Source organism: Haliotis asinina, chromosome 4 (assembly GCF_037392515.1).
Source record: "Haliotis asinina isolate JCU_RB_2024 chromosome 4, JCU_Hal_asi_v2, whole genome shotgun sequence".
Lineage (NCBI taxonomy): Eukaryota > Metazoa > Mollusca > Gastropoda > Lepetellida > Haliotidae > Haliotis > Haliotis asinina.
In genome coordinates, this window is record NC_090283.1 from 51,853,909 (window position 1) to 52,142,266 (window position 288,358).

At 38.5% G+C, this 288,358-nt stretch overlaps 6 protein-coding genes and 1 pseudogene across 9 annotated transcripts in view; 3 read left to right on the forward strand and 4 right to left on the reverse strand.

Annotated features, from left to right (window-relative positions):
* LOC137281657 (FUN14 domain-containing protein 1-like) overlaps positions 1–2,778 on the forward strand; it is a 15,300-nt gene extending 12,522 nt beyond the window's left edge. Inside the window, exon 5 of the mRNA XM_067813040.1 lies at positions 1–2,778. This exon is cut by the window's left edge and continues 801 nt beyond it. The gene's annotated coding sequence lies outside the window, so the exon portion shown is untranslated.
* Positions 2,779–9,024: 6,246 nt separating this feature from the next.
* On the reverse strand, positions 9,025–20,871 carry LOC137281658 (uncharacterized). The gene is made up of 19 exons (XM_067813041.1): positions 20,839–20,871; positions 20,417–20,459; positions 20,159–20,253; positions 19,876–19,945; positions 19,689–19,792; positions 19,511–19,574; positions 18,730–18,776; positions 18,500–18,542; positions 18,314–18,363; positions 18,021–18,087; positions 17,748–17,797; positions 17,505–17,547; positions 17,249–17,334; positions 16,853–16,996; positions 16,169–16,214; positions 15,879–15,979; positions 14,907–14,970; positions 13,598–13,654; positions 9,025–10,242 (listed from the first exon to the last, which is right to left on the reverse strand). Exons 1-19 carry the CDS (start codon positions 20,854–20,856, stop codon positions 9,560–9,562), a joined length of 1,875 nt encoding a protein of 624 aa, XP_067669142.1. The 5' UTR covers positions 20,857–20,871; the 3' UTR covers positions 9,025–9,559.
* A 245-nt stretch (positions 20,872–21,116) lies between these two features.
* Positions 21,117–23,055, reverse strand: LOC137280987 (uncharacterized). The gene is made up of 4 exons (XM_067812157.1): positions 23,036–23,055; positions 22,718–22,838; positions 21,484–22,267; positions 21,117–21,279 (listed from the first exon to the last, which is right to left on the reverse strand). The coding sequence occupies exons 1-4, from the start codon at positions 23,048–23,050 to the stop codon at positions 21,117–21,119; spliced, it is 1,083 nt and encodes a 360-aa protein (XP_067668258.1). The 5' UTR covers positions 23,051–23,055.
* LOC137281659 (uncharacterized) lies at positions 23,040–26,979 on the reverse strand (annotated as a pseudogene).
* An 8,841-nt stretch (positions 26,980–35,820) lies between these two features.
* LOC137281661 (guanine nucleotide exchange factor DBS-like) lies at positions 35,821–185,078 on the reverse strand. Of its 3 annotated transcripts, XM_067813046.1 has the most exons (27): positions 172,270–173,875; positions 149,640–149,723; positions 144,137–144,251; positions 143,600–143,690; positions 142,549–142,662; positions 128,349–128,465; positions 127,768–128,027; positions 124,289–124,403; positions 123,437–123,559; positions 73,851–74,042; positions 72,833–73,024; positions 69,717–69,980; positions 63,204–63,403; positions 61,960–62,026; positions 61,508–61,623; positions 60,896–60,965; positions 60,316–60,411; positions 59,264–59,356; positions 58,421–58,549; positions 56,778–56,984; positions 55,848–55,940; positions 54,715–54,793; positions 54,267–54,342; positions 53,428–53,608; positions 52,518–52,731; positions 47,694–47,710; positions 38,798–38,886 (listed from the first exon to the last, which is right to left on the reverse strand). In XM_067813046.1, exons 1-26 carry the CDS (start codon positions 172,643–172,645, stop codon positions 47,697–47,699), a joined length of 3,678 nt encoding a protein of 1,225 aa, XP_067669147.1. In that variant the 5' UTR covers positions 172,646–173,875; the 3' UTR covers positions 38,798–38,886; positions 47,694–47,696. The 3 variants fall into 3 exon arrangements, with proteins under 3 accessions (XP_067669148.1, XP_067669146.1, XP_067669147.1); XM_067813047.1 differs by lacking the exons at positions 47,694–47,710; positions 172,270–173,875 and adding an exon at positions 184,956–185,078 and having other exon boundaries at positions 35,821–38,886; XM_067813045.1 differs by lacking the exon at positions 47,694–47,710 and having other exon boundaries at positions 35,821–38,886.
* Positions 185,079–193,570: 8,492 nt separating this feature from the next.
* On the forward strand, positions 193,571–221,424 carry LOC137281660 (dynein light chain Tctex-type protein 2B-like). 2 transcript variants are annotated; one of them, XM_067813043.1, is made up of 5 exons: positions 193,571–193,741; positions 211,337–211,470; positions 212,376–212,445; positions 217,165–217,228; positions 218,170–221,424. In XM_067813043.1, exons 1-5 carry the CDS (start codon positions 193,674–193,676, stop codon positions 218,215–218,217), a joined length of 384 nt encoding a protein of 127 aa, XP_067669144.1. In that variant the 5' UTR covers positions 193,571–193,673; the 3' UTR covers positions 218,218–221,424. The 2 variants fall into 2 exon arrangements, with proteins under 2 accessions (XP_067669144.1, XP_067669145.1); XM_067813044.1 differs by lacking the exon at positions 193,571–193,741 and adding an exon at positions 207,101–207,211.
* A 3,763-nt stretch (positions 221,425–225,187) lies between these two features.
* LOC137281665 (myosin essential light chain, striated adductor muscle-like) lies at positions 225,188–272,627 on the forward strand. The gene is made up of 5 exons (XM_067813051.1): positions 225,188–225,639; positions 264,377–264,523; positions 267,173–267,340; positions 269,071–269,157; positions 270,128–272,627. Exons 1-5 carry the CDS (start codon positions 225,603–225,605, stop codon positions 270,178–270,180), a joined length of 492 nt encoding a protein of 163 aa, XP_067669152.1. The 5' UTR covers positions 225,188–225,602; the 3' UTR covers positions 270,181–272,627.
* The last annotated feature ends 15,731 nt before the right edge of the window (positions 272,628–288,358 follow it).

Genomic DNA, 288,358 nt, shown 5'->3' on the forward strand with positions numbered 1-288,358 from the left:
AACCAAACAATATGTAACTGTGAATAGATTGGCCAGTTACACCCTCAAAGAATTATTCTTCTTTTAGAATGTGTCAACTTATGGGGATTTGGACTGAGTCCTTTTCGTATATACATGTACTAGGTATATTGCATGCTAAGATAGTAACAAGATTCATGATGTAATGACAGACATTATGAATGTGACAGAATAGTTCAATGTTGGGTGAATGTTGAATTGTTCTCAGAGAAATGTACACTTCTGATATATTTTGGTTCTGCTCTCCATGTGACTAGTTTCTCTATCATGATGGCTGTGTGAAATGCTCTTGTTCATCAGAAGTAACTTTAATAATGTTCTTTCTGTGGCACAACTCATCACGATTTTCCCTTCTTGTAAATTATTCATTGGCCTGGTGTTTTGAAGTAGGGTTGAGTGAGTATATGAGTATAGGGTGTTTTTTGGGTGTTTTTTTTCAAGACATTTTGCAATGTATTTCTGGTGTACCAGCTCTTCAGTGTAGTATGAAAGGGAAGTGGTCCAGTTCAATAATGTAGACCAGTCTGATGAGACCAAGATGTGTATCATCATGTTAAAGCTTTGAATCCAGGCAGGCCGAAGGGAGGCAACTCTGAACAGGTAATTGGGGACAGATTATGGGGCCACCTGAGTAACCTCCTAAAGGTTTAAAGATGGATCAGTTTGTGTGGTGTGTATCATTGATGACAATGACTTGTTGGAGTCTTGTTTGAAGTTGTTGTTAGTGATGCAGATTTGTCTTTTGTAATGCTGAAGTTTATTGCTATATATATGAACAGTACCTTGAATTATGTTCTGTCACAGAATGTTTACTGCTGTTGACTATAGATTTTAAAGCTCTTAATGTCCATCAGAAATGACATAGATCATGATATAGCCTTTGCTCCAAGGCTGTACTGTGTCCTGAACATATGTATGCATTGTAATTCTATCATTTTAAGAGTCAAGTCTAGATAAGGGACCCCAGTTATTTATATATTTTTTAGAAATTATCATTTCAACTATCAATCAGAGACTTGTGCAAGGTTAATCATGATAAAAAGGAAAGGTTTTAGTATGCTAATATGCTTTGTTTTGAATCAGTTGAATAATCAGAAAAAAATAGAAATGTATTTTGATAACTTTCATGTTTAATTATCCTTCACATTTTGCAAATTGTATAATTTTTTTGATGTTATGAGTTATTAGTGATGAATTTTCTTTCTCAAGTATGGGAAATTAGAACCTTTTAATCTCTGCAAATATTAAATGTTGACCTTTCCATTGACAGTTATGAAATATGAAATATTAATCTTCAAAATAACTAAATTCACACCATAATGCCGAGAAAATTGGTATCGTGATACATATTGAATTGTGAATCGTGATAGATATTGATTCATGAAGCTTACGTATCGTGACATCCATACCAGCTAGTGAAGTTTTAATCAAACCATATTTGATTACCTGGTTAATCCTAAGGATTTCTATGAATGTCATTTCTGGAAACATTATGTATACTGTACAGTCTTGGTTGGACAGTGTATGCTGTCATAGCCTGACCTCCACGGACTAGTCTAGTGGTTGACGCTTTTGCTTATCACATCGAAGACCTGGGTTTGATTCCTCATGTGTGTACAATGTATGAAGCCCATTTCTGGTGTCCCCTGCCATGACATTGCTGAAATATTGGTAAGAATGGTGTGAAACTATACTCACTCACTCATTTTGAAAAGGATCTCACAGGAAAGGGTCCTTTCTCTTCTCAGAATTCCTAGTTATGGGTGCAATTTGAGATGTGTGTTAGAGGAGTCACGTTTTAGAGTGGCTAGTTTAGGATGTATTTTATGTGCACTTCCTGTCAGTCATGATAACACATAAAAATCATGGTAGGTTGTTCATTCTTATTTTCACCCCAAACCATTTCTATGTTCATGAAATTTGTTTTGAAGTAAATTATGATATAGTTTTATTAGCCATTCTCCTTCATCTGAAAACTCCTGTAGAATCTCAGACTTAAATCTGACCTTATATTGATTTCAATAAGGTTGAAATAGTCTAAACAACGTTTGATTCTGAAAACTATTCATAAAGTTTTATTTCCATATGTTACCATGAATATCCAAGGGTAATGTCATTAGGTAGCAAAATGAACAAAACATGGGCGAAGGGGTTAAGTTATAGGTAAAGGATTTATGCTTTCGATAACAAATGATTAGACTTCAGTAAGTAAATGAACCGTAGAGCATTTCCATTGCACTCAGATATTACCTTGGCTTGACAATGTTTTTCTTTCTGTTCGATTGTTGGGAATAGAGATTAGACATGTTCAACAGTCCTTCATAGTGTTTCATATAATTCACCAGGCTCTACACTTGCTAATGTTTTTTAGGTTCTGAAATTGATGTGTATTTATTCAGGGCTAAGGTGTAACAGGGAGTGTTATCAAAACTTGAGTTGACTAAATAAACCATGAAATATCTGACAGAATCATGGTAAAAGAAACAAGAATTTATCCCTTGATTAACTGAAAACAGGTGTCAGTGATGAGGAATATGTTGTTTGTGGAATTCAGTCATGGAAGAACTTCCATTAGCATTAATTACTGAGTATAAGGTTGGCAAGGTCCTTCCCCTTTACTGTTCCTGTATCCTGTAGGTGTGTGCATGTTGACAGTATAACAAATAGAGTGCAATGTCTTTTTCAAAATATTTTACACAGAATTGTTTGTACACTGATTTTGCTTGCAAATGAATAAATATAAGGATATACAATACATCAGACAAATGTGTGTTTTCATAATTATCCAGAGTATACTGTAAACATCTTTATTGGGAGAAAATAGTAATATAGTTTTTGGTAATATGCTTTATGGATCTGTTCATGCAACATTGCTAATGGTAATAAATATAAGGTTAGAGTGTCAAACAGTTTTATCGATATTTGCATACAGTATCGCTAATGGTAATAAATAGAAGGTTAGAGTGTCAAACAGTTTTATCGATATTTGCATACAGTATCGCTAATGGTAATAAATAGAAGGTTAGAGTGTCAAACAGTTTTATCGATATTTGCATACAGTATCGCTAATGGTAATAAATAGAAGGTTAGTGTATGGATACTTGCATACAATATTGATATTTGCATACAATATCGCTAATGGTTAGTGTGTCATACATTTTTTAAAATGTGTCTTTTCATACAACATCGCTGGGATAAAACAGAAGGTTGGGGGAAATATTGTGGGAACGATCTTTGTACACAATATCACTACTGGGAGAAAATAAAAGGTTAGTGTGTCACATAGTTTTTCTTGTGGATCTTTGCATGCAGTGTTGTTAATGAGAATACATAGAAGGTTAGTGTGTCATTCCGATTTTTTAAAGTTGATCTTTGCATACAACATTGCTATTGGGAATATACAGATTGTAAGTGTGTCATTCCGGGCTTTCTTTTAAGTGAATCTTTACATACAACATCGCTGTTGGGAATATAGATTGTTAGTGTGTCATTCCGATTTTTTTAAAGTGAATCTTTACATACAACATCGCTGTTGGGAATATACAGATTGTTAGTGTGTCATTCCGATTTTTTTTAAGTGAATCTTTACATACAACATCGCTGTTGGGAATATAGATTGTTAGTGTGTCATTCCGATTTTTTTTAAGTGAATCTTTACATACAACATCGCTGTTGGGAATATACAGATTGTTAGTGTGTCATTCCGATTTTTTTTAAGTGAATCTTTGCATACAACATCGCTGTTGGGAATATACAGATTGTTAGTGTGTCATTCCGATTTTTTTTAAGTGTATCTTTGCATACAACATCGCTGTTGGGAATATAGATTGTTAGTGTGTCATTCCGATTTTTTTTAAGTGTATCTTTGCATACAACATCGCTGTTGGGAATATAGATTGTTAGTGTGTCATTCCGGGCTTTCTTTTAAGTGTATCTTTGCATACAACATCGTTGTTGGGAATATAGATTGTTAGTGTGTCATTCCGGGCTTTCTTTTAAGTGAATCTTTGCATACAACATCGTTGTTGGGAATATAGATTGTTAGTGTGTCATTCCGATTTTTTTTAAGTGAATCTTTACATACAACATCGTTGTTGGGAATATAGATTGTTAGTGTGTCATTCCAATTTTTTTTAAGTGTATCTTTGCATACAACATCGTTGTTGGGAATATAGATTGTTAGTGTGTCATTCCGGGCTTTCTTTTAAGTGTATCTTTGCATACAACATCGTTGTTGGGAATATAGATTGTTAGTGTGTCATTCCGATTTTTTTTAAGTGTATCTTTGCATACAACATCGTTGTTGGGAATATAGATTGTTAGTGTGTCATTCCAATTTTTTTTAAGTGTATCTTTGCATACAACATCGTTGTTGGGAATATAGATTGTTAGTGTGTCATTCCGATTTTTTTTAAGTGAATCTTTACATACAACATCGCTGTTGGGAATATAGATTGTTAGTGTGTCATTCCGATTTTTTTTAAGTGAATCTTTACATACAACATCGCTGTTGGGAATATAGATTGTTAGTGTGTCATTCCAATTTTTTGTGAGTGTATCTTTGCGTACAACATCGCTGTTGGGAATATAGATTGTTAGTGTGTCATTCCGATTTTTTTAAAGTGTATCTTTGCATACAACATCGTTGTTGGGAATATAGATTGTTAGTGTGTCATTCCGATTTTTTAAAGTGTATCTTTGCATACAACATCGTTGTTGGGAATATAGATTGTTAGTGTGTCATTCCGATTTTTTGTGAGTGTATCTTTGCATACAACATCGTTGTTGGGAATATAGATTGTTAGTGTGTCGTTCCGATTTTTTGTGAGTGTATCTTTGCATACAACATCGTTGTTGGGAATATAGATTGTTAGTGTGTCATTCCGATTTTTTTAAAGTGTATCTTTGCATACATCGTTGTTGGGAATATAGATTGTTAGTGTGTCATTCCGATTTTTTTTAAGTGTATCTTTGCATACAACATCGTTGTTGGGAATATAGATTGTTAGTGTGTCATTCCGATTTTTTGTGAGTGTATCTTTGCATACAACATCGTTGTTGGGAATATAGATTGTTAGTGTGTCATTCCGATTTTTTTTAAGTGAATCTTTGCATACAACATTGCTATTGGGAATATACAGATTGTAAGTGTGTCATTCCGGGCTTTCTTTTAAGTGAATCTTTACATACAACATCGCTAATTGGAAAAAATAGTTAGTGAGTGATTCAATCTGTTTTAATGGATTTTCGCGTGCAGCATCGCTATTCGAATATAATAGAAGGTAAAGATGTCATACAGTGTTTTTATGGATTTTTCATGCACCATCATTTGGATTAAATAGAATGTTGAGGGGAAATATTGTGATAATGATCTTGGTACACAACATTGCTACAGTGAGAAAATACATTTTGCGTGGGACACAGTGATGATTTAAAGCTTTTTGGAGAGCATAGAAGGTACATGTGACAAGCTGAGTTACTTATAATTATCGTCAGCATCAAACTAAAGTTCTCTGCTTAATTGTGCATTAATCATGTCAACAAGGTCATGAAGTTTCTGTTATCGGAATATTGGTTGTAGAATGTCGCACTTGAAACATCTACAAATATTTCATAACAACAGACATAATAATACAAAACTCAAATCATTTATTTTCATTATTAGCTCATATATGTCCATAAATGAAAACAACATGTTTTGCAAAAAAAAAATAATTCAGCATTTGATAAGGTTAATGAGGTAGGACCTATTAATATACACTTGATATATGAGAATCAGTGTATTACCGCGATGGAAAATAGTGGACAAAGTATCGAACATGGATAATTATATTCATCATGGCAGTAACATCCACATAACATTCACACACAGATCATACCCGTACACACACATACTTATATGTATATATACACACTCATACATAAACCTGGGAACAGTGTGGCATGCAGCGATAACTAGCCATCAAACAAACAACACACTGGTACCCAAAACCACATGAATATTGCGGCATGCAGCGTTAACCAATCATCAAGTAAACAAAACACTGATATTCAATGTCGGAGGAACATTGTGGCGTGTAGTGTTAACCGTCCATCAATTAAACAAAACACTGGTACACAAAAAGGATGAATATTGCAGTATGCAGCATTAACCAACCATCAAATAAAAAAAAGGCATTTAATACCTGAGGAATATTGCGGTATGCAGTGTTAACCAACCATCAAATAAACAAAACACTGGTATTCAATACAGGAAGAATATTGCAGCAAGCGACATTAAACAAACAAATAAACAAACCTTGGTATCTACTGTGTAGGCAATACCTAAAGAGGAAACATATCTCTTGCACTTGGTATACCTGGGTGCGACTTCGCTATTTACAACCTGCACCGGTGCAGGTTACCTTCAGTAACAGGTTGCACTCGGTGCAGGTACCAATAAATCTTCCAGCATCTTATATCTGTCATCATGCATTTTAATTGGGAAGTAAATCACTGGAAGCGATACGTTTCCCTCCGCATGGCTTGCTACAAGCGTAAACGTGTGTGTAGTCTTACATCAGCTTTACATGAAAGTGATCAGATTATTATAAAGACTGATAAATGAAAGTTGGGGCCCGAGCTTAATTGATGATGATGATTACAAGAGGGGTACGTGTGTACGTGTGTGTGCGTGTGTGCGTGCGTGTGTGTGTATGATCATTTTTGTACATAGAAACATTATGCGATAAATATCATGTGTAATATTGCCGGAAAACGTGTCATTCACATTGTACCAAATGTTGTGTTGAAGAAAGATATAATAGAGGGGGAAATATTCACAAATATTTCAACACATTAGAGCAAACTAGATGCAATCTTGTAGGGTGTCAGGTATTACCAAACAAGCGGATATCTCAACTTGCTGGTCGTCACTACACAGAAATCATACCCCCCTCATTCACATTCACATGTGTATATCTGCCGGTTTCCAGATGCAGAGGAGCAGTACCTGATCTGAATTTGGAGACGGCAGAACTGTATGAAGGGGGCTTACATGTGTCCATGTAACCTTCTCAGCCATACACAGCATTTAACACTGAATACGGTCGTACTCCCGCTCTACCGCTTGGCTTGCGTTATAACTCCCACTTATCACTCGCATACTTCTGCATACAAATATCTCGCACACTCATGCTCACATACACTTTTAATACTAACATCAGCTTTCAAACTCACACCCTATTCATTTAACCTTGCTTTCACGCGAACCTGGGTTAATCTCTTACAAAGCTCCCTGCTCGAACATTTCAATATCTCACATGTCCACTCGCACATCACACCAGATAAGAACATGCTTGTTTATTCTGAAAGACATTGTTTTACTAAAACGACAGTATTGTCTAACACTAAACACCCATTGTCTGACAACTCGAGGGATCCACCATCCATTCAAAGCAATGTTAGAAGCATATTTACCCACCCCAAGAAAAATCTGAAAGAACGATGGTTGACAGTATTTACAAGTGGATACCTCCCATTGACTCCGATAGATGTCAAAGGCAGGTAATCTCATGACTTTGGTGAGAGTACTTTCTGCAGCACCTTTCAAGTCATGTATCAGGCACGAAAATGGGATTTAGTTGGTCAAACTCCAGTCATGTAAGTCAATGGCAGCCAGTACTAAAAAGTCTTAAAGACCAAATAAGACGTCATGAATATGATTTTTTAAACTTTATAACAGTTTCATTATGATCACTACTGTCCATGTTGAAATAAATAATTCCATGAAAAGTTACTTCCTCAGCCCCCAAAAGAAATACATACTTGTCCGTTATGGAAACGATCAAGTAATAATTACTACAGATCAACAATTTGTGCAGAACATAGGTGATGGTAGAAATGTGTTGCAATTTAGTAAGAGTTTAAACCCAAATAAACGAATCGTATAAACACTCCCCTTACTTTGATAGGGCTGCAAATTTTGTCTTCGGTCAAATGACGAGATGTCGTTCGAATGATCGTCCTTGATGTAATAGTAAATCGTAAAATGTACTCATCCTTTTTATATGGGAGAAACGTATCTTAAAACTTTTCTTTTTATCAAAACAAATTTACATGTATCTTTATATTTGTTAAGATACGTAGGGAATAAAATCCACGTTTGCTGCTTTTTATACAGTAACAATACTGGGGTATCAGGGTTATCCTGTGCAGATAACAAATAACACACCATACCTTGTCTCGTTTGGAATGTGGGACCGTATTTTGTGCTAGTTGCATCCTTGTTTGAATTTCTGTATCTTGACGTCAATTCGTTCTGTAGAAATACTATTTAACCAGAGACTCTTTGATTGTCCCTGTTGCTGAGCGAGTCATAATATGCAAATTTCACTGTCACGAATACAGAAAGAGTTTATCCACCTTCTGCATACGATAACTGACAATCTGTTGTGGTAATGACACTTTGGCCATACTTACATTTTTAGGGCACACCGTTTGTTAAGGAATAGCCCGATAAGGGTGTTCAGAATAGCAGGACATGACTGTTAGAAATAGCCCTACAAGGGTGTTTAGAATAGTCTGACATGACTGTTTGGAATAGCCCAACATGACTGTTTGGAATAGCCCCACATGATTATTTCTAATAGCCCGAATTGACTGTCTGGAATAGCCCGAATTGACTGTCTGGAATAGCCCGAATTGACTGTCTGGAATAGCCCGATATGGCTGTTTGGAATCGTCCGGTATGAATGTTGGGAATAGTCCGATATGACTGTTTGGAATCGTCCAGCATGAATGTTTGGAATAGTCCCACATGATTGCTTTATTAAACAAAGACGAGTAGACAAGATTTTAAAAAAGAAATTAATAATGCAAAATATCCAATAACAAAATGATTGGTAGACAGGACGTACTTCCCTTCATGTCGATAAGCTTTCCACTGAACGGCTTTTTAATTGTTAGTACTGCTTATTGTATTAGATGTTCGACACTTCTCAGTAAAATCATGTTTGAAATATTTTTTACATTTTGTCAAAACACCCGAAGACATTAGATTCATAACACGTTTCCTCGGATGCTTTCAATGTGACATAATGTCACTAACTACTTCGATAATTTCAGCATATGAATAATTGTGTGTAGATTCAAAAACCTTATTGAAGTATAATAAATCACTATACGCTAAAGAAATCTGGTTTTGAAACAATTTTTACATTTGTGTGTTCACTTGTTCTGTGTCCCTTGACTAACATCACACGTCATTAGAATCATTTACTGTCGCACAATTACATCGTCTACAGCAATAATTTCACCATACTGATATTCATGTGGGTATTCAAAATGTTTTCCAGTCTCAGAAGAACCCAGGAAAGAAGTGAAAGCAGACATCCGAAGAAGTTGGTTGTATTTTGTACACAACAGACAAAACACAAACCCAACACTTCTATATCCGCTTCACTCACTTTCCTTGAAACAGTTATCTCCGTTACACAAATAACTTCACATAACCTGGTGGCAGACCTCAAACAATCTCACAGTTTCATGGTCAGTTAATTTCCTATTTCAGTGCTTGGTAGATGAGAGCCTCCTTTGTGTCAGTCATGTTGATGTCCTCCCCGCTGATCAGACTCATGGACGTCGTGAAGCCAGGATACGGCGACCCAGCACTAAACATGGGGACGAGTGGCTCACGGAACGTTTCATCATATTTCACTAGAACAACCTGCCTGTCCAAGTCAATGAACGCCGCTCGCCCCCTCCCCACATCCAGTACAACACCATAGTGGAGGGTGGCCTGTGTGCCGTCAGTGTTGGACATGGTGTTCTGGTGACACTCGCCCCGCTCCCCATCCCTCCACACCTTGGTACAGAGACTCCCCAGGTGTAGGCCACAGCTCCATACACCGACACACCAGGAGCGGCACTGTGCAGAAACATACACGTCACTGTCCACCTGTCCTGCCTCAGTGAGTCCCATCTCCAGGGCTGGCAGGAACATCACACTAGCACCCACCCTCACCCTGGTTTCTGTCTCCCAGTATCTGGGGGTGGTGGGTAGCGGTGTGAGGATGGAGGAGGACGGAGGAAGGGGGATGGGGGAGCTACAGGTCCCCCAGTACTCCTGTAGTCTGTTCCGCCCCACATCCCGTGTTTTGGGTGGCGAGTTGACCAGCTGACCGTCTGTAGTTACGTGACACCAGCCTGTGTTGACCCGAGCCGCGTCCAGGTGAAGTGTAGGACCTGGAAATAAACATTGTATTTGTTGTGTAGCAAGTCTATTTCACTGTTCACTGTCACAAACTGAGACACACAAGGATATTTACTAAAATATCGGCTGATTGTGGATTGTTTCCAAACAGTGCGCTGAATGTCCTTCTGTGTTTTTCATCAGTGTAGAATATTTCTCACGACTGAGCTATGTTAGCGCGCTAATTATTATATAAAAATGTTACTATGAGAATTCAAAATGCATTTCATTAAGAAACAAATGGGTTAGTGGAAAAATGGAAAACGTGATATAAAAGAATTTTTAGGACACTTCTGATTCATCCCCATTGTTATGATATCTGCCAGACGTGGACGATGTTTGTGTGTAAAATGCGATCTCAGTGAGTGAATTTCTCAACAAAAGTGCTTGTTTGTAGAAAAGTGTTTGTGTCACATTATATTAACAAATAAACTTAACAGTATCGTGTGTTGTGGTAGTTTTGACATTTATGTGTTCATCATACACCCATAAACAGATAACTTCTATGTCCGCTTCAGTCACTTTCACAGTTACACCGTCACAGTCAGTGTGTCGCGACAAGTTTTCAAATGCTGGTCAGAGATGGATGTCCAAACGTGGGTAAACTTTCTACGTTATTCAAGGGTTGATTGAAGCAGTTCCATGGTTTTATAATTATACTGACATCAATAACAATGTGGAGATTCAATTAACGCGTTTTACAGCAATGAAAATAAGGTTGAAGAAAATAGCAAACATTTTTTTACTTCATTCTCTTGTTTGATGATTTCACATTTGTCAGGGCTGGAAGCTTGAATAGACTTTGTGAAACTAATTTATAACCCAGTATACCTGAAATTTGTTTTATATGAACTGATTACAACAATGTCCACTTTGCACTGATAGACTACAGTCTCGTTCGGCGAAGTGAGGTCGCGCAGTGCGTGCGTGTGTGCGTGTGTTTGGTTTTCCGTGGGTATTTACAGACCATCACTCGTGATATACATGGTATGCCATTAACAGAAGCTCTTAACAACACTTATGCATGTTTAAATCAAATAGACAAAACAGACTCGACTTTGCAAGCGAGTGAGTTTATTTATTATTATCAGTGTGACGAGTGAACACTATAGTCATAAGCCTTCCTTCCACCAGACCTGACATTGACTTTAAGGCCCGACCCCGACCCGGGCACCCTGTATTCGGTCTACAGAATCTATCTTTTGAACCAGAACTTGTCAATGAACAGTATTAATGTTTATGTATCTAAATGCTGATGATACCGCTTCACCGAACATTATTATTTTAGAAAAGTAAAAGAGTGCGATTTTAGAATTATCAGCACTGACACTAAGTCTTTTATTTGTTCAAATTGACACAGTACCTGGTACCAGAAGATTAGTTCCCCTCACTCCAGGGAAATCACATAAAGTGGAAACATTCATGACGTAAACCACAAGCAGGAATGGCCTCGTGTTTTAAGAATATATTTTTCTAAAAATATGGCACTCCAATGAACAAGTTTTTGTCTAAATTTCTCATTTCTGAAATAAGTTGAAGTGGGTGGACATCAGCACAAACTAACTGCGAACTGAGGACTTATATGTCTTGGCAAAACATTCCGAGAAATTAAAGATGCTAGCGGTCTCCCAAAGTTGTAGATAAGTTGTTCTTTGGGAGAATAAGCAATATCAGTCGTCTATCACATATAAAACTGAACGTGCTTCAATACATATACGCATACACTTGCAAAATTTAAAAACCCTCTAGTATAACAATCTACTGGGTTTACACTACGTTTCCTTGTCTTTTAGGGGCACGTACTTCTTCCTAATGTTTGGTAATGGCGGGGAGGTTCATGGCCGGGAAAGCAAAATCCGCGACGTTTCTCGGTTGAATGAGCACAGCCTTGGCGGTACTTGCGATGTCCCACTTGTCCTGTCAGGTAATCCGATGTAATCCGGATGGAGAGATGTGTTTGAGTTGCTACCCCGTTATTGTCAGTTTCAGTGAGGTCAGTTCAGTTGTCAGTCAATTGCGTCATGTACAAATACGCATGCAAAGTTTTAAAAACTCTTCAGTTGAGATATTATTCAAATCATAAATTGGTAACAGGAAATGTTGCAATTGGTTAAATACAATATTATGCCAGGATCTACGAATTTTTACTGAATGAGTGAGTTTAGCTTTACGCCGCTTTTAACATTGTTCCAGCAATATCACGGCGGATGACACATTACACATTATACCTATAAGGAGACTCGAGCCTGGATCTTCGGCGTGACGAGCGAACGCTTTAGCCACTAGGCTACCCCACCGCCCCGACATTTTACTGATCATCTGCAAAGGCACCTTAGTGTTTTTGAATAACCCGCAGTTTGTAATCTGAGCCAGAATCGGTGTATTTAAATTCTTACGCAGGTCTAGCCCCTGTCACCACGGACAGCCAAATTTGGGGTTTCCATGCCAGTTGCTAAGTAAAATCTACAGAATCAATTCTGTACTGCATTGATACAACTGAATTCTTTAGTGCCCCAAATTGCCGACCAATATGATAAAAAAAAGCTCAAAGGGATTCTCATGCAAAGAAGTAAAACATTATAAACCAAACCACCCGCTCCTCTGAATTTACAAATTATAACTTTAAGTGTTCTATTTGCATATTTAGCTAATTCCCCTAGATAAACTGTAAATGTAAATTTTATTGCAACCAGACACCTAAGCATTTATAAACGTGGTTATGCAATGAAGTAAAAACTCTGGTTCCACATCCCGGATGGGACTCGTTCCAACAAAAGTACTAGAATCTGTTCTTTACTAAGAAAGAAATTCCAAATATAACATAGGTTACATATGACCACTTTCTAAATGGTACTGTGTAATCAGTTATGCACTGCACTTCTATACTCCCTGGAATATTAGTTAGTCTGGAATATCCGAAATATATATTTTAGCCTGTACGACAGCAAGGAGTGAGTGAATAAGTGAGTGAGTGAGTGATATTCCAGTTATACGACGGTGGTCTGTAAATAATCGAGTCTGCACCAGACAATCCAGTGATCAACATCATGAGCGTGTAATATATGCGCAATTAGGAACCGAAAACATGTTTCAACCAGGTCAGCGAGCCTGATCGAGCGAGTTAGTCGTCTGTTGAGCCCTTAAACCCCGACCGGTCTTAAGTGCACATAAATCATAAATATGAATGAGTGGGCGGAACGCAAAGAGGCCTGTCACTGAGACATGTATTCTATCCTTAGTTCAACGGAAACCATATGTGGCGTAGCACATAAGCCCCGCCTACTAATGATTATTCATGTTCAATCGGGACTTAAGACCTGTCGGGGTTTAAGGGCCGCACATACGTACATGAAACCAGAAGAGGTCGACGTGTCAGTCCAACGACGTGTACCCTGCTTCCATAATCTGAAAGGTGAGAGTCTAATGTCTGAAAATATTTCGGTAGTGTCTGGTATGAAACACTTTACATACTTCACCAATGGACGTAAATAGAATTTGTTTTTGGACTAGATAATTATAATGATATTTCATATAAATTATGCATATGACATGGGCACTATTCTCGAGCCAGTCATTCGTTGTATTGTTTCAAAAGTATTTTGTCTGTTTCCCTACAAATACAACGAAACCTAACCACAACCATGCAAGCTATATCGCTGATACCATTCTTATTATATCATTCATATAAAGTAGCGGCCTTCTATCTGTTACACTTTTACATGACCTAACGACTTCACTAACATCACAAACGTTTCCCTTTCAAGTTTAAAGCAAACGCAGTCATAGATGGTAAAGTACAAATGTCAACATACAATGCATAAACAATTCATCTGCATCTGTACCCTTATAATTTTATATGATATGATTATATGTAATGGTGCGGATATTCTATCCGTTAGCTTTTAAAACATGACGTAATGACTTAACTAACATCACAAATTGCCCTTTCAAGCTCAACGCAAACGAAATCATTGATGTTGAGGTATAAATGTTAACATACAATGCGTAAGACAATTTGGTCGTCATCTGCAACGGACCGAAATTTCTACGAACATGTAGACGTTTAACACAAAAAATACTGCAATACAACGTATCTCACTACACGTACCCCTATCATTTTGTATCCATGCATGTGTCATGTATGACGCTCACACACGTGGTAAAACAAACCGCGGGTGAAAGCTAACCGTCTGTTGTACGATTGCATGCTCTAGAGAAATACCAGCTGTGTTACTGTACTGGAATACTCCCCAAGCCGGCGATGAACTCACTCATTCACTCTTTGACGTTGGGACATGGCTGTCCCTTTTCAGCATATATATATATATGTACCAAAAAAGTGAAGCATTCTGTTATCGCTTCATACTACTAAAATTGTATACTCATGGAAACAAATAAGGGAACACATGGAAGTATAAGGTATATATTGCACTGTGGGTGAAAATCTGGCAATAAATAATGGAACACTTGTACTTGCATGTGTTCCCTAATTTGTTTCCATGAGTATATTTCGGGCACCACCTACCAAGACTGTTCGTACAGTCGTATCAAAGATCAGAGTCTTCTTTAACGGTTTTAGTTCTTAATGTATACATTAAACGGTGAAAGAACAAACACAATAAAATTATTCGCAACACATTTTGAAGAGCACACAAACCTTTCTCCAGACAGTCATTGCTTGCATTCAGTTCCATGAGTTGCCGTTCGTCTTCTCTGATGATCTACAAGATAAGGGAGAGCATGATAGCATGAGGCATTGTAAACTTTAGAAATATATGGAGCAAAGGTGAGTACGTGAGTCTCGTTTATGGAATATATGCGCGTGTGTGAGAGAGAATGTATGAGCGTGTGTGAGAGTGAGAATCTGTGTGAGCGTGAGAGAGAGAGAAAGAGAGTGTGTGAGTCCGTGAGAGAGATGGTGTGTGTATGAGTGTATGTGTTTGAGTGTGTGTGTGTGTGAGAGAGAGAGAGGCAGAGGTTGTGTGTATGAGTGTGTGAGTCAATGTGTACAGCCTTTAGAAACAAGTGGAACACCATTTTCTTCTATTCTCCAGTAAGTACACGTACACACACACGCACGCACGCACGCACGCACGCACGCGCACACACAAACACACACGAACACGTTCTCTCCCTTTCATCCTCACACGCACATTCTCACATACATATACACTCACACTTTTGCGTGCCCGCACACGCACACGCACACACACACGCACACACACATAGACACACAGGAAAAAGCTCAGGTGTATATGTTTCATTACAAACGCTCACACCCCAAAGACGCTCAAGGAGCGGCCATGTGGTTCTATCCCATTGTGACTACGTCCCAGAATGACAACATCCCAACTTGACTACGGTAGAAATACTCAGCCTTATTGGGTACCTTATGCCTTAATGTACTCGCCACACAGGTGACTGTTTGGTTTAACGAGTTACATTGAGTAGCCACATGTTTATACCAGAATTTACTGGTTTGCCTAATGCCAGAAAATGCCGTTAAAGATTTAGACGGATGTTCCAAAAGCTGACTATATATATGTTTCATGCCCGTATCGGTACACACACGCTCAGAAATAGAAAAGGGATATCTATTATTCCATAGATGTTTGATCCTGCTTTTTACCTTCATTGTAATGGCACATAGGTGTTTCTCTGCCAGAAGACCTTCCTGGTATTGTCTGAGCTGGTTCATCAGAACGGGAGCTTTTGAATGTCTGTGTTCTGCTAATTGACAAAAGACAAAACAATGCAAAATATGTATATAGGTTCACACTCGAATTGTTCAAAGCACACTGATTGCCTTACATATTTCCTGAAGTACGAACACTTTAGATAGAAATACTACATTAGATAGCGTTCTGGAGTTGTTGCTTGGGTAGCTGAATGTACTAGTGTGACAAGCCAATGATTTACCTCCATCATTTGTGTTGTCAGATTGTGATGCCGTAGAACGGGAGATCTGTATGAAAAGACACTTTTTAAATGTTTAGACAGGCAAATGTTTAAAAGCAACAGCTTATTTGTTGTCAGATATTCTAAATGCTCTATTCGATATTTGCAACCTTTCATTAACACAGCCTTAAACGATCAGAGCAAGCCTTTTGGGACATTTCCAAGGAGCAATCTCCTTGGGTCATTTCCAAACAGGAATCAACAGAGGGATCGTTTAGGTGTTTAGTTGACACTGTCTCCAACTTACATACTTTGGTTATCTAACAATACTGTTTTGACAGGATTACACAGGATCACGGGGAATTGTACATCCATCACTATTCACTACCATTTAGAGTGTATTTCTACCCGTCCATGCAGTAGAAACGTGGTAATGATCTTAATGAGGCGACTGGCATGATGTAAGAGTCAACTGGATTCTGAAGTAATTGACAGGGTCCTGATAGAGCTTGTAACATCTGCAGGGTGTTCCAGCTGGAGGTGGACATATGTGGAGCTGTATTTCGTTTCATGTTCTAATCATAACATACATTACTACAGGAGAATAATATTCTTTGGAACCAGTTAACCCATGACAAGAGAATATATTAATCTTCTGAGACTAGGTTATGTAGTTATGTATAGAGAGAAGGTTGTAATACTTACATTAAGTCTTTGCTCTTTCCTTTCTGAAGTCTCTGTCTGTTTCCCAGCGTCATCTTGATCTACTGCAGATACCGCTGATGCTCCTAGCTCTCCAGTGACACAGTCTGTGATGGTTGATTCATGCCAGTCAGGTGTACTCTGAGACTGTTGTTAAAACGACTTATGTGCTCCTGCCTTTAAATTATCCCGGGTGTAATGTCCATGTGTCCTGTCCATGTCAGGTGGATTATGAAAATCACGAGCTTGTCCTTTCGTCAAATGACTGAATATGCACGCTTTAATATTTTCAGAAAAATAACAATATTGTAATACGATTTCCCGCAGCATTTGGGAATGAACAGTAAAACTCACTGTAAAACATTACCATGGAAACATCCCACTGTGGGCTGTACTCACGACTTCAAACCCTGATATCTCTCTGTCTAACACGGATAAGACGGCCGTGTGTCTCGCCAGGTTCTCCACCACAGCCTGCAATTCCACTGCAAAACAACATTGTGTTATATATTATGTATGATACATCACGTAGTAGTAGTAGTAGTAGCAGCAGCAGCAGCAGTAGTAGTAGTAGTAGATGCAGTTGTTGTAGAAACAGTGATGTTGTATAGGACATGAAAATTTAGTTAAATGCATAACGGCCCAGATACCATACCCGTGTACAATTCGTGGAGTTGTCCTTTTCTATGGTCCCTGTCCTAAAACAAAAATGACAGTAACACACAATATGTCTGTCTATTATTAAAGTATGTTAGGACTATTACAATTAGATACTGCCTAAGAATGTTTTCATGCATGCATTATGCATTCCTTTGTTCGATATTCAGAAATAATAAGCAGTGATAAATATCTGTAAATCTATTATAAACGTTATGATAAATATCATGTGAGAAGGTACCTTCAGTAGGCTGTTCAGATCTTCGTTAAGCTTTTCGATCTCGCTCCAGTCTGCAGACAAAAAGAGACTGTTGGTATATTTAACATATTGAAGGCAACGTTTCTATAAGTCATAGAATTTATATACAGCATCGAAAGTTGCAGGCACGAACAATGGGAAGCAGTTAGTTACAAAAGTGAAATATGATTGCGGCACATTAGATACAATAATGTTTACTCATTGTACTATTTATTCACTGTCTAAAACTAAATACTCTGGACAAACAAAATGTACCTAAAGTATCCCCATCTGCATCCTCAGTTTCCAAATCATGTATCTGGCCACCTTCCTTCCGTACAGGCTGAAATATACAGTAATGTGCTCTGTGACTCGTTCTACAAACAATGACACTGGTTGATATGACAGCTTTCTATATTTCCGATCTTGAAAAAAAAACTACCAGTACCTTTAAAGACAGCATATAACTATCCCAAATATATAGTAATCAAAACATAATATTAAATGCAAAATAAAGATTATTAGACTGCAACCACAGTAGGAAGATAAGGTTCTGACAAGGGACGTACCAGGATGTCCGATTCCTTTCTTGCATTCTCTGGTTCAATGTGGATCATCCCTGGAACAAGCAAAAACAAAGATGTTACTGAAACTTCATTTTTGTATTAAGTGAATTAAGAGCAACGCAATGACATGATAGATCCATCTTGAATCCTGTTCCAAATTAAGAAACAAAAACACAATGTGCAACTTACCCATTTGTTGTTGGATGTCTGGACGATTTTCAACATGTTCAACCTAAAAAAGAAATGAAAAGTTACCTCTCTTGATCATGAAGCGCTGTACATGTATATTCAACAGACATTCCCATGTTATTGTTCACGGCAACGTTTTCAAATCTTAAGATACCTGCACAATCTCGAGATCTGATAATTATATCTCAAGAATAGGCTAGAGGCCTCTACTAATATGCGTCACCACTTACCATAGCCACGCTTTGTTTTGAATCTTCAGGTTTCTTTGTACCCAAAACTGAAAGATCAAAAGTACAAACAGGACCTACAATTAAGACTCAACTGCTTTGAAATATAGCTGAACTCTCATTTCATTTTTATCGCTTCAATGTATGATGAGGAGATTAGTAGAAACCTAGATACATACGGGGTAATGGAAAGATGAAGAGCAGGTGCACGAAGTTGAAAGAGGCAGAATCCGGTAGTATACCACTGAGATAAATAACCTGTCTCAAAGTCCCTGAACCACATTATTTTCCCTACAGTCTGGCCCTCCCTGCAGTGCTGATGCTCTAAATGAAGCAAGTATACATTTCCGTAGGTTCTGAATCTCAGATCTCCCTGTCTGTCTCAAAGTCCCTGAACCACATTATTTTCCCTACAGTCTGGCCCTCCCTGCAGTGCTGATGCTCTAAATGAAGCAAGTATACATTTCCGTAGGTTCTGAATCTCAGATCTCCCTGGGGCTCCTGTTCATTTAAAATGGGTTTGTATATATATTCAGAGACTAAGCCTTAGTCTGTGAGGCATAGAAAGGGGTAGATGGAGAAAAGACAAAGAGAAGACAAACCCTACAAATTCCAGAAAAATGAAATGGGGATGAAGAACTGGATGGAGAGATGAAAGTTGGACAGAGCTGATGTGTAAAAAGAGACAGTGTACGTTGGTAAGGTGATACAGAGACAGCATTAAATCTGGCTTATATATTTGGCTACAATATGTCCGAAGCCTATAATTATAAACACAACAAACCTTCTCTCAAAAGATCATTCTTAACGCCTTGATAGATCTGAAGGATTTTATCTCGGATTATGGCCTGAAAAGAAATACATAGATTACTGACACTGTCTCTTTCATGAACAGGCCTTAATTGGTAGTAAGTATTTTGTTTGCGATTCATACAGAAGCTTTCTACAATTTTTAATCTTACCGATCTGAGCAGGGGGACAAGATTTTTCCGTTGTTTCAGTCCGTCATGTAGGTCTGACAACTGAGCCGCTTGTGTAGCTGACAGTTGCTTGAAATCACCCAAAGCTGGAATGAATTAAAATAAATAAGTAAAAAAAATGACACAAACATCGAAAATGGTCGTTCAATATGTGACCTCAGCTACTCACATGCATAATGACCTTGGCTTGCTTTAAGGGGACTTGGCTTGTATTCCAGAGTATGACGGACTGCATTGGCCTGCAGTATGGTAAAGTGGTATAAATACACAGTTACTAATTGGTAAGCGTTATTACATGGAAATACCTTTGTTAATATGTGAGTGGTATGATCGTGTAAATCGACAGGGTTTTGTTCCCTGTACTTCTTAAGATTACACCAGTAAACAAAACAACGTCATGTGCAATATAACTTCAAAATCCTCAAATGTCAACATACCCAAAAGTAACTTACATAGGACATAGGTACTATCGATCCCAGTTTGAAGGTAAATATTTTCAGCACACTCAACTCCCTGAGTATTTGTCTGATCCGTTCCTTCCATGATTCTGAAATATTGTTCAAAATAGAAGTATAACAATCACCACAATAAACTTACTCATGCATGTACATTTTTTACAAAAGTCTTACCATTACAGTATATTTGTTGAGTTTCTTATTTGCACACGATCTGTCACTCATATCATAGGCAGCCGAATTAAAGACACTTACCATCAGATAATGCATCTATTTGTTTCTCCATCCTGTCAATTTCCTACAAAAATAGAATATATCAAAGCTTTGTTTATAATAGACAACTTGAGATCTGGGCCAATACTATGCTAAAGCTTCACACTGAGGGACCCTCTTAACCTTGTATTTAATCCAAACCCACAGCCACGTGACAAAACGTTCGATATCCTGATAGTGATAAGCTCATTGGAATGAAATTGAAACTGATCAACTGAACATTGGTCTGGTCGGAATGATAACATATGTAGATTAGTGATCGTGAAGGTGATTCTTTGGATGGACTCCAGAATTGGCAATTCAATTAATACAGTACATCTTTATCTTTTGTTGAAATGAGCCCTGACAGTTCTCTCGTTCTCTCCCGCATCTATCATCAATAGCTTAACAGAAGTGTACATTACCATTTCTGCCTCATGCATGTGGGACTTCCATTCCTCGATATCAGTTCGATCTGAAGTGAAGAAAGTCCACATCTTCAACAAACTAAAATGTTTGTTCCATACAAAATGATTGTTTTGCGTCGCCAGTACATAGGAACTACTGTGGATATCTTAACCCAGTGTTGTGTGCTCTCGTTCTCTCCTGCATCTATCAAAAACATCCTCTATCACCTGACATGGTAGTGTTTTAACAAAGAAAGAGTCTTGCATTTGATAACAAAGTAGTGAACACTGTGTATTCAGAGTTCTACCAATATGTAAGTATAGTCACAGGTTGTAAATCGCCACTTCTGGCCACTTGTTTGTGTCATGACTGTGTTGGTTTCATCGACTACATTCACAAAGGAAGACATGTCCACCATACTGAGATCCTCTACTGCTACAGCTGATGGGTACACCGACCTGAAACCAGGTTTGCACAAAACTTAAGCATAGGTTTTAAGCAGCCGTTCAAATATTGAGGTATATTGAGGTAAAAGCTTCTTCCTGCTGACTCGTTCATGAAATGTTTTGGTCATACCATTTGTTAATTTGTGACCAGATACGACTACCAATGTTGACCAAAGCAACAACACTTTACTTTATCCCCTGAATACATCCACAAACCCGAGCCTGTCCCTCTCCTGTCGTGACCTACATACAAGCAGAGTGTCCCCTAGTCTGTTCAGTCTCCTAGCCACCTCCAGCATCAGAGTCGTAGCTCCACTACCGGGCATACACTTGACCTCCACGTCCTTACTGTTGATGTTCTCCACCAGAATAATACATTGTTCTTTGGTGAGAAATCTCAGATAGTTGCCATCAGTGTCTCCAGTTTCTTCTTTTAGCACTGACTTCGTTTCAGCAACACCAGCCCAGAAAGCAGTGAGGACTTTCTCATACCTACTTGGAGTCATTAGCAAAGAATCCTTTGTGACAAAATGAGAAGACTCATTTGCCAGCTTCTTCAATCGATTCTTAAATCTCACAGCGTCTTCAAGGAGAGAAATGTGAATGACTCCATGGATTGAGCTGATATTCTCATCAGAGAACCTGCTAAGTGTCTCTTTCACTCCTCTCGCCACTGACATACTGTATGTCACTGCTTCAGTACAGTCTTCATCACCATCAACCAGTGACAGAACTATCACAGACTGTGTGGGCAGAGCCAGGAATACATCACATACCATGTTGCTTGGTCGGGGTGATGTGTAGAAATCTAATGCAACTGCTAAAGAATGACATAAGAACATGAAGCATGGTCCAGCCTTTGGGTTTGGACAGTCTACTACTTCGTTCTTGAGAGGATCATATACAAAGTCGTATGCTTGTTTTTCTATGTGTTCGATGAGTCGTTCTTTGACTTGTGCTAAAGGGGTCCTTAGATTTGTTGGTACAATACTCTGGCCATCTGAAAATAAACCAAACAAACTATATATCCCGATAGAAGTATGTTCCTTACACAAGAATAGTCCCGTACCAAATTGAAAAAAACTCCGAAAAAGCAACATCCAAATTATTGAAGCATGGTCGTTACACACAGAATGGCCCAGTGCCAATTTTGTGGCACTGGTTAGACACGAGTATAACACAAAAGAATCGTAATGGGACAGGAATTCTACACATGGGCAAATAATATATGGAAACTGATGTAACTGTGTTTCAGAGGGCACCGGGAAGCCTCTTAGGGACAATCCGTCTTAGCTATAACAAAATGTCTGAGTAAAATTATTTCCAAATGGCTTCAATATCAATCCAAATGAGCAAGGGACTACGACATGCTTATGGGTTGCTTTTACTATTGAAGGCAACCCTATAGTCTACTTCAACGATCTACTGAGTTTTAAAATGATTTACTTACCCTTTCCAATAAAGTAGCTTCTGATTTCAAAGAGACTGTTTCCAATCTGTTTCAGGTCAGGACGAAAGATGTCATTTGTCCCAATATAAAGATCCTCCTCATCCTCCGTTCCGATATTTTGCTGCAACATAAAGTAAAGGTTAACATGTTAACTGAAACAGAGGGAAACAGTATTGTTGATGGCCGAGACGTTCAACAGCTTTCATCTCTATAGGCAAATATTAATGGACTTGTGATTGTCTTTCATTTACGGATATGTTGTGGTGTGGTTTTAGCAGCTTTATAGATAAACGTTGTACCAAATATATACACACTTACCAGAAACTTCCACATCTTGCCTGCAATAATAAAAAATCGAGACATGAAGAACATTGTAAAAAACATTTCCATCGACCAACACTACACTACGTTCTCTGTAAGATCAACTAAATATAACATTAGATTATTTAATGAGTCTGGATACATTTCGCAAACACCTGGCAACACTCGTAACTGATTATGATTCATAAATACATACATACCCACGATAAAGTCAGATTCGTACAGCTTTTGTTAAAGATGTCGTCATGATAACGGCAAGGGTTTTGGCATTTTACTTTTATGAAAGGATTAATGTGTTACCAGTGTATGTAGGTGTTCAATGTACAATGTCTACGAATATGCCAAAAAGCGTCATGCATCTCTCATGCGCGTAGCGGGCCTGTGAGGACGGTTTGTTTGTCTATGACGAGGACTAGATGGGAAGCAGATTATTTTCAACGCGATGACACATATTTGTGTCTTCATGTACCTGAAACAGTACGAAACTGCACAAAAACAAAAGTACCCCCATAATGTTTATTTTGCAAAACTATAACATGTGAATGAACAGTTTGTACTTTTCCAGCACTAAATGAACCGCATGAAACTTGCAGCACTAGTCAAAAGTAAGGTATATCTCGATTATCCAGTCAATCGCACGCGAGACGGCTTCATTCCGTTTCAAAAAACGTAAATATATTTGAACGCAATTTCAAACAGGTGTGAGTTCGTGTGCTTCGAAAACAGCATATATTTTTATTCCACGATAAATGAACATTCGGAAAATAGTAAATTTGCGTTTATCAAAACTATGCATAGCTCAAATTTGCTGTTAAATGTTACATTCTGTTTACATTTTCTATACTTTTATGAAAATCTGACTATTTAAGTTTGATTTTTACGTTTTCATTCATGTCATTCCTTAGCTTGAACAGCTGTCAAAGACCGTCATAAGTTTCATGAATAAGACTTTTAGACGCTATTTGTGTGACATGGAGATTTTCCCAGTCTGTGGTAAGGCAGTCATGCGAAGTAGTGACACCCCAGACAGGTGACCAAACCTTTGCGACATTCATATCTTAAATATCATTTAAGATTTTCCCAATCTGTGGTGAGGTAGTCATGCGAAGTAGTGACACCCCAGACAGGTGACCAAACTTTTGCGACATTTATATCTTAAATATCATTTAAATATATACACTATATAATCCAATCTATTCACAGTTACATATTGTTTGTTATCATTTAAGATTTTCCCAATCTGTAGTGAGGTAGTCATGCGAATGAGTGACACCCCAGACAGGTGACCAAACCTTCGCGACATTTATATCTTAAATATCATTTAAGATTTTCCCAATCTGTAGTGAGGTAGTCATGCGAATGAGTGACACCCCAGACAAGTGACCAAACCTTCGCGACATTTATATCTTAAATATCATTTAAGATTTTCCCAGTCTGTGGTGAGGCAGTTATGCGAATGAGTGACACCCCAGACAAGTGACCAAACCTTCGCGACATTTATATCTTAAATATCATTCATCAGTATATGTGAGTGGGAGTAATTTACAACATATCAGTGAATTCCTTTGTTCCCTGTTTTAAGTAAAAACGGAAGGTATTTTTCTGTAAATCACTGTAAAACAGACTCTGCAATGTAATATTACTACAGAAACTAAGGACCTTCAAAATGAAAATGGCACAGTCTGAGGTTCATTTACCAATTTGTGACGCTCTTTACACACAAGTGAAATGTGAGTCAAATCAAAATTGCCATTGAAATATCACAATTTGTAAAGGTTTCATTACGTTCTGTCTAACTTTCTCCACCTGATGTAAATGGTATATCTAATGCCCGAATTTGACCTAAACCAAAAATATTCCACGTATCTAGGTAACAGAGTTTAGCAGGTGAGATGAATTGAGGCGACATTAGCAACTTACCGTCGTATGTTAGATCAATTTACTCCTGAGTTATTCTCCTTTTTGTTAGAGCACGTACCCAGTCCTTGATATCTATCCGAGTGATCAGTCTGAATTGTCTGTCATATCTATATGCAAGCGGTCCTCGTTTGTCATAGAACACAATCCCACTGACTGGTCTGACAGCAACATGAACTACTACAGCATCTTCATCACCATGTTCAGCATTTACAGATTCCTTATTGACTCTCAGATAAACTAATTTCTCCGCTGGTGTGCATTCCTCCGGTCGTGTGCAAGGCATAAAATGAATTTGGAAAATATTTGGGTCTGGGAATAATTCATTTCCATCATAGTCACAGACGAAGACACTATTCCGAATGCTATCCCCCAAAATTCCACTGAAATAGATTCTGTCCTTCAGGATGACTGGTTGTATGCGGTTTACTTTAGTCTTGTAACCATATTTCTTCGTGGAAATAGTTTCCTCATGGACGCCATAAAGAAATGAACCACCACATTCAGTTTTAGTAAAGGCGCTTATATATTCTGCAAGTTTATGATTCTTGATGATGTCCTCTGCTATTGCTCGGCCATCTTTCCTTTGCGAAAAGTGACTTTTCATTTGAATTGATCTGTTTTCGTGCACATTCTGAAGATGATGTGCCCAGGTCACACCAGGAAGTTCATGGAATGTGTTGCTAAAGGGTTTCCTTTCCCTAACAAATGATCTGAGGGTTTCTGCACGAATGTCAGTGATGCAGTCATCAAATGTTGTCTTCGTATTGAATTTAGAAGTCGTTACATTTGAAGAAGCTCCAACATAGAGCACGATAAAGTCTCCAAAGCCGGCACAAGCGCAATGACTGTTCAGTGGCTGTTTCCTGTAAACAGCACAAAACTGTTTTCCATCTTGAATCAACTCGTAAAGCTTTGAGTCAGCAAACTCATCAAATGCGCCAGTGAAGGAATCTCCCGGTGCCAGGCCGACAAGATGAACTAGGACATATCCAGAGTTGGAATTCCGCAGAGCAGATACTTTTCTCAGTAACTCAGTAGCTTTAAGATCTCTCTTCTCCCTTTTTCTCCTTCTCTGCTCTGCGTTTATGTTTTCTTCTCCAAATAAGTATCCCGATAGACAAGATATTACTTTCTGCAGAAGCTGTTTCCAGGAACCTACGAGCTGCCTCCTCACACCGTGGAACATAGTTACTGAAATCATAGAGGTGTCAGAATAAATGCTCGGAATTAAACGGAAAGAAACTGAAGACAACAAAAATAACCCAACAAATTGTGAATATTTGATGGTTAGAATGCAATACTTACTTCAGGCAATCTGTGTGGAATGCTCCTTTCACATGGCGACACTGTGCATGTGCTATGTCCTCAGCTTTCACATAAACTGACACGTGCTCAGAACCTTCTGGTGCTAGCTCTCCTCGCCTAGTATAAAGTATGTCTTCTGTTTTCACACAAACAGTCACTTTTTCAAATCCTACTGAGGTAAGATCACTTTCTTTCCTATAAGTTATTTCTTCGTTCTTTGCATAGGTTGAAACTCGATCAAAGCCTGTTGGAGGATTGTCTCCGTGTTTTGCGTATTTCGCTTCCCCATTCCTGGTGTACACGGTAACTTGTTCAAAACCTTCTGGTGTTAAGGTCTGGTTCCTGGCATACACTATCTGTTGATTTCTGACAGAAACAGTTACGTATTCAAAACCTTTCGGCAATAAGCTCCCTTCTTTAAGATATATGATTTTGTCACTTTTAGCACATACACTGACACATTTAAAATCAACTGGTATACAATACTGCTTTGTCACATAACGCACGCCTACATCCTTGTTGTACACGTCTACGCCTGGTGAATCTGGCTGTATTTCATCTCCACAATAGTCACATAGTTTCATGGCATCTGGAAGCCGGGTGTTTAAGTTTACAAATGAACAAAGATGTTTTGACTGTTAATACAAGCCCCTTCAGAGGCACAAACACACATGGCATGAAACAAAGATGTCTGTCAAACTGCACCGTACATAATGCGCAGTGACGTGGCAAACAGGTCAGTACATCATATGAAGCACAGAGTGGTGCAGTGGGCGAGCTGTCCAAGGCACAAGGCCAATGATCCAACGAGCTTGGAGGTGCCGGGATCCACCCGACTTGTGATTGGATGTAAAAACACCGGTTTTACTGGTGTCAGTTTTGTGTGTAGACTCTTTCAGTGTTGTCACAATCCCTAATGTGCAGTACACAAACCTGTGCACTTAAAAGAACCCGCAAATCTGTTGGTATATGGCCAGATTGTACGTCTCAAGATGTTGCCTCATGGGGACTTGAAACAGAAATCCCTGACCTAATCAGTGAATTGAGCTTGCACTCGTTCACTTTATGGTTCAAAGAAAAATGACACTTAGTATGCAATTCACAGGTAGTGGTCAATGTTTTATATCACCAAAATATATTAACGTTGAATGTGATGCTATAAATACTTTATTTACAAAACTGTAGCATGTAACTGACACAGTAGCATGACATATTGTTGACAACAAAATACAAAACCTATTTGGTCGAACGAGGACCAAGTTGTGCTGAATCGCAAGTTTGACGCTGAGAAGCATGAGTGAGTGAGTTTAGTTTTACGCCGCGTTTTAGCAATATTTCAGCAATATCTCGGCTGGGGACACCAGAAAATAGGCTTCACACATTGTACCCATGTGGGGAATCGAACCCGGGTCTCCGACGTGACGAGCGAACGCTTTAGCCACTAGGTTACCCCACCGCCCCTGAGAAGTATGAACATAGGTTTGAAGCTTAATGCAATGGGGGGTGATGTCCTACATCCCAATATGACATTTTCAACATTAGATTCATGGTGACGAAAAACATTATTGAACAAAGCCTGTTCGTCTCCCCTCGCCACCACTTTTGACGATTTTTGTGACGTTATGAGATGCTATGTCTGTCGTTTTGTACGCTCTGCCAACGTTCAGGGGCACTGTTATAGCTCATTCTCGAGTTTTGTTTCCGTTTCAAGCGATTAGGTTTCCGTTACAGAGCGTTTGTTTCAGTTTTAGAAGATATTGTTGCAGTTTTGGAAGTTTACTTCCCTATTTTGGTGATTTTTGTTCTGTTTTGGTGTATATGAGTTCGGTTTTGATGATTTGTTCTCTGTTTGTATGGTAGGTCTGTTATCGAAGTTTTAAAAGATCACTGTTAAAGCTGTTACTAGCTATCAGGTATATGATGATAATTATGATGATGCCAGGTGAGACATACTAGTAAAGGCCTGTCCCTTAGTTATGAAACAGGCCACGAGCATATGAAAAAGTAAATGAACAGTTAATCTGTTATGCATCAGATAAATAAATTCAGTGTTAACTTTGCTGTCAAGAATCAAGTGTTATTACATGGAACGTCACGTATCAAGGGGTCGCACCCCTCAACAGTCCAGCAGAACAGCGCTACTGACATTTACAAACGAAACACAAAGCAAAAAGTGGGTAAAAAAAATGTTCACACCTACATACCTGAGAATGGATTTGTCGGAATTTCTGTAGCGTTGTATTAGGATTCGGATGACGTCGTACACAGCGTTCCACGTGATCCCATGGGTTGTAAATGACGTATACTGATGGTCATGGTAGCAAAATTAACACTGACTCTTCTCATCTTCTCCCCATCACAAGTGTTGTCTGCGCCATTGGTGATGCTGACGTCGAGATGCCCTCGTGTCAGAACTAACAGTCGGACTGGATGTCATGCACAAATACATGACGGCCTTGACGTGGGATCCTCACAGGCTGAAAAGGTCGCCACGAGCGCCAGCTGATGTTTTTGTGGACGTTGACTGAACGAGAACGTCAGTCTTCGAGGTGTCTCTCTTTATCGTCTTAAGACTGGGTTGAGTAATAATGACAAGCATCTGTTTGTTTGCCCTTTTTAAAGTGAACCCCTTGGTCCATGACACACCAGTTGTACAACAGTTACAATTGTTCTGAAGATTACGTTTTTTGTTCCTTGAAATGCAAAATTGTCTTGAAAACGCAACATAGTAAGTGTTCATAGACAAGAAACACAACATCAACACACATCATCATGAGAAAAGCATTATGCACGTGCTGCTTGCTGGGCTGGGGTGAGCGGACCATGTGGGTTGGCGGGATTGGTTGGGCTAGCTTGTGTGGCTCAGGGTTAGTTAGTTTTTGCCGTTGGTGATTAGATTTTTCATACATTCTGTGGAGTTTAGCAGATAAATTTCAAATCCGCATAGCCTGAAATATTCGTTCAGGCCATTAGTTTAGCAGAAGTCATTTAACATATAGGAAATTCTCATATTTAGTTTGAAAAGTAAGAGTCATTCACATTTAGTTTGTTGAGTTCAAGTTTATATCATTTTTTATCGTCTTAGGTTATAAATGTTATCATCCTGAGTTGTTTTGAGAAAATTTTAGTTGTTCGTTTGAACAACAATACATATTGCCTGCATTGATAGATGGTTTTCAGTTGCCTAGAAGTATCAACATACATGGCCAACTTTCATATAAGATCACTTGACATTAACAAATAAACTGTTGACGTAAATCGACACAAGCTTGGCATACTAACAAGAAGTAATTCTCATCTTCGACATAATTCATTTTACAAACATCACAAAATCTGTCATTTCTTGGGAGATTTCAATATCTACTCATCTCAACTACACCTAAACTTAGCTAAAGAGACGCGAAATATCCTAGGTATATGTTATGGATGTAACATCGAATATGTTTTTGAAACGAACCTTGTGACAAAGATGCAGGCAGACATTTTCGAACACCAAATGATGCCTTTCTAGACAGCAACCATGACCTGATAAACTCCTCATTACAAGTTATATTCCCAGAAAATAAGCATACGGACGATTTGGAAACTGATGAAAAGATGGTAAAGGTGTAATGTCGATAATTCTTTGTAAAATTTCTCAGGATCAATATTTTGCTTACCCGACCATTCCTCAAAGGAGCCACACTATACTAAGCCACGATACAGATACACACATCACACATATATTCTGCTGGACACAAGTCGGGGTGCTTGACCGTCCGTGAAATACCCACATGAATTCACGTTGGAGATATCCTTGTTCGTCAGTGAGGTACGTGGACTATCACTGTGAGCAGATTTCCGTTCAGAGGCCATTGTAATGCGGACCTGTCCCACCAAAACAAAGACTTCGAAATCTCGTTTTTGTTAGGAATAGTTGCTTTTATTTCCCTTAAGGTAAATTCGGAGACTGGTTGGTTAATAGAAACGAGAAATCCGTTGCCAAACTGTTGTATTTTCAAACATGTATAACTCGTCCGAAAATGGACTTTAGTGCATGAAATTTTACACTAGTTCAGAAAAAGGTAATGTCTACACAACCAAGTAGATACTTTTAAATAACGGAGACGCTGAGCGGGATGGTGACGACGTAGCACGACCTTGACGTCGGGTTTCCTGGCTCTCGGACCAACCTCTTTCAACCTGTTCCGTACAGTTTGAGCGGATATCCTCCGAAGTCCAGACAACCTGGCTCCGGTACTGTCACTCGTGGCAGTACGATCACACAACTGTAGTACTAGATCATGGGCTGCAAGAAGTAATCTGGATTTTATTGCCAGACAGTGAATGCTCTTTGCTGCACACTTTCAAATGGAAGATGATTTCCGTTGCGTTGTAGCAATGCCTTTCTAATATGCTTGTAAGAAATGTCATCCAAATCGACATTTTCAGGAAAATGTGATTTTGCCTTTACTTGTGCAGTTGTGTAAACACATGTTATCAACACTTTTGATACATATTTGAACATAACAGGTAATTAATATTTTTTTCTACATACAAATCACCTATGCGTTTCTTATTTTGGATAGTATATATACTTTGGTAAAAATACTTGAATCAGTTATGGGATTATATGATAGTTTGAAAATTTCTGAAAAATGTCTAACATAATTTGGCATTACAACCAGCACAGTTAACAGCATTTTACTGATTTTTTAGATAAAGGTAGGGTCAGGAGAGGTGAGATATTCACTGCTCACCTACGTTTGTCCACATAATACGTTTTCTCTGACATCAGTTAAACATCCTAGTTCCTATGGTTTCGGATTCGCATGGTGCAATCATGATGTTGGCGATATATCCATATTAGAATAGACGTCTTAATTGTGTTAAACGGTATGTCGGTCTGGCATCTCTGCCTGCATGTGATAAACTACCGGTGTCTGTCTGGCATCGCCAACTACATGTCATATACTACAGGTGTCGGTCTGGCATCTCTACCTGCATGTGATAAACTGCAGGTGTCAACCTGGCATTGCTACCTGCATGTGATAAACTACCGGTGTCGGTCTGGCATCGCCAACTACATGTCATATACTACATATGTCGGTCTGGCATTGCTACCTGCATGTGATAAACTACCGGTGTCGGTCTGGCATCGCCAACTACATGTCTAATACTACAGATATCGGCCTGGCATCTCTACCCGCATGTGATAAACTACAGGTATCCGTCTGGCATCGCCAAGTACATGTCATATACTACAGGTGTCGGTCTGGCATCTCTACCTGCATGTGATAAACTGCAGGTGTCAACCTGGCATTGCTACCTGCATGTGATAAACTACAGGTGTCGGTCTGGCATCGCCAACTACATGTCATATACTACAGGTGTCGGTCTGGCATCTCTATCTGCATGTGATAAACTGCAGGTGTCAACCTGGCATTGCTACCTGCATGTGATAAACTACAGGTGTCGGTCTGGCATCGCTACCTGCATGTGATAAACTACCGGTGTCGGTCTGGCATCGCCAACTACATGTCATATACTACATATGTCGGTCTGGCATTGCTACCTGCATGTGATAAACTACCGGTGTCGGTCTGGCATCGCTACCTGCATGTGATAAACTACAGATGTCGGACTGGCATCGCTACCTGTGTCTTATAAACTACGGGTGTCAACCTGGCATCGCTACCTGTATGCCATAAACCACATGTGTCGGTCTGGCATCGCTACCTGCATGTGATAAACTACAGATGTCGGTCTGGCATCGCTACCTGCATGTGATAAACTACAGATGTCGGACTGGCATCGCTACCTGTATCTTATAAACTACGGGTGTCAACCTGGCATCGCTACCTGTATGCCATAAACCACATGTGTCGGTCTGGCATCGCTACCTGCATGTGATAAAGTACAGATGTCGGACTGGCATCGCTACCTGTATCTTATAAACTACGGGTGTCAACCTGGCATCGCTACCTGTATGCCATAAACCACATGTGTCGGTCTGGCATCGCTACCTGCATGTGATAAAGTACAGATGTCGGACTGGCATCGCTACCTGTATCTTATAAACTACGGGTGTCAACCTGGCATCGCTACCTGTATGCCATAAACCACATGTGTCGGTCTGGCATCGCTACCTGCATGTGATAAGTACAGATGTCGGACTGGCATCGCTACCTGTATCTTATAAACTACGGGTGTCAACCTGGCATCGCTACCTGTATGCCATAAACCACATGTGTCGGTCTGGCATCGCTACCTGCATGTGATAAACTACAGATGTCGGACTGGCATCGCTACCTGTATCTTATAAACTACGGGTGTCAACCTGGCATCGCTACCTGTATCTTATAAACTACGGGTGTCAACCTGGCATCGCTACCTGTATCTTATAAACTACGGGTGTCAACCTGGCATCTCTACCTGCATGTGTTAATGTGTAGGTGTCCGCTTGCCATCATTACTTGCATGTGTTAATCTGTCAACCCTGTCAGCGAGCCTGACCGCCAGATCCGTTTAGTTGCTTTTTATGGCAAACATGGGTTGCTGAAGGCCTTTTCTACCCCGTGACCTTCAAGGGTCTGCTGGTATGTCCTTACTCTACTGATGTAAGGACAAAATATATACCTCAATATTACCGTTTATGTTCTACCATGTTTAATTTTTTTCCAGTAATACAGCTTGTGTTCACAAACTTGTTGTGCATATCCACCATGCCTTTGACTCTATCAAGGAACAGCATCATGCACTGTTTCGGAGTTGATCAATAAACGTCATTCATCTTGACATCTATCCACTGTTATTTCATGTGATTCTGCGTAGTTCAATAGGATAATATATACGTACTGTACACAATGTTGTATTACTATGGAGGGCAAAATATCAACAATGTGGGCCGAGTTCCGGAACTGTTCCAATGCTCGTAAACTATCTAAACAGTTTATGTCGAAAAGTCGCCATACAGAATAAAGTGATATATTCATCAATATAGTCCTCATTATTTATTTTGGCCACTTGACGTAATTTCCAAACATTTTTATGTTAATATTGCGTAGTATAAATGATTTTCATGAGTTTAATTTTCGTACGATCCATGTCATATTTGGCACATTTGTGAGGAATCATTTCATCTACAATCACATAATTTGTTAATTTTCCCTGCAATATTGATCATATGGCAACAAGTTAATCAACATACGTACAGTAAAGAGAACTTCATTAACATGGCGGCCTATTAGATTTTGCTTTGTGGAACAAATGTGGTGTCATTTGTTAAATAGTTGTAGGAAAACTGAACTGAAATTATGTGCACCAAGGAGAGATGGTTTCATATTTGGCTGTCAAATTTTAGAAAGATCCATCGTGAACACACTCCATGAGAATTATTTATGGAAGTCTTTGGAAACACAGGCAAAATGTAGCACAAATTGGGTTGTGCAGCATAGAGAATGTAACACGTTTTCTTATATGCCAGCGAAGCGAACCCCATGTTTAATATTACTCACGTGAAACATGTTTTATTCCACATGGTATGTGGTATTCTGATCGTTCTTCGCCTCCATTACCCCACCCATATTCCGGCTGAACGGAGTGACGGAGCAAGAATAAGCAGAAATTAAAAGGAAATACCATATTACCTAAACTGTTTGAGAGGCATTCTAGAAGTTGCTGAGATAAAGATGACAAGAATTTTTATGGATGATCAACTTCTTTATTGCAGGGTAGCGACGTTTCGGTATAGATTCTTATACCGTTTTCAAGCGCCGTGCCCTAAACCTATCCTCTGTCTCTCCTCAACCCGAACTAAACCATCTCAAGCATGTCTTCACCCAACTAAACAACTACCCTCCCCAACTTGTTAACCGTGTCATTAACTCCACTGTCAACCCACCTCCCAAACCCACTACTACCAAGCCTGATCCCGCTCCCATACGCATCTCACTACCATACACCGGCAAAACATCACACCACATCAGTCGCCTACTCAAGCAACAAGCAGGCATTGACACCTACTTTACAACAGGAACACCCCTCAAAACAATCATTAAGGCCAACGGTAGGAAACACAGTACACAACAACAACACCCTAAAGGCGTCATCTACAACATCAGCTGCAGCTGCGGCAGCAACTACATTGGGGAAACATCCAGACCACTCAACATACGCATCAAAGAACACAAAACCTCCACAAACAAAGGTGACACAAAATCAGCCATTTCGGAACACATCACCAAATTTCCTGACCACAACATCAACTGGGACACTGTCACAACACTTGCTAGCAACAAACATGACTTCAAACAACGCAAACTTGCTGAAGCAGTACAAATCCGCAGACACAACCCAACAATCAACAGGGATCAAGGCGTCTTTGTCTCTCCGGCATTCAACTGCATCATTAACACTAATTAATCAACCCACTCTGGCCCCCAGTCTCAATTTATCCACTCAACTCACCCTGGCTTCCACCAATTAATCCACTCATCTCACTCTGGCTTCTGTCAACTCACCCTCTCCCCCCCCCCCCCCCCCCCCTGGCTTCAGTCCTTAATCAGCTTACCTCTACACTTCTCTAATGTATTGTTACCTCAAATAGTTATTGTTAATCCTGTTATTGTTGTATTGTCATCACATGCTCATCTCTGCTGTATATATATTGTACTCCCCCTGCCATTCCCCACACGCTTGAAAACGGTATAAGAATCTATACCGAAACGTCGCTACCCTGCAATAAAGAAGTTGATCATCCATAAAAATTCTTGTCATCCATATTACCTAATTTTATCACGAAACTGTTGGAGTTTATTTGTCTTATCTGTCGTCTCTATTGTTAGAATTTTTGTAATATTAATTCCACATAAAAACACTTCTGGCGTAATGGGCGAAGGAAGCATGGGAGGTAACTGTAAGTATTCCATATGGAATAATACCCTCCTGTTGCTTCACTCCGTTGGACCGGAAGCTGGAAGTGGGGATGGAGGCGAAGAACGGCCTGATATACCATGGGTTCAACATATGTCATATTTGGGATTTCACTTTCTCAGTAAAGTACAAATTCTAGTACTTTTTTTGCCGAGTCCCATCAGGGATTCGAACCCGCACCCTCAGAGTCAGGTACCTAATCGCCAGCACACAAAGTCAGCCGTGGGTTCAGCCACCGCGACTTCCACAAAATGAAAGTCGGACAACTGGTAGTCTAGACTGCGTACTTTGTGTACCCCTCTGATTAGTGTTGTTCTTAAAATGCTGAATAAATAATATTTCACATGAGTAATTGTTCAACATAAGGATGGGAATGTGAGGGCAAAACCCAGTGAAGAAATTAGTGTATACCTTTGATGGGGGCGATATTTCATTTTGACAAAAAAAATATTTTTTTGAACTGAAGCGAGGAGAGTATGTTGCCAACCTTTGCTCGCTTCGTTCGCATATAAGAAGACTGGTCATTTTCTTTATGCTGCACAACACTACAGCTTGCCTGTGATGGAAATAACGCCAAGTATCCCAATATAACCGGCACGGATCTGTATATCAAGGAAGTGTATGCAATAACAAACAATATGTACTGATGTTTAGAATTTATTTATCATGATATCTACCAAGGAATCAAATTCTGGGGCAACAAACCCAGTATGAAACCAATGTGGCAATGATATAGTACATACATACTTATATACAATATTCAGTAATAAATTAATAACAAACAATTTGTACAGGATAAAATTCATAACAATAAGATGGTATTGCATTAAAACAACAACAGTCAATGAAATATCTCTTACAATTACCATAAACATCTTCAGTAGCAACAAGTTAAAATCTCAACTGCTGTATCCCAAACTAGCCCTTTGCTGTATGTAGTTCTATCGGTTAGAATGATCTCCCTTGGAGTATAAACGCATCACAGTTATTTCCCCTTAATCCAAAAAAGCACAATGTTGATCACAGACAGAAATATAGGACTTGGAATGCTGTCAGTACACGATTACACTTGAAAATAAATTCCTTGTTTTATTAATGATTATTATTTTTTCAAATGCAGTGGCATGATGGAAAGACTACAGAATACCGGATACCTTCTGCCATCTTTGAAAGCAGTTTACTTTTGGTTCGGGATAAGGAAAGGGTGAGGGTTAGGGTGACATGACACTACTGCTTGACAAGTATTAGATGAACCACGACTTGACAAATGACCCCAATTTGCATATATGGGAATGCCCTCCAGAACATTCCCTTTCAAACAAGAGGGAAACAGGTTATCATCTAAATATTGAAAAGTTCAATTTCCTTGTGCAAATTGTGTCTTGATGGTGTCTCGCTGAACTTAACTGCTCTACAACACATGTGTTAAACAGTAGTGCTATTGATTTCACGCCACACTCAGCATGTATTGCACATGCTTATCTACCTGTAGCAACCAAGTATATTCATCTAGATTACTTGCCCTGCCTGCTTGTCACAAACGCGTTCACTGTGCTGACTCATCTAAAGCTTGTCAAACAGTAAACAATATAGCTGGTACGTATCCGGTATTCTGCAGGTGAAATAATAATATATTCAATGGTAGTTGTTTGATGCAGGCATCAGGAACCAAACAACACAACTGCTACCACAAACTGACAAAAACCACAAAAACTCCCATATCTATAGTTTGTGATTTAAGGCTCGTTTTTATAAATTCTTCAAACAATTACAAGAGGTGAAAATACCATGCAAGATATATCAGAACATTTAGAACGGGTGGAGGTTACTTCAAAACACAAAGAACAATGACGATATCATGTTCATTGAACAAAAAAGAGAGAAGCTTCCGACCATTTACAATAATACCCTGTATATACACAAGAGTTTTACAATTTAACTTAACCAATTATATCTGGCACTTAGTTTGGTATGCCTCTTTATCCTACTGTTGTTTTATCAACCCATCAGGTATAAGAAATACTTTTTCTCTTGATGTAGTGAGTGAGTCAGTTTAGTTTTAAGCCATACGCAGCAATATTCCAGTTACATGGCGGTGGTCTGAAAATAATCGAGTCTAGACCACACAGATCAACAACATGAGCATCGATCTGCGCACTTGGGAACTGATGACATGTGTCAACCAAGTCAGCGAGCTTGACCACGTGATCCCATTAGTCGCCTCTTATATTAAGCACGGTCGCCCTTTATGGCAAGCATGGGTTGCCCTGACCTATTCTCAGACGCAATATTTACCTGGTCACCAAATGCCCATTATTCTAAACTTCAAACATCTGACTCATCATGACAACACAGTTTTGTCAGATTATATATTTTCAGACATGGCTGGCTGTTTACGTTTAGACCACTACCCGCACTTACAAAGATAAAGTTGAATTTCATTAGTGAGGGAGATAGTTTACATTGTTCATGTGATTAACTGGAAAACATAATTCTTCAACAGCCAAAATCAATAAGATGAGGACCAGAAAAACATTGACAAACTCTTGCTGCAAGCAGAATTTTTGCGATTTTCAAAAAGTTTATTTACTAGCCTGAACATAAAAAGCAAGCATGTCCAGGTTCACACAAGAACATTAAGCAAATGAAACACGACTTGATTCATCAAAGACCAACATCAACCTGGTATTGATGCAGCATCTTGTGATATGTTTGACCAATGCTAACAATACAAGAAAAACATACCTCTTCGGCTGCATCCTCTACTTTGAAAATGTCTTTGTTATCTTTAAGTTTTCATATAAAACTTTGGTCAGATTGTCATTGTCTTCTGAAGACTACAAATGTATGTTTAGACCCAGTATAGCATATTATACATTTGTTTAGGTTGAGTGAATTTGGTTTCATGCCGTTTTTACTAATAATCAAGCAAAACATTACAGGGACATGATAAGTAGGATTCACATCTGAGGAACTGACCTGGGTTTACAGGATGGCCAGTGGACAATTTAACCACTTGGCTTCCTCTATGCCTATTTAGAAAGGGAAAAAATATCACTGAAACAGGCTCAAATACTACATGTACGTAAATTATACTAACACTGAGCAAAATGTCCTCTATCAGTTTATAACTTACTGTGTTATTTCTGTGAAGTCAAACATTATTGAATACATACCAATATCATGTTAATATGAGTAAAATCAAACATATAAATATTGCTCATGGGCACATTGATAATTTTATTGCTCCTCGCTACGTCCCCTCACTTAATCAGATCCTATTTCAAGGCAAGTTTATTGCAAATATCATACATTTTTCAAATATTCATTACAAGGCTTCTGCAGTAAACAACTCCTATATCACAACAACATAACAATGAAACAAATCTGCACACCTTGCATTGGCAAACAAATCTGAAGATCTAACAGTGAGCATGTTGTTGCTATATCTTATGTTTCATGGAGACTGTTAGCATTCTCTACCCAATCTTTAATTTGTCGCGGTCATAAACTTGGTTTAAAATGAACTGTTAATGATGTATACATCTCCAACAGAAAATAGATATGCAGATGATTTTAAAATAAATGCTTCAATGACTCCATTGCTGTTCCTTAAACTGTGGTTTCAACAGGACTTGTGGTTGATGCTGTGCCGCTTGTAAGACTTGACCGACTGTGGTATATCTCCTTCTGACCTGGCATCAGAGATTCTGAAGATAAAGAAAACAATGTTAACTTATTTCAAAGAAAACTACACTGTACAAAAATTATATCAAACACAAAGTACCATTATTTAGTTCGGTTTAACCATATTTTGTTGTACATCTTCTGAAAACCACAGTAAACTATATTTACAACAAACTCAAAGGATCATTAATTTTAGTTTGCTATAATCATGTTTTTGCTATATATTTTCTGACAACCACAGTAAGCTATATTTATATCAAACTCAAAGGACCATTTTTTCAGTTCATGATAACCATTTTTTGTTGTACATTTTCTAAAAATCACTGTAAATTGTTTTTATGAAACTCAAGGGACCATTAATTTTAGTTTGCTATAACCACTTTTTGCTGCATATTTTCTGAAAACCAACAGTGGTCTTCAGTGTGATGAGCACACATTTTAACCTTTAGGCTAACCCACTGCCCCTGATTACAATCAAGCAGACTGTCCTTTAAAAAAGATTTCAAAGAGTGTCCCACGAATTTTGGTCACAAGTTAACCATTTGATTCCTCATAGTAGCATTCTTAAGAGGCCACATGGAAGTACATGACTAGTCACTGCCTGCATTTATGATGCAACTTTTCACATACATTTCACATGGACATTTTGTATATGAACTAGTTCATATGGCTGCTGAGATTTAGAGCCTAGGCCAGATCAGTTTTATTTCTTGTTTTACGGACCTGCCTGCTGTATTTTTTCAAGAATCAGAAAAAAAAGTAAAATGAATTTCCCCCGCTCAAAAAATACAATCCTTAAGTTTTTATTGGCTAAAAATGTAAACTCACAAGAAAATATTCTTTAGGATATTTTTTTAACCCATATTTACTTCATAAACTGCCAATAGTAAATTACTTTGAGTATTAGAAGGAATATTACTTTGATCGGAAATTTTATTTTAATTTTTTTTTCCCTGCCTGCCCTTAGGCCTTCAGAGGACAAAATCCATAAAATACGAAATAGAATTGGTCTGGCCTTAGCAAGAATTAGTTTTTCAATATTAAGATTCCTAATTGCTATTTTTATTTTAATGAAGATACTAATCTTCAAATTCATATTTTCGGAATTTTCAGTTTTGTTATTAATTAAATAGATATAATTTGAATGCATCATATAGTATTACCATCATGACGGTAGAACATTTTGTAATAAGAATCTCTAATAATAACTATGCATGGTGGGCAATATCCAATAATTAATGCAGGGCTTTTCTCTTCACTAATTACAATGAATCACTACAAAACAAATTTACTGGCTCTGCAGATCTTGTCTAAATAAAGAATAAACTGGTTATATTAATATCTTGGAAAAATAAAACATTGCATGAAAGCCGCATGCTAATAAAAATCACAAAAGTTCATTGAGGTCAAGGTCATCTCTTTGGTTACAAAGGACACACAACACAGTTTGGTGACTACAAAATTGTTTTGGGAGTATCAAACCAATTCAAAATGAAAAATTCATACACTACAGTCTGAAAGCCCATTTTCAACATGTTATGTAAACATATAGACGACCAAAGAGCAACCAGTGCTTTTCTTATGGTTCTTTTCAAGCAATATATATTCTGTTTCTCATACATGATGCTAAAAAGGAAATAATTAAATCAAGAAACACTTTAAGAATGACTGAGCTCTGTTGATTGCTAAAAAAGTACAAAATATTCCTGATTCTCTTTTCACATTATCTGCACACCCATGAAGGTCCCGGGGTAGATTAGGCCTTCAGCAACCGATGCTTGCCACAAAAAGTGACTATCCTTGTCATATGAGGCGACTAACGGGATCAGGTGGTCAGGCTCGCTGGCTTGGTTGACACGTCATCGGTTCCCAATTGTGCAGATCTATGCTCATATTGTTGATCACTGGATTGTCTGGTCCAGACTAGATTATTTACAGACAACCGCCTTATAGCTGGAATACTGCTGAGTGTGGCGTAAAACTAAACTCACTCACTCACATTATCTGCAATGCCACACAAGTCTGCCAATCAGAACATCCAGAACAAATCTAATATTGCTTCAAAGCCATTCACTGGATGGTTCAGCATTAGGAATGAACAGCCAAACAAATTGCTTTTATGTCAAACATGACTATCACTGCCTGTTCAAAACATATAAAAAAAAGAAAAACAAAACAAAACCTAGAAAAATGCCAGCTATATGGCGCCGATCTGTAAATAACTGAGTCTGGACCAGACCATCTTGTGATCAACAGCACGCTCATCAATCTACACTAGGCGGATACTATAACGTGTCAGCAAGGATGAAAACCCAGTCCCGTTAGTCGCCTTTTATGACAAGCACAGGCACCTTTTATGACAAGCATGGGTTGCTGAAGACCAAATCCAACCCATAAATAGTGGGTCTGATGACGGAGTTAGCCACCCTATCAACTGAGTTATGACAGAGAGGGAGTCATAAGTCATGCATTCAGAGAAGCTCCAAGTCCAAGTGCATTCTAACGCAGTGAACAAACGATATTATAGAAAAGAGTCAGAAGAAGTATTACAATACACAATTTAGAGTAATGTAAAATCAAAGTCAAACAGAAAACATTTTAACAGCAATCTTATCAAAATGTGAGAGCATTAAAATATTTCTAGCATCCTTTTGATAATCAGTCACCTCACCACTGAGGAATGTCTTTTACAGATCAATACATGTGACATATTTACATATTTATTAAAGCTCTCCACAAGAGATGCTATATAGCTGGAATATTGCCTAGTGTCATTATTGAATAAAACTAAACTCATTCACTCTACACAAAAGCCGTAATATAGCTGGAATATTGCTGAGTGCCATTAACTGTGTTAAAAAAACCTCATTCACTCCACACAAGACAACAATGAAATATCAGAGGAACATTTACATATCTAGGTTAATATCGGAAACAACATATCATGCAGCAAGTAGTTATCGCTATATCTTTTCTTTTTCTTATCATTATGAAAAAAAAATTGAAAATACATTGTACAAAATCTGCAAACTGAAATTTACAACAGCTGACACGCTGACAGCAAGCATGCCTCCCTTTTGGAAGTTTTGTTACTTTTTCTGATTCTGTTTGTTTCCTGAATTACTTAGTTTAGTCTTGATGGCATAACATGAATTACAAGCACCATGTATGCAGTGGTCAGTCAATTTATTTGTTGTGTGTAATATTCCAGGAAGATGATGGCAGTCTGTAAATACTTTTTATTTATGTAAACATAGTTTTTCCAGCTACCTGATTGGTCTAGAGCTGGTCACATGACTGTCAACAGAAAAGCATGTTGCTTTCAACCCAGGCTCAACCAAAACTCACATACTGACCTGAGTTACTGAAAATTTAGCTATCACATGAAACTATGACATTATTCTATTGTTGTCATGTCACAGGATTGTAGACATAATGTTATCGGTTTGTTGCAAAACTGAAATCACTTTTCTTGACTAAATGGACATGTTGTGGTTTTTAGAAGTTTTTTGGGTAATTACAAAATAAAACAATTACAGGCTGGTGAATTTTGTCAAATCCTGTTTGAAGGACCTTCAAAAAGCAATATTGACCTTGGACATTGTCCTCGGTCAATTCGTAGGTCCATAAAAACAGGTATTGACCTCATCACCAGTCTATAATTGTACAGAATAGAATTTGGGTTAGACAAATCAGGATGGACAACATGACCAAAGATCCATGCTGTTTAAACAGATCATGTCACTGACCAACATACCGATTCCAACGAGCCAAACATATGGTTGCCATGAGCAACCAGACAGGTTATTGGATGCCAGTTCTAACCCTAAATGCTGCCAACAATATAGCAATACTTACATATAACATGAGACTAAACATATTACTTGCTATCTCTATTCTACACTGTGCTATGAGTGAAGTCATTATTAAGTAGTCCTTGATATTAATAGATTCCTTTGACTAAGGGGATTATAGCTTGCTTTGACAATCTGAATCACCAAGAGTGAACGTTTATATTGTGTGTAACGGATTGAGGTTAAAGCCATATTTACAACAATAACATGGCAGGGGGACCCCACAAATGGGCTTCACAAACTGTATCCAGGTGGGAATCAAACCCAGGGCTTTGGTGTCACAGGTAAACACTTTAACCTCTTGGCTACCAAACTGTGCTATTTATGTTGTGCATCCAGGAATAATTTGGAGTTAAAAATGAGCTTTGAAATATGATTAACAATATTTTAAATGAAGAATGCTTCAGATATTCTTTCTTCTTGTGAAGCCCTGATGAAATAATTACATTTTTAACAATTCATAGAAAAGAAATACAGTCAATCACCATATAGAAGATATCAGTCTGGTTAGACATATACAAAATATTACCTTACGCAGTCTTTCTAACTTTTAATCATATCACCATATAGATGATATCAGTCTGGTTTGACATAGATAAAATATTACCTTACACAGTCTTTCTAACTTTTAATCATATCACCATATAGATGATATCAGTCTGGTTTGACATAGATATAGTATTACCTTACACACTCTTTTTAACTATTAATCATATCACCCTATAGATGATATCACTCTGGTTTGACTTAGACAACGTGATACCAACAAAACACTTTACCTTTCACAATCCAACATTTGGTCAACCACCCTGCATACGAGATCAGTCTGGTTCGAATGACGTAGCCTAATGTTATACACAATCTACCAATATGCCCTCAGATCATTAACTAACACTGGAGCAGCAGAAGCCTTATAAGTCCCTTAGGTTTTGAGATACCCAAACCAGCACAACCTCAAGTGACCAGAATTGATGATCAGCCACCACTGCTAATGAAAACCCTTGATGATACATATCAAAACGATGGTAATTTTGAGAACATGCTGATTTCATCCCCATAATCTCCCAGCAGTTTATGCCTTATTGTGCATGTGTTCCAACCAGAAATAATCAGGACTATTTGATTCCTCATATTCCTCAAGTATCAAGCAGAGATGTATCAATGGACAGGTGATGTAAGTTAAGGTGCTTGCTGAGAATGCAAAATTGAAAGTGGCTCTGTGGTTTCTGTCCTCGGAAAATGCTCCAGTGATACCAGTCAGGTAGATGAACTGGTGACAAACTACCAGTCATCTGAATATGTGATGCCTTGGTGTATGATGAGTAAGTGAGTGAGTTTAGTTTTACGCCACACTAAACAATATTCCAGCTACATGGAGGCGGTCTGTAAATAATCAAGTCTGGACCAGACAATCTAGTGATCAACAACATGAGCATCGATCTGCGCAATTGGGAACTGATGACGTGTCAATCAAGTCAGCGAGCTTGACCATGCGGTCCAGTTAGTCGCCTCTTACGACAAGCATAGTTGCCTGTAATGTCAAGCATCGGTTGCTGATGGCCTATTCTACCCCGGGACCTTCATGGGTCTAGTGTATGATGGGGGAGGTGGGATAGCGTTTGATTGTCATGCCGACAGGACTGATTCCGCGAATGGGTTCTGTGTGTAAAGCTCATTTCCAGTGTCCCCGCTCACGATATTGCTGGAATATTGCTAAAACTAAACTCACTCACAAATGCTGAGCAGACCTATCTATCAACATAGATGGGATATCTTCCAGAGATGGCAGATTCGGTTTTTTGGACATGCAGTTTACAATGCAGGTGATCCTGTAGCGGATGATGTCCAGTAGATACATACTGTGTTTGATAAGGACATGGATAGTTCTGCGTACCCCACTTGACATCATTGTGCATTCATGATGGCTTAAAAGTATATCTTGAGGTGTAAAAGTGTAAAATCTCATAAGGAATATAATCTGGTTCTTCAAGGATGCGCGATACTTATGTCTGCACTGCAATATGTACAGTACACATGCTTGGCTCATCCAGTTGACCTCCTTATTCCAGGGACGTATTTCTCAATAAAGTTTTGATCAAAGGATAATATTTGGATTTTTTAATCTGGGGATTTGTCAATGGCTTGGTCAGCCATGCTGCTACCATTCGTAAGCGATCAGAATATATCGGTAGGACTCGGCTATGCATGTTGAAGGCATTGATAAACAATATTGAATGAACAGACAAGGACAGTCTCATTGATGGTTAATACTAAAAGTTAAACTACAGTGTGGAATGAAACTATTTTTTGATGGATATAACTCGACTGGCGTACAATCTGCTATGTAGGCGTATGATCATATTTAATGACAGAAACTGGTACAAATATGCCAGGTAGGCAGGTGAGCATGGATGATGGCATCCAAGGTCGGTCTCATTCACAGATTGGTGAAGACCAAGGATATCTCTATCATGTGAAAGAGTACATACCTCTCTAGAACTTGAAATGGATCTCTAGGCCTCACCAATCTTATTTCTTGTTTTACAGATCTACTGGCCATATTTTTTCCCCATTCAAAAAATAAAATCCTAGTGTTAATGTGATATACTGTTTGAGACGTATGGGATGATCCTGCACAGTAACTGCGTTTGTGACAAGTAGGCAGGGCAGGGAATGTAGACAAATACACATGGTTGCTACAGGTACATGAGGTAGATCAGGGATTAAGCATGTGCAATTCACACTGACCATGGTGTGAACTCAATGCCACTTCTGTTTAACATGTGTCCTGCAGACATGATTCGTATGAGGAAATTGAATTTGTCAAGTTGCAGGTGACAACCTGTTTCACTGATTTTTCAAATGGAATGTCCTGGAGGGCCTTCCCATATATGCAAACTGGGGTCATTTGTCAGATCGTGGCTCATCTACTGGTTCATCAGTAAGTGAAATACTCTTGAAATCAATGTGAAACCTAAACTCATACAACTTAATTTTAGCTGATATAACCAAACCTAAACAGATAACATGGAAACTCGTGTGTGTTTTTGCTTTGACTGCTGATTTTTCAAATATTTTTTTTCCTTCCTGCCTTCATGATTTCTGAGGAAAAACATCCATACAACATGTAAAATTGGTGTAGGCTTACTAAGTGTTCCAAACAAAGCCAGTCTGTGACAGTACTACAATATCTGTATGCTAAATCCGGTTTCAGAGCTGCTTGAAGCTGAGGGCACATGAGTCAGCAGTGGGCAGGATGTAAAATCAGAAGATGGGGCTTAGCCGTGAAGTCTGTGTCATGCTCATATGAACCAGCATTAAACAAAGGAAGACATTTTCCTGCCTGGTTGTCACTGATATGAAACACAGTAGTGTTTTCCATTTTGGTCTAATGCAAATATATTTACAGATTACTGATGTCTATATGAACTAATAACTTTTCTCTTCCACAACTTCGTCATATGTAAACCCAGAAAATGATTTAAAGAGATGAACTTACAACTGACAGGCCAATCTTATTTGCAAACAAAAGGATCTATTAGTATCTAGACAGTATGGTGAAAACCCATATTTTTTTCAAAATGCTGTCATTTTACAGATTGTCATTGTCATTAGGTTTTCTGAGGCAGTAATAAAATGGCATGAAAGTTTACAAGAGAAAATGTGGTTGTGCTAGTTTGAAAATACAGTGTTCGAAATAATCGCTAGCCCAGACGACCAACGCCGGTTGTTATTATATCAAATATTTGCAGGCCCTTGTGGCATTCAGTAAATTATCTGATGTTTTTTTCAATGGGAACCTGTCACATATTTTTTTGCTTTAATAACATTTGGGAATCATCTACAATCCAGCATGTTACAATTACCTACACTTTCACTTTCATGTCCTGGTACATGTATTTCAGCACTTTGTACATAGCAATGTCAACACCAGTCTGTAACAAATGAACCTTCTCTCTGTGCCATAGGCCTTGTTAACTGATTTTGTAGAAACAGTTTGAAACTGGGTGCAGTGTAGTCTATTTTGTTCTTACTGGTTTGACGTTAACAAAATTGGGCCTGCAGATTTCATTTAGGGCCTGTAGAATTTAAAGCTTGCAGGTGGTAGCAGGCCCTAATGGTCACTGTTTGGGTAGCCCTATCTTTAAGTGACCTTTGCTGATCCACCAAAAGCAAATAATTCTTTATTAGACAAAACCAATAGCTAATGAAACACAAAAAACCTGACATCTTTCTCATCACCAACACTGACATCAATAGCACTCATGCTTTTGATTGGCTGCTGTCAATCAGCTGTCCCCTTCTACAGTGTTAGTAATGTACAAGACACTAGTTCCTCCTCCATATGTTATATCTATCTATATATATCTAATAGTCAATAGACACACTATGTTAATCTGGTTCTAAGGCATGCATATATGTAACAGCTAATTATGTATGCAATATACATATTTTGTTAGTAAACCACAGGTCAAAATATCACAAATGTATCAGTAAGATGCAAAGTATTAAAAATATTTCATCATTCAAATTAAATATGTGTAAATTTTTCATTTTAGACCTTTTTTGTGTGTAAAATGGTACAAATATATTCAGGTGATTATACAATCTTTTCATTATCTTCATAGTCATCGCTTTTAACATAGATGTACTCAAAATAAGAATATGTGGAAAAGGACAGATGTTCATAATAAAACCTATATTTCTGAAATTTGATAAAATTGTTTCTTTAATTTTTTTTACAAACAATTACATCTCAACTGATACATTGTCATACTTCAAATTGAAACATAGCACATAATCTGAAAAACAAACATGGCTAGAATGTTCAGTTCAGAATGCAAGTTCAGGGCACGGTGCATACAACATAGATGCAGAACCATGTATATGAACTTCGTAAGATATCTACATGTTTCCATGTTAGTAACACACTAGCAGAGAGTTAGCTTGTCATCTTCATCCAGTGATGAACTTACCTGTTAAGGGGCCCACCCTGGTTAAAAAAAATGTACGTTTGTATAAATTTGATCAATGGTGACACGTTACATTTGGGATTACACTTTCTCAGTAACATACAGATTCTAGAACTTTTGTTGGGTTGAGTCCTGACCAGGATTCAAGCCCATTCTCTGAGTCAGGCATCTAAATCACAAACACAAAATATCAGCCATCTAACTCACTCAGCCACCACATCTTCCACAGGTCAGTGATGTTCAGATAATTACAAAGATTAACAGATGATGTGTAAATGATCATGAAGTAATACTGAAACTGCAGAGTCAGCAGTTTTTCAAAACTTTTTCACTAAATTTGACTGTAAACCAAAGAAATATTATAAATCTTTGTATCAAATTTTAACATGTCATACATGGATATTAAGCCGAAGTAATTTTATGGCTCAGTGTTTTTTCATGATTTGAAATTTCCAGTGTATACGGAAGAAAACTATAAAAGAATACCACTTTATCATAGCGTTATTTCACTTATTTCCCCCAATACAAAACTGGCAAACAAATCTGGACTGGGATAATGGAACACTTGTAATTAAGCTTTCCCCTATGTTTCCATCAGCTTACTGCATGGTATCAGTCCTAAAATATCCTGGAATATTCCTGGTTATCTTGTACCCATGATTATTTTCCATTCCTAGTTTTTAATATCACAACCAACCAGGCACAACACAACACAAAGGATAAAACAATTTGATAAATAAACAAAACTGCAGCTGTAAAAGCAAAAATTGCACAAAGACTTATTTTGAATAATGAGCAAACAAGTGTTGTGTTTGTCAGAAGTGATCATGGCATAACAATGAGTTGGTTTGTGATTTGGTTTCTGAGCTACTTGAAAAGTTGTTGCTGTGATTTGGTAAAATTTCAGTTTGATTTGTCCAGAATGTTGTTACAGGTCTCAGATATTTACGTGTTTGAAGAAACCAAGAGATGGTGGTGACGGAACCTGCAATCAGTCGCTCCTGGTAGTATTGTTATAGTGTCTAATTCAGGACACCCATCGTCCAAATATTTCTAAAATCCCCAAACTATGTAACCAAGCCATATGAGACTTGTTTATTATTATTTAATCTGCATTTTTAATTTTTATCACTGCCACAATGTACAGTATCTTGTCAGCTACCTTGTTCCTCTGTCACTTCGGTTCATGACTGGGAAGGCTAACATCGTGACGTTTCTCGGTTCAGTGAGCCTTCCCAGTACTTCCAAGGCAATGTTACAGCTGAATGAACACAGTACGCCCCACTTGTAGGCGCCAACCAATTACAAAGAAATCAGGATTAACGTGGATGTGAGATTATATGTACTTATTTGTTTTAAATAAACATAATCCGATTTTATGTACACTGATGAGTTGTAAATAAACCTTTCACTGATGCATATATAGATATACATAAAGTTATTTACACATCGTCATTATCCGTGGTATCACATTCACTGTCACTGAGTTTAAGAGGTTTGGACACATGGTCTCTGTAGGCCACGCCCCCGATCATGTTGTTTACAATATTGTGCATAAAGTTTGGAATCGGGAATCAATGTTCATGTAACGCCTTTTCCTGAGTAGGCCAAGTTGACTAAGAGAAGTGAATTCTAACTGTGTATCAGCCATCACAAATATGTGCATGACAGCTCGGCTTCAGTTTGCAACTTACATATAACAGCATGGATAAATCTTCCTCCAATTTTTTTTTTATTTATTTTTCATTTCTAATTAAATACATTTTATATGCAAAGAAGATTATGACAATGTTTTAAAAATAGATCTCTTTACTCATGAAGTTTTTGTTTTTCAAAACAAGCGAAGAAGCCACTTATATAAAGATTAAAACAAGCGAAGAAGATTATAATAATATTCTGAAAAGATATCTCTCAACTCTCGACATGGTTTATGCTTCCCAGCCAATTCTCCCGTTACCATATCCACTCATATAATGCAACTCTCCATCAACTAAAGTTACACCATTGTCCATATTTTCTCTTTGTACCAGTTTGGGCACCAAACTTATACAGACAGAGGGGAGGTTATCATGAAATAATAATTCATACCAAAACTGACTAAGATTAATTGTAACCAGTACATTCCATACATTAGCATTCAGATATTATGAAAATATAAGTATAGAATATTAGTTTCATCATGTACCAGTTATAGCTTAGAGAAAGACTTCTGTCAAAAGTTGTAAAACTCATCTCACAGACACAGCATTTAAAAAAGTATAAATTATAACCACACGATTTGACAGATGTTCTACATAAATCCTAGCTTGAGGTATTCTGAATTTCTTTGCAAGACTGTTCAGTAAGGGTTATGTCTAGCAGTTTAATAATCTGCTTTGATGAGGTAAACATGTCATCACCCTATTAGATCGACATTATGCAAACACCAATTGATGGTCGTTTAGATCCAGCCCAGAGTAAGCAATCAAGCATCCAGTAAATGTGCCAACAAGATTAACGCCACTTAGAATAGGATTAAAAGATTAAGTACTCCCCCTGTCTGGTCACTGAAGTTGTTCTGGTAGGACACACCCCATTTTGTTTATTCTGTATTTCATTGGCTATTGTAGGTTACTTCCATTTTTGTATCAGTCAGCAAATCAGAATCTTTGTATTTTTTCAATTTTAGTTAAATAGTCTCCAACTCCATTTGTCGCTCAGAAGGGTTTAGACTTCCAACTCAGACCAACTCTAGCCCTCAGCCCAGAGGGTTGTACCGACTCTCTGTGGCCACCCTTGTTATTCTATTTCTTGTTAATAAAACTGTAATTAGCTTCTTGTGACTTCAGATTCCAGCATGACCAGCATGCCAGTTAGATAAAGGATTTCACTGAAACCCTCACTTGGACCTAGGACTCTTATCATAATAGTACTAAGGGAGTGAACTCTGTTGGGAAAACTCCACAACCCTGAACCACAATGACAACCTCAGTGAACAATGTTTTGATTAGAAATAAAGCGGCTAACAGCATAGTGAAAAGGAAAATAAGCATTATCTCCCTTGTATTATTTGAGAGTTAGACAGCACATTAATGAAGGGTAGAAACTATTTACCTAAAACTAGCAATACAATAACATCAAAAGCTAGGAACAAAATTTCAATTTTAAAAACACACTCAAGTCTAAATTCTGTCTGGTTGCTAATCCAACGGCGGATCTCCTATAAAATTCTGTTACTGCCTCATCAAGCCCACTATAGCCCCTTCTAACTTACAAAGCTCATCAGTGTCTACAGGCCATCAAGCCCAATATACCCCCTTCTAGCTTGCAAAGCTTGTCAGTGTCTACAGGCCATCAAGCCCAATATACCCCCTTCTAGCTTGCAAAGCTCATCAGTGTCTACAGGCCATCATGGCCTCTACGCTCCTGTGATCAGTTCCTCTTGTCCCAGACAGTATCCACATGCAAACTAGGTGGCAAAGACTCAATTATGGAACCCTCTACCAATGGAACAGTGTCAAGCTTGCGATTCTGCACAATTTGGTCCAACAATTGACTAAATAGGGTTTGTGCAGGGTTTGTGGAGTGGAGTCAACGTAAAAAGAAGTTAAAAATCGGGCAACATTGTGTAACAATGTCGTCAGAGAAGGAAACATGCATATGCTTATGATTTTGACATCGGGAAGAATTTATCATCCTGCAATTTTGTCATTTCTATGTTCTTCAAAGCATTCCATACATCCAAATATTTAAGAAAAATTAAAACATACATAAATAAATAAAAACAAGGAAACAAAAATAAAGCTTAAACTGTAGTACAAACATGTGTCTGTCTTTGTTCTTGTATGTCTCAAGCTGTTGCCTCATGTGGACTTGAATCCCTGCCCTAATCAGTGAATTGAGTTTGCACTCTTTCACTTTATGGTTAAAGTCAAAATGACACTTTGTATGCAATTCACAGATAGTGATCAATGTTTTTTAAAAGCAGGTGCAAATATCGTGTGTGTGAGCAGATGCGTTGTGGAGTAAAATATTTTATAGGAATTTGATATTTTCTCGAAATTTCATCATACATTGAACACATGACAATAATCTTTTCAGCGTTACCAGTTTATTTTACAATACACCAGTTCATGTATAAACAATACCTTTAAACAGAATGGAATATTTTGCAAAATCTCTTTACGAACAGTTGATTGAAGTAAGAGACTAATTTACACAAGTGAGTCTAAACTTTTGATGGGCAGTATATTAACGTTGAATGTGATGCTATGAATACTTTATTTACAAAACTGAAGAGACACAGTAGCATGACACATTGTTGACAACAAAGTACAAAACCTATTTGGTCGAACAAGGGACCAAGTTATGCTGAATCACAAGCCTAACTCTGAGCAGTATGAACATAGGTTTGACGCTTAATACAACAGGGGGTTGATGTGCTACATCCAAATATCAAATTATCAAGATTAGATTCATGGTAATAAAATACATTATTGAAAAAAGCCTGTTCATCTCCCCTCACCACCATCTTTGACAATATTTATGCTATTTCGGGATGCTATGACTGCAGTTTTGCATGCTCAACGACCATTCTCAAGCACTGTTGTTTTGTTTTGTTTCCATTTCAAATGATTAGGTTTCTGTTACAGAGTATTTGTTTCTGTTTTAGAAGATAATGTTGCAGTTTTGGAAGTTTACTTTCCTATTTTGGTGATTTTTGTTCTGTTTTGGTGTTCGGTTTTGATGATATGTTCACTGTTTGTATGTTAGGTCTGATGCAGATGGTGTTACTTCTAGTGCTTCATTGACAGGTTGCTGACTGTCAGATTTAACACTCCCACTTACCCGAGCTTGAATCTGATGGCAGCGCACGTCGTGTTGACTCAAGGTATGTTGATGGGACCCACCCCTCCAGGTATGATGTCAGGTGCTTGGCGTACCACCATCCATTGGTGCCCACCCTCAAGACCTCCACTAGATCACCCTCGTGTAGGCCCAGCTCGTTCTGGTCCACCGGAAAGTAGTCCCCCAGTGAAACAAAGTGTTCACGGTAAGAAGGCTGTGAACAAAAATACAAACATATTTGGACTATTTACAGTGAATGAGGACGAAAGAGACAGGGTCTTGTTCCGTAAGACGATCTTAGTGCTAAACTGTTTGTTTGTTGAAGGGTGCCTTCAGCAATATTCCAGCTATATGACATGGGCTGTAAATACTGTAAATCAATAAAATAATGTGAGATGCTTATTAATGAGTAAAATGTGGCAATATCTGAAAGGCATTGATACATGTCGCGTTATTATATTATGTTTTGCACTCAATATCGTCATTACTGTTAGTGTATATCAGACATTATATTATATCAACAGGTAAAATACATTCCAGGTAATAGTTGAGCACTATTAATGGAGTCTGACCACCCGTGTAGTTTGGTAATGTCATGACACAACATTAGTATTACGTCATTTTATGACATGACGACATGATCCATATATCCACTGTCAAATTGGTCATGATCCATAGATCCACTGTCAAATTGTTGTGTATCAACCATTACACCACATTACATTTCATCGTTTCTGAAACGTTCACTTTGATCCCACGTAAACTGTCTCTTCCCCGAAAATCGTAAGAACAAGAGGTTGTTTTGCACATTGGCACCCAGATCTATTGAATTACGATTATTGATCAACAATGGATGCTTGGGACCAACACTTATCTGGAATCACTATAGCTACACTTTAAAAGAACCTACCTCAATTTTGGGAATGTATTCATCATCATCCGTGTTAGAAAACTCCCCGCTGGACCAGCCACCCTCATCCTCCACGTAGTCGGGGGGACTTGTCGGGGATTCTGTTGGAGACACCATCCCAAGGCCAATCGGTACTGTTGGGTTGTTGTTGAAGGATTGTTGAGATTTCCAGTTATCTAGACTAACACAATTCATACAAGACACGATTACCATTCCTGTTCACCATGTCAAACACTCTGAAGAAAGAGAGAGTGCATTAAGTTTCAGGATGTTTTAGTAATATACCATCAATATCATGGTGGGGGACAACAGAAATGGGCTTCACATATTGTGCCCATATAGGGAATCAAACCCAGGTCTCTGACGTGATGAGCGAGCACTTTAACCATTAGACTACCCCCTCCTCTCCTTTCCCGAGTAACGAAAGAGTGAATAATGTTTCATGGCTGTTGGACAACACTCTAGCAAACACCCCAGTGAAGGACAGCAGAAATGGGTTTAAGTCATTTCAACCATGAGCCAGTACACTACACTAAACCCCAGTTCCAAATGACAGATATGTAGATACTAAAATTATGTTCAGTAGTTTATTGCATGAAGGAAAAAGGTGATATTTTGGTGTACTTGTGCTGTTGCATCATTTATTTGTGTATCTGTCTACTGAGTTGAATGAATAAAAATAAAAAAAATAAATAAAAAATTTCCATGAAAAAAATATTAAAAAAATAAATAAATAAATAAATAAATAAAAAAAAATGAGGATATTATTTAAGTGATCCTTGCATGGTTGTCATATATATTAGCATGGAAATATCTATGGGGAGGATTCACTTGTGTACCTGTGCGGAGTGTCTGAAGGATGTCGCCGGTGACTTGATAGATCTTCCTGAGACTTTTGAATGTGAGAATGATGTGCTGAAAATATACATAATGTTTATCAAACAGTTTACAAGATGAGCCTGCAACATTTTCAGGTTGTACATCACAGCATTTCAACTTCCAGCTCACTTCATTGACATTTATCACATTGGTCGAAACTGACACTGGCTTGGATAGCCTTCAATTCATAATCACAATGCTTCTGGTATGAAAGAATTATTCCCTGATCAAACAGTACCGACAGTTGAAATTCAAACACCTGTCACTATTTAACAAGTCTTGCATAAACACACAATAGTGAGCTATGTTATTATTTATCATTTATGTATTAATAACGCATGCTTATAGAGTTTGTATCTTTCAATGGAGCTGTCTTCTAATGGTGACCATTTTATTTGTTGAACTTACTTTTAATTTGATCGAACTGATTCAGCAAGACTTTCTTTACTTCCTTGATCCATGTGTCCTTCACCTCCATTGTTGGAGCCTGCAAACACAAACAACATATAGCAGTGGAGTGAGTCAGAGACTTAGTCCGTGAGAGGGTGAGTAACCTGGTGAGAGGGTGAGTGACTTGGTGAGTGGGTGAGTGAATTGGTGTGTGAGTGAGTGCGCTTGCATGAGTGAGTGGAATTGCATGAGTGAGTGACTTGGTGAGTGAGTGGGTTTGAGTGAGAGAGTGATTTTGTGAGTGAGTGGGTTTGAGTGAGAGAGTGATTTTGTGAGTGGGTTTGAGTGAGAGAGTGACTTTGTGATTGAGTGGGTTTGAGTGAGTGACTCTTTGAGTGACTTTGTGAGTGAGTGAGTGGATTTGTGTGACTGAGTGATTGTGTGTGACTGAGTGGGTTTGTGTGAACAAGTTTGAGGGGGTAAGACAGTGCTAGGAAACATCACAGTTTGCCCCTTTAATATGTGAAGAAATCCTTACGTGACACATATCTTAAACATTTTTGATAAAACTCAAGAGTCTGACACAAACAAACAGAGTGGGAACGCAACACATCTTTATAGGTTTCTCTGGTACAAAGAACACAATTCTGTACAGCAAAGTATCCCACCACACACAACAAACAACATCCATGCACTCAAAACATATTGTGAAAAAAAAAAACAACTCCAAAGTTTCAGTTTAAGTGAATTATAATTTTGGTATATTTCCATGAAATCAATACTGCAATGTAATTAAAAAATATGTAAGTACAAATACAAGAAACTAAACTACATTAATCTGATTTCTTTCATGATGACAAATCTGTTGCAGTGCAAATACTGATCCTCGGCCAGGAAAATCTATTTGAAGATTGCAATAAAGACGAAATATGTTGGCCTCAGACACTGATATTTTCACTACAGGTTTCACCAAAGGTTTCATCGTTTAAATCAACCTTTATACAAGGCTAATAATGCAGTTGTTTTTAAAGCAACCATGATTTCCAGTCAATGTTTTGATTTTATTCATCTGAAATGTTTCGAAATTTTTTCCAACACAGATGGGTATGAATAATGGACAGAGAGAGTGCCATGAGATCCATGTTACTGACCTGAATAATGTAGACCTCCTCCCGACCTCGAAGCCACAGTTCAAACTTCTTCTTGTCTCCCTTGATATTCTCTGTCAGTCCCACTTGTGACAACTAGCCAGAGAAATAATGGTGAAATGGTGAGTAATACTGCTTTCCTCATACTTTTTCAATGGTGAAATGGTGAGAAATGCAGCTTTCCTCATACTTTTTCAATGGTGAAATGGTGAGAAATGCTGGCTTCCCCATACTTTTTCAATAGTGAAATGATGAGTAATACTGCTTTCCTCATACTTTTTCAATGGTGAAATGGTGAGTAATACTGCTTTCCTCATACTTTTTCAATGGTGAAATGGTGAGAAATGCTGGCTTCCTCATACTTTTTCAATAGTGAAATGGTGAGTAATACTGCTTTCCTCATACTTTTTCAATGGTGAGATGGTGAGAAATGCAGCCTTCCTCATACTTTTTCAGTAAATACATTTCATACATCCTAATAATAAATTTAAACATATTTCATTCTTTCAAAATCAGGATCTGGCACAAGTTACCCAAATTAAGAATCCCTCTCTGAATAATTTTTGAATAGTCCTGTGACTTACATAGAGAATTTGTTTTTCCTTACATAGACAGCAATATTTACAATATTAATATTTTGTAAAATTCAAATCAGAATAACAAATCACCAATTTCCAAAGCACAATTCCACAGTGAATAACAGAATACAGCTTTCCATTATTTCAAAATCAGTCAGTTGTACATTAGTTTGAAACTTACCTTTTCTGAAACATTTTGTGAAACATCTTGTAAAGTTATAACTTTTTTACTAAACAAAAAGAGATTTCTCAAAATCCAAACATATGATGAAAGATCTTATGTAGTACCTTAGACCTGCAGGAAGGAATTTGTAAAGAACCAGGAATGTCTTTGTAAATTCATGTTTTTAATTACCTTCAATTTTTTCTTGAAGCTGTAGACAGCATCATCTGCGCTGTGGTTTTCTTCTCTTTTCTTACACAATATTAATGCCCTTTCATACAAAAACAAATGTCTGTGCATGGGTTTGAACCGCAAGTCTCTGATCTTGTCTTTCTTGTGTTCTGTCCATACACTAAAACTGCCATGCATGATTAGTCTCCCTTGTTCTGATAAATTTTCCTGAAATGGTTGAAATTAGAGTGAGTGGATTTACCCATCATAAGATCTATGGATTGAGAATACGCAATAGCAACATTTTGAACAATTATTAATATATAAGTCACTTCCATTTGAAAAGTAATGGCTTCCTACAACAACAAATTTTTTCTCTGATTTCATTCAGAAAATTCAGAAAATACCTGACGCATATTGGGAGGTTTTTAGCAATTCACAAAAGTCTTTGTCTATGAATGTATGAAATATTTGTCAGTTTCATGCTGAGACCAAACATTCTTGAGCAAATAAACAAGACTTCAGCGAGTTGGAGTTTTCAGTTTCCAGCAATGGACACATCCTTAGGTCACTTTTGCATAACAGACTATTAAAGAAAAATGTAAGTCAATAATATACCCCAAAAGAGATTTTGTTATATACAGCCCTAGTTGTCACATTTGGCCTTGGGTTAATTCCGGTGGTGTTAACATTGACAAGTTTCCAGTGTCGGTATATATATATACACAGTGAGGTACATTGTACTTTTTCTCGGTCTTTAGACTGAGATATAATTCCGTTATATGGCATTCAGAAACTACTACTGATGTTGTGTGCACTCTAATGCATATCCTTTTACCTGAGGAAACTTGTATTCAACTGGCGTTTTGACAGAGCTATTGCTTCGGCAATGTTATCTGTGGAGGTGGCCATATTTGATGATGACAATGATGAGTTTGTGCGCATTGTTCGTCGACAAAGTCATTTTTGCAAATTCTATGTTTTGAGCGTCAAATGGACATTTTCATATGTATATTGAGTTGCAAAATGGTCTACAGGTAAAAATACTGCACCAATAACAGATTAATATGTTTTGCTTGTTTACTGTAAACAAATTACGTCATGAGGATTGTGATTTAGCTCTAGTCAGTTAGCAGTTGTTGACATTTGTAGTTGTGGATTTTTTGTGGCGGATGCAAGTCTCTGTTTTCAGAGGAGAAGAAGTTTCTGCTCCCGAGATATTCCATCGGTACATACTGAGTGCAACACTGCTCATTTTTGTTTTCTATTTCAATGCTTTGCTTGAGACTTTCTTAGGTAGACGAATACTAGTAAAGCGTCCCAGAAATCTCTATGGGAGTGATGGTTAGCTGCACCGAAAAAACCTTGGATTCTCTTTGTAATCTATTGCTATAATATTTGACTATGGTGATTTTGATAAATTTACATATAATAAATTCTTGTTAATTATTTCAATTACGTGTTGTAAAAGTCATTTACTAATTGGCAAAAACTGTAATTAACTTGGTAAAAATTGAGAGTGTCTACAGAACCAGTATGCTACCTGAAAGAAATTTAACTTTCTCCTTTAACTCAAGAAAACCGTTACAATATTATCATCATCCTTTGTTATGTAATTAAAGGCACGTGCAACTAAACTACAAGATATCAGTAAGTCTGCCTACCGAGAAGCCGACGATCGAGACCTGATGCATGCTGTCGTTGAGGTATCGCAGCACACTCAGGACAGTGTCCAGGGCGCCCTGTAGTTGGGATTCTAACTCTTGATCCTCCCCTGTAAACCTCAGCATCTCCTGAAACAGGCCAAATTCACCTCGGTATAGTCTTATGGTCTGTCTGGATGTTACACAATGCTGCCCTCAGCAATATTGCGACTACATGATGGCAGCCTGTAAATAACTGACTTTATACCAGACGGGCTAGTGATTGACATCATAAGGACTAATCTGCACTATTGGGATAAGACAATATGTAAGTGAAGTAAGCAACCACATGATCCTGTTAGCTGCCTCTAGCGACAACCATGACCGCCTATTCTTGTTAGTAAGTAGCCTCTTGCGAGAACCATGACTGCCCTATCTTGTTAGTAGATTCTAGCAACAACCACGACCACTCAATCATGTTAGTAGCCTCTTGCAACAACCATGGTTGCTGTTACGTCTGCAACATTATAATCACGTGCTGGTTACTATATTTAGACTTGGATTCAGTGATGGTCTGAGTCTCAAAATTCCACAGAAATACATACAAATTTCAGTCAATCACTACCTGTTTACTATTTAATGATCCACTCAGAAAATGTTCCTGTTATGTGACAACAATCACTCTTGATCAGACAATCCAGTGATTAACATGATGAGCATCGATCTACATGACTGGGATGTGATCACATGCTTAAGCTAGGGCAGCAGTTTTAATCACTGAGTCCTGTATTGGTGACAAATACTGGATCTTCATTGATTCAGGGCTAAATATAGTCTAATAAAATGAGGACAAACTGAACTTACCTTGATGAGCAGCTGATATTTAGTAATTCTCTGTATTGGTTTCAAAAGGTAGGCCCCCAATGGAAGCTTGTGACCAAGGCGTCTCTGGCACTCCTGTTGTAGAAAATGTTAAGTTCATTTATATGTCAATCCACATTTAGAAAATGCAATCAATATTCAGAGTTAACATATTATCATGTGATCTCTGCTGACATAAGCAAGATCATACACTAAAACATCCTTCTCAATAGTCAAAAATCCTTCCTCAACTCCCTGGGGAGAGTATTGCTACAAATGACATGCACAAAATGTTCAGTCAGAACCCACATGGTACTGCTTTGTAATGGGGTCGTGTCTCCCACCACACAACAAGACAAATGCTGAATATATATACTACAAACAAAAAGTAGAGGCACACCCTAAACTTTTGTTGTATATAGTTGTGCATAAACTAAAACATGTTGAGGTCAAGTTAAAAGGAACTTTTTGTGTGCTTAATGGGCACTTCAAACAACATGTTGGAACATGCAGTGAAGCAACTGATTCAAAATTCATTGAGTTTGAGTGAAATGAAGCATCATCAAAAATAGCACCATGTTTGATTCAAATGCGAAACACAACAGCCTAGAGCATGTGGAAGATAGACTTTCCATGAAGCTAGTTGCAATGTTTTAATCAAACATGAATATGAATGACTAGCAGTCCACTGACACTCAAGTTTATCATTCTATAGACTCAAAGTTACAAACCCAAAATGCAACAAGGGAGGTAACTCTGAACCCATGACAGACGTTACTGTGAAAACATTTTGTGAAGTTTGCACCCAAAAAACATGCAACAAGGGACATAACTAGATAAAAAATTCTACCATGACCCGTTATGACAATGTGCAATGTTTCAGTTCTAAATCTTAAACAGTTTTTAAAAGAACTCTGTCCCTGCTGAGGTCAGACAGATGAAGTCAGTGCTCCAGTATCACTAGCCCTTCTTCTTGGTGGGTAAAGATAATTTTGCTATTTCAGCCGCTTCTTTCAGTACCCATTAAATTCAAATCTGAGTCTACTAGCGCTCACCTTAAAGAATGAGTTTCCATCTCCAATCTTGATTCGGAGATTCTCAGACTTGGGCTTGTTCTGACAGTAAATGCTGTACATTTGAAATTCTTCTTTCTGTAAACAACATGCAAGGCAGAGTATCATATCTTTTCTTGGTAAGTGTCATGCAGTGAGGTGGGGTAGCCTGGTGGTTAGTGTTTACACATAGGTTCAAATTCCCACATGGCGAGAATGAGTGAAGGCCATTTCTGGTGGTATAATTTAATGTTCATCACATAATTCAGGGATAAAAATATTCACTCAAACATACAGAAAAAACCCATAAAAATTAAAAATTAATGCATGTGTTATTTGCTGCCACCTCAGTGCAGGTGTGCTTTTTTTTTAAAAAACGGTGTTATTTATCCTCGAGAACATATTATCATAACTTATATGAATTACAAACTTGGTAACTGCATTTCTTTTCGTCGTATTGTATCCCACACAGTTAACCTTTGTAGATTATCTTGGTGATTATATTAAACAGGTGATTGAAATAATGATGATTCTAAATGTTCAAGTATAGACATGCATTATCACATGCATTATGTCTGCTTACCCTATTTACAAAACACTTCCCCATCTTGGCTGGTTCTTCCCGACAATCTGTTAACTCCTTCAAAAAATGTCTGCAACAGAAACACACAAAAAAAATGAAATGATGGCATCAAATTAAGGGTAAAGAACCCAAAGTCAGAATTTTGGTTGTATCCAGGCAACGGAATGTGGGAGAAAAACCTATAGTGATGCATAAATATGGCCAAAGCCATTTGCAAGGTGTATGGTGTAGACAAACCAAAAACGTATTAAAACCTGAATTCAAACCCCTGATTGTATGTTTCTGTCCTGTCAAGCAATAAGCGAGCAGCAATCAGAACGGTTAAAGCATTCACATGACATGTACCGTGTGCGAGGCCCATTTTCAGTGTCCACTGCCATTAGAGTACTGGAATCCAGTGATTGACAACATGAGCATCAATCTATATGATGATGTGTCAACCCAGTCAGCAAGACTGATTTCCTGATCCCATCTGAAGTCTGTATGACAAATTACCCGAAACATTCATCCTCAGTTTGAGTTGAAAATAGAAAATCCACAGGTTTTACATCTTCAAAAATACCTTGAATTGGTGTTTTAACTTTAACAAGTAATAAGAAAATATCTGCTTACTCTTGATGAAACTTGCATATCTGTTCAAGGTTTCCAAACAGAATATGTCGATTGCCCACCAACTCTGCGGGTATTAAATGCTGCATTGTCCGACTATCCATTTCTTCATAATAACCCTAAAAACCAACAAATTTCAAGAAATTTCATTTAAAGGATAGGGAAGATGAAAACAATTAACAGAAATATTGTTGAAGTTTATAAGACAACCTTGATTGCCAGAAGCAAACAAATACACTTTAAGTGTGAACAATATACATTTTAAGCCTGTATTATGAAACGAGACTCCTATCATGCTGATTCTGGGATTGGAACCACTGACAGCATGTCCTGTTATGCAAAGGGGGACAACTCTCTGCCATAAATTGTACAGGCATTGACCCCAGTTACTGGGTAAGCGTAGGGAGAATAAATGAATCAGGGGATTTCACAGAGAATGAAACTCATGTACTCACCTTTAGTATTTCTTGAAGCTCTCCAACATAAGTATTTTCTGTCTCAATGAGTTCATTCATTACATGCCTGTAAGTTAAAAAGAGTATGTTGGAAGCAAGCAATACTATCCTCTCCAACTTGTGTGTGGGGGATAAATATACATATCGGTGTATTCAGATGTGGCTAGAGTTACCTCCCTTATAATATACTCTTGAACAATAACATTACATTAATCCATTTGACAAAGATCTGCATGGAATTCACAAATCCATGTGAAAGTATGACCTATCGTCATCGTCATCATCATCATCATCATCATCATCATCGTCATCGTCATCACTGATGGTTTATTACATCAAAAGGTGAAGTTTCCAAAACAGAAACAATGTCTAAACTGTTTTTTTTTTCTATCAGTGTTGCCTTGGCAACAGATAAAGATAACTACAAAAAATATATTTGAATTATAATATACTTCCCCCATTAAAGGCACAATGTCAAACTTTTCTGACAATGTTTTGGTCTAATATATTTATACTGAAGCACTTCAGAAATCTATTGATACAATAAAGGACTTATTATCCCTTACAACTTGCCTGAAATCAATAACTGAAACAGCTTCCAAAAAGATAACACTTGCCATATATGGAATGTAAACAATTTGCTCATCGAAAATGTGGTGTCCTCAGTGACAACTTTGCCAAACTGGCCTCAAGTTGCGTTATCGGATAGCTGTAAAGAACCCTCCAAGGGACATAACTCTATGGGGTTCTCTTGAGAAAAAGTGCAGTCTGTAGAGGGCATGAGAGTTGATTTAATGCAACACTGCATTAATTCATTTGAACTTTTCATTTTCATACTGTAATCTTAAAGCATATGGCTGTATACAAAAAATTAACTGTTTCTTGGGCCCATTTTCTTTTTTTCTCTCAGAAATACAGCTTTCAAAGTTTAGCACATGTAAATGAGTTGTAGATTCACTCACACTTGTTCTTACAGACTATCATTAATACAGTGGACAAATGAATGATCAGGATGCAGCCCGATCAAAATTATTCTTATGAATGGCAATAAAAAATTGATACATGCAAAATTAAAAGTGATGATCATTAGATTTAGCCCAATTTTTTTCGGAATAAACATTATGGTAGCTCTGGTGGGGACTGATAGTTAGTATTAATGAGTGAAATGTTATACTGATGTTTAGAGAAGTGTGGCCTGATAGTTTACCTATAACATGGAAAGATTGTAACCATGTATTGCTGACCTTCGTTTGGCCTGTAATGTGTCCATTTCCGACAGGGAAGAAACTGACATTGAGGAGTAGGAACTGCGTTGATTGTGTGAGTCTGTTGTTGACATGTCTGACACCGTCAAGCTGCTGCTGCTCACACTGCTGGCGTTGCTACGGTCACCAGACAAGCTCAGATGCCCTGGGTGCTGGATCTCACTCTTGTCAACACGATGCTGTAACAGAAATAAAAATGTAACTCAATTCTACAATAGACAGATTTGTCAACCAAATTCTAGTAAAACCTTGAAATGTCAATAAAATGAGTTAACTCATTCACATATCAAATTATCCATGATTGGAATCCATATTCAATACAATAAAAACAGAAATGTCGATCTGTTGTTGCAGAAACCCAATACCAATAAATATGATGTTGTAAAAGATACATGGAAGCCGACAGTTAAAGGTCACATGCAACGTAAAACACAACTTTGCAGATTCTGGTACCTTTCGGTATGCACTTACCAAAACAAATCATAAAAAATGCCAATTCAACCTATAAAGTTGAAAAAAATGCGATGAAAAAAAAGCCAGCGTAATTGGAGTTCAAACATTTCACTAAATTCCCCCCAGCGCTGGGGGGAAAACTGGTTTCAACAGCTGTGCTGCGCTGCGTCCATAACGCATGCGCAGTGAATGGGTTCGCGGAGCTTGAAACAGTATGCATGGCCAGCATCTGAGGCCGTGAGCAGTAGTCTAATCTTGGTTGTGTACACAAACAAGTAAATAAACTTGTTACGTAAAAAAACTTGTTGATTGTGGTAAGCAGTCTCTGTCACAGAGAAAGCTCAGTGTCTGGTTTATTCACACCTAAAGGTCTGCCTGCCAGTCTGCTAAAGACAACATGCAGTACACAGCTTCAATCATTGACCACGTGCAATTTGAACTGAACACCTATCAGAGTATACGACATAAAGAAAATAAGTTGATTTATGACTCGTGCACCCGAGTCCCGTGTCTGCCACATTATGTAATTAGGCACGTGTGATACACATGACATGTTTTTATGTCTGTGAGTTGCAAACAAACTACATTCACTTTTTTCGGATGAGTGGATCTGACGGAAACTGGTGCAAACTCTTGTCAGTTTCAACTCCTGCTTTGTACTTGGACAAATGACAGATTCCAGCCACACAGTAGTTTACCATCTCTACTGACCTGATTTTTGATTGGATCCAGCACAAATTCAGAGAACATGTATTTTCAAAACCCAACATCTCTATATACATTCTTCATGGATAACGACTTGTTTTAGTGTGTATGATTTTGTTTGACAACAGTTTATGAATCCATACTGAAACGACGCATCAAGTACACAAAAAGAAGTTGTTATCCATAAAGAATCTTACTTTCTTCTGACTCGCTATACTACTAAAATGCCCATCAAACAGATCATCTTTCTGTACACACAATGAACCCTCATCATATCAGCAAATGAAACAGCCAATCAGAAGCCGTCGTTACACATGATTGCACATCCACCCGCTATGACTGGGTTCGGTCTCCCGAGGGCTTCGTTTCGGGGGAAGTAAGCCCAAGTACAAAATATTGCACTTTTGAATCGCGATTGTACGCTTATAATTTTGTTTATTTGTTTTTTTAAAAGCAGCAATGTATATTATATGTCATGAATAAGTGATAAATGTGTTTTAATTATGTTTGATTTTTTGGTTGCATGTGACCTTTAAGATTCACCTAGTATTGTCCCCCTTCAGTCACAGTTGGTGTTATCCCACTTCAGGTAAGGCTGGTGATATTCCTCTTCAGGTAAAACTGGTGACATCCCACTTCAGGTAAAACTGGTGATAAACCAATCCAGGTAAAGCTGGTGATATCCCACTCCAGGTAAAACTGGTGACATCCCACTTCAGGTAAAACTAGTGATAAACCAATCCAGGTAAAGCTAGTGATATTCCACTTCAGATTAAGCTAGTGTTATTCTTCTTCGGGTACAGATAAAAGCCAGGTCTTCAGTCAAAGCTAGTGTTATTCTTTTTTCAGATACAGCTCGTGTTATCCCACTTCATGTATAGTTAGTACTATCCTACTTCAGATAAACCTGGTGTTATCCCACTTCAGATAAAGTTAGTGTTACCCCTTTTTAGATACAGCAGGTGTATTCCCTAGTTCAGGTAAAGATTGTGTTATCCTTCTTCAGATAAAGTTGGTGTTATCCCATTAGAGGTAAAGCTAGCATTATCCCTCTTCAGATAGAGTTGGTCTTCTCCCATTTCAAATACAGCTGGTACTATCCCTTGCCAGGTAAAGCTTGTGTTCGCTTTCTTAAGATACAACTATGCTTAGTCTGCTTCAGACAGAACTCTGGTATCTCTCTTCAGATGCAAGTGATGGTATCTCTGTTCAGATACAACTATTCCACTTCAGATTCAGCTTTGTTATCACTCTTTAGACACAACTCGTATTATTCCTGTTCCGACACAAATGATGGCATCTCATTCTGGATTCAGGGTTGTTGTCCCTCTTAAGAAACAGCTGGTGTTATCACTCTAAATAAGATACAGGTGGTGTTAGCACTCTTAAGATACAACTGATATTATCCCACTGCAGGTAAAGCTTGTGTTATACCTCTTTGAGATACAGCTGGTGTTATTCCACTTACATACAGCTGGTGTTACTCCTGTGTGGATATGGCTGTGTTATACTACTTCTCATAAGCTGGTGCTATTCAAATTTAGGAATAGCTGATGTATTTCTCCTTACAAGACTGGTGTTATTCCAATTTTTTAAAAAATGAACAATGTTATCCAACTTCCAACAGGGGTGGTGTTATCCCACATCCAAGATAGGTGGAGTTTCGCCACTTCCAAAACTGGTGGTGTTGTCCAAAATCTTAATACATGTTATCCCACTTTCAGGAGAGGGGATATTTAATATATCCCACTTCCAACACAGCTCACATTATCCCACTTCTAAGACAGGTGGTGTTGTCCCGCTTCTTTGACAGGTGGTTTTATCCCATTTCTTAGAAAGTCAGTGTTGTCCCAACTCCAAGACAGCGGGTGTTATCCTACTGTAGGTACTGGGAGGGTTTCACCTCTGGATTCTCAACACCAACTGTCAGAGTTCTCTCTCTCTCTTTTTCTAGGTTTGTCACACAGAAATTTTAAGTCATAGGTCTCTTCATAATTTACTCCCATCAAAATATACATACAGTATTATATATCAGTTGATCTTATAATTTGCTGACTTTTGATTAAGTCAAATGTAGCAAAACAATATAGCTCATTGTAAACAATTTAGGACAAAATGATTGCATTACTGCTGTTCATTATAAGTAAGCAAACCAGACACATATTGCCAAAAGGCAAGGTAACCTCAACTTCATCAGATCATAACAAACATTTGGTAGCAAACAAACTTTACAGAATATGATTCATATTCATGATGCATATGATTTTAAGTTTTCACAGTTGGGGAAAATGGGAAAGCATATATAGATATTTACATCTCAGAATATAACATTACATTTCTCCTCAAGAGACAGTCTCCTCAGGACAAACTTTACAGAATATACATGTAAAGGATATAAGTTTTCATAAATAGAGTTCAAATGGGAAAGTATACAATATACATTCACATTTCAGATTTACACTTCATATTTCTGCTCAGCAGACAAACTAAAAACCAGGACACACATTTTCAAATATCTTCAATGTAAAACAATGTGGTGATTATTCTTCTGCAGTGCTATACAATGTATTTTCACAAGAATATTTCCAACAGTGGCTCTCTGTAGCATTCCCAAAACACTTAAACATCCACGCATAATAAAACACCAGCTGTAAGTGTGTAATTATAACATCTTGATTTGAATCCTTGCATATTCACAAATCTATACACTGATTCTAACACCATCTCTTCTGAACTGGCTCTGTTTGTTGTGTTAAGATCCACTGGTCAGGATTTCCAGTCCAGTTCTCACACTCATTTGTTCACAAGGGTTCTATACCATGACTACATCACATCTTCAGATTTGACTCCCTTAGTAATGCCAGGATAAGCTGGTTATCAGTCCAAGTCACAGCTCTGCATCAAAATGACTTACATTTAATCACACTTCCAGACTGTGCAATGCATACACCGCCTCTTTAGAGTTGCCTCCTCTACCAATGACAGGATCAGCTGGTCATAGATTCCATTTCTACGTTTACTCTGTGGTTTGCCTTCCACAACCATAAGATCTTCAGTATATTGCAGTGCTTAGTGTTGAAAGGACAAGAACAGCTGGTTCAGAGTTGCCTCCCTTACTAAAGCTAGGATATGAAATTTCCAACGTTTGAACTATGAATTAGTATGAAATTTCATTTTACTAGCAGTGTGTAACCATAGTCACCTGACTGGCTGTTCCACCAGGTGGCATTGATTAAGGGTATATATAAGGTTGGTGAATTTAAATTCGTTCTCTTGCTTGTGCAAACAAGACTGTGTATCTTCTATTATGTGTATTATGTCATGTAATGTGGTGTTTGTGTGATTTGTCATATTTTACTGTTTCAGGTTATCAGTTTGACTGGTGGATCGTGAGGGTGACGATGAATGGATACATATAAAGAGCTTTATCTAGCATCATGTAAGAATGTCGAGTTTTGATTGGTCCACGTGACTCTGATAAAATACCATGTACATCCATCACAATCCGTGAGCGGACGTATAAAAGTCGTGTAATCCCACTACGAAAGTCATATCACCCCGCTACGCCTCGGTAACGAAAGTGAGGAAAAGTGACACCAAGTCAGAAAAGCGTGCATCAACAAGCCTTTAGTAACATGTGGTGTGTTGAGGTCAAACAATCAGCTGGTGTCAACACGGCAGCAATGAAACCAATCAGGAGAAGATGTCTATGAATTTTGCGTTGTCCAGAAGTTTTGGCGCAGTAGTGAAAACCACATGCACTAAGGCTCCATCGTATACTGTATCAGGACGGGAGGTGTCATTGAATAGTTCAGTAACCACTTCACCGGAACTTCCAGCCGATTTGGAAGGTGTCAACTTAGACGAGCTCTTGGATTGTTTTCCTCTTCCTGACAATGCCCAGTCATCAAGGACCCAACCGGCAATATTTTCAAATTGCAACATTCAAAATGTTAACACTGTATTTTAAAAAATGAACAGTTTAAAGAAACTGAACACTCCCTTCGAGTGAACTCTGACTCGTGACCATGACCCGTAATCCGTGTGAACAGTGGCATCTCACATATATAAACAAAAGTCGATTCGATGCGTGTTGTTTTGTTTTGATTTAGTGAAAACATTCAGCAAGATAAATGCCTCCAGCTCGGGGAATACAACCTTACTCAGGACTGATAAAACCCTGTATTTCCCTCGACACGATGTGATAACTTATAATATGCTTCATGTTGGCTCATTGGGCAGGCAAGTGTTTATAAATATATGTAGAGCTATAGGTTGTATTCATCTGGTTTGGTAAGTTATTACACTGTATATTCATGTGTGCAAGAAACTTGTAAATATGTTATTTGGACATTGTTGGACTCGTAAGCCATAAAATCTACCCGTGTCATTATATCTTTTTAATCACAATCTTCAATTATTTCAAGTTGTAATGTTTTGTATTCTAAGTGTTCTTCTGCCTGTGTAATGCATTGTATACTATATCTATGCAAGATATATATCTATATCTATATCTATATCATATCTATATCTATATCACTGTATCTATACAAGATTGATGAGTAGTGTACACCCTCCAGTATAATGCAGTTATATTCGTAGTGAGAACACGGTTCCAGAGGGTTTTCACGTGTCGGGTTTCAGCATGCTTGTTATTATGTTTTGTTAAGTATACAATAATTTCTTTATATTCGAGAGTGGTATAATCTGTACCAAGCTGTGTGAAGTTCTGCTGAGCTTCGCAAAATAAATCAGTCATACCAGTCACAAGAGTATTCGTATTCAAGGAAACTTTGTTCTGTTGTGATGTTGTGGAACGAAGAGGTTAGAACTGCTGGTCACAGGTTCCATTTCTGTTTTTGGATCATTTATGGTCCTTAGTTCATCTCTACACAGCAAGGGTTTGCTGTAACCCATCACATCTCTGTAAGCTGTGAACACTTTTCAGAATGGAAATCCGACTCAATCAAGGCCTGTTGTAGTGTTGAATGTTGTAACATTCTATGCAGAAGCTTTCATTGAAATTGTAGTAATGCTGTGATTGGAAGGTCTAACGGGGGTAAGTCAGAACCATTGACCTTGCACTGCAATACTTATTGTACCTTGGTAAGAGCTTACTGTTTCACCATTGCAACTTACAGTTAACTCCCTCCTAATAAAAGTGGAAGAAACAAAGGGAGACAACTCATGGCTGCTTCATTATGGTACGAACAACCCAGTACTGTTGGTTGCTCTTGAGTCGATCCTATTTAAAACATGATTTGATCAAAATAATGCTGAAAAAGAATCGTACATTATCCGTAAAAGCTGGTCTACAGCAAACTTTCATCTCACCCGAGCTGACTTCTCCAGGGATAAAGGACTCCTTTTTGCAGTATCCCCTGAGACTCGTCGCTTCAGATGGGGGTCATAGTCAGTCGTGTCCAGTCGGAGTGGCGACACCTGGTGTGACGTTGAGGCAGGGCTCGGAGAAGGCTCAGGATGTACCGGCTGAATCGGCCTAGACTGCCGGGCAGCCATCTTGCATAGAGATTCTTTCCTCTTCTGACACATTCCTTGCACATCCTCCATTCGTTTGAGTACCTGCTGCACAACCGCCTGAAATCGACAATTGTATATTTTAATGTCAACAAAATTAACAAACATTATTTCCACTACATACAATCGCCTTAAATCAATAACAGTACATTTTAATACAATTAATATATCAAAATTTCAAAAAAATTAAATTTTGTTTTTGTAGAAATACTCTTTACTTGTAAGCTTGACAAGCAAAATGCTAACAATGTGAAAAATATGTACAATTTCATCACTGAACTTTAATGAGACATACCTATATCAACACCATACATACTACAATCCCTTTTCTAACAGAAAGTATGATGATACTGAAATGTCATCCAGCTAAGTAAAGTTGTTCATGTCAATATGCCAGCAAAAAATTGTCAAAACACTTTCTGTTTGTTTTGCAACAGAATAAGAACAAAATTAATAAACACAATCTGTACAATACAAATGAAACATTTCACGTATACTTGTCATCTTAATCATTGTTCGCCTTGGCTTAATGTTCAAGTCATCCATGCATGTATAACTTGTCATCACGAAAACAGCACATACTCAGAATAGTTTTAAAATATCACATTAACCACATCGATTAAATTCTCAATTTTAAAAGTATAAATACCACAGTTGTGAATGATTAATCACATTCTCTAAGTATCTCACGGTTTTCACACATAAAACCCATTAGTATGCTGCATTTCATCATTTTAAAAATTATTTAAAATTGGCTGATTACTTCTGACAATGCTGTCATTTTAGTTTCTTCTGTGACATATTTTACACTGACAATTTCAGTTGCTAACTGAGCGGTACTAGTGATATTAAACATCTGTGACACAAAAAAAGTTGTACTCTGATCAAAATGTACAAATTTTTACAAAAAATAGTGTCTCAAGGTTGGTTGGATGGTTTGATGTTTAAAGCCACGCTCCAGCAATATTCCAGCTACATGACAGTTGTCTGTAAATAATCAAGTCTGGACCAGACAATCCAGTGATTGCATGGGTTACTGAAGATCAGTTCTAACCTGGATCTTCATGGGTCAATTTCTTAAGGAGATCCAATGACTGGGTATGACATATCTCATTATATATAATTCTTTTATCCAGTATTTCACTGAATGCTGACAAAGACCCAAATACTAAGCTGATATCTCAAATTGCTTTTAATAAATTATGTAAATAAATTTACAAAACATATCTCGCTAAATCACAGAAAATCTGTTTGCATGCCACAGCAACATGCTAAAGTGCGTACTGTCCCAAAACATCTGCAGAACTGTAGACACGGTTGCAAGCAATTGATCATTCAGTCGTCCACACACTCATGTACATAGTCATCCATAAAGTCAGTTATTGAATCATTAGTAAACACTTAAAAACATCTAATGAAAACTTGTAACCACTGCAACATTGATAAACAAACTGATTTCTCATGTTTCTAAGTCTTGTCATATGCCCCAATAAGCCAGAATCATCGATCCATACCCGTAATTTTCACGCTTGCTTGTTTATTGTCTATTGAAATGCTCTGTAATATTTAGCCATATTTGGGTGGAATGTAAAAGTACTTGACCAGATGAACCAGTGAGAGATGTAATCAACTTTTGAGGTTGCCAAGGAATTCTATCCAGTAAGTTATTGAGGCAAGACTACTTGATCCTAGTGATCAAATTACTTCTGTTAAGAAGCACAGATTTCTGACCCCAAACCTTACACGACCTATTGTTAAATTCCTCGTAAACATGGCATCATGGTGTCATCAATGTTTTATCATCAAGTCGTTTGTGCATTTCTAATGATACAGCTCATCAACATGTATGTATCCAAATCAAGAAAAGAGAAACACACACAAAAAACATTTGCTGTGACTGCAAGGAAATACAAATATGCCATACAGTCCTTTTCCACAAGTCAGATTGCAACATTCTCTTCCAATTACACCATATCGGTCCCATTAATGTGAATGGTCCAAATTTCAGATTCACAAAATGACTACCATGCATCATAGCAAGCTAATCCTTGTATGGATACTAAAGGAAAACCAGTAGTAAAATGTCTGTACCATGTTCCATACAAACCATGACGTCCGTATCAGTAGTAGCGTCTTGTGAAAGGAACACAACTGTACGTGAATAACTTCATTATGCCCATCATAAGACCAGACCCTGATTTCTCGAAACAAACTTAAGTTTTTATTCAAATTTCAAACTGAGGTTGACAGTTTGAAACAGCTGAATTCTACCTCAGCTGCATTTTTAATAATAACACCAAACATCTTATGCATTCTATTAACCAAAAACAAAATATCTGTTTTGTGTTTGAATTAATATCAATTTTGGTTCATTCTGGGGAAAGCGTTTTCTCAAACTTGACTAATAACTCTGACTTAAGTCAAAACTTAAGTTTGTTGCGATGAATCGGATCCTGATCTTAATGGAATGCTAGAAACTGACTTTAGAACACAAACTCCTTCAAGGACAGAAGGGAGTCTTTCCCATTACAGTTTCTATTCTTATGCCGTCTTTAAATCTTACTTCTGAGTTGAATAAATGTGTTCTTTTTTGATAACAAAATCACTATACGGTCAAGTCTCAATAATCCAACATTGTCCGTTGCACAGCAAATTACTGGATTAACAAATATGTTGGAATAAATAAATGAGCCTATATTACAATTATTAAATTTGTTATCTACAACCGTCACATAAATCTGATCCGTAGTTGGATTAAAAAGACTTGACTGTAGTTCCAAACATATCACTACAATGATGTAACTAATTAACATGTATCGGACATGTCTTCTTACATACAACAAGGATCCATCTAATCTAGGAAGGTTTTCTCCACAACTATTTCTAGTTTTATCAATGGTTTGATTGCTTACCCTAGTTTCTGGCGTCATCATACTTTCGAACAGCTGCCGAAACTCTCGTGGATTGTTCAGTTTCAGCTCCCTTGATGTTGCCAGAAATGATTCCACATCCTGCAAGGCTTGTTCCGCCCCTTGTTGGTTTTGGCACCGATCGATTGGCTGGCTAGCCAGAAGATCCACCCCTTTTGTGCACCACCTATTCGCCTAAAATGAAAATATGCCACTCCTTTATGATCTATGTTTGAGTGAGTTTAGTTTTATGCTGCACTCAGCAATAATATTCCGGCTATATGGTGGCGGTTTGTAAATAATCAAGTCTGGCATCGATCTGTGAAATGGGAACTGATAACGTGTCAACCAAATCCAAACACAATCATCTTAATCGCCTCTTACGGCAAGCATAGTCGCCTTTCGTGTCAAGCATGGGTTACTGAAGACCTATTCTACCCTGGACCTTCACGGGTCGATCAACATTGTTGTCAGAAGATCTAGTGAATGAGTTTAGTTTACGATGCTTTTAACAATGCTGCAACAATATCACAGCAGGGGATGCCAGAAAGTGGCATCTAAAATGTGTACTCATGTGGGGAATCAAACCCAGGTCTTCAGCATGACAAGCAAACACTTTAACCACTCGGCTACCTCCACCCCTTGATAGGAGGAGACTACTGATGGGATGAGAGGGTTGGATTTTGTGACAAAGTTGATTGCATGCCATGATGTCATTGACAGTTGCTCATAACATTGATCACTGGTTTGCCTCAACTAGGCTTCACCGATTGAAATCATATTACTCTGTTATTGTCATCTGCTGCATTAATCAACAATTTATTTTAATGTACTAACTGACTGAGTTTGGTCGGGCACTGCTTTAAGCAATATTCTTGCAGGGGGCACCAGAAATAGGCTTCACACATTGTACCCATGAGGCCATTCGAACCCTGGTCTTCGGTCTGACAAGCCAATGCTTTAACCACTTGGCTACCCTACCGCCTCCGGTTTCCTTATTTCTAAATGTAGATGTACCTACCTTATCAAGCCTGTCCTGCAGGTCATGTGACTTGCTGAGTATTTCTTGCCTGCGACGCAGCAGGTCCTTGTACTGCTGACACATGCGCTGCAGTTCGATGCACTTCGGACGAATGCTATCCACTGCATAGTGGTCGTCAAGGATCAGCTGTTCCCCATGAGCTCGCATCCTCTCGGCTTGCTCAAGTTCCTTCTGTAAAATATAATGAATGAATGAAAGAGTGAGTGAGTTTAGTTTCACACTGCCGTTAGCAATATTCCAGCAATATCACTTCATGGGACACCAGAAATGGGCGTTTCGACACATTGTACCCATGTGGGGTCTAAAGTAATCAAACTCCAGTCTTCAACATGACCAGCAAAACCCTCACACACTAGGCTACTGCCCTGCCTCAAATGAATGAATGAATGAATGAATGAATGAATGAATGTTCTAGATAGGTAAAAACAATGTCTGACAACAGAAGAAAATATTCCATTCAAAACTGTATTTCAAGTGCTAAGAACATTGTTGAGTAGAATTATTGATTTTCTGTTTCAGATCTGTTTGACGGCTCTGGAACTTTGATGGGTTTGAACTGGAATATCCCTGCTCTCAGTATGCAACTCACTTCTAAATAATATAATTTTCACTGCAGAATGAACAGTTCATTATGTCCCCAATGGGAAACAACACCATTCCACCAAACCAAAATACTTGTTTTATCTGTGTTCACTTCAAACAACTACTGTATTTCTCAAAAATACCATTTTATTCAGTATCCAGAAATTCTGTCACAGCTAAGGGAGATAATCACACATGACGGCAAGGTTTGCCACTAAAACATAACATGCTTTATTAATCATGTTCATTTTTCTATGGCTAAGTAGTGCCTGCATACAAACAGCAACCATAATGAAAAGGAAACATTTACAACAATAACAATTTAACTACTACAATATTTCTGCACAGCCAAATAAGCTTAATTTAATGTTCTTTTGATTTCGATGATTGTATTTCTCACACTATCAGAAAGTACATGTACTATCGATGTGCACAAGCAGCTTCAGTGGTAGGGTGAAGAAGTAAAAAGTTGTATTGAATATGGAAATCTGAAGTTCATTTCTATAAAGAGCAAAGAAGCATCAATATTATTAACCCAAGATTGTTAATCCCACTACAGATACAAAATCAACTGCCTATATAAAACATGCGGGAGCATTTGAGTGAAGAGATGGATGACAACATTATCCACTTGCTACAAGTCCTCTCCATGAGGTCACCTCAGAAAAGTTAGTAAAATCTGTCAAAAAGTGTATGTTCTCCTCTGTCAGACACATGAAATCATGGGAACGTACAAGCAATAATGGCAACAGACAGGCAATCATAGGAACAGAAGGCAATCTTGGGGGAAAAGAAGGCAATCATAGGAACATACGGGCAATCTTGTTAATAGAAAGGCTATCATGGGAACAGGCAGGCAATCATGGGAACAGAAGGCAATCTTGGGAACATACAGGCAATCACAGGAACATACAGGCAATCTTAGGAACAGAAAGCAATCTACAGAACATAGGCAATCAGGAAACATACAAGCAATCATGTAAAAAGACATGCATTCATGGGAACAAACAGGCAATCTTGGGAACAGACAGGCAAACCATAGGAACATACATGAATTCATGGGAACAGACAGGCAATCATGGAAACAGAAGGCATCTAGGGAACAGACTGGCAATCTTGAGAACATACATGATACAGACTATCATAGGAACATACAGGCAATCTTGGGAACAGACAATCATGGGAACTGAAAGGCAATCATGGGAATAGACAGGCAATCTTGGGAACATACAGGCAATCTTGGGAACATACAAGCAATCATGATAACATAAGGCAGTCATGGGAACATTCATTAAACCATCCAGGCAGTCATGGGAACAAACAGGCAATCATAACATATATGCAATAATGGGAACACACGGGAGCACATGACTGCAGAGGCAGACGACAACAGTATGAATACAACAGCTATCCACAAGGTCATCCCACTGAAGGTCAGCCAGATTTGTGAAGGTCATCCACACAGTGGTGGCAAGCTGCCTCACAGAGGTGCTGAATGTTGAGCTTGTGACCAGGTAGATGTAATCTCTGGCTTGAACCTGCTCACAGTTTGTGAGACTGAGTTGACAAATCTTGGACAAAGTGTTCAGAATTTGCCACCTAAACCAACTGAATTGTGACAAGGTGAAAGAATTCCTAGAATTGTAGGATTCTTCTGGTATTTTTTAATCCCATTTGCAAGACCAGGAATGTCATTCATTCTGATGAAGGCAAATGGCACCTACCCAGTAAAATGAATGGTTTTAAATGACACAGAAATATGTATGTGGGAAGCACAAATGTATAGAATGGGGTATACAAAATGCATACCGCATTCAAGGAATGTGCAATAATTTTAACAGAAACAATTTCTTGACTATTGATTTTACAAAGGCCTTGCATTGTCCAGCCTTTCAGGCATCCTATCATATGCCTTCTAATGCTCTTACAACCAGATCCAATTCTGAATCTCATTGATGACGAAGCTAACTTGCATATATTACAATCCACTGATACAAGTTACTCTGTTTATTCACCACCACACAACATCACACTGACGCGGCATGCTCATGAGGTAAAACACAGTCTTGCTCACATGTATCAAATAAAGTGCAGATATTTTGCAGTGATGTTAAATTTTAACTCACTCTCTCATCAGTATTAAAAACAAAGGATGCTGGGACCAACTTGCATATAAGGTCAACATTGCAATTCATTAATGTAATGAGGTAAAAACAAGCTAGCTAAGATTACCAAGCAACGTATTAGCAAAGTATGAAATAAGCCAAAAGGCCAGCAAGACATCAGGGCTGGTAACTTCAAATTGTTACGAGTACAAAATGGATTTAACCAGACCAGATACCTAGGTATGGTGAATTTACCATGATGTACCATGCTTCATCCAGGAAAGGAAACCGTCTTGAAATCACAGAACCCAAGATCAGCAAACACCTAATCACAAATCAAATACACCACCTTCCGATGAAATTCAGACGTATTTTACAACAAAGGTTCACCTTGCCATATGCCAACAGGAATCTCGATGGCCTTTTCAAACAAGGGAGTGTTACTTCTTTTCTTCAGACAAGTTCATTACTACGACGGATTACTGAAGACATGGTGTGCAAATTTGTCCTATCATTTCTCCCTGAAGCTGCAAATTATGTTACGTGTCCTGGACGACATTACAAGAAGTGAACGTTTTGAGGTTACCACAGAATGCTAATTCTTCCCTGACCAATGATAGCTTGGAGCAGAGTGTCCGAGACCTTTGCTTTTACACAACTACTTAGAAATTCTTGGAGTAAGTGAGCTGAGTTTTACTCCACTATTAGCAATATTCCAGCAATATCAAGAGTGGGGGTTTGTATTGTACCCATGTGGGAAAATGAACCCGTGTCTTCAGCAAGAGAAGAGAAAGATTTAACCCCAAGGGTACCCCACCGCCTGGAAATTCCAGAAAGGTGTCATGAAAGGTGTCATAAAAGGTGACTCTGCTTGTTGTAAGAAGTGACTAACCGGATTGGGTGGTCAGGCTCTCTGACTTGGTTGATAAGTCATTGCTTCCAAATTGCACAGATCAATGCTTATGCTTATGATCAGTGAACTGTCTGGCCCAGACTCGATTATTTGCTGCCATACAGCTGGAATATTGTTGAGTGAGGTGTAAAACTAAACTCACTCACTCACTCATTCAGAAGGGACAAAAACATATATCTCCAAAGGTTCTACAAGCTTCCAAAAATACCACATAATCCAGTCTTGAGCCCAAATATGTAACAATCTTGAGGACCTCACAAAAATATTACTACATCATTTCTGCCAACCTTTATCAGTTGATTAGTTCTTCAGTACAACATCTCATCCACACAACAGGGAACGGTAGGGTAGCCTCATGGTTAAAACGTTCATTCACCATGCCAAAGACCTGAGTTTGACTCCCACTATGATAATTATGGATTATTTCTAAAAGGTGAATGAAACTAAACTCACTCACACCTGTTCAGGTAACACCACACTCATCAATTTTCCAGCAATGTGGCAGCGTTCTGTAAATAATTCAATCTGGGTTTGGTGATCCAGTGATTGACATCATGAGCATCACTCTATATGATGACTATGATGATGTGTATAAAACTATCACACTCACTATACAGTGAAGGGATATATATAAATATCCAGGTCAATGACCTAGTGTGCAGTTCAATAATCCACCAAGGGCGTATACAATGTAGGCTAAATGACAACAACCATCACTTGTCATGTCTGACAGCTGTGACAGCAGAAATTGATTTCATACGCAAATATGTCCAATATCACCACTGCAGTATGGAATATAATAATTCATCTTAGATTCTTTTGTGTGAGTGAGTGAGTGAGTGAGTGAGTGAGTGAGTGAGTAAGTGAGTGAGAGTGAGTGATTTTGGTAATATGCTTTTAGCAATACTTGAGCGATATCACAGCAATGGACAGCAGACATGGGCTTTACACATTGTACCCATGTGAGGAATCAAACCCAGGTCTCAGTTAGATGAGCAAACACTAGAACTACTAAACACTGTGAATATCTGCATATCGGTGACAAAGAATATTCCAATTTTGTAGCCAACCAGTGTATTGGTGATTCATACAATCATAGTAAACAAGCTACAACTTATTATCTGTATTCAGTATGTAAGTCCCTACCACAATACACATATAATTTCTATCTCTAACAATCACTTTTACTCTCACCTTATCCCTTTGTTACTATTTCTAAAACATTCAACAATGTTTCGTCTGGATACCTGGTGTATGACACACTGAAGATTAAGATGGCAGTGTTGAAATACTCCACAGCCATAATAACAGATAATTACATCAGTGATGCTGATGTTCTTAAGGTGAAATACAATTTAGCTAAGATATATTGAATAAAGCCCTGTCATGCATCAATGGTCAACTATAGCATTAGGTAGTTATGGTCTGGTGGACTAAAAAGAGCCCATGTACATGATTAGAGCTCATAAAATATGCACCCTCACACAGAAGCTGAACACAAGAGGTCACGCAGGAGTAATGTTGATTGATTTTTTCTCATATATAGAGTTGTATATGGAAAAAGTTGGTGAATGTTCAAGGTAAAGATATATCAAGATGAACTATTACTGATCACACGGTCTTGAAATATTATATATACATATTTTTGATAGAGCGCTGAACCACCAATTAAAACTAGTCTAATTGTATCCTCTGGGTGGAATAAAAATCACCAAATTGGGGTTGTTTTCCCACTCTTAAAAAATGCAAATGAACCAAACATGAGGTCACATTTCCACCACACAAGCAATATTTCAGCTATATTATGGCTGCTAAGAATAAAAAAATAAACACAAAAAGAACACGTTATAGTTCACTTTAGATGTGACTCTCAGATCAGGTGACTACCATTTTAGCCAATCAGGATGAAAGGAACATTGTAAACTTTAATGATTCTTTTCAATTCAGACAATGAGCAAAATTTGCATTTATCTATTCATTGCCAGTTCTTATTCTATGAAGTTTAGGAAACAATTAGTTTTATGTTTGAGGACATCAGATTTGAAGAAATGCACATATGACAGCTGCTGTTATGGATCAATGACCAGAGAACTTAACATCTGCACACCAGCCACTGAAACTCAAAACCATATTTTTTTTAAGAAATACAGAATGTTTAAAAAACTGATTGAAAAATTATTTGAGTCAATTATGCCTGGATTTCCAAATATGAAAGAAAAATTCTGGGCTGATATCCACAATAAACAGACTGGAAAACATTTCATTATACAGTGATAGGGAATGTTCTCACTCTGCAATATAAGGACACAAACCATAAATATAATAGGACACAAAAGACATCCTTGACATACACCTCTGCTCCCTCCCCACCGACAGAGAATGATACTCATGAATGCACTACACTAAGAGAAAAGGAAAAAACCCCACATATTTGACTTACACCTCTACTCTTCCGAAGACAGATTCTCCACATGCTGCACTTAGTGAATAGGACACAAAACACATATTTGACTTACACCTCTACTCCTTCCCCACTGACAGAGTCTCCACACACTGCTCTTAGTGAACAGGACACAAAACACATCATTGACTTACACCTCTACTCCTTCCCCACAGACATGAGGTCATCAGAAGAGGACAAACAACATGTTAATGAAATAAGCAAACAAGGGAGGACAATATGCCAATATTTGACCACAATCAACCAACACACATGGTTAGTCCTTGTCCAAGATGTGAGTAAATATCATGGTGGAGGAACAGCATGGAATTCTTAGTAACAAAACAATGTCAGATTCATTTGTGGAGTGTTGACTGTCTGTTGTGCAGGTATGAAGCACATTAAGTCATGACCCTGCATTACCGTCACTTGATACTGCCAGCACTGCTGTGGACTGTGGAGCTAGGTAGTTTTTTAAGGCTAGATATATACAACATACATATGTATACATGTTCATGATGAGTGTTGGTATCTATTCCTTTGCCAATACATGGCTGGCTGTACCTGGTTGTACTTGGTGTCCCTGAGTTGCATAGTTGTACATTAATATACATGGATGTGCACAGATGTACTTGGCTGTTCCTGAATTGTATAGTTGTATTTCATTAAACATGCTTTTACATAGTTGTACTTTGTTGGACCTGAGTTGTATAGTTGTACATGGTTGAGCATAGGTGCACTTGGATTTCCTGAATTGTATAAAAGTACAAGATAATAAATGCTTTTATAACTTAGTTGTACTTCATTGTATTGGTTGTACCTAAGTGGTATTCATATATACATACATGGCAGTATATGCTTGCTACTACCTAATTTTACATAATTGCACAAATTTTTGAAGTAGCTGCAAAAGTGGAAGAAAATTATAGAAAATCTCATGTAGCAAAATCAAAACGTAGTAGTAGAGATATTGTAGCCATATGAACTTCTTTAGCCCATTCTTAAAACACTGGCTACAATGAAACTTATGAATTCTTAGGGCTACGAACATTTCAAGAATAAGGGCCCAGGTTTTAAACATAAATACATCTTATATGCAATCTTCCTACTTTTGTTTCAGAGGACAGAGGCAATTTCAATGTGATGGGAGTATCAGATGCCAGAATAATTGAATAAGGTCCTAAGTAAGATCATGAATTTTCCAATTTATCCCCACATCGGCCAAAAGCAATCACAAGAATAATCACTCCCATCCTGATGTCTAGGACAAGATCCTTACACTTGCTTATTGGTTCATCCATGGCATTGCACCTGTGTTTCTTCAAGAAGTCTATCCTTACATGCAAACAAGAATGCTATGTTCCTATAGTTCTAATCTGTTCTTTGTACCAAAGTAGAACCTCAAATCATTAGGCTACATGCCTTACCAGAACATGGCATCAGTCAAATGGAATTGCCTCCCTGATGAACTTAAGGCATGTCCAGCCCTTGAAAACTTTCAGTGTCATATCAAAACCTTTCGCCAAAAAAGACTCCCTGATGAACTTAAGCTGTGTCCAGCCCTTGAAATTTTTCAGTGTCATATCAAAACCTTTCTCTAAAAAAGCCTTTATATTAATTGTCTTCATTAACACTCTATTCAGAGTTCGCTCTATGCTTTTATAATATATATATATATATTCCATTTCAATATCAAACAAGTTCTTGACATGGCTGAAATATCACTGACAGTACATTAAATATTAAACCACTCACTCATCAAAAAACACATAAGTCAATTCCTCTACCATTGTCTACCAATGTATCATCACAACATTGTCAAATTTCAATAACCATTTAACCAAACCCCTAGTTAAACCCCTGGCAAAATAATAGAAACACTTCAAGAGCTCCTCACTGGGAAAATCAAATCTAATCATTATAGAACTAGTGCCATTAGGGTGTCCATACGTCCATTAGGGTGTAATCCATCAATCCTTATTTATGTCCTGAGTGGAATTAGATATTGTAGATGTTCTGCATGGGTTCACATGTAAGCTACAAGAACATTACAGCTGTGTTTGTTGCTGCAGGCTGGTCACCCCAGCTGACCTACTGACCTACTGATACACTCTGCAAGGTGTTCATGCTGTGTTGGCAATACTGTCTGTCAAGCTTAGGAACTCTTCATAATATATGACTGGAGGGGAGTGATGAATAACAGGGAGTGTTCTACTGGACACACAACTCAGATAATTGCTCATAGTAATCATTATTCCATCCCAAAACTCTCCTTGCTGTTCATCACATCAATGTTTAGTGGGGTGTAATTGGTGGTGATTTATAAAAGGGAGGTATTTAATGTTCTGGGGAGGTAGGGGAGTAATCATGAAGATGTCTCCTAGTATGGGTTAGACTGGTGTGAACCTCAGTTGATTTGATTATTATTTCTGCTTAGATATCAATTATTTCACTTTAAACATCAGACAGTTTGGACAAGACATCCACTGACATTATAGACATACTTCAGTTTAGAATTCTGAGAGTTCATTTCAGGCATCTAATAGTTCAGTTTAGACTTCTGAGAGCTCATTTTAGACATCTGATAGTTTACATTAGACTTCTGAGAGTTCATTTTAGATATCTGAGCATTCATTTTAGACACCTGATAGTTCACTTCAGACTTCTGAGAGTTTGTTTTAGACTTCTGTTAGTTCAGTTTAGACTTCTGATAGTTCAGTCTAGACTTCTGCGATTTCAGTTTAAACATCTGATAGTTTAGCTTAGACTTCTGAGTTTCATTTCAGACATGTGATAAGTTAGTTTAGACTTCTGAGAGTTCATTTTAGATGTCTGAGAGTTCATTTTAGACATCACATAGTTCACTTTTGACTACTGAGAGTTCATTTTAGACTTCTGTTAGTTCAGGTTTTAGACTTCTGATAGTTCACTTAAGACTCTAATAGTCCATTTGAGACATCTGTTATTTTACACATCTGATAGTTCATTTATAGTCACATTTCCTGCAGGAACATCTTTAATGGACAGGCAACTTCTTTATTGCAATGGATGTCACATTTTGATAGTGATCCAAACCATCAACACTTCTTTGATAACGTGGTTAGGATTTATACTGAAAAACAACATTTACTGCAATACAGAAGTTGTCTATCTATAAGAAGATGTTCTGGTTCATCATAGCTTCTAAATGCCACTTTAAAAAGTAGTCTAAACTAATACTCACGATTCAGTCAAAAAATCTTATCCTCAGTCACATTCAAGCGGGAGACAAAAATGGTTTTACCAGACAATAAACTTCTCAGAGCGATATGAAACAAACACTACTTTATGAAAAATCCAAATTAAACCAATGTCATATGAGTTCACAGACACTTAATTACAATATACACTAGTCATCAGTTCAGCCTCTGTTGTAAGAGGCGACTAACGGTATTGGGTGGTCAGGCTCACTAACTTGGCTGACACATGTCATTGGTTCCCAATTGATGCTCATGTTGTTATCACTGAATTGTCTGCCCAGACTCAATTATTTACAGTCCGCCACCAAATAGCTGGAATATTTCTGAATGCCCATAATACTAGACCCGCCCACATATAGCACATTAACATATACACAATATCACAATCAATAAAGGATATATACCAGTCACACCCATGTGATAACCACATTTAAATCATGTATATCACCTGAAGCATCTCATCTCATCAAAGGATCACAGAACTGACCACAGTGTTTGATGTTTGACCCCTGGTCAGTATCCTGCAGCTCCATTACAAGTCACTTACTGGGACATTACAGTTTTATATCCACTCAGTGGGATAACATCAGTGTAACACTGTCCACGTCCTTATCAATTTCAAGCTCCGTTTAACTTGTAGAGTCAGTGGACTTTGAAGGGTCAATTTACAGGCGGTACAACTCCCAGCTGGGTTCTGGTCTTTGAAGCCAAAGGATGGAGCTAAGCTGGGCAAAGCCAATGATTATGTGTGTGATAAAGCTTGACTACTGATATTAATGATACACTCCTCAAAGTCACCACAAAGTGCCCCCTGGCCACAAAGTGACCAAGAGTTAATAGTTGCTGTGCAAGGAGAGGAAATATTTGCATCATGTTATGACCGATACTGGCACTAAGATCCAGAAACGTGTTTGTCTTTATAAATGTACATCTTCAAAATACAAGACATAAAAATACAAATTGTAAACCAAAAGTCACTGTGTTCTGTAATATGATTGGTTGAAAAACATGATCAAATGGTATTAGATTCACGGAAACTGCAAGACCATTCACTGCGTATTGACCTCGCAAACAATTGTTTTGTTGAGTCATCAACAGTGGTGACGTCATTCAAATCATATTGTGACGTAAAGTCAAAATGACGTCACAAATGAGCAACTCCAGACGCTACCATGGGAACCAGCTGAAACAGCCTGCTGATGACACTTCACTGCTGTACCCCTACTCGATGTAAACTCGAGTGCAGACAGTAAAACCCATTGGTTTACTTTTGTGTTTACAATGTCATAAACATGTCGAAGCATGGGAATGTTTCATTTGAAACCTCCAGCTGACACCGTTGGTTCCAAATGCATTCCCATTCTTCAAATACTCAATAACACCCGGAAATTGGCCAACACATGATGTTTATCTCCTAATTGTGCCCAGACCAAAGCTTAAATTAAGTGAACCAGTAGCAGCAAGGCAATCACAACATGACCAATCAGTACGGATACTTTATAAAACTTTCACACAATAAACCTGTTTTTGGATAGTTTATAACTCTTTGAATATAAAATGTTGTTTAAATCCCTTGGTAAGTCATTTAAAAGTCATAGCAATTATGAAAGCAAGAATTGTATGGATGTCAACTTACAGTGAAAAACAGAACAGTCCAAAGTATATCTGTACTCCTTCATCAGGTGAATGAATGTCAGGTCCATCACAATAAAGAACTTGACATCCATAAATGTTTTGCATTTATGTGTATCACTTCAAAGACTACATACTAATTATGATAATTATATGTGGAATGTACAAAACCAAACCAATATGCTCATGATGTTAATCACTGGATTGGCAAGCCTAAATTCAATTAATTAGAGACTACTGTCATAAAACTGGAATCTTGAAGTTGCGGCATGAAAAACAAACAAAATCTAATGAATATTCACAACAAGAAAGACCACCCTTAATCTTAAACAGTTCATGAATATTTAGCTATGACCTGTTTTCAATCATATAATCATGCAAGACGTGACCTGCTAGGAAATTACCTTAAGCTTCCAATGACATTACCAATGTCACGTATTATTCCTCTTGGCTCAGTGACAAGAAACACACCATAAAATATAAACTGCTTTCATCAAACAGACTTGTAGAAATTTTACCTTAATGACATTTGCATCCAATACTTAAAGATTCATGTACTTGTAATCAATTAAAGCTTCGAATCCAGTGCTCAGCTTTAAATGATATCTTAATTACTTAAGTATTAGCTTTTATTTCATTTTCTGTTTTACAAATGTTTTGGTTCATGTATCTGTACATGAGTGTTGAAACTGGTAACCTTTACATAGTCCTTTACGACAATCAATATCAATAGTGACATTGTTGTATCTATATGAGTCATACAGCCTATAAAGGGACAGACCACATTTTCTGAAACCTGAATCTCCATGTACAGTGTTGACAACCAGCCTGTAACTCAATACCAAAAGGTGAAACTATTGATTGTTTTATCACTGTTGTATGGAGTCTGACCTTTTAACATTTTGACATCATTTATCAATATTTCATGTTTCATTGTAGAAGTCATGTTGTAACTGTGTACAAAGGTGGACAAAGGACACAAACGGTATGTGCCATTATGCTGACTGACTGACTGACTGACTGACTAACTGACTGAGTTTGGTTTTATGCTGCTTCTAGCAATATTCTAGCAACATCACAGCAGGGGACACCAGAAATGGGCTTCACAAATTGCACCCATGTGTGGAATCAAACCCAGGTCTTCGGCCTGATTAGCCAATGCTTTAACCACTAGGCGACCCCACTGGCCAATGTGCCATTATAAGGATCAATGGATGGTTTATGTCTGGTGCACATGATGTCTATATGAATATCTAAAGGTCTTTGGAGAGAGACGCATTATTTCTATCCAGCAAACCTGCGTGTCATGCAAGCATTTATATATGTGAAGAATGAAATATTTAAATAAACTTTGACAATATAACTAAGTTACTTGTCATCAGCAAGCAATAATCAACTATTCGATTACAATTACTGACCATGGTCTATCTTATCATCACTAATCACCAGGAAAAATGAAAACATGTTGTGGTTCAGATTACAGCTTCTCAAAATTAAGGGTTAGCAAGTAGGAATATTTCTTTTTACCTTTTCTTTAGAAATAATGTACAAACTAATAACACTTTTATCAATGTGTACTTGTGGTTTTATGTAAGCTTGGAGCCATGATGTCAATTTTCTCTGTGAAAATGACCGATGTAAAGAAATATGGTATCTGAAAGCTTGTTTTTTTTATAACACTTAAAACAACTAAGCTTATCACCTCGTATCATCACCCTCAAACATCATCCCAGCATCTCACCTCATGCCATCACCCTTAAACATCATCCCAGCATCTCATCTCATGTCATCAACCTCAAAACTCACCGCGTGTCATCACCCTCAAATATCTTCCAAAGCATTTCACCCTGTGCCATCACCCTCAAACATCATCCAGCATCTCACCTCATGTCATCACCCTCAAACATCATCCAGCATCTCACCTCATGCCATCACCCTTTAACATCATCCCAGCAACATGACTCACCTCATGTCATCACCCTCAAACATCATACCAGCATCTCACCTCATGTCATCACCCTTAAACATCATCCCAACATCTCATGATCTCACCTCATGTCATCACACTCAAACATCATCCCAGCATCTCACCTCATGCCATCACCCTTAAACACCATCCCAGCATCTCACCTCATGTCATCACACTCAAACATCATCCCAGCATCTCAACTTGTGTCATCACAGTCAAATATCATCCCAGAATCTCACCTATGTCATCACCCTCAAATATAATCCCAACATCTCACCTTGTGTCATCACAGTCAAATATCATCCCAGAATCTCACCTATGTCATCACCCTCAAATATAATCCCAGCATCTCACCTTGTGTCATCCACCTAAAACATCATCCACCAGCCTCCACACCCCATTCTCTATCCTTTACAATAGAGCTTCACCAATGCTCCCAAAGGACCCCTTCAACCAACAAAAGCAGCCCCTTAGATATCGTCTTTCCTTCTCCCATGACCAGAGAATGACTTACCCTACAGTGAGCAGCGTTCACATGGAACAAAAGTAATGTAAACCTGCTGGGTCAACATATATCTCCACAAAAAACTGATGGAATTTGAAAACACATACAACAGACAGGAAGCAAGATGCTCCATTGATTCTCATACGTGATGTCATTGTAAGGCTGTCATAAAGCTCTCATGAAGAATTCCTGAGTGAGAGATCACATGGGAAAGTAAGGTACACAAACTATCAAGGCATATGGATGCAGCTGTCAACAGGAGTGAGTGAGTGAGTGAGTGAGTGAGTGAGTGAGTGAGTGAGTGAGTGAGTGAGTGAGTGAGTGAGTGAGTGAGTGAGTGAGTGAGTGAGAGTAATGTCCATCATAGCAATGTTCTAGTAATATCACGGCAGGGGACACCAGGAATGGGCATCACAAAATGTACCCAAGTGGGGAATCAAACCTGGGTCTTCGGCATGACCAATAAACACTTTAAACCATGGACTACCCTACCACCCCTAAACAGGCCTCTCATAAAAAAACACAATCTCATAACATTTTCAAGTAAGTAAATAAGTAAATAATAGAACAGAAATAGAAAACCAATAGAATTTTAATATCAGTTTCATATATTTTATTATTTTTACTCTTTTTTCTTATTCTTGGTAAAATATGGCCAGCCAATCCACAAAACAAGAAAACAACTTGGTGTGGTCTTACAAATGTTTCTTGGTGGTGTTACACGTTGGAAACTTTTAAACACCAAATTTTCACCATAGCAGTCAAACCTGTAATGACATCTGCTCCATAACACATGCTTGTGATAAAGTCAGAATTATACAGCAGGCTCTACCTTTAACTGAACTTTCTTATCACCATAGCAACAGTGTTGTCACTTTCAATATAACATGAATTTCCTTTCAATGATTAATTAATATCATTGCTGTAATGATATCAAAAATCAAACATATTGATGATGTACACAAAGGTCAAAATGATAATTCCAATTAACGAAACTTTGAAAACATCTAGATATTCAGCTTAACACTAAGCTGGCATGTGATGTTCCATAAAAACTTGATCATTTTGACGACTGCAATAAGAGTCTCTAAAAACCTGTGATAAACACATACACCTAATTCCCTTGTGACATCATTTCACTTCTGTTTTGTAAAAGGTGCTTTGGAGCAGCGTTAATATAAGCCATATGGCTTGTTCGCCAATCCACATTTCAATTTGGAAATAAAATATGTTTAAACCACAGCTAATTCCTTATAGCTACAAGGAGATTCAAATTATCGACTGATTTCTAAATGAACTCAAACTCTATCCTTACGTACCAGTTCGTTTAAAGTTTGACGCTATTTAAATCATGGTTTAAATACCCTACCAGCTCTACCATTAAACTGAAAAATTAAATGAAAAAGCAATTGCGCTTTTAAAATTCCACTAAGAAATATGTGAACTGTTAATAAAAGTCATATGCTCTGCAACATAAATAAAGAACAAATCTTCTTTCATACAACTTTGTCTTAAAAAGCCCCACCACTAGAAATCATACTGCTTCTTTTTTACAAAATTAACCTCCTTATGAAAACACAGGAAAATTTTGTGAATTTTGGGTCAAAAGTCTGTACCCCACTAAAAACATTTACCTTTGTACATATTTCAGTGCGCAATATCTAGTTACGTTAGAAATACACAGTTAGTGCAGACAATATGACATTAATGCGAAATACTTAATTCTAAAATAATGATCAGACATGAATGTTATTGCATACAGATAATTGTCCTCAGAAAACCTTGTGGCATTAGGGAGAAAAGCATAAAATAAAATGACCAATCAAAGTGATATTCCTTCTAAACACTAGAAGTATCTTATTTGGGCCAATTAATGACGTGCATTTGAGGCAAAACACATTCTAAAAAAATACATCTAAGTTTACACTTTTGGTAAATAAAAACATTAGGATTTTATCTTTTTGACATGTTTGAGATGGGAAAACGAATTTTTATTGGTTATTTTTCATATTCTTGAAAACAAAAAGACAGACAGCTCCATAAAACAATACAATCGGCCAAACCAAATAAAAACCTGAGGTACAGTTTACAAATAGCACCTAGTGTGAAACAAGCTGTCTGTCACTGGAAAGCCATAGGTCACATGTAATCTTACCAAGACCTGTCACACAGCTACCCTCAGGGATAAACCTGTTCTTTTTATCCAAGAAGGAAAATCAGCTTACTACCAGACTCCTGCACATGATGTACTGGTTTGTATTTTAAGCAGCTCTGTTGCTCATTTCAGACACAAAAACTGGCAGTAACTCAAATTAGACTTTTCCTGACACAGCCAAACATGTCATATTCATTGCAAGGTGTTAAAACCCTTGAAACATACCAATATGAACAGCAAAAATTAAAACTGTGATGTTCAAATAGCTTTGAGAAAAAAATCAAGTAGAATATTGGATGCATATGATTATTTGAAACATTTTTGATACTTAGAAAGGAAATAATATTATGATAAAAAAAAAAACATCACTTGATATAATAAGAAGGGATAATTCATAAACATTCATATTTCTGACTCTCAGTTACTTCAAATGACAGGCATACTATCGGAAAGATACACCCTGACCACACGAATGAAGAGAAATTTCCATGGAGGATAATTTGTATGAAATTAAATATTTACAATTCAGAAGTCATTTTCACACACATCTTCTAATGGTAGTATGGTACATCCACTGGTATGTATGTGATCAATCATATGAAATAGATGTTGTAATTCAGATGCAATGAAATATATGAGCCCTCTCAAGAAATGAACAAGCTGACAATACTGCCTTGATGACAAATTGCCCTTCCTTTCAATCCCTATACAGGTACAACTACAAGCAGAGTGAGGTCAATGTGACTTCACCTGCAAATATCACTCTTTCACCAAGAACTAAACACTGTCCATCAACGAACTCCTACCATCAGCACCCTACCTGTTTTATGTATTCCTGGTTATACATTTCATCAAGGTAATCCAACGAACTGAGAAAAACTCGGATACAAACGATCACATTTTCACACACAACCATCCAGACGCTAAAGCACAGGTAGGGTTCCTTCGATCAACTTCCTGTGACAATACCAGAGGCCCTGTAAGGGTTGTAATAGGTGAAGAGCCCCGTGAAGGTGATTTCTACAGGGGTTTTGTCTGAATATAGTCATGAATATTTGTTAAAATCATTTCACATTTAATTACATGATTAAAATAATAAAAGGCATGGATATGTTTTGATTTTTTTTCTCATCTAATGTTTAATGATTATTTATCCCACACCTTCATGACAAAATGATTTATTGTAATTAGGCCTAAATATTGGATTATTACTTTGAAATATTTTTTAATATGATTCCAGACTACAATAATTTAAAACAAAATTAACATATAATATCATAGATTTATAATCACAGTAATTTCTATACAATAATATTCTGGTTTGGCAAAAGGCTTACCCAGCCCCTAATCTAAACAGTTCCCTAAGTGCAGAGTCTCCTTAAGCTACATTGAAAGGTACTAATTGCAATCCACCCATCTAACCCTTAGAATATTACAAACCCCAAAGGAGGCCCCTTTCTTATGGGGACCTTGCAAGGTGATCAGCCAATGGGGTGTCACCTTGGTAGAAAATACAGCTGAGCCTTTCTTGAGAGCCGGAAATCGCGACACACTAAACAGACTCAAGGCTACAAAACGACAGAAAGAGGATCAGGGTAGAGGATTATACGGGGTCATTATACGAGGGCAGGGGAGCAGAGAGTGTGGAGTGGGAAAAGGGGTATGGGGTTGGGAAACAGATATGGTATATAATATGAAAAGGGTGGGGTGAGCATAGGTGTGATGCAGGAGGAAGGAATGGGGCAGGGGGAGGAAAAGAGAGAGAGAGGAAGACAGAGAGAGGGAGCAAGACACAGAGAGAGAAGGTGGGATAGACAAGTTGATAAGTGAGTACAGGAATGAGTAAGTAAGGGAGTGCAACAGTTAGAGAGGATGGTGGGTAAGTAGGGAACTGGGGTGAGGGGGTGAGGGGTAGGATGTGTCAGTAGGGGGTTATGCTAAGGGGTAACAATAATTCACAGTTTGGGTCAGCACTTTAAAGAATAGGGATTAAAAGGAGTTAACTTTTAAATTGTCTTATGAGGCAACTACGGTTTTGGATCGGTGGAACAGGTGAGGTTGGAAGGGGTGTGGTTTATAGGGTAGGGTGGGTTTCATTGGCCTGGGGAGACTTTCTGTTCAGTGTTACTGGACATTATGTGTATGTAGTGTATCACTTAACACCTGTTTGTGGGATTTCAGGGTAATTCTAGCAGGGGTAAGCACATGTACATCTGAACAAGACAAGAGGTGAACAAGTGAACAAACACATCCAGGAAGGAGCATACAAGTTGAGAATTGGAGAAAAATTTATGTTATTTAAATATTCAACTGACTAGTAAAGGAAAATCAATGGATACACACCCAAAACAAGTAGGGTACATTTGCACTTTGCATTTCCATTCTGTCGCTCACAGTGGTGGACTCCTATCCATTCATTTCCCATCTGTCAACATCCTCACATTATGAGCTTGACAAGTCTTGTTAATGGTCATACAGTTTTTCCCATATCACATTAATAAACACACACACCCACACACCCACACACACACACACACACACACACACACCCACACACACACCCACACACACACCCACACCCACACACACACACACACACACACACACACACACACAAATAAATACGAAATGACAAACTTGGGGATGGGTTGACTCAGAATAACACGGAAACACTCACTTAACTTATTTTTTTACTCTTGATGATGTAACAAAAGATGGTTGCTTTTTTTCCAGTCTAAAAACATTTTTCATTTTTTACACCTATTCCATGGGAAATCAAATTCAAGGCTACATGACTTTCCTAGGATTTCAAGACTGCTGTCACTTTTATCAATTCTAACCTATCAGCCTGTTCAGCCTGTACAAACAAACTGCAATCATTACATTTACAGAGGATACAAAATGACCTTCCGTGTAATACCATTTTTATTATACGAGTTCACGATTTGTTATCAAAAGAGCGAAAGCAGGTCTGATATAAAATCTTTAATGAGTTTAATGAAAATGTTATTTCATGGAAGCGAGTTTACTATTCTGCTTATTACTCGCCAACATAAATGACAGAAACTGCGGCGAAATTGCCTACAGTGTGACTCTCCATGTGGAAAGGAGGTCTATTAAACTTGCGACGACATTAGCATTGTGGCATCACAACTTAGAGCCATTTGATGTCATACATCAAGCGGTATTACACTAGTGTAATATTGCTGTGAAAATATTACGTTGCACGTTCTTACACAGTAAGTAATAACAGTTTGTATTACATGTATATACACTCCATTATGACTTAAAATAAAACAAAAAATTCTATAACAATTTATAGGATTCATTTGAACAAAGTGCAAGATCATGAGTATATTTTACGTTTCAAATATAAATAATTTTACTGCCAAGATTCATGAATGGTTCATTAAGAAAACTGAGGAAACAATGTGACACAATTTCAATATTTACTCCTCTTTCTTCATAGCTGACCTATTTGAATCAGGTGTTTTCACAGTTAGTGGATGATCAGAGGATAAACATCAAACATGGCCGATGCTGCCTTATATCAAATCTAACAGATTACCAATACATGTCCGTTTCAGCAATCCAGCAAACGGAAGCAGGAGGTAAAGGTATGCTTATCTCATTACAACACCGAAGACCTCATTTCCTTCTGGAAGTCACCTGATAATGGACACATCTATAAAGATGCAGCAAAAACCATGAAGGTAAAAAATGTAATTTTGAGAATAATTCATTTTTTCAATCAGAATTAGACAGTTACAGAACAACATGAGTCAGGGTCAGGCACAGCCAGTGTCAGCTGTAGTCACATTAAGGGCACCCTCGGTTACAGTCATAACCTCAGGCACCCTCAGTTACACTCACAACCACTGGCACCCTCGGTTACAGTCAAAACCACAGGCACTCAATTACAGTCACAACCACTGGCACCCTTGGTTACAGTCATAACCTCAGGCACCCTCAGTTACACTCACAACCACTGGCACCCTTGGTTACAGTCAAAACCACAGGCACTCAATTACAGTCACAACCAATGGCACCCGTGGTTACTATCACAACCACAGGTACCTTCATTTACTGTCACAACCACATGCATCCTTGTTAGTCACAACCACAGGCACCATTGTTACAGTCACAACCATGTGCAACCTTGTTACAGCACCCACAGGACTGACACCAATATCCATAATGGGGTAAACTATCAAAGAGATATGGTTATTATGAAAATTTATAGGTGTTACATCAATTTCATAATTTCACTCATTCATTCATTTATTCATTCTAATCAAGATATGACTGAAATATTGCCAATGTGGCTTCAAACCCCAACTAACTCACTCACTCACTCATTTATCTGCACCAACTCTATATACTTGCACACAGGATGCACACTTTTCTCTGCACAAAAAACAGTGACAGTGCCCATTAGTGTAAAGAATTCTTTTGTCAAGAGTTTTACATTTACCTATGTCATTCATCATTTTGTAAACACATACAAATACCATTCAATTCTGCAAGAAAAAAAATTCCATTTTATTTAAATGGAAAGCAACCGACTTAATGACAAGAAATCCATACCACCATGCATAGTCAGATCTTTACAATGTTCATATCCTGACTGTTGTCAATATACATGGCCTCGCATGTTCATTTCACAATGGACGACCAATAACATGAGCCTAATAGGAGTCACACATGACATGAGCTGAAATAAAGCTGCCTGGACTCATAGATGGAGCTATGACAGCATGTACACACCTATACATATTGTCCTTCACTATTGATGTCCTGAAATGTACGAGACTACATTCCTGACAACCTATCACATCACTGTGATTGCCGACATGATCTGTATTTTGCATGGTCAATTTCACATTGAAGACATCTGAACTTACTGCTGCTCTATGAAATGGAAGTTAAACACATGTATATTATAAACGGAAGGTATTTAAGTGATATATTATAATTAAGTGATGAAGAAACAAGTTGTTTACTTTCTGTGAGGTCATGAATCATAGTGGATGACTATGTCAAAAATGGAGAGGTTAAACAAGTACTTTTATCACTTCAGCATCTGTAAAAAAATATTTTTAGTGTAAATATTTAATTGTTGAAGCGACATCATTAACCCAAGTTGAGTTTGTATATTAGTACCTTGCAAAATGTCATTCATTCATATTTTTTCTGTTTTCTCATATTGTTTGTGTAAATGCCATTTTATTGAACATCAACAGTTATTTTGTGTTAAACTATCATCAGAAACAAAAGTACAATTTTTTTGTATTTGTGTTTATCTGTTAAAATCTGTCCTAGTGAGTGAGTGAGTGAGTGAGTGAGTGAGTGAATGAGTGAGTGAGTGAGTGAGTGAGTGAGTGAGAGGTCACTTTGAACATTTGTCTTTCATCACAGTATCAATAAAAAAGAAAATGGTGAAACAATGAAATGTGAAAGAAAATTACTTAAATTCTTCAAATGAATCAATCCACAAACTGTAGTTTCAAATAGGAGAAATTAGTATTTCCTAAACCCAAACAGGTCTCCAAGCAGCTAATAAACACATGAGGACAGACTCAAAGACTATCAGGAGACAATGGCGCTAGTTATGATACGTACCGTCTGGACAAACAATGATGGGACAATTGAGGTTGACCCTCGCCACTTCCGACTTAATGGCATCTTGTCATCTTACAGAAACAACACAACCCTTTTGCCTACAATGCCAGTGATGACCTCAAACAACCTGAGGTACCAGCTCCTGTTCATAAGGATGGGTTCAGGCACGCCCCGATACCCTTTGTGGGGAATGCTAGACACCCTAACAAGCATGAATGACCTCTGTTGAGGCTGCGATGACCTCAATCTTGTAACATTGTCGTTAAAGTTTTGTGCATGATCACAGCTTCATGATGCGTCACTGATGTGGAATATATCCATAGAGACAATTGGCCCCCGAGATAATATAGGTCCTAGCTTAATAGCCTTGCTACAACATTCTAATCATAATTTTCCTTCGCTATTCACAGCTGATGATTCAGGCATTTTCTTTAAACTTGTTCCAGAATGATATGTGTTCTTAACTAGTACTTGGAATATTAAACTCCTCTAAATTCAAGGATCTTCTGTGAGTCCTTCCTTTGCTGGCTTCTGTGATGAAAATGGACATCTGGGTTAATCAGTCATTTTCAGGTATAAGAACACACAAGACGCATCCATTTTTGTTTGCTTTCTGTGCTTACCAGGAATTTGATAGCTGCATAATCTCATCAACATACATGGCTGCTCATTAGGGAGTATTAGATAGTTTCCTTACAAAAAGTATATTTGGAACAAAATATTAAACAGTATCAATTTCTGAAAATTGAACGTCAAAGAAGTGTGATTTTACATGTGTATCATGATATTTCAGTCACTGTCTTTCATACCAGTCATGTCCACTAAGGTATTAGTTGTATATATTTCCATACACTCATTTCACACCACTATCCATCCATCCACGCACCCACCCATCCATCTGTCCATTAGCATGTCCAGCCATCCAACCAACCAACCAACCAACCTGGCATCCATGAGTCCGTCAGTCTGTCCTTCCATCCATCCATCAGTCTGTCCATCCATCCATACAACCAACTATGTATCCATCACTTCATCCAGTTTGTCCATCCATCCATCCATCCTTCCATCCATCCATCAATTCATTCCTTATGGCCATTTTCATAAATTGAGGAAAAAAGAATTGCTCATGCAAGCCAAACCTGTAGCTATATCATTTGAGCAAAAGGCTCCTTTACGAAATACCATTACTGTTGACACACAAACATCTTCTGCGCCTGAACAAAAAAAAAACAAATCAATATCCCATCATATATGAATTTAGCAAAAATATCAATATCATTCATATACCACTACGTGAACATGTCGGATGTTGCTATTCAAACAGGAACACAATACAATCCACCATAACACAGAAAATAAATCATACTGTCTCGTTTAAGAAAGTAAATATTATGTCATCATCCCAAGTGCATATTCAGCAAACACAAAAACCTCTCTCATCCTTGTCAAACACAGTAAAATATGTCTCATTCAGAATCAGTAACAGAAATTATCTTTTAACCATCTATCTGTTCAATATGATTCCACAAGTGAGCAATAAACTCTCAAACAGTACAAACAGCTTTCATAATAATTTATAAAGCCAACAAATTCTTTAAAGTCACCAAATCCTTTCAAGTAGTCACAAAGGCCTTTCAACGTCCCTAAATCCTTTAGAGAAGTCTCACAATCCATTCAAGTAGTGACTAGTAGTCTTTCTGTGTCAAACCCTTGCTCAGCATAATGGCCCTGGTGTCTTACAATCTTAATCGATTCATGATTTATGTCATCATAAACAAACACAACAACAAATTAGTGGCACTTGAGTAGAGTTACCTAATGTGATGATGACCAGAAGCCAGAGCTGCACCTTCATACCCTAAGTATCACCCTAGGCGGTGATATAAAGGTGTTAACCCCTCACACTCTTCACGCATGGAATTGTCACTTCATCACATTCACATCATCAGCCATAATCCAGCTCACACAGACAGTAGCCACCATTTTGTTAAAAATACAATTCATGCAACAGTTGTTTAATGGGTAAGGGGAATGAAATAACTTGAGTAACATTATAATAGGTGTTTCTCTTGCATGTTTAGAAGCTGACGGTTTTGTTTTTACTTGAAGCTGAATGCATGTTGACACAAGTGAAAATTCACTCAGTCAGCCTAAACTGGTTATGGGAACCAGTTCCAACAAGATCATACAGTTATTGCGCCAGAACATTGGCAGTTTAATAAATCCATTTGTGTTTGGTTTGGGGGTGATTTGGGGTGGTTGTTTTTAGTAAATAATGGTCAATTTAACATTTATTTTTAGTCACGATCATCCACGTGAGTTTAAGAATTAGTTTTGACAAATGTTTCAGATAACACTTTAAGTAATTATCAAGTGATCTCACTGATGCTACAAATGTAAAAAATATATTCATATACATGCCTGTGTTTTCGTATGAAAAAACAACCAGAATATTGACACCCCAGCTGAAATGGCACCATGGTTGACCATGGTCAACCACGGCTTACCACAGTAAACCATGGTATTACCATGGTTTACCGTGCTAAACCGTGGTCACCAACATTTCTAGACCATGGTAGACCATGGTCTAACATGGTCATCATGGCAGACCATGGTCATTATAGACCATGGTCACCAGTAACCATGGTAGACCATGGTCTCTTCCATTTTACCATGGTAGACCATGGTCATCACAACTCATGATCACCAGAAACCATGGTAGACCATGGTCATTGTCCTTTTGCCATGGCAGACCATGGTCATCCTAGACAAAACCATGGTAAAACATGGTGTTCTCGTTCAAAGCAGTGGTTGACCATGGTCATCTCATGAAAGTCCATGGTAGACCATGGTCATCACAGAAAAATTTTACATTTTAAACTGTGATAAATAAAAAATTTAAAAGGGGAAACCTGATGGTTTCATGACTCTGTGTTTCATTTATGAATAACAAATCTTGTAGGTCCTTGTTCTTACATTTGTGTGCATTAAACAACTAAATCTTAACACCTCAGTGAGTGTTAAAATGTAGTGTGATTTAATAAAAAAAAATAGAACACGATGTCATAAAAATAATCATAAGCGGAACTATTCACTGATTTTACTAATATTTGCTGCAGAGATACACAAACAAACAACTGACGTCTTATACTCTGGAAAAGCAAAACAAAAATAACCCTGTGTTCATCTGAAAATATAATAGACATGGTTTATTTCTCCCGATCCCTTTGTTAAAGTTGTCCATTAAACTGTGTAAATCTCGTCTCTCTCTAATACTAGTTTTTGTGTGTGGGTGCCTTTTTCTTCTTGTTTTAAAATAAACACAACAAACATTGTACGTCAGAAAAGCTAAACAATGTCTCAGCAATATAGACAGTTCAAAGAAAAACTCACCTTTTGTTAATAGCTACGCAACTAGTTGATACTGTAGAGGTTTTCTAATTGCCCTGAATAGTGATATTTAATCCATAAAGTACAGACCCTGACGCAAATATATCCAAGAATACCCATGTAAGTCTAGAAAATATGGATTGTAGATTCCCTTAACTTCAGGCTGCAAATGAAGAAAGTCCGTTAAAAACCGTTATAACTTAAAAAATTGTGTAGCGCAAGGTGTCAAAGTTCACGGTGCCTGTAAGGAAAGATTCAGTTTGTTCTCAGATTGTAGATTCCCTTAGCTTCTGCGAATGAAGAAAGTCTCAGCGCTCTATTTCATTATATTATTATAGTATTATACTATAGTATTTTCAATATGAACTTTTTTAAGTAAAATATGTTCATTTCAGAGACTAGTTGTTAGTCATCCATAAAGTAAAACTTTGAAGTACGCTGTCAAATTCGTCTCTTTTCATTGAATTTCTCCCGTGATTTTCTCGATCGCAAGTGAGCAGATACTTATAAGTACGTCTTTCGCATTGTTTATGGTGAAGCAAAAACATAAAACAGTAAAAACAACAAACAATTCACTTGGTACTATAAACAGAAAGAAATGTTGAAAAGAATTTTGATATCGATGTTTTTTTACAGCTTTCCAAACACGTACGTCGATCTACCCGTTGAAAAAAAAATCAGTGCTCTCCACTTTTGAACACATTTCACTGTCACATTCTGTTCACCACGTGCAAATACGACCATTAAGAAATTAGGTCAATTTTGACTAATGAAATTAAATTTATGGGCGGGGATATGTACATAAACTGTCCTTCCACAGATCGATCAAATCGGTCAAGGGACGTGTGCACACAGAACATCAAGTTTTCGCAATTCCCACCGTTGAAAATAATACGACATAAATATTTATTCAAATTTCGATGTTTATGCCGAAATACTGTAATTCTAGCCATTATTACATCGTAAGATTAGAAATTATCCACTGTTGTGAAGTAACACGAACGCGCGGTACATGGCTCCGATTTTCGCGCCAAACACGGCCACGCCCTTCGTTCTTCCGTAATCTATTGCGACTTCATGAGCGCTAACCGTACAGCTTATTTATTACATATGCAGTTACGATTATGTTCCTGGTCGTAGTAGATCTATGTGTATATATCTATGAAAACGTGTTGGCTTTAATTTTTTTCTTAAAAAATACGTTTCCACTTCAAACTCGCACCATTCCGGGACAAGCCGAATGGGGACGATCTCTTCGCGGCACGATGCCATTGCTGCTAGTGCTATGTGTCACGTAGACCTGTGTGAGCGCGCAAAGCGAGCGAGAGGCGCCAAACACAACTTTTGCCAACAGACAACGATCTAAGCGAAGAATAACCTAACGTATTAGCGATTCACGGATTTGGAGGATAATCCAATGTTGGATATGTGAAGAAGGAATAGACTAGATTTATGCCGATGGATACGTCTCAGGTTGATTTCCAATGGAGATGAGCACGAGCGGTAAGTAAACAACAGCAATATTGAAATCGTTTTGAGTGCCCCGATATTTAAATTGTTTTGAGTACCTTAAGGTTCGCATACGAACATAGGTAAAGGGGTAAGCAACACTCTTTGATTAGAATGACGTAAGACAATGTAACAATAACATATATAGCAATGTATGAAGTGTTTATGTCGTACATTCCCAGTGAATATCTCTCAAACGGAAGGAATAATGTGTGATGAACGTTAATTTGAGGTTTTATGTAATATGTTCCGTTCATTTATGTTAAGACACGATCAGTATCTAACGGTACTTTAAAAACCGTTATGACTTAAAAAATTGTGTAGCACAAGGTGTCAAAGTTCACGGTGCCTGTAAGGTCAGCCTGAAAAATTCCGTTTGTTCTCAGATTACACACACAATAAAATACACTCAAATGATCATAAAAGGGAGGTAATTGCTATAGGCACGTTTATGGACATTCCATTTTCTTTCTATCGTATAAATTTGTATTCAGCTTTGTGATAACTGCTGTTTGTAAACCAATACTGAATGTGTCAGTACATTTTGCCATTCATTTAACGTGGAAATAGGTTCAAATACTTTGAGATACGTTTTTATCAATATTATGATAGTGCTGATTATTATAAGTATTATGAAATTTTATGCATCATTTCAGAATATTGTATTTGGTTATGAATGTAGACAAGTGATTTGGAAGCCAGTTTTGTGTTTTGACTTCTATTGCATGTTTTGCTACCGATATACACTCTTCACATTAAAAGAAAGTGATTCAAAGTCATTAATGTATAGAAATGTTTTTAAATACTTAACATTTTTTCAGCAGTTATAAATATACAATTAAACAACACAATTTCAATATTTGCTTAAGAACCTTTGAAATGGGGAAACACTGTTATTAAATGTTGTTTGTGTGTTTTTCAGATTTCCACTGGACAGTTCTGAAGAAATGGTACTAATGTTGAAACACTGAAGATTAAGTTATGTTCCAGAGCCATTTGCTCTTCAAACTGAAGACTTAGATTCGATTCCTCTCCTGGGTACAGTGTGTGTAGCCCCTTTCTGGTGTCTGTCGCCGTGCTATTGCTGGAGCATTGCTAAAAGTGGAGCAAAACTAAACTCAGTCAGTCACTCACTCGCGCACTATCCCTGAAGCAATGTGGGTATCTTCTGTGATGTCCCCACAGCTCTTCGTGAAGGTTCTTCCAACATGTGTGTATAATCCTGTCTCGTCTGAGAGAAATTGTGATGCCCCCTGTACAACTTCCAGGTAGATGATTTGGGGCACGCCTGTAAATTCTGTGTTGATCGTGACTCTCATTGTGTCTACTTTTAAATCAAATAGTCTAATGGGATTTCTGAAATTGTATATTACTGCATGAAATGTTGTTCCGAAAGAGTTCATTTTCCTGGATACAGACTGAAGGACATCCCATTTCTGTTTTAAAATAATAAATAATAATGTCTTCTGAAAAAAGATGAACATGTCCACATACCATTTTTCCTCAGCAGTGTAACTGGATTTATAATTCTAGCTGCACAGGATATCCCACAATCCCTGTGAGCTTTCCAACAGCTATCGTCAAATTGTCTTTCATTTAAATCTGAGGCAATGTTCGTAATAAACTTTGTCTTCGTAATGTAAACAGTTTGTTTTCAGTGCATGGGTCTTTTTTATGTTAATTCTTTAATATTTGATATTCTAATTGATTTCTATGCCATGGTGTTTGTGCTATATCAATTTTCTATGTAGGTTGTGGTGTGATATGGTTGGTTTTCAACATGGTCTCAATAGCCAAAGGTTATTCTGATGGTAAACTGTTGTGCAATCTAACGAACATGCTGTACTTACTATGGTCTCATTTTTTTCAGTAGTAATAAATGGTACACCATGGTCTCCTTTTACCATGGCAAACCATGGTACACCATGGTCTCTTTCTGCAATGGTAGACCATGGTTTTACTTAACCATGGTAAACTGTGGTGCCATTTACTACCACCATGATGTTTTGTTACCATGGTAGACCATGGTTAACCATGGTCTTTTTTTGCCATGGATGACCATGGTCCACCATGGTCTTATTTTATTCTGGTTTACCATGGTTTTTCTTTTACCATGGTTTACCATGGTACACCATAGTCACTTTTTACCATGGTAGACCACGGTTTTATTTCACCATGGTAAACTGTGGTGCCATTTACCGCCACCATGGTCATGCTACCATGGTAGACCATGGCTTACCATGGTCTAATCCTGCCATGGTTGACCATGGTAGACCATGGTCTTATTTTACCATGGTAAACTGTGGTGCCATTTACCGCCACCATGGTCTTGCTACCATGGTAGACCATGGCTTACCATGGTCTAATTCTGCCATGGTTGACCATGGTAGACCATGGTCTTATTTTACCATGGTAAACTGTGGTGCCATTTACCGGATGTGGTAAGCCGTGCTAGACCATGGAAACCATGGTCTGTGAACCATGGTCTACCATGGTATACCATGGTATACCATGGTTTTTTCATGCTTATTTCAGCTGGGACATTAACTGATGCATTAACTGATTAAGCTTGTAAAATATACAATAAAATGATGTTGTCTTAACAAAACATGCAACACTGAACTCAGTGAAAAGTTGCAAATTAAATCTTTAGCACTGAATGTGTTCAATAGTGAATGTACCTTTACAACATATTTTATTTTTTTCAAAGAACAATACATGAATAAACTCATTTAACAGACAAAATTACACCCTATAGTATTTCAGATGAATTAATATTGGATTAAGCATCATTATGAATCTTTCAAAAAAATTTTCAATACGAACATTACATGTGAATCAGGAGATAGCCTAGCGGTTAAAGCACCTGTTTGTCATGCCAAATTCTGGGTTCGATTCCCCACATGGGAAAATGTCTGGAGACCATGACCCATGTTATGATACTGCTGAAATGTTGCTAAAAGCGTCACAAAACTAAACTCACTCACTCACTCAATACGCAACAAATTAAGCATAATAATAAATGTTTCACAAATAATTTTGGGACGAAACTCACTTAACAAACTTATTTAACAGATAGGCATATAAGCAAATTAAGCATGATGAGGAATTTTTCAAAAACAATTTTTTCCTCATGAAGCATGTGAGTATTACCTTACACTGGTGAACCAACAGCCCTGGTGAGGATACTTCACATGTACCAGGTAGTATCTAATCAGAGATTATCTCCTTAACCTCCATGACTTATCTCCTACATGCTGTCATCTGACAGGATTATCTTACGCAGTAGCAAACACACTGACAAGTATTTGCGGTTGACATATTTGAACTTGGGTTAGTATAGCTACTAGGCAGGGGGTCTTCTTCAAACAAAATAATACACATGTGGGTCAGCACTGCCGTCATAACCACCCTAATGCAATTTCATGTAAATAGTTACATAAGGTAATATTCTTTACTTGAGCTTCATGTAATTATCAAATTTGAAATAGAGGCCTATTTAAGGGTAGAGTATCTCACAGTCCTTGGGCTGCATAATATTTCACTTCTGTCCAGCTCTTTCTGGAACCTTGAGAGTGAGTGAGTGGGTGAGACAAAGTAAGTGAGTGAGATAATGTGTTTAGTTGTTGCTCTCAGCAACAATAGAGCTATATGGCAGTGGTCTGAAAATGATCGAGACAATCCAGTGATCAACAACATCAGCATCGATCTGCACATTTGGGAACTGACATGTGTCAACCAAGTCAGTGAGCCTGACCATCCGATCCTGGTAGTCGCCTCTTATGACAAGCATAGTCGCTGAAGACCTTTTCTACCCCGGATCTTCACGGGTCCCCTATGAGGTACCTTATTAGGATGAGAAAACCAAAACAGACTTGGTGCGTCTAGAGACAACATGAAAGGAGTTGAAACTGATAATATGATGTACCATTGAGATTGACATCCAATGATCGAGGATAAAAAAACCCAGTGCCTTGAGTAAGTACTATTTGCATATAAAAATATTGCAATAATAATAATTGAATAGATGAATGCTAATGTAGTCATCACTGGATTGTCTGGTCCAGACTCAATTATTTACAGACTGCTAGCATACAGCTGGAATAATGCATTGTTTGGTGCAAAACTAAACTCACTCACTCACTCACTCACTAACTCACTCCTTACTGCAAAGCTGAAGCCCTTATTGATGGTTCTGAATCTCCCCTTCCATCAATTTCAGTTTTAAAACAAATTGTGTATTGCTAGATGTTTTGTTTATTCTGAAATTAAGTGTTAGTCTAAGTTCAGGGGTGGATCTTTTTACTATTGGTTAAGTTGTATCTTTTTACTATTGGTTAAGTTGTATCTTTTTGCTGTTGGTAATTGTTTTTGTGTAACTTGTGTTAATGAATAAACTGAAGCTAATCGTTTTTGTTTTCAAAACTACTTCATTTTGTCAATTATTAGTTAATTTAAACTTCCTTTTGAAGCTTAGCCGCCATATAGCTGTAATATTGCTGAGTGCGGCGTAAAACTCAACTCACTCACTCACTCACTTTTGAAGCTTAAGCAGTAATAATAATAATGAGAATGTATAAAGCGCTGTATCCATCCACAAGGTGTATGCTTAAAACAAGCACCTCTTAGAATGATTGATTGCCCACTTGAACACTCTAGAGCACTTTGATTGTCTTTCTGAATCTCATATTGCTCACTAGAACACTTTTATTGCCCACTAGAACATTCTCTTAGATCATGAAAATACTTTCCTTGCGAATTAACACTACACATCTTCCCTTAATATCTAGAGAACGTGGAGTAGCCTAGTGGTTAAAGTGTTTGCTGTCATGCCAAACACTGGGGTTCATTTCCCTACATGGGTACAATTTATGAATCCCATTTCTGGTGTCTCATAAGACTTGGATTTTCAACCCCCAAAATTGTGGTGTGGTTTGGTTGCTGTTTAATGCCACACTCAGCAATATTCTAGCTATACGGTGGTGGTCTATGAATGATCAAGTCGGGACCAGTCAATCCAGAGATCAACAGCATGAGCATTGATCTACACAATTGGGATTGGAAAAAAATTAATTACAAAATCTGTGAAAAGAGAAAATTATACAATCATTTTGACGGCTTGGCTGCAAAAGGGTTAACAGTGTATCTTGTGGCACCTGGTCACATCCGATAATACAGAAATAGAAAACACATTTCTAGAAGAAATATGTATATGTGCACACAAAACAATACTCTACACTTCTATCCAATCAGCACTGCCACTCTCCTGTTAGAAAAATATTCAGTTATGAGTCAAGTCTGACAGTGAAACCCGCCAGAAAGTAATTCCCTTTTAACATCAATACCTGTCAATATTAATTTCCTGTGATTTCCTCTCCAGTAAAGATTTTCATGGTAACTCACATCTCTTTCCATGACAACGTCAAATACAAATATTACTCCAGAGACGATTTAATCAACATCAGTGGAAACATCAAAGATGCAATACCGTAAAACATGAGACGAATTTCATAATTTCCGCAATTAACAATTCTTCATCTATCCATCTTGTCATGGTGACGTGATTGCCTGCAATCAACACTGTCTGACTGACAACAGTAGGCACACCTAGATCTATATATTATGAATGATCCACATTTATAGACCGGCCTGTTGAAATTAACAAGCGAAAGCAGCATGCATCAATTTCAGTCAGTGGAGATGACAGTCATGAGTGATCTGGTAACAACAGGCCCCATTATCTCAGAAACTGACATGAAACTGACATGAAATAGACATGAAATGGATATGAAACAGACAGATAGTTTTCTTCAGTGGGTTACATATAGTGTATATACTAGCACCATAAGCACACTGCAATGATATGCCTGGCAACAAACACTTGTTTGGTGTTTGCTGTTTAGTCCAACACTCGGCAAAGAAACAGGATTGGTTAATCAGGTTGCAGAACTGGTTGACACGTGTCATCATAACCCAGTTATGTAGATCGATGCTCATGCTGTTAATCACTGGATTATTCACTTGATTATTTTCAGGCCTCCGCTGTATAGCTGAAATATTGTTGAGCGTGGCATAACACTAGGCTCACTAGGAACTGACAAAGCTAGAAACTTCAATTCCAACCATCATTGGGTTCTGCTGTACCAAAGGGAAGCAACTCTATACAGAATGTGGTACTCAACACACAACCTGTTAATACATACATGGATCTGTGGAGTGGGGGGGTTCAGGGGGTTTGTATCCCCCTCCTTTTGAAAATGACTTCAGACCACATTGATGATTTTATTTTCTGCATTGGGGGAGACATGGTGGTGTCTTTCAAAATTCCTGGATCCGTCCATGTCATACATTAAACATTGTTTGAATACTAGTCGATTTGGAGAGTCAGCAATGACCGTGTAATGTATGACAGAAACAAGCACCATCTCAAAACTTGTAACAAGCAATCAGAGAAGTCATGAAATATGCATGTAGGTCAAAGGTATATATCTTCCTAAGTTGATCTCTCCTTTCAGCTGACTACCAAAGCATTATATATATTCATGTGAAGAAATTGAACACCATTGTGCTCACACCTAAAATTCCCACCAACCTCAGAACAGATTAATTTCAGTCGAATTGCTTCAGGTCAAGGCCTTGTAAGATATGAATATTCAATATAGTAGTTTTATGATCTAATGACTTTCACAGAACAAATATTTTTATAATTGTTTCTTAAAAGATTCATTTTAATTTGCTTTCAAATGAAATTGATCAGTAACTATATATTTATTTATTATTAGTAGCATACATCAGTCCAAAGAAAATATTTTAAGAATTCATTATTTTGTGAGCATAAATAATGTAAGAAAATAAACAAAACCACATCTAAATTTAACAATGAGAGGGTTTAGTGAGACAGTCCAGTGATCAATAGCATGAGCATCAATCTACACAAATGGATGCAGTGACATATATACTACCACAATGGGAACACCAGAAATGGGCCTCGCAAGTTGGCCTCATGTGGTTAATCAAATCCACAGTTTCTGCTTTAAATATGAGAAGATTTCCACAAATAAGGAAATACTGATCTTAATAAAGCAGAAAAAATTTATGAAAAAAAAATTCACAAATTTGTGAACATATCCATTGAATATAAAAGTCAAAGAATATAGAAATAATTGTCATTGTTTAAATGCTTCACATGAATAAACAAACATACATTAACTGAAAATATGTGTCCAGGTACCTTTAACAGCATTTATTTCATTCCACCTTAAACACAATCAGGCTGTAGATCTCAACTCAAGCCATCTTAAACCCTGCACTACTGTTCACAATATGTCAATGTCGATACGCCAAAATAACTGACATATATATCACTGAAATCAATACCATATATCATATATGCAGAGCCTAGGACCTGTCAGGGAGGTACATATCTCCCCCAATCACACAACAGTGTGGACACAGGGCTGGTCTATATTTATGAAACTCGGCCATTGTTTTGATGATGTGCATCACCGATTACGACCTATCTGTTTCATTGTCTGCGCGTTGGGAATTATTTTAGTTGGAGATAATCCAAACATGAGCATTAGATCGGAGTGTCGATTCTGTCATTGTTCTTTGTCGTTGTTCACTGATGTTCAGTGACCTGTCTCTTTCACACCTTCGGCCCATATTCATAAAGGAGGTGAAGTAGCTTTGTGGGTCAAGTGTTTGCTTCTGATGCGAGTTCGATTCCCCACATGGGTAACATGTGTGAAGCCCATTTCTGGCGTCCCTCACCATGACATTGCTTGAATATTGGTAAATGGGTGTCAAACTAAAATCACTATATTTATGAGGAATTATACTTCAGTTCAATATAATCTGAAACTGAACAATTACACGAGCATATCATAGCCAGAATAACTGAATCACTGCTCCAATCTAATGTTCATGGCCATATCATATTTAACTGAAAGCATTTCCTAACGAATATAGTGAGTTAAGTTTAGTGATATTGTTGGCTAGGAAATATATACAATTTAATTATATGGGAAACTTGTAAAAAAATATCTGTTTATTCATGGATGAAATTATTCAGATTTATATGTATGTCATGCAATTTTCAGAATGTTTTAATCCATGCATCTGTTCACATGCCATCTGAAAATTCATGCATATATCTGAAGCTTTTAATCAATTTGTCTGTTGACTTCATTCCTCAACCTTACAATCCTTACTCATATATTAATTTGTTTATTTAGGTTAATTCGTCAATTATAGACTCACTCACTCACTCACTTCCTTAAGATATATCAATGTGAAAATGGTACACATGAAATTTCTAATGTATTCATCTGTTGACTAGATGCCCCATTCTTGCTCATTCAGTAATTTATCTTTATATTGGTATGTTCATTCACTCAGTCACTCACTCCACTATCAATCCATCCATCCATCTCTTTTTCCCTCATTCACTCACTCACTCACTCACCTTTCATCTCACACAGACAATACTGATGACCACTGAGTGGAAGGTCAAATTAAACTCACTGACTCAAACAGACTAAAATGTCACTAATCTGCATTCTGAATCAAGATTTACAGCTTTTCGCCATTCCAGCAATATCACAGTGGGAACAACAGAAATGTGCTTCACATTCTGTACCCACCTGGGAAATCAAACCTGGATCTTCAGTGTGGTGAGAAAATGTTTTAACCACTAGGCTACCCTACCGCCCTTAATGTGCAACCAATAGCTGAGACATAAACAAGTAAAATATACACATCCCTAAGTTTCTAGATTCTCACAAAATTCTGGCACCACATAATCCCAGCTATTATTATAATACTTCATTATCTCTCCCAACCTTTATCTACCCATGAAGGACCGGGGTAGAATAGGCCTTCAGCAACCCATGCTTGCCATAAAAGGTGACTATGCTTGTCGTAAAGGGCAACTAACAGGATCGGGTGGTTAGGCTTGCTGACTTGGTTGACACATGTCATCAGTTGCCAATTGTGCTTATGCTGTTGATCACTGGATTGTTTGGTCCAGACTCGATTTACAGACTGCCGCCATATAGCTGGAATATTTCTGAGTGTGGCGTAAAACAAAACTCACTCACTCACTGCAATTGTGGCTGTGTGTTGGAGGGGAATGGGGAAAGGGCAAGTGGCTCAGCAAATATGTGTTTTTCAGGGGTTTTCTTGAATACCATACCATCACTCACTCACTCACCCAACCTTTACCACTCACTCACAATATATTAATATGAAAATGGTTGCCATGCTAGTCTTCCTGTACTGTGGCCCCACACAGTGTTAGCAATATCCATCGCATAGCAGTTACCGCATGTAAACATGATTAAATGGACTGAAATAGTTTAATGACACACCAACCAGTTTCACCAGTCTCCCAGTGCCAGAACCAGTCTGACTGGGTCCCTTCTGAGTGCAGTCAAAGTTCAACAATATTTCTGTCAATGTTCACAATTGCAACATAAACCTTAAATCGATGGAATCAATTGCAACAACAACCAAAATTATCTCCCCTCATTTGGACACTGATGCAAAGTTACTTGTTCATCAATACCAGGCCTTGAACCTACAACTATAGGTTTCTGACTAGTCTCTCTCACAGTCCCTGAGCTGAATTATTTTCTGCAATACTAATATTCCTCTCAATTGTACTCCTTTTCAATTTAAAAGAAATTATTGATATTCAGTGATTAATTGTCTAATTAAAGGGATCATTTACATTACTGTGTTTTTTTCTAAACTATGTTTCACTAACAGATTCAAGCTTTCTGTTTTGAAAAAAAACACCTTTGCTCATTTTTTATCCTTACCCACGGTAAATAATGACATGAAAAATTTCATTTTGATCCTAAAATAACTCACAGAATGCAAAGAACAGCTCAGAATACATTACCATGAATAAACCATTTGACTTCTCTTTAAGAACTACCTACCCTGAAATGTCCAAAATTATATAGATAGATAAAGAATATAGAGGTTGTTGATAAAAAGCTTATGACTTGCTCAATAACAGATTTAATTTCAAGAATTGCATTAGGAACTCTACATTTAGTGACCCTGAATGTTTTATCCATTTTTTATTTTCTACCATTCAAAATGTAAAATAGAATATTGAACCAGCAAGACCTAAACATCTCATTTACATCACAAGTTGGATCAAGGTAATATCACAATAAACAGGTTTTCCACAAACCTCATTATAACAACACTAAAATAGGTTTTCCACAAACCTCATTATAACAACACTAAAATAGAACCAATTTGCATTATTACTTATTCAATAGCCAAAATTGCTGAACTCGAGCCAAACCCGATATTGTAAACTAACCCCTCCCTGTGAGGGAGCATTGATTATTTGGATTTAATGGTCTTACATTTTACACCAATAATTCTTGCAAAGAGTAATTGTCCAGGTACAGTGAGCAATGAAATAGGTTGGACACGATCAATTGTGCCTGTGGACAATGGCACCAAGTCAGGAATATTGATGAATTTGGTTGTAGAACTATTGCCAGGGGATGGAACTAAAGCACTGAAGTATGCTGACTTGCAAGTCTGTTTCTCATGAATCAGGTTTAATTACCGACATTGTTGTCAAAGTAACTGGAACATTTTGATCATTTGGTCATATACAGATTTTTACAAAATTGATACAGTAAACATTTTCATCTATAGAAAGATGATATGAGAGCCATATTAGAGTGTATTTCAGTTTTTGTGGTGTTGGTGACAACCACATGTCTTCAGTCATTCCCATTATGAATATTTTCCTATGCTTTTTATGTTGATTGATTGACTTGGATTTGCATGCATTTGCATGACTGGGAGCACAGTGGTGTAGTGGTTAGCCTCTAACGCCAAAGGTCTGGGTTCGAATCCCGGTGGGGACATCAAAATTTATGACCTGGGTCTCATACTGTGTAATGTCCCTGAGCAAGGACTGCGTTCACATTGCACTCAGTCCACGAACCTGTTTAAATGGCTACCTGAGAAGCGGATGTACAGACCTATACGGTCACGCTTAGCACTCAGTAGCAGCTTTGAAAGTACAATTCTGTCATGGCAATAATGAAATGCCAGAGAGCAACATCACGTTGGATTCTAGGTGCAAAAATTGGCATTATTATTATTTGTGATGGGCAACAATGGTGGGATATGCTCACCTTTGTATGAATATAATGTATCATTACTAATTGGTGCGTACTCCCGAGGGCTTCAAACAATACCCATCTGGAAAATCAAACCCTGGCCTTGTGTGTAACAATACATGATAAAGGTGTAAGAATCGTCATCAAAACATTGCTCTGAGCAATAATTCAAGTAAATGTAATCCAGAAAGTTATATGTTCTATATTTCACTCACCAATCTCTAGAATGACGATCAAACAATTAACAATGAATGATCAGGTAAATGATCGAGTGAGCAAAGAATAAGTAAAGAGGGACGAATGAGGGAAGAGTGAAGACAGTCTTTCGTAATATTACTGTTCCTACAAGTAAGAAAGGTGCCCCAGAAATGAGAATTAAACTCTGAATGAACAATACTGTTAATCACCCATTTAACTAACTGTCCCTTCACTATATAATATATATGCAACAAATCATTTAAGCACTATGTTATAACTGCGCCATCCAAAATTCACTGACAAATGAATGCCAAATCCAGATTTTACAGATACAGTATTCCATATACAAAATATGAATTCAACCTCACCCAACACAAAGATCAATATTACTGAGGTGTTTTAATCTTGGTGCAGGCCATCACTGCATCTCCGGGTATATGGACATGAAAGAAATATTGACGTAACCAACTAGATACAGTTAATGTGTAACGCACCGCACCAAGTAAACTCTCATCAACACGCATCAGCAAGTTCACCCCTCCTCTCATAAAAGAAGTTTGATGACACGTAGCCGTAGCTACCAGCAGCTAGACATTCTTTATCACCATCAGTTCATCCATGTTTACATTACACGTGAAATTCTTTAAGTGGAAACTGATGTTTCAACACTGGCACACAATGGATGAAGGAAGGTGAATTTGTCAATGTCTTATTTGCAGGGTATTTGATAAATAATATTTCATTTGCTGGGAGTGGGTGCGTTAAGTTTTACGCCGCACTCAGCAACATTCCAGCCATATGGCGGCGCATTTTCTGGGAATTTAATAAATAATACTTTATACATTTATGTGTTTATCAAAATTACATGTTAAAGTACGGCAGAAAAAGCTTTTCACATTTTCATTTGAAAGGAAAAATACATGAGGCAATATAACTTACCAATTTTACTGGAAACACAGTTTGAGAAGACCAATCCAAAACCAAATCATCACAGACCAAACAGTGTCTACTAGTGTCAGTGAGTGAGTGAGTTCAGTTTTACATCACTTTCAGCAAATTCCAGCAATATCACACCAGAAATGGGCTTCACATACTGAACCCAAGTGGGGAATCGAGCCCGGTCCTTTGTTGTTACAAGCTAATGCTTCAATCACTTTGCTACCCAACTCTCTAACAATATCAAGTATAAGTGGGTTCGTTCACTTTCAGATTAAAGATTTAAGAAAAAACTGTCGCACAGCGAATGTATCACAATCGCAAGTTGCAAAAAGATAATTTACTTCAAATGTCTGCAAGTTTCAGATGGACTTAACTTGCACACAAAGTTTGATTAAAGCCAATAATGGAAATGACAAGTAACAATGCAGCATCTGATAGTTCTGGTTTTACAAGATAGCAGCTGGCTTGTGAGGTCACTGTACTTACTAATGAATCCCTAAAGTGCAAATCCAAAGATCAAAATCAAGGCTATTCTGAACTCTCTCTCTGCCCTGAGGATCCTGCCATGACAAAGGGGCATAACTCCAACTGGAAGACCGCTTGACAAGTATTAGATGAGCCACAATCTGAAAAAATGACCCTAATTTGCATGTATTTGAGCACCCTCCAGAACATTCCAGTTGAAACAAGAGGAAAAACAGGTTGTTTTCTAAATATTGAAAAGTTCACTTTCCTTGTGCGAATCGTGTTGTGATGGTGTTTTCTTGAACCAAATCGCTCTAGGAGTCACGTGTTAAACAGTAGCGGTATTGATTTCACACCATGGTCAGCATGTATTGCACGTGCTTAATTGCCAATCTACCTGTAGCAACCAAGTGTATTCGTCCAAATTACTTGCCCAAATTACTTACTTCAAAAATATTTTGAAAAGTATTCTATACTTTTTTCCATTTCATGTGTACATGTTTCCATGGTAACCATCCAATATCTCAGCCTTCTGTTACATGAATATCTTTATCAATTCTTTATCATAATCTTGAAAAATACACCCATCCATCCATTAATCCATCCATCCATTAATCCACCAACCCATCCATCCATCCATCCATCTGTACAGTTAAGAAGCAATGACTTCACACTGTCCATCTCTGTTCCCTGTGCATTCCTCTGATCAATGTCACACCATCAATAAATGTCTCATCGTCTGACACAAGGTGAAGGAGCATCTGCAGCCTGGCAGAAGAAAATCGTGCTTCGGTTCTGTAACAGCTTCGTAAGGAATCAATGTCTGCCTTATTGATGTTGCTAAAGCAAGTCTGCCTGGAAACTACCCATGTAATCGAGAAACAGAAACATTTTTACAGACCTTAATCTTGAATATGAATTACTGATTTAATTTCATGTGCCCTGTAAACATAATTTCACATCACATTTTGTTTCAACTCTCTGCTTGTATAAATTCCACATGAATTAAATATGGATAATATTTTCATTAATATAGAGCATGTATCATATTTGTCTCTGTCATGCCCAACATTCTCTGAAAATTAATTCCTAATCCTTGACATTAATTTCAAATCCTTGACATTTAAGCTGCCAACAGTATTTTGAATCACAAATATCACAAATAGAAATCGGTGTATATTTCATATGGTGTATATTCCATCACGTATGTTTGTCTCCAGTGAAAGTGAGAATGAAATAGTCAGCCTGTATTCCCTCTCCTCCACCACACTTCTTTCCTAATCCTGTGTTTGTATATCCCTGACATCTGATGATGGTATACGACAATTATGAACCACCCATGCCTTTGCACAACTTATGATATTGACATGACAGATGAAGGTAGCACCCACATAATTGATGACAGGTTGTACACTGTAGATTATGCTCAAAGGGCAGGGCACCATTTTGACTAACCAGGTCACTCAAGGGTGATACAAATGTAAAAATTATGTTTTTTTATGATTCCTGTTAATGCACAAATGACAATCACACATCATAATGGTTTACTTTGAGTGACATGTACAAGCAATATGAGTTTGTGTATGACATTGTTGACACAACCATACATCACATTATGACATCTAGTTATAATTACAACCATAGTGCAACAGTTGATGAAACTAGCACTACAAGACCCACTTTCAATCCACAACCACTCCACAACAGATAAATCGTGAAGATGTCTGTTGGAATCAGTCTTCAGTGATTAAGAGGATCAGGTGGTCAGACTCGCTGACTTGTCATCATGCACAACTGATGCCTATGCTGTTGATCACTGGATTGTCTGGTCCAGACTGATTATTCAAACACGCTGTCATATAGATGGAATATTGCTGAGTGTAGTGTCAAAAGAAACCAACAACCAACCAACCAACCTACTGAACAATCCAACCAACCTACTGAACAATCCAAACAAATACAACAGATCAGTAGTCAACAATTCAGGAATCCTTCACTGCCCAGGTAAATGCTAAACTGTCCTATTCATGAATAAATAAGTGAACTACCCACTGTCAAACAACCAACCAACCAACCTACTGAACAATCCAACCAACCTACTGAACAATCCAAACAATCACAACAGATCAGTAGTCAACAATTCAGGAATCCTTCACTGCCCAGGTAAATGCTAAACTGTCCTATTCATGAATAAATAAGTGAACTACCCACTGTCAAATTTTTAAAGGAACTGGTTGCCAAGATTGCTTGCAACCAATACAGACAATGTCACTGTGTCTGCTAACATAATGCTGGAAGATTGTAATTTTATGTGAAGGAATTTCCCATTACAAAGTCATAGAACAGGCTATGAAATGTTAATTTTCATCTAGCTCATTACAGGATCACTGACCTTGAGAAAAATGTGCCACAATTATCAAGCAATCCATTACAGTGGATGGTAGATTGTAAAGACTAATTTGAACTGAACTGAATGGAGAACAGAGAGAAACAAGGCGAAATTGACATCAGGTATCAGAAAGGAGAACCTCTTATGACAGATACCAGGGGGGGGGGGGGATGGGATGAACGGGAGGGAAATAGACATCACTTATCACCACAGATTCATGTCTCCTTTGGGAAAGACACATATTTGAAAGCATAAAATAAGCATCACACAATAGCAAGGAAAACAATCTTTTATCACCCAAAACTGTGTTCAACTGGAGATATTGCTTGTATGAGATTAAATGATATTTCTTAGGAGATATGGTTTTGACAGTACATTTTGTTCAACCCCCCTGACAATGCTATGACATCATGAACATGACGTCACAATGCTATGACATCATGAACTTGATGACATCACAATGCTATGACATCATGATCTTGATGACATCACAATGCTATAGATTTGCTGCACTATAAGTCGAATGGCAGTAATGTGTTTAGAGATGGACATTTTTCATTGAAGGTAAAAAAGTGTGATATTTGATGATAAATAGAATCTCACCCTGGTGTCCTCAACTACATCAACACTAAAAATATATGTATTTGATATAAAAAGACACTCAGGTGAAATTCTCTATATATACTACAGATATACATGAAAAAGACACTAGCAAGGAAAGAGTTCCTAAGCTGCAAGTAGACCAGCATATGAAACAGCCATCTGCATGGCAAATAACACCCAATGCTACAGGTATATTTGAAATAGACATGGTACATCAGCCAGGAAATTACCCTCATTACTTTATATATGAAATTGACATGGTATGTCAGCTAGGAAATAACCCTCTATACTGGTATATATGAAATAGGCATGGTATGTCAGCTTGGAGATCCTCCTCGCATATCCTGACTATTGATTCTGAGCTGATGCCTGTGCAACCAGACAGCTCCAGAACCTCGTCATTACATCATGAATTTCACACACTGAAATCTACAAGCTGACATCAACATCTACACCACTGAAATATACATATCCCACCTGTCCATCAAGCTCTGTGTGCATCGTAGTATCCACAATACAATATCCTGACTGACTGTCAGTTGGGACGTTTCTACTCTGCGATTCAGCTGCACATACGGCACAGAGTAAGTATCTCCACAGAGACAAAGATGCTCTGTGAACTGTCAATGGAGGTCACGAGAGCGTGAGTTACAGGTGTGTACACTACTGAGCTCTTATTCTCCATGTGACCTCAGCTGTGCAGCATGCTGTGTGACTCTACTCGCAGGCCAGCATACAAAATAATTGTTTCTCAATATTTCAAAAGCCTTTAGAAATTATTGTTCACTTGTGCACAATAGCCATGAGGGATTGTTATTCAAGTGTCTGTTGTGTTTTATTCAGATCTTGAGGCCAGTGAAGGTAAAACTTGTGTCACATGGCTGAACAAACAACAGAAACAATCACCTATCGTTTTATTGAATGGTTAATAAAATGGTTGGGCAAACAGCATAATTAATGAATCCATGGTAAGCACAAAATATTTAACTAAATAATAACTGGCATTTTATTTTATTTATTTTCATCCAATATATTCAAGTTATTGCTGAGAAAGTAATACCTGTTGATTTCCATTTAACATTACTTGTGCCGAATAATTGAACATTTACTGATAATAATGATTATATTTATCATTAGAACTAAACCAAAACTTAAAGTAATCAATGTCCCCTTTTCATTCATGAACCATCTGTAGGATAAACAAACAGTACTTAAATAATGTTGAAATTTATGTCTTTGTCATGATGTTATAATTTGAAACCGCATCATTCCCTTGTGTGGACATCTCTTCATAAACAAAGTCTTTAAATACCTTTCACATTTAGGCCAGACCAATTCTATTTCTTGTTTTACAGATTTTTGTCCTGTGAAAAACTAAAAGCAGGTGAAAAAATATAAAAAAAATAAAATTTTCAATCAAAGTAAGTATTTACTTTGGGTAATTTATGAGGTAAATATGGGTAAAAAAAAAACAACCTAAAAAGTATTTTCTTGTGAGTTTACATTTTTAGCCAAGAAAAATGTTAGGGTATTATTTTTTGAGAAGGGAATTTTTTTTTTTTCTCACATTCTTAAAATAAAATTGGTCAGGCCTTATGAAAAAAATAATATTTAAAAAGACAGAACCATGTAACATCTGCCACCTGTCCATGCATATGGTTTATTCCTGACCTAGAATTAACCTCACTAGCCTCCCTCAATACATCTGGTGGCCAGTCTTTCATCTGCTAATGGGTGGTCTGTAAATACTTGAGTGTGGACCAGACAATTCAGTGATCAACAACATCAGCATTGATCTGCACAATCGGGAACCGATGACACGTGTGAACCAAGTCATTGAGCCTGACCACCCGATCCCGTTAGTCGCCTCTTATGACAAGCATAGTTTCCCTCTTATGGCAAGCATGGGTTGGTGAAGGCCTATTCTACCCTTGACCTTCATGAGTCCTTTCACCTGCTAAAGAGGCAAATTGATGCCTAAACTTGAATATAAAGAACATGCTACCCTTGAATGTCCCATGTCTTCACAAGCTTCATCATGATATAGCTGAAATTTTGCTGATGTGATGATAAATATTAACTCACTCACTCATAAAACCTATCACAACTGCATGTGGCACACCCTAGTGTTCTCCACAGACATTTTTTCATCTCCAGGATGTGACAGGTGGGAATATCGTTTCCCTGCCAATTAAGTGATAACAATGGCTTATGGGGAGGGAGATGCTGGCATACACAGCTCAAGTTCTCTGGCCTAGGTTTGACGATAACACTGTACAACTTGATTAAACTGAAGACCATTGTTTCACCATGGGTCTTTCTAGTTATGATGATGAATTAGAACATAAAAACATAAGTACATTTCTTGACAGGAGTAACCTAATGCTTCGTCTCTGAAAATATATAATTTTGATGGTAACAAACTAACTAGTTTAAATTGAAAAGGTGTCATTGGGAGACCAGAGATTCTGAACTTGGAGAAATCTTGACATGCTTCATTTATTGCTCTAGCACTGCAGGGAGAGCTAGGCTGTAAGAAAAATAATGTGGTTCAGGGACTGTTAAACAGATTACTACAGGAGAGGTTGAACTGGTTATTTTCAACAGGAATGATTAAATTTTGTTTCCGGGACAAATTTACTAGTAGCTCCAACAGTCCTCATATACACTTTCAGAGTATCAAGAGATCAGCCCTTAGTAACGAAAATACATAAACAAATCTTTATTCAAATCATCCAGTGATGCCCATTGAATGTTTTTTTTCAAAATTTAGTAGACCATCTACTGCAGCCCCAACAACCCGCATAAGAGTAACGGATGGAACAATTTGAATATTTTTATTTTGGTGCTCTGGTAAAGCTATAAACAAAACCTTTTCCCAACAAACAATTGAGTCTGCTATTATCCATATTTTTACAAACATCATATTTCTGGGGGAGAGGAGAGGGGGGGGGGGGAGAGAGAAAAAAGAGATAAACACTTTTTACATAATGCTGAAAATAACCCTACATGAGGTACAGCTTGTTTTGTAAATATCAGTCGCCAATCATACTGATCAATTATGGCAAAGTTTGGCTCTAAGCAATCCTCTCAAAGTTTTGCCACCACATTGCTGGAATATTGCAGAGTCTGGCGTAAAACTGAACTCACTCAATTACTAAAAGGTTTTTCCTGGGTATTCTTTGATACACAATAATCTTTTTCCCAAAATCAAAATATTACATTATTACTTAAAAATGTTTCATGCCTACCTTAACAACATCTTTATATCGATGACGCTGCAGCTTGTCTCTGAGATGCTGATCTCCCCGATTAACACAGGTCTGCACCATATTGCACAACACTGTCACAACCACACTGCTTGTTGCTTCTTCACAACTGCAAGTGTCTCAGGTCGGTACTACTTTCTCCATGAACTGATCGCAAATGGTTCTGTAGTTCGTCACCTAGACAAACTCGTGCCCAGAGTTTGCTTTGGAACATTTTCTACGCTCACACAAGAAATATCAACAAGGCTGTGAGAGACTGGTTTTCTGGCCAGGGGTTCTTGTTTATCATTTGTATACTGACCCCATGAAACTTAACCATGTAAACAAAAACATTTGTCTACTCTGATGAACATGGATATCTATATTTGGCCAAGAAGAACACACATTTTGTCATTAACGCTTGTTTAATTAGTTTTTTTAATTTATTGGATTTCAAGCTGAAATGACGCTATAAACAGTTTCTACTGAGTTAGCTGATTTGCTCGTTCTCTGGACTCTTCACAAATGTTTTCTTGGATATTTTCTCATGATTAACATCTGATAAGATTTACAAAGAATTGCTTTAGTTCAAAACTACCAATTTTCGTAAATATAAAGAGTGATTTTGTCAGAAAGTAATACAAATTGTTTTGGATGGAAAACTAGTCAATGAAAACATTTAAGGATATAGGTTACACAACGGATACTGCAAGATACAAAGGACATTGCAAGATACTTTGGGTCTAACAATATATTTAATCATATATCATCGGTATGAAGGAAATTTCAAATTTCTGTTAAAAATATAATAGGAAATATGACAGAATACATAAAAAGTTCAAAACATTTAATTGGTAAAATGAAAAAGATTTGAAATATTTTTATATAACAGTATCATCATTTTTTTAATGTTATGAATGATATGATCGTGACATGTTCACAACTATTAATACTTTTTACTTGAATATTTGACACAACATGTTTAAATGGTAGCTTAAGAATGCTTCAAACACCATTTTATGCTTAACAGTACAAGAATCTGTAAAAAAACATCGCTCTCATGAATAAAGAAATTGTTATCTATAAAGTTTGTTCTATATTGATTCAAACATCCCTTCAGCATTCATGATTCAAACATCCCTTCAGCATTCATGATTCAAACATCCCTTCAGCATTCAAAATTCAAACTTCCCTTCAGTATTCAACACATTTGCACCAGCAATCACTGATTGTCCCTGTTTTGCCGCCACAGCAACACTTTTGAGGGCTTTAAAGATGCTTGAATGCATCATCCACTTCAATGAGGAATTTTACACTGCTTAGTAACATTAAAGGCTTCCTGTTTCAATCATTTGGAGATATATCTGGCTGCCTCCTTCCTTCATTTGTATTTTCATGACGAGGACTGAGTCCGGGTTCCACTATGACTCCCTTCCTCTTCCTGTTTGATGCAGTATTATCTTGGGGATATTGCTGAACTAATGGTGGAGGTTGCTAACTAGTTGTGAAAGTCTATTAGTTCATAGCGACAGAGTTTTACTGACTGTAGTATATTGGGGTCACTGAATGCTCACAGTTTTTGTTTTTGTTTTAAACCAACACAATTTGAACTATGCAAAAATAAAGTAGGCCTGTTGGAATCATTAAATACTATTTAGATGAGATGTATGTATGTATGTATGTATGTATGTATGTATGTATGTATGTATGTATGTATGTATGTATGTATGTATGTATGCATGCATGCATGCATGCATGCATGCATGCATGCATGCATGCATGCATGTATGTATGTATGTATGCATGTTTGTATGTATGTATGTATGTATGTATGTATGTATGTATGTGTGTATGTATGTATGTATGTATGTATGTATGTATGTATGTATGTATGTATGTATGTATGCTGTGTGTGTGTGACAAGGATGGGGAAAGGGGGATGGAGAAAGTGTGTGGGGGAGAGAGAGAGAGAGAGTGAGAGAGTGAGTTTAGGTTTATGCTGCACTCAGCAATATTCAAATTGGCGATCTGTAAATAATTGAGTCTGGACCAGACAATCCAGTGATCAAACACATGAGCATCGATCTGCACAATTGGGTCAGCGAGTCTGACCACCTGATCCCGTTAGTCACCTCTTACGACAAGCATAGTCAACTTTTATGGCAAGCATGGGTTGCTGAAGGCCTAGTCTACCTTGCTACCTTCATGAGAGAGAGAGAGAGAGAGAGAGAGAGAGAGAGAAAGAGAGAAAGAGAGAGAGAGAAAGAGAGAGAGAGAATTTATATTTACACTGCTTTTTACATTCTACATTCATATTTCAGGCTACTGAATTATTTTGTAGGCTAGTAACCTTAAGGCATTGCTAGTCCCCCTAGCTAGCAAAGTTTGGAAACTATTTCACTCATTATTTGCGTTTCACACATGAAAAGGGAGAAAAATTCCCTTACATAATCTCTGCACTGTAGCATGAGATGTTTCATTGTAAACCAAATCATCGACCAAAACAATTCCCAGTTTGTATGAATTTCAAAGCAGAGAAGGAACAACCATACATACAGGAATACCTGAACATCAAATGTGGTAATATGCAAAACAATTTATTGACTCACGGCAAGCTGTTGCTGCATGACATTGATTTACGCCAGCATATGTCACAGGTTTCCACAGTAACAGATTTTTTCAAATGTCATTATCAATATCAATCTAATTCATCTTACAACAATCAAATGATGGATTAGACAAGCATAATCCAACAAGAAAATTAAATGACACAAAGGAAATATTACATAAATTATTCATTTATTTTCTCTTACGGACATCATAACTGAAAAAATAATTGAAATCATCAACTTTGACTATTCAGGGTCAACATCAGCACTTAAACATACACGGGACACATAAAACATGTCTGTATCATTTTCCAAAATTTTATCATTTAAAAACCAAGCTGTCCAAAAATTGTAGACCAGAATGATGTCACAAAAAACACAGTATTGCAGTGCACGAGTTTAGTTTCTTATTGCACTTAGCAATATTCCGGCTATAAGGCAGCAGTCTGTAAATGATCTGGCGTGGCAATCTAGTGATCAACAGCATGAGCACTGATCTATGCAACTGGGATACAATGAAGACAGCTAGTTAGTTGTAGACCTGGACTACCTGACAGCAGCTATGCACAAACAGAAAGCCCTGTTTGTGGAAAAGATTGGAAGAAAGCTGACAAACTCCAAAGAGATGATAAAACACTGTAACAGCAGTGTTCAGAGTAATGTCGACAACTGCATGGCATTTTTCCCTCCTGAACCAGGCTTTTCTGTTGACAAATTTTCATTAGGAATTTCACACAATTTACCCCTAGATTTGCAAAAAACATTTTCAGTGTGAAAAAAGGATGTCTTGTGTTTATAATGATTGTGACGATTCTTTATTTTGAAAAAAACAAAACAACTGAGACTGATGTTTTTTATTTACACTGTGTTGCTATTTTGGTCCTATTCATCTTTGCTCACAGCTGACTTCAAAGAAAGTTGATTATTTTCAAGACAGTTACTCATTCCAAGCTTACAAATTGATCTTTGACACAAAAGGAAGAATTCCATCCAAACAAGTGTTCAGGTTGTACATCAATAAAATGATTTCAATCTGTATGTTGAACTCACATGATGTCAAGGCCAGTGCTTGATATAGAACAACATAATTTGAAGACAGTAATTTATTCTGATATCAATCATTAATACCCGAAACATAACATCCAGATATTGATGTCGCACTTAAAGTTAAATATCAATAGCTCATCAATAACTAAAAACATCACAAAGTCAATATGTAATTGGTGTTATTCATATGTATTTAACTACACAATCAAACGGATGTCACACGGAACCAAATCATAATTCAATTGTCAAATTTGCTTCTTGCTTTTATACAGTTCCAGTAAGGTCCTGTTGATTCAATGAATGATACAGAGTAAATATTCCCTTATAGGACACACAGAACCAATGCTACAGAGCACAGGCAGACCCAGAAGGGGTCAGAGCTGCGCACCCCCCATCCCCCCACCCCCACCCCCACCCCTATTTGTCATGACAGTTCATTAAATGACCACTGAAACACATGAAAATGAAGTGTGCACTGTAGAGTAATGTCCCTTTGTTAAGACAGATAGAACAAAGTCTGCAGGATAATGTCCCTTTGTTTGGACAGACAGAACCAAGACTACAGAATAATGTCTGCTTGTCTGGACAGAGACAGATAGAGGGACAGAGACAGATAGAGGGACAAAGCACAGTGCTGTCCCTTTGTTTGGACAGAAATACAGAGTGACAGATTGTCTCCACTGCAATAAAACTAAATTGCCGAATTTCTGGATTCAACGATCTTAATGCTGACAGTGATGACATACAAAGATCATGATAAACTGGACATGTGTCTCTTGTTCTATAAGAAAAATACATTCTCAGGGTGATATGTAGATTATTGCAAGAATCAGGAGTCACTTACCCGAGCTGACAGTTCAAATTCTTCAAAACTTCGAATCTGAGTCTCAACCTGCGTCACTGACTCTCCTGTCTCAGGCATCTTCGTCTCCAGTGTCTCCACACTGCGTTCTATGGTGTACTGAATCTGTACACAGAAACATAAAAACTGTTTATAGCCAATCTGTGTCAAAAATGCCTACTACTTGTCTGTTTGAGTGAAAGAGTGAGTTTAGTTTTATGCCACACTCAGCAATGCAATATTCCATCAACATGGCGGTGGTCTGTAAATAATCAAGGCTGGACCAGACAATCCAATGATCAATATCATCAGCATGGATCTAAACAACATGAGACAATTATATGCGTCAAATAACTCAATGAGCCTAACCATCTGATCACATTTTGTCACCTTTAACAAGGAGCATAGGTTGATGAAGATCAATTATACCCTGGATCTTCACAGGCGCTAATCTCTTTCATCACTTTAAAATCTGTGGTATCACCATATACACATATATAATCTTTGTTTTATGTAACATCTAATGACAGCTGCTTGGCAATAATCATGGCTGGACCAGACAATCCAGTGATCTTACACCAAGCAGGAGCAATGATTTGCAATCTACAAAGCATGGCTACCAGATCTATGAAATAAATAAGTTGCATATTTGGACTAGCATAAGTTGCTTGAAACAAATTTTAACCCTGAATTATTATTTGCCAGCCAAGTACCCCAAATAAAAATTTTGTTTTCAGACTAATGGTTAAAATTGTCAAATATTAAGTGCAGTTGCACTACATGAAATTGAAAAAAAAAAAATTTTTTAAAGTTTCAATACTGAAATAAATCAAAACATATATACAAAATGCTCACAAGTTTAAATTCTTCTTCGAACTCCCGTAGTTTGAGGCACTGACGTAGTTTGTCTTCATGGGTTTTCCAGAATTCACCAAATTTCTTTTTTGTCTCTTCAAGCTGAACAAGAAGCCTGCAAATATGTTGAAACAAACATAAATAAATTATAACGCACAACACAGGCTCTGAAAGGCGAACCCAAAATCTCTCATATCAAACAATTTGCACAAAAGATAATTGTTTAGTCGAATGATTTACATAGTCAAATAATCAAAACACGACAAAAGTACATTACTGGATATAGACATATCAATCACATAAAATGCCACAAATGTTTCAAGCAGTGGTGAACATATTGAAACATTTCATCAGTGACCCAGTATACAAAAAGTAAACGTAAACAGTTGATATTATCAACTACATTAAACTACAAGAAAACATATTTTGCTCAATAATAAATAACGTTTTCCAAAAAAGCTGAATCTAAACATGTCCTCTGTCATATGCTATAACAATATCGTATATTTTTTCCCAACTTTAATCCAGCAACGCCTCAACGTTTTGGTCAATGTAACCTGTACCTTCGTCCATGTAATTAACACACAACATGTGGCGAAACAGACCAAGAAGGAAATTAACACAGAAAAACATAGTGAGAAGCGTGATTCTGATTCAACAAGTCTCTATTCTTAGCAACATCAAATTAAGAAGACGTTTACTTTAGTTTCTTGTGGCTACTCTGAGATGACACTTGTTGATGAGCCCAGCGGTCAAAGCAAGATCCACGTGTTGTTTGTATCCATTGCCAACAAATATACATTTTGCAGGATTGTCGCGTATAAATACTGTCTACATAAACATACATAGCCACATTAAGCACACAGCCCTTAGACATTCATGATGGAATTTGTTGCCTCGTAAACAATATTTGTACAGCAACTAACCATATTTGGTAATTGTCTCTGACAATATTCATATTTTTATTTTAAATCAAAGTGTAAAGTATTCAAATTTGCTTTGCTGTTAAAAAGGGAATCACTTTTTAATTTTTTCTTCTTAATCATGAAATTTGACGAATTGCAACTTCTAATCAGGGTTATAAATATGTATGAATAATTACATCTTATTCCTTAGTAAATTAATAATTAATAGAAAAAAACACAAAAATCTGAAGGAGTATTGAAGCAAAACAGCTCAAGACCCTCATGTGAATTTGCAACAAGAAATTAAGAGGAAAAATTGGAATCCACCAGTCTAAGAAAACTTAGTTGCAGTACTTTTCATTACACTCCACTACTGAGTCTAACAAAACCTTGAGGGAGGAAATATTACATAATGGTAATCATGTCATCAGAAAGCCCTGATTGGTTAAATCCATTCGGCTTTCTCGCGTTTGATTGGATGGTCATAGGTCATTCCAAGGTTACCTAACGCGACTTCCTACTAGGTTTTGTTACATTCTGCAGTCAAGTATTGTAAAGTATGGAGACTAAATTTACTTAGACTGTGGAATTCATGAAAGGGAATTCCTGAACAGAATATAGATGTTCACATACTGAATAACTTTAATGAGTATACTATCAAATATACCTTTTAAAAGGAAATAGTCACCCTGAAGAAGACGAATGCCCCCATGACCATTACATTAATTGGTTCAATATTAAAAGTTAAGCTTTTAAAAACAAACTACTTGTTTGTGATGAAAATATAAATGAAAATACTTTTCATCTTCCAACCTGGTTGGTCACAAAAACAATTACAAAACAACAGACGTAAAAGACTGGCCTTATTGTCTGAATAAGGTTTTTATAAAAATGCTTCAACATTTTATATTTAGCCTTTAAATCAGACAAATAGAAAGTTCCATGAAATCTTCATAGGAGTAATTATATTTTCTCAGTCAGTTTGTAAACATCTTCCAAAGCAAAATAAGTCCTACAGATTAAGTTATTTTCTGTCTGTTAAATGAATGATCTAAAGGCACAAGCCAGAATTTTCATCCTTATTGTGTACTGACTAGCTAATAAAGGGATTTTATGTTAGCTTCACTTATTATCTGATTTTCAGTCTTCACACAACAATTCTTGACATTGATGCTTTGATTTTGGTGGTAAGACATCAACAAAACAATGATCACACTGTCTGTCTGAACTTTGTACAATCAGAATTGTCTTCTTTTATTCAATGAAATACTTTACTTTCCATTTACAGAAACCTCACTCGTTGTCATATAAAGATTTTTTAATAGGTCTGATCATATTTGAATTACCAACAAATAATAAGCATAAGTGTCACATGTAATAAATCTGCAAGGTTTTCTCGCTATGTATCAAATAAGAGCACAAGACTTCACATAATCATTCATGGGTCAGCCAGACAAGGGAGATGACTCTTGTCTTACACTAATCACAGCAGTGTATATATTGCAAACTGAGGGCATGTGCACCAGCTTATCCGATTCCATACAAGGCTCCTCACAGTGAAGCCCATTCCTGAGCTCTCAATAATGTCATTGTTACCTGCCACTACTTCCCGCAACCATGCATGGAGTTCAGAGTGAATGAGTGACTTTTGTTTTATGCCACTTATAGAAATATGAGATCCATTTCACAGCAGAGACACCAGAAATGGTCTTCAGTCACATCATACCCACGTTGGGAATCGAAGTGAGATCTCTCGGCATGATGAGGGAACACTTTAAGCACTAAAGGTCCCAATCAGTTCAGAACTCACCTTCTGTATTGCAGAACAAAATGGATGATTCTATTGTAATTACATCGCTTTTAGCAATATTCCAGCAATATCGTGGGGGGGGGGGGGGCCCAGAAATGGGCTTCACATATTGTACCCATGTGAGTGAGTGAGTGAGGGAGTTTGGTTTTACGCTGCTTTTAGCAATATTCCAGCGATATCACAGCGGGGACACCAGAAAATGGGCCTCACACACTGTACCCATGTGGGGAATCGAACCCGGGTCTTCGGCGTGACAAGCGAATGCTTTAACCACTAGGCTACCCCACCGCCCCTATACCCATATGAGGAATTGAACCCAGGTGAAGAGCATGAAGAGCATGAAGAGCAAATGCATTAAACACTATGCTACACCACTGTCACCTTGCAAGTTGAAGACATTTTCATTAGTTTGAAAGCTTGAACCAACCTGATTACAACAAAAATGGCACATAATCAGAGAAAAGGCCAGCTTATCAAAACCTCAGAGATGTCACAACATCTGCGATCTGGGCAATGGGGTAGCCTGGCGGTTAAATGGTTCGCTTGTCTCACAGAAAATCCTGGTTCGATTCCCACATGGGTACAACATCTGAAGTCCATATCTGGTGTCCCCCTGCCGTGATATTGCTGGAATATAGCCCAAACCATCTTAAAACCCCACTCGCTGATACACACTTCAGGTTGGAGGGAAAACTTTAATGATCCTGACAACAGCCACTCGTACACTGGTGTTGTCGTAGTTTGAAAATCAGTTAGCCACTTACCTTTCCAGCTCCAAGACATTGGTGAGTTTGACTAGAGGCACTTCAGAGTTGTCTCCCCTGATACACTTGAGTAACGTGTCGCCATGACTGGCTGCATTGGCTACATCTTCCATCACTTCCTTCCGCTCTTGGATGTGGCCTTTGATCAGCGTCTCCGTTCCTGGGACGTCGTTTGGAAGGTCTGTCTCATCCAGCTTCTTGACTAGGTTATTCAGAGTTTTGCCTATGGCGTCGACATTGAAAGCAAACTTCTCGATTGCCTGGGAAATAATGATGAAATTTTGATGTATTGATTGGAAGGGTATGGCCATCTAAGCAACAATGTCATCATCATCATCATCATCATCATCATCATCATCATCATCATCATCATTCCCCTGGATAAACACATTTTCTTTTTTGTCACCTTTATCAGTAATTTCAACCTCTGGTGAAAAATATGTTCCCTAAACACGTAATTTCAAATCTTACACTAGAACAATTCGATATCCATGCAAAGTACCTTATGATAATAAAACATTACCAAAATTCACTTGGCCACTCTAAAAACATATCAAATACTTTGCCACCCTCACACTCACCGATCTGTGTTCAGTCCACTCACTGGGGTCATACTCCAGGGCCCCACCTACATCTGTGGTCAGCATGGATGGGTCCACATGTTCTAGCATCTCCACAGGGCTGTCACATAGTATAACCTAGAACACAGCAAGGTCATACACAGTGGTTTACCTTGACCTTCAAAACATAAGTGAGTGAGTGAGTGAGTTTAGTTTCACACCCCAGTCAGCAATATTCCACCTATATGGCAGCAGTCTCTAAATAATCGAATCTGGACCAGACAATCCAGTGATCAACAGCATGGACATCAATCTGCGCAATTGGGAACCTATGACATGTGTCAACCAAGTCAAACAGCTTGACCACCCGATTCCATTAGTCGCCTCTTACGACAAGCAGAGTCACCTTTTATGGCAAAGCATGGGTTACTGAAGGCCTATTCTACCCCGGACCTTCATGAGTCACCAAACTGTGGAAATTTATTTATATGATACTTTGGCAATTCTTTATCTCAAATAATTGAGTCATGTATGACATACAGAAATTACCAATGTTTTGTGAATGCAAATTAATGGAAGGGAGACAAATTTAAATTGGGTTATATTTGTCATTGCTGGTTATTTGCCTAAATCTTGTACTATTTATTATGATCATGCTTAAAACAGTTCAAAATTAATATTGAGGTGTTTGGTAAGATAAATACTGGAGGGTACTGGATGCACATTTCTGTGTTATGTTAAACCATGTATACTTAAACAGTGAAAATATCTTCATGTTCAATAGGGATTCTCAGACACAGAACTTACAACACCAGGTCGATGTTAATTCCAATTTGGTTTTGTATCTACCACACCAGCCATTAACATGGCTCAAACAACATCTTTGGAGATAACACATTGTTGCCAATGATAAATATCTTCTTTTTATGGAAATACTTGGGGCTAATGCAGAATATTCAAGGAACAGCTTTTCATGCGTATTTATCTAGAGTGTTTTGCTGTTTACATGAACCAAACACGAAGCACTTCTCCAAGGACATTAAGAGACAAATACATGTAAAAAGTTTCCTGATCAACTTAAGAGTTTCATGAAAGATTCATGTCTCATGCTTGTTATTAAATCTCTGACACATTTACACCAAATGAACATGAATGTTTTAGTCAAACGTCAAATATAGACTTGACCTTGTAGAGGAAGGTCATGTCATGATGACATTAAAACCGCCATTACTCACAATAATGACTATACCAGAAAGCCAGTATGGCTTGACTAGCCTTTGTTATATTTTAGTATCTTTTCGCCACAAAATAAGACGTCTGTTTCATGTCCACAGAACATGATGACTGAAATGTACATTACGTCTGCAATTTATGACATCGTAAATTGCAATTTGTGCTTTCAGGTCTGAAATTGACATCACTCCATTTCATACCTACTTGCACTGAAGGAAGTTGGTGATGGGACCACTGGTGCAAAAACCTTAATTAGATTCGTATATTCTGACATTCAGAATTGGTATTTACTCAGAATCAGGCAGAAAATGTTGGACTGATTATCAATTACATTACAATGTAACATTCAGCAATCAGGGTCACATATTACATTACACTGTTCGGTATGTAGCTAATTTCTCTCCCCGTCAGTATAATATTGTAGAATCAAGATTAACAGCACACAGGGGGTATTCAGGAAGGGAAATGGGGGGAATGTAGATCCCCTTTATTGATGCTGTTCGTTGAAAGTCCTGCAACTCGGCGCCAAGAAATTTTGGTTCTTTTGGTGAATTCAGAAATCAATGCAATGGTATTCTCCAGGGTAACAACTGAGGCGTTGGAAAGGAAAATATGACAGGCCAGACTTCTTTATGAAAGCTGATAACTTGTCGATTAAAGTTATTTCGCCTGATTGTCAAGATGGATCACAATTTTTGTTTTGAGAGACCAGAGACTTTTTATGATTATTGACAATGAAAAGAAAGCTGATGTAAAGACAACTGAATGTCATAATCAAAAGAGTCTGAATATACATTAAATACAGAAAAACTGAATTAGGAGTACAAGGGAGGCCCAAAAACAAAATTACAAAAAGAATTAGAAGTTCTTATTTCATTTATTTGTTTCTTTCTTCTCATCTCAGATTCAACAGTACAAGCTATCACTCATTCTCTGACAGTATATGCTAAAAGACTAAACTAAAATTTCCATTTGAAAGGTAAAGGAGCCCCAGTGCGATGGGAACTACAGAGCCTGATGAAAATCTAGTCTTGTTTCATTTAGGAATTATATTTTACAGAAAGAGCTTGAAGCAAGGGAAAATATGATTCAAGGGCCATAAGACAGACCATGAGATCAATAACATACCAGCAATAATCTGATAAGAAGGGTGTCTGTAAGCAACACACCTGGAACCAATAGAAATGCTTTGGAAAGAACTGAAACAGTTTGACAAGGATGACGGTCTGCACAGAATCAGAAGTGTCTGGGTAGAATTAAGTTAGTTGTGTTTTACGCCATTTTTAGCAATATATTCCAGCAATCTCATGGCAAGGGACACCAAAAATGCATTTTTCACATTCTTGTGGGGAACTGAACCCAGGTCTTCCGTGTGAATGGCAAAAGTTTTAATCACTAGGCTACAGCACCACCCAATTGATAAAATTGAAATGATTTAGGAAGGACTGATATGGTCAGGATAGAATCCGAATGGTCTGGAAAGAACTGGTACAGTCTGGGAAGGATTGAAATGGTTTGCAATTATAATCAGGAGAGTCAGAATGGTCTAAAAATAATTGAATGGTTTGGAAAGAATCGAAATGGTCTAAAAAGAATTGAAATGGTCTAAAAAGAATTGAAATGATTTGAAAAGAATTTAAATGATTTGAAAAGAATTTAAATGATTTGAAAAGAATTTAAATGATTTGAAAAGAATTGAAATGATTTGAAAAGAATTGAAAATCAAAATCAAAATCAAAACAAATGCATACTTTTCTGTTGAATGCAACTTATCTCACTTCTTTTATGAACAAAAGACCGGGAGCAGTGAAACAATTAGCTTAATTTATGTCAACAAGTTCTTGTATAAACACATCTCGCCACCACTGTTCTTCCCGCACATCCCCTTCTCACAACAAACAAAAAACACATTTCTGATGCAGCTGCAACCAAAATAGGACATCAATAACTGAAAAGCAATGCAAATCAGTATATTTAGTCAGTTGTCACACGTCAATAATTATGCATTTAATTATTATATTTTTAATATATTTACACTGTCTGTAAACAGAAGCAGAAGTTTGCCAGTGGCTATTTTTACACGCTTTACATATGCACTCAGTGAGTCCAAAATTGATGTGAAACCAACGAATTCTAATCGGGGTTCTTACAAGGTGACGAGATGGAATGAGTGACAAAGTAACTTAGTGAGCAAACGAGAGAATCAGGATGAATGAGGCATAACTGATATGCTCCAACAACTGCTGAATGTAACATCCTCAACCAACACAGAAATATCACATGTCACATCCTAAGTCTTTTCCATGCCCAAAATAGATGAGCGAAAGGAAAATTTAAGATAGCTGGCAATAGTCTAGGATACTCATACAAAGCAAGCTGATAAATCCTAAGTCAAAGATTCACCACAGAGTGAAAACATTTCCCCCCCCCCCCCCCCCCCCCCCATTGGCAGCTTACTCCTGTGAGCAAATGTCAGCATTCTACCCCTACCCCCAATTCTTTCCCTCGTCCATCAGTACCTGGCTTGGGGGAGGGTTTGGGGATGGTCTTTTATAATCAGCTTTGTAATCAGTGGATATCAGTCTGATAAACACATCAGTTGGTTGTTATGCCAACACAGGGTGCACAGATGAATAAGCATCTAGAAATAGGTCTGGAATCAATGACACTGGATGTTGTATGTACGTCAATACTGCTGACCGGATACATGCTGGTGCATGTCCAGTAGCTGGGACGCCATGCTGATGCAGAAATATAACTTGATGCGGCGTGGGTATCCATGTCTGCAGCTGCATCTCACCGCCATTATCCATGTCTGTTTCATGCCTGTCTGTTTACATCTACCCATGTCTGCATGATTTCATCTATGTCTGTGCATGTCTGTGTCTGTTTACATCTACCCATGTCTACATGAATTCATCAATGTCTGTGCATGTCTGTGTCTGTTTACATCTACCCATGTCTACATGAATTCATTAATGTCTGTGCATGTCTGTGTCTGTTTACATCTACCCATGTCTACATGAATTCATTAATGTCTGTGCATGTCTGTGCCTGTTTACATCTACCCATGTTTGCATGATTTCATCGATGTCTGTGCCTGTTTACATCTACCCATGTCTACATGAATTCATTAATGTCTGTGCATGTCTGTGCCTGTTTACATCTACCCATGTTTGCATGATTTCATCGATGTCTGTGCCTGTTTACATCTACCCATGTCTACATGAATTCATCAATGTCTGTGCATGTCTGTGCCTGTTTACATCTACCCATGTTTGCATGATTTCATCGATGTCTGTGCCTGTTTACATCTACCCATGTCTGCATGAATTCATCCATGTCTGTGCATGTCTGTGCCTGTTTACATCTACCCATGTCTGCATGATTTCATCTATGTCTGTGCATGTCTGTCTGTTTACATCTACCCATGTCTGCATGATTTCATCAATGTCTGTGCATGCCTGTGATGATGTTTACCCGTGCTGGTGGCAATGTCTACAAGTGCCTGTGACAATGTCTAAGAGTGTCTGTGGTAATGTCTATCTATGTGTGTATCACAAGTATCGGGATGGAGTGGTCAGGCTCTCTGACTGGGTTGACACATCATCGTATCCCAGTTGCACAGATCAAAGTTCACGATGTTGATCCCTGGATTGTCTGGTCCAGATCCAATTATTTACTGCTCTCAAGCATATAGCTGGAGTATTGTTGAGCACAGTGTAAAACTAAACTCACTCACTCACTCACTCCTACAGACCCACTCATAGAGTCTTGTTTGGCATCTACTTTCAATTCTTTCAACAACTTTTGCCACAAGCAGTAAATCAATGATAATGTATAGATGTTATCTTGAAAAACACGTACAAGAGACCTCTCCATTGACCACTTCCATTCAAGCTTGCGCCATTGTAAAAGTCTTGCAATGATGTCAGGCCATGGGCAATGGCTAGGCAAAGCGCCAACGGTCTCTGTGGAATATTGGTGCCTCTGATTTTGTGTTTGCTTCTACCAGGAATAGACACCGAGGATCAATATCAAGGAATATACAAGCCCAGGGTGTATAAAAATTGGAAGAAATTCTGTGAAGGAAATCTGCATCATTCACGCATTGTACAGACTGTATCTAACCACTGGTACTTAGTTGTGATAGCATGTCAAAATCTAACGATGCATTTGTGTCAATCATGTTATTGCTTTGAAAGGCACAAGTTGTGAATAGTGAGATGTAGTGTCAATACAGCACATTCATAGAAGTCCCAAGCAAGCCCTACAATCTTCTGATGGTGCTAAGATCAGTCACAGAGAGAGAGAGTTGTAACTTGTATGCAGATTGTGTGAAATGAAGATACGTCGTCAACTCGCAACCTCGCTTGACAGAAGTGAGTTAGAGGTGCTCTCTCCTTTCGACACCACCACAGGTTTATCAGTGGGAACTGTTTTAAATTCAGTCTGGACAAACAGACCAGTGGTTGATAGTATGAGCAGCTAGCTATGAAGTCACCTCACCTGGGAACAGTCACCTCATTATTCTTGTAATGTGTGAGTGAGTCAGTGTGAGTGAGCATGGCTTTAGCAATATTCCAGTAATATCATGGCAGAGGATCCCAGAATTGGGCTTCGCACATTAGACCTATGTGGGGACTTGAACCTGGGTCTTCTGTCTGACAAGCAACTGCTTTAACCACTTGGCTACACCACCACTCCCCTGTGGGGTGGGGTGGGGTGGGGTGGGGTGGGGTGAGGTTTGTTGTTGGACCTGATGACATACATGGATGTGGGGTGGTAGTGTGTGGTGTGAGTGGTGGTCATTTGAAAGCATCACGATAAGATGTATTTTACTGGCTGAATCAAAATCCTTACAAGAAACCAACTTCAACATGATCAAAACATGCAATTCCCAAGGAGTTGTCAATCAATATTACACCATGGTATCTTAAAGGTTACAAATTTCCTTCTCAAAGAAAGGGTCCTGTGAAGATCAGGGTTAGAACTGATCTTCAATAACCCATGCTTGTTGCATGAGGCAACTAAAGGGATCGGGTGGTCAGGTTTGATGGCTTGGTTGACACGTCATTTTAATACTCGCCTGTTGAAGATACCGCATTATTACTCGCCCGTTGAAGATACTGCAGTGTAATATTTTTACGGCAATATTGCACTAGTGTAATAGCGCTTGAAGTATGACGTCAAAATGGTCTTAAGTTGTGACGTCACAATGCTAATGCTGATGTCGCAATTTTACTAGACCTTGCTTGACTTGCGAAAAGCTGAGAGTCCCTACACTGTAGGGAATTTCACTGCAGTTTCTGTCGATTTATGTAATAAACAGAATACTAAACACGCCTCTATGAAATATCATTTTTATTAAACTTGTTAAAGATTTAGTATCAAACTCGCTGTCGCTCGTTTGATGCCAAATCATTAACTCATTTAATAAATATGGTATTACACGGAAGGTCGTTCAGTATCCTCTATTTATCCCACTTAAGTAGATCAACTCTCATGCTATTGATCACAGTTTTGATACAGGTAATGTTTGTATGTTATATCTGACACAATTATTTGAGACAAAGAATTACTAACACACAGTACCAAATGACTTTCTACAGCTCGGTGACCCGTGAAGGTCCGGGGTAGAATAGGCCTTCAGTAACCCATGCTTGTCATAAAAGGTGACTCTGCTTGTCGTAAGAGGCGACTAATGGGATCAGGTGGTCAGGCTGTTTGACTTGGTTGACACAAGTCATGGGTTCCCATTTGCGCAGATTGATGCTCATGCTATTGATCACTGGATTGTCTGGTTAGGACTCAGTTATTTACAGACCGCCACCATATAGCTGGAATACTGCTGAGTGCAGCATAAAACTAAACTCACTCACTCACTCACTTCTAAACCCTCCTACTCAGAAAGGTTACAACAGAAAGGAAAAAAACGTGATAAAAAAACATGCAGTCAAACCGAACTGTATAAGTTTTGCTTAATAAGAAATATACAATTTTATCATATTTTCTGAGAAAATGAAAACCAGTAATTGAGCTAACAGTGGCCCACCTTGGAGAGTCCACAATCAAATTTATGAGACATTTCATCTCAGTATGAAATCAATAATCGTCAATTTCTTGTAAGAGAGATGGGCTGTCAAGCCAGAGACTTGAACACAGGCAATTGCTTAGTCTGGGCCAAAACTTCACTACTTAAAGGCTTTTCACCATCTGATCAACGAGACGGTCTAACTATTTTTGGAACGGGAAGCCTTTGCTGAGTAGCTTCTGTTTCTAAGAACAAATATTGTCATCTTCATCAGTTCGCACTGACAGGGTCTAGTTTTTTTAGAAAAAGAGAGACAAATTTTTCAATAATTTCATCTTATTTCACATAAAAACCAAGACAAAAATTTGTCAAGATTCAGTTTAAACAAGAACGATTAAAGTCATATGTTTGAAAATGACTATTAAAGAGTTTACTTAACAGTCACATCAATTTGCAATTTTATCAAATTTGCCTCATGGCATATTGCCCGTTGAAACATCTAGAAAGAAAAGAAGTGGGTGAGACAAACAAAATGTTAAATATTTTGATTTTTTTTGAGAGCAAATATTAAATTTATGATTTGAATTCACTTTTGTTATGCATGAGATTTAGCTGATACCAGCTGATTTTCAAAGCAAATTCTATTTTTGTTTTGGTATAGTAATCGCAGAATAGAAATGTTCAAAAGCATTGAAATGATACTTGTATATGTGTTACTAATATTATAATCTATTTATACAGCACCCAGTTCCTGCTACACTGCTTACATTCATTTTGTTTTTCATTGGATGTCAATTTCATTGGCACTTTGTAATATCGATCTCAACACCCTGGGGACCATACAACTCTTACAGACTCCTGATTTATGTGTAATGATTTTCAGTAAAAAGTGATTTAACACAATGAAATATAATTAGTGCTCCTTTTAAGAAAAAAAGTATATAATTATCTCAAATTTCAACCCCCAAAAAGTCTCAAATTAAAATGCTCCCAGCTTTACAAGTCAGAATGGCGGAGGAATGTGAACAAGCTACGTTGCAAGTTGTTACATCAAAGCTTACCATCACAGCTAGTTTAATCAATACACATCAATTTCAAGACGATGGGCTAGCTGCCAATCAAATGTCATGAAAGCCACATTCAGGGAGAATTAGCTGTTCTGTTTAATCTGGCTTTGCTTCAAGTCTCCAAGAATTCCTGCTCATGTTCTGCAGTATTCTCTCATTTTTGAGCCATTATTCAAATGAAACAAAACAATTTCAAATTTCATTTTCTAATTTTCGGAAAAAACAGTAAAAACATTACAACTCTGCCACAATGTACAAATTATTGTTCTAGTTTTTCAATGTTCTTCAGCAAAGACATCAATCAGTCTTATGTTTTTGATGCATACAGGCTTTTCCAAACTTCATTTTCCTCCATAAAAGGCGACTATGCTTGTTGTAAGAGGCACCCAACGGGATCAGGTGGTCAGGGCCGCTGACTTGGTTGACACATGTCATCGGTTCCCAACTGCGCAGATAGATGCTCATATTGTTGATCACTGAATTCTCTGGTCCAGACTTGATTATTTACAGACCGCCACCATATGGCTAGAATATGGGTGAGTGCGCCTTAAAACTCAACTCTCTCTCTCTTTCTCTCTCTCTCTCTCACTCAGTCACTCACTCACTCACTCACTTTCCTCAATATATACCAGATTATTAAAGAAGCAAATCTGTCACAGAGATCTGAAGATATAAGAGTCAGTATTGAGAGCACAGTTTGGAAAATGTGAAAGTAATACTGTGGACACCCTTTATATCAACATCCATCTAAACTGACATCCTTCTAATCCAATATTTCCAAATATTTATTTGGCCCTGAATTTGTCCCGTTATAATATCATACATAAGAAACTCTTGATTTTAACCATCTAAACCAAATTCCAACATTAAAATCTGATCTTAGTCTGTCTCAGTCCCTGAACCACACTATTTTGCCTACAGCCAACCCTTCCCTGCTATGCTAAAACCTTAAATGAAGCAAGTCTAGATTTCCTCAGGTTCAGGTGCTGAATCTTCGGTCTCCCTGGGGCTCCTTTTCATTTAAAATGGGTTTGTTTCACTATCAAAATTATATATATTCAGAGACTAAGCCTTAGTCTAATCTGACCTCAAAACATGTTTTAGTGCAAATTAACTCTCTATAAACCAATGTTGAAATTTCACATGAGATTGCACCAGCTAAACATGGTGTGTATTAAGCAATCAACACGCTTGTACAAGAGGTGGCCTGCAACGTGTAAAGGAATTGAAAGTTACTTACTTTCTAATTACACATCAACTTTTAAAATGCCAATCGAACAGATAATTACTTGTTGAATGGTTTAATAGATTGACTAAATCACACGTTAAGTCCTTGTTACGAGTTTGTAAAAACTCCCTGTGAACCAATATCCCTCAAAACGTACATGTTCCACTGGTTCCGTGTGATGTCGACTTTGAAGGACTCCTTAGTAATTTCATTGCTACACATTATTTCGAAATCATTTTGAGTTTCTGGTTTTGATAAATGGAATGATAACTAGCACTATCAAAGAAAACCACAATTATTAAATGAGTTCTACTTCTAGATTGGCACCCTAACAATGTGGATGAGTGAGGTTTAGCAATATTCCAACAATATCATAACACGATCATTCCCAACCATATGCTTGAAAATGCGTGCATAAGAGTGAGTGAGTGAGTTTGGTTATACGCCGCTTTCAGCAATATGCCAGCGATATCACGGCGGGGGACACCAGAAAATGGGCCTCACACATTGTACCCATGTGGGGAATCGAACCCGGGTCTTCAGCAGCGAACGCTTTAACCACTAGGCTACCCCACCGCCCCTGCGTGCATAAGAAGTTATACCGAAACATTGCTATTGTGAAAATAAAAAGTTGATCATCCATACAATTTTGTCATCCCTTTAGCACCAACTTCTAGATTGCCAGTCAAACAAAACATTGATGTACACCATGTGTTAATGTCAAAACAATGACCAATGAGGGGGAGGGGGGATATAATTACAAAATCATCAGTCAAATTAATATTCCTTCTAAATGCTAAAATTATTTCACTCTTTTGGGAATTTAAGTAGCGTATTTGGGGCAAAAACAATCTAAAAGAAGTTTTGTTGTAAATGTATATTTTTGTTCAATTTAAACATAAGCATTTTGAGCAGGAAAAATTTTTTTTTTTCTTATTCTTAAAAAATACAACTGGCAGATCTGTAAAACAAGAAACAAAACTGGTCTGGCCTTATGAAGAGTTATGGAGAAAATATCAACTCATCTGTCTGTGTTCAGTACTTCACTGTCTAAATCATTATCAAATTAAAATCAACTATGCATACAAATGTTCAATAATGTCATTTTTTCAGAACAGATCAGTTAATAATCTCCCCATAAAAGTCAACTTGTCTTCAGTTTATGAGGTACTCTGGAGAAGATATTAAAAGCAGCCCCTGATATGCTATCTGCACGTCTCAATCACAGGAAATCAACGACACAACTATGATAATGAGCATCTGATCAACATGTCCACAGGGTGAATTCTATGATAGAATGGTCTTATAATAGACAAGAGGGGCTGTGCCGCTAAATAAAACATTCGTCCACCATGTGATGAGCTTACAATCAAAGAACTTCAGTAAAATAAGTTTTTATTGGTATAAAGACATGTGTTTATTTTATTAACCTTTGAATAGACTGAAACGTTTAGGTAGAATTTTAATGTTTTACATCATCTTGGCATACAGATGTACAAATTCTTTGAAAGATTAAAAAAACCCATTAGTTTGACCTCTGGTTAAAAGATTCTATTATTCTTGTAGTTTATAACTGGATGAAACATATAAAATTTGTTTTCACCCAAACACATTTTAGGTTGTTCTTTTGTTTTTTTCAAAAGCATCCTCAACAAAATCTGTAATGTGAGAACCAACTGATTGGTGTGTCTTCAGCTAAATCAAAATAAGGAAAGTGTTGTTCTTGAAAGGCATTTAGAAGTTGGACATTCATGAATACAAGGCATGTTTTATGGAAAACATTTTTGTTTCATTTCTTTATACGATCTTTCATTCCATCACATGATGAAATAGCTCTGAAATGTCATACAAAATTTGCTATCCATACAACATATGTATTTATAAAGAATATGTTTTGTTTATAGTGGCATTCTAGAAGTTGCTCGTATAGAAATGACACTACCTACTGGATTATCAACTTATACCTCAAATGCTTGAAAATGTTACAAGAACCTACACCACAATGTCACTATTGCTAAAATAAAGAAATTATCCCCCCCCCCCCCAATAAAGTTGTGTCATCTCAAAGAATATGCAGACTTCGCAGTAGGTTTTGTACAAGTGCATGCAGAAATAAATACGTAGTCCAGATCTTTTGCACATGAAATTTTCAGTACAATACTGAATCATGTTAAAATTTATTGTTTGTTGCGGTTTTAAGGTAGTTTCTAAAACTACGTAGATCAGAATCTATGTGTCCAAAACACGCACGCAAAGTATTTTTGCCTGGTTTTGTTATTTTTTTTGCATGAAAAACAGGTTTCTGTATTAACGTGAACACTGATATGTTTGTAGGTTTATTCCCATACATACATGACTTTGACAACAACCACTGCCTATAATACTCAGGGTCTGAGACGGTGTGTCTCAGGGATGAGTCAATCTCACACAGTTGAGGTAATCTGAGCCACGGGCTTGTGGGGAATATGTCACATTTGATGTCAGGTTCTATAAATTGAACTATGATTCAGCAGTGACACATCCATTATCAATATCCAGGAGTCAATGCCAATTAATCTCAGGACAAGTTGGCATGTGACCACAACAGAACAGATAACTCTTCAGTTAGCATGGATACACAGAAAACATATCACGAAATTGTTAATATGTTGACTGCCACCATGAGTATACTCATACTATCAATGTCTGCCCAAATTTGTCACTTCAAGTTATCTCATTGCTACATCAGTGGTATTATAAAACACGTTTCATATGTTGGCATAACAGGCACAAGAAGCAATCATCTCCTGATGATACCTATTTTGCCAACATTGTGAAAAGTGTTTTATAATACCACTGATGTAGCTACAAGATAACCCAAAATAGCAAACTTCAGACTAGAATTGATACTGAGAGTATACACGTGAGGCAGTCAGTGTGTTGAAGAGGACGATTCATTGAATATATTGTTCCTTGTAATATTTGACTAGCGTAAGGGTGTGAATACACGATGCCATTTTTGAAAGTGGTAAAATGTAACATGTTATATTTGGGATGACACTTTCTCGCTGAAGTGTAGATTTGAGAACTTTTGTTGAATTGAGTGCAATCTGGTATTCAAACCGACACTCTCAGAGTTAGGCACCAGCACACAAAGTCAGCTGCACAACCTGCTCAGTCACTGCGACTTCCACAAGAGTTCTTTAGATGGGACACAGCCCAACATAAAAGCCTATACTTTACAGATAAAGTGCAATCTATCCCAAATAAAACATGGTATATTTCATAGTCTGTTTGGCTAAAAAGCGAACCGATGAACTGCAGTCTAGCTCAAAAACTGATAATCATAACATACTCAGTGGAACGCTGATCATGATCAGAACATCATACCAACTCTGTAAGGTTTTTGCGGAATATTTTAACTTAAAATATAAAGGTTTTTCCACAAACTAACATTACAATAATGACACAGTTCACTATTTGTTTTTGAGGGAGGAGTGCAGAGAAAGGGACAGCCAGGTGTTCGAGAAAGCATGGAGACAGCACAGCGCAGGTTAATGAGTAATAACTTTCTCTGCACTTGTGCACATTCTTCTTGAACACCTGGCTGTGCTGTTCTCTGCACTCCTCCATCGTAATAAACAGTGAACTGTGTCAGTGTTTTAATGATAGTTTGTTAAACAACTTTTTATTATTAGGACAAACATTCTGCACAAACCTCACAGAGATGGTATGATGTTTTGATTATGATTAGTGTTTTATTGAGTATGTTATGCTTATTAGTTTTCAAGTTACAATGCAATTCATCAGTCCACTTTTGAGCCAAACGGACTATAGTATAAAGGGCTTGTAGGTAAAAGAGCTTATCAGCAAAATATTCACAACAGACGAAAGTGTTTACAACTAGTTCATGATTTTCTTCAAAAGAACTGTCATTCATTCCAGGCAAGAGATCATGAGGTCTAATTAATTTCTACAGATCACCAAATTAGGAATAATTTATTGAAGCACTGTTGCACAATGTTGCAGTTACTGTTAACAATGATAAGCTGAATATACATTTTTATACATGTTAAAATAAAAAACAACTAGGGTTTAAATGTAAATCCAGATTAACAAGTTCAAACTTTACAAAAGAAAACTATTTACAATTCAAGGAGGGGCCAGAACAGTGAATATCAACCATAATCTGTTGTCGGTAAGTAGTATCATCACATACCATTGCGTCAATAGCTCAAAGGTATGCCACTAACTCTACTTAAGTGTTCAAGGACATGTTCAAGGCCCCTCCCTAGAGATCTTAGTGATTAAGACGTGGGTGTTAATCATAATCTCTTCACATGGTGTGAAATCATGTGGCTCAAGGTCAGGTCAAGGTTAAGCTCAAATAACTGACTATTATTCTGTTAATGATATACTTGTGATACACCGACCATTACAATGAAGAGCATGAAAAAAATCATGAAACTGAGGAAAATCACACATGAAAATAAAGAACATTTTATGTATCATTTAAATTTCTACAGAGCCAGATATGAAAATGAAACTGGCATGAAAATGTAGAGTACTTGGCATGGAAGCAAAGAGCACTCGGCACGGCATGAAAATGAACAGCATGAATATAAGTCATAGACAATGTCATAAAGGCATTTAAATACAATACTGAAATGCTTGACTCACCCTATATTCAAGTTCCTCTTTCACAAACTTGGACCTGAAGTCTGCAAACGCTCGCTGGAAGAATCCCTTTGGTTGAAGCAAAAACACCACCTGGATGTGTGTGGGGAAATAGCTCTGAAACAAACAGTCCCTGGATTATTACAATGCATTTAAAAACAAACAATCTTTAGTTTATCATTAAGTAACTCAGAAATAAACATGGTCATGATGATGTATTTACATAAATAAAGTGACTCAGAAACAAACAGTATCTGGCTCATCAGAAACAAACAGTCCCAGGTTCGCTGTGATGTTAACACATAAACAAAGTTGGCGATTCAGAACAGTCACTGGAAATAGATACTGTTTACAAAACAATCACCTTCTACTATACATTTCGATAATCCCAAAATACACAAAAAAAGTGCGTGTGGGATGACAATATAGCATAAAACACAGGCATGGGATCAATGGGCTGGTTGTTTCTGTTACCATGGTAACTCTGATCTATCTATGTTCATCCTTCTTGATTACTCAATGCAGGAATACTATTGATGGGTTTATAGCTCTTGAGCTGCAGTTATTGCAAGGCTTCCTAGTTTCTCATTACACACTAACAACATCATCATCATCTAATCTTCATCACTCCTATCTTACACCAGCAGCAGCAGCAGCAACAGCAGCAATAACATCATCATCATTATCATCCTCATCCTCCTCCTTACCAGACCCGTGAAGGTCCTGGGGTAGAATAGGCCTTCAGCAACCCATGCTTGCCTCAAAAGGTGACAATGCTTGTCGTAAGAGGCTACAAACGGATCGGGCGGTCAGACTCACTGACACATCATCGGTTCCCAATTGTGCAGATGGATGTTCATGCAGTTGATCAATGGATTGTCTGGCCCAGACTTGATTATTTACAGACTGCCGCTACATAACTGGAATACTGCTGAGTGTGGCGTAAAACTAACCTCAGTCACTCTCTTATCATCATCATCATCATCATCATCATCATCAAGAACATTATCACCTTCATCCCCATTCAAGATTTTAAGAAAGGGAGAGCACTGACTGAGATTCTGAGAAGAATGGACTTGACCGCACTCCATCCATCTTGTCTTCTATCTATGACAAGGACGTAGCCAGACTCCACATCATTCAAGCTGAAACGTAATTATACAATCTTAATTGATGTCTTTTTGCGGCATTTAAAATTTGTAGATGACCAAGATATTTTATGGATTCATCATCATCATCATCATCATCATCATCATCATCATCATCATCATCTGCGGCGTCATCATTATCAGTTGATATATCATTGATATCACCACCACCATCATCATCATGAATTATCATCGTAAGTGGACTAAAAAAAATCAAATATAATGAAAAGGGTAGCTGAGACTTTCATGATTTTATGGGAGTAAACCCTGAAGCTATGGAATGTAGACTTGCCACATTTTCTAGACTGGCTTGGGGTTTCTGGGATAAATTTGCTTCAGGGTCTGTATGACAGACTAACTAGTAAACAATCTGTAGCATTGTAAATCAACACAAAAATATCAATAAATGAGTCATCAGGAGAGTAATTAATACAGGAACTTACGGTGGTATATGACAAAGGTATTTCATGACTTTCCTATAGTCTTCTTCAGATACTTCAGGCAGCATCGGACAGTCGGAGAAGGTAATGATTGGCGCTCCATTCTTTGCTTTGCCACCTGTAAACAAAATGTCCACTTTAGTCAAACTTAGTATTTTGTCATTGATATCAGTAAATCATTACTGATATCTAAGCCCTCTTTGACATCATCATCAAAAAAAACATCATCACTGTCATCATCACTGTCATCATCATCATCACCACCACCATCATCATCATCACCACCACCACCACTATCACCACCACCATCATCATCATCATCACCACCACCACCATCATCATCACTGTCATCACCATCATCATCATCATCATCACCACCACCACCATCATCATCACTGTCATCACCATCATCATCATCATCATCATCATCATCATCATCACTGTCATCATCATCATCACTGTCATCACCATCATCACCACCACCATCATCATCATCATCATCACTGTCGTCATCACGATCATCATCACTGTCATCATCATCATCATCACTGTCATCACCATCACCACCACCATCATCATCATCATCACTGTCATCATCATCATCATCATCACTGTCATCACCACCACCATCATCATCATCACTGTCATCACCATCATCACCACCATCATCATCATCATCATCATCATCATCACTGTCATCATCATCATCTACATCATCATCACTGTCATCATCATCATCATCATCATCATCTACATCATCATCACTGTCATCATCATCATCATCATCACTGTCATCATCATCATCATCACCACCACCATTATCACCACCATCATCATCATCGATATCATCATCATCATCATCACCACCACCACTATCACCACCATCACTATCATCATCATCATCATCATTACTGGTATGAGTTTGATATAAGATGAGTGAAGCTCTATTCTTTGCGTGATAATACACAGGACCTTCCTCTTGTGATGTCAGACAGCAATGTACATACAGTGTAGTATATGTTGACAGTTATACTTAGAACTATGTCTTTATATTTAATAGTCAGTTGACAGGTTATATTTTATCAATTCAAATAATGTCATTAACAGATTCAGTGTCTCCACAGAGCAAAGATGATACTGCATACTCTAGGAAGCCTTTTATTTGTTTTTCATTCATTTAAAGGTGTGTTGATGCCAATGATAGCTGGTCACTTTGCTGCTTGTTTGTTTAAAGGCTGGTTGGTGCTATATTGATATTTCTCCCCGCTTGTTATACATAGGTTGTTTAGGGGCTGTTGGTTACTGAATTATTTTGTTTCTGAGGCTTTGTAGATAAGGCTATTGTAGATGTGGCTGATGTAGATGAGGCTGATGTAGATGTGGCTGATGTAGATGAGGCTGTTGTAGATGTGGCTGATGTAGATAAGGCTGATGTAGATGAGGTTGATGTAGATGAGGCTGTTGTGGATAAGGCTTTGTAGATGATGCTATTGTAGATGAGACTAAAGTAGATGAGGCTGTTGCAGTTGAGGCCATTGTAGACAACGCTGATGTAGATGAGGCTGTCCCAACTGACTTCTTAAACATCTGAATATTCCAGCCTGACTACACGCTCATCCAAAAGTTGTCCTAACACAATGACACAAAGATTTGCCACTACCGGCAGTGTTCACGACAGATTGACATACGATATGACAGCTACTCATGTACATGCACCAGCTGGTGTCTACAGCACATACATATCACACAGCTCCCACACATCATGCCATTAAACCATGTTTTAATATAACTGGTGAGTGGGGAAGTTTAGTTTTACGCTGCATCAGCAATATTCCAGCTATATGGCAGTGGTCTGTAAAGACCTGAGTCTGGACCACACACTCCGGTGATCAACTGCACAAAGTCAACAAAGTCAGCGAGTCTGACTACCCGATCCCGTTAGTCGACAAGCATTCAACAGGCCATTGCGGAATGTGTGGTGTCGATACATACACCAACACCATCGACAGCTGTAGACATTCATCATTTCATGAAAGCTGTCAACCTTGTCCTTTTTGTTTTTTCGTCATAAATTCAGTCATTGACACATCAATACTGGCATATTGTGACAGTTCCTGTCAAGGTTTCGAATCAGTATGTATTAGAGAGTGAGTGAGTGAGTGAGTGAGTGAGTGAGTGAGTGAGTGAGTGAGTGAGTTCTGGTAGATTATGTGAGTGAACTGTGAGTTTCAATTCCTGTCATTTTTAGCAATATTGCAGCAATATCACTGATTTCACATATTGCACCCATGTGGAGAATCAACCTTTCACCTTCAAAGTGAGTGGCTACGCCACAGGTCCCCCGACAATGTAAAACCTTGACAAAATTAATTAAGATTACCACATATTCTGGAATATATAAGGATTGTAGTTTTATAACCAACATCAATAAGGTAAGCCCTTGTTAACTGGCTGCGCCAAAGGTCTCTTAAAGGTCGGACGTAGGTGCTGCTTTGAAGCAAAATCTATATATCTGGACAGAGACTTAAATAAGCATTGCAGCCAATTTGTACTTATTTGATCTGGTTCTTCTGAATCAATGCTGCTAAGATGCGTGGGTAATAAAAACATGTTTAAAGACTAAAGCAAGACAATCCCAGACTTCTCACTGGTGACTAAGGGCATCTTAAGTACCCATTTGTAACGTGGTATAGCTGTTTTGTTAAGGGCACAATGTCACACACTTTCGACAAAACTTTTGTTTTATATTTTATATTTTGTATATGTCTCAATTCAGCTCCTTACTGATGCAATAAAAGACATATTATCTATTACGACTTGCCTGAAATCAATAATTGAAACTTGCAAACAGCTTCCTAACAGTAAACACTTGCCGTATACGGAATGTAAATCTTTTAAATACACGGTAGCTTCCTTGAGATCAGATAGTGAGTATTATTGAGAGAAATGCATTATGTATTTTTAGGGAAATGTGGTGTAACACTGTGCCTTTAATTAGGTAAAGAAATGGACATGACGCTTGATATTTTCTGAAATTGTTATCTCTGACATTGAGGAATGGTAGTTTCTTTGAGTGTTCAGTATAGTTTCACTCCATTGGGTCTAGTCATTTTTCATTCGCATTGCACAAAAATAATTCTAAAAATTTCGGCTTTAGAAGATTTCTAATTTGCATCTCATCCTCATCGTGTACAAGCCCCTGTGTATCATTTGTGGCAATAAGTTCACAAAAGTGACACAAAACTCTATATTGTGCTAATTATTGGTGAGGAGTTCACATGACCATGGCTCTGTCACTTCCCTAAGTGGCATTTAGAAGCCAATATGATGAAGATGAACAATTTTCATGGATAGACACAACAGATGCAATGTTTCGGCATTAACTTCTTCATGTTACGTCAATAAACACCAATCTGTAAAGACACATGGGTCAGCATGAAAACCTTGCAATGTCTCATGCTGTTTTTGCATATGCATATTACCATAAAATCATATACTTATTGGTTACTAGTTTGCATAGTTTACACAAAAATCATATCCCAACCTGTAATGATCTTGACCTTTTTGAAGGCCTTTCACTGTCCTAAATAATCAGGAGGTGCTTTTTTTGAACCATCAAGTCGGTTTCGTTCACTGGTGAAGTGATAAACATCTCAGATAATAAACCTCTTCTGCTTGTGTATTTGCTAACATATTAAATATCAATTCTAAGACACTGAACCTCAGCTGTTCTCACTAACCTTCCAGACACTATACGCCATAACACTTCATCGTCAGTCGTCATACCATTTATTTCTCTGCCTGACACTGAATAAATGTAGATTTAATCAATGTGGTTACTTTACGATCGATGTGTCAAGTAGTCTGGGCCGTTGTGCTTGAAACGTTCATAGCCCTAAGAATTCTCATCTTTGATCGTATGTCAACTTAGTCTTCAGCTGCTGACGTATGACATATGATGTATGACGTATGTCAGCAGATGATGTCAGTTTTATGCTGCACTCAGCAATATTCTAACTATATGGTGGCTAGTCAGATGAGACAGAGCTACAGCCAGGGTACATGTTAACATTCTTAGACTTCTTTCTCAGGATGCATGCCATTATTCTTCAAATGCGTTTAGCATTATGTGGCTAGCCTGTCTCAAAGTCCTTGTTCTATATTACTTTCCTGTTGTCCCCGTTTACCCAAAATGGAACAAGTCTAGGTGCAGATGGGGGATAAAATTGGTCTTCAGCAACCCATGTTATACAAAGCGACTAACAGGAACAGACCTGTTAGTCAGACCTGCTGACTTGGCTGACATGTGTCATCATGTCCCAAATGCAAAGACCATTTAGTTTGAAAGACAAGATGATTTCTTAAACATTCATAACTTGGAAATATCAATATCTTGATCCAGGATCAACTGCCTATCGAGGAAACGATAGTTGATGATTTCGGGTTGAGAGTGGACAGGATTTACCCTGTATGTCGCTGCTACACAAGGAATAGACACAGCATCTAAGACACCTAGGGTGTTAACTCATCATGCCTTTTCATACATTTATATACTAGCTTGCCATCTTCTTCAAATTGAGTAGCAGGGGTTCAATTTTTTTTTAAACGCAACTTGAAATAGGGCAAATGGCGTCAGGAAAGAGACTTGTCCTGACTAATTTTCCAACTGCCATGATTTTATGACAAAATGTTGGATGTTACAGTTTACTGGACTATTTATCAAACAGTGATCAATTTCAAAGAACCATACCTCCAAATTACTATTATTGTGAAAAGTAATAGCTACATTGTGAGCAGATGAAGTGAAGTCCCAATTTATTTGCATTTTGAAACCATAAGTGGAAAGTACCTACTAGTCCACGGACAAGTAAGACACCATTATCTGACTGCCGAAAATGAAAAATGACTTATCCCGGACATCGGGCGATGGGATATTTGAACACCTAGAGTAACCACTGGGAAGTTGGAATGGCAGTGTGTGTGGAGTTTGGGGATATTATGGGTAATTTCAGGAAGAAAGTTTGGATAAGTATGGAAAGATATTACCTAGACAACCAGATATGGATTGTGGGAAATAGGATCAGGGAGTATATCAAGGGGTTGCTTTTCAGAAACCTACACTCATCCCTGATCCTTGCAATCTCAAATTATCTGCTCTTGATTTCCATCAACATTTTACCAACCTATCAAATGTCAAGGTAAAGACAAGAAAATGGGCATGGCAGGACTTCCTTTGCCTGTTTTAATGGACATGAATACATTCTTTTCACAAGACAGATTTTGAGGCTCTCCCTTGTGTGTGACACAAATCAAATCCAGTACTGATGCTTGTTTGCAATGTGCATTCTGATTCGTTACTTAGACAGAGCCAGTAACATTAAACTGGCAACTACAAATCAAGGGCAGGTAATTTCAGATCATGAGAATCATAGAGATTGGTTTACATAGGTGTATTGAATGACAGGCAACAGACAGGAAGGGAGACAACTCAGAATAAAATCCTTACCTGACAGAAGAGCGAACCTGGACTGTAAAAGTTGTGCGACATCCAGGACACTGTAGTGACAGACGGACTCATCCATCGCATTACCTGAAACATAATTATTCATTAACAATCAAAGGTAACACAAGGACACAAAGCAAAGCAAATATAAATATTTCCCCATCGCCACATAGGGCATCGGGGTAGCTTTGTGGTTAAAGCATCGGCTTGTCACGCGGAAGACCCAGGCTTGATTCCCGACAAGGGTACAACATGTGAAACCCATTTCTAGTGTCCAATGCCGTGAAAATGCTGGAACATTGCTAAAAGCAGCAAAAGTCCATATTCACTCACTCACTCACTTGCTCTTCACTATATAAATACCTACATGACCAAGGTGAGCAAAAACATATATGTATTTGTAACTTTCTTAGATACATATCAACTTGTACGAGCAAAATATTTGCATATTTCATAAAAACATTTTCTGAGTCTGTTATAGTATTTGTGACAACTCCATTTGCATGTTTTGACTTAAAAAAGTTGTTCCAGTTTCTAGATTTATTAAAATACCTATCACATGAAGCATTACGTCTTTTTTCAGTCTTCCAATTTTACATCCTGTGAATACTATGGTTCAAGACTGCATTGATTTGACAACCACAACTGTTAGTTTGAAAGAGCCTTAAACCATCTTGATGTCATATAAAGCAATAAAGCATCCGTATCCCTTCATCATTAAATGGCTGAAATGATGAAGATGTGATGTTGAATTTAAAATTTTTTAATCACTTTATCTCTCCTCTCTCAAACTCATGACAGGAATGCCGATAAGAATGCTATCATTTGGCAATCTTGACATGTTTCCAATTTTCCACAAGTTTTACAGTATTTCACAATCCATTAACTTCTTCATTTCCACAAAAGTCAATTCAAACTACCCAATCTAAGTCTAATGAAGGATGAAAAGCTTCTCGAAACTTAGCCCACTACTTTACTGTGGACTCATTAACAGAATTCACGTTTTGTCTATGACATGAAGGTCTATAGATTAGATCAAAATGTTGTAGTTTCATACACAAAGATCTTAAAATAGATGGTACGCAATCAATTTTGGTAGACATTGTGATATTTTCTTACAAAACAGTTCAGTATAATTTCAAATTTCCCTTGTGTTTTATTAGTATATTTTGACAGTTTATCAATATATTGGGTAGACTTTAAAAATTTTGGAGAAAATAAGAATCCATAATTTTGTAAAACTTAAAAGAAGGAGGGCAATGAAAAGAGATGCTGCTGGTCAGCAAACTAATTATGTCTTAAACCCCTTTTCCTTCCATAAGACAGCTAATGACCTTCAACTTCCGTCTTTTTCTTTGTCTTTAAAAAAGATTGTTTAAAGCTATTTTTAGTCTTAAATCCATCACCTTCCCATGCAAAAATCGACTTCATGTTCAATAAAGTCAGCTCTTCCTTGTTTAAAGGCATGGTCTTCACTAAAAAGTAGCTTTCAATGATCGAAGCAACCTTTCTACAATGCCAACACTATCTAGCATTTGTAGATGTTTAACATGAATAAACTTGCACAGGCTGTTTGCCCTGTGCCAATTTCAAAGGTGATGCTTAAACATTTGTTTAATAGCAAAGGGATGGTTCCAAAATTATCTTAATTACTGCAGCTTGTAGAATAGTCAGGACCTGGCAAGTAGTTGATATTGTATACAACATCCATTGGTGAAGGGTTTAGTGACATGCAACCAAACCTGAACACCATATCCATTTTAAGACTTCTTACAATGGGCATGAGAGACAGATTCTTTACAGGAATCTTCAAAGATTAAAGTGAGTATGGTTTTACACTGCACTCAGCAGTATTCCAGCAATATAACAGTGGGAGACACCAGAAATGGCCCTCACACATTGTACCCATACTAGGAATAAAACTCAGGCCTTTCAGTGTGATGAGCAAATGCTTTAATCACATGCCTACCCCATCACACAAACAACAATCAGAGCAACTATGACATACTCCAGACTGTGATCTTCCATTTTTCAAATTCAAGAAAGGAAAGCATTTCCTACAAGAAACAGGTTAAACTGAAGCCATAAGATACATTTAATTTCTTTGGCATAATACTTTTCACTCACGTATTTTTAATGCATTCAATGTTCCTAAAATATATTAGGTCAAATTATTTAATAATAAGGACATTATAATGTCTTCATACTAAATGTTACTACCAGTACTAAATGTTTAAAAAAAATCATTGTAAAGAAGAAAGGTTGGGTGAGTTCCGTACATAATATTGGGTGAGCTGAAATAGAATATATATGCCCTCTATCCTAAAAAGATGATGACTGAGGTATATGGCTTCTTGCAAAAAACATGCTGTGCATGCTTATATCACAGGTTCATCTTTTGTTTTTTTAACAATAAAACCTTCTGTACTGTGAACCAGGCAATATGCAGGATTGTTAAAAAGTCTATGAAGTATAGAACAAGATGTTTGTTGTGTAAGTTGATTGTCAGCTCTTGGAGATGACAAGAGCTACTAAGGTGAAGTGACTTTTATTTTATTCCAAACAAACATTTTAAGCTGTGAGCTCTTAAAGTTGATGAAATGTGACAGTTTCATCGGGTTGAAGCCATAAAATGTAACAGACCAGTCTATTCTAATACTACAGGTCACAAACTGAGTTACATACATATTCACTTTCATGTTGTGGTTTGTGTTTTCATTGCATGACATATATAAGGCTATGGAGGCAAATTCATGGTGATTATCAAAAGATATATAAACATATACACCCGTCCATCTTGCCTTGGTCAAACACTAATGAAAGTTAAGCCACTGTATAGCAATTCCATCCAAGTCTGGTTAAAGGGGATTTCCTCCAACTTGAAAAAGTCCTACCTGTGAAGATCACTGAGGATGATTCTGATTGGGATCTATCACCTTAAACACTCAGACTCTTGACTTGGACATTGTACAGAACAAACCATCAAGATCCTGACTCAAAACAATTACACAAATCCCGAAACAAGTGCACAATATTCTTCAACGTAGAACTGTACCGAAATCTCAGACATCACAAATTCACATCAACATCCACATCCAGAACGTGAAGAAATGGGTCCTCAGCATCAGCTGAGACAAAGATTTCACGAAAATGGTTTCTTTTTAGCAGCAAACTATCCTCTATATAACTTCACACAGTATGATCTCTCAATATCAGATTGTCTATGGTTGATCCATGGAAGATCTAATAAAACATTCGCAGCTTCAAAATTCTGTGGCACATCCTGCATCTAGTTCTTCTAGAAATGGTGGAACCTTCTACAAGATTTGCAACAGTATGTCAGTTCAATTCTCATTGGTTGAATCTATTCAAGTGGTTGCTACCTACTATCAACACTTTTGTACTATCCATCTCATTATCAGATCAGGAACTACAATGTGCCTCGAGCTAATTACCCGACTGTCTGGACAAAGGGGATTATCTTTATTTAATCCCTTCACAGGAATGCCAAGATGTTGTTTTAGGACTCGTTAATTAGACCCCAGGCTTAGTGGATTGAAGTATGAATTACTTCTGTTATTTCACTGAAATAAGCAAGGTGGTACTGGAAATATTGGGAAATAAGCCCTGGGGTTAAATACAGAAAATCACTGTTGTACTGATGAAATATTTTAGCCATTTTTAAGCTAAAAGGTCGATGAATTCAAAAATTGAAAGTTTATGAAAATGTTTACTCGAGTGAGTAAATGTGAACATGAATGATAAAGATGACAGAAAAAAAGAGAAATATTTTTTTAATGAGAAGACTGACTGACTGATGCCTAAGCCGATGTCAGTAGTCTCCACAGAGAGCAGTTTGAGTGTCCCATATTTTAGCCCATGGGCTAAACTTCATGTAAGGCTAACATGTGAATATTCCCTGTATTGCTATGACATGTTGATGGCACTGCATGTCTATCTGGGTGTGTTTGTCAGATGCTGTACTGCCATTGTCTTCTGTGATGGTATGGTATTCAAGAAAACCCTGAAAAACACATAGTCGCTGAGTCACTTGCCCTTTCCCCACCAACCCAAACACACATCCACAATTGCAGTGAGTGAGTGAGTGAGTGAGTGAGTGAGTTTAGTTTTACGCCATACTCAGCAATATCCCAGCTATATGGTGGCGGTCTGTAAATAATCGAGTCTGGACCGGACAATCCAGTGATCAACAACATGAGCATCGATCTGTGCAATTGGGAACTGATGACAAGTCAGAGAGTCTGACCACCCGATCCCCTAAGTCGCCTCTTATGACAAGCATGGTCGCTTTTTATGGCAAGCATGGGTTGCTGAAGGCCTATTCTATTCCGGACCCTTCACGGGTCTGCACAATAGCAGCCAAGTGATCATTTATTGTTGAAAAAAGGATCCCTGAAGTTGAAAACAGAAAAGTGAGTGCGGGTATTAATTCAATGTTGAAAAGGTACCCACTGGGTAGAATTCCAACACGAGTATGTTTCCAATCTCACACTGGCTCAATGAGAAACCACTGAGACACATTATACTATTTCTGAGCAAACCAGTCCTTGCTGTACCCAGTAATGTCAGTCACCAGGCTGGGACAAACAAGCACTATATTTTAACATCTTTTAGTATGATGCTACCAGGGATCAAACCTGTGATCTTCAGCACTTTGGGCCGACACTCTGACCTCTATACCACATAGTTGGTTATAAAACAATGGGAAGTTTATGAGGCTTGTGTGTTCTTCGTAATTTGTGTGTCTGGATTATATTCCATGTTTGTATACGTTCCTAGCTGTCTGAGTTCCATTCTTGTGGAAGCAACGGTGGATGAGTGGATAAGATCGCTGACTTGAGTGCGGCAATAATATGCCTCAAACTGAGGCACAAGGCAAAACAGTACCAGAATCTGTTGTTTAACAAAAAACTATAAAACAAAATATAACTTGCTGCTCTCAGATGATTTCACCTAAAGGCCTCTTAAACGCAACTTTCAAATTTAAATAATTTCACTGTTATAGTTCTTAAAGTTGGCATAACTATGACAGAATAAAGCAGTTTAACTGCCATCCCTCACAGACCCAACCAACCAATCCTTGTTTATTTCCGAGCACCAGGCAAGGTAATATCAAGTACCATTTTTCAATGTCATTTAGCAAAAGATGGCCAAGGATCAAACAATCAAGATTCCACTAATGGGGGTGTATGAAATAACCCAGCCAGACATCGTGGACTTAACCAGACCAGACACCAAGATAAGGTTAATTTGCACAGATGTATGTAAAGTCTAAAAAATTTAATAGACCATCAGGCTTGCTGGTTGTAAATTTAGACCGTCTCTCAAAAATCTAGGCTGCCTTGTTTCACACACTGTAATGAGATAATCTCTTACCAATTTTGTAAATGATACACACAGAATCACATCTGAGTGTCTTTTGACATAAAATATTTCACGAAAGTTACAAATATCAGAAGCTTGCCAAGAATATGTTTATTGTTAATGAGTGTTGACGCATCTGAAAGCAGAAGACAGGAGGGTGACATTCTAATCATCTTAAAAACAGTTAAGCTAAATAGTTACAGCAACGATTATCCTGAACATCAGTTAAGTATCATATGTCTAAAATTAATTTCCGATTTCATTTGACACGCTCCTCAGATGCAGTCTCCCTCCATCTTGGTATTTCACTATTTGAGAGCACTGGGATACGTGCAGCAATCCTGGGTCATGTTTACTACCTTACTGGAGATTGCTACAAGCTGAAGCGTCAAGCCGTGTATTCAAGAAGTATTGATTTCTAATGTTATTGATGACATACAGAGTCTGCATGTAGACAGTAGTGTTGGTCTGATTAATTGAAATAATCGAACACTGGAAGCACTGACTAAATGACTGAGCAATGAGGTTCTTGAGAGGCACTTCGATTTTGGTGAAGACATAAGACAAGAATATGGATGGTAAGTTATTTGTTGTATAACACAATGTAAACCAAAAGTTACTGTGTGTGTGTCATGTGTCCGGTGACGCCGTCGGTTCCAAATGCATTCCCGTGCTTCAAATACTCAATAACACCCGGAAATTGGCCAACACATGATGTTTATCTCCTAAATGTTTCTGGGTCACTTATTGCTTTTCTTCAGGTGATTAAAGACGGGTGTAAAAATATGAATACTTTTTCCTCATAATCTAGGACACATAATCACACAACACTTGATTTCATGAATTTCACAATCTTTTTCACAAGGTTGGTTTTGAGTGTTACATTTTATAAGCACTTAGAACCAGCTCACTCCAAGTTATGACTGAATTTATTTTAGAGACTCGAGGAAATTTATGTTCCTAACATACATCCTTTAGATATGACATTTGCAAATGCATATTGTGCAATTTGAACAAAAACCTGAAAGAACTACATGCTGTTTTTGTGCATTCAAACATAACCAAGATAATTTGATAAATGACACTAACCAATTATTTTTTATGATTGATCAGTCGTAATTAAGATATTTTAACCAATTTCAATCACTTGTAGACAGGACAGCACTTGTCACTAATAGACAGGACAGCAGGATGGAAGACACAGACTCCTACCTTCCACTTCACAAAACAATTCTGCTTCCATTGTTAGAAGTCTGAGTTCTATAAAGTTATGATAGGTGTATGATATGTGGCTTGTTTTTCAACAGATTTCCAGACAGGCGCTTATTGGAGACCAAGCATTTATCTCACTCTCTCAGCATGCTCTAATCAGTTGTCAGTGTTACGCCAAGGTTAGGGACCATTCCTTAATATATTTGTTTTTTCATCAAGGAATGATACATCACTAAAAAATATAACCTGCACTTATTTGAGACTCTGCACTTAGATATAAGGTGCTTATTTTTGACTTGGCGGTTATTAGAGGAAAACTGGTAATTGTCTTTTTCAGATGCTTTTTGATGGCTGTTCTACAGCAATAATTCAAATAGAAAGATAGCAGACCATTTCCTCTATGGGAAAAGATACTCTCTGATAAAACTCATAATTATAATAATAATGATAATAATGGATATTTAACCTTTCAAACACATTTGTGTATGCACAAATCGCTAATTAATTATGTACCCCAGACAACCAAAGCTGCCTGTGAGGTACTACAAGGTTAACCGTCATCTGACTCATCCCATCGGGTACCCATTTTCTGCCTGGTGAACAGAGGTAATTTTTAACAAACTTACTTGTCACAAGGAAATACCAAATTCCATTGATTCATTTCAGATGCACAAAAAGAAAATTATACAGATTTGACTAAACTGAGACCATTAATCATTCATGTATTGAAAACTATACTCGTCCATTACATTATCTATCCAGGTCAGTAGAGCAGACTTGGTTCAATTCCCAACATGGGTACTATGTGAGAAGCCCATTTCCGGTGTCCACCACTGTGATATTGCTGGAATACTGCTAAAAGTGCCTTAAAACCATACTCTCTCACTCCTGCTGTCCATTATCTACCTATGTACATCACATAATCTACCCAGAAGCCACCCATCTCACAGCCACTGTGTGAGTCAGTCACTTGACATACTGATGTACATGTCACTAGTGACAGCAATGTACGCAGCTGGACTGAGACTACTGGGTTATTGATTGTGTTGCTATGTACAACAGTCAGTGCAGCGTGGCGCCGGAGTACACCAAACCAGCTGGGTCAAGTGAGTGTAAGACTTAAGAGTGGTGTACTTTGCAAATGGGATGAATATTTCATGGCTTATTGTTACTGCGTTGTTAGGTGGTCAACAGACTATGACACAAACAAACAAAAAAAAAAAATAAACAACAAGGAGATGCTGTATGATCGTGGTCTGGTGCAATTCAATAATGGAGTTGGACTACTTATATTTTAGGGGGTAAATAGGCATTGGATATTTTCTGTCCGTGGTGTGGTTACAGCATCTGCCCCGAGAGTGGAAGGTTACGGGTTTGATTCCAGCCAAGTCTTACAAAAAGATGTTAAAATATGGTACTTGTTGGTCCCTGCCTTGCCCTTGGCATCAATGGGTACAAGGATTGGTCAGCTCAGAGACAGGATAATGTGTCTGATTCATTCATGCTGAACTGCGTCACGGTATCTCAGTGAGCTAGCACTATAAAATCAGCTCAAGTCTGGGTTAGTACAAGCAGCCACACATACACACAAGCACATCGTCATATGAGTGAAATATTCTTAAGTGCGACGTTAAACCCCATTTCACCTCACCATTTGTAAAGAAAAAATAATAAAAATATCATTAAAAAGCAGCAGTTCACCACCGGGCTAATCTGTACAGACAGTTTCATCAAGGAGAATATGCACTATATTGGATTTCTATTCCCAAAAGAAGTAGTAGTCTCAGTTTCAGTTAAGTCTGACTTCCAGTGATGAAATAACAGCATAGGGCAGTCTCCTATTCTTGCAGTAAACACATTTTCCGCCGAGATCACCAAAGCGTGATACTTTGGGTTTGTTTACATCACTGACCGCTAACTAGGAACTGTCTCAAGTCAGTGAATTATCAAAATTTTGTAATGAATGTTCATGAGTTTTCACCATTTTAAAAAAATCATAACTTTTTCCCGCCCTTTCCAACAGGATTCTTCTTCCTTACACTTCATAACGTTACTCCCTCGTTACGCCGCGAGAATGGGAAACACCTTGAAAAGTCAGTGGCGTTCAATCATGTTTTTCATCGATCTCAAGAGTAGTAATACAGCTGATGGATCAAGCAGTTGATAGATGCAGATGTTAGAGGGAGAGTCTCTTCATTTAAAAAGAGATTTGGTTTGGTGGCAAGAAATAAAAACATCTTCTTTTTGTTGAAGGGGCAGTGTGGTAGTCTAGTGGTTAATGTGTTCACTTGTCATGCCAAAGACCTGGGTTCAGTTCCCCACATGGGTACAATGTGTAAAGCTCATGGTGTCTCCCACAGTGATATTACCGGAATATTGCTAAAAGCAGCAAAAGATTGAACTCACTCAGTCAGTCTTGTTATTGAAATACTTGTGAGAAAAATACTCAAACTATCCCCCGACCTTAATCCAAACCAATGCACACGCAAAGAAGAAAAATCCCCTCATCAAAAACATTGTCAAAATGTTCTAAAACCAAACTGAAAACTGATACACTTTATGCAGAAGTCACTCATACACTAAACAACACCCGGTCAGATTTCACAACAAAATCAAACATTATTCCCCCAACACCATCACATCTGTTCAACCTACATTATGGCAGTGTTAAATCAGTTCCCCACAATACCATGTTCAATTAAAATTAACAAGCCACACACACTCCACCATGCCGCCCTTTACTCACAACTTACAAGGAAAAACAAATTGAAGCCTGTGAGTAAATTTACATACGAGTCCGCCATCAGCGTTATCAAAGATCACAATCCTGCGATAATAGTGTGCAAATTAACTTTTTCTGTTCATCAAAGGCTAGAAACGTAACTATATCGTAGTATGCATTGCCTGCCATTATAAATAATACCATCAAATTTGATGAAGACTTTGGACCATTCCTCAGAGATTCCTGGCAATCACAGATTCACTGGAGAAAATTTTGTGCATTCTTTGATACTCAGTTATTATTCCCGTACTGCCAATACTCTGAAAATATTAAATGTCTCCAAAGAAAACACTTGGGTCTAAAAATAATTTTGGAATAATTTTGAGCCGTATACCAAGTTGGATATCTATATCAGCAATGAGAAACTTGTCTAACAAATAAAATGCATAATGACAACTAAACACATGATCTTGGACGATATGTAAATATCCAGTTTAGAACTGGTCCTCAGTGAGTGAGTGACCTTAGTTTAATGCAGCATTTAGCAATATTCCAACAGTCTGTAAATGATCCAGTCTGGACCAGACAATCCAGTGATCAACATGATGAGCATCAATCTGCACAATTGGGAACTGATGACGTGTGCCAACCAAGTCAGCAAACCTGACCACCCGATCCTGTTAGTTGCCTCTTACGACAAGTACAGCCGCCTTTGTGGAAAAAATGGGTTGTTGAACTAACTTTCAGTAACCATGCTTGTCATAAAAGGCAAATAAAGAAATCGGGATCGCTGAGTTGGTTGACACGTCATCATATCACATTGCAAGAGTCCATTTATTATTATTATATCAGTTTAAATTTTAAGTGTCGCCTTTAACTATTCAAGAGTGGTCAAGAGCGTAGAATTCATATTACCCACAGATGGGGGACTATCATATGTTTATTATATACTTATGTAAATTTAAGATAGTAATACAGGGATGCAATACAGATGATGTGGTCAAATTCCGTATTTCACTCCAGATTCTGTCCGTATTGCACCCCAAATTCCGTACTGAACGCTATGTTATGATTTGTATATTAAAGTAACAGGTTAATATGGTATATAATGAATATAGAATGTCATTGAGCAGAATCAGTGTCTATTCTAAGGCGCGTTTTGCACTAATAATGATCAAATCGTGACTCATAAAAACAACAGAGCACAAACTGCTGGGCATAGTAATTTCCTCCCTACCTAACTTTTAAAAAAAACATACGCAAAAGTTTGATATTGACAAGGAATGACTTTTTAAATCGGAGTCAGACACAGAGTCAAGTTCAAGTGACAACAGGCAACCTGAAGTGGTCGTGGGAGCAGAGAAACAACTCGTTATTATTCTTATTTCTCAACTCCCATATGTTTCTGTTCGATACAAAACATTCAAATGTATGACATTGTATATTTTCACCACATGTGCTATAAATGTGATCCACTGGGGATGTAGAGCAGGGAACCAAGGCTTGCTGAGTTCCCTCTGTCCCATTCAAATGATGTAACCTTCGCATGTCTGAACTGGGTCATTAGAAAGATAAACAACCTGCTGATAGAATGAATGCAACCTAGAGTATGAGGCAAAACATCCTAACCCTTAATCTTCCCCCGTGCAAATCGTACTTACATTCTTTATAACATAAACCATCATATCTCTAATGTACAAAGTCTAATACATAAAATGTAAGTCTAATACATAAAATGTGCTTACATGATTGGATTGCTTCAATAAGATGTATGTCACACAGTAATTGTGAAGCGGATTTCTGGTGTCTCCCACCATGGTATTGCTGGAATATTGCTAAAAGCAGTGCAAAACTCGACCTAACCTAACCTAACCTAACCTAACCTAACCTAACCTAACCTAACCTAACCTAACCTAACCTAACCTAACCTAACCTAACCTAACCTAACCTAACCTAACCTAACCCTAACAAAAACCTAATCACCTACAATCACATAAAGGAGCATTGTGACATAGTTTTAAAGTTCGAGGTGCTATATTCTAAAGACAGGCCCCAGGTATCAAATTACCAAACCAGGTACAACTTTCAACTTGAGCCAGTGACCTTAGTTTTACGCTACATTTAGCAATATTCCAACAATATCATGGCCAGAAATGGGCTTCACATATTGTACCCATCGAGGCAATCGAACGCTTTGACTATCATACTACCCCATCGCCCCTTTCAACCTGAAGTTTCAGGACCCTTATTGTTCTTGTCTTCAGTTAAACAATCACAGATTATTGTTTATTTCAGGACAATACTGAACACAACTGTGTCGACTTGTGTCCACATCAACAGGCTTACCCAACATCTTTAGTTCGGAGCTAAAACTGCTCCCCATCTTTCCGCAATGGAGAAGACTGGTTCTTTAAAGTGATGCAAAGCAACAGCTGCAATACTGCTCACAGACATGTCCACACCATGTCAAACTGACCCCTAGCCATGTGACAACCACAAATAACCGTCAATACGAATGCTATTTCAGAAGGATATTGACAGACAAACGGCTGACCATGTTTCAGCCTGTAGCTGTTTCAGGACTGTGTTGACCCTTGGCCATACCTTCAGGCATAACATTTAAAAGGGAAGGTCTCTACTGATATGTTCATTGATACATTCAGCAATTTTGAGGTTCTAAGAAAGCAACTGTGACTAATCATTTGCTATAAAAACTTCAATATTAGCTGTAATGTCTTGATGGTGATGAAATGAACCTAAGACCAGACCGATTCTGTTTTCTGTTTTAAGGCTCCCACAGTCATACTTTCCATAAAAATGAAACAACAAATGTTCACACTTCAAAAAACAAAACAAATAAAAAGGTTTTTAGTGGTCAAAAATGTAAACTACAAGACATGTTTTTTTATTGTTTTTTGCTCCCTATACACTTCACAAATTGTCCAAAAAGCAAAAAAAGCACTTTTTCCCTCCTGCTTTTAGGTTTTCTGAGGACAACAATCCGTAAAATAAGAAATATAATTGGTCTGGTCTAAACATGGGAAAACATATTGAAAACAAGCCTAATGAAGCATACAGCTTCATGGCTTACACCTTTTGCAAGCTTTATCCTGGCAATGGTGTATGACTTGACACCAAAACATTGCACTAAGATTAAGCAAGAAGTTGGTGTATGACTTGACACCAAAACATTGCACTAAGATTAAGCAAGAAGCTGTCATCCATAAAGCTGTATATATCATTAGGCCACATGTGTTTTATCACCTAGTTTACTGTATTCTAACAGCAATATTCCAGTAGGAAGGTAGTACAAAAAATAAACGCTACTTCAGATTTTCGCCACCTAAGTGTTTTCAACATAAGAAGGCCATCAGCCATTTAACCTTTTCCTATGATAACAGAGTTTTAAAAAACCCAGCATTTTTACTTGATAATGTTTGATTTTTTAAAACATTTATTCAGATTTTCTTTTTAAGCAGTATTCAAAAAATGGCAAAATATATTTTTTCCACTTTGGCCAAAACTACAGTTGGCATATCTGTAACAAAGTAATGGAAAGAGTATGGCCTTAAATGCTCACCAACTTCTAGAATGCTAATTGAACAATAAGAAAACGAGAATGACTTCTTGGTTTCAACTTCCTCCAAGGCAATGGCTCAGAAGAAGAACTAGAAAGTGTATTAAAATCTAAATAAAAACACCAAGATCATGGGTTTTAGTTGTAGATGAGAGACTGCAATTAAAATTATACATGTTCGGAGACTGAAACACTGATCAAAAGGAACGTCAAGATATTCAGGTTTACAGGTTGAAATCAAATATGTCTCAATTTCTGCAACACTTCAGATATTCAGTCATCAGGACCAGAATAACACATGCAGGTGCTTCTTCAGAAATATAATTGGCAAGTCATTGAATCTCCACTGAAGAATGAACCAAACCAGAAGATCAATAGGCTTTCAATTAAGAGGTGTATACAATGCAAGTTCTTATTAACACATTTAAAGCAAATAGTATGATGGGCGCTGATTGATCCTGGCATAAATATAATTTATAGTTCCCTCATAAAGCATACCTCCACTTGTAACAAATGCTCCAGGTGTTACATGTTGACTACTCTGGTTTATAAGCGGCAATGGGGGCAGTCTAGTGGTTAAAGCATTCACCCATCACGCCGAAGATGCAGGTTTGATTCCCAAAATCATTACAATGAAGCCCATTTCTAGTGTCCCCCACTGTGATAGTGCTGGATTATTGCCAAATGCCATGTAAAACTAAATTCATTCACTCAATTTCCCAGTCTGTGGTACTGTGTGCGCTTGATATTCATTTTCAACTCCCTGAGGAGTATTCAAGACATTTGTCTGTGGTGCTAGAAGGTGTAGAGTCACCTTATTTTCTCATCCTACTGGGTATCCATTTAGTGATGGGTGAATCGCTAGCTTTAAAACCCTAGAAACTCCCAGGACAAAGTGACCGGTGAAGATCCGGGGTAGAATACGTCTCTAGCAACCCATGCCACAAAGGGCAACTATGTCTGTAACAGGCGACTAACGGGATTGGGTAGTCAGTAGTGTGTGACCTGGTTGACACATGTCATCCGTTCCAAAAATTGCGCAGATCGATGCTCATGTTGTTGATCACTGGACTGTCTGGCACAGACTCGATTATTTACAGACCGCCGCCATATATCTGGAATATTGCTGAGTGAGGCGTAAAACTAAACTCACTCACTCTGGTTTTGAAGGTCAAGGTAAACCACTGTGTGTGACCTTGCTGTGTTCTTGGTAATACTATGTGACAGCCCTGTGGAGATACTAGAGCATGTGGACCCATCCATGCTGACCACAGATGTGGGTGGGGCCCTGGAGTATGATCTCAGTGAAATTCAGTCACTCACTTTCCAGCCTTTCCATGCAGTTACTCATTTGAAGCAAATTTCCATTCATAATCTCTATCATCACCACATTGTATATTGCCACCACTGAGCCCTAGTCTTTTTAATTAATTATTGCTATTTATATTGTGGCATTTATAACTTCTACTGGTCGACCTCTTGGCCATGTCTGCCATCACATCAAGAAGTCCAAGGTGTACTAGTGTTCAACTGCTGGAACACATAAAGGTTAGAATTGGTCTTCAGGAGTCCATGCTTGTCAAAAAGAGGACACAGTGATCAGGTTCACAAGTCATTGTATACCAGTTGCACAAAATGATGCTCATGCAGTTGATCACAAGATTGTCTAGTCCAGACTTGATTATTTACAAATAACAAATGTTCCTGTAACTTGTTCTTTTAAAAGGCATAATATGCACCATATTGCTTTTTCAAAATATCGGGCGATGGGGTAGCCAATGATTAAGGCATTCGCTCGTTATGCCGAAAACCTGGTTTGATTCCCAAAATAAGTACAATGAAGCCCATTTCTAGTGTCCCCCACTCTGATATTGCTGGAATATTACTAAAAGCAGTATAAATCAAAACTCTTCTCCAAAATTCCTACATCCACCTCTTATTTCATAAGAAACGTAACACCATGAGGTAAATGTCCTTGCTGAAGTAATGACCAATTACTAATAACACTTGTGTGTGTCAGTCAGCAATAAACAGGCAGTGATGTTAACAGACATGTAATCACATGAAGCAATACATAGATCAAGCTGTATGAGTCAGTGGTCAGTCAGGATTGTCCAGTTCCTGGTTCGTGCGGAATAGCCTGGGGCATATAGTGCCTCATGCAGGTATGGGATGGACAGGTGATAGTGCAATGGTCATAAAACCTCTGAGTCTCATGATGGGACTCCAACCATAGATGTAGTAGAAATTATCCAATGATTTTATTTTGTTTGAGGTTAGTGTTGACCTTTTTCGTATGATCAAACCAACTCAAAGGGGACATACTCATTGCTACCGACTACAAAACAGAAGGCAACAGTTTTGTACTGAGAATTATTTTGCCGAAAACTTAAAACGAACATATTGGGAATGAGTGAGTGAGTGTGTGGGTGTAATGCTGCTTTGAGAGGAATTTCAGTTTGATCCCCGACATCTACATTAAGGATGAAAACCAGAAGTGATGCAGGTTTCAATCCTCTACTGTTTTAGTGAGTGAGTTTTAGTTTAACGTCACCCTCAACAATATTCCAGCTATTTGGCAGTAGTCTGTAAATAATCAAATCTGGCCCAGACAATCCAGTGATCAACATCATGAGTACCAAGAAATCCACCATCACAGCCATAATGTGGTGCCAACAGAAAAGTAATTGGGATTCAGACATGCAATCACATGTTTCAAGCATATCTACAAAAGCATTTTGTTTCGCCTTAGATCACTGGGCTATTTATGCCCTTCACATATGGAGTGAGTGAGTAACATTTTCGCCACTTTTAGCATTATTCCAGCAATATCATTGTTGGGCATACAAGAAATGGACTTCACTCATTGTACACATGGGGGCATCAACCACTAGCATTTGATGTGATGAGCGAACACTTTAACCATTAAGCTACCTACACTATGGTGCTCTTTGTAAAAATGCTTTTTGAGAAAACATTAAAAGAACTGGTACAGACCACTATATCACTAATATGGGTTTTTGTATGTGTCTTTATGGCAAGATCTATAGGATTCTCTCTGCTGCATTGGTTTGTACACCATGGGCTACCATGACATGCCATGAGACACCATGAGACACCATGAGACATCACAAGACACTATGACATACCAACATTAGTCACACAGAAACTGAGTCAAGCATTGTATCACAAACCCTATCCAGAAATATATCGCATCTGAAGATACTATTACAGGCCTCAAACAAAGCTTCTGGTAAATGACTGCTTGCTGCTTAAATCTAAAAGAATGGGATATCTAGGGAGGTGACTGGAAAGTTTTCCATTGTTTCACCTCATCCCGCGAGGAAAGGAATGTCTGCCATGGATTATGCAAATGATCATGACAATATTTCATCCATGGAAGAAATTTTACACCGGCAGAAGCAGCTTTCTACACCAGAGTAATCCCGACACTGTCAGAAGAACTGTCGAACCTCAGAGGGGATTATGAAAAATAATTAGCAACCAATTCCATTAGACCAGTGGCTGTGAATATTTTACCTATACCTCATTGTAATTTAGACAGTTAGTGATCACATATTCCTATGACTGATTTCAAGCGTGAGTAAAACCCCTTGTGAGATAGCCTTTAGAAATATGTCTGAATAATATGGGCAGTCTCGGAAATAATGACCGATGATCATGAACATTTTACATAGATATCCTTCAGTCCAAAGTAGGCAGCTTAAAGATGAGATGATAGATGACAGCATAATAAATAGTTCTTACTCTAATAGTACCTATTTAGTATCATTACCTATACACAGGCTACCCACAATAGAGCTACGGTCTGGGTTTCATCTGTAATATACTCTTAAAAAAAGTAATGGAACCTGAACTCTGAAGTCTGGTAGAAAGAAAACCCATTGAGGAACGTTACAATGACATTCATCTTGTGTATGCAGCATCATTTCACGCTATCACCACACGCAAACACAATGCATGAGAAGCACATGCACAACATGGGATTCTTCTACACGTGCTTAGGGAGTCATTATTATTCTTGACGTTTTCACTGCAGACCATTTTTTCCAATAATTTTCTTGCATCAGTGCATGGTCAGGGTTTTCAGTGTCAAATCACACACTACTGACTGAAAATTGTAAACCTGAAAGTTTCATATCATACTCCAGTCACCTAACAAGGGGGATAACTGAACTGACAGCTTTGCTTTGAATGAAATCCATGTGGTGATGCATTCTCAAAACATCCATTATTATTGCATCAACATTGACTCAATCCCATATCCTCCCAATTTCAACAATCATACATTAAAAGTACAGTTCCCCTACTTTTTTTGAAGAGTATGATTATTCACTTTAACAGTCAAACCACATGTCTCGAACTTGGATGTGTCAATTTCCTTGCAAACTTGATCTCACTCAAAGTAGGCAGACTAAGTTTAGTTTTAAGCCACTTTTGGCAATATCACCACGATGGAGGGCACTAGAAATGGGCTTCACACATTGTTCCTATGTGGGTATTCAAACCAGTGACAAGTCAATGCTTTAACCACTAGGCTACCCCACCACTCCTACTCTTATTTGGAATTGAGAAGGAACAATGCTATTTAGCAGATTAGAACAGTTACCTGGCATCACTTAGATATTGTATTGTAGAAGATCTGACACATATTACCAAAATGAAACTGCTAACACACCCAGGTTCATGGTCCATGTGAAATCTGAGATCAAAACCAAAAAGCATGAGATCCTGCAATGATGAAGGGATACAAATCACAATACTGAGCTGGCACCCCATTCACTACCTCAAGACACAAGTTCATTCAGTTTAACTCCAGTTCAAACAGTATTTCAGTTACCAAGGTTACATTACATTTTCCTGTTTGTACATGAAGATCTGAATTAGAATTGATCTTCAGCAACCTTTATATGCTCATTGTAAGAGGCAACTAACAAAATCGAGTGGCCAGGTTCGCTGGCTTCATTGAAACATGTCATTGTATCCCAGCTACATAGATCGATGCTCATGTTGTTGATCACTGGATTGTCTGATCCAGACTGATTATTTACAGATTGCTGCCATATACCTGGAATATTGCTGAGTGAGGCGTAAAACTAAACTCACTCACTCTGGTTTTGAAGGTCAAGGTAAACCACTGTGTATGACCTTGCTGTGTTCTAGGTAATACTATGTGACAGCCCTGTGGAGATGCTAGAGCATGTAGACCCATCCATGCTGACCACAGATGTGGGTGGGGCCCTGGAGTATGATCCCAGTGAAATTCTGTCACTCATAGCTGGAATATTTCTGAATTTGGCATAAAAGTCAAAAGACCAAGTCCAAACTCCAATAAATTGGGTAAACCACTTGGAAGCAAGTCTAGTGTGGGATATGTGCAGTATATGACTACACCCTGTATAAATTCAGCAGGATATGGTGCCTCATCACGTGACTTCAAGCCTGGAGTACACAAATCAACTTCAGAGTTTTAATTCAGTATACAACAAACCCTGCACCACTGAACCCGAGGAAATTTGGGCTTGCTTCATTTAGGACTTTGGCGTTGCAGGAAGAGCTCGGCACTTGGGACATAATGTGGTTCAGGGACTGTGAGACAGTCTAGTAGGGCCAGGCAGAAACGGAGAATAATGTGGTTCAGGGACTGTGAGACAGTCTAGTAGGGCCAGGCAGTAACGGAGAATAATGTGGTTCAGGGACTGTGAGACAGTCTAGGAAGGCAAGGCAGTAGGGAGAATAATGTGGTTCAGGGACTGTGAGACAGTCTTGGAGGGCAAGGCAGTAACAGAGAATAATGTGGTTCAGGGACTGTGAGACAGGCAGTAACGGAGAATAATGTTGTTCAGAGACTGTGAGACAGTCTAGTAGGGCCAGGCAGTAACGGAGAATAACGTGGTTCAGAGACTGTGAGACAGTCTAGGAGGGCAAGGCAGTAACGGAGAATAACGTGGTAGAGGGACTGTCAGACAGTCTAGGAGGGCAAGGCAGTAATGGAAAATAATGTGGTTCAGACACTGTGAGACAGTCTAGGATGGGAAGGCAGTAACGGAGAATAATGTGGTTCAGGGACTGTCAGACAGACTAGGAGGGCCAGGCAGCAGAGAAAATAATGTGGTTCAGGGACTGTGAGACAGGCTTGAGATAGCATCTCTTCATCAATCAAATGGTCTATTTTTAAGATAAGAGATAGAAAATCTAATATTGTGCTACACTCTACCTAGAGACAGTGATATCTGGCAGGTATTGTTTGCTTTCAAGCCCTAGTAAACCTTGCTGATTAAGATATGCTTGACTTTATTGAATTCTGTCTGTTGTCATAGCAACACTCACAAACACACAGAATGTAATCATGAATATGTCACACCTGGCATCCAACACAGTTAATGTACAAATTATAGAAAGAAATAAGGAAGCTTGCATTCAGTGTAAAAGGTTTCTGTAATGGGTCTTTTGGAATCATTCATTGGATATTTTTACAGGCTTTTTACAAATCATCAGGAGGTGACGAATCACATTGACAAATTCTAAAGAAGAAATCTGTTTCTTACATGAAGTCTTGCTGTTTTGAACTGGCAAACTTATGAGCAAGTGAGTTTAGTTTCAGGCAGCGCTCAGCAATATTCCAGTCTGTAAATAATCGAGTCTGGACCAGACAATCCAGTAATGAACAGCATGAGCATTTATCTGCACCGATGACATGTGTCAACCAAGTCAGCAAGCCTGACCACCAGATCCAATCAGTCGCCTTTTACGACAAGAATAGTCGCCTTTTACAGCAAGCATGGGCTGCTGAAGACCTATTCTACCCCGGATCTTCACGATTTGCAAAATTTATGAGAGTAGTGAGAGGAGTCAGTTATGATTTTAATAATATTCAAACAATATCATGCCTGGGGAGGGAAGAAATGGGCATCACACATTGTACCTGTGTGGGGAATCAAACGTGGCCATTTGGCATGACGTGCAAATGCTCTTACAACTAGGGTAACCAATTGGCCAATTCATACTTGTATTGTAACAGTGAGTGAGTGAGTTTAGTTTTATGCCACTTTTAGCAATATTCCATCAAAATCAAGACCCTGGGTACACCATAAAATTGGGTTCAACCCAGGTCCCCGGCACAACTCCTTACCAACTACACTACCCCACCATCTCCTGATGGGAGTACTTGCTGTTTGATCTTCATACAACGATAATTGTTCGGATATCAAAACAATGCTATGTATGTAACTTTGTATTTGGACACCAAGTCTTCAGTTCTGGTTCCTGTTCAAGATAAGTTGCAAGTAGAATGGGGATCTAGTGACAAGATTCTGCACAGTACAGTTTGTACCTTAGTCAGCTCATACATTACTGGGTGGTGGGTTAGCCTCGTGGTTGAAGTGTTTGCTTGTAATAGCAAAGAGTAGAGTTCAAATCCCGTTCCATGTGTGAAGCCCATTTGCCAACTGTCAATTGAGGGAATACTGCTATGTCCAGACCAGTTTATATTTCTTGTTCTATTGCTTTTTGCCCTCTAAACATCTAGAGGATTTGACTTTTATCACTTCAGTTCATTGTAAGTGATGAGACTCCATGATTTAGTCATCCCAAGGCCAGGGCTGTTGTCTCAATAGACACTTTCATAATTTTCAGAATTTGGTCTTCAGAAACATTTGATTCATAAGACTAGGAGATAAAGTTCCTTGTTATGTATGGTCTAACTACAACATAATGCCATTCATACATGGGAATATTTAGATATTCGATATTGCATAATCTTCAATCCTCATTATAATGCCATCAGCATACAGAAATACTCCATTATAATGCCATCAGTATACAGAGAAACTTCATTATAATGCCATCAGTATACAGAGAAACTTCATTATAATGTCATCAGTATTCAGAGATTGATCATTATAATACCATCTGTTTACACAGACACTTCCCTATAATGTCATCAGCATACAGAGTTATATCATTATAATGTCATCAGCATGCAGAGTTATATCATTATAATGCCATCAGCATACAGAAATACTCCATTATAATGCCATCAGTATACAGAGAAACTTCATTATAATGTCATCAGTATACAGAGATATCATTATGATCCCAATGGTATACAGAGATATATCATTATAATCCCATCAGTATTCAGAGATATATCATTATAATGCCATCTGTTTAATCAGCAATATCTACATTATAATGCCATCTGTTCAATCAGCAATATCTACATTATAATGCTCTCTGTTTAATAAACAACATCTACATTATAATGCTCTCTGTTTAATCAGCAATATCTACATTATAATGCTATCTGTTTAATCAGCAATATCTACATTATAATGCCATCTGTTTAATCAGCAATATCTACATTATAATGCTCTCTGTTTAATCAGCAATATCTATATTATAATGCCATCTGTTTAATCAGCAATATCTACATTATAATGCCATCTGTTTAATCAGCAATATCTACAGTATAATGTCGTCTGTTTAATCAGCAATATCTACATTATAATGCCATCTATATACAAAGACACTAAATCGTTTTCACAATGCCAACTGCATACAGTACAGTTCATTCTAAGATGCTTCGGTTAAAGATCAAAGGCGCAGACAATACTTTATCAGACGATAATGTGCACTTTTAGCATTACGTCACAAGGTGTTGACGTCACTGAGCCATTCCAGTCTGCCCCCTTGTAATCGATTTTTTTTGCATCCTGTTTTTTTCGTCGCATCCCGTTTCTTGATTTGCAGTTGCAACACACATCACTGGTGGAAACATTACGTTTATGTTTTCCAAAGGATAAAATGTCTCAAAATTTTACAAAGACACGGTAATGTTTACATTCCCACAATGCAATCATGGAATGTTGCATGACTAGTCAGCTTCAGCTAAATGTACTGTTCTAAACTTCCGTTGGTAGTAGAAATGAGACGGTCATATTGCATTGTGTGGTTTTAAAGAATCACAGGTGTAATTAAAATTATCTAGAGAAGATATTTAGCCCAAACATAGACCGTCATCAAACTGTTTATCATTTGTTTTTCAAGTAGTGTTTGTCTTAACGTAGGGGGCTGACATGTCAACAGAACAGCATGTCAGTTAGCCCTGTGCGAGGATACTTAATTTAGGTCACAGACACCGTCGTTTATTTTCTGTCATAGATTAATCGAAATTAGGCTGAGAAATTATTAAATACGGCATCTTAGAAAAGAAATACAGTTCGTTCTACCACCATGTATAGTGTAATAAAGCACACTTTCGCCCTGAACTACTATATCGTTAAAGCATGAGGACACTTGCTTTAATGATATAATAGTTCAGGTCGAAAGTATGCTTTATTACACTATACATGGTGGTAGAACGAACTGTATGTTGTAATTATGGAGCCATCTGTTTTACAATTGGATCCTTCATTATAATGCTGTCTATATACAAGGATACTTCATTATATTCCAATCTGTTATACACAGATTATATACAGACACTTCATTATAATGCCATCTCTATGGCAGTATTGCGCTACGTCAGTGTATCAGTAATACCGAGCAGACCTGAGTAAGACTGACATGTTGAACACCTTGGTGTTCATCAACACAAAATGTGCTCTACAGTGCCATATTCTATATCTCAAACCAAACTCCAACACTATCAGATCATTATCGCCATTACGGATTGCCCAAACTACGTCTAGCCAATGAACAATCACCATACTTACTGGTATTCTTCCATTGTATAGGTTTCTCAATGTCCAGTGTGTCATCATCTTCAGTTAACCACGCCCACTCACTAATCCTGCGACTTTCAGCAATGATGCCTTTTTGTCGCAAAATGGAATTATGACTAGAACAGGCACCTTCGCCCTCTTTATCCGGACTCTCAGTGTTTGTGGACGTACAATCCGATGTCGTGGAATATGCAGAACTTCCTGTCCACCCAGATAAAGAGGAATCACCTGACTCCAGACTCAAACGCCGGTCCAAGAAAGACGTTCGAGACTTGAAGTTTTCCACAAATTTTGCAATTTCATCTTCGATTTCATGAAAACCAGGAGAAAGGGGAGGTAATTCAGGACTAGATACGGAGGAGGACATTATTGATTCATATAAAATATTCAAAAAGGGCGAAGGTTAGAAATAAATTGCATATCTTTCAGCAGTCATAAAAGTAATTGCATAAGATTTGTACCCGCTACATATTCATTGCATCCCCAAAAATATAATGAAATTAAGAAGAGTGTAAAATAAAATTTCTTTTCAGAAATTATCTAGTCTAATATCTAATATATCTACAGCTAATTATGAAAATCATTGAAAACTCCAATGAATGAAAGGTATACTCTACTGTTAGAACATTCAGAACAGTGTCACACAATGACTGGATGAATCAACATGTATGTTTTGATCATTAATTATGCATCATGATGGAAAACAGAATCCGAAGAGAATCTCAAATCAGATAATGAAGTCACATGTCTTCTGCAAGATTTTCTCTTGGAATCCTGGATGGAAATGACTGTAGCTATCCAAAGCACATGTGTTGTGCTACATGAATATTTCCATGGCAACAGATGAACAACTCCTCAATTCTAAAACGTGAAATTTTCACAAGTAAAGTCATATTCCAAATAGCAGTCCCGCAAGCAGGGAATTGATTTCCAGGAAGAGTTACAAAATGAAGACGCTGTCGATCTTCAGCGAGAGAATTCGGAGGTAGATTGTGACATAAAACTCCTATAAACAATGATATAAGGCGGTAGAGCGCAGAAAACTGCAATGTCACACGGCCATGAACACTTAGTACTCTTGAACACAGCTTTTGTCGCAAGCTAGGACGAATTCAATGCATCCTCACTGGTTCTGATACATTAAACATGAGAATGGTTCCACTTGAAATGCCAATTCTAATATTCCTGTTTCATGCCATTGCTGCCTACAACCAAACTCTTGACACAGATACTACTGTAGTGACAACTAATTCCAATGCAATATCAACACCGACAGCCTCGTCCCAACAACTACCGATGTTTAAATATTGACAGAGCACTTGAGTTGCATCATGAAATACATCCACTAATTGCTGGAACGGTTTCAAATCGGCTGTAGTTACAATTCATCAAAATACAACACATGCTCCACAACAGGCTCGGTGAAACTGCACAAACCCCTTGATGCATAGATTTACAGCTGCCAAGCTTCAAAACTGATTAATAATGAAATAACGATGCAATCCCTCTGAGCATCAGTTCGACACAAGAAAGAAGACGCTTATTTTTTCCTGCTCGGTATGGAGGCTGTGAGATGGAGAAGAGCCAGTTGGGCTCTGTGGCCTCGTTGCAATGTGGAACTGGAGTTATTGATCAGAGATCGGTTCCAACATAGCATTTTCAGCCAAGGCATCAGCACTGTACATCCCAGGACAATTGGAGTAACACGACCCACTATTTAGGCTAATGTATACAAGTGTTTTGGTGACCTCAATACAAATGATCAGGTCCATTCTTTGAGGAAATGAAGCTCACTGTTTTGGGGGAACGAGGAAAGGGGGAGACAAGGTTTGGAGGGAGGGCCATAGAGTCTAACAGGGAAAGGGATGACGGAAAATACAATCCTTTATCCTCTTAGATAGGAAAATGACAGCAATTGATGTGAAAATAATTAGTTATACAATACTGACCATAAAGAAATACTGTGTAAAGTTAATATTAGAAAATTACATATTCTTTGCTGACATAATTTATAAATGATTATAAAGCTTTGGAACAAGCATGAAACAAAAGGCCATGCCTTCGACTGATATTGATTTCAGACTAAATATTTAATCACTTTCTTCAGTGTGGATTTGTTTCTCTTTGTATTCAGAAGTTGACATATAATTCGCATTGACAAATAATCAATTTCTCAAAGTTGGGAAAATTCTTTAGTGGCAAATCAATTTTAAGTGAAAAGATATTGAAAATCTCACCCAAGTGTCTACTGATATCAAATATATCAACAGGAGTTATGTTTCTACCTTTATTAACGAGTGTTGATATATTTCATATCAGTAGACATGCAGGTGAGATTCTATTTATCATCTAAAATCATTCTTCATTAGTTTTCAGTGAAAAATCTCTATCTCTGAAAACAGCGCTACCATTAGATTTGCAGTGCAGGGATGTCATCAAGTTCATAACGTCATAGCATTAGGGCACTGTGCAAAATCTACTGTCCAAGCAATATCTCTTAGGAGATATCTTCTGATCTCACACAAGCGATACCTCCTGTAGAACACAGGTTTGGATGATAAATTGAGTTTCGTGTTTCAAAGTGAAATTCTTAGTGTTACATGAAACAAAAATAAGCTTCCTAATTTTTTTCCAAGTGTCATATCAACTATTCTAAAACATTTTCTAATTACTTCAAAATTCAACCATCTGTGTAGAATAAATAAACATACAAAAAAATAAAGATTAAAAGACATGGCAAAACCCATTCAACATCTATAAGAGATGTCCCCTAAAAGTAGAGTTGATTTGTGCAATTTGTGCAAGTAGGTCCAATTTTGACAAGGCATTTTTTATCTTTCAATAATATACAAAAACTGACCATAACTTGTCAAGGCATATATTCAAACAGAATAAGAAATCTGATTATTCCTCTCAAAAGCTGAGTAGGAGGTATATAGTTTTAGATTTATTTAACTTCCTTTTTTTAATTAGCTTTTGAGAACGATCCATGATTCATCAATGGCAACACTGGCCTTTACTAAATTGATTTTGAAGAGTGAAACTGCGTACAGTGTAGTGTATTTTGTTTTTATTGGTTTGACTTTGCAAAATGGGCATGCAGATTTCGTTCAGGGTCTACAGATTTTCAAGCCAGCAGGAAGCAGTAGGCCCTGATGGTCACCTGTAAAGTATTGCAAACACTGTCCCCCACCCTCCACAAGTGTAAGAAATTGTGCTGACCCCGCCTCTCATACCCACACCCTCTCCCAGCATTCACACACACACACCCCAAAACACATCTCACCAGGGCAAAATGGCTGAATGAAAACAACAACACCAACAACATACACACCAAAACATCATTACCAACTAGCCATTAATTAAAAATGGTCCCCTACACTGCCAGCATGTACTGAAACAAAACTGTATATTCCCCAAGGAGTTGAGAAAAAAGTTAACTGGAATGCATCAATCCAATGGTTTGAGAACATATTAATCTGTGCAGAAACCAAAATATCTGGATGACTGAAGAGTATATATTAATACATTTACAGAATAAGGAAAAATTGTAACAGCCTAAAAACAAACAAGCTGATATTTCACACAATTGAGGAAACATATCTAACATACCTTTCCTGGTTGAGAAATGACTATCAATGTCATATTGGACAAAGGTCATGACCTGGTTATCTTGACGACATCATCATCATCACCATCATCATCATCATCATCATCATCATCATCATCATCATCATCATCACCACCACCACCACCACCACCACCACCACCACCTGTTAACCTCTCTCAATACGTTTCATTTCTAAAATTAAGTACATGCAACCACATTGTTAATTTTATATAATCCAGCATGTATTCATGACATCTTCAACTTATACAACCCTGACTCTTCAACAGGAGTCAAAGAGAGCTAGAGTTTGGTTTCAAGGGTCAATGCGACCTTAACAAATGGCAAAAAAAAAAGTTTTCGAAAGCAAATAGCTTTATATTTAGAACCTGGAACTTCTCAACAGCATGACCTTGAGCTTTCTTCCATTATGTTAACAGGTAATTTATAAATGCGTTTTCGGTTGTCTGAAATCTGTTTCCGCAATATTGAAATCTGGCTTGACGGCATGGAATTCCTCAATTTATCTCTGTAAATAATTACCACATACAGGCAAGCTAATTTTGTTATATTCTCACTAGTGGTGACAAGATGAAACACACAAGTGTAATTGAAAGTCAGATTCCAGAATTAATAAAGTGCAACTTCTACCCTAGTGATTACAGAATTGTTTGACAATTCCATCAAACAGTTATCAGAAAACAAATCAATTGTTTGAATCAATTTAACTGGGCAGAGTGTGAAGCAAAAAAATCCAAGCCACAGAATGTTTTGGAGTAAGTAGACCGTGTCCTGCATGAAACAGGGTTGTAAATTGATTAAAAACTTTATAAAATGTGATAGTTATTTCTGTAAACAAGCACAAAAAGTATTCTATGTAACACAGTGGCAGTGTTTGAGTGAGAGAGTATGGTTTCATGTAGTTATTAATATTCCAGCAATATCATGGTGGGGGTCACCAGAAATTGTCTTCTCATATTGTACCCATGTGGGGAATCAAACTTGTTCAGCATGATGAACAAATCACGAGCTATGTCTCAGAGAGACAGTGTGGAGATTTTCAGCTACCTTCCGCAATATTCTTGAACCATCCATCTAGAGGACACCAAAAATTTGTTCCCTCTTGAACAGAATCAAGCAGAATCAAGCCCAGACCTTTTGTTGTGACAATCCAACACTTTAATCACTGTGCTACATAGAATAGCATACATCAATCATGTACCTTTTACACCTGACAGGGTGAAGGTAGCCCAGTGGTTAAAGTGTTCACTTGTCACACCAAAGACCTAGATTTGATACCACACATAGTTACAACATGTGAAACCTCTTTTTGTGTCCCCTGCTGTATTATTGCCAAAAGTGGCAAGAAACTGATGTCCCTCAGTAGCCCATTCTTGGAAGCTATTTTGACCAGCCAATTCACTGACTGATAATCACAGTTTCACATGGATTGTGGAAGTGACACTACATACCGGCTTTGGTTTTAGGACAGTTTACCAATATTCTAACATTATCACGATGCAGAACACCAGAAATTGGCCTCACACATTGCGTCCATGAAGGGAATCAAACCCAAGTCTTTAGCATGATGAGCAAACGCTATAACCACTAGGCTAGCGCACCGCCCCTGACTAAGAATACAAAGAACATCATAACCATGGCAACAGTATTTCAATAAAACGAATAAGTTTACCTACAGACCTCTACGACCAGCCATGCCAAGTCTGAGATTGTAGGTCTTGTAGAATACAATTGTTCCAGAAAGTAAAGAAATCATTTACTTCACTTCAGGGTGCTTAAAAGGAAAATGACATATGCAGAACCAAAGAATTTTCAAGGTCGTTGTTGGCACTGGTACCACACATACATGGGCGGATCCAGGAATTTCAAAAGGGGAAGGTTCAGGGGTGTTTAAATTCATGTCACCTATCTGATCATTGAACAGATCACTGCACCTACCCCAACCTATTTACAGTACAGCCCTAACATGAATTAATGCATAAAACAACATTCACTTACTTTTGAAATTTAGGCTAACCCCATGTCATCTCACCTTATTCTAATCAAAACAGAGCAGTGGTGTAGCCTAGTCTTTAAGGCATTGGCTCGTCCTGGCGAAGACCTGGGTTCAAATCCCTACATGGAAAAAATGTATGAAGACCGGTTTTGGTGTCTCATGATGTCATGATGTTGCTAGAATATTGCTAAAAGCGGAATAAAACCAAAACTCAGTCAGTCCTATCCAAACATGTATTTTATTTTACTGTGATAACTATCTTGGACATGATGCATGTACAGACAGAGTTTCCTTTGTCCATCCCTTGTGTGTCCTTGACAGCTTGACCTCTGTCTTGTTGACAGCCAAAAGATCATGGATTCTGTTAGCATGTGTAGCCGTGTGTTTAATGGTTCGGCTCTGGGCTGCTGCTCAAGACGACACAAGGCAATGGTGGTGAAGATGAAGATTTATTAAATGGAGAATGAAGCTGTTGCTGAGTCAAGTTCTTAAAAACGAAATGGTGCTTCCACCTCAGCAACAGCAAGTGAAGTGAGGTGGGAAACAGGTGGCCAAAGGAAGTCAGGACAGAGGGCACAATGGCCAATAAGAACATAGGTAGCACATCAAAGGAAGTCTTTGATGTGTCCTATTAATAGAAAGGGAAACTCCCAAAGAATGGGTTACCTGGCTAAAAATAGAAAGGAAGTGAAGGGAAATCCTTGTTGACAAGGCTCCAGAAACAGAAGAAAAAGGTGAAGATGTACAGAGGTGGCATTCAACAGCAAGACACAGACAACATGGAACAAATGAACATTGAACAGATAATGATGTCTATGAAATGTGATTAATAATTTTTATGAATTATGCTGTGAAAAATACAGTATTAATAACATACTGCTACACATGCAAGACACTGGGTCATGAGCGTTTCCAGCTCATAGTATTTCAATGCCGATACCGCCCTGCTTCAAGAACTAATTTAAACTGGGTTCCACCTCCCTTTATGCGAATGTGAGACGGGGACCAGCTTACCACCGGAACCAGTTTTCCAGTGACCAAAGCATTTAAAAAAAACAGTTCTGTTTCAAATTCACAGTGCGACCATCAAATATGACTTCTACAGACCAGAACAAGAGTTACAGTTGTTGACATTTGAAACTGAGAGAAGGTTAGATCAGAAATTTGTTATTCATGCAAGAATTATCAGCTCCTTACTGTCAACTGACACCATTTGAAAAGGTATGAAATATTGCCTGTCACTGGAAGTACGAGGGTCTGGCAAAGTGTGTGATCTACTTATTGAGTGAGTGAGTGACTGAGTTTAGTTTTACGCCGCACTCAGCAATATTACAGTTATATGGCGGCGGTCTGTAAATAATCGAGTCTGGACCAGACAATCCAGTGATCAACAACATGAGCATCGATTGGGAACCGATGACATGTGTCAACCAAGTCAGCGAGTCTGACCACCCGATCCCGTTAGTCGCCTCTTACGACAAGCTGATTCGCCTTTTATGGCAAGCATGGGTTGCTGAAGGCCTACTCTACCCCGGGACCTTCACGAGTCGATCTACTTATTATAGGGACCTGTGAAGGCCCAGGGTAGAATAGGCATTCAGCAACCCATGCTTGCCATAACAGGCGATTATGCTTATCGTAGGAGGCAACTAAAGGGGTCAGGTGGTCAGGTTCACTGATTTGGTTGACACATGTCATCAGTTCCCAATTGCACAGATCGATGCTCATGTTGTTGATCAGACCGCCGTCATATAGCCAGAATATTGCTGCATGTGGCGTAAAACTAAACTCACTCACTCACTCACTCACTCACTCACTCACTCACTCACTCACTCACTCACTCACTCACTCACTCACTCACTCACTCACTCACTCACTCACTACAGGCCCAATGAGACAGGCCCAATGTAACAGGATAACTGAAGTCCCTGTCATCATTATATTTTGTATATGAAAACAAACATGAACACAACACACATCGAAATTGACTAACATATAAATATAGTTGTAAGTATTAAGTTTCAATTTTATGCACGCCTTCCGACTCAGGTTTAATTTTCATGGCCAGTCCTGATAGATCCGGGTTTCAGGAGCATGTAGACTGGACCAGCTGCATATGTGTACTGTACAGCTGCACAACTAAGCAAACTAGCTGCACATAAATAAAATGTCAGAAAGCATGGTATCAACACACACACCCCCCCAATTTTGTAAGTAATATTTTCACTGCAAAATAGCTTAGGAACAGTTCCAAATTACTTTCCAAATTATCCAATAATCTTTTGTGACAATTATTGGGTTTTTTTTGTGAAGTACATGTCACACTATGAAAGTGTTTAAAGTCCAGAATAGTCCTGTCTATTTTACTCATTAATTCAAAATTGTTGGGTATTCCTGCTTTAACATCTTGCAAGTATTATATGTATCTGAGTATAGCATAAGTATAAATGTTCTAAAAGGATTCGACCCGCGGTAGAATAGGCCTTCAGCAACCCATGCTTGCCATAAAAGGCGACTATGCTACCACTCACTCACTCACTCACTCACTCACTCACTCACTCACTCACTCACTCACTCACTCACTCACTCACTCACTCACTCACTCACTGATTCGAAAACCTTGAAACCTTGACAGGAACTGTCACAATATGCCAATATTGATGTGTCAATGACTGAATTTATGAAGAAAAAACAAAAAGGACAAGGTTGACAGCTTTCATGAAATGATGAATGTCTACAGCTGTCGACGGTGTTGGTGTATGTATCGACACATTCCGCAATGGCTTGTTGAATACCAATGAAGGTCCGGGTTAGCCTTCAGTAACTCATGCTTGTCGACTAACGGCTTAGGCGACTAAAGAGGTCAGGTGGTCAGGCTCTCTGAATTGGTTGACACATGTCATCTGTTCCCATTTGCACAGATCAATGCTCATGCAGTTGGTCAGTGGATTGTCTGGTCCAGACTTGATTATTTACAGACTGCCACCATATAGCTGGAATATTGCTGAGTGCAGCATAAAACTAAACTCACTCACTCATTCTAAAAGGATTTAGTGCAAGTTTATTGGTAAACAAGGTTGTACAGTTTTAAAATGTGTAATCTGGAGGAGGATTTACATCAAGTTTCTGTTTTTGATACAGTTTGTAACTGTCAAATCAACAACAACTGCCAAAACATCAAGCTATAAGAACTGTCAAGTCAACAAGAATTGTCAATACAGTGAATGTTTAAGCTAGTCTAGAAGTGTCAGAAGTATTTTAAATATGTCAAGAAACTAGAACGAGTGAGTACAGAACTAACGGTGCATTGTTTTTTTCAGTTACAACAGTTAATTGCCTGTCTGTTCACATTTCTTCAGGTGTGAAAGGGTGAGTGAGGGAGTGAGTTTATTTTTATGCCACACTCAGCAATATTCTAGCACTATGGCGATGATCTGTAAACAATTGAGTCTGGAACACACAATCCAGTGACCAACAGCATGAGCATCGAGCTACATAAGTGGAATATGATGAGGTGTCAACCACATCAGCGTGTTGGACCACACGTTCCTGTTAATCACCTCTTACAACGAGCATGGGTTGCTGAAGACGAATTCTAACCTGGGGCAGTGGTCTATAAATTCTCCAGTCTGGACCACACAATCCAGTGATCAACAGCATGACCATAGACCTATGCTATCAGGATGTGAAGACATGTCAACCAGGTCAGAGTGTCTGACCACACGATCCTAATAGTTGCCTCTTACAACGAGCATGGGTTGCTGAAGACCAATTGTAACCTGGATTTTTGTAGTTTCGTACAAAATAAGATGCCTCCTGTATTTAAAATCTCAGGAAGAAAATCTAATATTTATTTATATGGTGGCTTCATAGCTGCAAGCTGTTGTGAAAGGTCAGACACCAAATACACAATCACAATCATCCAATCATATGTTTCCCAATAACACTGAAAATGCATTTGATTGGACTCCTAAGTACTTGAACAAACAATTTCTTCACCTGAAGTGCCGGCATAGTAATTACATAAATATTCAAATTGATCTGGAAATCTATAAATTGCAAAATTATTATTCACACATGATGTGAATATATACTTGATAAAAGCCTGCTCTAACATCCATTATCTAGCCTCATGTAAGAATGTCGAGTTTTGATTGGTCCACGTGACTCTGACAAAATACCATGTACATCCATCACGATCTGCGAGCGGGAGTATAAAAGTCGTGTACTCTCACTACGAAAGTCATATCACCCCGCTACGCCTCGGTGATGACGCAAAGTGAGAAAAGCATGCATCTACAAGCCTTTGGTAACGTGCTGTGCATTGAGGTCAAACAATCAGCTGGTGTCAACATGGCAGCAAGTCGATTCAATGCGTGTTGTTTTGATTTGATTTAGTGAAAACATTCAGCTAGATAAATGCGTTATCACATCATGTCTCGGGAAATACAGGGTTTTATCAGTCCTGAGTAAGGTTGTATTCCCCGAGCCGGTGATAGTATGACTTTGCTACTGGGTAAGCAATAGAGATGATGGATGACTCCCAAAGATTAGCGATGTGTCGAAACCCAATTTTGACCAATTCCCATTACTCATAACATTTCTAACATTTAACAATGAACATTTGTCCACAGAAACTTCCTTGTAATCTTTGACTTTGGTCTTAGGCCATAATGTCCTTAAGTTTGATTTGTTATCATTACTGGACACCAGGTACATGATGATCAAATAATCAAGTCAGTACAAGACAATCAAGTTATACTGTGAGATGTAAGTCTAGGTAAACTTAGGCTCTATATTATTTATTACACGCTATTCCGAGTGTAACAAACCCTAGCAGAAGTTCAGCTAACCTTTGAGCCACCTATAGCCATCCAATTAAATGCAAGACGGTCGAATGGATTTGACCAATCAGACAACGACTACAGTTTAGGGTTAAGCAGGACAGCATACAGTTTCCGTCTGTACTCTGGGCCAGAGCCCTTTCAAAGTTTCAATGAATAAAACTGTCTGTCACTAATTTCTTCACCTTAAACCCCTTAAATTAAGGGTTTTTAATCCCCCAGATGCCTTAATGCTGCAAACAATATCTCCTAATTAATTTCATATTATCAAAGTGGTTATCTATAACAAATCTGAGTTTTAAAATAATGCATGTTATCAGGTTGTCTAACCCTGCATCTGAAAACTAATTTTGTTCTATGGTTTGTCTGATTCCTTAAATAAAACCCACAAACTCAGGTGTGGTATTAACACACCTAGATACAAACACAGGTCAAATGGGATTCAAACCTGTCATTACTAATTTCTGGCTCTCTAAGGGGCATAACTCCTCTGCTTTGGGCTCACTGCCTCAATCATTCTTCTGTCCTCTTTTAACTACTGACTATAAACTGATAGGTGTATATATTTGATCATATGCTAGACAAAACAAGTTAGTGATACTTACATTTTTATAACTGATATTTTATGAGTGTGTCAGTGAATAAATGCATCATTATTCATAAATTTCAAAATTTACAAATATACCTAACTATTTTTGTCTAGTATACAGTATACACCCTGGATCTCAACCTCCTGAATATTGAATCTTCTACATATCTCGAACCTAATCTCCGGTCCCAACCTCTTCTTATATATTTATCCTTAGTTTTCTATCTGTAACTCGCAGTTCTGGACACACATACACATGATATCTCAAACCTGAAAATTAGTCAAGATCACCAAACAATATAAATTTTGTATCTCAGTCTCGAACTGTATTTACCAAAACACAAATTTTGTAGCCATACTCAATTTTCATTTTATATGACACTCACTTACATGTGATCGATATGGCTGCTGAAGTGATGTAAAATGATGTGCTCCTTATTACAGGTACATGTAACAAGTTTTACACATAATTTTTGTTTTAACTATGCATCATGTGTATAATGATTATGATAATTATGATGATTACTGCAAAACATAAAAAAAAAGTGAAACTAGAGATTTTTTTGTTTTCTGGACTGCTGTTTACAAGTTCAATGTATATGCAGTGGTATGTACACAATGTGCATTTATAAAGTGTATTTCAATCTCGAATTACACGATATCTCAAACCTGTCTTGATGGTCCCTTGAGGTTCGAGATCCAGGGAGTTTTCTCTATGTACCCTCTTACCACACATTCATGGACCTTTAACTGTTAACATACACTTTTGTCTTGAAAAATAAAATGTCTGCGATTTTTTTAAACAAATTTGGATGAAATCTAATGATGGACTGACTGTAGTATTACAATATTTTCTGTGGTAGCATTGAACACTGAGGAATGACACATACTGGCAATCACATGCTATTTTCCTGGCACAAAGTATACTCAATTTATACATAACAGCTGTCATACTCTGCACTGAAAACATACAGAAAACCTGAAAAGTAAAGACAGTTGTTGAAAGTAGTCACCACTGATTATAACCAGTTATAAGATACCTGCAATTTTTTTGTCAATGAATTGGAAATCAAAATAAAATAAAACCCACGATGCTTCTAGAATATAAACAACTTTCATCTTCAAATCAAAACAATATGGTATTATTATATAAGGCCACACCTCGGACCAGTGCCTTTAAGGAAATTATGCAATTAGCACTTTACGCACTTACAGATCTTATTAACACCAGACTGAGAAGGTAAACCCGTTTACTGTATGTTTATATATTTACACATAGGGTAATTAGCGGTAAGAGGACAGGTGGGCGTATGGTGGATCGTTCTAATCTACCTGTAAATTGAGGCTGTCTTGTATCGGGGTCGGCCACTCGGTAGCTGTTTAACAGGGCAGTGTGCTCCTATTCTAGACGACATACAATGGTTTGTGTAGGTAGCAAGCTACGCCCAGCGATGATTCAAAATAGTTTCGGATGTTTGAAATCTGACACATGTTCTCAGCTGAGAGCTGATGTCATTGAAGTCTTGGAGAAGGTTTATTGACATTCGCGTGTGAGGCTGAAATAAGCTAAAATATGGATCTAATCAAACGAACAAAGAGTAAACATAGTTTTATACTTACATCAATGAGTGTTCTGCTTTGTACTCTGGTGTGAAGGTTAGGGTATCCCAAAATGAGTCACACGGTATGTTCCGAGCGAAAGTAGTGATATGGCACTTCCTCAAACTTCGCCAATCACATTTCACTATACCTGTCGACAGGTGAAAAAAACTCAAGGGACGTAACTCTATCAACAGGTGCGCAGTAGGTACTGTTATGCGTAGCGTCGGACCGCTATGTAATGATCAAACTGCTTGTTGTGGGCCAAAATTGTTCAGACCAGGGCCCGAAACATGAGTAACCATCAGCGGTGACTGACACTGAATTATTTTCTAACGGTATTAATTGTTATAAGACATTTATTTGTTAACATAGTTTCCTTGGATTCAGTGTGAGTCATAGGATTCATGCTTCAACTTGATTTTATTTACACATTTTGTTAGAAATTACAATTATCGCGACCATATAGATTTTATGAATGAGTATGGTATCTGACTGCTTTTTCTAATGAAAAGTATAGTCTCGTTTTAATGAAATGATTAATTTAGGGCCCGATAATCTATTACAGGCGGGTAGAGGTTAGATAACAGCTATATACCGAGGGACATAAATAAACAAATAAGGTAACGCATGAAAGTACAGGTACGTTTTTCTTTTCTTTATTTTTATTACAAATGCTCTATATTGCACTGTGACTGTAAATCGGAGAATGCATGAAACACAGCGACTAACTAATGTACCCATATTTGTTTCTTTTAATATATAAATCATTACGTACATGGCTTCTGTGTGTGATTTGTTAACGAGTTTGTTCTAGCAAACTTCCTGGGATATGTGGGTAATATTTCTTAGTGTGGTGTGTAGGGTCAATGTGCTTTGTGAAGTCGATATTACTATAATATTATGAAAAAAAACCATTAAAACACTTTAACATATATTCTTTACGACGATTGTTGTACTTCTTGATTATCGTGAATCATACATAAATTATTAGATTGTGTATGACATAGAGTTATTAATAACTGGGTTGAAAAAAATGTGCGCATGGGCAAATATTACGTCATCCACAGACCTATGAATGCGTGTGCGTCATCTGAAGTCGTTATGCAGGCATGACATCACACTAGAAACAATGTCACATCTGATGATCCTTGACGTCATTCGACAATTATGGATTTCAAACCCAGCGGTCATGATCAGTGATCTTAGGGCTGCTCAAAGGATTAGGAACAAATCGGGTTGAAAATGTTACACTCGGAAAACCCATGCAAATTTAGAAAATGTGGCAAGTCTAGTATATAGATTTCGTAAGCTGAAAATGAAGAAAGTCTCAGGGCTCCATTTCATTATATTATTATTTTCTTATTCATTTATTTTTTTAATTTGAACTTTTCCAGTAAATATGTTCATTTCAGAGTTAGTCTGGCGTCATATAGATTTTGTAAGAATTCAAAATTCCCCTTTGCTCAGCACATTCAAGAATGCTGATGTTCATTTCTGAAAATCAGTATTACACGCATACTCGTATGGTACGCATTGTTCAATCGAATTTGTTTAATGTCCCCTGCTACAAACAGTTATTCTGAACGAAAATAACACCACTTGACTCATTTCTCTGTGTAACCAGTTGCCGAGGATGAAGAACGCATTGGCTATACGCCTTGAAACTCAAATACTCAGTCAACTTCTCGAACCATCTTTGTTGTCGTTATTTGTTCAAAGAATAATGTGAACAGCAACCTGTGGCCAGTATCCCTGCAGTAACGTCACAGCGCAGAGAAGCCGTCACTCCCTCGACCCCTGGTAACCCTATGGCGAGAGTCTCGGTCGGTAGACGTGGCTAGCGACAGGACGACAGCTGTGAGCAGTCGGATTGTATCGACACTGTCCGTGACATGCCAACATGTGTTATGCCGTGGTGTTACTGACACTCGTTACAGAGAATCCGAATGCGAGAAGAGAAAACGTGTTAACGGCTACTTGTCTCTTTCAAAGGAATATTTGAGTATAATTTTGAGGGGTAGTTTATCAGGTTTATAAGGTTTTAGGTTGTGTTTTGTCATTATTTCTCAGATATCAACCAGATAACGCCATTGATACGTGTTTGTCTTGAAACCTAGGTGGTGGTAATCTTCGAAAAAAACCCAACAGAACACAATTGTCTCAAAGCTATTTGGGGCGTATGCATGGAACATATTTTGCCACATGTCATGATTACGCCATTGCATGACGAGAGATACATAAAGAATACTAAACTATGTCCCATGTAATACCATGTTTTCTGAAACGAAGAGATGACTTGGTATCTAACGAGCGATGGCGAGTTTCATAAATATGGTTTTACAATATGCTGTTGCATTTTATTTATTACCCACCCAACATTAGCAAAATAATATCGAGCAAAGTACTTCTTTCCTAAGAATTCAACGAGCGTGGTGAGACTCAGTTTTCCGTGAGTCAAGCAAGGTCTGTTACTATTGTGACAGAGGTACGTGTTAGCACTGTGACGTCATAACTGTAAACCACTTTGACGTCATACGTACGGCATCACACGATGTTATTAACGATGATAGAAACTGTGGCTACAGTGTGAGGACTCCCAGTTTTCCTCGAGTCAAACAAGGTCTCGTACCACTGCGGCAGCGACATTAGCATCGTGACGTCATAACTCTGAACCCTTATGACGTCATACACCAGGCGGCATTGCATTAGATTAATATTGCCGTAAAAATAGTGCATAACACTGCAGTATCAGGCTCAAGTTTCGAACCTCTAGTCTCCCCAGGGTTCCTTTTTAATTTATAAGGGTTAGTTTCTTACTGTCAAAATTATATATATTGAGAGTGAGGACAGTTTAAAGCCACACTGAGCAGTATTCCAGCTATATGGTGGCCGTCTGTAAATAATCGCGCCTGGACCAGACAATCCAATGATCAACAGCATAGGCATCGATCTGCGCAAATTGGGAACCGATGATTTGTGTCAACCAAGTCAGCGAGCCTGACCACCCGATCCAATTAGTCGCCTCTTACGACAAGCATAGTCGCCTTTTCTAGCAAGCATGGATTGCTGAAGGCCTATTCTACCCCGGGTAGACCTTCACGGGTCATATACATTCAGACACTAAGCATCAGTCTATCATACTTTACGTGCGATAGGGTATAAAGGTAAATAACTGTTTTGTATCTTTGTTTCTCTTAATTTGAGAAAAAAACATTATAACTTTGACGTAAATGACATTGAAGGAATTTTTTTTATGAATATATGTATCAACCATTATTCCCCAAACTGTTTTTCTTAATACTAGCCAAATAAAACAGTTGTTGACAGCAAAGCAAGTCAGGCTATTTCATTTACACTACTATGTAAAGCAAGCCTTTGCTTATTGTATTATCAGTTTGGGAAATAGGTAATAGATAGATCAAAAAGGGAACGTGTCCTCTTCCTCTTTTTTTTCTGCTTTGCATGCAAATAAACTTCCGCGGAGTCACTGGTAACATATCTCAGTTTTCTATAATGTCTAGTGTCATGAAATAAAGATATCTCCACATATAAAGGTAACTCTATGCAACTTGTTTTCAGCATCCCTTATCAGTATCATCGTTTTCAGGTATAAAACATGGAAAATAAAATAAGGGTTAAAATAACAGTAAATTGGGCATTTGTCATTTATTGCCAATAACAATTTTATCTCATCTGGTCACCTCACGGGCCACATACATTGTGTTATTTGACAAAAAAGTGAGCATACTTAATTTCTGTACAAACTGTCCACATTACAGAGTGCCAGGTCTAAGGTAAATGCAGATAGATCTACTTGTCTAGATTATTTCCTACCCGTAACCATGGCAACGTTGATAAATGTATACAATCAAACGTAAAGGTAATCTGTACAAACATTACAGAATTAAAAATCAAGAATTACACTTATCTGCATCACTTTTCCTGATACAGAAAATATTCATTATGTCTACATATGCAGAATTTTAACTACACTAAGTCAGTCAAACATGTCTATATCTATAATCAGTTTTGGCACTCTTCCAACATTAAGCTGACATGTCATGATGTAACTGAAATGCCGTTTAAAAGCCATGGAATCCAAGACTCTCATAAAATAATATAGAAGATAAAGAATAATTATAGTACATTACCGTTTACGTCCATCAACGTATTTTTCTGCAATCTGAAATCACAGCTAAGCAGAACTGGATCGCAAGCAGACCGATCGTGACGGAATGTCTTTTGTTAACGCAAGATCCTGCTTACATGACGGGGGGCGTGGTCCGTTGGGAGTGTAATCAGCTGATCACGTTTCTCGGTATACTCAATTCTATAAACTAAATGTCTCCAGACAGTTCAGACATTATGGAATTGTGTTTCAGTTTTCAGGGTGTTGTGATTGTGTTATCTAAACCTGGGGGATAAGGTTTCCATCCTGATTATCATCAGTCAGCGTTCAAAGACATTATATATCGTTGTGTTATCATGGTGATGATAACACTTTTGTCTGACCATGCAGTCACTGGGGATGGGTTCAGTGCTATTTATGATCTGCTCAATACACGATCCGCACAATACACGCTCAGACAGAGGTCTGTTGTTTTTCAGAAGGTACCTGGATTTGTTACCTGAAGATGCTACAGATGGAGCGATGTTCAGGGTAAATTTACATCATTGTCACAATTCAGGGCAAATTTACACTTTTGTCAAAGATCAGGGCAACATCATCAAAGAACTTGGCCTAGATTTTCGAAGCTCGTAAGTGCCTGACAATCCAGTGATCAACAACCTGAGTATCGATCTGCGGAATTGGGAACCGATGACATGTGTTAACCAAGTCAGCGAGCCTGACCACCCAGTCCCGTTAGTCGCCCCGTACGACAAGCATAGTCGCCTTTCATGGCAAGCATAGGTTGCTGAAGGTCTATTCTACCCGGACCTTCATAGGTCCGATGTAGGTTTTGAACGGTACAACTTGAACTTGTCTTTGGTTAAGATATAAAAATAGGACCCAACAATGACACATTTTCCTACCACTCAGACTGTCCTGGTTTTATTGTCAAATATGGATCACCTATGAAAGTGATAGACCCAGTTAGGAATCCACCGATATAGGTAGGTACAGATCAATAAATCGTTTAGTAACAATAACATAAATGAAACCCCGTCATAAAAACTAATCATTTCGACATTTAATTACCTTAAATCGATTTTTTGACAACAGTGCACTATACTAAGAAATTTTAACCAATGGGGCGCGCCTCCGTGGCGTAATTTATGAGGGATACCTAGGCGGGTTGCTGTAGTATTCATCAACATTTCAAAGGGTAGATTGTCTTGTTCATAGATTTGTGTGAACCTGCAATCGCGACAATTGTTTGGGAAAAATGAAAGCTTTATGTTTTCACAGTCTACTGCCATTTAATCTTGTCGCCTGCTTTGGTTATTTCCCGAGATAAAATTTGTTTTCATAGACGATCGATTCTGTCAAGATAGCTTGTCATAATGTTTACAAATCGTTCCTATAGTTCAGTTATAAACGGTGTCATGCAAAATCGTTTTGGTTATGATTCAAAAACATACTTAACTACGAGTAGGAAGTAGTTTTGATCTTTTAGCTTGATGAAAACAAGCCATGATTAATCTTGTTGATTCCCGAACTGACTTTAGACCGTGACGCCACGATTTTCAAAAGTGGTGGCGCCCTGTCGCGAATATCCGCCAGCCTGAGTATAAATGCTATTTAGAACTGTTTTCACTGAGTTACAAACTCTAAACTACTTTATACCGGTAGGAAAATATATATTTGATTGATGGACAATTTGATTTTGCATGACATTGCCCATAACATACCAGTTTCACTTTTGAAGCGGGATGGGTGTCAATATTATTGTCACATCGACCACAGCCTCGCTACAGCTAGTATTAGTTTTACCTTTTCAACTCAATGAAAACAAATCTAAGTATCATCTTCTGTCTTGGTGACACCATCACCCGACACCTGGGAGTATTTGACGGCAACGCAACGATTTGGCATCTCTTTGTTGACGTCGGGAGACGAGATTGTCACACATTTTAGATACAACTAACTGGAAATCCTTTCTCACACGACGTCGCTGCAGTGCTCTGGCGACAGAGTTACGTAACCTGTCTGTGGTTTCATTGGCGGGCAAGAGTGAAACAGATGACTTTTTGGCAAATTTTAATCGCTCGGTATTAATTAACCACACGAATTTTAAGAATGAATTTGGTGTCCCGATGGGTCCTCGTATGTGGACACGGGGTCCAAGCTTGCCCAAAATATTCCTAGTGTCCATGCACGTGGACAATTTAAGAATCCCATATTTAAAGAGATATGGCAGTATAAACACAAGATAGCATGTTAAGTTAAACGGCTGTCATGACAACCAAACTGTAAGTGAATTATTAATAATTAAGTGCCCTTGATTTGGAAAATAAATCACTGAAAATCATGTAGAACTTAGATAGTGCAAACTTAGTATCACATCAGAATCATCCAACATTTGCAGAACATTTTCTTTACTGGGTCGCTTTGAAAGTGTCTCTGGCCTTCCTTGATCAGGAAAAATAAAACCGTCAAAATGAATTTTAAAACTCATACAAGGACATCATTTTTCTGATCTGACACCCATTGTCCCCATCGAGGGACATAAACATCTATTGCAAATTTCACTCACACATAAATTGGCAAAACTCACTCACTCACACACTCACTCACTCACTCAGTCCGAAACCTACATGCTGAAGGTTCCTATGCATCCGGCATGCTTGTTGCAAGAAACGAATAACTGGATCGGGTGGTCAGGCTCGCTGATTTCATTGATGCACGTCATCGTATACCAAGTGCGTAGATCGATGCTCATGCTGTTGATCACTGGAATGACTGGTCCAGATATGGTTATTTACAGACCACCATATAGCTTGATTATTGCTGAGTGCTGGGTTGCCAAAGAGCACTGGGTAAATCGTCATGCTAACTGATGCTCTTCAAGTAACAACCGACCCGTGAAGATCCGGGGTAGAATAGGCCTTCAGCAACCCATGCTTGTATTAAAACAGGCCCCCCTAAGTAACTGAAAGAATCACGGCAAATTTGAAGGAATTGCATCTCAAATGTAAACAAACGCAGCCCACTTGCGAAACAATTGCAGCAATATCGGTAGTTTAGCGGTAATAACAGAAACACAACGCCCCTATCGGAAACAATATATTTAATGTCGGTAATACTTGAAACAAGATCGGCCATCTTTGGAGACTTCTCGGCTCAGTAAAAGGCGACTCTGCTTGTCGTAAGAGGCGACTAACCAATCGATGCTCATGCTGTTGATCACTGGATTGTCTGGTCCAGACTCGAACATTTACAGACCGCCGCCAAATAGCTGGAATATTGCTAAAACTAATCTCACACACTCTTTTAGCAACCCGTGTTTGAAGAAGCAGAAGTTATAAAATAAGATATTTTATAGCCACCGTTTAGTGAATGACGGATTGTTTGTTGTTAGACTTGGAGGTATGACTTAATTGTTTTGTTTGCATTGATAATATAATGAATACATTTTTTTGCACACACACACCCAAAACAAAACAAAAACAAAAAACAAACAATCGTCGCGATATGAAATAATGCCAGTGGGTCGTAAAGTCAACTCAAGTCACACCTTTTGTGATAAAATGTGCTCATAGATACAACTGTCGTTGGTCCTGTTATCCATTTTGCTGAGAACACTCAGTGTGATACTTGTTATCACTTATGTCGAGACACGTTTTCGTGTCAGCAGCGTGAAGTATATTTTACATGCGCATGAACAAATCAATCACGTAAGGGGGCTAACTCCTGTCCAAGGGAAGTAAATACACACTGACCGGTGTAACTACAGAATAATAGACGTTATAAAATAACTCTCTCCGGTACACGCTAACACGAATCCTTGAGTGGTCTCTTCACTTTTTTTATGAAAAAATGAGCAAAACAAATTTTTGAAAACAATTTCTGTGTTTATCTGTGTGTTTTTTTTCAGAAACAGTGGGCAGTTTTTGTCATTCTGAAACATTTTAGATTCCTTTGAAAATGACATGGTTTGTAATTCAATGGATTGTGAAACAAACGTATTAATTCAGGTATACTGTTTCGTCTGTTTCATGTTAAATTGGATGCAAATACAATTTTAAGACTTTATTAAATTACTAAAAACATTTCAACAATATTTACATACCAGCAGCTTTTAATCACGTAGAACATAAAATCTGCCACCTTAATTTTAAGACCTCGATAGATTTTCTTTGACAGGTTTGACCTTTCCAGGTGATATTTGAGAGAGAAATCCATAATTTACCTTCCACGTCAGTCAGACTCTAACCCTGAATGTCAAGGTTACAGGAGCATCATTTGTTTTCGTAAGCAAGTAATAAAGATTTTTTTGTCCACCGTTCCAAATTGTTAAATGTCCAAATAATTGTTCTCAAACTCAACCCTAAAATACAATTTGTTTTCATATTAATGGGTTTTGCTGTTTTAAATGCACAAACCGGCTTATTAAAAATTCATTGCTTTCATTGATAGTGAATGAACATCGACCACGTGTACCATATTTCCCAGATACGTTTTCAGTGAACACCGCCGGAGCCAGATTCCTGTCGTCAAGGGCGCTTGGGATCACAAGCGTCTCGTGTTTTGATCGGCTGTGCACTTCAGCAACTGGTTTGGAATTGTTCAAGATGGGTGAAGAAAATGCCAGTGAATCATCGAGCAATACGTATATTATCCGTCCAAATTTCCAACACAAGTAAGTTATTTCATGAAATACATTTATTGCATTGGGGAATTTGAATGAAAACTGAGATTGAGAAACTCTGTTATGTTGATGTAACCAGATGCACTTCTAAGGTTGAAAATTCATGAATAAGAGTGTGGCCTGGGTCCACATATATTTTCAGTCAAATAGATTACAGGAGGAAGGCAACCTAAAGAGACACTATATAAATGCCAGAAAAATGATAAACACACACACATACACACACACACACACAAAACAACAGCAATATACAGGCAGGTCTCACTTTTAGTTTACAAACATTACCAAGAAGTATTATGTCCTTCAGCTATGGCTGAAAATTGATATAATGAACATGAAGTGCACTTTTAGGTCACATGCAACGTAAAATACAACTTTGCAGATTCTGATACCTTTCGGTATGCACTTCGATTCACTAAATTTCCCCCAGCGCTGGGGGAAAAAGTGGTTTCAACAGCTGTGCTGCGCTGCGCCCATAACGCATGTGCAGTGAATAGGTTCGCGGAGCTTGAAACGGTATGTATGCCCGGAGTCTGAGGGTGTGAGCAGTTAGTATAATCTTTGCTGTGTACACAAACAAGTAAATAGGCTACTCATTATGTAAAAAAACTTGTTGATTGTGGTAAGCGGCCTCTGTCACAGAGAAAGCTCAATGTCTGGTTTATTGACACCTATATGTCTGCCTGCCTGTCTGCTAAAGACAGTATACACAGCTTCAATCATTGACCACATGCAATTGGAGCTTAACATCTATCAGACTATATGCCATAAACAAAATATATTGATTTATGAGTCCTGTCTCTGCCACATTATGTAATTAGGCGGGTGTGATACTTGTACACATGACATGTTTTTATGTCTGTGACGTTCTCAGTCGTAGGTCTCATGTCACTGAGACAGGCAACCAGTTTGTGAGAACCCGTCGGACGAAAACCTGCGACCTTTGGATTGTTAGCCCGACAGCTGACCAGCTGAATAAAAGCAGGGTGAACTTCAACCAACAATTTTGTCGTTGATACTGTGCGGGTTGAACGTGTGGAGCTAAAAAATCCGCTTAAGTTCCTTGGAGCGTTGGAGTTTGGTGGTGTTTGTGTGGGGTCTGATGAGTCCAAACCCGGATGAAACTAGTAACCTCTCTTGATAGCTACTCAGCCCTACCTACCGGCCTCTACTCTTCTCTCCAACTGACCAACTGAGTTACGTCCACAATGTGCAAATTTAACTAGTCATTCCTGTGACGAATGGACCCGATACCATTTGGCAAAATCGTCCTGTTCTGTAATCTGCAAGATACTATGTTGTGTCGAATGAGCCGATATGGTTCGTACCGAAAACTGTTGTTGACGTCAGACGTCAGACATCGATTTCACGCTGCATGCATGAGTTGCGTGCTTGTATAATAATCACTGTGTGCTTTCGTGACAGAAATGTGTTGTAGGGAACACAGTAAGGATAATGTGGATCACGCTAAGGAATGAGTGAGACATGGGCATGTCTCGCAGTCTAGTGACTGCACAAAGGTTAGTTAGACTTTGAATCATTACCGAAAATATGTAGATCTAGAGGTGGAGTTAGACTTTGAATCATTACTGAAAATATTTAGATCTAGAGGTGCAAGCGGCTGGAGAGAAAGATTGAGGCCAATTTCCATTAGCCCAAAATTTCTACATTAAAACATTTCGTCGTCTTCCATTTTTGTGTGAACAAAGTATTTGAAATGCAAAAAGGAAAACAAAAGCATCTACCTACTATACTGGATGAGGTTCCTTACTCTAACCCTAAATCCTACACCCTAACTCTTGAAATAATTCTAATAAACAGAGTAAGCTGACCGAACTGGCACACTGTCCAGTGCAATGTATTCTTACAGACTCGAAAAATAAATATGAATAAACCCCATTTCAGTGTAATTGTGCAAATTACTGAATGACAAAGATATATATGTATACTAGTTCACATTTATAATTCATTTGATCCAAACAGTTACTTTTGATACTGAAATATAAAATATGTTTAGATTTTTTAAATTAACCGAACTGCAAATAAAAGAATATGGCAAAATGTGACCACTGTAAGGCATTCGTACTAAATTTGAAAAATACAAAATATATAAATACACGAAATATAACACCTCAGCACCTCTTAATACAAAGAAACATGAGCATATTAGTCAAAAAGGAAAAAGTATTTAAACTGGTGCTTGCGAAAAAAATTGCGCATTCACCATTGAGCTACAACTGAAAACTCGCAACATCGTTGGGTTTCTGTAATGACTTGGTTGGTAGAGATGAAACATCAGTGAGCTGAGCTTATACGCACTTGCTGAGCTTGACCACCTTGTTGCTGTGCTAGCATCATAGGGCATTGTTTCAAGAACATGCTTTTGAACAAAATCACCTGCAATTACGTAAAATAGTATTATGACATGTCTTTAAAGTTTATGGTACTGTATTCTAAAGGTAGGCCCATGATAATTACCTATGCTACTCTGAAGTCTATGGAAAATATGTCAAGTGTCCAAATATAACTGGAGCGGGTCTTTAACTGTATTGGATGCAGAACAAAAAAAGGCTATCTCCACCCACCAGGGAGTTATCATGAAGTGCATGATCCACAGAGAACCAGAATATACCAGATATTGCCAAACAAGCAGTATCTTTTACTTGAAATGTAGCAGTTCTAGGCAGCCATGTTTTCCTGCGAGACTTGTGAACCAAAACTTGAAGAGTATCTGAATGCTCAGTTTAGTGTCATAGTGTCATTGTCAAAGGACATTGCTTGTGGACAAAACATAATGTAAAAGACTTATGGCAATGTTTATCAACACAGCTTACATGGTTCTCTTCAGGAACATTTGAGAACTCTGATGCTGTGAGTGGAAAGAACAGTCTAAGTAAACTTAGCCCCAGTGTTATTCGTTATGAGACCTCCTACTAGGTTATGTTAGACCCAATGTAGGAGTGTAACGAATAACACTAGTGCTTAGTTTACATGGACAATGTCATTTAGTCTCCCATTGATGTATATATCTTCATTTTGTACAAGTCTTAAAGCTTGATCTTGAAAGGCATTCCGTTGAATGAAATGAATGTACATGACAAGTAATGGGGTGTAATGAAAAGTACAGAGACAAAGTTTACTTCGACTACATTTTTATGGATAACATCTTTTTATTCTTTACAGAACGTTTCAGAGCTATTTTTGCTCCTTCATCGAGTGAATCCATAAAAACGCATAAAGTATTCAAAATTGTTTTAGTCAAAATTCTTGTATTTTTCAGCAAAGAGAAATTACCCCATTGGTAATAAAATTATAAAACCATAAATTAACCCCACAGCTTGATATGTGGAAGTGCTATGCTAAATGGGCAAAATAACAGGCACACTATAAAGTTTAATGACCTGTTGTTGAATTGTTACGACAAAAAGACACTGAACCGTAAGTTTTCAAGCACTCAATTGTTTTCTGTTTTTAAAACACAGGAAATACCTATTTTATCATTGTAATTGGAATAGTCTTAAATGAATGACATTTTCAAGCGAACTTTGAACTGAACAATGGTCAACGGCACTGGTTTACTTTACTAATGTAATCAAGCTACACACAATAGACACAGAGTCTTGAGAGTATCAACAAATGAACCAGCCAATATAAGCCTTCATTACACTCAAGAGCTTGCCCACTCACACTGACGGGGTTCAGAATCCTGGCTAGCTATTCTCGAAACATTCATAGCCTTACGAAGTTCTTTAGCCCACTCTTAACACATTGGCTACGATCAAAGTTACGAATTCTTAGGGCTACGAACGTTTCGAGAATAAGGCCCCTGGATACTTTGTTTTGTGGGTGCTAAACCCAAGTACAAAATACTGCAATTTTGATTTGCGATTGTATGCCCATATTTGTGTTTATCTGCTTTTTCATAACCAGCAGTGTATATTATATGTCATTAGTAGGTCATAATTTTGTTAAATGATGTTTATTTTTTGGGGTTTCATCTAAGCTTTAAGTACAGGAAATCCCAACAACCCTATTGTTCTTGACTGGTTTGTTTAACAAACTAGTAAAACATAAGAACTCACATGACATGATTTGTCAGATGTGTCGTTGAGTCACAATATGAATCATTGATTTCTTTGACACACATTCAATTATTTAAAGGCTGTGGTCGTACTGTTTTCTTCAGTACTGAAACTGTAGCAATCCTTTGGTTACAAAGACATTATATGGATGTTTGACATGCACACCTTGAAGGGAATACTGCTGAAACCATAGCTTGCTTCAGTCAAAAAACATTCTACTGTCAATACTGGCATCACTTGGGACCAAATAAACATGCTGGTTTTGACAGAGAGCTGGTATGGGCTGTTTGCTTATGACGCCAGCTCACACCGGAGTTTCACTGTTGTACAGTCACTTTGATATTAACAATATGTTTGAATAAAGAACAAGACAGTGCCTGACTGCACATTCATGTTTATTCAAATAATAATACAAGGTATGTTTTATTTACATCCTGGAAGGGTCAACTCACATCTTGCATGTTTTACCGGCCGAGACATTTTTGGGATGCTGACCATTACACTACTGACATTATACGATTTTACCTTAAATACCCTCAAACTACTCTATGTAAGTGGCACATAGCACTGACTAATCAACAAGAAACTGATTGACACTTGCCGTTTCTGAGTAATCTTGGGAATAGTGTTGTTACATCATATGAACATGTAAACTCTTGCTCGTTTTTCCAGTCATACTGCCCAGTACATATCACTATATGTAAGTGACACATACCGCTCACTTATTAACAAGATACTGATTGACACCCATCTCTGAATCTCTTGGGTGTAACTGTGAATTGTGTTGGTACATCATTTGGACCTAATTGCATCAAAGGGTTGCACCGTCTTTTATGTGCCAGTTTTTGCGAATTCCTTTTCATAACAATTTGTTCGTTGAGACTGAAAAACAATGCTGATATCCTGAGTTGACTGAACAGATGTTTACAGATGTTTTTAAATGCTAATTAAGTGCATTTCTGTTGGGACTGAAACTTTGTGTTGATGTAGACAGAGTGCCAGTGTTTATGGATACCGATATTGCCAAAGTCCATTGTCATGATTGTAATTTGACGTCGTTTGAAATGGACCTAGACCGAAGCTGTAGTGTCCAGTAGCTCCAGGGTATAAATCACTATGGAAAAATACAATAAAAATAAATAAAATCTACAAAACAGAAATATAAATTCCAAATTGAGTCCATAACAAATCCTCATTTCAGAACTGAGGCAATCTAGACTTGTCAAGTAAATCTAGATATGAAATTGACTCATATATCATGTTTTTTTGCAGGGTCTTCATTGAGGACTTCATTTCTGCATGTATATATGCAGATTATCTGAAACACTGCTTGATCAACTGTTCAATTATACATTGACCTTGACTTACTGAATTTGTTTTAAAATGATAAACAAGATGTTGTTGCAATTAGACTTAGCTTTTAGCACAAATTGAAAGTCTTGATTTGATAGATAACCTCCTCATGCATACTCGCTAAGGGAGATAATTATCAACATTATTGTTTCCGAGGAAGAATGGGAAAAATATGCATTTGAAGACTTCAAAGCATTTCTGAAGACAGTAATAAACTTAAGCAGTGCATAGGACGGTTTTAGCACTTTCCATACTTTTCTTATGTGCACATTATTATGTCTTATCTATTTTAGTGTCTGCTTGTTTGTTTTAATGTCCAATCTATATTTGTGGGAATGCATTTTTAGGCTTTGTTCATGTTTGTGAGGTTTACTGCTGCTCTCTAGTGTCCACCTGGGGCTGTGGGGTAGCCTAGTGGTTAAAGCGTTCGCTCGTCACGCCGAAGACCCGGGTTCAATTCCCCCCATGGGTACAATGTGTGAAGCCCATTTTCTGGTGTCCCCTGCCGTGATATTGCTGGAATATTGCTAAAAGCGGCGTAAAACTAAACTCACTCACTCACTCACTCACTATTGTCCACTTGTATCATGGTGGTCTGCAGCATAAAATCCAAAGGTGAGTGTTGACCTGTGCAGTTGAAATGCAATGCCATGTCATTAACCAAAGCAGTGATTCTTCATCATGATCCTCTTTCAACATGCTACTAGGAATGTTACTTTTTACCCATAATCCTTGTTAAGGCATCCTGTCTTTCAAGTATATTTCAAGTAATTTTGATTCAGTAGTCATAATGGTAAAAAAGTAAGTTTTGGCCTTTTGTTTTAGTTTCTTAAAGCAATGAGTCGGTTAAGATATGGGTTAGAATTGTTCCTTGGTGATACATGCTTGTTGTAAGAGGCAGCTAGCGGGATTTGGTGATCAGGCTCACATATCATATCATTATATCATCACATCGAACGTGCATACAACAGTGCTTATGTTGTGAGTCACTGGATTGTCTGGTCCAGACTCGATTATTTACAGACTGTTGCCATAGAGCTGGAATGTTGACGAGTGTGCCTTTACTCAAACAGAAAACCAACCAAAGAAAAGAGTTAAGAGCTCACAGTCATAAATACGATAAATAAACTAATGGAGTTGCTTATTATATTCGGTAAAGATTAAGTTTCACTTTGGCAAAACAAGATGGGTTTGGTGTGAATGCATTAAATTCATCTGACCCATACCTGAGCATGCAGTGGTAACAATGGGACACTTTTTTGTAAGTGTTGATCCGTAGTACCCTTATTGCTTAGATTGCTGGACTTGAAACATTGTGCAAGACTGCTCAAACATGCCACTGTTGTTGTCCTTTTAAAAGGTTTCCATGGTTACTGACAAATAATTCTAAGGATTTGACGTGGAACAGCTAATCAGTAGGAACAGTTACATAGAATGGATGGAAAGTGAAAACATTTTGCATCCTTAGGGACTCTGGTTAATATTCTTTGTTTCAGATTTCAGAAATTTATAGATCCTGAGATAAAGGTTTCAAAACCTACTGATAACCATCTTCATCTGATTTTATTTGATCATCAGTAGGACTAAAATATCTTTAGACAGATGAGAGACCTTTTGTACTGGTCACGATAGTAGAGGTGTGGTACACATCAATGTATCAATCCTTGAGTCACTGGTACAGTGAACTAATACAAATTTTACATTTTCACAGATACTAATACAATACTTCAAATAGGCCATGATACATCAATGTTTAACTTTACCGAATTTTACCGAATCCCGATATCTGTCAAGAACAAAGAGTTACTTTGGGGTGGGGTAGCCTAGTGGTTAAAGCGTTCACTCGTCACGCCAAAGACCCGGGTTGGATTCCCCTCATGGGTACAATGTGTGAAGCCCATTTTCTGGTGTCCCCCACCATAATATTGCTGGAATATTGGTAAACTCACTCACTAAACTCACTCATGACTAAAATTTTAGTATCATGGTATATCTTATCTCAGGCTGTATGTCAATACCATCACTGAAAGTCTTTTAAATGTGCAATTTCTAACTTGTCTAAAGTTGACTTACGTTGTTTATATATTAGATTGCTGAGGAATGAAGAATCACAGTAATTTATGTGGATCTGCACAGAAGCCAATATTTGGCAGCTAGTCTGTAGAACATGTCAGTACAAATACGCATCTTAGACTCTAAAATGTCCCAGTTCATGCTGTTATGGTTAAAACTGACATTTAATCTTTGCAGAGGTGACTGGTAGTTTACAGATTGCAAGACACACATTTTATACAGGGAGATGAATTAATGCAGACTGGCATATAGTCCCAAAAATAAAGTTATCTTATTTAAAAATATACATCTGAAAAAAATCCAAGTGGAGCCAAGAGCACTTCTGAATTTCAAACTTGAACTGAGACACTCTAGACTTGCTAAAGCGTTCTAGACTTGAGTAGGGCTTCAGTTTGGTTCACTGTTTTAGGTTGAATAGACAGACCAGCTTTATTATCCCCCGCGTTTAGCATGAAGTGGGGGGATATAGTATTAGGCTCCGCCTGTCCATTCATCCGTCCTTTCGTACTGCTTGACAAGTATTAGATGAGCTACAACCTGACAAATGACCCCAATTTGCATATATGGGAACGCCTCCCAGAACATTCCATTTGAAACAAGAGGGAAACAGGTTGTCTTCTAAATATTGAGAAGTTCAATTTCTCATGTCGTGATAGTGTCGTGATAGTGTCTTGCTGAACTAAATCGCTCTACGAGACCACTGTTAAACACTAACGGTATTGATTTCACATCACAGTCAGCATGTTTTGCACGTGTTTAATCGTCAACCTACCTGTAGCAACCAAGTGTATTCGTTCAGATTACTTACAGACTGCTTGTCACAAACGCGTTCACTGCACTGGCTCATCTAATGCCTGTCAAGCAGTATGTACATATAAATTGGAATATCTTAAGAGCCATTGGCTAGATTCTTTTCATATTAAGTACCTAAGATCTAACAGTCACTAGTATCCTAATGATTCCATCTGTTGCAACTTTCTCATTGGAGAATAGTTTCGTTTTAAAGACAAAGTGGAATTTTTGAGTCTGTTACCAGTTCAAACTAGATTCTCAAAATTAGTGTACCCTGTACAGGGTTCGTAAATTCTGTTTGTCTGCTCATATTGACGAGTAAAATTTGTATCAGGCAAGTGAAAAACAGAATTTGCTCCCCCTAGAGGACAAGTACTTTTTCTGACTTACCTATTTTTCAAAACAGCAAATTGAAGTTTCAACATCGTCATTCCCGATTAGCAAAATTTTCAAATTCCCTGGAAAATAAGCACAAAGATATAGTTTTGAACAGATATTGTGCAGCATGGCTTTTGTAACCTCAAGGCTTTGAATATCATGATTAGCTGCTATAAAAAAAAATCACCAATGAGAAAAATCGTTACTGCTGTCGAATCAGAATAAGCTTTACTGTAGGGAATTCGCTGCTTGTGATGACCGATTGTTTATCATCGTCAACGTTTTTGTTCAAATTTAGAGGTTAAATGAAATAGTTGCTATTTTATCATGCACGCTAAACTGAAAATTAGATTGAACTGAAGAGGTGGAAACTGATTTAATCTAATTTTTTAACAATTCTGACAAATCGCACTTGCCAGGTGTAATTTCCATTACAGTGATTTGTTTGCTAAACAAATTGATAGAAGGAAACTTAGTCAAAAGAATATGACGCTGGAAAACGAAAGCCTTCAAACGGCATGGCTGACTGAGTTTGCCATGATGAGTGTCGAGTACAAGTCCGTGAAGTGTTTCCCTTTGTTATACGAGTGACTCTTAAAGGAACCGGTTTCTTCCAGTCCACACTAAGAGTAGCATTTTTCTTTTTCTTTGAAGTTCAGTGATCTTAAATGGTGAACGAATTCAATTTTGTCAAAGTCTAAGTTTGTACAGAAGACAAAGTAAGTAATGATTATTTTAGTTTTGTTCCAAGAAAACATTTTGAAATAAAATAATTTAACCTGACACTAATTGTGATACATTATCTAAGGGGCAAGTACAATTTTAGAAGGATGAGTGGAAAGTTCATATTACATGCCCTATAGGGCAAAGTTTTTTGAGCTCTGTCGGTAAGTTACCTATTTTTAAAAAAAAATATGTTTTTTTTTATCAATAAATAGTTTTTAACACTAAATAATTGTTAAACCGATTTCTCTTCACATCATGAGACTTATGGACTTCATGTGAAATTAACATTTTAGAGTCACATTTTAAAGCCTCACAGATCTGTCAGCCACTGGTGTTGACAGGATTACTTCTTTTGAAGGGTTACCACTGAAAAATATTCTTATACCTTTCCACATTTTAAGGGAAGAATTTATGGTATTTTGTATTTCTCGCCTAGCCAAATTCATAATTGTACCACACAAAATCAACAACATCAAGGCATAAAGGCTACACAAGTTTTTGTGACCTTTTTAGAATTCTGTGTTTTTTATTCTGTTGCTGTTTGTCATGATGGTTCGATCAGAAACTTACTGCTGCCTGGGGACCAATGATGCATATGTTGAACCAGAACCTAATTTAATATGCAAAACACAGTTAACATTGAAAGGGTAGAGATTATGTTTATCAGCAATGAGAAATAAGATGTGATGTTTAGGCTATCTTGGAGGCAAGTTTAGTTCAAGCTGTTTATTTTTCACCAAACCAGATTTTTCTTATTCACTTTTGCAGTAAATTATTTAGAAAAAAAGTTTTTAATTAAGCTATCGATAGCTGTAACATGTACATATGTGCTATCAGCCTGTGATGGACACAAAAAAACCAACCCAACAAGACTAGCTTAATTGGCTCCCTTTTGGAGAACAGGAAACTGAACAGACCTATCCCTGTAACTAAATGTAGTCACATTAGGCATAACATATCATTTTATAAGGAAAAGTGCTAAATATTGAAACCTTTCTCAGATATAATTACTGGATGGATTAGCATTTAAAAAACACACAAAATTATCCAATAACAGCTGCCTGGTGATTCACTCTTTACAGACTGCCCCATGCATACAGGAACTGCTAGTCATATCTGATTCAGTGCTGTAGAACTGATAGGAATCATCACAATCATCATCATCATCATCATCATCATCATCATCATCATCATCATCATCATCATCTCACGGCCAAATGACCTATCATTCATACAATTTACAATTATATACAGAAAGACATGCATATATGAGTTACAATATTACTGACGATGCATTCTAAATTTATTATATAAGTATTTTCACAAAATAAACAAAGTATTTGTGTCATTTGAATTCAATATATGTTTCATAAAATCCAGATGTCTCTTGTAATGAGACTGTTAATTCCATACTGAGATGTATATTTATATAATGGACATACATATAATATATGTTTCTCAACTTCTAATCCGTTTCATGGACAACATTTAGCATCATCGTTTTCATGTTTATAAAATTATCTTCATTTCCAGCTCCTCAATATGTATGTGTAAACAACAATTTCCTTATGTGTATTTGGCCAAGTAGGGCATTTACAATTACAAGTTTCATTCAACATTAATAGCATTGTTTGTAAAATATTTAACATATAGCGGATATCTACAACATTCTTCATATATTGCAACATTTTGAAATGATGTGCAAACATTTTAAACAAATTTTCGGATATAATTGGAAGCACTTTCTCAGATATAATTGCTGGAAGGATATATAATGAAAAACTCAAATCTTGAGCAAAATCATCCAATCACAGCTGCCTGATAATTCAGTCTGCACCGCAGGCTCACATCAAAAACTGCTTGTCAAATGACTGAATCTCATATTTGTAAATGATTTACAAACTTAGAAAGAAATTTACAAAGAGATTTGGATTATGCATTTAGATATGTGCTCTGTTTCATTCATGTTTGTTTGAATTACATCTCATAAATGCAGGAAGATAAGTGAATGGGATTAATATAGATATGAAGCTATTTAAGGAAGCTTCCTAATCACCTGCTGCAATATTTTTGTATTCAGAGTGTCTACTGAGTGACTAGACATCTAGACATGGCTGGTTTTGCAGCTGACACGAGAGTTGATATATATCATCTAAGATTCCATGGTAGTGGAAAATTACTGTATACTCTTTCATAATCTGCGTGAATGGAACTCTGTAACTCTGCTGATATGGAATAAGGGTCTATTCACAACATGAATACTCATCTGCCATTCTCACGTTTTTGACCAATTCCCACTATTTTCCACATTGTTTATAGAGATTTTCTTGTGGTATATCCTCCAGGAGAACGTTTGTAAACGTTTGCTGTTCCGCCATTGACTTCAGTCATATTTCAGCACAGCAAAAACATTTATAAATCACATCATTAGTGAACCTTAATACAAATTTTGAGTTTTTTTTGTCTTTTTTTTATGTTCAAAAATTTCAAAATATTCGCCTTGAATACCATTGAAGTATGTGATAAATCACTTTGTGGATATGCAGAGATTCCGTTATACCGAATAAGCTTCTTCCTTTCGTTCTGTTACTGTGGCAAGAACAATGTTGTAAATCAGATAAAAAGTGTGCCTTTGAAATATATTTTGTTGGCTGAAATATTAGTGAAGTAGATCTGAGAACAGCAAAAGTCTTTTGTTGGGATTGCAGTGGCAATAATGACAATAAGATACAAGTAGATTTCTGTCACAAGTGACTTTTGTTACGTGTATGTATAATCTATCCAACCATGATTATATGCATTGATTGGTTATTATATGAATATTCAAGTCGTTTTGTGAACAAACTGTAATAAAGTCTTTTGAAACTTGTATACGTTCGTATATTTTTGTATTGGCATGTCAAACGGAGGTAACTCTATTGTAGTTGTGTTCATAAAAGTTCGTTTCAGTAGTCCGTACGTTTCACTATCCGAATGTTTTGGATGAAAAACAGAAGTGTCCGGATTAACACGGTTTATAAATTATATTTTGAATGACACAGAACTGAGTCAAGGACATAAATCTGTGTTGCTTTTTAACTATGAACAGGAGTTTTAGGGTGTCAAAGTATCTGTATATGTTCAAATTCGATGTCATAATACTAAAACCTAAATTCACAAGGTTGACAGAAGATTACCATATCTTGTTCAGTGCTTGTTCTTTGTCTGTGCACTTGCTATGAATTTGTGAAATCCTTTTGGGGTTGATCGTAAATATTTCAGGTGTGTCAATCAGCATGCTCTTAAAACTCAATCCAAATGACTGAATGATATATATTGCTGTATAGCAAATGAATAAGCAATTAAATAAGTGAATGAAAGCAGGCAATAAGAGACAACAGTTTAAACACAGATAAACAAATGTAAGGTGTAGGGAATAGGAAAATGAATGAATAAACAAACAAATGATATTAGGCATGAAAATAAATGTCAATCTAAATGACTGAAAGTGCATGTATAGAAAGATTCATAGATGTCTGTGAGTGAATGAATGAGACATTACATAAGACATGAAATAAGAGACACCGCACAATGAAATCCTGAATATCTGGTGCCATCTCAACCATAAACCATATGTACTCACTATACTGTGCTAAATTTAGGTGCTTGACCTATTTAACCATATATGCTATGGCCTTTATCAATAACTCTCAATCTCAATATTCAAATTGCACTGGGGACCATGTCAGTAAAGTCTGGACATCAAACAGTGTTCCATCTTGCTTGAACCTGGGCTGTAAGCGTTTGCCCAGGAGTAGACGGTCAGAGCAGTCAGTGAAGGTTGTTTGATGCTGCAGGCCAGCTGTAGTGTGTTGGGATTAAATGTGTTAGACCAGGCGTGACACATCTGTATTCAGCTTGCGTAGCAGAATTTGTTGTTGAACTTGATAGAGAAACGAAATGTCACATTCTTGTGGTGGAGTGACTTACGAACCTCATGACATCTGACGTCTGCTGACATTTGGATGTTTTTATGCTGACTGGATTCAGTCTGAACACGTTCAACAATGTGGAAAGAGTGAGTGAATTTTAATTTGAGATTTGATTACTCGTTATAATGAATTTGAGTTACAATGTGGCTGTTTGTAGGCGTGACTATAGCTCTGCTTTCATAGTGTTGGAGAGTTCTCTTTTCATGCACAGACTTGCAGACACAAAGATATGCATGAGTAAATTGTATATCATGAAATGATGCTATGTGATATTAAACCCGGGCCTGGCTTTAATAAGAAGTCTGACAGCTTTTAACACATGTTTCCAATGAGATTTGAGAAGCAGGGACCACACATCATCTATAATCTTCTTAAATTACTTTCCATTAACATTTTTTAGAGATGATTCATAGAGATAGGTACTGGCTGGTGGACTGAAGGGAAACTTGCTGAGTAGTTTGAGTGCTTCCTGACTGAACTGACAAGGTTATGAATATGGGTGATGTCAGCTAAAATAGGGGTGAACTTGCCATAGGAATTATTGCACTAAACAGTGACATGAAAGTAACTCACCCTGTGTGGGCTACTTGTTGGTTGATTGGTTTGTTGGTTAAGACCGAACTCAGCAATGTTCCTGCTATATGGTGGCAGTTTGTAAATAATCTAGTCTGGACTAGTCAATCCAGTGATCAACAGCATGAGCATCATTCTGTTGGGATACGATGATGACGTGTCAACCTAGTCCGCAAGCCCGACCATCCAATCCCGTTTGTCGATTCTTAAGACAAGCATGGGATACTTACAATCAGTTCTGACCCGGATCTTCATGGTACCCATTGAGATGCCATGCTACTGTTTACCATAGCAACCACACACACACATTATAGTGCCTCCAAGATGGCTTGTCTTGGTTCATCCTGATGTCAATCGTCAGGCAGGATAACCTTAAGTACCATCTACTAACATCTATTGGTGTGACAGGTTATCAAAAGACTGTCGTTTTTGCCACACTTGACAATTTTTGAACTCCGTGATGGTGCTCTGTAATTGATTTGAGTCTAGACCCATCCTGTGATTGACATCATTAGCAAAGCCGGATACAGCTTTTTGAGAAAGGGGGATGCGCACTCTTGAGAAAAAGGGAGTGCACACTACATTTTCACCTGTTTTCAATGGTTGGTCGTTTGGTGAACTTTCAGGACAAGAGGAATGGTGCACACCCCTGAAACCTCCTTCTGGATCCACCATGTATGATTAGCATTGATCTACACAGGCTGCTCACCTTGTTAATCCTCTCATTATGACAAACATGGGTAGCTAAAAACCAGTTCTAACCTGAATCCTCACTGGTTTATTTGAAAAGCCGACCTGTGCTATCCATATGAATATGGAAGTGATGTATGAATTGTTACAGTTAATAATTTGCCTTGACAAAAGGTGTAAGAACTCCCCTCAGTACCAGCAAAATATGACACTGAAAAGTCTAAAATATTCGGTAAAATGTATTGACCAAAAAACAAGATACAAAGATTCACTATAGGGGTTCTAATACAATGCAACTGAGTCAAGCCTAAAGTAATGGGTCACAAATATAATATCAACTCATCAAAGTCTTGGTTTTCAGTGAGAAACAGTTTTACTAAATCTTTCACAACGGAGTGGTATTGAATGTAGGTTGAAAGTTGACGAAGAGGCAGACAGGTATAGAAATGCCAAATTAAAAATGACACAACTCGTGTATTAAGTCTCTGTGTGTGTGTGTCAACACAACAACCAGCCTTATATACACAACCACTGAATCTTGAGCGTTTCCAGCAAAGCATGGAACCTTTGAGATCGGCTTGTGTTTACTTATAGTCAAACACACCAAAGGGAGGCAACTCTAAAGCACTACCTTAAAGGCCAAAACACTCTTACCAATACAAAACATGACCGATAGTAACTATCACTCAAAACTCTAAACTTTGTGATCCAACAACAACCATCACTCAATCAATTATAATACAAATTACAGAAAATACACTCTTGTAACAGAATCAGGGGTTCAGAATATTTTTTGAAGGCAGTTTGCCACAGGGCAAGTGACTTCAAGAAAGTAACTTGTCCTGACTAATTTTCCACTTGCCACGATTTTATGACACAATGTTTGATGCTAATGTTTTCTGCACTATTTATCGAAGAGTGATAAATTGCAAAGAACGATAGCTCTAAATTACTATTATTGCGAAATGTAATAGCTACATTATGAGCAGATATGATATGTAAGTTTATTTGCAGTTCGAAATTATAAGTGGAAATTATCTAGTAGTCCACGGACAAGTAAGATACCATTATTTGATTGCCCGAAATGGAAACTGACTAGTCCCGGACATGGGCTGATGGAATTTTTGAACCCCTGCAGAATATATGAATGGGTTACCAATCTTTACCTACACCTTGTACCTGTCAGCTTTGGACTGTCAGTTTCGCTCACTCAGTTGATGAGGAATCCGGGTCCTCACTATCTCTTCAAGTTGAGGTCGCCAGAAAGAGGATCAGGTGCTTTAATATGCTTGATCAGACTTTTAACAAATGTTAGAAATGAAGGCGATCCTAGCTTTCTTTGGGCTTTTGTTGCTAAACTGTTGTTGGAATCTCGGGCTCCTACTGTCTGTTTTAGCTTTAGCATTTGGGTTACAACATGGAAATAGTAACTTATATGTGTTTGACAACTTTAATGAGTACGTTTGTCGATTTTATCCAATAGTTTATTCAGTATAGATAATGGTTTTCCTTCAGGGCTTCAGATAAAGGCCGTATCAGCATATGAAGCATAACATTATACACAATATGGTTGGAAAAAAATCAGAAAATGTAGCATATACGCACCAAAGTAATGGTGTACTGTCTTAGAATCATTTATGGATGCATTTATCTGAAAACTATTTATTGCTGTATTGACCTGTTTTGACAAGTGTAGCAATGTTGTGCATATATGAAACGAAACATAAGTTTACTTACGCGCTATTGAATTCCAATTTGTACTCGAAATGTGCTCTTAACTGTTTCCAGTACTCTAATATTAAAACAATAAAGCCCTGTCCTTGAAACGTCAGTATTTTGCTTTTCGACAATCTACAAGTGAACCTGTTGTCAAAGCATGTGTTCGAGAAGTTGGTTATCAATATCACTGCGAAAAAATAGTTCCTAATATTAGTTCTGACGATAATAGGTCCTCCGTGAGTTTTCTTAAAATGTGTATCATTTTGACATGACAACAAATGCCTGGGCGGTAAACCAGCCTCCAAGGTTTGGGGACTCATGATGTCTTGTTGACATCTTGAAAGCAGTTTTTATTAGGGATAATGAAACAAATGAGTAGTGTAGTAACACTTACCATTTGCAAAAGGACTTGCCTTTGTGCCATTAGGTCACATCTTCAGGAAGAAAAATGGGCCCAGAAGTTTAAAAATGCGCAAATGGTTCATGTCCCATGGTGCATGCCCTTCGCAATCACTGCACATTTTGGTCATATGGGGAAATGATACGTGGGCCTTTGGTGTAAGAAAGAAATCATCACCCTCCAGACTGACCCACTACCTGGTTGGTTAGAAGAGTTCCAGAAATGGGCTCAATACATTATAGTCACATGTGGGATAAAACCTGTGTTTTCATCATGATGAGCAAATGCTATAACTGACTAAACTACATCACTACCCAGTCTTCTGGAAGGTGACTGTGATATTTGTTATCAGTATAAGGTATGACATGTTGTTATCTTACCTTACACATGAATGTCGCTGTCTGATTGGCTAAGCGCTATTCTATTATTTTCAATGTACCCCGCTTACAGGCAATGTATTATTTTCAGTGTACACTGCTGGGAATTCTGAACTCTTCTGGTGCTTCATGGTAGTACTTCTTTGTCTTGAATAACATTGAATCATGCATGAAGCACGGAAATTAGCAATGTTTTGCGATTGAAAATCAATGGAAAGGGAGATAACTCTAAATCTGTTTACCTTGTGTTGTCTGCAAAATAGCGATTAGCCTCGCATTCAACAAAAGTGCTTCAAACAGTATAAGATTGAAATTCAGGTGTTCGGTAAGATAAATACCTTGTTCACTGGTCCCTCGGGGTCCATGGGCTCATGCACCCTCAAGGTTTGTTATGTTCCTCGAACCCGTAGGGACCAGTGGACAACTTATAATGTGTGTCATGTTGTCTCCAGATTCCGTCCAGTCACAGTGAAAGAGATGATCCACGTGGTTCTGGCAGAACATCTCACAGGAAAGGTCTACAACTCCGAGGAAACCACCGAGCTCACAAAAACAATCTCTGATGAAATCAAGACAAAATTAAAAGGTAAAGCTGTGACTTTTCACAAGACTATTTGTTTGTGAGGCGTGTTTGACTTCCAAGATGCGGGTTAGAATTGGTACCTGCACACCAGCTCGTTGTACCATACGACTAACAGGATTAAGTTGTCAGACTTGCTGACTTGTTTGATGCATGCTCTGTGCATACATTGTGTTCATAAATTCAGTGACTGGATTGTCTGGTCTAGACTTGATTATTTACAGACTGCTGTCAGTGCTTGTCATATGGCTGAAATATTGCTTAGTGTGTCTGTAAACAAACATTTTGATAACTTGATTCCAGTCAAAAAAAAAAGTGAACAAAACTTTAAGCATAGTTTATTGAAATTAACTGTTATACAACTGCATGCAGCATGTTTACATAAAATAGCAAAATATGTCACCACAACCAGTTAAATTTGAGATACTGAGAAATTTGAAAGACAAAATGCATGATAGATTTAAGAACCTATTAGCAGCGTTAGAAACATCTGCCTGCCCAACTGCCAGGGACAGGTTATTTTCAACATGGACTGCCCATTGATTAGCTGAAAATTTAGACAAGTATACATATGAAGATATTCATGATATTTTAGGATAATAGATCATTATCAATAAAAATAATTCTAACTGGATGATAAAGTACATCACTTGTCAAACACAAATTGTTTGGGGCAGGTAAGTTTTTGCCAGGGCTGTCAAGTTTCACATCTAACCAGTCAAGCTGAAATTTCAGCTGAGTTTCATACACTGCTCATAGAACCTATGTCAGTTATGAGCAAGGTTATTATGTCATTTGGATAAATCAAAAGAAATGCATGCTATTTTCTTATATTTTTGTTGTCCAAAAAACATATTCAAATGTGTTTAATCTTTTTCATCATCATCATGATCAGTGACTGTTTGTTCCAGAACTGGGCTACGACAGATACAAGTTCATTGTTCAGGTTGTTATTGGAGAACAGAGGGGAGAAGGTGTAAAGTAAGTGGCACAGATTTACTGACTTGTGTGGAACCCGTGGTAACTGAGTGGGTTAGATGGCTGACTTTGTATGTAGACGAGTAGGTGTCTAACTTAGTCCAAGAGATAATTGTTATGATGAATTTACCGTAAAGGTCCAAAAGAAAGGTTAGACATATTGTATCTCATGTGAAAGCTAACACATTTGGCTTTAATAAAATCATAATAATATCAAGTACATCTTTGTACTCACTACTGTGTTCAGTACAAAGAAAAGAAAAGAGTTGTATAAAAATGGTAAAAACCCACATATATCGTTTTACACTAAATACAGTGGAAGCCGTCAAAGCCAACATTTGTCCAATCCCGAAGTTGACGACACCATCATAAAATCTCAGTCCCATCGATGGCTTGTACATTTATCATCAGTTCTACAAGCCCCAGATAATTTTTCAAGCCATCAAGTATTTACTCCCATGTCAGTTTATGTATGAGTAATGCCCGTTGAGAGGAGTAACTAGCATTTTGTATACTCCCACTAGTCTAAGAATTGATTACTTTTACACAGACTCTCTTATCCTTATTGGGTAATGAACTAAAAAAAAATATATATATATATGTTTTAGTAATTGTCATATTGCCAAACAGTGGGCAGCCATTTCTAAATGCTCAACATGGAAGTCATGTGACTATTAGAGTAAAACCCAGACAGTGGCGATCACACCCCTTCACGAAATCGAAAATACCTCATCAACAAATCCACTGTTGCACTCCAGCAAGTAATGAAAACTAGTGAAATTCAGTGCCGATTGCAACTGACAGTATTTATCATATGTATCCATTGTGTTTCAGATGCTTAAAACATGCAGGATTTTCTCAATAATAAACGTACCAACATCGTAGTAGTAACTTATGAAAGACAAGACATGCCATTAGTTGAGTTATGACAAGTACTTACAATGCCAGCGGTGTTGCAACACACCGCGCTATAGCAGGATTAAACAGTTATCCGAGAACGTATTGTGCCAGAAAACTCATTCTATTTGATTAAATTCAGTCCCATTTTCATTCATTAAAACTGTTGACAGAAACAATGGAGACACCGTGAGAGAATGCTATTGCCCCATTCCATACACGTACAACTTCCGCTTATCACATTCGTGAGGGTCCATTTTTCGTGCCTACCGCAATAGCACCAGTTTCACAATATTTTTAGCGACTATGAACAGATTATAACCTCGTAATCCATGGATTCCGAGCCCCGTGTTATTGACTCATTGAAGTCATTATTAACAATTACATGGCCAACATTTTGATTTTTACAATCACAGTTGCACATACGGCAGGATGTCAGTAGTGGCTTTCAAACTGTCTCCAACATAAAATGTATCCAGACAGGTAACGGCCTGTGTTCATTGTTATGCTAAATATGTTTGCCGAAAACATGCATTATATAATAACCCTATGGCAATATATAATATATCTGTTACAATAACTGCTGAATATATAAAATATTCTGATAATGGAGTAGAAATTCTTTGATGTCTTATCGGATCATTTTTACCTGAATCACCGGTACATTGGACCAAAACATCTGTGTACAGCTGATCGCAATTTCTGGCTTAGTTGAATAACAGGTAGCATAAAAGCAAGAAACAATTAAATCATCATGTCTGATGATTTTTCATTGCAAGTTTCCCGCACATGTATATGTTTTCATTTTCGAAGTTTGTTTATTTCCACCGTCAACGATACAATATAGTTTTGACTGAACACAATACACGAAATAGCAGTTTTGTTATGTCCTTGTAAAATACGATTTTACTTGGCCTTTGTTCCACATTATGTAATAGGTACTATAACGCGGGTGGTCATCCGTGAACCCCAAGACCCGCGTTATGGCGAGGAATGACTGCATATGTATATAGGCATTGCCTACAATTAACTAATACTGTTGTAGAGTTTGGGCGCCACTACAAGTCATATGCAAGCCAGTTTAGTTAATTGAGTAAAGCATGCAAGGCATTACAGATCTACTGGGTTTTAAGTGAGTTGTATGCATTTTTTTAACTCCCAGATATATGATTAATTGAGTAAATGTGATTTTTATTGAGTAAAATATGTAAATACACACCTTGTCTGGAGCTCTGTATATATCGACGCCAGTCGATTTGGGTGACCTTGATCTTATTTCCAATATGACCGCAACACATTGTCCACTTTTCAAATTTATGTCAGTGTTCACCACCCTGCCAGCCCCAGTATCTGACTGAATATTTCACAATGTATTTGTGTGAAATTGTTGCTTGCGGCATGTGACACTTGTTTGCTGTTTAGAAATCTTATGTCTGTTATCAGATAATGTTAATAATTTCAATGCCATTTATAAGAAATGTCAAATCTAAAATGTTTCTTTAACTTTCTTTGTGGATCCTGTGAATTTTCAGTGGGTCAGACAGACATCTGAAACTTGCAGGACCGAATGTCCTGTTACTTTGAAACACCATTGTCAACTCTGTTATGTTAACACAATATTCAATAAAACATTGCAACCAATGTCCTCAATTTTGTTGACAGCCTACAATGCAATGGGTGATTATCCAGACACCAGTCATTTCACGCATCATTTGTGTGAACAAAAAGTAAAAAGTAGTGAATATGTTGCAAAGTAGCGAATATATGATATTTCATTCCTCTTTAGCGGCGGGTGACATTGTCATGTTAGTGGCAAACACTTGTTTATTTTGATTTCCTGTTCATAATTATTAGGGTTTTTACAATTGCTCTGGATTACAAATAAGAACATTTCCTGCTGGAAACAAGTTGTCAAATACTATTTTCATCAGCTGAATCACTGAATTCCTTCTACTGATCATTAATCTTTGGATTATGAGGTGACTGAATAAGCTATTAAAATCCTCTCTATAGATCATGTTTGGAGTTTCTGTGACATGTTTGAAAGGTTAGAGCAATGTAAATGAAGCCAGAATAGATACTGGCTTCAGTTCAAAAGGATGCCTTTTGTTTTGAATTTGCCAAATTCCTGTTTCAGTTTCCAAGGAATCCATATTTACTGGAACTATGTTGAAGATATTGCCATTTGTTTCATGTCATTCTATTTATGGGGCACAGATGGTCAGGTTATTGAAGGCTCCATGTTCAATTGATTATAAGGAGTTGTGTTGGATGTGGCAGGATGTGATAATGGGTTTGATTTCGAGACGTTTTCTGATTATGTTTCTTGGTTTGTGTTAGTACCAGTACCATTCTGTTACTAAATTGTATTCACTGTGGTATGGTGTTCAACTGGTAACAGAATTGTGTACCTTGGGCAGACCAGAATCCTGCCAGCATCACTTCTTCACATCATCAACCTGACATAATGATAATGAAATTATTTGTAGCATGCCTTTACAGGCTTCCTGTCCTGCTCAAAGCACACAATCTGATTATCATTACCCCAGATATCCCAACTGCCTGTTAGGTGCTAGTAGATTAGCGTCACATGACTTATCCCACTGGATACCCATTTTCTGTTAGTTGAACAGAAACAGTTTTGAACAAAGTCACTTGCCCAAGGTTAAAAACCACACGTATGTAACACAGGTGCTGTGTTTATGAATGGTGTTTCAAAGTAGCAGGACATTGGGTCCTATAAGTTTCAGATGACTGTCTGACCCACTGAAAATTCACAGGACCCACACAACAAAATTCAACACACATTTCAGATTTAACATTTCTCATAATTGGCATTGAAATTATTAACATTACAGTGTTGACTCAAGAGAGGGTTTTGGAGTGTTTTGACTCATCAAATTCAGTGAGGACCCCCTCTATTTTACATCTGCCCATCTATTTAACATTAGAGAGGGTCCAGAAACATTATTTTCATCAATTTGGACCCACTCAAAATTTCACCCAAATCTAACACTGACACTATATAATGAAAAACAATTTAAACATAAATTTATAAGAAGTGAACAAGTGTCAGATGCCACAAATAACAACTTCAGACAAAGTCATTTTAATATATTCAGACAGACACTGGGGCCAGCAGGTTGGGGATTTCTGTCTGACCAGTAGCAAATCGGCCAGATTTGTTAGAGGGTCAGACACTATTGGTGAACACTGCAGGTGGTTCGTTGTGGTGCAGTACTGAAGTCCTAGAAATTCCCTGAAGTCAAGCTGCCACACATGGTCACCCATCTAAGCTCTCTTTCTGCTCAGTGTTGTTTAGCTTCAAATGATAGCAACCTGAGCCATTTGCACAGGATCTCACACCACAACATGGCATGATAGAACTAGAATACAACTGAGAACAACTTCAAAACCAACTGACTCAATGTCCTTTCATCAGTTTTCTTTTTCATATCCTTGAAATATTGAAAAAATCAAGCAGATCAAAAGATATTTAAACTGTTCATTTTGATTTTTCATTGTTGCCCTTGGCTGTTGCTATCAGACCATCAGGCAATATGAACTGAAATAACACAGAATGTCACATGACCTTGCATTCTGCACCGGGTTAGAATTGGTCTTCAGTAATGACACACATCATTGTTTTCCAGTTTCATAGATCAGTGTTCATGCTATTGATCCCTGGATTATCTGGTCCAGACTTGATTATTTACAGGCCGCTGCCACATAGGTGACATATTGCGGTGTGGCAGTGAGTGTGGCATAAAACTATTCATTCATTCACTCCCTTTTTGTTCTGTTTACTATGGTTCTGTGTTTCAGGATGGCTTGTAGATGTTTCTGGGACTCAGATACAGACAACTATGCTCAGGATATTTTCATGAATGTAAGTTGATCCTCAATTACTGGACTGCCAAAGCACTAGGAGATATTCTACTCACAGCTTATATTTATCGTGAAAATTGGCTGCGTTTTTGTCTATCAGACTGAGACTGAGGTTCCACCAAGCGAATATGTTTATGATGGGAGTGTAAATACATATATAGTGCTGTTTCTGGTTTACTTTGGACTTAGTGTGTTTGTTCTTAAAACAGTAAACATTTTTTTTGCACTCTCTGGTCTGATAAGATCATCACGCTTGTGAATAACTAAAATGTGTTTGCGTGCTATGCTGCTACTATTTAGCTCACTTAACAAAGTGATGCAGGCTTTTGTCATCACTTGCTTGTGCATCATTCTCCACTCACTCACTCACTCTCTGGAAAAAACAACCAAATGAAGATTTTCTGTTGCACACTTAATTTCCTGATGCCCTAAATGAGGCTGAATCTTCTTTAATCAGGTAATAACAAGAATCAGTTTTTTGTCATGCTTAGTTTATAACATTTACAAAATTGCATAAAGGGGGCAATTATCCTAGCAGATGTGGAGTGTTTACTTCAATTTAAAATGTTTATTTATATATTGATCTTGTAATGATATTTACATCCTCTTTGGAAACAAGCAAGGATAAGTGGATTTTTTCCCTTTGGATAAATGTCAGTGTGATGGTAACCCTTGAAAATCCGGGTTTACATTGATCTTCAGTAACCCAGGCATGTTGTAAGAGGTGACTGGATAGTCAGGCTTGCGAACTTGGTTGACACAGTCATTGTATCCCATTTGCATAGATCGATGCTCATGCTGTTGATCACTGGGTTGTGTGATCCAGAGTTGATCATTTACAGACTGTTATATAGCTGGAATATTGCTGAGTGTGGCGTAAATCCAAACTCACTCACTCAGTGTAACTGTATCATGAGTTAATGATGTCATTTTGTGTTTCAGGATTCAATATTCTGTGTGGCTGCTGCCTTTGGTGTATTCTACTATTGAAATCAACAACGCCTTCACCATATCATTTTGTTACTGACATTTGTTCTACATTGACTGAAATGCACATCGTTCACAGAACAGCCTGGGATATGTTGCAGTATCATGCAATCAGACTTGTCAAACAGCATTGCCTGACGACAGTGGACACTGTATTACATGACTGGGCTGACTTTATTGTAACCTGTTAGGAAATGAAACAGAAGATGTCATATGGAAGACTCAGTTCTAAATAATTGTAGTCCACCATGCTCTTTGTCAAAACACTAATTTGACACCTAGAAGTTAAAGATTTAACTTTTTTCAAAACTATCTCATCAACCCAAACACATAGGAAACTTGTGACCCCAGACAGATCTAAAAATCTGTGTTAGAAATCAAAGGATTCTGGGGCCCTTACGTTTGCTGTAGGACCACATGAACATAGTATTCTTAATGTCAGAAGGACCCTATCACAGTCTTGCTTTTCTGGAACGTGTTTCCTTTTGTGATAATGCTCCCTTCTGTATATATTTAACGCCTTTAACTTTCACTGAAGGGACGTGCGATTACTGAACTTTATCCCTCTTCTCCTCTGTCATTCATTTTTCGGCAAGGCGTCCATCATGTGGAAGGCCAGGGTTTGATTCCCCACATGGATACAGTGTGTGAACCCATTTCTAATGTCCTCTGTCATGATATTGCTTGAATATTGCTAACGGTGATCTAAAACCATACTCCCTCACATATATTTTGGTAAACCTAGACCAATTCCTTGCTCCTTTCTTGTAGTTGCTGATAATGTCAAAGTACCTGCCCTTGATGTTCATTTGTTTGATTTGTTATGCTGCAAGGTCTAACCTACCAGTCAGGATGCTAGTTACAAACAAGCCTAGATGTTGTGCTTGAAACAACTTGTTGATAATGTTCTAGTAATATACTGTAGCAATACAAACGTGTGTGTTGTCAAATGCTGTCAAACCCAAAATGACTTCTTCAAAATGATTACAGACGTTCATATTTTTTAAAATGCAATTCCGTCCTCTGAATGTGCCTAAGATGACACAGCATCGTAAAATCAGGGATGTAAATCTCAGAATCCTCCTGACTATTTCCACTGTCAGCACGATGTTTCTGCTTGTGCGATTTACCTTAGGCCAGGCCAGTTTTATTTCTTGTTTTACAGGCTTTTGTCCTAAAAAGAATAAAGGCATAGGAAAAAAGTCACCAGACAAAATGATATCCCTGTTAAAAGCTGAAAATATTTTACTTCCGCAAATTTATGAAGTGTATATAAGGCTAAAAACAAAAACAATCCAATTTTTTTTTGCAAGTTTACATTTTTGGCCAATGAAAACAGGATTGAATTTTTTCAACAAGGCAACTTCATTCGTAAAACAAGCGATAAAGCTGGTCTGGCCAAAATTACAAATGTTTCTCACTTACATCACTCCATCCTTTCCAATCACATCAGTCTGAAGTGAGGTGATGATATAAAGTGACATTAAGCACAACTCATCCGTCTGTTACCTGGCATGGATTCAGTATGTAATACCACAGGCCCTCATGTCATTGCGAGGATTAAAGATTTTTTTACAAAACATATAAAAATTTTGAGATGACCCCCCGACTTGAAATGTTTCACAGTACAATATACCTAGTCTTGACATATTATACTGTGAAGCATTTCAAGTCATCTCAAAATTTTCATATTTAAGAAAAATGTTTAATCCTTGCAATGACACAAGCTTGAGGGCCTGTGTGTAATACTCCATGCTTGTCCTCACAGAGTATGTTTGTGGGACAGGCAGCTTTCTTCTCTTTGTAACTGTTCATTTACAGAATGACAGCTCATGACACATACAGTGGAAGCTCTCTAAACCGACACTCATTGGGACTGAAGAATCCAGTTTATACAGCATGACGGATTGTAGAGCTGCTGATAAATGCACAAGCCATGTATAGGACTGTGATTTTATGCCAGTGTTGACATCTTACCAGATTTGACAGATGCTGGTTTTGACAGCTTCCACTGTACTTCATCATAATACTTTTTTAAGATTGGGATATATTTTTCTGTTAATAGTTCAATATTAACCATCGTAATAATGTATCTATAAAAAGCTATGCATGGACATTATATTATGTCAGGACAAGTTTGCTTTTAGAATTACTCTGCTAATGTTTGTAAATCTAGTTATGTTGGTTAAAATGTTTACCTTTTTCTAGACAGTTAATTCCTTTTGAAGACTGAAAGATCAGATTTAGAAAATCCACAATTCTTTATTTGTTAGATGCTTGATTGGCATTTTAGAAGATGCTGTTTGATGAACATAAAGAATTTTCTGGATCTAATTTTCTTTATACTCTTTTAATTAAAAGAAAATGAAATCCAAAAAATTCTTTCTGTTAAGTGTGAAATGCTGTTAATGTATGTTTCATTAAGTTAAACTTTCTGTGTTTGTGTCTGTGAATTTGGAAGATATGCAGATTTGTGTGTTTCAGGTTGTTAAACCATTTGTCAGCCACCCTGAATCCCACTTTCTGTTCCCAACATGAATACAATGCCTAATGCTCATTCCTAGAGACTGATGTTAGTAAGATTATTGGTAAAGGTAGAGAAAGAGAAAGAACTGACACACTCACTCTCCCGATGATAATGCAGAAATGAGGTAGTAAAAGATGTTTCACAATTTGGAAAGCTTTGTTCTGATTGATCAATTCAGTTGGTTAGCTGATGGAAGCTTCTACTAGGGTTTGATAGACACAGCTTAACAAATAATACAGAGCATAAGTTTACTATAGACTGCAGTAGTAGACCTCAAAGACTTGTCAGACCTCAAAATGCACACATCTTGAACCAGGATCCAGCTGAAGACATACAAATGATATTAGTGTCTGATAACTGCAGAAATCAACCCATTGAACACTAGTATTGCATCAGTAAATTACTGACCCATTCCAGAAACTTCTGATTTTTATGCAGAAAATACATATTCTTGGCAGGGACCAAGCAATCTCATCAAAATCCAGGGTGCTTTATGGCAGCAGGAGTGTTGCAAATACAAGTACACCATGTGTTGCAGGTACTATAACACCAAGGAGAATGGGGATTTAGGAGAGATGAAGAAAAGGCATCTGTGATTTTTAAGATAATGTTTGTTTTGTTTGAAACTAAATGTACATAAAATGAAAGTATTTATAGTTCTCCATTAAATTCACATGTTTCAAGTTTGTTTTGTTGTTTGTTTCAAGTTGGCGAGAGCACCAACTGGGATACTCGTATGCATTTTGTATTTGGATGTCAGAACTTTCAGTTCCTAAATAGAACAATACTTTGTGTCATTGGATAATGATGAATAGCAGCTGCACCTATTTGTTTTCTATGAGGACCCTGTGTAGAGACATTTTGAAGCTGCAAAGAATTCCTTTTCCTATTCCAAATGAACAAATAACTAACCTTTGCACGTGTTTGTACCTTGTGGATTCAGGATAGAGTATTAATCGTCAGTAACCCAGGCGGGTATGAGGTGCCTAACCTGCTGAGTACGTTGACATGGGTTCCCAATTGCACAGATTGATGTTCGTGCTGTTGATCACTGGTTTGGATTACTGGTCCAGGCTTGATTATTGACAGACCGCTGTTATGTAGCTTGTATTTTGCTGAGTTTGGCGTAGCACTTAATCCACTCACACGTTATGTCAGATTAGCTTTGTGTACAAATTCATACACCTTGCGAGTGCCAAGATAGCCACAGTTGTATCTATATGCATCTTGTATAGGTATCTAAAGTCAATGTAACATTTCACGTCAGTACTGGGTATGCTAAAATCGTATTTAGCACCTGTTCTTCTGGAGTCAGATGAGCTAAGGTCTATCTGACATGCCCTTGTTGATTAGGGGAAACGTGAAGGTCCGGGGTAGAATAGGCCTTCAGCAACCCATGCTTACCATAAAAGGCGACTATGCTTGTCGTAAGAGGCGACGAACGGGATCGGGTGGTCAGGCTCACCGACTTCGTTGACACATGTCATCCGTTCCTAATTGCGTACATCCATGCTCATGTTGTTGATCACTGGATTATCTGGTCCAGACTCGTTTATTTACAGACCGCCGCCATATAGCTGGAATGTTGCTGAAACCTCAATTCACTCACTCACTCACTCACTCACTTAATAGAGTCATATCCAAATACATGTCATACACAACAAGATTCCAAGTGGGGCGGTGGGGTAGCCTAGAGGCTAAAGGGCTCAATCGTCATGGTGAAGGGTTCAACTCCCCACATGGGTACTATGTATGAGACCCATTTCTTGTGCCTCCCGCCATGCAGGGAAATTGCTAAATCCCAACGTAAAACCCAAATCACTCACTGACTCACTTATTCAATCTCAGTGACGTGTGGGCGGTGGGATAGCCTAGTGGTTAAAGCGTTCGCTCGTCACGCCGAAGACCCGGGTTCGATTCCCCATATGGGTACAATGTGTGAAGCCCATTTTCTGGTGTCCCCCGCCGTGATATTGCTGGAATATAGCTAAAAAGCGGCGTAAAACTAAACTCATTCACTCACTCACTCAGTGACGTGTAATTTTAGCGTAATCTCGAATGTAATCTCGAGTATACATTCCTGGCTGTTACTCATGTTATTTAACATGAACAAGGCTGGGAGTATTGTTAGGCAACAATCACATAGCAACACCTTGTCATTTCTTTCGTAAAAGATCATTTTATTGTGACAATGGAACATCTGTAAAGTATCTTGTTTCATTCAACATCGTATTGATGGATAATTCACCAGACACCATATAATAGGTCTAATTTCTCGAAGACACATATCTACCCGTGAAGGTCCCGGGGTAGAATAGGCCTTCACCAACCCATGCTTGCCATAAAAGGCGACTATGCTTGTCGTAAGAGGCGACTAATGGGATCGGGTGGTCAGGCTCTCTGACTTGGTTGACACATGTCATCGGTTCCCAATTGCGCAGATCGATGCTCATGCTATTGATCACTGGACTGTCTGGTCCAGACTCGATTATTTACAGACCGCCTCCATATAGCTGGAATATTGTTGAGTGCGGCGTAAAACTAAACTCACCCTCACCGTCACCTTCGAAGACACATATCAGTACCACCACTCTGTACAGTGCTTTCTGTGGTTGGACAGGCGTTCTTTATATCTCACCTTACGTCCATTGTCAGGTTTTCAGAGCGTGTAGTGTGGAGATTCGGTGTGATGATGAGATTAATTTTTGAGGCACTTTATTACAGACCTTGGACCCTCATAAGCACGTCTGAAACTCGTATGCACACGCCCAGGACTCGAAGAACGCCAGTCTGTCGTTTACTCGCTTACGAAGCTCTTGTATTGTCAAGTACGAAACTTCTGATATATACAAATGAGTGACTCAAATTTACTCATTTACAACGTCCACGTCAGCATACAAATGAGGTCCATGTCCACACATATATATGTTTACCCATATATGAAGTCCACGTCGGCCCATTTACGTGGGCTATGTCTACACGAATATGACATCCACGACCACACATACATCAGGTCCAAGTCTATACATAAATGAGAGCCACGTCTACACAGACATGAAGTCTATACATATATGAGACCCACTTCTACACATACAAGAGACCCATGTCTACACATGTATGGGACCCACGTCTATACAGATATGAGATCCGCCTCTACAGATATATAAAGTCCACGTCTACACATATATATGAGGTCCCTGTTTAGAGGTATAGGAGGTCCAAGTTGACACATATAGACATCGCCCCTCTGGTAGACTGGCGTCCTTGAATGCTTATCTAGACTTGGGCTATTCATCTAAGGGCTTACCATTCAGCACAACCTTGGACAAGACTAATTTGGCCCCTAATATAGATAAATGAAGCGCCTGACCAGATGGCTTGGGCCAGAGACCATATAATCGATTATATGGTCTCTGTTTGGCCGTAGTCACGTTTCATTTTAAATAAACTTATTTTTCTTTTGTGCAGGACAACAGGCTTATTTGTGATAAGGGCAGAAAGAAAAGAAATCTTAAAAAATCAGGATTTTCTTATCAAATCCTGTTGTTTAATATCTTGGATGGAAAAGATATCTTGTAATATGGGACAGTTGATCAGACATGGATTATCTCCCGTTAAGTAATAGTTGGAGTGAGTGAGTGAGTTTATTTTTACGCCGCACTCAGCAATATTACAGCTATATGGCGGCGGTCTGTAAATAATCGAGTCTGGACCAGACAATCCAGTGATCAGCAACATGAGCATGGATGTGCGCAATTGGGAACCGATGACATGTGTCAACCAAGTCAGTGAGCCTGACCACCCGATCCCGTTAGTCGCCTCTTACGACAAGCATAGTCGCCCTTTATGGTAAGCATGGGTTGGTGAAGGCCTATTCTACCCCGGGACCTTCACGGGTCAGTAATAGTTGGAAACCGTAATACTCTGTTGTGTTTACAAATGGTTGATTCTATATGTTTTTTAAATAACACATTCAGGATCAGTGCGATCATGTGCTCTTGAAACAATTATGAATATAGATCTTTATCTATGGAAGCATCTACTCTTATAATGTTTTCTATTTTCCATATTTGTATATTTCAAAAATCTAACCGGAGGTCATATACAGAGTCTCTGATCAAACTTATTTTTTAAGTTTTATGAGAAGATGAGCATAACATGGTCATTAATGTGTAAAGTCTGCATACTATTAAACTTATAGGTGATTAAAATCTGCTCAAGTTCATACTTCTGGGGTTTATCGCCCCATGTCATCCAGTGGAATTCCGCAATGAAGTGCAGCGGCTGCATGCCCCCGGCGTTCCTTAAATCTGGATTGGTAGCGGGATTCTTGATCACCCAGACCTGTCAAACTCATCTCCCCACCCCCACAACTAATCCCCCGTTCAGTATCATCCTCCCGTCCTCTTCTCATCTAACTTGGTTTATCTAGAGACCTCGTTCTTAGACCGGTCCATTTTCGGCGAGGGGTGACAGGTCAGTTCCTTGAATGGAAAACATATAACTGCGTCTACATTTTGGAATAACGTTATTTTTTTACTAAATATTGTTGATTATATGTATACAGACACCCTAAAGATTAATTCTTCTCGGTTTATGATCCTTTATTGAAAATTTTGTGATTAAATTTTGATTTTCATAAATTTTAAGTCCATTGACCCTCCCGTTGATTTGGACTCGTCCATCCAACTGAAAAGTCCGTGTCATGCGCCTGGTGTTTAGCAAGGAATGGGATTTAGTGTCTAGCAAGGGAGACTTGGTGGAACATGCTCAGAGTGTTGTAGACGCTTTTCGGTCCCAGTGTGAGGAAATTTAGACCCCATTCCCGTTTTTCTCCAAACTGTAGCTTCCCTAAGTCACCATGTCCATGTCCCGTGAGGAGAGGGAGGAGCTCGAAGGTAAGATCTGAGAGAGATTATCTTTTTTCTTTCAAATATTTTAACGATGACGTGTTTTTAGAATTTCTTGCAGGGGGTTTAAAGCAACGTGTTGCGCTCTCTGCCCGCGATGATGCTCTGAGATATATTGACAGGGGATTGTAGGATTAATTGGCATCTGCATTTGATTTGATCATAACCGATCCAGATTTTGAAAAATAACTTGCAGGTCAATATTCTGTCAATTATTAAGAACGTGTTCATTAAAACGGTTTCTTTAAGAGAGAAATGTATTGTTTACTATATATTTCAGAGACATTTATGAGTACTAGAATCTACCATAACATTAATGACGTTAGTTTTTTAAAGAGCGTCTTTTGATAGTGGAAGTTGTCATCAAGACTCAGTTAAAATGTAACCTGGAATATCCAGAAATACTATTAAAGAGATCATGATAAAAACCCCAAAATAATAACAAAAAAATCTTTGGTAATTGTCAATATTATGATATCCCACCTAAACAGGGCTAGACTACTGCGTTCCATAATACTCAGATCAACTGAACAATATGTAATCGCACCGAGTGATTCAAGATGATGCAATGACGAATCTTATCTAGTTAACGGAACATTATCAGAACTGAACATGCTTTCCATATGAATTCTCGGCTAGTCAACATAGATATAGCTTAACATATGGATTTTTTATTATTTCATTTTTATGTTTTCACTCATACGGCTGTCACCATATTCCTAGCCTTGCTCCAAGACTGTACTGAATTGCGTATGACCAGGTATATGTGTGGTATCTATCCTTAAAAGATGTATGTGTACTTATGCGGGACAACTCGCTTTACTGGGACAACTCGCTTTACTGGGACAACTCGCTTTACTGGGACAGCTCGTTCATTATTGGTTACGCAATCTAGAAATCGTGATATGAATTAATAATGATTGATTTGGATACTTGTGCAAATCATCTTAGCCCATGCATGTCTTAAGAGGCGACTAAACGAGATCGGGTGGTCAGGCTCGCTGACTTGGTTGACACATGTCATCGTGTCCCCGCTGCGTAGATCGATGCTCATGCTGTTGATCACTGGCAAGGTTGTGCTCTAATTATCATTGCCCAAGATTCAATTTCAGTTCATGTTAGATTTGGGTAGCCTAGTGGTTCATGTGGTCGGGTTCAGTGCCTTCCTTCACATCTCTACAGTTCTCGCCTCCGTCGTCTTATGAATAACAGGGCTGAATGGTTCTCAAAACGAGCATCGCATTTTCAGTTGATTGCATAGAGTGGCCGATTGGGAAAATCAAATACTACAAATTTCAGAGTATCAAAATGTAGACCAGAGACAAAAAGGACGCTCATAATCCATGGCAACTCAACTGAAACGTTGATCTTATACCGGCCGAAATTTGTGTATTTTGGAGAAAGTTTTGAATTCCAAACAAAACAGCTTTCTTCTTGTTATGAGATGGGTGGGAGTGGGGGGATTATGAAGTCAAAAAAAAAAAAAAAGAACAGGATGACACATCTCTGTCTCAGTGGCAGTACTGAAATACTGACTGACTTTAAATCATAATTAATTAATTTAAACTTTCACTTCAATTCGATATAAGTCCTCACGCAGAGAAACATGAAATTGGAGTACAGGGCCCGATTCGACTCGGGTTCAGCATCCGAACGGTACAGATGTTCAGATTGTTCAAAGATGTTCAACTGGTCTCTCGGTGTCCGTATGTTATCGATAGTAGACTTTTCGTAAAACCGTGTGTATTTTTTTACCGGAAGTCGGAATCTGGACGCGGCATTTCGTGCTACACACGAACCTGAACAAGCGTAACGCTACGTTGGCAGTCAGCCAAAATTGGTTAACATAACCGCTCGACCCCAAGCGGGGAGTCTTGTTAACACCACTCGTAATCTTTACCCTTTCAGATATTTTGTTATCGTTCCAGAAGCGTATTCCTTACGACCGTGAGTTCGAATCCCAGATTCATAAGATGTCAATACCGTTGATTTTTACTTCAAAGGCGAAGGTTTATGACTTGAGCCACTTACCCTTGTATTGTTTAAAACGCTCCAAAAGCCGTATCGCCCTTTTAACCGTTGAAATTCCGTTTTACTGCGTATGATGATATTGCAGCCTCATTGTTAAAGTGTTCGAGTTGAGTTGACGGTTTGAGTTCGATTCCGTGAATAGGACAATGTGCGAAGGTCATTTCTAATGCCCCTCGACGTGTTAATGCAGGCAAAGGCTTGTTTCGTAAAATGAGCCCCTGGGTGTCGTTGTACAAAGCGATTTTAGCGCTAAGGTGACCGTAACCCCCATTCTTTAACATACCTTAACATAGACCTAAGGCAGTCTTAGCGCTCAGGCTGTTTTGTACCATAGGGCCCTGGTTCACAGCAAACCCATGCTGGTCGCAAGCGATGACTTATGCTTATTGCACAGCGATCTTAGCGCTACAAACAACTTACGCATGAGTTAAAAAGGGAGTTACGCTCATCTTGGCACTAAGATCGCTTTGCGCAGCTGAGCTTTGGTTGCTAGGTATTGGTTGGTTTAGAATAATTGCCTTTGCTTTGTTCATGATATCTGTCACTGGATTGTCTGGTCCTGGCTTGAATGCTTGCAGGTCGTCCAATGCAGCGTGCATGTTATTTTGTGCGAAGTTAAACAAAACCATCCAACCAACAAACAGAAAGTATTCAGATTCTTCTTATGACATAAATGATGTTATTTAACATAAATTCGACATTTAACGTATAGGGTCTGGGAGGGAATGTTCTTTGATACCGCACCCTGTAATGTCGACGACAAGAGCCCGTGACAGAATCCATGCGACAGGATACGCAAAGAATTCGACGAAACTCCACCAGCCAAGTAGTACTCATTTATTAAACCCCTAAGAAGAGATGGTGGGGTAGTCAAGAGGATAAAGTGCTCGTTCGTTACGTCTGAGGTCTGGGTTCGGTTCAACAGTTGGGCACAATGTATGAGGCCATTTGTGGCGTCTCCGTGGTATTGTTGGAACATTGCTAACAGCAGCGTGAAACTAAATTCACTCAACCTTTAACCATGGGATACGAATATCCCTAAGTAACGTCAAATCCCTGTAGGGTTATCAAAATACCGACAGCCCATACACTGGTTTTCAAAATTATCCCGGAATTTAATTTAAAAGAAATCACACTGTCTTGCCCTTAAAACGTTATTGGAAACGACGGTATGCGTGTATATGTTATGGGGATAGGCTTCAGCTGTTACCACTGGTACAGAGACTGTGTATGTCCATATACAGGTTTTACTACAGCCGCGCTAAGGCGAGTAGACGAGGCCGTTCTACACGCGTCCTACACTACTTTCCGCTTCTTAATTAACAGGATTGGTTAAAGTTGTGAATAACCAAATACTTAAATCGCAAAGATAGATTTCAGTGTAAGAAAACTTGTCAGTGGAATTTAGTGCACCTGAGGACTCGTGGTAAATCTAGTACATGTCTTAATGGGGGTGAGGGACTTGTAGCGTTGGGGGATGGGGTAGAGGGAGGATGTTGAGGGATGGAGGTGTTTATAGAAACGAGAAAGACAGGCTATAAGGAGATAAACTCTCAAGAAATTGGCAGGATCAGTTTCCTTGGATACACAGACATATAAATACTAATTACTGTATATACACCAACGGTTTCGAATCTCGGGACAAACTTAGAGGGTGCAGGATATGCCATGGAAATGGATGCACATATAATTTAGAAACAGATTCCTATCTGTAAATTCTGTAAAATCACGAACATTTGAAACCAGATAGCATGTTAAGCAAATTCGTTGGATAAGCTCGAGGGTGATGTCACGCTGTCCCGATCTAGACTAACGCTCTGTCTATGAATATATATAATTGTGACAGCAACAAACAATTCCTATATAATGAAAAAAGGAGGGAAAATAATGTGGTTCAGGGACTGTCAGACAGACAAGAAGGGCCAGGCAGTAGGGAGAATAATGTGGTTCGTGGACAGTGAGACAGTCTAGGAGGACCAGGCAGTAGGGAGAATAACGTGGCTCAGGGACTGTCAGACAGACTAGGAGGACCAGGCAGTAGGGAGAATAATGTGTTTCAGGGACTGTCAGACAAACTAGGAGGACCAGGCAGTAGGGAGAATAATGTGTTTCAGGGACTGTGAGACAATCTAGGAGGACCAGGCAGTAGGGAGAATAATGTGTTTCAGGGACTGTCAGACAAACTAGGAGGACCAGGCAGTAGGGAGAATAATGTGTTTCAGGGACTGTCAGACAAACTAGGAGGGCCAGGCAGTAGGGAGAATAATGTGTTTCAGGGACTGTGAGACAGACAAGAAGGGCCAGGCAGTAGGGAGAATAATGTGTTTCAGGGACTGTCAGACAATCTAGGAGGACCAGGCAGTAGGGAGAATAATGTGTTTCAGGGACTGTGAGACAGACAAGAAGGGCCAGGCAGTAGGGAGAATAATGTGGTTCGTGGACTGTCAGACAAACTAGGAGGACCAGGCAGTAGGGAGAATAATGTGTTTCAGGGACTGTGAGACAAACTAGGAGGGCCAGGCAGTAGGGAGAATAATGTGTTTCAGGGACTGTCAGACAGACTATTTCATGATCGGACACCCATACTTAATCCATGCTGAAGCAAAGAGTGTAATGTGCAGTTACATTGTAGACAGTGGAGCCGTTGTTGTAATGCAGGAACACTTTGAATTTCTACAGCTCGTGATGGAAATTTGATATCCCTTTACATTTCAATGCGCAGTGAGCCTAACTGTCCACTTGTTTTTTTTATGGATCGCCAGTCTAAAATGTGTGTTACTACTTCAGGTAGTGTCGGTTCCTGGAATAGTTACATTATTCATGTTCGTGTCGACGCTCCAAAGTCCGATTTTGTCTACATGAATTTCGGGTCACAGAACGCGATTAGCTATTGAATGAAAGTTTGGTTATTTGAAACGTTCATTCCTGTTCGTTTCGATGCCAGTAGTCGCTTTTCTGAACGTCTATATATATTTCAAGTCTGAGAAGAATGTTACTATTCTGGGTTGTCATAATTTTGTCAGTTTCGATGGTTGGAATAAACAAAGAGATGTTTGCTACGATGGCACCAGGGGGTAACTGGCACACGATAATTACATGAACGCACAATCCTGGTATTTGGAGTTGGAATTGACGTGCATAGTTGAATTAGAGTCAAGATATTTTGTATGCGTATTTGTGAAGCTACATAGACCCCTGCAGCGAAAGAAAATGTTTGATTGTAGTGTAGGAGTACCTGTGTAAAGACTTTCCTCTCTCAGATGCGGGTTATATTGACGTGTACAGTTGAATTAGAGTCAAGATATTTTGTATGTTTATATGTGAAGGTACACATACCCCTGCTGCCAAAGAAAGTGTAAAAGTACTTGTGTAAAAACTTTCCTCTGTCAGATGCAGGTTAGAATTGATCTTCAGTAACCCATGCATGCCCTAAGAGGCGAGTAACGGGATCGGGTGGTCAAGCTCGTTGACTTGGTTGACACGTGATATCGTGTCCCAATTGGGTAGACTGATGCTTGATCACTGGATTGTCTGGGCCAGACTTGATTATTTATAGACGGCCGCCATATAGCTGGAATATTGCTGAGTACGGCTTAAAACTACACCCACTCACTCACTGTCTTTCCCTCTTTCCCGTGGGCTCACTGTCGCCCAATACCTGCCAGGCCAGACGTAAATGCAATGCTACATACCAAGTGAAGCAAGTCTACATCTTTCACGGGTTCAGATTCTGAAACTGGAGACCCACTGGGGCTCCGTGTGAATTAAAATGTAGTTACGTGTTCGTAAAAGAAATATGCATGTGTAATTTAGGTCTAGTCGAGGTGTATGTTACTGAGGGATGTTCCATGAAGCGAGTGGACGCAACTCCCTTACTTCAACCCTGGTCTACGATAGTCTTAGCGCAAAGATGGTCGTCACTTTCATAGTTTTACCCTGGTCTAACGTAGTCTTAACGCTTAGCCGGTCGTAACTGCCAAACGTTAACCTTGGTCTACGGCAGTCTTAACATTAAGGAGAACGTAACTCTATTACTTTAATCCCAGTGTACGGTTGTCTTAACTTTAAGGTGGTCATAACTATATTACTTTAACCCTGGTCTACGGTTGTCTTAATGTTAAGATCCCTTTGTGAAACGGAGCCCTGGGCGTTAGTGGTGGTCGTTAGTGGTGGTTGTTAGTGGTGACCAATGGATCGGCTTGCCTCAGTGATACTCATACAATCAATCACCGGTTTGTCTAATGTCAATCACTTGGACACAGCCCCCCTGTAGCTGGAATATCGCCATGTGGCGTTAGACAACAAACAAACAAAGATATAAAACAAGCCCCTGGTGATTGTAAATCTCTGGAAGAAAACACCGATTATTGCAGCTCTGCCTGAAACACAAACACACCTATACATGCTTCATTTGCAGGAACGGAAATACAGAAATAGTATATGTACTTAGGGCAAAATATCCTACAGATATGCTGGAAGAATAATCTCGCTTTTCAACGTGGGAAACAACACCGATAATTACAGACCCAATTTGACTCGCTGTATCTTAATGATGTCCACCGTCAAATTGTGGTTTAAGGTAGTTTTTATGTGCCACATAATTTTAGTTTGTTGTTGTTGTCATTGTTGTTTAACTTCGGCGTCAGGAATAGTTTTGCTATATTTATATACTCATGCTTATTACATGCAGCTTGAAAGACTCAAACCAGTGATTGATGCAACTAACAACGCCAGAAATCATACTTTGCGTTAAAGCCCTACACATAAACCCTTGGTTTAGTTTAGCTGTGTGGAGATCAGGATATTTAATAGTCTGTTTGCAGTGAAAACTTTAAACGAAAAAGTAAGTCGAATAAAGTGACATTAAGAATTTTCAAAATGAATCTTCAAAATTGTACCTCGCCAACTGAAGATTTAAATCTCAGATTTGTACTCAACTTAGGATACAAGTTGTATAACAGACGATCCTAGTTTCATATCGCTATTATTGGTTTGTAACACGAGGAGGTATGCACATGAAACACCGAGCAGGTTTCTTTTCTTAACACGCATCACGTACCGCACGTGCATTTGTTTCCCTGTTCCAACTACTGCGCTTACCCCCTTGTAATGCAAACCAATAACAGGGCTTGGAAAGTGTGATCGTTTCTTTTAGTTGAATAAAACTGTGAGATTTAAATGTTCAGTTGGCAAGGTAGAAATATGGGAATTCGCAATGTTAATTTTACCTTATTTGATTTACTTTTGTAATTTCAGTGAAATTCAGCTGTATGTTTTCACTGCAAACAGACTAAGAAACACGAATTCTCAAAGATCCTTCAAATCAGACAAACGTTCATTCCCGTATGATGATTTGCCATCACCAAAACTTTCATATAGAACTACTCATGACGATCCGGGTTAGAATTGATCTTCAGAAACTCATGCTTGTCGTAAGAGGCGACTAACGGGACCTGGTAGTCAGGTTCGCTGACTTGGTTGAAACATGTTATTGCATTCAGGATTCCCAGTTGTGTGGATCGATGTTCATACTGTTGAGCGCTGGATTGACTGGTCCAGACTCGATTATTTTCAAACCGCCGTCGTATCGTTGGAATATTGCTCCGCGTGGCGCAAAACTAAACTCACTCACTCACTCACTGATGCAAACGTGTACATGGACATTACCCACGTAGATCATGGGCATGCCCACAGTGACCGGAAATGGTTTTACGTTCGGGGTTTGATGTTCCGAACTTTATTGTGATAATCCGCGGAAATGTTTTTTTTTTTTTTTTTTTTAAAAAAACCCGACCCAACGTGTTACTAAAAATTACTGTGTCAGTTCTGACTTGATTACGCCACAGTGTACCAATGGGGCTGATCTGTGATTAGGATTATCTGTGTACTTCGTTTAACATGCAGTCAATAAAACCAAATAACCAACAACCCCACCATCCACCTAACCCAAAGAACCATACATTTCGTGAAGATCAAGGTTAAAATTGGTCTTCAGCAGCCCATGCCTGTCGAAAGGGGCTGATGGGATCGGATGGGCCTGCTCACTGAATTCATTAACGGGTCATCGTATCCCACTTGCGAAGTTCTCAACAAATGATCTCAGTAAAAGCGGAAAAAATAATTATCTCATGATGACAAAACAAGGTGTTTATTAAAATAAGGTTTATGTATTAGGGAAACAAATTTCCCAAACATGAATGAATACATTCACAACTTCCGATAGTGGAGTTTCATGGGTTATCTGGGAGAGATTCGTTTGTTTCCACAGTAAAGGCTATTACAAATACTTACATATTTTCTTTCACAAGCACGCTGTATACACGAGGCTAATCGTATCGCAAACAGGATATTGTGTTTACATTTATAGGCACTACAGTGCACGAATTATCCCGAATGATAAAGCATTGCATTAAAGTTTCTTTCTAGTCTTATAATCGGCAATTCTACAAAGGTACGCCTGTGTTTAGAGACATTGTTTCATACAATGTAAGTAATCATTACAATTGTTGGCAACACCTAGGCACAAATAATACGTCTTGGAAAGCCGATCTCTCCCTTCGGAGAAACATTCCATTCTTTTTTAACATCTTTAACTTCTTGAGTGAGTGAGTGAGTGAGTGAGGTGAGTTTAGTTTTACGCCGCGGTCGGTAAGTAAAGGAGTCTGGACCAGACAATCCAGGGCCTAGATTTTCGAAGCTCTCACAGCGCTGAGATAGTCGTAGGTGCCTTACATTAACATTAAGTTACGACTATCTTAGCGCTAAGAGAGCTTCGAAAATCTAGGCCCAGTAATCAACAGCAGGAGCATCGATCTGCACAACTGGGAACCGATGACATGTGTCAGCCAAGTCAACGAGCCTGACCACCTTATCCCGTTAGTCGCCTCTTACAAAGCATGGGTTATTGAAGATCAATAACTTTCACGGATACGTTTGGGTCACTATGGGTTCAGATGCTTACTGCCGTACAGTTGTTCTGAGATATAACAGATAATCGGCAAAACATGTGCGGATCTTATTTGGTGTTTTTCTTATCTCATGTGGACGGCAGGACAGCCCAGTGATTAAAGCGTCCGCTCGTCAATCCCGAAGATCCGGATTCGATTCCCCACATAGGTGCATTATGTGAAACCCATTTCTGGTGTCCCCCACCCTGATATTGCTGGAATATTGCTAAAAGCGGCGTAGAACCATACTCACTCACTCGTCTCGAGTATTATTTCACAGGGATCTTAATGGTAAGACCGTTCAGCGAAACGTTAAATCCACCATGCCCGTCCATTGTTCCTCAGCAGTGTTTAATTAACTGAAACAACTTGTGACAACTCGTTAAAACTGTTTCCTGTCAACTAACGTCAAAACAATCTGAGAGGAAAGCGAGACCTTATCATGGCCAAAGTTAGTGAAGTCGTTTGTGGAATTCGCCATTTTTTGTGCAGACTACTATCTGTTGATGCTACAGTGTACATCAGTTGTTCCGGTGCATGTTTTATTAATCACCCCCAACATTTGTTCTTATCTGCTAAACGTTCTTGTCTTCGAGAGCGCGTGTTCTCCAATGCTATCATGACATCTTTCGCGATTAACTCAGAGTGAAGTTTGGTAAACTGTTTCAAGATATATCGAAATTGTTCTTTGAGGGAAGCAAAAGGGATATGTTGATAGAAAAGGAATCATTTTTAAACGCCAGTGTCAGAAAATTCACGCTGCATGATCAAAACATGAAGTGATTTATTCGCTTCAGATTCTGTGCTGTAGGTAGAGAATGGTATTTGGTCATGTACATAATGTTCGGGTCACAAATCAAGGGAGTGAGTGTGATGGGTTTCACGCCACTTTTAGCACTATTCCTGCAATATAAGACGTCAGAAATGGGTGTTTCACACATTGTACCCATGTGGGGAATCGAACCCGGGCTTTTGGCGTGACACACGAACGCTTTAATCATTGGACTTCTCCACCGCCCCTATAGCTACAAATTATGGAGAGTAATATGGCAGAAAGCTTTTCGTGATGGTGTTTGTTGGCTCTACCCGGAAACTGACAACCAAACTGACAGTGCACTATTTGTTACGAGGGAGGGTGCAAAGAGAGGAACATCTAAACTGGCGGGCAAAAGAAAGTATAGGTACACTTTCACAACACATAAAACAAAGACAAACGAAAATAGTTCAGTTTATATTATTTTATCGGATTCAGTGATGTTTAATGATATTCTCAACATAAAACAGAAAACTTTTATGTTTGCATTTATGTCATAATGGCTCAGTAAACACACAAGGGTTGAATTAGCACATTTTGTTAAAATTCTCTCGTTACACCAAATGTCAGTAGCACACTACAATGAAGCATGGTCACTGTCAGTAATGTGTATGACCTCCTGCCACGTCAATACAGGCTCGGATACGTCTCCTCATTGACGTAGTCAATCGTCTGATGACGTCATTAGGTATCCGTTGCCATTCTTCTGTAAGTGCGCGTTGCAACTCTTGACGATCATGTGGAACAGGTCTCCGAAGTCTAATTTGTCTGTCCAAGTGGTCCCATAAGTCTTCACACTGTCAGGGGTGAGCAATGGAAAGTCCTCGCAATTTGCACATGTGTTGCTCCCATCTGTGCCATTCCAACAGCTCGCTCTCTTTCTTCCTGGGTCAAACGTGGCATCCTTTTTGTGTGTTTTCAGTTGCTGTGATATTGCAGCATCGGAGAAGTCAATTTATACTGAACTCCTGCACGAGCATTTCATGAAATTGGACTTCTGTACATGTTTTACCATTTTCTTGAATTTTTCCAGAATAACGACCAGAAGTTGCGTTTTGGCAATAGAAACCATAACTGGGAACTTAGGCAGTCATTATTATACAAACTGTCATCACATTTTGTCACAAATGTACAAAATGTAATATTATTAAAAACCTATACTTTCTTTTGCCCGCCAGTTTATACTGAGCCTTTATTGCACACTTGGCTGTTTCTCTGTCTGCATCCCTACCTCGTAACAAATACAAATGCTGTTAACTATGTGAATATTTTAATGATAGTTGTACAAGTTTTTTTTATTCTAAACTCATATGTCATGAAATTAATAATTCTAAACGGTAGAACAATTATAATGCATCATGCCAAATTAGAAAGCGTTCGTACTTGCAGTTTTTGAGTAAAGTGACCAAACACCGTCAGGGAAGGTTTTCTGCCAGACTTATAAGCAGTGTTGATGAAGGGGAGGCTTTGGGTAGGATCTGTCTTCGGTCCTTCCGAGAGTTTCATGAGCCACGGTGCTGCACCGACACGCATTTTTTGTCATCTTAGGAAAGTGTACTATAACTACGATCTCCCGGCCGTGAAAGGGTACCCGTTAGGATGGGATGGTGATATGACTGTTAATCCAGTGTGCCTCGGAGGTGGCTTGCGTGTTATACTTACCGGGATGGAAAGGAACTTTGAACTATAACTATGATCTCCCAGCCGTGGAGGGGTACCCGGAAGAATGGGAAGGTGAAGCTTCTGTTAACCCAGTGTACCTTATTAGTTTTGAGATTTATGCTTACCGGGTTTGAAAGGGACTTTGAACTATAACTACGATCTCCCGTGAATGGGTACCGGGTAGCATGGGATGGCGATGTGACTGTTAGCCTAGTGAATTGCACTTTTCCCAGGACGCTGAGGAGGAAACCGACAGCACGCCGATAAAGTGACCGGCATAGTGACGACCTCTATATGGACGTGGCGCACAATCAGGACATGTATACACACTGTTTTCGTAGTTTTTTTCAGTGAGTAAGTATTTCAATGTTTCATCCACTTCGTGACGTACCAGATATGTTTAAGAGTGAGATCTATCGGGATGTGAACTGGAGAATGTGTTGGTTTCTGACAGGATCGACCCCCAGAACCTGTGTGTCCTGGCATGACAAAGGGACATCACTCCATAACATCTAAAACAGGACGCTTGCCTGTGAGCCTGATAATCACCTTATTACACTTTTGAACAGATGGCAGATAATAACAGTCTAATGCTATAGTCCAGTCAACCGAAATAAGGGTCAGCCATCAACTGTTTGCAAAAGAAATGATATTTCAAACAAGAATAAAGTCAAAACCCATGTGTGGAATCGAACACCGCCCGAAAGACACGCTGACGTGGTTGACACATGTCATCTTATCCCAGTTGTGTAGATTGATGCTTATGATGTCAGTCATTGGATTTTCTGGTCCAAACTCAATTATTTACAGACCACCGTTATATGGCTGCGATATCAAACAAAACAAACCTAGGGCTGCAAAGTTCGTTAACATGACATCCACCTGCTATAGTTAATGAGTGAGTTTAGGTTCACGCCACACTCAACAATATTCCAGCTATATTGGGGACTGTGAATAATCGAGTCTGGATCAGACAATCCAGTGATCCACCAAGTCAGCGAGCTTGACAACCCGATCCCTTTAGTCCCCTCTTACAACAAAGCAGAGTCACATTTTATGGCAATTCCCCCGTTATAATTAACTTTGGCATATACAATTGAAAAAAATATAAATAATATTTTAAAAGCGTTGGAGATTAAATTGTTTCCCAACAGTGAATTTGGTTAATATTTCATCATATATTTTTATCAGGTTTTGTGTGAGTGGTCTCATAGTGTAAAACAGATGTTTATCAAACTTGTTTGTGAGAGTTACTTTTTTTTGGATTAAACACTTACCGGAAGCATACTTGCAGATAGTGTAAAAAGCGGAAATAGCAACAGCGCATTGGCTCATAGTTAGTTGGTTGCGCAACGTCGAAATCAGCAATACCCGAACTGTAATCCAGGCTGGCCTTGAAAAAGGTTGAACCAGATGATCCTATGACATAATGACCTTGATCTTTACAATTTCGATACAATTACACCCGTCATCCAAGTCATCGAGTCTAACAGCCAGATCCCGTTATTTGCCTATTACGACAAGCACGGATAAGCCATACCCTGAATGGGACAGTGGTGATAAATACTTGAACAGTGAACTTTCTCTCAGACGCTTAAGACTGTAAGAGGCTGGTCCATAATGGTCACCTGCCCTGATGATTCGATTTGTGACTGGTTTCGTCTGTGGGTTGCGTGGACTTGTTGACATTGACTCCTTTGTTTTGGTTGATTTACCCCGGGTATCTCAGTTGGGTGAGTTCCACCCTTAGGCTGAACAGATCAACCTCTGGAGGGTCGAATCCCGTACTTACATAGATTATTGTTAAGGTCTGTGTGAACCATGGCCGTGTCCTTGGGTGACAAGTTGGTAACGTTTATAATCCGCTTTTCTAGTCTCAGCTATAGGCAATGGGGGCTGACGTACAGTTTAAATACTGTTAATGTACTGTTAGAATATTGGTGATGGCCTGTTGGAATTCTTTTGAGATACTGTTGAATTACTTTGAAATATTGTTGAAGTCATGTTGAAGTACTGTTGAAAGACTGCTGTAGTACATTTAAAACCTGGCGGTTGGGTAGCCTAGTGGTTGGCGTTGGCTCTTCAAGCCGAAGACCCGGGTTCGATTCCCGGTACAGTGTGTGAATTTAGCCTATTACTGGTGTCCCAGACCGTAACATTGCTGGGACGTTGCTAAAATCGGCGTAAAATCACACTCACTCACAGTAATAATGCAGTATTGTTGAAGTCCTGTTGAAATACCGTCAAAATACTGACAAAGGCCTGTTAGAATTACTGTGTAAATGCTAGAAAGCCCATGCAGGTCGGTAATACATGGATGTGGTAAGTCTAGATTGAAAATGAAAAAAAGTCCTTTTCGTTATGTTCTATAATTATTATTTATGAGCCGTTTGTTTTCGGCAAAATATGTTCATTTCATAGCCTAAATGCACCTGATCTTGTATGAACCCCTAACGACTCAGTAACGAGTCATTATTGTATGATCTATAGTAACTCAGAGATACGACAAACCAGTATGGGTCACTCTGTCCTTGTACTTCTTGTTCAAGTTGTTACTTTTAGCTTTCGGTTTTCCGGATCCAAACACTCACTCACTTAGCTGTTGACGTGACAATCTCCATCACAGGCAGCGTTATTAAACAACCTTAAGACTAACCGCGTCTCGATCACCAATTAACGTTTTAACCCAGAAATGCATCCTGCTGACCTACTCGGGGCGTCCTGCCCAGGATGATTAATCCCCAAACAGTTAAGACTTTCACCAATTCCAACCATTGCCGCAATCATTAATTTACCGTGAAAACAGGAACCCCTTGCAGAGCCGTCTTGTCAAGGATCAGTACGGCATCGTTTACAGTAGCCTCGGAGGGGGAGCCTGGATGTGGGGTGGAGGTGGTGGTGAGGGGGAGTAAGGATGGGGAGGCTGTGTTTGAGAGGGTCAAGCACTCGTTTTATCTTCAAGGGACTGCATGGTAGGCGGGTCGCATCGTACGCGGTTTAAGAAAATTGGGAAATTTTAGCAGGTGCGCAAAGTTTGGATGATGAGGTGAGCGATAAGACTTTCTGAGCTGAATGTGGCCACGTGAGGTGGGAGGGGAGCAGGGGGAGGGGTCAGGCATCATCACGTCGTGTTTGTATACAACCATCGCCGAAGATGAGTTAAAATAGATACAGAGAGTAGGCGGCGAGTGAAGCCAAATTTATTTGCTTGTGATGTTTTTTTCCTCAGCCTCAAGATAATCTTGCAGTAGGGATTTCAATTTATTTTGGACAAGTGTAAGTTGATGAAGAGTGTTGCCGTCTGGAGCTGTTCATTTCAATGTCGTCTCCGCGAGAAGCACTCATGGGTACGGCGATGTAATTTGCAAATTATACATACATCTTACAACGGAGTGTTATGACCTTTATAATTGGCAAAGAATGTTATTACTCATTTTAACGACTTCTTCCGCTTGGGAATGCCATGCGCCGAAAGGGCAAGGATTGTTATTTATGTTTTGAACCACAAGGTTGTCAGGTCAAAGCTCCGCTGTTTTAGGGCCGTCGTTATGTGAGTTTAGTTTTACGCCGCACTCAGCAATGGTACAGATGTATGGATAAGATAAGATAAAATAAGATGTTTTATTGCATAGCATTCCATGGAGGAACAGTGGCAATATTCTATAAACTATAAATATAAACATAAAAGGTACAAAGATATAGAAATACGCGCGATAATCCTTATAATAACTACCAGACCCTAGATGCTACATAAGCAAGGTACATAATGAATCACTGTATATCGGCAGTCTGTAAATAATCGAGTCTGGACCACACAATCCAGTGTTAAACATTATGAGCACTGATCTGCGCAATTTGGAACCAATGGCATGTGCCAACCAAGTCAGCGAGCCTGAGCACCTGATCCCGTTGGTCGCCTCTACTACAAGCCGGGTCACCTTTTGTGGCAAGCATGGGTTGGTGAAGGCCTATTCTACCCGGACCTTCACGGGTCTATAGTTGTTGGGTACATTGTAAACAACACTCACTCACTCATGCATATGCTGTGGATATGAAGGCGAGGTTCCGTCATAGATGAGTTTGCGTGCTACTATGGCAACAAAAGCTGACTCTATTCCAAGACGGCCTTGTTTTAGATAATAGGACACAAAAGATAATTCAGTACGACAATATAAGATAATTGTCTTCACAATCAACCTTATATTAAGATATTACGACAATGTGAAATTGTTGCCTTCACAAACGACTTTATGTTACTTGAATACGAACATATACGGTAGCTGCCGTCTTAACGACCTTGTCCTTTACGAGTATACAAACGAGACGTCTATAGACGTTCATTGAATTATGACAATTTGACAGTTAGACTAACGCTAAGTCTCTGAATATACCTTGGATAGTTACAAAGAAACCCATTTAAACTGAAAAGGAGCCCCAGGAAGACCAGAGATTCAAAACTTGGGGAAATCTGGACTAGCTTCATTGAAGCCTTTAGCATGGCAGTGAGCGCTAGGCAGTAGGAGAATAATGCAGTTCAGGGACTGTGACACAGACAGTGTGATAGCATACAATATAGTTTGTCTTCACTAACGACCTTTTTGAAAGAGAATGAGAAAATCTAAGATAGTTGCCTTCACAAGCGATCTTGTATTATGAGGACATGATAATTAAAGATAGTTGCCTTCATGATCATGTATTATGAGAATATAAAGACAATAAACTGTTGCCTTCACAAACGACCTTGTATTATGAGAATATGACAATGTAGGTTATAGCTGCCTTCACAACCTTGTATTAAGACAATACAACAATATAAGATAGTTGCCTTCGCGACCTTATATTATGAGAATAAGACAATAAACGTTTGCCTTCACAAACGAAATTAATTATGAGAATACGACAATCTAAGATATTTGCCTTCACAAACGACCTTGTATTAATAGAATATGACAACAGAAATCAGCCTCCTTCACAGATGGTCTTGTATTAATAGACTGAATATGACAACAGAAATCAGCCTCCTGCACAGATGTTCTTGTATTAAGAGAATATGATAACAAAAGTCAGCCTCCTTCACAGATGACCTTGAATTATGAGAAAATGATAAAGGAGACGCCCATTCACATACGACGTGTATTCAGATAAAATGACGATCTAAGCAAGATACTTTCATGATGAACTTACTTGCAATGGTAATGCACATGGGCGTCATGCATTTATCAGTAAGCTCTGTTATCACAATATAACATCTTCCGGCGTGAGAGGGCATCCCATTGTAACTGGCTCGGGGACGTTGACCTGTATCATATGACTATGTAATGTGAAAAATGAATTGTTTGCTTTTTAATTTAGTGCTATGCCATCTTCTGTTTTTAAACACTTAAATAGTAATAATGTGATGAATATATGTACTGCCCATCAAAAGATGTGACTCACTTAAAGCACTCACAACATGTTATGCATGTGTACATGTATATGGTTACATCGACGATGAATTTGTCCACAAACTTTGGGGAACCAACTGCAACTTTTATGTAGGTGAACTGCGCGAGGATCATGCATCAAGTTGCTGAAAAGCACGTGCAAATATTGTGGACGTGAACAGCTGCATTTTGGTGTGGTTTTGAGAATTTAGCAATTTTCAGAGAGTTTCATCATGTATTCAACTCATGACACACATCTTTTCGGTATTACGAATTTGTTTTACAATACTTTAGTTCCTGTGTAAACATTTCCTTTCAACATTGTGGACAAATTTACAAAATCTAGTTAGGACAATTGAATCAAGTACGTGGCTATATTTACACTATATCTAAACCTTTGATGGGTAGTACATGTTCTTAAAATAAAACTCATTTGGACTTTCTACTTCACTATAGACCCGTGAAGGTCCCGGGATAGAATAGACCCTCAGCAACCCATGTTTGCCATAAAAGGCGCTAACGGGATCGGGTGGTCAGGCTCGTTGACTTGGTTGACACATTTTGTTCCCAATTGCGCAGATCGATGTTCATGCTGTTGATCACTGGATTGTCGATTATTTACAGATCGCCGCCATATAGCTGGAATAAAACTAAACTAACCTCACTCACGCTCGTCACCATATAGCTGGAATAATCCCGATGTGACGTAAAGTTCAACTCAACAACTCGTTGTCAACAATCATGTATAAAGACCGAATGGTCTTCATGTTGAGATAAAGTATCAATTCATGTTCACCGAAATGATCCCGTCGACAACGACATCGACTCCACCCTGTCAGTTCAACAGAATTCGATAATTGCATCTATATTTAGTTCATATTTAGTTCATCTCGTGATATGAGCAAATGTTTATGAGTGTTAATTCAATATGTTCCACGTATTTTTGAGTGGTGACACTAATGGTGCTTAATTAAATTCACGGAATCACACAGCTGGTGATAAATATTTACTTAAAGATAAAAGGTTCCCCGTCATTATCGTTTCTTAACAACCAGGAAATTGAGTATGAACACCAGAACACTAAACACCAATCTTTACCCGAAACCATGACAGGTTGCTGATCCCTGGTCAGTGGGTCAGTGGACGCGTGACCACCCAGGGTAGAAGTGTTCTTCAGCAACCCATGCTTGTTGGTAGAACAGACTATCGGGATCGGGGTTCAGTTAATTGCTGGATTAGAAAATCCAGAGGGTCAACATCATGAGCATCGATCTACACAACTGGGATACTACCACACGTGTCAACCAAGTCAGCGAGCCTGACCACCCGATCCCGTAAGTCGCCTCTCGCAACAAGCATGGGCTACTGAAGATCAGTTCTAACCCAGATGTTCAGGGGTGAGAAAGATCGGGTGGTGAGTTTGTGAATAGATGATTGGGAGATGACCGTTGATGGATGAGTTAATGGGTGATCAAGTAGTATGGTGAGTAGGTGGTGAGTTCGTGAGTAGTTGAAGAAGAGGTGGCCGTTTAAATGCAGTAAGGCGTTGATTTCATTACAATGAGCAATGTAATCAAACGGCTACATTTCTCATTGTAATCGAACTAGTGCATGACAATCTCCTTGTCGCAGGAAAAACAAAGAAAGCAACAAAGAAACAAAGAAGGAAGCAAAACAAGCCTATTTCCCAAACCAGAAGAAACCGAAGTGCATGTATGTTTGTTACACGTTGGCTTAAACCAGAGTGGTAACACTGAACTAACTATAAAATCCAGGCTGCAGTAGAAACAAAACGGATATTAACGACAAGAGTTTTTATGGATGACAACTTCTTTATTGTGAAGGGTCAAGACGTTTCGAACGTATATTCACTCTCAGCAAACAGAATGCCAGTGATGCGTACAAGTGCTGATGAAATTTCTGGAGGTTTTGTCAATGAAAACACACTAAAACTATACCCACTGCAACATGTGATGGACATAAACTTCCAAATTCATGTACCCAAATAACAGTTCATGTTGAACGGATCATTAACAAAACAAACAGTTACATAATGTTGCGCATTGAGCTGTTTTAGATTCGAGAGACGTATCGTCCATTATTCGTCATGGCTTGAGTCAGTAGCCATGTGCACATGTCACTCAGGATTAGTGAGTTTAGTTTTACGCCGCACTCATTAATATTCCAGCTATATGGCGGCGGTCCCGTTAGTCGCCTCTTACGACAAGCATAGTCGCCTTTCATGGCAAGCTTGGGTTGCTGAAGGCCTATTCTACCCCGGGACCTTCACGGGTTCATGCAGGATTAAATATCTGTGGTCAGATAGAAACCAAGATCACATGACGTAGACACGTTCAAAGCCAAACTTGTGCTGATGGTGGTATGTGAGCGACAGTGCGATGGAGTTGAGACGGAGGTGAGTTTTGGTGACACTTTGATCAGGTGAAAGGTCAGCTTTGGTGAGATTGGCGTGAATTGGGGTTTTGTGACATTCGGATGAGACGAAGGGCAGGATTGGTGAGATTTGAAGGAGGTGAAGGTGAGCTTTGGTGAGATTTGACGGAGTTGAAGGTGAGCTTTGGTGAGATTTGAAGGATTTGACGGAGGTGGAGGTGAACTTTGATGAGATTTGACGGAGGTGGAGGTGAGCTTTGGGGATCAGGGTGTATTAGGAAGTTTGGTGGGTATGGCTGTAGGCGGGACTGTACCTGTGCGTTCCCCGGCTTTGGGAGGAAAGGGAGCATTGGTGTGGGTGCAAAGGCTGGATTTTACACCGCCTTTCGCAATATTCCGCCAAAATCTCGTCTGTGGACACCAGGAATGGGCTTCACACAATGTGCCCATGTGGTAAATTGAACCGGGTATTCGGCGTGACGAGCGAACGCTTTAACCACTAGGCCCCTTTCGCGATCAGAAGTCGGTATGCTGTTTGAAAACAGTTGGAATAAGAGCAAAACCATGGACAGTTGGAGATGAAGCTAATGTGATAAAATACCAAATGCAGCTCTGCCGAGTTGGAAATAGCACGGTTATGTGTGTTGGTGAACTTTTTCCTACATGGCAGATGACTGTATCTGTGTGTTATATATAGAACCAGCAAATATTTGTAAGGATTCTACAAAGTACGTATCGTTATCGTCGTTTTTGTGATCGACGTCGATGTCTTGTTTTCTTTACGGTTATAACCCGTGAAGGTCCGGGGTAGAATGCTTGCCATACAAATGCGACTCGGCTTGTAAGAGGCCATTAACGGGATCGGGTGGTCAGGCTCGCTGACTTGGCTGGCACATGTCATCGGTTCCCAATTGCGCAGATCGATGCTCATGATGTTTATCACTGGATTGTCTGGTCCAGACTCGATTATTTACAGACGGCCGCCATATACGTGGAATATTGTTGAGTGCGACGTAAAACTAAACTCACTCACTCACTCACTCACTCTTTACGGTTATTATCATCATGTCTTGCCATGTTGCTGTCACCGTAACTGCACCGTTGGTCTATATGAACGTCCCTTGGATCTGTTGATTAACCTCACCAATGTCGACTGTGATACATCTAACAACACTATAATATGAACGTCATATTTAGACACAATCATTATCGTTATCTGTAAATCTGCAGTTGTAGATCTGCAAGGAATATGAAAGATGTTTGCTAAGAATCAAAATAAACTCACCCCAGTATAAAGAATAAAAACCAACAACAGTAAAAACGAAACAATGGACAACAAAACAAAGCTTCGTCAAAAAGAAACAAAGAAAAAATAAAATGACAAAATCAAATGAACAATACCAAACCCCAAAAGAAAAAAAAAAGAAAAATACTAAAGACAACAAAAGCATCAACATTGAAAATCAAAACATTAATAGAAAACATAACCCCAAAAAAGAAAAAAAAAACACACACCGAAAACACTACCCCAAGAGACAGTCGGGTTCATGTCCTCTGCCAGGGGAACATATAAGAGGTCCCCATGTTTTGTAACAGAGGAAGATATGGGTCATCGTTAGGTTTTCCAAACTATATACATAAAGATTACTTCCCGACCCCGCTGTGATATTTGTTTGAAGTTGGTAAGAGATTAAATACAGCTGTGTTAAGCTTCGCCACGCAACCTGTTGGAGTTTGTTTTATCAATATTTTAGAGTGTCTATGGCTTCTTGACGACTGGTGGCCCGTATTCTTCTTAATCTATGATATCCAGTTTGCGGTGAAGCGCAATGGGACTCAGCATTGTCAGCAGGAATGATATGTCAGTTATCTCCCATAGATAAAGGTCACGGCACGGGACAGTCTCTCTGAGGCAGAAATTAAAGATCAAAACAAACCAAATTTTGTGCCTTATACTGAAACCTTATCATCCTTGTAATCATTGCATCATCTTTGTGATCCTCGTCGAATGTTTTACAGTTCGTTTCCTGAACTACTGACCCGAAAATAGTTTCCTTTCACGAGAGTGAGTGAGTGAGTTTATGGAGTTTACTTTTACGCCGCTTTTAGCAATATTCCAGCAATATCACGGCGGGGGACACCGGAAAATGGGCTTCACACATTGTTCCCATGTGGAGAATCGAACCCGGATCTTCGGCGTGACGAGTGAACGCTACAACCACTAGGCTACCCCACCATCCCTCCTTTCATGTAAATGTGGATCATCACAACAGTGTTTACCCTCAGTAATGTTGACTTGAGTATTCATCTCCGTTCTGTTATAATAAGCATGCTTCCTGTACTCCTCACCCCCCATTACGCCGATGCGGAAGTGACGCCATTATCTCCTTTCCCATTGCCTCATAGATGTGTATTTTGAACGGACTACTGTTTTCGGTGTCATTTTATTCAAGTCCGCCTCTAACCGAAATTTTCCCTCCGAAATGGATCTAGTCTGGTTAAAACATTGCCCAAGAGCACGTGTTTTGTGCTGTCGAGTGGTATTTAAATGTATTGCTGATTGGGACTAAAAGTCAAAAGGTACATGTAGACAACAATCTCGTGACAGAACGTACAATCGTTACAAGACGCACACACGCACCAACGCACACTCGCACAGCCCTGTGGGATTGAGACGTCATGTGCCAGGGAGCTTGATGGCTTTTCTTCATCGTTCACGCAATTAGTGATGCGAAGACATTGGTAGGTTTCACGTGCAATTGTTCGTTTACTTTGTTCCATCCATAACCTTGGCCCGCCTTTCGGAATAACTGTCAGTCGGGTTTTGCATAAACTGAAAACTACGGTTACGATAACCTCATACCGTATTCACTCTAAAAAGAGCTCGGGGGCTTATTTTTTTCAACGCACTTCCAGACCCGACGCTTATGAAAAGTCCAGCGCTTTTGCGCTTTCTGGATGTAGTTGCAGTAGGTGACACTGACCAGCTTAACTCTCGACGCTTTTCAGTGACCCGCCACTGAAAAGAGTACCTGCGCCTTTTAGAGTAAATACGGCCTATACACATAATCGTAGTTCATGTACCTATTTCGACTAAAATATATAACCACCACTGTTTGTTGTCTCCGTCATTTAGTTGTTCGCCATAAGCTTAGTCTAATCAAGATGAATTACATGTGGTGCAAGGCCAGTGACCCACTTACATGCGTGCACGCGTGAGATCTGTCGACGTCAGGTGTTAACTATTTTGAGAGATGGCGTACGTTAAGTATTTAAAATTAGAGTCAAGTCCGGATTTAATTGGATGGGAATATTAAGGGAATGTTTCAGAAACAAACTGAAATGATTTCATATTTATTTGGATAGTTGAATTCTGAAAGAAGCCTACTGAAGAGGTTTTACAATAACAATATTAATATAATAAAGATATAGTACACTCAATCGGGTAGCCTACTGGTTAAAGCTTTGGTTCCACCCGGGTTGGAATCCCCACATGGGGACAATGTGTGAAGCCTATTTCTGGTGTCCCCCGCTGCGATATTGCTGGAATATTGCTAAAAGCGGCGTAAAACCAAGATCAGTCAGTCAGTCAGAATAATCAAGGTCTGGATAGGGACACGCAGGGAAACAACCAAATCGAGAGCATTGATTCGTCGCTCAGTTTGGATCCATGAAATAAATAAATAAATAAATAAATAAATAAATAAATAAATAAATAAATAAATAAATAAATAAATAAATAAATAAATAAATAAATAAATAAATAAATAAATTAGAAAGAAAGAAAAAAATTAATCTCAGATGTTTCAACTGCCGTTTTCCATTTTTGATGTATTTGACCTGGGACGTTATGCATGAAATGAACACATAATCCTTCCCTCCAACTATCCCGGGATGTTGTGTAGATTAGTGGTTAAAGCGTTTGCCCGACATGTCGAATACCCGTGCTCAATTCCCCAAACTGGTACAATGTGTGAAACCCAAACTAAACCCACTCACTCACTTCAAATTCACTTCTCTCCGTGAAGGTCCCGGGGTAGAATAGGCCTTCACCAACCCATGCTTGCCATAAAAGGCGACTCAGCTTGTCGTAAGAGGCGACTAACGGGATCGGGTGGTCAGGCTCGCTGACTTGGTTGACACATGTCATCGGTTCCCAATTGCGCAGATCGATGCTCATGTTGTTGATCACTGGATTGTCTGGTCCAGACTCGATTATTTACAGACCGCCGCCATATAGCTGTAATATTGCTGAGTGCGGCGTAAAACTAAACTCACTCACTCACTCACTCACTCAAATTCACTTCTCGAAACATCTCCGACGTAGCGACCATGTGCACAAAAGTATCCGCGAATACAGACATCAGTTTTTTTACAGGCAGAAGGAATTCAACTTCCCGAAAAATCTCAAGTGATAATATTCTAACTTGTTTACCGGTTCTATGCTATCTCTCTGGCTCCAAATCTGCTCGTAGACTAACAACTAGTCTCTTAAATGAACATATTTTACTGACAAACGTTTATAGGTACAAAAAACATAAAAAATGAGACCTGAGACTTCTTACCCGAAGCTGTGGAAATCTAGACTTGCCACATTTTCTAGATTTCTTGGCTAAAATTGCTTCAGGATCTATATTAGAGACTAATCTTCTCACGTGGCGGTTACCTACTACACTTTTAAAGTTCATGGTTATTCCTCAAAATAGACAATTTGATATGACAGTCCCTGAGCAATGTGCCCTTATCATCAATGTGTCCAACTGCGTAGATTAGGGTTATGTTGCAGATGATTCGATTGATTGGTCCAGACTCGATTATTTACGGACCTGGGCCCCGTTTCACAAAGCTCTCGTAAGCCTAAGATCTCGTAACTTTTCTCGTAGCATCCGTAGCTCCTATGTTACAGTATAGGAGGTACAATGGTTACGAAAAACTTACGAGATCTTAGGCTACGAGAGTTTTGTGACACGGGGCCCTGCGCCGTACAGCTGGAATGTTGTTGAGTACGTCGTTAAAAACAAACAACAACAGTGGAAACGCTGAGCTTTTGGTCGCGAATATGGTCTTTCGGACATGTAGTATTGCTTTCCGGATCAGGATCCAACGGTCTCGGATTATTCAATACTGGATGCATGACAGATTTAGATAATTACAACATTAAATTTAAACATTGAATTAAACCATTAGGTTGAAAGTGGAGTGGTTTAGGGAATGGTCTTCAATGTAAGCGCTCTTTTCCCAGCAATGCGTTGGTATTTTATAAATGTGTGTATCATGTTAGAAGAAGATGCTTGAACACATATGAACTCATTTTATGAAAGTGTGGATAAAGTCAGTGCGAAAGGAAGGCTTACCAAACAGTACAGAATGACAACTTAAAATCCAAGTAGCTCTTGCTACTTTAAGAGCCTTATGGTTGAGGAACCGATCCAGGTACAGTTGAACCATCAACAGACTTGGACACACGTGAACCATCAATAGATTCCGATACACTTTAACCATCGAAAAATTCGAAAGCACCTCAACCATCAACAGACTTGGATACCTACGAACCATCAATAGATTCCGATACACTTGAACGATCAAAACATTCGACAGCACCTCAACCATCAACAGACTTGGATACATGTGAACCATCAATAGATTCGGATACACTTGAACAATCGAAACATTCGATAGCATCTCAACCATCAACAGATTTGGATACACGTGAACCATCAACAGATTTGGGTACGCTTGAACCATCAACAGATTCAAATACACATGGACCATCAACAAAATCGGATACACTTCACCCATCAACAGACTTGGATACACGTGAACTATCAACAGATTTGTAAACACTTGAACCATCGAAAAATTCGACAGCACCTCAACCATTAACAGACTTGGATACACGTGAACTATCAACAGATTTGTAAACACTTGAACCATCAACAGATTCAAATACACGTGGACCATCAACAAAATCGGATACACTTCACCCATCAACAGACTTGGACACACTTGAACCATCAACAGATTTGTAAACACCTGAACCATTAGCAGACTGGGAAAACCCCCGGGGAAAGGACCACGATGACAATTTCCTGTCCCTACCTCGTGGCTCAGGAACCATCACATGTCAACCAGTTCGGACACACTTCACCCATTAATAGATCTAGACTTGAATAGACTTGAACCATCAACAGACTTCAACAATTAAGAGACCTTGAGTAATGCATTTCGAGAGACGAGTTCAAACTACCGGTTGTCTTTCGGTATTAAGTTCTAAAGATTTCCTGTATAGGATGCTTGTCGACTTATATTTTCTTCAGCCAAATACTTGGTATTTAACAACTATATTTTACGGCCCCCAACATTTTTTAAGGGTATGGGTACTGATGCTACGCATTCGTTCAAATTGCAAGCTGTCGCGGAACTTATTACACGAGTTAACAGTGCCAGATAAGCTGTCATGATCGTTACATTATGGTCGTGGCTTCAGGAAAGCAGTACTTCAATATGCCTCAATAGTTTAGTGCAGCAGTGTGTCTTTGTTAAATTGAAATTTGCGTAGACAGCATTTGCTAGTCAAGAGCACACAGGTGTGTTTCCTTGAGCTTTTTGTTGATGTCTGCGACATGTATCATAATCCCCTAGCGAGAAGTCTGCAAAGATGGCCGACAGCTGCCTCGGGAGACATTTACAACCACAGCAGTTATCTCCCTTGTAAATTTTACGAATGCCCGTTACAGAAGGGGTTTCCTAGACATATTGAGCAACACTCAGCCACACTCAGCAATATTCCAGCTATATGGCGGTGGTCTGTAAATAATCGACTCCGGACCGGACAATCCAGATGGGATGCGATGACACCATTCAACCAAGTCAGCGAACCTGATAAACCAATCCCGTTAACCACCTCTTACGACAAGCACTGGTTACCGAAGATCAATTCTAACCCGGATCTTTATAAAGCATAGATAAAATACAACCTGGGGAAAAATAGCCAAATAATATGCCATGTATGTGTCAGCACTGAGTTATGTAGCTTATTATTGTTTCTTATTGGAAACTGCAAGATATTTGGGGAATTTCTGCATTAATCATAAGCAGATCCAAGATTTGCCCCGATTACTGGCCTGTCATCAGTTTCCAAGTTCGAGCAGTCTCTATAGTAGTCAATATGTCGCTGCATCTTTCTCAGTCGTTAGGGCAGTGGGGTAGACTGATGGCTAAATCGTCAATTCGTCACGCTGAAGCTCCAGGTTCGATTCTCCTCATGGTGGTGTCTACCGTCGTCATGTTGCTGTAACGTGAATAAAATCAACGTAAAACTCACTCACTCACTCACTCTACAGATATTAGTGAAGACAAGAAATACTGTTCAAATATGGCGGAGTTGTAAGTTATACACTTATCTCACTTTCTAGTCCGATCACAAAAAGATCGCAGTTCTTAGCATTCAGATTAACAGGAATTCATTCATTTGGCGAATAAATTTTGGACCCGTCAGAAATTTCGAACACGACACTGTTGTCACATTTTACGTGACCTGTAACTAAATAGACTTGATGCTGAGCGTGGAAATGTTTAAATTACTCGTTTGACCTAGTTAGGTGTCAGAAGTTTACCTCACTGATTAAAAATGTAGTGCCATCACCAGCTGCACTATCGTGGAACCCCACTTCACAACTTCCGGTTTTGTCCTCTTACACCAGCTCCCTCAGCGGAAGAATATATTTGTTCATCATGAGCTTGGATGCTGGCTCGATATTATGCCATGTGTCTAAACAGTTGCGCTAATTACACGTTAAGTATAAAATAATGACAGTATTACGTGCCAGGTGTTCATCAAAAAGTGCATCCGTTCGTTTTGTGCACGGTTTGTCCTCATGACAACGTTTACTAAATCCGTTAACGCCTATGTCCTACTTTCTAGGAGTCTAAAGAAACTTTGTGCAGTGGTGTAATTGGTGAACTATATAGACATAAACTCAAACTCGATTTTCATTGTTTTAGTGCTCCACTTGATCCCTTCTGCTTAAACGTGTTTTTTAATACATATAGTCTGGTTCATAATTATTGAGAATTTTTCTTCTTACTTTGAGCTATCCTAACACCTCAACTGATTCACTGATACTTAAAACTAAGTAATGGTATAAGGGAGGTAACTCATCTTGGCCTACTGAGTATAGTACAATTAGAGTTACCTCCCCTGATTTTGTAGCAGACGTCATTTTCCTCAGCACTGTCAACAATGTCTGCTGAAGATAAAAGAAGGTTGATTTTTGAGTTGTGTAATCAAGGAATTGATGATGTAAATACATTGGCAGAGAGAACAGGAACTCCTCTTTCTACTGTGTATAGGATTAGGAAGAATTTTAAAGAGGAAAAGGATTTTGGGCACCAGAAAGGAGCAGGGAGACCCAGAAAATTGGACTTCTCAGATCGCGTCCGGCTGGGAATTTTAGCGTCTAAAAAGCAAAGGGCAAGCATCTCCAACATCAGGTATGAAATGATAGAAAGGGGATCAACAGTTGTATCAAAATCTACAGTTAGAAGAAATTTGATTGATCTTGGATGGGAGAAAAAGACTGGAATTCCTTCTCCTCTCATGAAACAAGAACATAAAGACAGGCGTGTTGAGTGGTGTTTGGCACATGAAAACTTTGACTGGGAAAATGTGATTTTTACTGATGAAAGCTCAATATGGGTATATCCCAATAATGTGAAAATATGGACAAAGTCTGCGTCAGCACCATTGTATCGACGACCTAAATACAGCACAAAGTTTCATGTATGGGGAGGGATATCCTTATTAGGAACGACCCCGCAGTGTGTTTTTGAGGGAAATCTGACAAGTCAACGCTACACTAACATATTAGATAATTTTCTCCTTCCAAGTGCACATGTGTTTTATGGAAATGACTGGATTTTGCAGCAAGATAATGATCCTAAACACACCGCAAAACATGCCAAGCAGTGGTTTCAGGAGAAAAATGTGACTGCTTTACCAGTTCCTGCATATAGTCCTGACTTAAATCCCATTGAGAACATTTGGGGGATGATGAAGGAATGTGTGAATCAAAAGGGATTGACAAAACTTGAAGACATGAAGAGAGAAGTGGTCTGATACTGGGACAGCATAACTCACGAGACACTAACCTCTCTGATAGGAAGTATGCCTACCCATCTTAGACTGTGCCGTGAAGCTCAAGGAGACTTGATAAAATATTAAATTGTTACCTACACAACATGAAAAGGTCAGTTCACTTTCACAATACATTCAATTTTATCTGATTTGTTCTCGTTTAATAATATGAAATGCTTTAGCTATTCTCAATAATTTTGAACCATACTGTATTTGAGAAAACAGTACAATGGGTTATGACTAACTTTTATGGTGTATGTTATATTTGCTCTTTTGGAATTCAGGGTTCGGTTTCCCACATGGATGCACCGTGTGAAGCTCATTGCTGGTATCCCTGCCGATATATTGGTGGACTATTGTTAACAGTGGCATAAAACTATCCTCACTCCATGGTTTTCATTGTCCAATCTTGATCATTTACTTTTGGGTACGATATTGTAGGATTACAGTTGAGGGTGACATCAGTGTTGCGATTTCTCAGCGGCAGATAAGATAGGATATTTATTGCATAGCATTCCATTAAAAAAGGGGCAATATTCTATAAACTACAAATTTAAACACAAAAGGTACAAAGATATAGAAATACACATAGATGATCTTTATCATAACAATTAGACGCTAGATGCTACATAAGCAAGGTATACAATGAATCACAGCAACAAAACATACAGTGTATAATAGTGATCTAGCTCAATCAAGTCTTCTATATTTGTTTGAAGTTATACATATGGTAACAAATTATTTATATACTATTTGGTTGATTATTTTAAACATGAGGCTAACTGTTTCGGTTCTAGTAAGATATATGTTCTCAATAGTCTATCATGCAGAACCTGAAACAATTACATATGTCATCTATATAGTAGAAAGCAGACGAAAATCTACACTGAAAATAAAGAAAGTCTCTGTGCTCCTTTTCATTATAATTTATGATTATGATTACGATACATATGTTTATATAAGGGACAATGTGTTCGTCTAATGTCCTGTATTTTGACATATAGTCTTGCCACCACGTCAGTATTACCACATGCGGCCCCAAACCATACTCACTCACTCATGTTACTGTCCACTTGTCTGTGAAACGTAAATATATTCCATACCAACCACTTAAGCATTTAGCCAAATGCCGTAGCCAGAACAACAAAGGTTCCGAATAACGCCCAAAAAAGTTTTCCTCTCAGACTTCCTTCTCTAGAAATTCTGACACTTGACACGTAATTTCACTTTTATTCAATTAAGATAACAGTCAAAGAACTCAGTTTACAACATCCAATGCTTGTTTGTTTATTTTCATGTCTGAAACAAGCAACGTCCGTTATTCTCATTTCCCTGTTGTTTACACGTACGGTAGATCTGGGAGACAGGTTGCCGTGTGCTCAGCTACACAAGCCTCAACACGTGCGTCCCGTCACGTGCGCATTGTTTGTAAATTAATTCAAAGTGACAGACGTGTTCATTGCAAGCTGTGCCGTTATTTCTGTGCAATGTGCATGTTTTGAAGAGTCAGCAGTTTCCTCAAAGTTTTGATGAAAGTGAGTTTGTTATTATGCCAGTGAATCTAATTGAAAATACATTTCTTACTTTTCGTCATTGTTAATTCGTATTCTATCGAAATCCAGCTTCTTGAAATGAGGCATTCAGCGGATTCGAACCACCTGAACAACCCCACTGGCTGTGCTAGCGCAAAAGAAAAAAAATATGAATGTGATCATAAGTTATTTTCAAAAGGTGGGGGTGATGTTGGGGTTCGAACTTCCTCTCTGGATCCGCCAATGTGTTACTAATGCTTTAAAGGGGTTAAGGTAGTGTAGTGGTTGCCATGTGGGTACCATCAGTCCCTGAACCACATTATTGTCCAGCCCTCCCTGCAATACAATGACACTAAATGAAGCAAATCTCTGGTCTCCCTGTGGCTCCTTTCAAATTTAAACGGGTTTATTTATTACAATTAATATTATATATACTCATAGACTAAGTGGCAGTGTAGGGTACAATCCACCCAGGTTGTATCACTTATTTCAGCACCGTGAAGACAGGTTTCAGTCATGATATTGCTGGGATAGTGCCATCTGCGGCCTAAAACCATAGGAAATTACTCATTCACACTCATTCTGTATGATGTCTTTATACGGCCATTGTAGAAATATAATCAACACTACGCCCTATTTTGATCTGCTCATCCGTCTGTCTTACTAAACATTTAAAGACTTAGAGTCAGCATCAATTCATCATGTTCTGAAATTGTGTCATTTAGAGTATAATTTCTGTCATGTAATAACCGCCGCACGCTTGTAACCCGCGATGATCCTTGTAAGAATCGATCTTCGCTGACTTGATTCTTGTCATTGCATCCAAATTGCGCAGATCGATGATCATTATGCTGATCACTGGATTGTGTGGTCCAGACACGGGTATTTACATGCCGCTAAAATACAGCCGGAGTATAGATGACTGTATCGTTAAACAAACAAACACAAAGGAAAGACAATCAGTCTATATTCTCTCAAAGTTACCGTCAACGACAGACATGTGTGTGGATGAGCTACATAAAACGAACATAACATGTACAATATGAGGGTAAATAATTTCTTGAAAAACTCTTGACGGATTCTTAACAATCTTAATATTCCTATTACACATTAATTTCTTATAACTTAATAAAGATGGTCGTTAGTAATAATAGTCATTTATAAAAAAAATACGTTGAGTTGTTAAAGCAGTACGATCATAGAGATAGTGGTATTCATATCATAGAGATAGTGGTATTCATATCATAGAGATAGTGGTATTCATATCATAGAGATAGTGGTATTCATATCATAGAGATAGTGGTATTCATATCATAGAGATAGTGGTATTCATATCCGATAAGTTATGGAGGTAACTGATTTTAATAGTCCAGTTTCCACACATGCCGAACCATGTCTGTGCAGCTGAATTCACAAAATCATGTTATTTCCAGTCGCTAACTCGAGTAGCGAAATCGACATTGGAATCATAAACAACCTGGCGCCTGAAGATTTCAGTCAAATGCAACGTTTGGTGAACACGTGTCACGTGTTTACACTTTCGTCGACAGATTTTGTCCAAATCTGTCCAATTCTTTGCTAGTTTAACACCAAATTCTACACTGTTCCATCTGTATGACTAGCCGTCTGTCCATTCTGGAGCATACAATCCAGTGACTGACATCATGACCATCCATCTACACCGTAGGGGTACGATGACATGCATTTACAGCGTTAGTGATCATGATCACTAGGTGTTTCTGCGTGCGTTTGTGTGTGTGTTTGTGCGTGCGTGATTGTGCGTGCGTTTGTGTGTGTGTGTTTGTGTGTGTGCGTGCGTGCGTGTGTTTGTTTGTGTGCGTGTGTGTGTGCGTGTGTGTGTGTGTGTGTCAGTGATTGGGGGACACCAGAAATGGCCTTCACATATTGTGCCCATGTGGGAACCCGAGTGACGAGTGAAGGTTGCTTTGTAGAGAGGCACACAGCCGGTTACCTTTACCATTTAGATCGGAAACTTAGTAGAGCAACTATGGTCACGTGGTTGGATCCAAAGGAGATGGGCGATCATGAATATCTTGATTCCATCTAAAGGCTACTACATAGTAGCTTATATAACGTTCAACATTAAACGGCAGTAGTAATTGCGTCTGTCATACAACAGGAGGCAAATGTAGCCAAGAAAGCCCAGACAGGTGTAGACTATGTGGCAAGTTTCAGGAAAATAAAAATCTATGGGCTTGTTTTCCTTGCTTTTCATTGTCATGATTTAGGAACCGTTTTTTCTGTAAAATATATTCATTTTGAGATATCAATTGTTAGTGTAGTGGTCCAGTAGCCGCTGTACAGTGATTCATTTACATAACGGGAACTGAGTGAGTTTTAGCAATATTCCTGCAATTTCACGGTGGGGAACCGCGGAATCGAACCCAGGTCTTAGGCGTGACGTGCGAACGCTGTATCCTCTAGGCTACTCCATCGCCCCTTCCAGTTAGGAACGAGGAGTCACGTGATGTGGAGTGGAAACGGCATTGGCGTGCACCACTTGAAACCCTACAGAAAAGACGCAGTGAAATGATGCGCGGTATTGCGCGGCTTTTTGCAATACTCAAGCAACATCATGGCGGGGAACACCAGAAATGAACTTAACACATTGTACTCACGCGGGGATTCGAACCCGGATCTTCGGTGTGAAGGCAAACTCTTCAGCCATTAATATAAGTTACCAAACCTCTCCTCGCTTCCATGAACCAGCGGGGCGAGGTCATCTCGGCGTGTATAAACGTATTGCAAAACAGTTTGATATATGGTATACAAGGTCTGCCGGCAGGCCATAAACTTCATCTCAAGGTTCCTTAGTTGTAAACAACTGTACAAGTTTAAGCATCCCTGTAAAAAGGCAGCAAGTTTGGTAAGGTGCCAAACCGGCAGCTTGAGAGGTTTTTTCATTTAAAATATTCTCTTATCACCCAACAGAATATTACCGATGCCAAATCACATCGCCTCCAAATTCCAGGATTAATTTGAAACCCACGTCGAACACTTTGGAAACGATAACGGCACTTCATCTTGAAGAAATACGATCATGAACATTTAATTGAACCTTATGTATAGCTTGTATTTGATATTAATCAGCCGATCGTGGAAGTCTGTTTAGGAGGCTGTGTGGCACAGTGGTACAAACGTTCTCTCGTCAGGTCAGTGTGGTGGTGTGGATCTCTGTGATGGATATCTTTTCTGGGAGTTCCTCAAAGCAGGAATCTTGCATGCGATTAATACCTTTAAACCTCAGCGACTTTAAGGGACAGTGAAGCAGCCTAGTGGTTAAATCGTTTACTGGTCAAGCCGAAGAACTGGGTTCGATTCCCCACATGGGTATAATGTGTGAAGTCCATTTCTCGTGTCCCCAGTGGTGATAGTGCTGTAATAATGGTAAATAAGGCATAAACCTAACTCTCCCATTCACTGTCAAGATTTGGACCACCTCTATCATTCCTAGACTTCCATATAATGCACACATAATGCTGCTAAATTACTGATTGTACGCTTCACAGTATTGTTGATGCTACTGTTTATTGTGCGCATCATAGTATATTTGATGCTACTGTTGATTGTACGCATCATAGTATTGTTGGTACTATTGTTGATTGTACGTATCATAGTATTGTTGATACTATTGCTGATGGACGTATCACGGTATTGTTGATACCATTGTTGATCGTACGTATCATAGTATTGTTGGTACTACTGTTGATTGTACGCATCATACTGTTGTTGGTACTACTGTTGATTGTACGCATCATAGTATTGTTGGTACTACTGTTGATTGTACGCATCACAGTATCGTTGGTACTATTTTTGATTGTACGCATCAAAGTAGTGTTGGTTCTATTGTTGATTGTATCTATCACAGTATTGTTGGTACTATTGTTAATTGTACGCATCATAGTAACGTTGGTACTATTGTTGACGGTACGTCTCACGGTATTGTTGATACTGTTGTTGATTGTACGCACCATAGTATTGTTGGTACTATTGTTGATTGTATGTATCATAGTATTGCTGGTACTATTGTTGATTGTGAGTGTCACAGCATTGTTGGTACTATTGTTGATTGTACGTATCATAGTATTGTTGGTACTATTGTTGATTGTACGCATCATAGTATAATTTAGGTAGTACTATTGTATAGTGACGTATAACAATGGGGTGAGTGGGAGAGTTCAAGGGTATGACCAGGTGGTATGATTCACTGCAATAAGCTACACAGAGTTGCCTCCGTTTGCTGTGGCACGTCACCTGTTCGAATCTAAGATATTTAACTTCAAAGATCATTGGTATGCTTGGGTGCCTTTGTACAAAACGATGTCAGGGATATTGTTATCCCAACTCCACACTTTAGACCTACGTGTGTAAACCCAGGTTTTTCGACGCTCTTGGCAATATCCCACCAATATCACGTTGAGCTCGAGGAACACCAGAAATGATCTCTACACAATGTGCCCATGTAAGTGAATCGAATCCGTGTCTTCAGCGTGACGAGCGAAAGCCTTAACCACTAGGCTACCCCACTGCCCCACATAGACACACGACTGTCGTATCGCTAAGGTGGCTTCGTAGACAGGCACCCAGTTTGTTACCTTTACCACAGTGGCAAATATCGAAAACTTGAACCACTTTGAATAACCGATCTTGAACTCAAACTGCGCTTCAGATAGAGTAGTCACCCGAGACCCTAATGATCGCAGGATTGTACTGCATACTCCAAGTGGCGGAAAGATTAACTAAGATGAGATCTCTCATTGTGACAGGTTTCGCGTAGGCATCCACTGACATGTTAACAGTCCTATTATATCTTTTCAAAAAGAAACTGACTTTCTTTTATGTAAAAAGTCACCTTTATCATACGTAGCCTTGCACCAATGAAGTTCTTAATGTAGATATGTATTAATTATATTAAGGAGGCAAGTCCAGATAAGCGGACAGTATCTGTAAGGGCGTTAGTCTGTTAGAGGTGTATTTTTAGAAATTATCAGTTAAGTTGCTAATGATTGCCTTAGAAACCTGTGCAAGTCTACATCATGCGTCACATAGCCTTGAGTTCCGTTCAACACTGTATATTTGGCACATTTGGGTGCATTTGGTACATTTGGTCTAAACTGAATTGCGCTCGTCCTATCTTTTGTGGTATATTAACGTGTGATGCGTTTGACATTCCGTCAGTACACATATACTGACGTTTGTGTTAGACAACTGAAGGAGGGTTGACCGCCCAAAAACATTTGATGTTAAGCAGTTGGCATTTTTTCTGGTATTCCTATCACCCACCTCCCTGATTTTTTCTGACGTGAAATAATTATCAAAACGATTTATCTTTTCCTCGCCGGTGTGGTAGTTTATGTATGTGATAAAAACCGCTCTTACCCCCGAATGCTCATAAAAACAGTATGATCTTTTTCCATCTGTAGTTATTAAAACAGGTTTCCGAAGCAAAGCGTCTTGATCAATAATATGACTAAATAAAAACGTTTAAGTACTTTAAGGTTTAAAATAAATAAATAAACCAAGATCAGTCAGTCAGTAAGAATAATCAAGGCCTGGGGCCTGTTTCACGAAACTCTCGTAAACCTAAGATCTCGTAACTTTTCTCGTAGCATCCATAGCTCCTGTGTTACAGTATAGGAGGTACAATGGCTATGAGAAAACTTACGAGATCTTAGGCTACGAGCGTTTTGTGAAACGGGCCCCTGGATAGGGACACGCAGGGAAACAACCAAATCGAGAGCATTGATTCGTCGCTCAGTTTGGATCCATGAAATAAATAAATAAATAAATAAATAAATAAATAAATAAATAAATAAATAAATAAATAAATAAATAAATAAATAAATAAATAAATAAATAAATGTAGTGAGCAAAAGGTACTCATCATAAAAAAACATACTGGCTGGGGTTTTGAGATGATAAAGGTTAAAATGTAGGGATGGTTTAATATTCATTTGTCGCAGTAATTTAACTATATATATTCGGGCTATCACAGATACTATCACGAAGTAAACCCAGGACCAAGCGAAATGCTTGATGAAATGCCTTAAAGCAGCGTCATCTCAGATTCGTCGGTCACTACAGATCCATATTACTTTAACTAATGCGATTGCCTCTGTGGTGTAGTGGTTAGAGCGTCCGCCCGGAGAGCGGAAGGTGGCGGGTTCAGGCACTGGCCGTGCCCTACCAAAAGACGTATAAATTTGATACTTGTTGGTCGGCGCTAGGCATTAATTGGTACAGCGCGGACTGGTCAGGTCGGAGTTAGTATAATGCGTCGTAGTCTACTGCGGCATGGTATCTCACTGAGGTAGCTCTGCGAAACCAGTTTGGTGTGGGCTATTACAAGAGACAAGCATGCAAGTCGTCATACGAGTGAAATATTCTTTAGTACGATGTAAAATCACCTCACCTATACCTTAATTCCAGTTGCCTCGAACAAACATTATATCGCACTGCAGAGATATTTAACTCCAGAATACATCAGGATCATACTTTGGGTATTCGGGAAAGAAACGACTGCAATGCCAAATATTTCGCGGATAATATATTTCTAAGCTGTCTGGATGCCTGCAGCCAAAATGGCAAGCGGCCTTGTACTTGAGAAGATCCAGAGAGATAGCTAAAACGCCATTGAGTTGTATCTTCGTAGCAATTAACGACCGCATTTGTCCACCAGTGTTTGATAGTATTTTTGTGTTAGGAACACTTAAGGGTGTCTTGAAAGATTGATATTTCACATTTGCTCAACAAATAAATCATCCGCCTTCGCGTTAGTGGCACAGGATTTCCCTCGGTAGTTCCAGTACTACACTAAGCACGTTGGGTGGCCTTGTGGTGTGAGGACAGTGGTTGTTCCCCTTATTTGTCAGGATCCACTAATTCACGCGAGTGAGTGAGTTTAGTTTCACTCAGCAATATTCCAGCTATATGGTGACGGTCGGTAAATAATCGTGTCTGGACCAGACAACCCAATGATCAATAACAATAGCGTCGCAATTCTGAAGCGATGACGTCAACCATATGCATGTCAGCGAGCCTGCCCCCTCTCGATCCCGTTGGCCGCCTTATGTGTTCTAACCTGGATCTTCGCCGATCGGTAAATCAAGATTCAACCCACATAAGTTCCTTTGTTAGTTGACAAGAGACCCACGGAGGTCCAGATAAGAATTGGTCCTCAGCAAAAAGAGACTTGATGTCAGAGGTGGCTAACAGGATAGTCTCGCTAAACCTTATAATCTTGCTTCCAAAATAAACGCCACCGAATTGTGATCTGGCCTAAAACAAAACTTTAGCAAAATATGGTAACATTAAATGTTTTACTGTAAAAGGCAATCATTCAGCAACAGTATTTAATGGATAGCAAGGAGAACAACGACGCAGCTCGTGAGCTATTATCTCATGAAAGACAATGGGTGCGTTATCCAGTATTCGATCACCAATGCAGTATCGACTTTCTGGGCAGCACATAGTGTGGCCACCACTCACAGTGATGCGGGCCAGAACCCGACGTCGAACTGAGTAGGTGAGTCTTTTTGCTTGACGTGGGACAAGTTTTCCCATGGTGGATTTTCAAGATCCTGTGGTCCTAGCCACATGCTCTTGTGTCTGCTCCATCTGTAACATGCCGACTGCTCTCTCCCTGTGCTGTAGTGTTAAACGAGGCATGTTCCTGCTTGTCAATCGATTAAAATGATGTAAGTGAATAAACCTGGTTACCTTTTTCGAACGAGTAATTTTGTGCACAGTTTCCGTTTTATTCGTGTAAATTTTCACAATTTTTTCTTTTCACAAAACAGACACGTGCAAATGTTCACTGGGAATGGACATGTTGTGTTCGAGATATGTGTTTTTAGCTTTTTTCAAACACTCTGGCAGTTATTTTGATAGTTTACAATCGTTTCTATTTTGGTGGCGTTTCTTTCTTACCAATCCCATTCGTGACCAACTCTGTCATTCTGGGACAGTGGAGGTTACGGAAAGGGGTGAGCGGTGACGAATGGGATGAGTCTTCACGGAGGCGGCGAAAAGGGGCAAGGGGTGACGAATGTACCAATTTGCGTGTGAACGAATGGTGTTATTCCCAAGAGAGGAATTTACGTGAATTCATCAACATCCGTTCTTCCGAGTGTCAAGAAAGTTAGTCTATATTTCAAACACTGATATTCTATAGGAACTGTAAATAGGATAGTGTTCAGAGCATAAAGTGTTAGTTTTGAAGTCTCCGAGAAACTGAATGTTTCGTATTATGGACAAATGTCCAGTTTAGATGAAGTCAATGATAAACCTCGTGAGGTTGTGAGGCCTCCACTGATCAGTCACGATTGAGATCGTTTACATGGGAATGTGTCAATGCACGAAGGTGTTTTTAGGTTTCTAGGGACAATACTTCTGTCTTTACTGGTACAATATATACTGTGTATCAAAAATGAGTCGATTTCCTGTTGCCTAAAGCGTAGACTCGTCACGCCGAAGGTCTGGGTTCGATACCCTACATGGTTCCAACGCGTGAAGCCGATTTCCGCAATGATATTGTTGTAATATTGATGAAAGTGGCATAAAACTAAACTCACAGATCTGAATCGCTGTGGGTAAATGGGTAATTGCTGAAAATGCTGAAAAGTCAAGTTTTAGTCCGTCATGGGATGGGCACTGGGTTGGTACTCTTTTGCTTTAAGCACAACCCTCACTCGCACCTTAAGCTAGTGGGTATTTCGCCTACCTTCGCTCATCCACCCTTCGCTCATCCACCCTTCTGTTTTCAGATGTTAGGGAGGTGTTCGATCTGTTCGATTTCTGGGACGGTCGTGATGGTCTAATCGACGCGGTCAAGGTCGGGGACCTTCTCCGGTGCATGGGCCTGAACCCAACGTTAGCCCAGTCAGAGAAGCTTGGAGGTACCAAGGCTACAGGTGAGCCAGTTCAAGACACCTTACACCACACATCTTTGTCTATAATACGTTTGTGTCGAATTTTGATGTGAGTGAGTGAGTGAGTGAGTTTAGTTTTACGCCGCACTCAGTAGTATTCCAGCTATATGGTGGTGGTCTGTAAATAATCGAGTCTGGACCAGACAATCCAGTGATCAACAGCATGAGCATTGATCTGCGCAATTGCGAACCGATGACAGGAGTCAACTAAGTTAGCAAGCGTGACCCTCCGATACCATTAGTCGCCTCTTACGACAAGCATAGTCGCCTTTCATGGCAAGCATGGGTTGCTGAGGCCTATTCTACAATTTACAGTTACGTAGAAGTAAAAGCTTAGTATTCGCGTTTTCCTTAATAATAATCATTTCCAGTTGTGGCGAAGATAACTCGAAGTATTTCCGTAGGTTCCTTCACCTTCGACACAAAGGTGTTTGACAGGAAACAGCTTTAAATCAGGCATTTCTGTACCATCCACACAGCCCCTCGTGAAGATCCAGGCTAGAACTGACCTTCAGTAGCCCATGCTTGTCGTAAGTGGCAACTAACGGGATCGTGAATACATGACACGTTTTATGGAAAACAGCTTCTTTTTATTCTTTACACGAGTTTTAGAGCTCCTTCACCAGGATCGGGTGGTCAGGCTCGCTGACTTGGTTGTCACATGTCATCGTATGCCAATTGCGTTGATCGATGCTCATGATGTTGATCACTAGATTGTCTGGTCCAGACTCGATTATTAACAAACCGCCGCCATGTATTAGCTGGAATATTGCTGAGTGTGGCCAACCAACCAAGAAATCAATTAAAACAGATAGCATAGTAGCAAGATAGTATAGTGGTAGAAGTATTCCTCATACATCAGTTCGAATTCAAAATACTGTTCGCTGAGATACTGAAGAAATTATTACAAAAATTTAGATCTACCCCGCTCAAAAATGTGGGAAGCGTTTGTAAAATCTCTGAAGACGTACGTCAAGTCTTCACAAAACTTGCTGTGTATGGTTACGATAACGGATTCAGTAAGTGTATTTACTTAACGCTATATAGCAGTCTTACAACAAATCCTTTGAAATATGTAGTAAATATTATGTAATTTTACTTGATCAGTTTACTTGATGTTGAATATAAAACATAGGAGCACCAATGATTGAAGCGTTTGTAAAATATATATCAGCGCTCATTGAGAGTCATGTATTCATGCCCAAAGGGATTCATGTATTCTTGGAGTTCATTACAGTATCTTGATGGTCTGGGAAACATGATTAAGCATGGGGCAAAATAGCCTCTTAAGGTGGGAGAGATAATCGACACTACGTGTATGAATCAAGGCTTTTGAGGAACACATTTGTATCTTCCGAAAGACGTGGTGGTCATTTTGTTGAATCATGCTCAGAATCTCATGTGGTCATCGATGCTGAGAATTGACCTATGTACCGACCGCCTCATGAGTGTGAATGAGTGAGTGAGTGTAGTTTTACGCTGCACTCGAGAAACATTTATTTTTTTTATGCAGCCTTAGTTGTTGACATGAAAACTAATCGAGTATGCGATTTGATCCGATTACTATCAGATTCAGGTACATGTCCTGAATGCTGGGTAGTGAGTGAGTTTAGTTTTACGTCGCACTCAGCAGTATTCCAGCTATATGGCGGCGGTTTGTAAATAATCGAGTCTGGACCAGACAATCCAGTGATCAACAGCATAAGCATCGATCTGCGCAGTTGGGAACCGGTGACATGAGTCAACCAAGTCAGCGAGCCTGACCACCCGATCCCGTTTACTCGCTTCTTGCGATAAGCATTCAGGTGTGTAGTGGTGACATGGCCTAAGCTGGTCTTACGTCCCCGCGTCGTATCAATTGATGTGAAAAGACGACGTTAAAACAAGGCCTCGAACACCACTACTATGGTGACTAAAGACAATGATTGTATGTACGCTTCATGCAATACGCTCCACTACAAAAAAGACGATAGATGTTGCAGGAACATGTACACGTTACATCGTTTTACCTTTTGCAGTATAGTGACCAGGTATTTTTTATGTAAATGAGTTAATGGGGCACCGAGGATAGTATTACCCCGCTGTTAACTCAGAAAAGAGCCTCATACATTGTGCCTTGGATCATCGAACCCGGATCTAAGGTCTGATGAGCGAACGCTTTTACCACTGGGCTACCAGGTTGCTCCATTCCGCTGAAGAGAAACTGAGCGTCTGTTGTATTTATGTTAAGCAATTTCGATAAATGAACAACCTCTTTCAAGACAATGATATTTCACTCATTGATATAATGGGGCAGTGGGGTAGCCTTGTGGTTAAAGCGTTTGCTCGTCACGCCGAAGACTGGCTTGATACCGTCTTTGGTATAAAGTGTGAATGCCATTTCTGGTGTTCTCCGTCGTGATAGTGTTGGAATATTGTTACAAAAGGCGTAAAAATACACGCACTCACTCACTGATATAACACGGTTTTGTATTTCATTCGAATGGGAGTATCACGCGTGGCCTTTGACATCAAATATATCATTACAAGTAAGTAGAAAACTACATTTCCGTGGCTTTCGAATCGGGAAAAAATGTTAGGGTAACAGGGAATTTATCTGAAACGATAAAATGCTATTTTCCTTTCTTCCAGGGCAGAAACAGTACGCTTTCGAGGAGGTGCTCTCTATCTTCAAACAGGCCAAAAACGAAAAAGAGAAGGGGACATACCGCGCCTACGTTGAGGCGTTCAAGTCTTTCGACAGGGAGGGCCAAGGCTACATCTCCCTTGCTGAAATGAACAACATGCTCACAGCGATGGGTGAGTGTGTGAGTGCGTGAGTGCGTGAGTGCGTGAGTTAGTGATTGGTTCAGGGAGTGAGTGGCTGAGTGAGCGAGTGATCCATTCCACGATGAAACGAACATAACCCGAAGTACCTCACCTTAAAGCTAAGATTGGTTAGTGGAAGGGCTGCAGGACGTCTGCTGGGTGCAAGTCACAGGAACCCGATATCGCACTGTAGGTTAAACATAGACCATAGATATACACTCACCTCATATATATCGATAGAGTAAAGGAGCAGCAGCTACCATATTGGATTGTCGTGCAGACATCAACTCGTTCCGATTTCAAGCTGAAATGTACGCTAAGAATTCGGTGACATTCAAGACTATGCACACGTACCTCTCAATTATGCATGTCCCCACACATCCTGCCTGATTTCCACGACATAACACCCATTTTATTAACTTTAATACGTCCTCAAACTCGAAACTCAAACCAAAACACCTCTGGGGTGAACGTTATCCCGCACACGCAGCCTCTCCAGCAATCTCATTGGTCCGCTGAACGTAAGTAATTTTTCCAGAACAAATTCATTACATTAGCGCGAAATTTAAAAATCGTTTTTGTTTTTTTGTTGTTGTTGAAACCTGATCGGGTGTCAAATTCATAGCTCATCCAAAACCTTTCGCTCTCAAACCATGCCGTCTTATTAACCGATACCATAAATACTTCTCTTCAGCGATCAAGCGAGGTCAAGCCATATAGCTGGAATATTGCTGTGTGCGGCGTAAAACTAAACTCACTCACTCACTGAGGAGGAGAATGTTATCAAAGGAAATAATGAAGTATGTCAGCGGTAGAGGAAGTTTTAGGAAGTGTTTCATTTACAACTTAAACCTCTTTTCTTTATGTCATTGAAACCAAGGGCACCGAACCTCTCTTGCTTGTTATAAGACTATGAGTAGACTATCGTACAGTCCATAAATTGCATTATTTTCCCGTACACCGAGTCCTTTTCGAAACACTAAAGTGTTGAATGAAGCATTTTATGATTTTCCAGGGTTCAATTAAATTGTTGTTTGTTTCAATCAAAATCATATAGAGAAAACGTCTGTGTAAAAAATGACCCGGGCCAAGATTTTCGAAGCTCTCGTAGTGGTGAGATAAGTTAGTGTTAACGAATGGCACTTATGCTTCGAAAATCTAGGCCCGGGGCCTCATTTCACACAGCACTATGTGGTGATCGTAAGTCACTAACGTAGCCTTAGTGCAATGTTAAAGAATGGGAGTCAAGGTTAACCTTAGTAAAGGTTGCTTTGTGAAAGGAACCCCAGATGCTCCTTCAGTGCGGTCATACTTGACCATGTCCAAAACGACATATGGTAGTTGCTCACATGGACGTGTTCGAGAAAACCTCTTGTGCTGACAATAATAGTCTTTGTAAGAATGGAAACATTCAAAGGGAGGAAGATGGTGGTTTGAGGCACTGATAAGTCGTTGCAAACGTTCTGCTTGTCATTAAAATATTTTCACAAAATTGCGTTTTGAATGAAATCCGTGACACACAATGGCCACAACTGCGGCGAGTTCAGCGAGTGTCCCGGTTTCAGTAGTCACGGAGAGAAGCAAATATTGAGAGCGTTCGTATCTCATCACCTTTCCAATTAAGAAACTGGAAACAACGCCCTACGTCTCACTCCTCCCTCACCCTCACGTCCCCGATAAACGATGAATTTTTTCTCAAAGTCTGAACTCCAATGTTACAGGCGAGCGATTACCCGACGAGTCTGTCAGTGAAATCCTCAGGCTAACGGATACCAGAGAGGACATCGAAGGGAATCTGAAATACGAAGGTTAGTGTGGTATGGGGCGTACAATGGTAATTGTATCGACAATGTTATGTTGTTTATTTTAATATTTCATTTTTAAAATTATATTTGCCTCGTTTGTTCCATGAACCACAGAGTTTCTATGACTTTACTACATATCCTCTTTAAAACTCCTCTTCATCCAACTGTTCTACACGAAGGCTGTTCCAGATTAAAAGGTTAAGGAATCACGATGTACTGTAAACCCTCGATATAACGAACACGCCTGTAACGAATTTATGGATATAACGAATTGTTTTGGTTTCTGGTCATTAGCTGTATAGTTTAGTCGAACTATATACGGTTAATGAACTAAACGAAAATTAGTTGTTCCTTTGGATAATTTCTGTACAAATTACTATGTCATGTTCGTAAAAGGCGAATGTTTCCGACGTCACTGATACATATATCTATTATTCTAATTTGGAGAATAATAGTGAATATGAATTTTCTTTATGGGCTCAATGATAAATTGTTATGAGCTTTAAAGGGAAACTGGTGCTATGATCTTACTTTTTGTTTTGCCCAGGGTCGTGACCACATGCACATGAAACAAATACATTTAGGTCTAAATATAATCTTTTAACTCACTTTTAACTTCATGTACTCGTGGCCGACTCGTGTTATTTCCAGACAGACATGACTGGGTTTCACTCGGATCCGTCTTTTGATGTCTCTTATGATTGACCTCGTTCATGGTCTGAATTGCTCGGGTTTTTCCGTAAGCGACAGCAGGATATCATTCGTCACCAGCCGTTTCCGGAAAGAAGACTCGACTCAATTCGTCGCCTCTTTCCGTAAACTGTCGCCATTGCCCGGAATATCACGAGATGGTTACGAATGAACTGTGTCATGTCAAAGCATTTCCTACGACGACGCACGATGAGATGTGAACATGCTACTCAAATGTCACAGACAGAGATATTAATGACTAAACATGTTTTTATCTTGCCAGAGTTCATCAAGAAAGTCATGAAAGGACCTGACGGACAAGAGGACGTCATCTAATCAATGTGCGCGCGCATCCGAAAGTCAAACAATTAAGCTGTTTATTTATTATTTGACAAATAACATACGGTTAATAAAATATAGTCATGCTAGGCTAGCTTATACTAGCGTATGTAGGAAATTGTCTAATTACGTACAGCTCATATTTAGCATGTTAAATAAATATTGTTCATATTTAGTTGTATAGTTGTTCAATTTAGGCGACTGACTTCACTCTGATGAGACAAATGTGTGTATCTTTACCCAGAGGGCACATATGCGAGTATATGTGCATGATACTTACTGACTTCTTTTGTGATTACAGTACAGTGTATTCGAAAACGGGACAAATGCAATATAAGACGTTTTCCGCGAAGCAAAGGCAGGGCATGTCCTGTATACCAAACAGCGAATGTTTATTCATTGATTTTGATTGAGATACACTATATTTGCTTCACTGGATAGCGGTTTTAGCCTATGTCGTGTTCATCCTTATTAAACAGCCTTTAAGAAGTTTTACCTACCACTTCAAGTTTGGGTCATCCTCGTAACACAGGGGTATTTTATTGGAATTCCGTATGTGGAACACATTTGTCAAACTGACATATACACATATATAATGATATTGAGGCTATGTAACAGCTCAGTATTATATGATCCCGGCAAAATATGTAAAATGTTTGGTAGCCATACGGTTAAAGCGTTGGCCACAGACCCAGGTTCTGTTCAACAAGTGAGTCTTAAGTCCCTTTGGGGCTACTAGTCATATTTGTTGTATATCAGTCGGTTATAATTAGAGCCATGTTGGTTAAAATTTAGTAATCGGGACAGCGATGCAACACATATGATCGAAATATACCCCTGTGTTCCGAGAATGGTATTCCTCACGACCTTCGTAAGTTGATTTTTTGACATTCAGCGGAGAAAATATCTTTTTTCTTGGGTATTATTTTGTACATTTTGCACTTGGTCCTGTTTCAGATGTATCTGTTGATAAATTTACAAATATTGTACAAGTGGGACGCAATTTACATGGCCTCTGCTGGGCAGAAGGAGAGGTTTATTTTACAAGCTCATGTTGAAATGTCCGGCTATGAGCCCTTTTGGATATTCTTTTTATATGTTTTCTGTTTTAAGTGTCAAGTTATTTGGATCATGTTTGCACACCCACACACACATAAAATAAAATTGAGGCCATTAACGATTACTTTGACAAACATTTGAAAACAATTCTGGATGAAATAACGTCTGATCAAAGGGAGGTAACTCTTTCAAGCATAAATCATCTTCTGTAGATATTGGTGTCTATGTATTTTTGAAAACACAAAAATTGCAATTAGTCTAAGCGTATCTGTATTATTGGGTTCATCTTCCCTGTCTTCATAAAGTGCTCATTACATGATATTTTATTGATATTTTAATACATATGCTCAAAATGTGTTTTGTTGTACAATTTGAATACCCTGTAACTTCGCAGGCAGGACGCTAATGTATATTTAATGTGACTTTTTCTGACAATACATCTTTGGAATCAAATACCATTCGTTTTGTTCTATTGATGGAACGATGGTCCATCTTTACGTCTCGTACAATAATTCACTTTTGCATCAGAACAGAACCGTTCGTCCATCAGACAATCGCTCTTGGCAGAGACGGTGTATTACCAAACAAAGATCGAATACAAAAATACACAGATAACCAACAACGAAAGAGAAGATTACTGACTTTGTAGCAGATTACTGATTTTGAAGTAATATCACGTCATGTATTGCATATCTTGGGGTAGCCTAGTGGTTAAAGCGTTCGCTCGTCACGCCAAAGACCCGGGGTCGATTCCCCACATGGATACAATGTGTGGAACCCATTTCTTGTGTTGCCTGGTTATATTGCTGAAAAATTGCTGAAACTTGCGGCGAAAAAACATATTATAACATATCACGGCAAACATACCAATATAACTGCTTCTGAGAAATACTATTATACCATTAAGGCCTTAGGTTTCAGCAGAACGCCAAAGGGTGGTGGGGTAGCCTAGTGGTTAAAGCGTCTACCTATCACACCGTTGACCCTGGTTCTATTCCTAGCAAGGGCACAATGTGTGAAACCCAGTTCTGCTGGCCCCACGACGCTGGAATATTGCTGAAAGCGGCACATAAGCATACTCACTTACTCGTTATATTGTTTAAAAGACTCCACATAGTCCTGAACTGTTGAACAGAATAAAATTCAAACAGGATTCAAGTTCTTGTTTCCTTTTGCGCATTTCTTCCTGGTTTTGATGTGATTATGTTTTACGTAATGATATACTATTATTGTTTTGTCTGTGGTAGAAGGGTAAATCTCTATTTTACTACTAATGTGTCATGGTAGCTTAGCTTCCTTTTACACGTGTATTTATGCACTTCAACTAATGTCCAAGCACACTATATAAACATGTTGGCGCTCAGTAAAACATTCCTGCAAATGTAGCTGATGCTTGTGTTGTTTATTCCAAAAGAGGATTTAATGGTCACAGAGGATACGAGGTTTAACTACATATTGCGCTGAAATAGGGGTGGTGGAGTAGTCTAGTGGGTGAAGTGTTGACTCGTCTCGCTGAAGACCGGGTTCTATTCTCCGCATGGGTTCAATGTGTGAAGGCCATTTCTGGTGTCGTCCGCCGTGATATTGCTGGAATATTGCTAAAGTGGTGTAAAACCACACTCACTCATTCTTACCCATGCTAGTGGACACAGATCCAGTATCCAGATAAGAGAGCATTTGGGCGACAAGCAATACGTATGCTCATTGTGTCCATTGACATTTTCAAGTAGGTACCGTTTGGTGCGGAACTTGCGTATGTTTTATAACTTTCACTACTTCCTGTGGAGACGTACATGGGCTGGCCCTATATACTATCTTCTAAACTAACAACGATGATATTGACTATGGAATATCATTTGTAGCTCCTTGTAGTCTTCTTTACTAAGATCTCTATTGGTTATTGTTCGTTAGATATTATCTATATACCTCATCCTGAATGACGTCAGCAACAGAAGTAGAGATAACTTACATAGTTGATGACATTTGCCCCTCCCCTGGCCTCCCTGGCCTACCTGGCCTACCTGGCCTACCTGGCCTACCTAATGTACATGTTGCTGGTTTGGTTTTTTGTTTGCTGTTTAACACCGCCCTCAGCAACATTCTAGGTATACATGTCGGCGCCTGTACGTAATCGAGCCTGGATCAGACAATCTAGTGATCAACATCATGAGCACCGATCTACTCAATTGAGATACAATTAGATATTTAGAATTTTCTTTTTTGCAAGTTTTGTCTACACGACAAAGGCGGGTGCAGCGGAACCCATCAGTGTAAGCTAAACACATTTGTAACCGTGAATTCACGAAAGACGAGAAGTCACGAATTGAAGCGATATTGGCTCATCTCCGCTGAAACTCAAACTTATGGATTCAGAAACATACATGCACACACCTTCCTCTTGGATTGGCTGTCTGGTTCTTTAAAACGTTTTATTTTTACGACGGAATGCATGACCAAGGTTGTATTATTCATCGGAACCAGCCCAAGAACGCCCTCAGCATCGGGCCTGGTTTCAGATAACGAACCCTCAAGCTAATGTCAGCGACAGAGATTTACTCATCCTCCTCACTCCCGGGTTATAGACCGTTTCAGTGTTTTCGGGTCCACAGAGATTATTTCATCGTTTGTAAAACTAACTCTCCTTCTCCTCCTCCGCTCCCTCCTCCTCCTCCTCCTCCTCCTCCTCCTCCTCCTCCTACTACTACTACTACTACTACTACTACTACTACTACTACTACTACTACTACATGGATGATGCATGCCATCACATCCCAATTACGTAGATCGTTGCTAATGATGTTGATCACTGGATTGTCTGGTCCATACAACGTGGAGCTGTAATATTACTGAGTGGAACATTAAATTATAAAAAATAGATGCTGCTTAATTCCCCCTACCCCCTATCCCCCTACTACTAGTTCCGTTACAGATACTGACGGTTCACTTGGTGTCCATTGATCCACTGATCGATGTTTCAAGTCACAGCCGTGAGCATGGTCGTTGGATTTCACCGTGTATATGTTATGTCTAATACAAATCATGACTTGTGGTGTTCACATTCAGGGTGAGGAGTGAGATATTATTTCTCACACTTGTGGTATATCTTGCTATACCTGAAATGCTAGAATACCGCGGTGTCAAACCATTCATATTTACTACTGAAACAAATCTACGTATGCTTTTATATTACAAAAACATAATATGGACTTAGCGCCTGGCTAGCAATTAGCGCTACGCAACACCACCACCCCGGTCAGTGAGTCAGTTAGGACTCGAAATCTTCACTCCATGGGGAGTAAACAGTCAATGGTGCCCATGAGGTTCTAAACGGCTAACAGTTACCATTCTCATCCTACCGGGTAGCCATTTGCTATCGGCTGAACGGAGACATATATTAGGAACGGATTCACCTAATTGCCACAAAAGATACGACATGTAACGTGCTTCAGCATGAAGAAGGCCCAAAGCCATAGAGAAACGCCAAACCCGTAGGGCACCCATCCACTCACTCCCCGCCGCCAGTGAGTGTTCAGCTGCGTTGACTCTGAGTGTGAGTAAGTGAGGGAATGAGAAAATGAGTGAGTGAGTATAGTTTTACGTTATAGGGAATAGAACCGTGGCGTGAGGAGAGATCACTTTACCCACTAGACCACCACACCGCGCTGCTTGTGATCAGGCAGGAACACCTGTATGACGCACTACCATAATTACACCATGCACATGATAAAGAACGATTATAAGTTAACAAGTGTTAACATGCTTCATGCAGCGTGAAGCCGTGGATGCATCAGATGCATCAGGTGCATCAGGTAACTACACGCCTAACAGACAAGCGTAGTTTAAGAACAACCATGACTGCTTTCCCAGAAACAGCGTATAGCTAAAGCAGACAGATAGCCCACCGCCGCCACAAACAGACAGTTCATACTGCCTGGCAAACAGTGTGCGTAGCTGGGATATTGTTAGCAGGTGTTGCGTTGTGAAAAGGATGGAAGCTATTTTGAGCTATAATTCGACTTTATGGTTGCTGGATGGTGGGGGAACATGATAAAACGAAGTTATTAAGCGTTAAGGCTTGATCAGGGAAGTCCAGCGTTTAAGCGTTTAACTAATGTCTTTACTGATGAGCGGAAAAAAACATTGTGCGTAAAGATGAAGCAGGGGCGGATACAGCTTTTTGAGAATGGAAGGGGGTGCACTCTCTTGAGTAAGACTGGATCAGTCTGTGTAAAGTCATAACGTGTATATCATTTGATCAATGAAATATCGCGGAGCTTTCCAAGAAGAACACTTGTTACTCGTAACTAATTGCCTTGTTATCCCATCTTACAGCATTAATAAGTGATCTCCATAAAGCACCCGTGAAGATCCGGTTTAGAACTGGTGTTCAGTAACCCTTGCTTGTCGTACGAGGTGACTAATAGGATCGGGTGTTCAACCGGCTGACGGTGGTTGACACATGCCATCGTATCCCAACTGCGTAGATAGATGCTCATGCTTTTCATCACTGTATTGTCTGGTCGAGTCTCGATTATTTTAAGACTGCCGTTACATAGCTGGGATATTGGTGAGTGCTCCGTAAAGTACCAAACCAAACCAAATGTCCACTAAGATAATACAAATGTATTACCGTCAAAAATGGCATCCGGTGTGGCATCCGGTAGGGTAGGGTACTCCTGACGATCCAGATTAGAATCTTCAGCAACGCATTCTTGTAAGAGGTAACTAACGGGATCGGGACAACAAAAAATGACAACATTGACTCATATTATCGAGTCACAAATGCGTAAATCAATGATCATGATGTTAATCTCTGGATTTTCTGCCATACTCAACAATTCGCAGACCGCCGCCAAAATACCTGGATCATTGCTTGCTCCAGCTTCAAATGACATTTTTACCCAATATCATCACGTGCAACGGATAAATTAATTTGCCCAATAGCGATCAAAGACAGAAATACACGACACTCACCACTAGACTATGTAATGGTGACATTATCGACAGGCACTTTGCTGGTCGACGTGAGGGTCTTGATGGGGTGGCCCTAGTTTGTGTTCCCTTAGTGTCTTCGCCATTTTAATCTTACTACATTGGAAGCTGTCTAATCCGGCACGTATTAGGACTGTAAAAATAATCCGTTTTTGAGAATGTGCAGGATTGCAGAGCTCATGATTAGATGTGCCAGCCGCAGAACGGACTTGGATTTTATCCGGTGTTGACAACTTTTTGGATTTGACAGCTTCCACTGTATATGCTTAAACTACACTCTTTGTATTACTATAGCACTCAATATGAAAAGGTTATCACATGTTATAGATCCATACGCTTAACACATGGGACGTTTATGATTACGTTGTGTTATACAAAGGGGTTGTCCATCCATTCTGTGAACTGTACCACCTACCGTCTTACATGATAGAATGATGAAAACACAGATTCTAACCCACGATCATAAGGATCTGCTTCATCTACGGGACACAACTCTAGTCAACGACTCCCGCTAAAATACTGGACTGGCACAAAAACAAAATACCGTAAAAAGAGCACAATATGTGAAAAATACTAAGTATTGTATGTGTTCCCGGGTAGTCCAATTGGCCAAGTGCGGGACAGAGTTGGTCCCGCTTACGAGGTTCGATTCTTGTTTACGGGTTTGTCAGCATTATGCACGTGGGTTTCATGTAGGGAGTAAACGTCTGAAGCCTACGTAATTTCGGGTTCTCTCCCACATTAAGCTCATAGATCGTTATATTTCTGGATAATGTTCAGGGCGGAGTTAAACCTCACTCACTCAGTAAACACTACGTAAACTACTGCTGCTGTTACAGCTACTACTGCTTCCACTACAACTGTTGCTGTTGCTGTTACAGCTACTACTGCTTCTACTACAACTACTGCTGCTGTTACAGTTACTACTGCTTCTACTACAACTACTGCTGTTGCTGTTACAGTTACTACTGCTTCTACTACAACTACTGCTGTTGCTGTTACAGCTACTACTGCTTCTACTACAACTACTGCTGTTGCTGTTACAGCTACTACTGCTTCTACTACAACTACTGCTGTTGCTGTTACAGCTACTACTGCTTCTACTACAACTACTGCTGTTGCTGTTACAGCTACTACTACTACTGCAGCTGTTACAGCTACTGGCAAATAAGGATAAGTTGGACTGGTGTTTGTGCTGCAACACAATTAAAATGGCGTTAAACAAAACTCTGTTAGCACGTCACGTTGAAGACCTGGGTTCGATTCCCTTGTGGGCACATTGTGTGAGTGAGTGAGTTCAGTATTGCGCCATACTCAGCAATATTCCAGCTATATGGTGGCGGTGTAAATAACACAGCTTGGACCAGACAATCCAGTGATCAACAGCACGAGCATCGATCTACACAATTAGGATGTGAGTCAGCGAGCCAGACCACCCGATCCCCGTTAGTCTTCTCTTACAAGGAAGGGTTACTGAAGACCTGTTCTAAAACGTATATTCACGGGTATAAAAACTACGTAAAGTAGACAAGGCCCTACAAGGGTTCCATACCTGCGGTTAATTTACAAGACGGTTCGGGTAACGCAACCTGCTCAGGTTAACATATTTTACCGAACTGGAAGCTTCTGCGAGGCCATTGAGACTTACAGTGGAATTTGACTTAACTCCTTACTACACATTTACCATCACAGATAATTTCTAAATGTCTCAACATTTTATATTGTTATTTCTTCAACTTTTGTGATCCATAAACATTGAAAAACAAATATTTCCAGACACGATATTAATGGTACGTGCGGAGTATTTAAATTTTGCAATCAACACTTAAAGAAGAAAAATAAGTGGGTCAAAGCATTGCCATTCTTCGTTCGAGGTGACCCCTCCGCGAATCGGGTCACGCCAAAACAATGTCGGAATTTGCCGGAACTAAGTTGGATTTACCGACGACCCCGTGCCGTCTCTGATTCCCAGGCTGGTGCCAAGCTACCTGGATGCGCTGTTGTTAAGACCACATGTCTGGCGAGCCCGGATCACCGAGGCTGCAGATGCTGACATTGACAGATGTGCAAAGCATTTTTTTAAATAAATCTGAACAAAACGAAAAGATTGTAACGCAGGGGGCTCTTGGGTTTAAAAACTCTTACATCAGTGAACAGATTTTCTACAATTTTTTAACGACTTGTCCGTGATGCTGGTTTCACGTGGAATGGGGATGCCCAGTAGAGATTGAATATATTCAGCTGAGGATTATCTGCAAACGCGTTGTATATGGGAAATGTGTTTAATAAACACGTGATGAATATCGGATGAAACTGGTCTATGCAGGATGTTGAATATTGATGGACGATGAAACTGGTGTATGTAGGATCATGAATAATGGTGTACGATGAAGCTGGTATATGTAGAGTGATGAATGATGATGGAGGATGAAGCTGGTTTATGTAGGGTCATGAATAATGATGGAGGATGAAGCTGGTTTATGTAGGGTGATGAATAATGATGGAGGATGAAGCTGGTTTATGTAGGGTGATGAATAATGATGGAAGATGAAGCTGGTTTATGTAGGGTCATGAATAATGATGGAGGATGAAGCTGGTTTATGTAGAGTGATGAATAATGATGGAGGATGAAGCTGGTTTATGTAGGGTCATGAATAATGATGGAGGGTGAAGCTGGTTTATGTAGGATGATGAATGATGGTGTGCGATGAAGCTGGTTTATGTAGGGTGATGAATAATGATGGAGGATGAACCTGGTTTATGTAGGATGATGAATGATGGTGTGCGATGAAGCTGGTGCATGTAGGATCATGAATAATGGTGTACGATGAAGATGGTATATGTAGAGTGATGAATGATGATGGAGGATGAAGCTGGTTTATGTAGGATGATGAATGATGGTGTGCGATGAAGCTGGTTTATGTAGGATGATGAATGATGGTGTGCGATGAAGCTGGTTTATGTAGGATGATGAATGATGGTGTGCGATGAAGCTGGTTTATGTAGGGTGATGAATAATGATGGAGGATGAAGCTGATTTATGTAGGATGATGAATGATGGTGGAGGATGAAGCTGGTTTATGTAGCATGATGAATGATGGTGTGCGATGAAGCTGGTTTATGTAGGGGGATGAATAATGATGGGGGATGAAGCTGGTTTATGTAGGGTGATGAATGACGGTGGAGGATGAATCTGGTTTATGCAGGGTGATGAATAATGATGGAGGATGAAGCTGGTGTATGTAGGATGATGAATGATGGTGTGCGATGAAGCTGGTTTATGTAGGGTGATGAATAATGATGAAGGATGAACCTGGTTTATGTAGGATGATGAATGATGGTGGAGGATGAAGCTGGTTTATGTAGGATGATGAATGATGGTGTGCGATGAAGCTGGTTTATGTAGGGTGATGAACAATGATGGAGGATGAAGCTGGTTTATGTAGGGGGATGAATGATGGTGGAGGATGAAGCTGCTTTATGTAGGATGATGAATAATGATGGAGGATGAAGCTGGTGTATGTAGGATGATGAATAATGATGGAAGATGAAGCTGGTTTATGTAGGATGATGAATAATGATGGAGGATGAAGCTGGTTTATGTAGGATGATGAATGATGGTGGAGGATGAAGCTGGTTTATGTAGGATGATGAATGATGGTGTGCGATGAAGCTGGTTTATGTAGGGTGATGAATAATGATGGAAGATGAAGCTGGTTTATGTAGGGTGATGAATAATGATGGAGGATGAAGCTGGTTTATGTAGGGTGATGAATGATGGTGGAGGATGAAGCTGGTTTATGCAGGATGATGAATGATGGTGTGCGATGAAGCTGGTTTATGTAGGGTGATGAATCATGATGGAGGATGAAGCTGGTTTATGTAGGGTGATGAATGATGGTGGAGGATGAAGCTGGTTCATGCAGGGTGATGAATAATGATGGAGGATGAAGCTGGTTTATGTAGGGTGATGAATAATGATGGAGGATGAAGCTGGTTTATGTAGGATCATGAACAATGATGGACGATGAAGCTGGTTTATGTAGGGTGATGAATAATGATGGAGGATGAAGCTGGTTTATGTAGGGTGATGAATAATGATGGAGGATGAAGCTGGTTTATGTAGGGTGATGAATAATGGTGGAGGATGAAGCTGGTTTATGTAGGGTGATGAATAATGATGGAGGATGAAGCTGGTTTATGTAGGATGATGAATAATGATAGAGGATGAAGCTGGTTTATGTAGGATGATGAATAATGATGGAGGATGAAGCTGGTTTATGTAGGATTATGAATAATGATGGAGGATGAAGCTGGTTTATGTAGGGTGATGAATGATGGTGGAGGATGAAGCTGGTTTATGTAGGATGATGAATAATGATGGAGGATGAAGCTGGTTTATGCAGGATGATTAATAATGATGGAAGATGAAGATGGCTTATGTAGGGTGATGAATAATGATGGAGGATGAAGCTGGTTTATGTAGGATGATGAATAATGATGGAGGATGAAGCTGGTTTATGTAGGATGATGAATAATGATGCAGGATGAAGCTGGTTTATGTAGGGTGATGAATAATGATGGAGGATGAAGCTGGTTTATGTAGGGTGATGAATAATGATGGAGGATGAAGCTGGTTTATGTAGGATGATGAATAATGATGGAGGATGAAGCTGGTTTATGTAGGGTGATGAATAATGATGGAGGATGAAGCTGGTTTATGTAGGATGATGAATAATGATGGAGGATGAAGCTGGTTTATGTAGGATGATGAATAATGATGGAGGATGAAGCTGGTTTATGTAGGATGATGAATTATGATGGAGGATGAAGCTGGTTTATGTAGGATGATGAATAATGATGGAGGATGAAGCTGGTTTATGTAGGATGATGAATAATGATGGAGGATGAAGCTGGTTTATGTAGGGTGGTGAATAATGGTGGAGGATGAAGCTGGTTTATGTAGGATGATGAATAATGGTGGAGGATGAAGCTGGTTTATGCAGGATGATGAATAATGATGGAGGATGAAGCTGGCTTATGTAGGGTGATGAATGATGGTGGAGGATGAAGCTGATTTATGTAGGATGATGAATAATGATGGAGGATGAAGCTGGTTTATGTAGGATGATGAATAATGATGGAAGATGAAGCTGGTTTATGCAGGATGTTGAATATTGATGGACGATGAAACTGGTGTATGTAGGATCATGAAAAATGGTGTACGATGAAGCTGGTATATGTAGAGTGATGAATGATGATGGAGGATGAAGCTGGTTTATGTAAGGTGATGAATAATGATGGAGGATGAAGCTGGTTTATGTAGGATGATGAATGATGGTGTGCGATGAAGCTGGTTTATGTAGGGTGATGAATAATGATGGAGGATGAAGCTGGTTTATGTAGGATGATGAATGATGGTGTGCGATGAAGCTGGTGCGTGTAGGATCATGAATAATGGTGTACGATGAAGATGGTATATGTAGAGTGATGAATGATGATGGAGGATGAAGCTGGTTTATGTAGGGTGATGAATACTGATGGAGGATGAAGCTGGTTTATGTAGGATGATGAATGATGGTGTGCGATGAAGCTGGTTTATGTAGGGTGATGAATAATGATGGAGGATGAAGCTGGTTTATGTAGGATGATGAATTATGGTGGAGGATGAAGCTGGTTTATGTAGCATGATGAATGATGGTGTGCGATGAAGCTGGTTTATGTAGGGGGATGAATAATGATGGGGGATGAAGCTGGTTTATGTAGGGTGATGAATGATGGTGGAGGATGAATCTGGTCTATGCAGGGTGATGAATAATGATGGAGGATGAAGCTGGTGTATGTAGGATGATGAATGATGGTGTGCGATGAAGCTGGTTTATGTAGGGTGATGAATAATGATGGAGGATGAAGCTGGTTTATGTAGGATGATGAATGATGGTGGAGGATGAAGCTGGTTTATGTAGGATGATGAATGATGGTGTGCGATGAAGCTGGTTTATGTAGGGTGATGAATAATGATGGAGGATGAAGCTGGTTTATGTAGGGTGATGAATGATGGTGGAGGATGAAGCTGGTTTATGTAGGGTGATGAATAATGATGGAGGATGAAGCTGGTGCATGTAGGATGATGAATAATGATGGAAGATGAAGCTGGTTTATGTAGGTTGATGAATAATGATGGAGGATGAAGCTGGTTTATGTAGGATGATGAATGATGGTGGAGGATGAAGCTGGTTTATGTAGGATGATGAATGATGGTGTGCGATGAAGCTGGTTTATGTAGGGTGATGAACAATGATGGAAGATGAAGCTGGTTTATGTAGGGTGATGAATAATGATGGAGGATGAAGCTGGTTTATGTAGGGTGATGAATGATGGTGGAGGATGAAGCTGGTTTATGCAGGATGATGAATGATGGTGTGCGATGAAGCTGGTTTATGTAGGGTGATGAATAATGATGGAGGATGAAGCTGGTTTATGTAGGGTGATGAATGATGGTGGAGGATGAAGCTGGTTTATGCAGGGTGATGAATAATGATGGAGGATGAAGCTGGTTTATGTAGGATCATGAATGATGGTGTGCGATGGAGCTGGTTTATGTAGGGTGATGAATGATGGTGTGCGATGAAGCTGGTGCGTGTAGGATCATGAATAATGGTGTACGATGAAGCTGGTATATGTAGAGTGATGAATGATGATGGAGGATGAAGCTGGTTTATGTAGGGTGATGAATAATGATGGAGGATGAAGCTGGTTTATGTAGGATGATGAATGATGGTGTGCGATGAAGCTGGTGCGTGTAGGATCATGAATAATGGTGTACGATGAAGCTGGTATATGTAGAGTGATGAATGATGATGGAGGATGAAGCTGGTTTATGTAGGGTGATGAATAATGATGGAGGATGAAGCTGGTTTATGTAGGATGATGAATGATGGTGTGCGATGAAGCTGGTTTATGTAGGGTGATGAATAATGATGGAGGATGAAGCTGGTTTATGTAGGATGATGAATGATGGTGGAGGATGAAGCTGGTTTATGTAGCATGATGAATGATGGTGTGCGATGAAGCTGGTTTATGTAGGGGGATGAATAATGATGGGGGATGAAGCTGGTTTATGTAGGGTGATGAATGATGGTGGAGGATGAATCTGGTTTATGCCGGGTGATGAATAATGATGGAGGATGAAGCTGGTGTATGTAGGATGATGAATGATGGTGTGCGATGAAGCTGGTTTATGTAGGGTGATGAATAATGATGGAGGATGAAGCTGGTTTATGTAGGATGATGAATGATGGTGGAGGATGAAGCTGGTTTATGTAGGATGATGAATGATGGTGTGCGATGAAGCTGGTTTATGTAGGGTGATGAATAATGATGGAGGATGAAGCTGGTTTATGTAGGGTGATGAATGATGGTGGAGGATGAAGCTGGTTTATGTAGGGTGATGAATAATGATGGAGGATGAAGCTGGTGCATGTAGGATGATGAATAATGATGGAAGATGAAGCTGGTTTATGTAGGTTGATGAATAATGATGGAGGATGAAGCTGGTTTATGTAGGATGATGAATGATGGTGGAGGATGAAGCTGGTTTATGTAGGATGATGAATGATGGTGGAGGATGAAGCTGGTTTATGTAGGGTGATGAACAATGATGGAAGATGAAGCTGGTTTATGTAGGGTGATGAATAATGATGGAGGATGAAGCTGGTTTATGTAGGGTGATGAATGATGGTGGAGGATGAAGCTGGTTTATGTAGGATGATGAATGATGGTGTGCGATGAAGCTGGTTTATGTAGGGTGATGAATAATGATGGAGGATGAAGCTGGTTTATGTAGGGTGATGAATGATGGTGGAGGATGAAGCTGGTTTATGCAGGGTGATGAATAATGATGGAGGATGAAGCTGGTTTATGTAGGATCATGAATGATGGTGTGCGATGGAGCTGGTTTATGTAGGGTGATGAATGATGGTGTGCGATGAAGCTGGTGCGTGTAGGATCATGAATAATGGTGTACGATGAAGCTGGTATATGTAGAGTGATGAATGATGATGGAGGATGAAGCTGGTTTATGTAGGGTGATGAATAATGATGGAGGATGAAGCTGGTTTATGTAGGATGATGAATGATGGTGTGCGATGAAGCTGGTGCGTGTAGGATCATGAATAATGGTGTACGATGAAGCTGGTATATGTAGAGTGATGAATGATGATGGAGGATGAAGCTGGTTTATGTAGGGTGATGAATAATGATGGAGGATGAAGCTGGTTTATGTAGGATGATGAATGATGGTGTGCGATGAAGCTGGTTTATGTAGGGTGATGAATAATGATGGAGGATGAAGCTGGTTTATGTAGGATGATGAATGATGGTGGAGGATGAAGCTGGCTTATGTAGCATGATGAATGATGGTGTGCGATGAAGCTGGTTTATGTAGGGGGATGAATAATGATGGGGGATGAAGCTGGTTTATGTAGGGTGATGAATGATGGTGGAGGATGAATCTGGTTTATGCCGGGTGATGAATAATGATGGAGGATGAAGCTGGTGTATGTAGGATGATGAATGATGGTGTGCGATGAAGCTGGTTTATGTAGGGTGATGAATAATGATGGAGGATGAAGCTGGTTTATGTAGGATGATGAATGATGGTGGAGGATGAAGCTGGTTTATGTAGGATGATGAATGATGGTGTGCGATGAAGCTGGTTTATGTAGGGTGATGAATAATGATGGAGGATGAAGCTGGTTTATGTAGGGTGATGAATGATGGTGGAGGATGAAGCTGGTTTATGTAGGGTGATGAATAATGATGGAGGATGAAGCTGGTGCATGTAGGATGATGAATAATGATGGAAGATGAAGCTGGTTTATGTAGGTTGATGAATAATGATGGAGGATGAAGCTGGTTTATGTAGGATGATGAATGATGGTGGAGGATGAAGCTGGTTTATGTAGGATGATGAATGATGGTGGAGGATGAAGCTGGTTTATGTAGGGTGATGAACAATGATGGAAGATGAAGCTGGTTTATGTAGGGTGATGAATAATGATGGAGGATGAAGCTGGTTTATGTAGGGTGATGAATGATGGTGGAGGATGAAGCTGGTTTATGTAGGATGATGAATGATGGTGTGCGATGAAGCTGGTTTATGTAGGGTGATGAATAATGATGGAGGATGAAGCTGGTTTATGTAGGGTGATGAATGATGGTGGAGGATGAAGCTGGTTTATGCAGGGTGATGAATAATGATGGAGGATGAAGCTGTTTTATGTAGGATCATGAATGATGGTGTGCGATGAAGCTGGTTTATGTAGGGTGATGAATAATGATGGAGGATGAAGCTGGTTTATGTAGGATGATGAATGATGGTGGATGATGAAGCTGGTGTATGTAGGATGATGAATGATGGTGTGCAATGAAGTTGGTTTATGTAGGGTGATCAATAATGATGGAGGATGAAGCTGGTTTATGTAGGGTGATGAATGATGGTGGAGGATGAAGCTGGTTTATGTAGGATGATGAATCATGATGGAGGATGAAGCTGGTTTATGTAGGATGATGAATAATGATGGAGGATGAAGCTGGCTTATGTAGGGTGATGAATGATGATGGGGGATGAAGCTGATTTATGTAGTGTGATGAATAATGATGGAGGATGAAGCTGGTTTATGTAGGATCATGAATAATGATGGAAGATGAAGCTGGTTTATGTAGGATGATGAATAATGATGGAGGATGAAGCTGGTTTATGTAGGATGATGAATAATGATGGAGGATGAAGCTGGTTTATGTAGGGTGATGAATAGTGATTTAGGATGAAGCTGGTTTATGCAGGGTGATGAATAATGATGGAGGGTGAAGCTGGTTTATCCATGGTGATGAATAATGATAGAGGATGAAGCTGGTTTATGTAGGGTGATGAATAATGATTTAGGATGAAGCTGGTTTATGTAGGGTGATGAATAATGATGGAAGATAAAGCTGGTTTATGTAGGATGATGAATGATGGTGGAGGATGAAGCTGGTTTATGTAGGATGATGAATAATGATGGAGGATGAAGCTGGTTTATGCAGGATGATGAATAATGATGGAGGATGAAGCTGGCTTATGTAGGATGATGAATGATGGTGGAGGATGAAGCTGATTTATGTAGGATGATGAATGATGATGGAGGATGAAGCTGGTTTATGTAGGATGATGAATAATGATGGAGGATGAAGCTGGTTTATGTAGGATGATGAATAATGATGGAGGATGAAGCTGGTTTATGTAGGGTGATGAATAATGATTTAGATTGAAGCTGATTTATGCAGGGTGATGAATAATGATGGAGGGTGAAGCTGGTTTATCCAGGGTGATGAATAATGATAGAGGATGAAGCTGGTTTATGTAGGGTGATGAATAATGATTTAGGATGAAGCTGGTTTATGTAGGATGATGAATAATGATTTAGGATGAAGCTGGTTTATGTAGGGTGATGAATAATGGTGGAGGATGAAGCTGATTTATGCAGGGTGTTGAATATTGATGGACGATGAAACTGGTGTATGTAGGATCATGAAAAATGGTGTACGATGAAGCTGGTATATGTAGAGTGATGAATGATGATGGAGGATGAAGCTGGTTTATGTAAGGTGATGAATAATGATGGAGGATGAAGCTGGTTTATGTAGGATGATGAATGATGGTGTGCGATGAAGCTGGTTTATGTAGGGTGATGAATAATGATGGAGGATGAAGCTGGTTTATGTAGGATGAAGCTGGTTTATGTAGGGTGATGAATAATGATGGAAGATAAAGCTGGTTTATGTAGGATGATGAATGATGGTGGAGGATGAAGCTGGTTTATGTAGGATGATGAATAATGATGGAGGATGAAGCTGGTTTATGCAGGATGATGAATAATGATGGAGGATGAAGCTGGCTTATGTAGGATGATGAATGATGGTGGAGGATGAAGCTGATTTATGTAGGATGATGAATGATGATGGAGGATGAAGCTGGTTTATGTAGGATGATGAATAATGATGGAGGATGAAGCTGGTTTATGTAGGATGATGAATAATGATGGAGGATGAAGCTGGTTTATGTAGGGTGATGAATAATGATTTAGATTGAAGCTGATTTATGCAGGGTGATGAATAATGATGGAGGGTGAAGCTGGTTTATCCAGGGTGATGAATAATGATAGAGGATGAAGCTGGTTTATGTAGGGTGATGAATAATGATTTAGGATGAAGCTGGTTTATGTAGGGTGATGAATAATGATTTAGGATGAAGCTGGTTTATGTAGGGTGATGAATAATGGTGGAGGATGAAGCTGATTTATGCAGGGTGATGAATAATGATGGAGGATGAAGCTGGTTTATCCATTGTGATGAATAATGATGGAGAATGAAGCTGGTTTATGTAGGATGATGAATAATGAGGGTGGACGAAATCAGAGAATTGACAGGTTCTGGATTTTAGGATTGCAGAGCTTTTAAATGATAATAAATGTACTACCCAAGGATGGGACCGCTCCACATACCAAAAGCTCGGGTTCGATTCTCCACATGGGTACAATGCGCGAAGCCCATTTCCGGTGTCCCACTTCGTGATGTTGCTGGAATTTTGCTAAATCAGCGTAACACCATACTCACTCACATACTCACTCACACCTTCACTCACTCACTCACTCGCTCACAATCCCGGAACTGAAAAAGTTTGTTTTCACGAAGCCCTTTCGACAATGCAAGCACCGTAAATGAAACAAGCCTTGATGTAACTTAAGCTCTGGAATCTACCAGCTCTCCGGGGTTTCTTTTCATTTGAAATATAATATCTTGGTTTTATCAAAATAATATATATAATCAGAGACTAGGCGTTAGTCTACACTTAAGCGTCGCTGAATGCCTGCGAGCCAGAGCTGCGTTCTGATAACACCTGTTTAATGTACGGATGTGGGTTACGTCATCAGTTGATAAATCTCGCGAGGAATGCCGTGACTTGGGAAGTGCATGTTCGCCGAGAATGGGTCCCGTTACGTCAATGAATGAACATGGTTATATTTCATGGCGGTATCAGTTTCACATCCGAGCCACACCCTATCCTAAAAGAGCTGATACAGCA

Bases quoted from the DNA above. Each gene is read 5' to 3' on its own strand.
- LOC137281658 (XM_067813041.1), bottom strand. The intron at 19,793-19,875 runs GTGAGTAGCTGA...AATTCATTCCAG, and splicing joins AAGCCAAGGTCATTATGCAT to CTTTGGGTGATTTCAAGCAA. The intron at 14,971-15,878 runs GTAAAAAGCAGG...CTTATCTTGTAG, and splicing joins TATGTGCCATTACAATGAAG to ATCATCAGAGAAGACGAACG.
- LOC137280987 (XM_067812157.1), bottom strand. The intron at 22,268-22,717 runs GTAAGTAAATCA...GTTTATTTTCAG, and splicing joins AAGCTACTTTATTGGAAAGG to ATGGCCAGAGTATTGTACCA. The intron at 21,280-21,483 runs GTTTGTGGATGT...ACCTGGTTTCAG, and splicing joins CAGGAGAGGGACAGGCTCGG to GTCGGTGTACCCATCAGCTG.
- LOC137281661 (XM_067813045.1), bottom strand. From the start codon at position 172,645: ATGTCCTCCTCCGTATCTAGTCCTGAATTACCTCCCCTTTCTCCTGGT. The intron at 128,466-142,548 runs GTGAGTCAAGCA...GCTGTGTTCTAG, and splicing joins AAGAGGAACTTGAATATAGG to GTTATACTATGTGACAGCCC. The intron at 123,560-124,288 runs GTGAGCATTTTG...TTCTGTGTACAG, and splicing joins TCGAAGAAGAATTTAAACTT to ATTCAGTACACCATAGAACG.
- LOC137281660 (XM_067813043.1), top strand. From the start codon at position 193,674: ATGGGTGAAGAAAATGCCAGTGAATCATCGAGCAATACGTATATTATC. The intron at 212,446-217,164 runs GTAAGTGGCACA...TCTGTGTTTCAG, and splicing joins CAGAGGGGAGAAGGTGTAAA to GATGGCTTGTAGATGTTTCT. The intron at 217,229-218,169 runs GTAAGTTGATCC...TTTGTGTTTCAG, and splicing joins CTCAGGATATTTTCATGAAT to GATTCAATATTCTGTGTGGC.
- LOC137281665 (XM_067813051.1), top strand. From the start codon at position 225,603: ATGTCCATGTCCCGTGAGGAGAGGGAGGAGCTCGAAG. The intron at 225,640-264,376 runs GTAAGATCTGAG...TTCTGTTTTCAG, and splicing joins GGAGAGGGAGGAGCTCGAAG to ATGTTAGGGAGGTGTTCGAT. The intron at 269,158-270,127 runs GTTAGTGTGGTA...TTATCTTGCCAG, and splicing joins AGGGAATCTGAAATACGAAG to AGTTCATCAAGAAAGTCATG.